The sequence below is a fragment of the Mustela nivalis genome (genome assembly GCF_964662115.1).
Source record: "Mustela nivalis genome assembly, chromosome: X".
In the NCBI taxonomy this organism is placed as follows: Eukaryota; Metazoa; Chordata; class Mammalia; order Carnivora; family Mustelidae; genus Mustela; species Mustela nivalis.
The window spans coordinates 113791677-114080034 of record NC_139040.1 but is presented as its reverse complement, the minus strand read 5'-3'; the positions used below and the strand labels follow the sequence as shown (position 1 = coordinate 114080034).

At 43.1% G+C, this 288358-nt stretch overlaps 2 protein-coding genes and 1 long non-coding RNA gene across 5 annotated transcripts; 2 read left to right on the top strand and 1 right to left on the bottom strand.

Annotated features, from left to right (window-relative positions):
- Positions 1–64623: 64623 nt before the first annotated feature.
- PDK3 (pyruvate dehydrogenase kinase 3) lies at positions 64624–144358 on the top strand. Its single transcript, XM_082716488.1, has 12 exons — positions 64624–64958; positions 87687–87828; positions 92243–92314; positions 96742–96926; positions 99224–99313; positions 113392–113469; positions 121745–121821; positions 123107–123208; positions 123591–123701; positions 126984–127097; positions 128366–128505; positions 133753–144358. Exons 1-12 carry the CDS (start codon positions 64853–64855, stop codon positions 133781–133783), a joined length of 1248 nt encoding a protein of 415 aa, XP_082572614.1. The 5' UTR covers positions 64624–64852; the 3' UTR covers positions 133784–144358.
- A 7042-nt stretch (positions 144359–151400) lies between these two features.
- Positions 151401–274558, bottom strand: PCYT1B (phosphate cytidylyltransferase 1B, choline). Of its 3 annotated transcripts, none has more exons than XM_082718246.1 (8): positions 274134–274558; positions 219852–219951; positions 208387–208503; positions 194436–194587; positions 191642–191720; positions 184005–184147; positions 181015–181203; positions 151401–155261 (listed from the first exon to the last, which is right to left on the bottom strand). In XM_082718246.1, the coding sequence occupies exons 1-8, from the start codon at positions 274203–274205 to the stop codon at positions 155049–155051; spliced, it is 1065 nt and encodes a 354-aa protein (XP_082574372.1). In that variant the 5' UTR covers positions 274206–274558; the 3' UTR covers positions 151401–155048. The 3 variants fall into 3 exon arrangements, with proteins under 3 accessions (XP_082574372.1, XP_082574374.1, XP_082574373.1); XM_082718248.1 differs by lacking the exon at positions 274134–274558 and adding an exon at positions 246363–246746; XM_082718247.1 differs by lacking the exon at positions 274134–274558 and adding an exon at positions 220386–220592.
- LOC309856745 lies at positions 155943–189011 on the top strand. The gene is made up of 2 exons (XR_014307333.1): positions 155943–156220; positions 184053–189011. It is a non-coding gene; the product is annotated as an uncharacterized lncRNA (long non-coding RNA).
- Positions 274559–288358: the final 13800 nt, after the last annotated feature.

The following is a 288358-nucleotide window of genomic DNA, read 5'->3' as shown; positions in this document are numbered from 1 at the left end:
GTTCTCTTTTTGACTACGCGTTGGCCTTAGGGTCAGTTCTTGGCCTGGTTACTTCAGTTTTAGCAAGAATCCTGCTGAGTCAGTTTACTGAAAACCTCCATCCTTGGTGCCTTATCCTCTTTGATCTCTGATCAAATTTCTCCATCTCCACCCTTGACATCTCTCATACCCTGGCCTGCCTTTAGCAAGAATCCTGTTGAGTTGGTCTAGCAAAAATCCTGCTAGCCTTGATGTTTCCTCTTAGTAATTTTCCATCCACTGTCTCACCCTGCTCCTTGGCTATAAATCTCCACTTGTCCTTATTGTGTTTGGAGTTGAGCCCAATCTGTCTTTTCTCCTGCAAAACCCCCATTGCAGTAGGCCCCTTCTTGAACAGCCTTCCTTACCATATTTAACAAGTGTCCAAACAATTTTTTCTTTAACAGGGCTGAAGGAAGAAAGCAGAAAATTCTAGGTGCTGTGGTGTCATGGTATCGTGTGCACACAAAGGCTTGGAAGACTTGGGTTTGAAATCCATACCTTTTGCTAACCAGTCATGTGAATTTAGGGGAACTTCTCTGAGTTTCGATTCTCTCATTAATGAAGTGGAGATAATTCTACATATCTTACAGGATGTTGTGTGGTTTAAATGGCCAAAGTTGTTAACACCTAAAATGTTGCCTAGCACCTAGAAAGCACTTGATAAATGTTTTTAGTTGGAAGACAACATCACCATCATGTCACATAGCACCATGTCATAACCTGTATTGGACACATTTTCATATCCATATTGTAACTTCAGAACCTGTAGAGGTGCATTAGACTGTAAGCTGTTTTCCAGGAAAATGTCCATTGTCTTCCATGAAGGTTTAAGGCATAAGCCAGTATCGAGGTGTCCTTGACCTGCCCTCTGAAGAACTCAGAGCTGGTTCCTCTACACTTGGAGGCCACCCAAGGGTCATTCCATCCCTATCCTGGTTCTCAGCCTCTATATCTTCCTTCCTGTCCACAGTTGGGTTATATGACTCCACCCATAACACACACACACACACACACACACACACACACACACACCCCTTTTCTGATTATGGCTACATTTTCTCCAACATAGAGCACATTCTCTACTAAGATCCAGGCAAGGAATTCTGGGAAGTGATGACCTTTAAGGCTTAGGGTGACTCCTCACTGACAAATCTGGAATGAACCCATCTTCCACTGTCTTGAGGGGTAATTATAATTATGCCTTATTAAAATACATTGACAGTTGATCTGAAGCTGAGGAAGTTTGAAATAACCCTTGTCTCTCCAACCTTACCCACAATTCAACTCAGTGAACACTTATGGGATATCTTCAAAGACAGAACTAGAGATCTAGAAAGAAACATAGGGATGAGAAAGATGGAGTACGGAAGGAGGATCATTGGGCTTTTCAGAGTTGGTAAACCAGCTGGCTGGGGATAAAACTGTGGTGGAGAATATTCTGTGGAAATCCCACCCTGATATTTCTACTTGACCCTACTTCCATCCTGCCCCTTTTACAAAAAAGACAGATCAATTTTCCTTCTTCCTTCTTCACTAAACTCATGATATATAGAGTTTATCATATGATATCATATAATAGTTTATCATATCTGATATATCAGATAATATAGTATGATATTATCATATCATATCAAGGTTGCCGGCAGCGGGGTGGGAAAATTACTGTCAGCACCAAGGCTTCCTGAGATTCAGAGTTAAAACCTATTGCAGTGGACCTAGGCGACACAGAGTACACACTAGAGGTGGAGAATGGTGACAAGGATCCTGTAACGCAGTTGGTATGCAGTGGTAGTAAGACTAGAGCAGCCGGCCAGTGGCAGCTTTCAGCCAGAAGTGGTATTCCATACAACATTGCTACGCGATCATTGACTGTGTTCCCTATGCTGTGCTTTCCATCCTCATGACCTGCTCATTCCATAGCTGGAAGCCTGTATCTCCTACTCCCCTTTGCCCATTTTATCCCTCCCTCCACCCCATTCCCCAGTGTGTGGTGACCGATGGTAGGTACACTTGTGGTGGACATGGCATAATGTATGAAGTTGTTGACCCACCATGTTGTGTACCTGAAACTAATGCAACAATGTGTGTCACATGTACTTCAATAACTTTTTTTAAAGGACTGGTATTCCCAGGTCTAGAGTATGGGGCACCAATGAACTTGTCTCAGTGCAGTCCTCCTGAGGACAGGCTTAGCCTAGTTAAATGGCTGTGTGGATGGGTCCAAAGAGCCGTGGCCTCTGGGTTTGTTCTTTTTCATATCATATGACTTAGCCTACACCTCTTCTTTGGCAGCTGTAGTAGGGACGAGTGGTCCCGTCAACTTCACTGGTTTGGTGGTCTGGTGGCCACTGGGGGTGATTGCAGTGTTCTTCAATGTTGACAGGGTTCTGACTCCCACAAAGAGGGGCAGGAATTTCTAGGCTGAACACTGAAAACCCCAAGGGTTTTTTTTTTTTTTAAAGATTTTATTTATTTGATGGGGCGCCTGGGTGGCTCAGTGGGTTAAGCTGCTGCCTTCAGCTCAGGTCATGATCCCAGGGTCCTGGGATCGAGCCCCGCATCGGGCTCTCTGCTCGGCAGGGAGCCTGCTTCCTCCTCTTTCTCTGCCTGCCTCTCTGCCTGCTTGTGATCTCTGTCTGTCAAATAAATAAATAAAATCTTTAAAAAAAAGATTTTATTTATTTGAGAGAGAACACAAGTGGAGGGGAGCGGCAGAAGAAGAGAGAGCAGCAGACTCCCTGCTGAGCAGGGAGCCTGATGCAGGACTCGATCCCAGAACCCTGAGATCATGAGCCAAAGGCAGACACTTAACCAACTGAACCACTCAGGCACTCCAAAAATCCCAGAGGATTCCTATCATGTGAGGAGATGACAGGAGGGCAGGAATACATAGACTTCTATTACCTATGGGAAGGTAAGAGCTTAAGTATTACATCCCAGACAATACTGAGTGGGAAGCGGAGGGTCACTTGAATTGGAAACCAAAGTCTGATACCCCAGGTATAAATACAAGGCAAGAAAAACCATCAGTATGGAAATATCTTCACTGAGGGGTGCCTGGGTGGCTCAGTGGGTTAAGCCTCTGCTTTCGGCTCAGGTCATGATCTCAGGGTCCTGGGATGGAGCCCCGCATCAGGCTCTCTGCTAAGTGGGGAGCCTGCTTCCTCCTCTCTCTCTGCCTGTCTCTCTGCCTACTTGTGATATCTCTCTCTCTGTCAAATAAATAAGAAAGAAAATCTTAAAAAAAATATCTTCACTGAAACATTCTTAAATGCTAATGGGGTACACTCTTATGGTAGAGGTGTCTGGAGTTGATATGCAACAGTTTTTGAAGTACAGATTTTTGTCCCTTTTTCATTGGGGTAAAAAACACATAAAATTTACCATCTTAACCATCTTTAAGTGTCCAGTTCAATAGTGTTAAATATATTTGCATTTTTGTGAGATAGCTATCCAGAACTCTTTCATCTTGTGAAACTGGAAGTCTCTACCCATTAAAAAACAACTCTTCTTATCTCCCTCCCTGCCAGCTTCTATTAACCATCTTCTAGTAACCACCATTCTATTTTCTGTCTCTGTGAATTTGAGGATTCTAATCATACATGTCAGTGGAATCATACAGTAGTTGTCTTTTTGTGACTGTCTTGTTGGACTTATCAGAATGACCTCAAGGTTCATCCATGTTGTAGTGTGTGACAGGATTTCATAATATTCCATTGTATGTGGATACCAACTTTTGTTTGCCCATTCATCTATTGACCGACGTTTATTTGGGTTGCTTCCATGTCTTGGCTATTATCATTAGTGCTGCTATGAACTGGAGTATGCAAATATCTCTTTGAGAGCCTGCTTTCAATCCTTTGGGATATAAACCCAGAAATGGGATGTCTGGAGCATATGGTAGTATTATTTTAAACTGTTTGAGGAATCTCTGTTGTTTTCCATAGAAATTAAATCATTTAACAATACTACTGACAGTGTACAAGGGTTTCAGTTTCTCCCCATCCTCACCAACACTTGTTACTTTCTGTGTGTGCATGCATGCGTGTGTGTGTGTATGTGTGTGTGTGTGTGCTTTAAAGGCAGAAAGAGAGGTCATCAGTCTAACAATCCTTGAAGAATTGAATCCTACTATTAACACAGGCAGAGAGAGAGAGAGGAGGAAGCAGGTTCCCCGCAGAGCAGAGAGCCTGATGTGGGGCTTGATCCCAGGACCCTGGGATCACGACCTGAGCCGAAGGCAGAGGCTTTAACCCACTGAGCCACCCAGGCTGCCCCGTGTGCATGTTTTTAATAGTGGTCATCCTAGTGGGTGTGAGATGACATCTCACTGTAGTTTCATTCTGTGTTTCTCTGAGAGCTCGTGATGTTGAACATATTTTAATATGCTTATTGGTCATTTGTGTGTCCCTTTTGGAAAAGCGTCTGTTTAAGTCCATTGCCCATTTTTAAATCAGGTTATCTAATTTTGTTGTTGCTGAGTTACATGAGTTTTAAAAAATATATTCTGGATATCATTCCCTTATTGGATAGATGATTCGTAAATATGTACTCCCATTCCTTAGGTTGCCTTTTCATTCTGTTGGTAGTGTCCTTTGATTCAGAAAGGACTTTAAGTTTGATGTAGTCCCATTTGTCTATTTTTGCTTCTGTTACCTGTTTTTTCTTTGTGTATGTATGTCCTGTTCAGGAAATTATTGCCTAATCCAATGTCAGGAAGTTTTTACCCTGTGTTTTCTTCTAAAACTTTTATAGTTTTGGGTTTTACCTTTAAGGCTTTAACCCATTTTGAGTTTATTTTTTGTATAGTTTAAAGGTCTAACTTCATTCTTTTGCACGTGGGTATCCAGTTTTCCTAACACTGTTGAAGAGTCTGTCCTTTCTCCATTGAGTGATCTTGGGACCCTGTCAAGGATCATTTGACCATGTAAGTTAGGGTTTATTTCTGGGCTCTCTACTCCATTAATATACCTGTCTTTATGCCAGACCTCACTGTTTTTATTACTGTGGTTTTGTAATATGTTTTGAAATCAGGAAATATGAGTCTGTCACATTTTTTTCAAAACTTGTCCTTTTTGAAAATTGTTTTGGCTATTTAAGTTCCCTTGGGCTTCCATGAGAATTATAGCGCTTTTTTTTCCATTCCTGCAAAAAGTTCTGTTGGGATTTTGGTAGGAATTGTACTGAATCTGTAAAGTACTTCAGGGAGTATTGACATCTTAACAATATTAAGTCTTCCTGTCCATTCCTGTTCATTTCTTTCAGCAATGTTTTGAAGTTTTCAATGTATAAGTCTTCCACGTCTTTGGGTTTATTCCTAAGTATTTTATGCTTTTTGGTGTTGCTGTAAATGGAATTGTTTTCTTACTTTTCTTTACAAACTGTTAGTATATAGAAATGCAAGAGTTTTGGGGGCACCTGGGTGGCTCAGTCATCAAGCATTTGCTTTTGGCTCAGGTCATGGTCCTGGGGTCCTGGGATCAGGCCCCGCATTGGGCTCTCTACTCAGCAGGAAGCCTGCTTCTCCCTCTCCAACTCCCCCTGCTTGTGTCTCTCTCCCTGTCAAATAAATAAATTAAAAAAATCTTTTAAGAAATGCATCCTTTTTTTTACATGTTCATTTTGTATCCTGCAACTTTGGTGACTTTATTAGTTTTAACAGGTTTTTTTTGTATGTCAAATCTTTAGGGTTTTGAAGTACAGATTAAAAAAAAAAAGATTTATTTATTTATTTTAGAGAGAGAGAGAGCACAAGTGGGAGAGGCAGGGAGAGGGAGAGGATCTTAAGCAGACCCCACACTGAGTATAGAGCCCAATGTGAGGCCTGATCTCATGACCCTGAGCTCACGACCTGAGCTGAAACCAGGAGTCGAATGCTTAACTGACTGAGCCACCTGAAGTACAGAGTTGTTGTTTTTTTTTTAAACCGCCTCATTGCAAGACAAAGTATTAATGTATGACTGAAATTATGAGTCTCTAAATAGTTCTTGTGTAAGTAAGTTGAAACTTCACTGGAGAGGGTCTTTGTCCAGATTTCAATAAACTTAAGATTAATTGCACATCTCTAATTGTGCAATACTTAACCATTGTCTGTTCTGTAATGGAAGGAAGTGGGCAGACTCTTTTGCTTACATCTGTTAAAATATTCATGCATGTGACATTTTTGTTTTCAAAGACATTTCTATTGCCTTACCCTTCTAGGGAGATTTCTGATAACGCCAAATAGTTTTCATCATGCCAGTGCAGATTGTAAAACGCTGTGTTAGGGCTTCTGGAGAGTTCTGATTACAGTGAGTATATTGTATATGAGGCTGGTGTTTCATCCTCACAGTTACAAAATTCACAGTAAGAATTGGTGGTGCTAGTGAAAGAAAGGTCTGACTTTGAGGTGGTTCTTATAGGTCAGTCCCTGGCATCTTCTGATGATGCTGTCAGTCCTACTGTGGTGGAAACAGCCAGAAATGTACTTGCAAAATCTCATTGCAAAGTAAGAATCTCTCTTTCAACAGATTCCTTGCCTACAGACATTCTTCAGTGTAGGGGTTGTTGGCATTCTCAGAGGTAAATGTACACGTGGAAGAAACAAAAACATTCTTTGAACTGTCCACCCTGAGATCAAGACCTGAGCCAAGATCAAGAGTCAGATGCTTAACTAACTGAGCCACCCAGGCGCCCATAAAAACATTCTTGTTTTGCTAAAGTTTGAAAGAGTTCCTTTTAACTTTGAAAAATATATTCTGAGACGCTGATTCTGAACCGTTTGGGAATTGTGGCAACATCGCTGGGTTAATTTTAAACATATCCTATTCTGACCCCATCAGAGTTTTTAGTTGTCAGCATCAGAATCTATTCTCTCTAACTTAAGGGGTTCATTCAAAATATTAAAAAGCTTTCAGAGGCTTGGAGGTCAGAGAGTCAGGCTTGGAGGCTATACCTGTAGAGAGACAGGCAAAGCTCATAAGTGCTTCATGCACCTGTCCCACAGGAACCTCCCTGCCAAGGTACCTATGACCTTATTTATTTTTTAATTTTTTTAAATTAAATTTATTCATTTTCAGCATAACAGTATTCATTATTTTTTCAACACACCCAGTGCTCCATGCAATCTGTGCCCTCTGTAATACCCACCACCTGGTACCCCAACCTCCCACCCCACCCCCCGCCACTTCAAACCTCTCAGATTGGACCTTATTTTTTAAAAGATTTTATTTATTTGTTTGAGAGAGAGGGAAAGAATGAGAGAGAGAGCATGAGAGGAGAGAGGTCAGCAGGAGAAGCAGACTCCCCGCTGAGCAAGGAGCCCGATGCGGGACTTGATCCCAGGATTCCAGGATCAGGACCTGAGCCAAAGGCAGTTGCTCAACCGACTGAGCCACCCAGGTGCCCCATGTATGACCTTAGATATACCATTCGGCTCTGAGTCCATGGCACCCAGCTGAATTTATCGTTATTTTTAAAAATTACTGGTTTGGATTTGAAAGCCTTGTAGCAGTCTTTAATATATATGAAATTTCCTTGTTGATTGAGTCTGAGTCGGGCCAACTGCCCATTTTCAGGAGGAGCAATGCCCTGACTTGCACAAGGTCTTGACTCTCGGGCCATTATAGAGGGTAAGGTTGGGAAGGGAATGGGTCTGCTCCAGTCTGTCAGGAGCTGAATTAAAGATATTGTTGGTGGGCACAGATACCATCACTGGATTCCCTTTGCTATTTTGTCCTTGGAAAAGTGAGGCTTAGATTCTCTCCCTTACTTGTCCTTAATTAACTCTGGAGCCATAGGCAAACCATGCAATCTCCCTGGCTTCAGTATCCGTATCTCTAAAACCCTTGGAGACTCAGGCATGAGCCTAACAATAAGCTATTATTAGCTTATTTTAATAATGATCACATTATTATTATTATTATTATTATTATTATTGAGTGTTCCACTAATCGCCACATGTATGCTATCTCATTTAATTTTCATAACCACTCTGTGAAGTGGATACTTTCATTCAGTTCATTTTGTGGATAAGAAAGCTGGGCCTAAAAGGGTTCAGAACCTCTCCCAAAGGGGTAAAAAATCAGAGCTCGCATTTGAGTAGAACACTGGCTCACCACAGGGCACCTGCTCCTAAGCCCCGCCTCTCCATCTTTAGGGGAAATTTTAGCTTTAATAATCTTGTTCTCTGATTCAACCTTGATCCCTCAGTGGGAACTGAATCCCCTCTTTGTTTCTTTAAGACCTATAATTGCCCACCAAACTACACTCTTTCTGGTGCTGGCCCAGCATGGTGTAATGACGCTCGGCCCTTCCTAACAAGGAAGCGTGTGAAGATTAATGAGGTGATGATTGGTAAGGGCTTAGAGCCTGTTTAATGAAACCTTGATCTTGTGGGCTTCCATGTGGGAAAAGAATTATTTTTAATAGGAGAGAGAAACCGATGTGCACTCAATAGCAAGAGGCATTTTGTTTTTAGATGGCGGTCTCTTAAACCAAGAGCTATCATTTTGTTTAATGATTTCCAACCTGAACAAGCAGTATAAAAAGTGAGCCTGAGATCAGTTAGTCAACCAAAAGGCAAACATTTTTGTAACCAGGAAATAGGGGAGCTTTACAGCCTTTAAACAATATAATCGGGGAACATAAAATACTTGCGTTTTAATCATTACACAGATAGTGGCAACAGCCGGCTGATAGGAAGCTTAAATCTACTTGAGTCCCGGGGGAAAAAATAAGCTTAAAAACCATGTGGTGTGTTTATTTTATTTGTATGTTTTCAAATCTACTGCCAGGGATTAAGAATTCAAACACTATAAACATAGCAGTCAAGTTATACCCTCTCCTCCAAATGATGTGCTAAGCCTGCTGGAAGATACACATAGGGGTGGTGGAAAGGAAGTTAAGTACAGGGGTCTGGCTTCCAGCTCTTGGCATGCTCGAGGGGGCCAACAACACCCACCTTGGCCTAGGCCCTTGCTCTGCTAACACCAATGCCGCTCCTCCCTGGGCCATTCATGCTTCAGACATTGTCACGTTCCCATGCGTATCCCGATCTCCATCTCCAGGTCTCGCTTGCTTCCTGTGTTGAGGCACTTTGAACTTACCCTCATAACCTTAGCCATGATTTTTCATCATTTACTTGCTAATGTCTGCCTCTCCCACTGTGCTGTAAATTCCCTGTAGGTCTAGCCAACCTCTGATCCACAGTCTGGCACAGAGTAAGTGCTCGGTAAATATTTGTGGATTTGTGTATTCTTGCAGGGGAATGGGAGAAGAATAGGAAAGAATAAAAAAAACAACTTTAATAGGATTTAGGATCTTCTTTCCTCTTTCCGATGTCTTCATAAAAACGTAAGTTCCCCAGCGAGATTCCAGTGTTAGATATTTGTGCTGTAGGAGTCTGTGTGGCCTCTCTTAGATGATCTGAGAAAGTTCAGAATACATTTCCAGTGGCTCCTTTAAAAAAAAAATGATTTATTTATTTATTTTAGAGAGAGAGAGAGAGAGAGCCAGAGCAGGAGCAGGAGGGGCAGAGGGAGAGGGAGAGGGAGAGGGAGAGAGCATCTCAAGTAGACTCTATGACAAGTGCAGAGCCAGATGTGGGGCTTGATCTCACGACCACGAGATCATGACCTGAGCCAAAACCAAGAGTCAGATGCTTAACTGACTGTGCCACCCAGGCGCCCCGTCCAGTGGCTCTTTTATCACCATTGTATTCCTTGGCATGGGAGGAGCCTTTAACAGAATTGCGATGTCCGTGACATTTGTCTTTGGTCCTTTTTTTTTTTTTTTCTAAAGTAGGCTCCATGCCCAGTGTGGAGTCTGACAGGAAGTTTGAACTCATGAGCCCGAGATCAAGACCCGAGCTGAGATCAAGAGTTGGACACTCAACTAGCTGAGCCACCCAGGTACCCCGTCTTCAGTCCTCTGATACCACTTAGTTCATACCCGAGCCCATAGGCATTCAGTATAGTGGAAGAATGGTGCGCTGTAATGTCAGAAACGTCCCGGTGCAGAGCCTAGCCCCACTGTTTACTGGCTGTATGGTTTTAGGCTATCATGGCAGCCACAAAAGTGTTCCACTTGGGGCTCTTGCTTTGGGAGCCTAGTTGACTGAGGTCCCAGCTCTTGCCCCTTCTAGAGCCGCTGTTGCATAGCACCCAGGCTGTGCTTCTTGCTGATGACTGAGCACATCAGTCTACCAGTGCAGGCCATTCTCGAGACATGTGGGACTCTTTGATTGGGCCACTTTGGCTTGAGGATGCCCTATTGGCCTGGCTGAGACTTTCCTAGAGCCATGCCACACCCCAGCACTCTTCCTTTGAACTTCTGCTCCTTTCTGTCTTTCCTCTAGGAGAGCCACACTAGCACCACCATCTGAAAGCTCGCCCTGCGTTCCTCTGCTCCTTTCCCGTGATCCTTTCCCGGTGCCGCCCCCTCCCCCCCATGCATCTCCTGCACATCCAATCCCATCTTGGCATCTGCTTCTCAAGGAACCCAATGAATTAACACAACTAGTCACCTAACCTCTCTGTGACTCAGTTTCCTCATCTATTAATTGGAGATAACATAATCTTCTATTAGGGTTGCAGTGAAGTTCAATGTAAATAAGTCTGGCATTCTGTCACACAGAAACTATCAGTAATTCCTGTCATTTCTGCCTTTTACGGTACTTCCTCCACCTTCCCACTGATACTGTCGCTATCAAAGTATCCCATAGCTCTTCGCTTCAGGTCCCAAGGTATTAGCTAGTGGACGACCCCTCTTTACCTGTGTTTATATACTAATGATAGCAGTATTTTAACAGGGGTCCTCTGTGCCATAACCCCTAAGTCATTCTAAGAATGGAACAGCGTAAAGAAATCATGAAATGGTCACATATCTTTGGCAGCCTTCTAAATCCCCTTTCTGCCTCTCTTTCTGTTTCTACCCTCTCAGCGGTGGGAGGAATAGCCTTTGGCTGTCACTTCTCTGACCCTAATAAAGCCTTCTGTCATGGAGGACATGCCGGTAGGGGCCTCTTGTAGCCACTCTGTATTTATTTATTTATTTATTTTTAAGATTTTATTTATTTATTTGACAGACAGAGATCACAAATAGGCAGAGAGGCAGGCAGAAAGAGAGGGGGAAGCAGGCTCCCCGCTGAGCAGAGAGCCCGATGTGGGGCTCGATCCCAGGACCCTGAGATCATGACCTGAGCCGAAGGCAGAGGCTTTAACCCACTGAGCCACCCAGGCGCCCCAAGCCAGTCTGTATTTAGCTGCCTATTCCTCCTGCCCATAGGATCGGCCTGCCCTGGGCAGCTGGGAGTAGGAGCGATGAGGTTCTCCATCTCATTGGCTCTAGCTGCCTTTCCATGCTACTCGGGAACTTCTTTTTAATGCTCCATTCTCAAAAGACAGAGTCTCTCCCTTCTAGACTGGGCCCGAAGTTCTACTTGTACCATAGTGGTTGACCAAATAGACTAGGGCTTGCTTATCCCTCTAAGCACATGTGTTTCAAGCATAGCAAGTAGAAGCATCTGTTTGGTAGACAGGATGGCCTTAATATAAACAAGTGGTGGGCAAAGTTCACCCTCTTTTCTGGTGCTGGATACCCTTAAAATACCTCCTTTGCTGCCCAGACCTTTCTCGGCTGACCCACAGTGAATTATAAATGGCCTGATCCTCTAGGACAGACCTGACATTAATTTATCTTGACTTCTGAACTAGGGGTACACTGAGTGTCTTACCTTTATTCCTAGCTGATTTGAACTTTCTGAACCCCTGGAACCTCCCTGAGAACCCCATCCCAACCTTTCCTTCCAGGATCTCCTGTCGCAGTTAGAGCTGTGGCAGTCATGTTAGACTTTTAGGTGACATTTTCCCCAAACCACCTTCCTCTGTGTAGCCCAATAGCCCACAAGCTCCTTTACGATGGGTGGAGAGTACCCTTGAAGTGTACGGAAGAGACTGCCTGCATCATCTCTTTCCTATGGTAATGTGTTCTTTCCAAGGAATTCAAGACCCACATGCATGGACTCCTTTGACAAGTTAAAAGTTTGAAAACAAAGAACGAGACAGAGAGTAAATGCTGTTTATTGTAAAAAGTCAACCCATAAACAAGCCTACATAGCACACGTGGGTGCCCCACCCTCATCTCGTGGACCGCAGCATTTCCATGAATGCTGGTGACTTCCTCCCCTAAGCCCCTGTGACTGTGAGCCTGTGGCTTACCTGGGTGGGGTGGGTGGGGACTAAATGCTGCAGGAGTGGTTCTCTACCAAGGGTGGCAGAAATTGGCTAGAACTACTCCATCTTCCTTTCCCCAAGGTGGGACGGCAGTAAAGCATGTTCTCCGCCAATGTCAGTTTGCCTTCATTGCCCACAGTGATAACCTGCTCACTAACATAGCCTGTTTTATTTGGTGTTCTTCCCTGTCTCACATCCCCACCGCCCTCTTAGTGCTTCTTGGGTCCATGGGTCCAGCTGCTTGTCACTCAAATCCTCATCTCCACTTCTGCTTCTGGGGGGACCCAACCTAGAACAGCCCATATCCTAAACAATATTCTCTGAAAAAAGCCTTTCGCCTTCTTATAGCAATGAACTCCAATTTTTTTGCTTGTGTACTTTCATTAGCACGTAGCCCTATTATGTCCATACTTGTTTAAATATGACAGACTATCATTAACCAGTATATTAAGTCACAGCCTATAACTTGGGTAAGCTTTAGATCCATATTTCCAGTATGTACCTGGATAATTTCGAGTTCTTTGAAAAAACTCTTCTTTTTTTTTTTTTAAAGGTTTTACTTATTCATTTGAGAGAGAGAGAGAGAGAATGCACGAGCGCGGGGAGGGGCAGAAGGAGAGGAAGAAGCAGACTGCCCATTGAGCAGGGAGCCTGATGTGGGTCTCCATCTCAGAACCCCAGGGTCATGACCTGAGCCGAAGGCAGATACTTAACCATCTGAGCCACCCAGATGCCCCTGAACAACCTCATTTCAGATATAAATAGGTAGTATTAGTTTTATGTCAATGGTAGACAAAGAAGGTTCTAGAAGGAGAAATGCAACATTCTTTACATTGTCAGGAGAACTCTAACATTGTCTAACTCTAACATTGTTTGACTCTCTTTTTTAATTAATTATTTTTATTAACATATAATGTATTATTTGCCCTAGGGGTACTGGTCTGTGAATTGTCAGGCTTACACACTTCACAGCACTCACCATATCACATACCCTCCCCAATGTCCATAACCCAACCACCCTCTCCACACACCCCCTCTCCCCAGCAACCCTGTTTGTTTTGTGAGATTAAGAGTCTCTCATGGTTTGTCTCCCTCCCGATCCCATCTTGTTTCATTTTTTCCTTCCCTAATCTACTCAAACCTACCCACTCTGCCTCTCAAATTCCTCATATCAGGGAGATCATATGATAATTGTTTTTCCCTGATTGACTTATTTTGCTCAGCATAATATCCTCTAGTTCCATCCATGTCATTGCAAATGACAAGACTTCATTTCCTTTGATGGCTGCATAGTATTCCATTGTATATATAAATATACCACTTCTTTATCTGTTCATCTGTTGATGGACATCTAGGTTCTTTCCATAGTTTGATTATTAGGGACATCGATGCTATAAACACTCAGGGGCACGTGCCCCTTTGGATCACTACATTTGTGTCTTTATGAATACCCAGTAGTGCGATTTATGGGTTATAGGGTAGCTCTATTTTCAATTTTTTGAGGAACCTCCATGCTGTTTTCCAGAGTGGCTGTGCCAGCTTGCATTCCTTCCAACAGTGTAGAAGGGTTCCCCTTTCTTTGCATCCTCTCCAACATCTGTTGTTTCCTGCCTTGTTAGTTTTAGCCATTCTGACTGGTGTGAGGTGGTATCTCATTGTGGTTTTGATTTGTATTTCCCTGATGCTGAGTGATGTGGAGCACTTCTTCATGTGTCTGTTGGCCACCTGGATGTCTTCTTTGCAGAAATGTCTGTTCATGTCTTCTGCCCATTTCTTGATTGGATTATTTGTTCTTTGGGTGTTGAGTTTGATAAGTTCTTTATAGATTTTAGATACTAGCCCTTTATCTGATATGTCATTTGAGAATATCTTCCCCCATTCTGTCAGTTGTCTTTTGGGTTTGTTAACTGTTTCCTTTGCTGTGCAAAAGCTTTTATCTTGATGAAGTCCCAATTGTTCATTTTTGCCCTTGCTTCCCTTGCCTTTATTGATGTTTTTAGGAAGAAGTTGCTGCGACTGAGGTCAAAGAGGTTGCTGCCTGTATTCTCCTCAAGGATTTTGATGGATTCCTGTCTCACATTGAGGTTTTTCATCCATTTTGAGTCTGTTTTTGTGTGTGGTGTAAGGAAATGGTCCAGTTTCATTCTTCTGCATGTGGCTGTCTGATTTTCCCAACATGATTTGTTGAAGAGGCTGTCTTTTTTCCACTGGACATTCTTTCCTGCTTTGTCGAAGATTAGTTGACCATAGAGTTGAGGGTCTATTCCTGGGCTCTCTGTTCTGTTCAATTGATCTTTGTGTCTGTTTTTATGCCAGTACCATACTATCTTGATGATTATAGCTTTGTAATAGAGCTTCAATTCTGGAATTGTGATGCAACCAACTTTGTCTTTCTTTTTCAACATTCCTCTGGCTACTCGGAGTCTTCCCTGGTTCTGTATAAATTTTAGGATTATTTGTTCTGTTTCTTTGAAAAAACTCAATGGTATGTTGATAGGGATTGCATTAAATGTGTAGATTGCTCTAGGCAGCATAGACATTTTCACAATATTTGTTCTTCCAGTCCATGGGCATGGAACATTTTTCCATTTATTTGTGTCTTCCTCAATTTCTTTCATGAGTATTCTATAGTTTTCTGAGTATAGATTCTTTGCCTCTTTGGTTAGGTTTATTCCTAGGTATCTTATAGTTTGGGGTTCAGTTGTAAATGGGATTAACTCCTTAGTTTCTCTTTCTTCTGTTTTGCTGTCAGTGTATAGAAATGCAGCTGATTTCTGCACATTGATTTTATATCCTGACACTTTACTGAATTCCTGTATGAGTTATAGTGGTTTTGGAGTGGAGTCTTTTGTGTTTTCCACATAAAGTATCATATCATCTGCAAAGAGTGAGAGTTTGACTTCTTTGCTGATTTGGATGCCTTTTATTTCTTTCTGTTGTCTGATTGCTGAGGCTAGGACTTCTAGTACTATGTTGAATAGCAGTGGTGATAGTGGACATCCCTGCTGTGGTCCTGACCTTAGGGGAAAAGCTCTCAGTTTTTCCCCATTGAGAATGATATTTGCTGTGGGTTTTTCATAGATGGATTTGATGATATTGAGGTATGTACCCTCTATCCCTACACGGTGAAGAGTTTTGATCAAGAAAGGATGTTGTACTTTGTCAAATGCTTTTTTAGCATCTATTGAGAGTATCATGTGGTTCTTGTTCTTTCTTTTTTTAATATATTGTATCACATTGATTGATTTGTGGATGTTGAACCAACCTTGCAGCCCAGGAATAAATCCCACTTGGTCGTGGTAAATAATCCTTTTAATGTACTGTTGGATCCTATTGGCTAGTATTTTGGTGAGAATTTTCGCATCTGTGTTCATCAAGGATATTGGTTTGTAATTCCCCTTTTTGATGGGGTCTTTGTCTGGTATTGGGATCAAGGTAATGCTTGCCTCATAAAATGAGTTTGGAAGTTTTCCTTCCATTTCTATTTTTTGGAATAGTTTCAGGAGAATAGGTATTAATTCTTCTTTAAATGTTTGGTAGAATTCCCCCAGGAAGCCGTCTGGCCCTGGGCTCTTGTTTGTTGGGAGAATTTTGATGACTGCTTCCATCTCTTTACTGGTTATAGGTCTGTTCAGGTTTTCTATTTCTTCCTGGTTTAGTTTTGGTAGTTTGTACGTCTCTAGGAATGCATCCATTTCTTCCAGATTGTCAAATTTGATGGCATATAGTTGCTCATAATATGTCCTTATAATTGTTTGTATTTCTTTGGTGTTGGTTGTGATCTCTCTTCTTTCATTCATAATTTAAGTTATTTGGGTTCTTTCTCTTTTCTTTTTGAAAAGTCTGGCCAGGGGTTTATCAATCTTATTAATTCTTTCAAAGAACCAGCTCCTAGTTTTGTTGAGCTGTTCTATTGTTCTTTTGGTTTCAATTTCATTGATATTTGCTCTGATCTTTATTATTTCTCTTCTCCTGCTGGGTTTAGGCATTCTTTGCTATTCTTTTCCAGCTCCTTTAGGTGTAGGGTTAGGTTGTGTACTTTAGACCTTTCTTGTTTCTTGAGAAAGTCTTGCATTGCTATGTACTTTCCTCTCAGGACCGCCTTTGCTGTGTCCCACAGATTTTGAATGGTTGTGTTTTCATTTTCATTTGTTTCCTTGAATTTTTTAAACTCTTCTTTAATTTCCTGGTTGACCCATTCATTCTTTAGTAGGATGTTCTTTAGCCTCCATATATTTGAGTTCTTTCCAACTTTCCTCTGGTGATTGAGTTCTAGCTTCAGAGCATTGTGGTCTGAAAATATGCAGGGAATGATCCCAATTTTTTGGTACCAGTTGAGACCTGATTTGTGACCCAGGATGTGATCTGTTCTGGGGAATGTTCCATGTGTCCTGGAGAAGAATGTGTATTCTGTTGCTTTGGGGTAGAATGTGCTGAATATATCTGTGGTGTCCATGAGGTCCAGTGTGTCATTTAAGGCCTTTATTTCCTTGTTAATCTTTTGCTTGGATGATGTGTCCATTTCAGTGAGGGGAGTGTTAAAGTCCCCTACTATTACTGTATTATTGTTGATGTGTTTCTTTGATTTTGTTATTAATTGATTTATATAGTTGGCTGCTCCCATGTTAGGGGCATAGATATTTAAAATGGTTAGATCTTGTTGGAAAGACACTTTGAGTATGATATAGTGTCCTTCCTCAGCTCTTATTATAGTCTTTGGCTTAAAATCTAATTTATCTGATGTAAGGATTGCCACCCCAGCTTTCTTTTGATGTCCATTATCATGGTAAATTGTTTTCCACACCCTCACTTTAAAGGGTGTCTTTGGGTCTAAAATGAGTTTCTTGCAGCATATTGATGGGTTTTATTTTTTTGTGCATTCTGATACCCTGTGTCTTTTGATTGGGGCATTTAGCCCATTTAGATTCAGGGTAATTATTGAAAGGTATGAATTTAGTGCCATTGTATTGCTTGACAGGTGACTGTTATTGTATATTGTCTCTCTTCCTTTCTGGTCTACTACTTTTAGGCTCTCTCTTTGCTTAGAGGACCTCTTTCAGTATTTCTCCTAGGGCTCATTTATGTTTGCAAATTCTTCTAATTTTTGTTTTTCCTGGAAACTTTTTATCTCTCCTTCTATTTTCAATGACAGCCTAGCTGGATATAGTATTCTTGGCTGCATATTTTTCTCATTTAGTGCTCTAAATATATCATGCTAGTTCTTCCTGGCCTGCCAGGTCTCTGTGGATAAGTCTGGTGCCAATCTGATATTTCTGCCATTATATGTTACAGACTTCTTGTCCCAAGCTTCTTTCAGGATTTTCTCTTTGTTACTAAGACTTGTAATTTTTACTATTAGATGACAGGGTGTGGACCTATTTTTATTGATTTTGGGCGGGGGTTCTCTGTGCCTTCTGGATTTTTTTTTTTTAATTTTATTTATTTATTTGACAGAGAGAAACCACAAGTACACTGAGAGGCAGGCAGAGAGAGAGAGAGAGAGAGAAGGAAGCAGGCTCCCTGCTGAGCAGAGAGCCCGATGCGGGACTCGATCCCAGGACCCTGAGATCATGACCTGAGCCGAAGGCAGCGGCTTAACCCACTGAGCCACCCAGGCGCCCCGTGCCTTCTGGATTTTGATGCTTGTTCTGTTTGCCATATTAGGGAAATTCTCTCCTATAATTCACTCCAATATATCTTCTGCCCCTCTCTCTCTTTCTTCTTCTGGAATCCCAATTATTCTAATATTGTTTTGTCTTATGTTATCACTTATTTCTCAAATTCTCCCCTTGTGGTCCAGGAGTTGTGTGTCTGTCTTTTGCTCAGCTTCTTTATTCTCTGTCATTTGGTCTTCTATATCACTAATTCTCTCTTCTGTCTCAATTATTTTAGCAGTGAGAGCCTCCAGTTCTTTTTATTGCACCTCATTAATAGCTCTTTAAAAATTTCAACTTGGTTAGATTTTAGTTCTTTGGTTTCTCCAGAAAGGGATTTTATTTCTCCAGAAAGTGTTCTCTAATATCTTCCATGCCTTTTTCAAGCCCAGCTATCACCTTGAGAATCATCATTTTGAACTATAGTTCTGCCGTATTACCAATGTCTGTATTGGTTAGATCCCTAGCTGTCGTCAGTACTGCCTCTTGTTCCTTTTTTTGTGATGAGTTTTTCTGCCTTGGCATTTTATCCAGATAAGAATATATGAATGAGAGAATAAAATACTAGAAAAGTGACAAAGACCCCAGAAAAATGTACACTAACCAAATCAGAAGAGATCCAAAATCAGGGGGAGAAGAAAGGGGGGAAAAAAGGAATAAAAATTAAAAAATTAAAAATTAAAAAAATGTATATAGGAGCACCTGGGTGCCTCAGTGGGTTAAGCCTCTGCCTTCAGCTTGGGTCACGATCTCAGGGTCCTGGGATCGAGCCCTGCATTGGGCTCTCTGCTCAATGGGGAGCCTGCTTCCTGCTCTCTCTCTCTCTGCCTGCCTCTCTATCTACTTGTAATCTCTCTCTCTTTCAAATAAATAAATAAAATCTTTTTTGTATATGTAAATGTATGTGGGTTTGTGTGTGCACACACACACATATACATTTTTAAAAAGATTTTATTAGGTAGCTTCTTCTAAGAGAACAAAATACACCCATAATCAAGTATATTTATGTGTATATATGTGTGTGTGTATATATACATATAGGTATGTATATATATTAGACTGGTGACTAGAACAGAGCCACCCACTTGATTATGGGTATATTTTGTTCTCTTAGAAGTAACTATTTCCCAAAATTTTAAAGAAAGAGAAACTTATATATATATATACAAGAATAAGGGTAAACATGATGAAAGGTTGGAATATGACTGTAAAGATGAAAATTTGAAAAGAATTCTAAAAAAGGAATTAATAAGTTGGTTAGAAAAAGAAGAGGAGAGTATGTGCTTAGGCTGGAGACTAGAAAAAGCCATGTGGTAGATTTAGGGTATATTTTGATCTATTAGAAGAAATTTTATCCCACAACTTTTAGAAAAAAAACCTATATGCATACAAAAAATAAAGTTAAATACAATGAAGGGGTGAAATATGACTATAACAAGGAAGGTTTAAAAAGTTTTTTTTTAGAAAGGTATTGTTAAGATAAACTAGTTCGTAAACATTAAAAGAGGAAAAGTTAAAAAATAGAATAAGAAAAAAATAAAATTAAAATAAATTAACTTTGCAAGACTAATGGATCATGGGGAAAAAGACATGAATTCTATGTGTTGCTTTCCCCTAGCTCTGGAGTTCCACTGTTCTCCTTGGTCAGTGAGCTTGGTCTTGGCTGGATGTTCTTGCTGATCTTCTGGGGGAGGAGCCTGTTGCAGTGAGTCTCAAATGTCTTTGCGCGAGGGGGAATTGCACTGCCCTTGCCAGGGGCCGGGCTAAGAAATCTGGTCGGTTCCCTCTCAGGAGCTTTTGTTCCCTGAATGCTTTCCATTCGGCTTTGGAGGACGGGAATGAAAATGGCAGCCTTCCAATATCTGGCTCAGAGGAGCCGAGAGCTCAGGCCCCTATTCCTCAGTTGCCCTCAGAGAAAAGCGCTCAATCCCTCCTGTCTCCCTGGTCTCCCACCTCGCTCTGTGCTCACCCAGTTTGTGACCGAGCATTTCGATCTCTGGCGCACAGCCCCGTTTGGAGTCTCCAAACCCCGCAGATTTCTGCTGTGCTGCTCCTCCCGGAGGAGGAAAGTGAGACTCCCCAGATCTGCCACTTGTGCGGTCCCTGTTTGAAAAGCAGTGGCTTGACTGTGCCACAGATCACAGTGTAAGGTAACCCCAAGCTGAAAGCTCACTCTTTGGCTCTGTCTCTGTCGTCGGCTTCCCCGCTCCGATACCAGGCAGCTCTGTCACACTCAGATACCCCCGATCTTCCTGTGACTCTGCGAGACCTAAGACCACACTGTCTCTGTGAAGGCTCCACCCCTACTTAGTCTCAGGAGCAATGTCCCTCAGCAGAGGAGACTTCTAAAAATTCTGATTTTGTGCTCCGCTGCTCCACCACTTGCCAGCCGGCCCCTCCCTCCACAGTCTATCTTCCCGCCTCTTCGGATTCACTTCTCCACCTGTCCTACCTTTCAGAAAGTGGTCCATTTTCTGTTACTAGAATTGCTGCTCTTCTTCTCTTTGATCTCCTGTTGAGTGTGTAGGTGTTCAGGATGGTTTGATAACTATCTAGCTGAACTCCTGGGACCTAGTGTCATTTCAGTCTGCTACTCCTCCGCCATCTTGCCTCTAATATGGTTGTTTAATTCTTTTTGCTTTATTAATATTACTTCCAAGCAGGGTTTCCTTTGTGGGATTCCTCAAAATTTCCTGTTTATTGTGTGAGTGTTGGTTTCATTATAACTCGAGCCTAGAATCTGTAAACACATTTTAACCAGGCAGGAAAAAACTCTGAGATATTGCAAAATGTTGAAAGCAAGTGACAAATCTTATCATCTTATCATCCCTTCAAAGGAGAAACTCCCACTCTGTCTTCTAAATAATTTGAGCATTGTTCTTGTCTTGTGACCGTCTGACCCACAGACAGGGGGAGTGTGGCAGCACCAATCCATGTCTTATCCCTTAGTTGAGTTTATTTTCTTATTTTTTGAATCAAAAAGAAATGCAACAGGAGTTATCTTTTCTTCTCCCACCCCCTGTGGATCATGCCAACCACCCCTTGTGCTTGGGAGGCCACTGCTGTGTTTGCATCCAGTCCCCATGTCTCCCCCTATCCTTCAGGAGCCTCCTTGCCCCGCACCCATCTTCACATACCTGCCCAATGTCTCCAGAACACTCTGTTCCAGTCAGCTCAGCCTCTTCCATCCTCTAGCCCTTCGTTTGTTCCCAGTCATGGTATGTGCCCTCTCTCTTGCCCCGCATGCATCCACATTTTGTTCATCTTTCCCATGGGCTCCTGCCCAGTTCTTCAGCCTGGAATGATCTCACTTTGCTCCTAATCCCTGGAACACGTCTAGACTTCACTGTACATTTTTTTTTTTTGCAACTTTCCACCTACTTATTTGTCTGTGTAGCTAAGCTCTAACAGCTGCCCACAGGCCAGAGCCACCTGAGCCTCTAATAAGCCACAGAGAGCTTATTAGAGGTAACACGGATTTTTTAGGTGGTGCTGGATCCTACATCCCTAAAGCAGCCCACAGACCTGAGGATCCTCCTGGGCTGTTAGCACAGACCTTGGTTTTTGGCTCTCCCTGGGTCTGTCTCCTCCAGTGACTGGTTGCGGAGTATAAACACGAATGGGTCTGTGGCACAGAGGCAGTAACAAAGCCATGGAGAAACTGCTTGGACTCCTCCCTAAGAGGGCAGAATGGTGCCAGGCTCAGGGTGAGTTAACCCACATTCCTCACGGATTACAGTTTTGTTCCGCCCCAGACTGAGCCAAACACATTCATAATAACTTTTCATTTAAAATAAGCCCACATTTATTTTTTAAATCTGATCTCCCAAAGCATGGAATTAACCTCACCTTTTTTTTTTTTTTTACAGCTTTACGAAGATATATTTCACATGCCATATAGTTTAGCCATTCAACGTGTACAGTGGTTTTTAGTATATTCTCAGCATTGTGCCATCCAACCCTGTGATGGTCATTGTTATGTATCAGCCTGGCCTGCAGAACCTGGTTTGTCCCCAGTTATTCAGCTGAACACTAGGATAGGTGCTGCTGTGAAGGTATTTTGAAGATGTGGTTCAAGTCCATAATCCCTTGACTTTAAGGGAGATTATTTTAGATAATCTGGGTGACCCTGATTCATTCAGGTGAAAGACCTTTTGAGCAGAGCTGAGGTTGCCCAGAAGAAGAAATTCTGCCTGCAGACTGCTGCTGCTTGGACCCAGCCTGCTCTTCCTGTCAGCCTGCACCAAGGGTTTCAGAATTGCCTTGCCAGCCCCCACGAATGCACAAGGTGTTTCCTTGCACTAAATCTCTTAATATATATCTCTTGTTGGCTGTATGTTTCTGTTTGAACCCTGACTGATACAAACCCACTTGTAGAATATGAAAACAGATTTCTATTTTCTATAGGAGTCTGCTCTTCTTCCCTAGGATACCTTATAATCTTCTGTCCTTTTGTTGTGTGTTCTTATTTGTTATTTTAATAATAATTATTGTTTTTCAAATGGTAAGAACATCTATTGTTAAGAGGATCTAGGGTTTCCATAGGAAAATCAGAACATGTGAATACTTATAATTTCTTCAGTCTTTTTTAAAAAATTCCAGGGGCGCCTGGGTGGCTCAGTGGATTAAAGCCTCTGCCTTTGGCTCAAGACATGATCCCAGGGTCCTGGGATTGAGCCCCGCATTGGGCTCTCTGCTCCGCAGGGAGCCTGCTTCCTCCCCCTCTCTCTTTCTGCCTGCCTCTCTGCCTACTTGTGATTTCTCTCTCTCTGTCAAATAAATAAAATCTTTTAAAAAAAATTGAAAAAATTAAAAAAAATTCCAAGATACTTAACATACAGTGTTCCATTAGTTTCAGAGGTGCAATATAGTGATTCACCCACTCTGTACATTACTCAGTGCTCATCATGATTAAGTGTCCTCTTAATCCCCATCACCTGTTTCACCCATCCCCCCACCTACCTGTTCTCTGGTAACCATCTGATTATTCTCCATAGTTAAGAGTCCGTTTTATGGTTTGTGTTTTTTTTCCTTTGTTGATTGTTTTATTTCTAAATTTCCACATATGAGTGAAATCATATGGTATTTATCTTTCTCTGATTGGCTTATTTTGCTCAGCATTATCCTTTCTACCTCCATCAAATAGTATGGTTTCATTCCTTTTTATGGCTGGGTGATATTTCAGCGTATATATGTACCACGTCTTCTTTATCCGTTCACCTGTTGATGGACACCTGGGCTGCTCTCATAATTTGGCTATTGTAAATAATGCTGCAGTAAATAGGGGGTTCCTGTATCCCTTCAAATTAGTGTTTCTCTATTTCTTTGCATGAGGTTTCTTTTTTTCTCTACATCCTCTTTTTTTTTTTTAAGATGTTACTTTCTCTGCATCCTCACCAACACTTACTGTTTCTTGTATTGATGATTTTAGCCATTCAAAAGGTGTGAGGTGATATGTCATTGTGGTTTTGATTTGTATTTTCCTGACAATGAATGATGTTGAGCATCTTTTCATGTGTTTGTTGGCCATCTGGATGTCTTCTTTGGAGAAATGTTTGTTCGTGTTTTCTGCCCATTTTTAAATTGTATTATTTGAAGTTTTTTTGTGTTGAGTTACAGATTTTTTTTATTATTTTTTAAAAGATTTTATTTATTTATTTGACAGAGAGAGATCACAAGTAGGCAGAGAGGCAGATAGAGAGAGAGGAGAAAGCAGGCTCCCTGCTGAGCAGAGAGCCCAATGGGGGACTTGATCCCAGGACCCTGAGATCATGACCTGAGCCAAAGGCAGAGGCTTAACCCACTGAGCCACCCAGGCACCCAAGAAGTTCTTCATATATTTTGGATACTAACTCTTTATCAGATCTGTTATTTGCAAATATTTTCTCCCATTCAGTGGGTTGTTGTTTAGTTTTGTTGGTTGTTTCCCTCATTGTGCAGAAGCTTTTTATTTTGGTGTAGTCCCAATACTTTATTTTTTCTTTTGTTTCTCTTGCCTCAGGAGACATATCTAGAAAGATGGTGCTGTAGCCAGTTTCAGAGAAATTACTGCCTTTCCTTTCTTCTAGGATTTTTATGGTTTCAGGTCTCACATTTAGATGCTTAATTCATTTTGAATTATTTTTTGAGTATAGAATAAGAAAGTGGTCCAATTTCATTCTTTTGAATGTGGCTGTACAATTTTCCCAACACCACTTGTTGAAGAGATTGTCTTTTTCCCATTGCACATTCTTGCCTCCTTTGTCAAAGATCAATTGACCATATAATTGTGGGCTTATTTCTGGACTTCCCATTCTGTTCCATTGGTCTGTGTGTGTATTTTTGTGCCAGGACCATACTGTTTTGATCACTAAAGCCTTGTAATATAACTTGAAGTCTGCAATTTTGATACCTCCAGTTTGGTTTTCTTTTTCAATATTGCTTTGACTATAACAATGAATCTTGGAACACTGCATCAAAAACTAATAATGTATTTTATGGTGACTAACATAACACAATAAAATTTTTTTTTAAAAAGAAGAGCAGGAAATAAAAGAATAAAAAAATAGAAAAAAAGAAGAAAGAAAAAAAATAGAAGATTGCTTTTGCTGTTCAGGGTCTTTTGTGGTTCCATACAAATTCTAAGATTGTTTGTTCTAATTCTGTGAAATATGTTGTTGGTGTTTTGATAGGGGTTGCATTAAATGTGTAGATTTCTTTGGGTAGTATAGCCATTTGAACAATATTTGTTCTTCTAATCCATGATGATGGAATGTGTTTCCATTTCTTTATGTCATCTTCAATTTCTTTCAATGGTGTTTTTTAGTTTTCAGAGTACAGGTCTTTCACATCTTTGGTTAAGTTTATGCCTATGTATTTTGTTATATATTTGGTGCAATTGTAAATTGGGTTGTTTTCTTAATTTCTCTTTCTGCTGCTTTATTATTAGTATATAGAAATGCAACTGATCTGTGTACATTAATTTTGTATCCTGAAACTTTACTAAATTCATTTATCAGTTCTAGTAGTTTTTAGGGGGAGTCTTTGGGGTTTTCTATATGTAGTATGGTGTCAGCTGCAAATAGTGAAAATTTTACATCTTTCTTACTAATGTGGATGCCTTTTATTTATTTTTGTAGTCTGATTGCTGTGGTTAGGACTTCCAGTACTATTTTGGATAGAAGTGGAGAGAGTGGACATCCTTGTCTTGTTCCTGACCTTAGAGGAAAAGCTCTCAGTTTTCCCCCATTGAGTATGATGTTAGCTGTGGGATTTTCATATAAGGCCTTTATTATGTTGAGGTCTGTTCCCTCTAAACCTACTTTGTTGAGGGTTTTTATCGTGAATGGATGCTGTAGCTTGTGAAATACTTTTCCTTTATCTATTGAAATGATCATATGGTTTTTGATCCTTTCTCTTGTTGGTGTAATATATCACAATGATTGATTTGAGAGTATTGAACCACACTTGCATCCTGGGAATAAACCTGATTGTGGTGATTTTTTAAATGTATTGTTGGATTCAGTTTGCCGACATTTTGTTGAGGATTTTTGCATCTATGTTCATCAGAGATATTGGCCTGTAGTTCTCTGGTTTTGTGGTGCCTCTATCTGGTTTTGGTATTAGGGTAAGCTGGCCTCAGAGAATGAATTTAGATGTTTTCCTTCCTCTTCCATTTTTGAAAAAGTTTTAGAAGAACAGGTACTAACTGTTCTTTAAATGTTTGCTAGAATTCATCTCTGAAGGTATCTGGTCCTGGACTTTTGTTGGCTGGGAATTTTTTGATTACTGATTTCAGTTTAATTGCTAGTAATTGGTATATTCAAATTTTCTATTTCTTCCTGCTTCAGTTTTGATAGGTTATTTGTTTCTAGGGATTTATCTATATCTTCTAGGCTGTCCAATTTGTTGGCGTGTAATTTTTCGTAATATTGCCTTACAATTCTTTGTATTTCTGTGATGTCAGTTGTTATTTGTCCTCTTTCACTTCTGATTTTGTTTGTTTGAGAACCCCCCCTCTCTTTTTGATGAGTCTGGCTAATGGTTGATCAATTTTGTTGACCTTTTCAAAGAACCAGGTCCTGGTTTCATTGATCTGTTTTATTGCTTTTTTGTTTGTTTCTATATCATTTATTTCGGCTCTCATCTTTATTATTTCTTTCCTTGTGCTGGTTTTGGGTTTTGTTTGGTCTTTCATTGTTGTGTGTTCTTAAGGGTACTTCTACATTCCTCCTGCTCCCAAGACTAAACCTTGGATTTAGTGTTGATTGTATTTAGGTGCAATCAAGGAAGTGCTCACCTCCACCAGAACAATTTGTTGGGACTCTATTTGCAATTTTTTTTCTGGTACAGTTTCTACTAGAATGTAAATTCCACAGAGGAAAGGATTGCAGTTTGTTCTGTTTATTGAGGTGTCTCAAGAGCCCACAACTCTGTCTGACACCACATAGTAGATGGGCCCTACATCTCTTTTGAACGATCAGATGCCCATAGTGACATTGTAAGCTCCTTGGAATGGAGAGAGGGCCTCTGTTTCCATCCTCTATCAGAGCCTAACAGTGCTACGAGAATAGAAGGTACTTGTGGTAGGTTGCAAATATGGCCACAAATTCTTCCTTTCTTAGAAGAGCTGGAATCTTTTAAATCTTGGCTTGGCTGTGTGAATTTCTTTGATCAATAGGACATGAGCAAATGTGATACAAGCAGAGATTTGAAAAATGCTTGGGTATTGGAACTTGGAATTAGAACCCTAACATGACCATGAGCTAGTCTGCTAGTGTGTTTTAAAAGGCTATGTGGAGGGGAACCAAAGCATCCCGGCTGACAGTCTACCAACTACCAGACATATGAGCAAGGCCTTTCTAGATCATCCAACCACCTGCCATCCTGTAAGCTGAACAAAGACACATGGGCCAGCCTGGATCTGAAGGACCACTCAACTAGCCCACTGAATCCTGAGCAAAATGAAATGTTTGTGGTTTTAAGCCACTAAATTGAGGTCATGTGTTATACTGCAATAGAAATGGAACCAGTGCTCAATAAATTCCCAAGTTTCGATAAAGAAAGATATGTCAGACCAGTTCTCAAATATTGTGTGCCTGCTATATGCTGGTTCTGTTCTTGGCACCAAGAATATGAGGATTAAAACTTGTGGTTCCTGAAAGCCTCTTTAAATATGACACCAAAAGCACAGATGACAAAAGAAAAAAAATGTATATATTGGATTTCATAAAATTAAAAATTTTTGTGCTTCTAAGGATACCATCCAGAAAGTGAAAAGACAACCCATGGAATTGGAGAAAAAATTTACAAATCAAATATGTGATAAGGGATTTGTATGTAGAGTATATAAAGAATTCATACAACTCAATAAAAGTTTAAAGAACCAGTTTAAAAATGGGCAAAGGATCCGAATAGACATTTCTCCAAACAAGATATACAAGTGGCTGATAAACATATGAAAAGATGCTCAGCATCTCTAGCTATTAGAGAAATACAAATGATAGCCACAATGAGATATCACTTCTTTCCTACTAAAATGGCTTTAATTAAAAAAGAGAATATCAAGTGTTGGCAAGGATACAGAGAAATTGCAATCTTCATACACTGCTGGGGGAAATGTAGAACAAGGTAGCTGCTTTGGGAAAGTTTGTTTTCCCAAACGTTAAATGCAAAGTCACCATATGACCCAGTCTGGAGAGTACTCTGACAGCCATCAACCAATCCTTCAATTCCCTGGACACCAACTGGATGCCCAACAATTCAATTCTGACACTAACTATATGGAGTTACTGTCAGATTCCACATATATAAGGGCTTAGCCCACAAGACTGCCCCCACTTCAGATGCCAGTTGGAAGTCGCAGGCCACTCATACTTCTAGTGACTGGCTATAAAGCAGAGGTTCCCAGGACCCCCTCCTCAGATTCAGTAGTTTGCCAGCATGGCTCACAGAACTGAGAGAAATATTTTGTTTATGTTTACTGCTTTCTTACAAAGCATACAACTCAGAACAGCCAGATGGGAGGGATGTGTAGGGCAAGGTGTGGAGAAGGGGGTGGTGGTGTGGAGCATCCTCCGAGCAAATTCACGTGTTCACCAGCCTGGAGACTTCTGAGATATCATGTTTCTGTAGAGCTCCAGCGCCACCTCCCCTTCCCATGGGGTCAGTGGGTGGTACTGAAAGTTCCAACTCTGATCACTCGAGCTTTCTGATGACCACCCCTATCTTTTGGCCATCTAGGGGGTCCCTCCGTAAGTCACCTCATTAGCATGAACTCAGGTGTGATCGAAAGGGGCTTGTTATGAATAACATCAAAAACACGCAACTATTACTCCTAGAAAACTCCAAGGGTTTTGGAGCTCTGTACCAGAAACCGTGGGCAAAGACCAAGTATGTTTTTGTATTATACCGCATCTAGCAATTCCTCTCTAGCTGTATACCTGGGAGAAATGAAAACATGCATCCACACAAAAACTATGTGAATGTTTAGAGCAACATTCTTTATAATATCCCCAAAGTAGAGATCACCCCAATGTCCACCAACTGACGAATGGATCAGCAAAACATGGTATATCATTTGGCCATGAAAAGGAATGATGTTCTGATAAGTGCTATAATGTGGATGGCCCTTGAAAAGATTAAGGAAAGGAAAAAAAGTCAGAATCACCAAAAGCACCTATCCTATGATTCTATTTATATGAAATGTCCCGAGTAGGCAACTATATAGAAGCAGAAGGTAGACGAGTGGTTGCCCAGAACTGGGACAACTGGGGGAAATGGAGCGTGAATGCTAATCAGTACAGGGTCTCTTTTTGGAGTGATAAAGTGTTCTAAAGTCATATTGTGGTGATAGCTGCACAACTCTGTGAATATACTAAAAAAACGGTGACTTGTATACTTTAAGTAGGTCAACTATATAGAGTGTGAATTATATCTCAATAAACCTGTTTTTACAAAGGCCAGCAACTTAACCAAGGGCAAAGAATTACTAGTAAATAGCTGAATTGGGACTTGAATCCAGGTCTAATCTGCACACTCCCTTTCTGTCTGTCTAACTTTCTATCTCACATAAGCCTGGTATATTTATGTGTCTCAAAAATTTGTGTGCATAGAAAAACAGTAGTAATATGTGTTACATGTATAAAAACATTTTATCATCCACCTTTTTAAAAAATGATTTATTTACTTATTGAAGTAGGCGGGCTTGATCCCACAACCCATGAAATTATGACCTAAGCCGAAACCAAGAGTCAGATGCTTGAGCAACTGAGCCACCCAGGCACCACTATCACCCATCTTTTTAAAATTAGTTTTTTTTAAAATTTTAATCCCAGTAGGGTTAACATACAGTGTTGTATTAGTTTCAGGTGTAAAATATAGTGATTCAGCACTTCTGTGCATTACTCAGTGCTCATCATGACCAGTGTTCTCTTAATCCCCTTCACCTGTTTCACCCATCCCCTCCCCCACCTGCCCTCTGGTAACCATCAGTTTGTTCTCTACATGTAAGAGTCTGTTTCTTGTCTCTCTCTCTCTGTTTTTTCCCTTTGCTCATTTGTTTTATTTCTTAAATTCCACATATGAGTGAAATCATATGGTATTTGTCTTTCTCTGACTTATTTCTCTTAGCATAGTACTCTCTAGCTCCATTCATGTTGTTGCATATGGCAAGATCTCATTCTTTTTTATGGCACAGTAATGTTCTGTTGTATATATATATGCCACATCTTCTTTATCCTTTCATCTGTGGATGGATACTTAGGCTGCTTCCATATCTTGGGTATTGTAAATAATGCTGCCATAAATGAAGGGGTGCATATATATTTTTTTAAATTAGTGCTTTCATGTTCTTTGGGTAAACACCCTATAGTGGAATTACTAGAACTTAAGGCAATTCTATTTTTAATTTTTGAGGAACCTCCATACAGTTTTCCTGAGTGGCTGCACCAGTTTACATTCCCACCAACAGGGCAAGAGGGTTTGTTTTTCTCCACATCCTCGCCAACACTTGTTATTTCTTGTGTTCTTGATTTTAGCCATTCTGACAGGTGTGAGGTGAAATCCCATTGTGGTTTTGATTTGCATTTCCCTGATGAGTGGCCTCAAGCATCTTATCATCCCCATGGCCGTCCCTGTGTCTTCTTGAGAGAAATGTCTGGGCCCATCCACCTTTTTTTTTTTTTTTTTTTTATTTCAAGTGGATTGTGAGCATTTTTACATGTCACGACATAGTCTCCTACAACGTAAAATTTTTTTTTCCTTTTTCTGTAAAGATTTTTTTATTTATTCATTTGAGACAGAGAGGTACAGAGAGAGAGAATGAGCAGAGGGAGAAGCAGAGGGAGAAGCAGACTCCCCACTGAGCCAGAAGCCCTATATGGGGCTTGATCCCAGGACCTGGAGATCAGGACCTGGCACTTAACCATCTGAGCCACCCAGGTGCCCCATACAACATAAAATTTTAATAGCTACATAGTATCCCATTGTATGGCTGACCCTTAATTTATTTAACTGAGTCCTTATTATTTGGATGGTTTCTAATATAGAGTGAGCTCTTATAAAATTAACTGCTGTAAACACTGTGGTGGGCTTTTTATTTTTGATAGCATCTGTAGCCTTTTTTCAATGATTGGAGTAGAGTCTCTCTCTCTCTCTCTCTCTCTCTCTTTTAAACTGTTTACTAAAGCACAACCTACATACATAATATATACTATCATAAATGTAAAGGCGGACATATTCCACAAACTAAACATACCCGTGTAACCAGTACCCAGCTTAAGAAACAGTGACCAGCACTTCAGGAGCCCCCTTCATGCCCTCTGCCTTCCCAGGACTTTTTCAAATGAATAACAGGTGGCAATATGTCCAAGTGGTAAATCCAACATGCCCCTTTGGGGCAGAGCCAGTAAAGGCATCACAGATTGCCAGCGAATGTTCAGTCATGGCTCTTCTGCTTGTGCCTTGGCTCTCCCACCTTCAGTGCTCTGGTAGGTCCCAACCTTAACCCTCACCGGCGTGTCACCTACACCCAGAATCTCCAGCTTTCGGGTAGCTTCCGTAGCTGAGTGGGCAGCTGGCAAGGCATGACCAGGCATGTGGTGCCCTCTCCCCTCCCCTACACACTTGATAAAGCCAAAAGGGAGGGCCTGGGTAGTTCTGAGCAAGGGCCAGGTGTTCTAAACCAGTTCTAAACCAGTGACTTTCCAACTTGGCTGCATAGTAGAATCCCTGGGGGAGCTTTAGAATGTAATAATGCCTGGCTTCCACCCCCAAAGATCTGATTTAATTCGCATGGGGTATGGCCTGGCCATGGGGATTTTTTAAAAAATCCCTAAGTGATTCCAGTATGTAGCAAAGGCTGAGAACCCGTGCTGTAAACTCAGATTCTTTTTTTCCTCCTTTTCAATTTTTTATTTAAATTCTAGATAGTTAACATATAGTGTAATATTGGTTTTAGGAGTAGAATTCGGTGAGTTGTCACTTACATACAACACCCAGCGCTCATCATAACAAGTGCCCTCCTTAGTGCCCATCACCCATCTAGCCCATCCCCCTGCCTACCTCCCCTCCAGCAACTCTCAGTTTGTTCTCTATCCTTAAGAGTCTCTCATGGTTTTTCCCTCTTTCTCCCCTCTTCCCATATGTTCATCGGTTTTATTTCTTAAATTCCACATATGAGTGAGAGCATATGGTAATTGTCTTTTTCTGACTTATTTCACTTAACAATACAGTTTAGCTCCATCCACATCATTGCAATGGCACGATTTCATTCTTTTTGATGGCTGTGTAATATTCCATTATATAGAGAGATCTATCTATCTATCTATACCACATCTTTATTCATTCATCAGTCAGTGGACATTTGGGCTCTCTCCATAGTTTGGCTATTGTTGATAATGGGGCTGTAAACATTGGGGTACGTGTACCCCTTTGAATCTGTACTTTTGTATCCTTTGTGTAAATACCTAGTAGTACAGTTGCTGGGTCATAGGGTAGCTCTATTTTTAATTTCTTGAGGACCCTCCATGCTGTTCTCCAGTGGCTGCACCAGTTTGCATTCCCACCACCAGTGTAAGAGTGTTCCCATTTCTCCTCATCCTCACCAACATCTGTTGTTTCCTGTATTGTTGATGTTAGCCATTCTAACTGGTCTTGAGGTGGTATCTCATCATGGTTTTGATTTGTATTTCCCTGATGATAAATGATATTGAGCGTCTTTTCATGTGCCAGTTGGCCAAATCTATGCCTTCTTTGGAGAAATGTCTATTGATGTTTTCTCTCCATTTCTTAACTGCATTATTTATTTTGGGGGTGTTGAGTTTGATAAGTTCTTTATATATTTTGGATACTTACCCTTTATCAGATACACCATTTGCAGATGTTTTCTCCCATTCTGTAGGCTGCCTTTTAGCTGTGCTGATGGTTTCCTTTGCTGTGCAGAAGGTTTATTCTCTTGATGAAGTCCTGATAGTGCATCTTTGCTTTTGTTTCCCTTGCCTCCAGAGATGTGTCTAGGAAGAAATTGCTGTGGCCAAGGTCAAAGAAGTTGCTGCCTGTGCTCTCCTCTAGGATTTTGATGGTTTCCTATCTCACAGTGAAGTCTTTCATCCATTTTGAATTTATTTTTGTGTGTGGTGTAAGAAAGTAGTCCAGGTTCATTCTTTGCATGGCTGTCCAATTTTCCCAACACCATTTGTTAGGAGACTGTCTCTTCTTCATTGCATATCCTTTCCTGCTTTGTCGAAGATGAGTTGACCATGTTAAACTCAGATTCTTTCTGGCTTTTGTCAGTGCACTGCTCAGTATCAACATCAGCTGAGGATTAAACACCATGTCTCACTGACGCTGGAGTATTTTTGTAATTCACATTAGCTTTTTTTCCCCTTTCCTTAGAGGGTTTGTGCAACACTATTTTGACAACATGCCACTCTTTCTCTGTAGATTCAACTGACAATTTCTCAGATGGTTGTGGATCTACTGGTCATTTAGCCTGAATAGGAATTAAGATGTCTTAAAACAATAATGAGGTACAAAAGTCACCCCTTAAGCATATTTGATGTGCTTTCTTATGTCTCCCGCACATGATGTGCCTTGGTAAAATAGCGTGCTCATAGGGAGAAATGTCGGTTTCGGACGCGTCAGTCACATAGGGGACATTTGCAAAGCCATGATGCCTGATCCGTCTGACTTGTTCCCTGGCTGTTTCTCGCACAGGGCACAAGCCTCCGTCAGGAAGGACTTCCCCACAAAGGTGCCTGGGCAGCATATTTGAAAGATGATTAAAGAAGGCTTCTTTATAAGTTACCTTTAAGAGGGAAAAGGAAATGCCTGGTTTATGAAGCATGACCAATAGGGCAAGTAGAAATCAGACACTTAAAGTAGAAAAGGAAGAGAAAGGAGCTCGAGCAAGAGGAGAGATGGGTCTGGAGTAAGTTGACACTTCCAGGATGTGAAAGGTGCATGGTTGACCCCCAACAGAGGGAGTAACCAGCTGTCTCACTGTGGGACTCGAGTAGGACATTGGCTAGTAGAAGCAGAGCCTCCCAGGTACTAACTTGTGGAGTTGTGGGCAGGTGTCTTCAGTGTTAGACAGGGTAATACACAGTAAAAGCAAAAACAGATACAGAAATACCTTCTTTATATATATATATATATATATATATATTTTTTTTTTAAAGATTTTATTTATTTATTTGACAGAGAGAGAGAGAAAGAGAACAAGTAGGTAGAGGCAGGCAGAGAGAGAGGGAGAAGCAGGCTCCCTTTTGAGCAGAGAGCCTGATGCAGGGCTTGATCTTAGGACCCTGAGATCATGACCTGAGCTGAAGGCAGAAGCTTAACCCACTGAGTCACCCAGGTGCCTCCAGAAACACCTTCTGATTCCCGGGGAAATGTCAAGCTCTCCCCACTTTCACTCTTTAACGTCGGCATGAGAATGCTGTTCCCAGGCTTGGGTTCCCAGGAGCCCCATCCTTTGCTGAGGAGTGCTCAGTGGATCCTGGCCAGAGCTCCAAACCGCTGTGGGTTGTGGGTTCTGTCTTGTATTTATACAACCGACAGAAAGAATCTCTTTTAGAGAAAGCCGGCAAAGAAGAGAGCTGAGGGTAGCAATTTCACGGCCCTGCTCTGTAATTTAGTATGGGGTTCTGTGCTGAAGGGGAAAACAAGCCCTGTGTTAACAGACAATGGAGGACAAGAGAAGGAAGGATCAAGCAATTGGGTCTCCCGGACCTGTGCATCTTCCATGTGTTGGGAAGAGGGGAAAAACTTTTGAGTTTTTCTTGCTCCATTTTAACATCCTAGAGAGACATGGTTATTTGGGGAGTCAGACGCACAGACTAAGATACATATGGGTAGATAGATAAACAGTGGGGTGGGCGGTTTAATAATAGATAGGATAAGGGGAGCTGAGAGCACTGACTAAGGATGTGGGCTCTGAAGTCAGACGGCTGCCTGGGATTGAGTCAAAGTCACCATGAATATGTCACTTCGGTCAGGTTATGTAACTTCTCTGTGCCCCCAGTGTCCTCATCTGTAAATGGGATAATAAGAGTATATATCTCATGGAGCCTGGCACAAAGTAAGCCAATAAAAGTTTGCTTTTATTTTATTATCACTAGTGTAACTTACCAGGATATTAAGGGAGAACAGATGAGAATCATTTACTCTAGCCTGAGGAGGTCAGAGAGAATCAGCTGCCAGGCAGTGGAGGTGGTGGGCTGGGTTGAGTCTCTGACGATCAGTAGGAGTTGGCAAGAGAGGGGGGAGATCATAGCCCCATTCCAGGCAGAGTGGGGTCTGTGGCTGAGAAATAGGGCATCTGTAAGGAAGGTTTTTATGCGATTTAGATTTTTTGGAATCACTTTTGCTGCTATATTTGACAAATAGTTGGACACATGAATGGAAGTCACAGTGGTTTTCTCCAGTCCAGTGAAAGCGACTGGAGGGCATGGGGGTCCAAGAACCTCTTGTGATGTCTCCACGTCCCCCCAGGGTCTGTAGTCTACAGTTTGGAAATCATTGCTGGAGTCTGTTGTATCCTGGACCCAGGCCCCGCTTTCCTTCAACAGAGCTGTCCAGATGGAGAGCCGCTGAGTTTTCAAACAGGGGAGCCATGATGGAAATGGTTATTCCACGTCTATTTCAGCGAGCCTCCTTTCAGTGTGCCTTTATGTGTAGCTGACTCTAAGAAACCAAAAAACTACATTTCCCAGAGTTGCTAGAGGCTGGGCAGTTTCAGTTCCACCAATCAGATGTGGTCCTGTGAGAGAAATCCACACCACCTTTACGTAGGGAAAGAGGCATGGTGGGAAGCTTGTGTGTTGCTGGTGGATCTTTCAAGAGGTCCGGTGTGCCTCTGAAGCTGATGGTTCCAGTAGTGGCTTCCTGAATCCCCAGATTACATCTGAGTTTGGCAACCCTGGGGGCAGCTGTCGAAAGGGCAGCTTGCCGGTTTCCTCATACAGCTCTCTCCTGAGGGTGCTGGTTTGACATCAGGAGAACCGAGTCAGCACATGCCTGGCGCTGGCTGTATCCCAGACCCAGATCCTGCTTTCTTTCTACCTTTAGCCAGTCCAGGGTCAGCCCCATCTCTGTGTCTCCTTTCCCCTGCCTGTAGTCCTTCATTCAAGTAATAAAGTCATGGTCTCCACCACAGGTTTGGGAAAGGAATCTCTGCCCTGGGTCTAGGTTACTTTCTACCAGAAAGTACCTGGGATCCTTAGGCAAATTTCCCCCACACCCCCCTTTATCCAAATCTGACCATTTCCTTCCCTCGCCTCCCCAGATACCTTGCTGCAAAGTAATGCCACTGTGTGGGGGAAGAGTGATATAGCCTTGGGGGGTCGTGCTGATACAGCAGGCTCAATGATCGAGGTAAACTAACTGAAATGGACAGGCAGGAGCTTCTAGGTAATTTATAAAGGAAGCAAGTTGAGACAGAAGTCAGGAGCTGTCCTCTGAAGTGCAAAGAATGACCTTTCAGGACCTTGAAGAAAGCACTTAAAGAGAAGTGTAATGAGTAAACTGTAGGAGTGACCTGGAGCGAGTGATCTGTTCCCACCAGTCCTAGAGACAGTCCCCAGGTACACAGTGTGGGGTGTGTTCGGCACTCAGACCCCTGGCCAAGGGCATCGAGCGGGAACTGAAATCCAGCCCATGCCCCACTTGCCCAGTGGAGGGCCCCAGCCTGGGGCTGTGCACTGCACAAGGAAGGGGGAGGTGCCTTTTAAAATCCACACTGAAGTGTTGTGGGGGCAGCCGTAGTTCCAGGTGGTGGGATAGGGAGAGGCCCACACACTGTCCATGTCAAAGGCTTCTGACACCCCGAGGCATGGACACCCATGTGCAGAGCTCTATTCCCCGCCCTCCTCCAGCTCTGAGCCAGCAGTTTGCCCTTCTGTTATATAAGCACATGTAATGGGCAAGGTGGCATTGGCTGTCATTGTTTCCTCTGCCAAGTGTTTTTGTGCTACAAAACTGCAGAGTACAAACTCCACAATCATTCTTTGGACTTCAAAAATTGCTTAGGAAAGAAGAGGGTGTGGGGAGGAAGATGAGGAGAGACAAAGTCCTCTTGGATTGCAAGCTGCCAGTCTCCCTTCTAGAGTGACTAACCGCATTTGGTCTTTTGTTCCTTGCCTGGGGAACATGTTCAACAAGTATAAAACCCAATCAGGTTGTTTATAGCAAGGCTTTGAAGATGCTGGGCTTTCTTCTGTAATAGCAGTGCAGGCTGAGTCTTCGGCTGCCTGGCACCACATCCGCCCAAGACACACAACAGGTCTGACCAGAATGAGCTGCTTGGGCACCAGGGCCCTCAGCCAGCTGTTAACTGGGCAGAACCTCTGTAGGGAGTGGGGCGGAGCAGACGGAGAAGAAGGATGTGTCAGCAACAGCATGATCGCAGCAGCCTCTGTGTGCCCTGGGCCAGAAAAAGGAAAGGGCAGAGAGTATGGTAGGGAGCAAGTCTGTTTTAAGGGGTTCCAACCAGAAATGTCAATCACTAAAGCCACTTTTTCAAAAGCACCAAAGCAAAGGAAAATGCGGTGTGCAAGTCTGTTCACTCCATCCGCAGCAGGTGCTCTGCTCTCCAATGTGCAGTCCCCGGCGTTTACGATTTTTGTGTGCACTTGCCCAGCTTCCAATGGTCTGCAGTGCCTGCTCACACCTGAGACTCTCCCTAGACACAGCGACCTTGCTTCTCAGGCAGGGTGACTCAGATGTGTGCTTCTGGTCACCGAGTGTGTTCCCCAGCAGGATCATGCTCCCACTGTGGCAAATTGTTTGCCAGCACACTCTTAAGTGGCTCCCATTCCTTCCCTGCCTAACTTCCCCACTGCCCTACTGAAGTCTCCTGAACGCTCCCAGATCACCTGCTTGCACTGGAATCCTTCTATCAGCGCCCGGTTCTGGAGAACCCAAGCTAAAACATCCTCCTACTTTTATCCATTTTGTTCAAATCGCTCCCTTTTCTTGTTAAGTAGGTTTAGCTATGCTCGAAGCTTCTCATCCTCGAACTCACCACCAGGTTGGAGTGGCTCCTTTGCCCACACAACTTGTTTGATACCAGGGGTAGCCAAGTTTTAAAAGCCCTTTTGTGATTTTTTAAAAAAGATTTTATTTATTTATTGAAGAGAACAGAGTGACAGAGGACGAACAGGAGCAGGGGTAGGCAGAGGGACAAGCGGACTCCCCACTGGGCAGGAAGGCCGATGTGGGGCTCAATCCCAGGACCCTGAGATCATAACCCGACCTGAAGGCAGACACTTAACGACTGAGCCACCCAGGGCACCCTGCCAACCAGTCTTTAAAATTTTTAAGTAATCTCTACGCCCAACATGGGGCTGGAACTTAAAATCCTGAGATCATGAGTCACATGCTCTACAACTGAGCCAGCCAGGTGCCTCTGGTCTCGCTTATTTTAATGCTGCTTCTCCCAGTGTTATTAGCCTGTTTCTAAGGATCTAATACAGAACTATCTGCAATACAGTATTGATGGCACAGAGCCTACAGGAAATTCATTTTGTTCTCCAGCATCACTTTAGAACTACCATAGTGTGTCTTCTTCTGTCAGTAATTGGTGTGGGAGATGCTGAGTAAATCACTGACTCTGCATTCTTCCATTTCTCCAGCGTATTAAGCAATAAATAAATATTTGGAGGTATATGAACTAAAGAAAGAATGGGACTATAGCCCTTCCTTACAAACAAAATATTAGGGCTCATTTCAGTATAAAAGTAATACATATACAGAGAAAACTAGAATTCAGAAAAGGGGAGGAAAAGCATCTATATTTCTAATGTATAAAGAAACTCAGCATCACATTTTAGTTTATTTTCTACCTTTCTATGTACAGTTTTTGTGTTTTTATTATTGTTGTGGGATCAGACATCATCTTAAGAGCAACATTGAATTCCAGGGAGTACATTCACCTTACTCTACTTATGCAGTTCCCTATGTTCAGCTACTTTCTCCCTGTTTTTACCATTCGAAATCATGCCCAGCATGATTAATTTACATGACAGTATGTTCCGCTGGACCTTCCCCCAGCACTTGTTAATCCTTGTTAGAGTTAATTCGAGTTGGGTCGAGCCCACAGGATGACGATAAGGAGACCATGAGTTTTTCTGTACCTGCTCCATGTGGGAGAGCTTGAAGGACCCAAAGATGAATAAAACACAGCATCCGTCTGCGGGCAGCTCGGCCTCTGGAAGAGGAGCACAGACCTGAAATCCCATCAATAATAGCAACCCGATAAGAAAGTTCTACACCTGCTATTAGGAGAGCATAGAAGAGCAAGTCTCTGACTGTCCCTAGTGAAAGGTTTTAGAAGCGTAGGATTTTATGAATAATTGTTTTGAGTTGTAAACTCTTATACACTTTATTAAAATGGACCTAATAAAAGTAAATGATTTATATTTTGTATTAAAAAAAAAAAGCAGCGTAGGATTTTACCAGACAGTGCAGATAAAGAAAATAAAACAAATCAGGGGAGTGTGATAGCAAGGGGAGGAGGGCAGGCCCAGGAGACAGAGCAGATGGGAGAGGCCGCTCTGAAGAGGTGACATTTAAACTAAGACCTAAATGATAAGAAGGTTTCAGCCACTCAAGGACCCGGAGGAAAAGTGTTTAAGGCAAAGGATCAGCAAGTACCAAGGAGGTGGGAGTGATCTTGGCTTGTTTAAGGAAGAGCGTGGTGGGAGGGACAGGAGCAAAAGGGAGAGGAGTAGAGCAGGTCCCAGGGAATGGGAGAGCAAAGTGCGGCGGGTCAAGTGGAAGGCTAGAAGGGCAGCTTTGAGAGCTCTGCTGCTGCTGGAGAACTTGCGTCAGGAGTGGTCCCAGCGCATAAGGTTGCTTGACTTTGTCAACATTTCTGAGTAGCACTGGAAGCAGAGAAGGCAGATGGCCTGGCTGATATATGGTTGGAGGTTGCAGAACAAGTGGAGCAAAAGTTTAAAAATATAATAAATTTTTAAAAACAAACAAACAAAAAACAAGAACAAGTGTAGCAAATTGGTAGTGGAATAACGGAGTGGAAGGTACTGGGAATGGAGTTTGTGGTGTTGTGCTCCAAAGGCCAGGCTGGATAAGAAAGGAATGGAAAATAAGGTTGGAAGACAAGAGTGTGGCAAACAGGGAGAAAACAGAGGTCTCAGAGGGTTTGCAGAGCCTCGGAGACGGAAACAAGGTAAAAGAGGAAGTTGGAAGGACAAAGGACTTTACTCTGAGAATAGAACACTGGGGTTTAAGAAAGCAGGTAGATGGGCACCTGGATGGCTCAGAAGTTAAGCGTCTGCCTTCGGCTCAGATCATGATCCCAGGGTCCTGGGATCGAGCCCCGCATCGAGCTCGCCGCTCAGTGGGAGACCTGCTTCTCCCTTTCCCACTCCCCCTGCTTGTGTTCCTCTCTCACTGTGTCTCTCTCTGTCAAGTAATCTTAAAAAAAAAAAGAAAGAAAGAAAGGACGAAGGGATATCAAGGTCCCTTGCTGAAGTAAAATGGAGGTGATGGTTGAACCCGTGATCAAGAAGTATGTGCAAGCTACGGTGTTACTTGATTTCATCAAATCAAAACATTTGTGCATCAAAGGACACCATCAAGCATGTGAAAAGACATGGGGCACCTGGCTGGCTCAGTCAGGGGAGCATGTGATTCTTGATCATGGGGTCACGAGTTCGAGGCCCATGTTGGGTGTAGAGATTACTTAAAGATAAAATCTTTAAAATAAGAGGAAGTAAAAAGATGACTGACCGAAAGGGAGAAAATATTTGCTAATGATTTATGTGATGAGGGTCTGGTATCGAAAGTGTGTATAAATAAATCTTACTCAATGATAAAAGGATAAGTAACCCGTTTAAAAATAGGTTAAGAATCTGAATAGATATTTCTCCAAAGATAACATACAGTCAATAAGCACATGAAAAGATGCTCAACATCGTTAGCCAAGGAGATGTAAACCACAACTGCAGTAAGAAATCGCTTCATACCTAGTACCAGAATGGTTATAATCAAGTAATCAGATAATGAACAAGTGTTGGCAAGGATAATGGAGCAATGGGAACCCTCATATCCCGCTAGTGAGAATGTAAAATGGTGCAGCTGCTTTAGAAAATATCTTGGCAGTTTCTTAAAATGTTAAAATTAGGGACGCCTGGGTGGCTCAGTTGGTTAAGCAGCTGCCTTCAGCTCAGGTCATGATCCCAGCGTCCTGGGATCGAGTCCCACATCGGGCTCCTTGCTCCGCAGGGAGCCTGCTTCTCCCTCTGACTCTGCCTTCCACTCTGTCTGCCTATGCTCGCTCTCGCTCGCTCGCTCTCTGACAAATAAATAAATAAAATCTTAAAAAAAATGTTAAAATTAGAGTTACCATATGACCCAACAATTTCACTCCTAGGTATATACCCAAAGAAACAAAAGCATATGCCCATACAACTCCTACCCAAAAATTCATAGCAGCATTCCTCAGTAGCCAAAAAAGGGCAACACCCAAATGTCCATCAAGTGATAAATGAAAAAGCAAAATGTGGTATATCCATATAATGCAGCAACTCAGGGGGCTCAGTTGGTAAAGCATCTGCCTTCTGCTCAGGTCATGATCCCAGGGTCCTGGGATCAAGCCCCATGTCGGGCTCTCTGCTCCGTGGGGAGTCTGTTCCTCCCTCCCACTTGTGCTCTCTCTCTCTTTATCTCACTGTCTCTCTTCTGCAAGTAAATAGATAAAATCTTTAAAAAAAACCCACAATGCTGCAACTCAGATGACCCTTGAAAATGTTATAAGTGAATGGAGACAGTTACTACTTTAAGGGAATAGTCGCTCAAAGTAGATTAGGGGATGGAGATAAGCATTTTCTTAATGAAATAGAATAGGCTTGATTAGATTAGACTAGATCAGATCTTGATATCCCAGCTCAAGTGCCATTTCCTCAAGGAGTCTTCCCTAACTAGGTCAAATCCCCTCTCTCTTGGAACCTGTCCTTGATAGCACTAATAGCACAGTTGGAAGTTTAGGTTTATTTACATGATGATTGGATGGACATTGCAGTCAGGGTAAGACTGAATACACGGCATTTTCAGCACTTAGCGTGCTGTTGATGGCACACAGCAGGTTATTTGTAAGTATCTGTTCAAGGAAGGAAGGAAAGACACTGGTAAGTGGAGGATCAAAGTTGTAGATGCAAAGAACAGAGTAGCCTAGAAGGAAATGAATAAAATGGGGGATGTGGATGAAGTCTCTAAAATAGAGGTTGCTAAGACACTGGTTTTCAAACTGAGGGTCGCAACACCCAAGTGAATTGTGAAAATGGTACAACTAAGTTGTGGCCAGAATTTTTTAATGAAATGGAATAAGGTAGGATAGAAAATATTGGAGGCGGGGCGCCTGGGTGGCTCAGTTGGTTAAGCAACTGCCTTCGGCTCAGGTCATGATCCTGGAGTCCCGGGATCGGGTCCTGTATCAGGCTCCATGCTTGGCAAGGGAGTCTGCTTCTGCTGACCTCTCTCCTCTCATGCTCTCTCTTTCTCATTCTCTCTGTCTCTAAAGTAAATAAATAAAATCTTTTTTTTTTTAAAAAAGGAAATATTGGAGGGGTGCCGGGGTCACTCAGTCTGACTGTTGATTTCAGCTCCTGTCATGATCTCAGGGTCATGAGACAGAGCCCCGCCTCGCGCCGAGCGTGGAACCTGCTTAAGATTGTCTCTCTCCCTCTCCTGCTGCCCCTTCGCCCACTCCCTACCCCAACCCCCTCTTTCTCTAAAAGAAAATGAAGAAAAAAGAAAATATCAGAGAATATAGCACATACCAAAATTTTCATGAAACTTTTGCTTCAACAATATATAGTTGTACATATATATATAATATATACATATATTTCAATAATATATGTGTGTCCATATATATATGTACACACACAGACATACATGCATGTACAAATGTGTGTTTTATGTCATGATTCTACTGTGTTTCAGTTTTTAAAAATTGAGACACTCCTATACCATACCCTGTGGTTCAAACATGCATGACTGTAATTCGTTTCTGAAGCACTCATTGTTCTAGTAGATTGAGAATCACAGACTGTGAATGTAAGACCTTTGGTGGTTTGTACTAGTAATAGCATAGCATTTTTAAAAAGTCATTTGTTAAGTACAAATTAAACGTTAATTTCTCAAGTATAAATTGAACATTAATGGAATTTCTTAAGTATAAACATTAATTTGAGTTTTTAAGAGCAAGTTAAACAATGGTTGCAATCTCTATTAAGATGTTTTTCAGTCTCTAAAATGTATCAACAGTTATGATTATTTCTAATCATTTATGATTAAGAAACCCAGGAAGCCAGTGTTTAGTTATGTGGCAAAATGCATGTCCTTAATTTAATTTCCTTTACCCCAAGTTATTTCAAAATGGTTTAATTGTAAGATTTCTTTGAATGTGTGTAACACATCAAATGTGCCTAATAATTCTTTCATTTGGGGACTGTGTGTGGCGGGAAGCCCGGGGCCTTTGGAGCCGTTCTGGTCTCCTGGAATCCTGGCTTTGTCACTTACTGGCTGTTTGACATTTGACAAGTTGGTATATTGGGATCTTGGCTTCCTTGTCTGTAAGACAAAGAAAATAATTTAGGTGGAAATTGCCTTTTGTGGAGGTCAAAATTGGTCAACTGTCAGCAATTTCATGTGGCTCAACCTAATGATTATCTTACAGGGTGGTTGTAAGGATCAAACAAGACAATATTTGTTTAATGTCTGGCACAATGCCTATTAAATGTTAGTATTCCCCTTGATAAAGGTGAAAAATACTAGTGTCATTGTTTAATGATCTCTTTTAAATTGGCAGCATACACATCGGTCCATTGAACATTACATACTTATTGAATTTGTGTCTTGTTGCAGAAAGAATGTAAGTAGACTCTTTGGTACATAGTTGGTATGAGATAAATATTTGGATTCTAGGGAATAATGTTTCTGTTTAGTTTTGTTTCCTTGATCATTTGTGAGCCATCATTTGGTACTTAACTAGAATTTGATGAAACATTAAAGAGCCCAGTTGGGACTGGTCTTTTCCAAGAGTTTGTAACAAAGTCTTGTTTTGTATTTCTGCGACAGGTTGTCCTTCCTGGGAGCCAGCCCCACACCGTCGTGTCTGGTGAATGTTTAACAACAGACTTTCTGGAAGCAAGGCTGTGTGGGTGATGGTGGCCAATTTCCATGCAAATATTTCCGTCACCCATCACTGCTGATTTCAGACTAGCAACTTAACATCACCGAATGCACAGTTGGGAAGCGGTGAGTGCAGGGTGCTCTTCTGAGCTCGAACCAAGATGCTGTGGGCCCACTGCTGGCCCCAGAACACACGAAACCCACCCCGAGGGCAGTGCTCGGTAGACTGGAACTGAGGGTACACGTGGGATTTTTCATTTATATTTATGTAGCTAGTAAAGACTTTCCACAATTACTGAGTATTTTTGAAAAACACAACTAAACAGAAAAACTGCAGAAGTGGAACAAAATAATAATTACGGTATCTATCATTATCCTACATCTGTATGACACCTTCTCATTAAATTACTTTCCTTGATGAGACAACCTGCAGGGTTTTGCTCTTCTTTTGTCCTTTGGTCAACCTATTATTTTAATGACTAAAATACTAAGTAAGTATTCCTCCCCAAAAGTGCTGTGTAATTTTATGTATTGTCTCTCTTGATGATCTACCTGGCTCAGATACTGGGAAACTCCTTTTTGGTGGGATTGTAAAATTCAACATCATTTTTTTTTTTTAAATGTGAGGGAATGGGAATCACAGTTGGGGGAATTGCTGAGGCTGTGGGTCATTTTATGAGTGATGTATTTTAAGATTTAAGAAATGCTTCTGCAGATAAAAGGTTTCACTCTAAATCAGAGATACTAAATGGGGGGGGGGATGATGTTGTCCTGGGGTAGGGGGATGGATTTAAGAAATCGATGGTGGTGGGGCGCCTGGTTGGCTCACTGGGTTAAAGCCTCTGCGTTCAGCTCAGGTCATGATCTCAGGGTCCTGGAATTGAGCCCCGCATCGGGCTCTCTGCTCAGCAAGGAGCCTGCTTCCTCCACTCTCTCTCTCTCTGCCTGCCTCTCTGCCTACTTGTGATCTCTGTCTGTCAAATAAATAAAATCATTAAAAAAAAGAAATCGATGGTGGCATTTTTGTTGTTGTTGTCACAATGATTGGGGAGCACTGTTGACATTTAAAGGGCGGGGCCAGAGAAGCTAGAACCAGAAATTGTCCCACGTTCTGAATGACCTTTAGCTCTGCTGTTGGACTGTCATGTAGGTGAAAATAAAGACCTAATTTTCCAAGACAGCAAGCACGGTATAAAGTGAAGGTTGCTTGCCTTTAGTTTTGCTTAGAATTTTCCCAAAGTTGTTCGCCATGTTGGGGAGTCATAGCACCGTGGTTGGTACTGATGTTGTCATTTGAGTTGCCCCTAAGGCCCACCCGTGTCAGTCTTGGCCTTGAGCTGTCACTCACAGTGATATTATGATAGTGTAAGCATTTGGCTACTTTATTTTGTCTTCTAGGATTGCCATGCCTGTGGGTTTCTCTTTTGAGGTGCATGTTATTTTATTATACATGACTTTCTTTTTACTTGTCCTTTCTGCCAGGGTATTATTATTATTATTATTTAAAGATTTTATTTATTTATTTGACACAGAGAGAGAGAGAGAGATCACAAGTAGGCGGGGTGGGGGGAATCAGGCTCCCCGCTGAGCAGAGAGCCCGATGTGGGGCTCGATCCCAGGACCCTGAGGTCATGACCTGAGCTGAAGGCAGAGGCCTAACTCACTGAGCCACCCAGGCGCCCGTTGTTATTACTTTTTACAGTTACGCATAGCGGTATGTAGTGTACCCTCTGGGTTTCATTTCGGGTTCGTACAGGAGGGTTTCTAATGGAATCACTGGATCTGAGACCCAATAATAATGTAAATAACTAATCCTTAGGATAATAGGGCAATACCATTTGTTTCCGAGGTCCCCAGCATACCTGCCCACAGACTGTCGAACTCTCCCCCCGTCCCTGCCATCTGTGGGCCAGAAGAACAGTTTTATCCTCCTTTTTTCCTTCCTGGCATCAGCTGAGCTGTTGGTGTTACCACTGCTGCGCACAGTGGTGTCTGCAGCCCATCATGAGAAAAAGTCATCATTTGCTGGATTGTATCCATTTTCTTAGTCAGTGTTTACAGTATTGTCATTCCACTGCCCTCTTGGAAAGGGATGTTCTCGGAAAGTCAGTGGATCAAATATTACGGCAGTTGTCAAATGAGGCGAACCTCCGTTTCCTTGAGTTTTGAAGTCGCCCCTGAGAAATGTGGAGGCAGGCATCAGCAAACACATCCGTTTTGTCTCCCGCCCTACGCAGTGGCACTAAACACCCCAGTAAGAAAATAAAGCACTTAGTGCTGTGCACACAGTAACAAAAAATAAATATATACTTTGAGCTGGATTCAAATATGAACCTACAGGTCATGTTGTCAACACAGTGTAGAGGGGGAAAAAAAAAGGCCCCATCAGTAAACAAACCTGTAATGAGTACACAGGGCTCACCTTTGTCAAGGTTGCGGAGCAGCTGTCTTTTGTTTCCAGAACTTGTATCTCCCTTCTCAGGTGCCCTTGCCTTTCCCTCAGCACCTCTGGCATCGGCAAGCCTGAGGCTCCCAGTCCACGTGGAATCAGCAAGCATTTTTGAGGTAATTTTTTTTTAAGATTTTATTTGTCTGTGTGTGTGTGTGCGTGTGTGTGTGTGTGTGTGTGTGCACAAGCAGGGGGAGCAGCAAGCAGAAGCAGAGGGAGAAGCAGTCTTCCTGCTGAGCCTGACGTGGGGCTCGATCCCAAGACCCTGAGATCATGACCTGAGCTGGAAGCAGACGCTTAACCCACTGAGCCACCCAGGCGCCCCTTGAGCTACTTCTGCTGTATGCCAGGCAGTGTGGTAGGCACCATCAAATCCTTGTCTGATTTGAAGGACTCTCCCTGTCAGAAGGAAACGGGAAAGATCAACTTTTTTCCTACTAACTCTAGGATTTTTTTAAGAGAAGACCGGCTCTTTCTGGCGATCAGAATAGTGGTTATCCTGGACAGGCAGAATGGACTGGGAAGGGGCATGAGGGTTTCTGGGGAGCTGGTAATATTATGTGTTTCTTTTTTTAAATTGTGGTAAGGAATACATATCATAAAATCTACCACCTTAATGGTTTCTAAGTGTCCAGTTCAGTAGTGTTAAGTGTAGGTATTCCCATTGTTGTGAAGTAGGTCTCCAGAACTTTTTCATCTTGTAAAACGGAAACTCTGTACCTATTATACCATAACTCACTTTTCCTCATTTTCCTACCCCCAGCCCCTAGTAACCACCTTTCTACTTTTTATTTCTATAAATTTGACTTCTCTAGATACCTTATACAGGTGGAATCGTGCAGCATTTACCCTTTGGTGACTGGTTTATTTCACACAGTTATAATGTTCATACATATTGTAGCGTGTGACAGGATTTCCCTCCTAATTTTCTATTTCTTAATCTGGGTGCTGGTTCCTTGAGGACGTTCAATTTGGGGAAATTCATCCAGCTGTGCATTTATTCATTGGACATACTTGTGTATGCATGTTCTACTTCCAAAAAGGACTTGACTTTAAAAATCAGGTGGAGATAAAATTTAAAAATCATTACTACCATTTCTATGAAGCTCTTAGTGACTTGTGTTCATGTTTCCCAGAGGTGTTTTAGAAGTACCAGTTAGAGAAGGCAGTGCTCGACTCAAAGGGGTACTTGCTAAGGGCAAAACTTCAGAAGAGATGGCTTGGGGCGCCTCGGTGGCTCAGTCTGTGAAGTAGCAGCCTTCTGCTCAGATCATGATCCCAGGGTCCTGGGGTTGAGTCCCCACATCGGGCTCCCCACTCAGTGGGAAGTCTGTTTCTCCCTCTGCCCCTGCCGCCTTCCCCCCGCCCCTGCTTATGCTCCTTCTCTCTCTTTCTCTCAACTAAATAAATAAAATCTTAAAAAAAAAAAAAAAAAGAACAGATGGCTTCACACAGGCCCTATTCAAGTTTACCTGATGTATGTCTCTGAGCCCTTTTATACAGAAGCCTGATACTGCCCATCACAATTCAAAATCACTAAAAATTAATACCCTGACAAATTAATACCCTGACCAAACAAGAGTAGGAGGTAAAGGGGAGAAAAACTGTCCTTCAAGAGGTGAATGATGTTGGGAAGAAAGCCCACTGAAAGAAAATTTTAGGAGAAAGAACAAAACCGTTAGAAGAGGACATCGGGGGCGCCTGGGTGGCTCAGTGGGTTAAGCCGCTGCCTTCGGCTTGGGTCATGATCTCAGGGTCCTGGGATCGAGCCCCACATCGGGCTCTCTGCTCAGCAGGGAGCCTGCTTCCTCCTCTCTCTCTCTCTGCCTACTTGTGATCTCTGTCTGTCGGATAAATAAATAAAATCTTTAAAAAAAAAAAAAAAAGGAAGAGGACAATCAGTGAGGTTGCCACATTTAGAAAAACAAAAATCCAAACAGAAAAACCATCAATACAGGAAACCCAGTGAAACTTGTATTTCAGATAATCAACAAGTAGGTTTTTATTTTTGTTTTTTTAAAACTTGTGTTCAATTTTTATTAAGTTTTTTTTAAAGTTTAATTTCAGTATAGTTACTGTACAGTGTTATATTAGTTACAGGTGCACATTATAATAATTCAAGAATTCTATGCATTAGTGCTCAATCATGACAGATCTTTCAGAACTCTGATAATAAGATTCATGCAGTTGTAGGGAGATCACAGATTTGGTAGAATTGTTAATTTATGCTAACTTTTTACATAACGATTGGTAACTGTAACACATTTAAATGTATATACAAATAGGTTTTTAAAGTAGAAATATGTTCTGAATAGTGCATAGGACATACTTGTACTAAAAACCCATTTGTTGTTTACTGAAATTCAACTTCTACTGGGAGCCCTGTATTTTACCTGGCAATCGTAACTGCAAGGGAAGGAAGAGGGAGATAAAATCATAGGGAACACAAAAAATATGCAGGGAACCACCTCAAAGCTAGATTCTCTGACAAGTACCTAGCACTGGATAATATTCCCTGTCCTAAATGAGGGAAGGAATTTTCCACTAGGAATTGGTTTGATTTTGTAATTAAGAAAAATTTAGACTTTTCTTGAATGTCTTGCTTGGGGGTCCAGAGTTTAATGCAAATCTTGTCCCATTGGCTACTTCCCAGAAGGCTGAGTGACAGGACAGGATAGCTTAGGACTCTGGTATGTGGGGCTACAGGCAGGAAGGGCAAGGGACTCCCTCCAAAGACCCAGTGCCTGGTCATGACTTATCTTGTCAGTTTTCATCCGAACAGATTTTGATGTGTATAAATAGGGGTGGCCATTAAAAGTGCTGCATCAGGGGGCACCTGGGTGGCTCAGTTGTTAAGTGTCCGCCTTCATTCCAGTCATGATCCCAGTGTCCTGGGATCGAGTCCTGCATCGGGCTCCCTGCTTGGCAGGAAGCCTGCTTCTCCCTCTCCGAGTCCCCCTGCTTATGTTCCCTCTCTTGCTGTCTCTCTGTCAAATAAATAAATAAAATCCTTAAAAAAAAAAACTACTGCATCATTATTGGGGGAAAAACAAATTCCTGAACACTCGCCCTCCCTATTCATCAAAGGGAAAGCATCCAAGATTCATTCAAGGTGAAGGAAGGCATTTGTTCTGGAAGAGTTGGCCTTGTCACACAATTTCTGATTCACTCTGAAGCCGTGCAGTTAAACCCTTCTTCTGAGTCAATAGGTATAATCAGGCTTGATCAATGGAAGTTCTCAGGTTCATTGTTGAGAAGAAATTATTTTTTTAAATCGTGAGTACACAATAAGGATTAAATAACAGGATGACTCGAGGCTGAAGTTTTGCAAGGCCCTTTTTAATGATTTGTTTTTAAATCAGAAGTAGAGTTTCACGAGTTAAAGGTGAATGTCCTTTCAACAGTTTGTTAATAGACATAGGTAAACTGTATGTTCTATGATCTTCTTACACCATTAAACGCTTAGTAAGCTTTTCTTTCATAGAATGTTTGAAGTAAACTTTGGCCTAGCTCAGGTCAAATTATCACAAATCTTTAAAACAATGAAGACTGGATTTATTATGTGGAAGCTGTATTCATGACGGTTATCAACTGCTTATGTAGAATCTTGGTTGATACTTTATATGGCTTTATGAAGCTGTCAGTAACCCTGACCTGTATGTCCTTGGACAGTTTCCTTAGGTGTCTATCCCTTAACTTCCTAATTTGTAAAATGAGGGGGTGGACCAGATGCTCTCTAGCCTCCAGGCTCTAAAACATCATGACTAGATCACACTAAAGGTGTGCCCATCTCAGGAATCAGTAACTTAGCACAACTTACCTAGAGCTTTCCTTGGTAGGGATATTTATTATTTTAAAGAATAAAGGTAAGAGTATAGACAAAGTGTTTTCAGTTACTTCTTGTCCCCTCGGAAATCTTTCATGGGTAAAGAATCAGAACTTGCGGGGAAAACCAGAACACCCATAAAGCGATAATGTCTAGAAGAGACCAAGAATCAAAGAACTGAGACACAGTTACTACGGGGGAATAGATGCCACGAGAGAAAAACACTCCCGTCTTTGCTTCCTCAAAAAACCAGATTGTGCCTGCTAGGAACAAGAGAGTCACTCCTTACTAGGACATCGAGTACTGCCAGAAGCAATATCTGCTGTTTGATTCCCATAACAGTCGGGAACAGCATGGAATGGCAACTGTGACACAGACGAGAGACTGTGCCCGGGCCACCGAGTGTTCCCACCCACTCCAACTCTGCGGTGAACGGTCTGTACGTGGCACCTTGACGATCGGGCTCTCTCATCTCCAGAATGTTCATACCCATTAAGTCAAGTATTTAAGATGCAAATTATTTGGATCATGAAACTCTTTTTGCTTCCACACCCATTGCCAAATATTTGTGCACGTTCTGAACATCGTTGTACATATTAGAAGCATATCTAAAAATGTTCGGCCACAGCTTCTTGCTAAGACTCTTCCACACGACCTAGCTTGGGACCATCCCATCAGCCAGCTTCTCAAGAAAGCGACAGCTTGGAAGGGAGAGTTGCAGCTGGGCGGGTTGGACTCGGGCATCAAAGAAAGGCAAGGTCACCTCAACTGCTTCGCCAGCTTCTTTCCATCCCTTCGCCATGACTCTGCTTTCCTCACCAAGGGGACAGAAATCTGGAAAGATACTCTAAGCGCCCCTGGGGACTGTGTCTGTGTGGACACTATGGAGTATATGTGCATACTCGAGGACTGACTAATCGAAGCTCACTTACATAGGGGTCTAGGAGAAAGAGAGTTGTGATGTGGTTAGTATTGTGACACGTATAAAGTGTGTCTGGTGCATGAGCTTTCATAGCAAAGTTCAGGATTTGTTCCAGAAAACTTGGCAAAAATTTTAGCCTCTGAGGCATAGGACGTGTGGGTAGGCTGAAGAATGCCCCCCGCCCAAGATGTCCACCTGTTTATCCCCAGAACCTGTGACTGTGTTATTTCACATGGCTAAAGGGACTTTGCAGGTATGATTAAGCTAAGGGTCTTGAGACCGAGATGATTCTGGATTATCTGGATGGGCCCAGTGTCATTACAAAGGTTCTTACAGAAGGGAAGCTTCTCGAAAGCAGAGAAGGCACATAGATTCTCCTTCAGAGCTTTCAGAAAGAATGCGGCCCTGCTGATTCCTTGACTTTAGTACTTCTGACCTCTAGAACTATAAGAGAATAAATTTGTGCTGTTTTAAGCCACAGAGTTTGTGGCCATTTGTCACAGAAGCAATAGGGAGCTAATGGAAGAGGACTCAACAGGCTATTTTCAATTCAGCGAGAGTGCTTTGGTGAGAGTGTTGGGGTGATGGCGGCTGGGAATATTCAGAGACGCAGTTACTATGCAGGGTTTTCTGGGGACCCTGCTGTCAGCTAGGAACTGAGACCTCAGTGGTGGACAAACAGGCATGGGCTCTGCCACTATGGAACTTAGAACCACAAGAGGAAGTCTGGCATTAACCAAAGATTGCTATTAATTAACTCAGGTATGCAATGTGCTCTGAAGTACTTCATGGCTCTCTGAGAATGACTAAAAGGAGATCTACTCTTTCTGGACGGTCAGGGAAGTTTTCCCTGAGGATGTGATGTGTAAGGCAGACTCTAAGAACGAGCCGGGGTTAGCTGCCTCAGGTCAGCGGGGCTGGAAGTAGCCCCGCAGAAAGACAGAAGAGCTTTTCCAAAAGCTGTAGGCAGTCCAAGTGTTGTGTTTTAAGAAGTTAAACTAAGTCCAGTATTGTTGGAGCCACCAGAATAAGGGCTAGTGCTGTACAAGAAGAGATGGAGGGCTAGGCTAGATAGGGCCTTCTAGGCCACCGAAGGACAGTGGTATGCCCATATTTATACTTTTAAAGATCACTTAGGCTATAGTGGATGAAAGAATGGATTGAGGGGCAAGAGAAGATACCAGGAGACCAGTTATAAGGACACGGCAACAGCCCAGGTGAGAAGTAAGGTAGGCCTGGCCAGAGTGGTGGTGGTCGGGGTGGAGAGAAGCAGAAGGGTTCAACGGATAGATACATAGGACAGAGAATCAAAAGATTTGATGATCGATGGAGTGTGAGAGGTGACAGAGAGGGAGGTGTTGAGGATGACAGCTAGGTTCATAGATGAAGCAACCCGGTCAGCAGAACTTTGATTTACTAAGGAAGGGAGCAATGCTGGAAGAGAAGAATTTGGGTGGGAAGAGGGAGTATGACTTCAGGCATGTATACCTTGAAGAGGTCCCTGAATGTCAAGTAGGCATTTGCGTACTCAGGAGCAGGAGATTTAAACTTAGGAGTCAGAATGTCAATGGGAAGTGAAGGCCTGGGGATAGTGGAGGTTGCCTGGGGAGGGAGAAGCTGGTAAGAGGAGGGCCTAGGAATCTCAAAGAAAGTAGAGGGCAGAGAGATGACTGGGAAGTGACTAGAAGACCAGGAGAAAAACAAGGAGGGTGTGGAGCCACTGAGCTGAAAGGAAAAGAGAGTTTCTCAAAAAGGAGGGAGTGGCCATCAGGTCAAGAAAAATAAGGACTTGGGGCGCATGGGTGGCTCAGTGGGTTAAAGCCTCTGCCTTGGGCTTGGGTCATGATCCCAGCGTCGTGGGATCGAGCCCCTCATTGGGCTCTCTGCTCAGCAGGGAGCCTGCTTCCTCCTCTCTCTCTCTCTCTGCCTGCCTTTCTGCCTACTTGTAATCTGTCTGTCAAATAAAATAAAATACTTTTAAAAAAGATGTTTAAAAAAGAAAAGAAAAATAAGGACTAGAAAGAAGTCCTTGGACATGAAGATCATTGGTGATCTCAGCATGAATTTGGTGTGGTGGAGGAAAGGGGACAGAACCTAGGAATGGTCATCTCGTCTAAGTGTTTTTGGCAGACGCTAGTCAGGACAGGGTTTTCAGGGAAAGCTAGGAACTAGCGAGAAATCCCAGCGGTTCAATTACATGCCCTACCGCCACCAGCACTGCGCATGCGCACCAGTACTTTGCACTCCCGGAAAGACAACTGTAGGTGGTGGACAGGACTCCAGACTGCCTGGGCCCTAACTGTATCTCCTTGTTCACTTGTCAACTTTAGCCAGAATCATTCCATCACTCCTTCTTTCTCTTAGCCCTCTGGTCCTTGCTAGCAGCCATCTCTGTCTCCATTCTTGGTTATTCTAAGGCTGGACACATGACCTGAACGCACTCTCTTATTCTCTTTCTTCTTTTGTTCTCCTGGTATTGGAGAGATTTTGTGTCTCCAGGGCGTCTGAGTGAATTGACATTTCAGAGCAATTGTTTCTTATCCAGTGTCTATGCAGTGGTTCTTTGTGGAACATGGCCAGTCCTGGGAGCAGACAAACAAAAATAGCATATTAGGTGAATGACTTCATGGAGAAGTATGAGGGGCGCATACAAGTCTCCTCCCTTGTGAGAAGCCAGGAAGGCTATTGGAAGAGCTGAAGAGTTGCTCTGGGCTGAAGGTTCAAATAATGGGAAGACAAAATGTTCCTCTATTTAATTGTCTGCTAAAATCCATCTTATGTATAATTCAGATGGAATTCCCTGACCTTGACCTGTGGTTCTTCTCAGAGTCCAACCTCCTCTACTTTTATGAGGCAGCCGAGCATCAGAATGGGAACAGGTGTTCCTCAGGTTGCCAAGTAAAACTTCCTCAAGACCAAAGTGACTTTTCTCACTGAAAGCACAGCAACAACAGGAATCCTGAGAAGGAAGGTGCATACACCCACACAGTTAAAGAATGAAGCCATTTTGCGGGAAAGGAATAAAAGAAGAAAAGGGTTATACAAGGAGAAACAAAATACAGCTCTGACTCATGCAATAGGCTTGAGTGGTGAAAAAATAATTGGAGAATAATATCAGAGTTCTGAACTGACTTTGACCATGAACACAGCTTTTACTTGTGTAAAATAACACAGTTATTCCCCCTCTTTGCTATGTCCTTCGCCCTTCAGGTTAGGAAATTATTCCCTCCAGTAAAACATCATCATTTTCTCTTGTTTTCTGGGAAAGTGCTTGTGCTGCTATTCCCTCAGGACCTGTTGAATAAGTTAGTAGCTCATGAAAGATAGCAGCAGGTGACTACATCGGCATTGATAAATAATTGAGTACTGTAGTTAGAGTTCTTCTTAGAAACTCATGATCTTTTTTTCTAGAGACCAGCTGAAGTCCATCCCTCTCACTTCACATATGAGGAACTGGCCATGGAAAGATGAAGCAATTTCCCCAAACCCACAGAGCTCCTTAGCGGCAGATGTAGCCCTGGAACGTCGGGGTCCGGTGTCTATTTGAGGCTATGCTGTCCTGCTCAAATGTATCAAACCCGCCACAGTGCCTGTAATTGAAAGCTTCCCTGGGCCAGGAGGTACCATCTCTAAGTGTACCATCTCTACCTCTCCCAACAAATCTTTAGTAATGGAGGCTTTATCACTCCCATTCCCAGGTGAGAAAACCAAAGCTCAGAGAGGTTAGCTAATTCACCTAAGACAACACGGTCAGTCTGTAGTAGAACTGCCTAATCTTGCGGGATGACCAAGTAGGGATTACTGGTATCTAGGCTGATGCTCCACCTCCATGGGGACAGGTGATGGCCTGCCTGGTGTCACAAGGAAGGCCCAAAGGCCCACACAACCAAAATTATTGATCCAGCTCCTTGGCTACGCTACCTAAAGTTGGAACTTGGAGTCCCTGCTAGGAAAGAGAAGTCTTGAGGGAATGGGATGCCGAAGAATTATGTTTTCTTGGGAAGCGAAACTATGTGGAGCAAAGGGGAACTTTTTGGGTTGAGTGGGATGATACTTGTGAAGTGGGGACAGGGTGAGGGGAAGGGTTCTCTGCAGAGTAGAGAAGGTTATCTGGAATGAGACTGGATCTTTGCATCCGTAACTGGGCTGAGGCATTTATGGAATTTGATAGCACACATTTCTAGAACCTGACCAGTATGCTGTGACTGTACTATTTTCAAAGGGGGTCCACCGTTACCTAGAACTGAATTAATTGTAATCCTGGTTCATGCATGGCTCTGCTCTCTCTTTAAATAAATACATAAACAAATGTGAACACTTGTGAATCCAATATCCAAACCAAAAACCAGAGCAGTCACTGAAGCTGTCCGACAATACCAAGTTTTGAGGAGGAGGATATGGATGGACCAAACCTCTTATTCATCCCTAGGAGTATAAATCAGTTTAATAAATTTGCATTATTTTGTAGTATTAAACATTCTCATGGAATCTATAAATCCATCCAAAAAATCACATTCACTACAGCACTGTTTATTTGTCAATCATGGGGCTAAGTAGCAAATTTTTCTTCCCATTACATCGAAAAGTATAGACAAATCCAGGAATCTTTCTTTTTTGAGTGGGGAAGGTCTAGCTCTTCAACAGCACCCACTCACAACCCCTTTCCAAGTTACGGTTAGGTGAAAAGGAAGGCAATACTGTCTCACTTGACACCGGTCAGGTGTCTGTTGGATTGCCACGTGGGGAGGTGTAGTCCTATTTTTTATTGAGGCTTGTCTCAATAAAAGCAATTTGAGTTTCATTTTTTTAAGAGATTTTATTTATTTATTTGACACACACAGAGAGAGATCACAAGTAGGCAGAGAGGCAGGCAGAAAGGGAGGGGGAAGCAGGCTCCCTGCTGAGCAGAGAGCCTGATGCAGGGCTCTATCCCGGGAGCCTGAGATCATGACCTGAGCTGAAGGCAGAGGCTTAACCCACTGAGCCCCCCAGGCACCCCACGATTTGAGTTTTAGAGAAGTCATCTGCTTCCATGTGTTTGTCATTGCTTCCTCTTCTCGTATAGGTCTTCAAGTCATGGCAGAGACAAAAGCCTTGGCAACTGAATCACACCCTGATAATCCAGTGTTGGATTTCCTGGCTCTGCCACACATCAGTGGATGGCTGTAGGCAAATTCCTGAACTTGTCGGAGCCTCAGGTTTCTGTAAGTGGGTAAATTCACGTGTCCCTTGTGGGGCTGCTTATAGAAGGATTCAAAGAGGGGTCTGCTCCCAACCAGCTTCGGAACAAAGGAGCCCAGCAAGCAAATGTTAGTTCCCTTTTCTATAGAAACAGGAGTGTAAGGGACACCCTGGAATATTCCTGGCACAGCACTTATCTCATCGAAATTTAGCACGATCCCCAAATGCGAGGCACAGCTGTAATTTTACAGTTTCTAGAAGCAACACTTAAAAATGAACAAAAAACAAATGAAATTAATTTTAATAACATATCAGATAAATAACCAATTTAACTGATGTATCTAACATGTTAACATTTCAGCATGTAGTCAGTATACAAATTATTGATGAGATAATTTGTATTCTTTTTTTTTTTTGGCCATACTCAGCCTTTGAAATCCCATGTGAATTTTACACTTACAACACGTCTCAATTTGGATCAGCACATTTCAGGGACCCAAGAGCCCCACTCGACTAGCAAGCGTTGTATTGGGTACCACAACTTTAGCATTTCTAAGGACATTGAATCTCTTTGGATTTTGAAACCTGGCCTCTTCAATTCTATTCTAGTGCACATTTCCAACAGTGGGGGGTGATTGACCCCTTTCCTTTTCCTTTAATATCCTAATCTATGGTTGCCTCATAGATGGGGATGTGGGTCAGGTTATCTTAGAGCAGGGGTCCCCAATCTCCTTGGGAGAAATGACTGTTTTTTTTTTCCTCAAAGCTTTCAAACCTCCGGAAAATTAGGATAATTGGAGGGAGAGCAAGGTGAAAAGAGTTGGGGCTGACAGTAAAACTCCAGCTCCCTGGCGAAGAGTCCTTCCGGACTACACAAGGCTACACAAGCCTCCTTGACGGAAGGAAATCTTAGTAACTTCGGAACTGACTCAGGTTTGCTGCCGGGCTCACCACATTCTGTGGCCGTGATGCTTGGGGTTGGGGGAGGCTGCACCTTGATCAGGGGCTTGGATGGACGAGGGTTGTGCTCCACTTGCTGATAGGAGAAATGCCAAGTTTTCCAGATAATAGGTGGCACTCTAGATGTCAGAGTCCACTGCAAATAATGGTTCATGCTCAGTTAATTATGGGCACTAAGTAAATATTAATAGAAACTGATGAGATCATGATTTGTATAGAAACGAAAGAACGGTAGATTCTGACAAGTTGCTGTATAATTAACTTTCATCTTTTAGGGTAAAAAGAACTGAATAAGGCCACTCATGTTACCTATTCTGGGTTCATATTTTTGGATTGTGTTCCCACCCAGAGACTCCAGGGATTTCCTAAATGTCAACCTAAGCATGGTATCACTCAAAACAGTCTTTGGTTGTTCTTGTATTATTGGCATTTTGCTCTGTTTCCTTGAAGTTTTGGTGATCTCTTCGTAGCTGAGCTCCAATTTAATACGTCATGTTGTATCTTGCTTTTACCCACTGATAATATGTGCATTTTCCATGTTCTCATATACATTCTCATATACACACAACACATTTTTTTTTTCAGTGTGTTTCAATGTGTTCAATCAATTCAGTGGTCCACTGAGTGCTTGTGCCATGATTTACTTAACCATTTTCCATTATTGTCTTTTCCTTCTGGATATTAGAAGATGTAATTTTGTTCCATAACTTGCACACATGGAAAAGTACCTGTCTTTATTTTTTTTAAATAAGATTAAATCTGGGTTTGAATTCCCATGTGCGGGCCTGGCAAGACACCCGACAGCAGCCATCAATGGGGAGCTCGTCCCATGTCTATATGCAGGGTATCTGGAGAACCGCTGAGTGGGTTCTGATACTCTTGACCCTAAGCAACACAAGTCTACCTAACCTGGCCTAAACCGTAAAGGAGAGGTACTGGCCTATATGACTGGCGTTCAGAGGAAGCTTCAGGGTTATTTGATTTAGGCACCTGACGACATTATCAATGACCCTGTTTCCTTTCATTTCCACTCTGCCCGCTACAAAGTCAGCTTTGCTCTGGTCACCAGACGGTTGTCAGCTGATGCTACATGCTTACTTGCATTCACTCAGAGATGGGGAGAAGATAGAAAGATAAGAGAGTTTCTTCCAGAAGCTTCCTTCCCATAGCAAGCAAGTTTCTTTCACAGAAGTCTCCAGGAAAATTTTCCTCCCTTCTCATTAGCCTAAATTGGGTCATGTGCCTATCTCTGAACGATGAGCTTATGGCCAGTGGTCAGAATCAAGCTCATTAATTTTTAGATTGAGCCATATATTTCATTACTACAGGGACGCCTGGGTGGCTCAGTCAGTTAAGTGTCTGTCTGCCTTTGGCTCAGGTTATGATCCCGGGGTCCTGGAATCAAGCCCTGCTCCCTGCTCAGCGGAGAACCTGCTTCTCCCTCTGCCTCTCCCCCTGTTTGTGCTCTCTCTCTCTGTCAAATAAGTAAAATCCTTGAAAAATTACTACAAACAAAGGAGGCTCTACCCTCTTCCCCTGCCCCCAACACAAATTCACTGCATGGGCAATTAACAAAAGTGGGGTAGTTACCAAGAGAGGAGGGCATGAATTTACAGAGATTACCAAAATGTCTCAAATCTTCCAACGTGTGTTTTCAGTCCTGCCATACAAACTCAGCACAGCAGCCCAAAGCCCAGACCTGAAGTCTCCATTGTCTTTCAGGCCGGGGAAGATCAGCTACCTCTCCACGAGGTGCAAGAACAAAACACAGGTTTAATTTCTCCATAAATTATCCTGCCACACCGTTCCTTGTGCTTAAAATCTTTTCTGATGTCTTTTTGGGGGAAGAGAAGACTACCAGTAGTACAAGGACAAGGGTAAATGGACTTGAAGCAGAGTTGTACCAGCCAAAGTAGTTTGTCCAAAAAATCATGAATCTGGGCACTTGGAAAAATAGAGCTACTGCTCCAAATCACACTTATCTTCACACTCTTAACTTCCCACTCTTCAAATCAAAGGGTGGGCTGGTAAGGGTTAGACAGAGTCAAAATTTCCTACAATAGGTTAATGGGCAAATAAATTATGCTCCCTCCAAACAATGGAATATTATTCGCACCTAAAAAGAAATGAGCTATCAAGTCATGAAGAGACACGATTGAACCTTAAATGCATATTACTTAATGAAAGAAACCCATGTGAAAAGGCTGTATGATTCCAACTGTATGATATTCTTGGAAAGGTAGAATTATGGAGACAGTTAAAAAGATCAATGCTTGCCAGGGGTTAGCATGGGGGGATGTGTAGGCAGAGTACAGAGAATTTTTAGGGCAGTACATTTGTCCAAAGCTACAAAACGTATGGTACCGAGAGTGAACAGTAAAATGTGGGTTTGGGTTCATAATGGTTCATGATGATGTGTTGATGTGGATTCACTGATATTAGCAAATATGCAAGTCCACTACGGGATGATAATGGCGGAGGAAGCTCTGTGGGGGGGTGGGGGGTGGGAGGTGGGGAGACCTGGTATGTGGGAACTCCCTGTAGTTTCTACTCCATTTTGCTGTGAGCCTAGAAAATGCTTTAAAAAGCGAAGTCTGTTTTGGGGCACCTGGGTGGCTCAGTCGGTTAAGGATCTGACTCTTGGTTTTGGATCAGGTGATGATCTCAGGGTCGTGGGATCAAGCCTCACGTCTGCTTGAGATTCTCTTCCTCTCCCTTTCCTTCTGCCCCTTGCCCCACTCATGCAAGTGTGCACTCTCTCTCTAAAATAAATATTTTAAAAATATTTTTAAAAATTAAAAATAAAGTGCATTTTAAAAATGCAGGCTGATATCAAGGAACGTAGAATTGAGAGTCAGGAGACCTGGATTCAAATTTCAACTGCCCTGTACAAGCTGTGTTAATCTTAAAATTATTTTAGCCTGTCTCTGTCTTAGTTTACTCACCTGTAAAATGACAATATGATTCCTCCATCAGATTTACGTGAATAGACAAACATAGGTCCTTTTCCAGAGCACGTGGTGGGTGCTCCTAAAAATATGTCATTTGAAGTAAAGAAAGGAGGAGGGAGACACAAGGAGACTAGGAGTTCAGAGCCAAGTCAAATGCCGGTGGAGGCGTTTTCTAACAAGACCCACCTGCTAGTGATTGATGAGACAATCAGGGGTTCTTTTTTTCCCCTCATCTATTCCACTTCACTTGGGCTTTTGGCTTTATCAGATTATGATTCAATGAAATGCCCATTATTGCTTGAATTACTCAAAATACTACCCTTGCCTTTGTTCCTCGCTGGGAGCTGACAGGAAGGAATGTGATTTGGGGTAGTTTTATTTTATTTTATTTTTTTAATTTTTTTAAAGATTTATTTATTTATTTTACAGACAGAGATCACAAGGAGGCAGAGAGGCAGACAGAGAGAGAGGAGGAAGCAGGCTCCCCACTGAGCAGAGAGCCCGATGCGGGACTTGATCCCAGGACCCTGGGATCATGACCTGAGCTGAAGGCAGAGGCTTTAATCCACTGAGCCACCCAGGCGTCCCTGGGGTAGTTTTATTGTTCCTATTCCTGGTTTTCTTTTATATAAAGAATATCTGTTGTGGACCTAGTGAGTGGTACTGATGCGGGACACAGCGTCGGAGCAGCGGAGAGGCTAGACTTGGGCTCAGCCATCACAGGTATTGTGTCTAGGGCAGAAGAGAGATCTTTACGAAATTCGAACAGTTTTGAGTGTTACAGTGAGAAGTTCAGAGAATCAAGAAACAGTATTTGCAAGGGGAACAAATTGCCTTCCTGGTCAGGGAAGACCTCGCTTGTTTTTGAAGTGATGCGGCTGCGGAGATCTTCTGGAACAGGGAGCTTGGTGAGAGTGCATAGGGTAGGACGGCAGTTCTCACACTTGAATGTGAGTCAGAGTCACCCTTGAAGCATGCGGAGGAGTAGACTATTACTGCATGACAAAGTATCCAAAAACAGAATAGCTGGAAACAATGAACATTTATTATACCAAACCATGAGAGTTTCTGTGGGTCAGAAGTCCAGGAGCCACGTAGCTGACCAGTAGTGGCTCAGAGCCTTTCACAAGGTTACAGTCCAGGTGCCTGAGGAGGAATCTGCTTTCAGGCTCACTCCTGTGGGCTTCCACAGGGCTGCCTCGCAGCAGAGAAGAAAGAAGAGACAGAAAAACCTCAAGAAGGAAGTCATTTTTTTTATGTTCACATTATTATTTTTTAAAATAATACATGTTCTTTAAATGTTCAGGAGTTATTCTAGAGTTATAAAGTATTTTTATTTAATATCTTATATATTATCTTTGAATTTTACATTTTACTGCTTTCTCCCCTGTTTTATTGAGATATAATTGACATATAACATCGTATAAGTTTAAGGTATACAACATAATGATTTGGTATATGTATATATTGCCAGATGATTACCACAATATATTTAGTTCACACCCATCAACTCGCATAGTTACAATTCTTCCCCCTTTCAATAAAAACTTTTAACAACTCTTAACAACTTTCAGAAATCCTACTTATAAGTTATAATATGTTCTGGGGATATAGTGTACAGCATGATGACCATAGGTAATACTGTATGGTATAATTGGCTTTATTTTATTCAACAGTTTCAGATTTACAGCAAAATTGAGAAGATAGTACACAGTGTTCCCATATGCCCTATGCTCCATTTCCCCTACTATTAATATCTTGCCTTATATGATAGATTCATTAAATTTGTGAACATTGATATATTATTATTAAACACATTTGGTCCAAAGTTTATCTTTTATTAAGAATTCTGTAGTTTTGGGGTGCCTTGGTGGTTCAGTCAGTTAAGTTGGCTGCCTTTGGTTCAGGTCATGAATCTGGGGTCCCAGGATTGAACCCCACATCGGGCTCCCTGCTCAGCGGGAAGCCTGCTTCTCCCTCTCCCTCTGCCTCTGCATGCTGCTCCCCCTGCTTGTACTCTCCCTGTGTGTCACATAAATAAAATCTTAAAAAAAAAAAAGAATTCTGTAGTTTTTATTTAGTGTCCTTTTATCTGTTCCAGAATCCCATCCAGGATAGCACGTAGTCATGCCTCCTTAGGCTCCTCTTAATAGTCATGGTTTCTCAGATGTTCCTTGTTTTTAATGACCTTGATAGTTTGAGGAATACTGGTCAGGTATTTGTAAGAGTGAAGTTGTTTTATAACCTAATCTTTGAAGTGAGATCTTACCACTTTTGGTCATCCTCTGTTGGAAGTGAGGACTAAATCAAGCCCACACTCAAAGGAAGAAGAATTAAACTCCATCTCTTGGAGGAAGGAATATCAAAGAATTTGTGGCCAGGTCTTTAAAACCCTTAAAGCTTGTTAAACCACAGATGGCCAGGACCCACCCCCGCAGGTTTTCATTCAGTAGGTCTGGGGTGGAATCCAGGAGTTTGTATTTCTAGCAAGTTCCCAGAGGATGTTCCTGCTGGTGGTCCAGGGATCTTGCTTTGAGAGTCACTGGGAGCGGGCCTGGGGAAACTTTGGTGTGTGCAAGGAATTAAAAAAAGTTCATCAAGATCTATTTCTTTCAAGATCCTTCTCTTATAGCTATAAGCAGTACTGAAATCAACTCACTGGTTTAACTCTGGATTTTCCCAGTTTGCATGAGACTATTAGCTTAAAAATGTGTATTGCTGTATGAAAGAGGTAGAACAATATTTTAAGTTTATATTAGATGGGGTTGATTTCATTTGATTTTCACAGATGCCAGGGAGAGCGATTGGGTATCTCCATCTGACATAAGAAGTAACTGGGACAGAGAAAGGCTAAGTGACTTGTCTAAGGCCACACAGCCAGTTAATGATAGAACAGAGCTTAGGACTGGGCCTTTTGAGCCCTGGACCAGTGCAATTTATATCACACCAGACTCTCTCGTATTTTGTCCCACTTCTAGGACTTTGCCACCTTTTGGAGAAGCATCAGTAGAACTAATCACATGACAGGTGAAGTGATCAAATCAATAGAATACACAGATTGTGTTCACTGGTAGAGAAAAGCATGAAACAAGTGATGTCCTGGCTCAGACAGACCAGCAGCTTAGGTTGGGGGAACCTTCCTTTTTCCTGACTACCACCACTGTCACCAAGTACACTCTAACGTCCGAGTCACACCTGCAAAAGTCACTGGAAGAATCACAGGCTACAGGTCTTCCTTTTGTCTGCCCATCTGCACTAATAGGATTGCTTAGCTCTGCTGGCAAAACACCCAGCTAAAGAGGTTGTCAGTACATCTCTTTTAGGTTTTGGTTTGAATGGAGAGGACGTGGTAATGTATGTATCATACCACCACCATGATGACCAAGATGTATTTGAAAATCTAGAAGTGTAGGCACACCACTGGATGCATTTGAGTGTATGTATTACTTTTCTTTAAATTCAGAATAAAGATACAACTCGTAAGCAAAGAATTGGGTGCACAAATACCCAGTGAAAGCACAAAAGTTCAATAGCTACACACTGATAATTTTATTCAGTGAGAAAATCAGCCTAATCCGATCACAAGAGTGGTCTCCAGTTACATTTTTACCTTTCCTTAGAGAACATTCCACTTTTCCTTTTACTTGATGTTTATATGTTGCCAAAAATAAAGCAAGTTTTTGTGAAAATGGTTGAAGTCAGCAGTACTTCCTCCACCCCCATTAGGAAATCATGATTTCATATACTGAGCCCTGAGTTCAAGGTCACTGGTATGCAGAGAAAACATACTAAACACCTAGTGCAAGCATAGACTCCTATCCAAATGTTGTGGGGCTGGAGGTTGGTGAAGCATTAAAGAGTCAGGGAGCTGTCCTATGGTGGTGGTGGTGGTGGTGATGGTGGTGATGGTGAGTGAGGGGTATGAAAGATAATGCCAATGACCTTTAATTTGATCCTTTCCCATGGTAGTGGTGGTATGAAACAGCCAGTTGGTGTGAGAGGGAGTATGGGGGTGGGGGGCCCGAAACCCAGTGTCAGTGATATTAGAATTGATACTGTCCAACGGTGGTTGTGGTGGCATGAAACAGAGGCAATGACTTAATCTTGTCCAAAGATGGTGGCTTCAGGTGGGAAGATGGTGGGGGAGGGTTGTTGGGAACGAGGCTGCGAAACAGAGTGAGTGACCTAACATTCCTGCCCAAAGGTATTCAAAAGGGTGAGGGCATAAGGGTGGGGAGGTGGAGGTGGGGCTGGGGGGTGGAGGCGGTACCGTGGGCCACGTAACAGAGTCAACAGTGACGTGACAATTAAGTCTGTTCAGCGGATGGGAGGCAGGTGTGAAACATAACCACATTTAATTCTACCCAAGGTGGTCGTGTGGTGGCACGCATGAAACGGCCACTATAGTTAAGTGGTAAAAGGGACGTGAAAACCAAAGTATCAAGATGTAATAAGATCCTGAAGGGCGGTAGCCAGCCCATCCAGGGAAGGCCTCCCGGAAGAGGTGCCTCCCCTTGAGCGGCGCCTTAAACAAGGCGCAGGGCTGGATTCCGGGCGTGCACTTCGGACCTCCTCGTGGTCCGACGGCACCTTCGCTACCGTTGGGCCAAGAAGGACTTAGCCGGGGGGAGCGGTACGCAGGGCTGCTGCAGTTGCCGGGAGGGGCTCAGGCCCAGGAGCAGAGGAAGGAGGCGCCGGCATCTGCGCGAACTCAAGCAAAAGAAAGCGAGGGCGGCGGCGGCGAATCAGCGGCCGGCGCGTGCGGCCGCGCGCCCCCCGTATCCCCCGCGCCCTCCGTGCGCCGCGTACGTGCGGCGACCGGCTCCGCCCCCGTAGGCGGGGCCTGGGGAAGCCGCGGGCGGCCGGCCGCGGCCCGGGAGCTGCTGCTGCTGTTGCGGCGGCTGCACCCGCGGCGCCAAGGCCGAGGGGGAGGCCGGGGTGCGAGCTCGGCTGACGTGCGGGATCCGCGTGGCTCGGCTGCAACGGCTCGTGCGGCTGCCTGAGCGTCTCGGCTGGTGTGTGCGCAGCCTCGGCGAGGATGCGGCTTTTCCGGTGGCTGCTGAAGCAGCCGGTGCCTAAGCAGATCGAACGCTACTCGCGTTTCTCGCCATCGCCACTCTCCATCAAGCAGTTCCTAGACTTCGGTGAGTGCGGGGCCGCGGGCCCCCGCGGTCGGTACGGTCCCCACAGCCCCGGGACGCGGGGCCGCTGCCTTCCGGGGCCGCCGCCGCCGCCGCGGGTCTCCGTAGCTCGGGGCAAAGTCCGTGGGAACCGCAGGCGGGGCTCCAGGATGCCCGGGGACTCTCCCGGGGACTCGAATTTCGGGAAGCAGAGGGGGCAGGGCCTGGCATCCGCACACCGGCTGGGGCTTTACCTGGAAACACGGAAACCGCGTCCGAGGACCCTCATCCGGGCGGCACGCCCCAGACCTGCTTCGGTAGCTTCAAATCTACTTGACACAGACCTCACCGTCCTTAAAACTTAGTAGCGGAATGTGGGTGTAGCTTTTTAATGTTTTTATTTGTAGATTCTTTTGTTGTTGTTGTTGTGCTTAGAAACACCTTGAGGTCGAATAAATTACGCAGTGGCATTTTGTTCTTTTTTTGCCCTAAGGTGCTCCCGTGTGCCTGGAGCGGAAGGACTCGAACTGTTGTCCTTTTCGTGTAATGTTAAAGCAGTTAGAGGCCTGGACTACAAACGCCTTAGATGCTGGGGAGGAAAGAACGCGTGGGTTCCTAGCGTCAGAGCAGGTTCTCATACACCCCCGGTCTCGGGGCCAGCACCTTTAGTCTCGCCTCCCCTTTTGTGTCCCACCACCTTCTCCCCGGTCCAGTGGGCTGATGGGCAGCTGACCCGGATTGAGGTGGGAGCGCGGAAGACCCGGCCCTCCCCTTCCCCGAGAGGCCTAGCTGACATGGAAATAGATTCCACCACCTTCTGCTCACGGGATCCTGTTTCCCCAGAGCGGCACCTTTTCAGCCACCAAGCGAATACTTAGAGTTGCTGAAGGCGAGGGAGCTGGTTGTGAACCACCTGACAGTGAAAGCCAAGTGCGCACCCAGGTATCCTACTGGAGTTGAGCATCCTTGAAGGGGAATCCAATGGAGCAGCAGAGATGTTCTAAGCTCTCAAGGGAACCTAATGGGAGTCCCTTCCTGTAATGAATTTTATGTAAATGTAAAGGGACGGTATCCGCTGGGAATAAAAACTAAAAGTGCAGAGGAGGTAGGACACTCCAGGAAGATCAGAGATGCAAAATGTGATGTTGTCTATACTGACGAAGTGGGGATAGGAAGAGAGGACTAGGTTACAGTGGAGACCAAATTAAATTTTAAGAACCTGCTTTGCTGGGGAGTATTGAGGAGAGTCAGAATTCAATGAGATGTTGATCTTTGCATCTGCAACTGCACTCCTGGAAGCTTTTCAGTAGTTAACCATCTCTGGCCACTTTTGACATTTTATTTTAAATTTTTTAAAGATTTTATTTATTTATTAGACAGATAGAGTCACAAGTAGTCAGAGAGGCAGGCAGAGAGAGAGGGGGAAGCAGGCTCCCTGAGAAGCAGAGAGCCCGATGCTGGGCTTGGGGCTCGATCCCAGGACTCTGGGATCATGACCTGAGCGGAAGGCAGAGGCCTTAACCCACTGAGCCACCCAGGTGCCCCCACTTTTGACATTTTAGAGGTTTGAAGCAGCTCCTGACTTCAGGGTTTAGAAAGAAAATGTCACCGTTGCTGTAAATAGCATGTTTTCCATCTCCAATTTATGGTTTAGAGAAGACTCTGAAGGTATCAGCTTCATGACCTAACCAAGTTAGGTTAATTCACAGTAAAAGGAGCAAAAGGAATCCAGAAATTCCTAATTCCTTCCACCCTCAAAATTGACATGATAGCTCTGCTAGCTTGGCGAAATTTCAGTTGATTTAGGTCTACAGCAAGCTAGTATCTACCCATGTTAATAGGTGTCTTGGCAAGAATGTTACTTGAGTAGGAAAACCACAGTGGGAGATAGTGTTATCATGGAAAACCCATGGGACCACTATCTGGAAATAAGTGTTCTAATTTTTGCTCTGCCACTAACTCAAGAGTGTGGCCTTGCCTGAGTGAACCTCACTGGGGTTCATTTTCCTCATTAAAAACAACATGTGGATCAGGTAATCTCTAAAACACGGCTCCTGAACTGTGTGATTGTAGTTTCAAAGGAAAAGGGATGAACTTCTGAAAAAAAAAATTACCAAATCTCCTGATAGGTATTTCCCATAAAAGGCTTCTGACCTATTTTGGGAGAGGTGGAGGGATATACTAATCTAGGATAATGGAAGAAGCCTAATAATTGAAGTTTTTTCCCTTATAAGGAAGCACACAGAAGAGCTATATATAACTGTAGTGGAATTTGCTAGAAACTACAAGCCTAGTTTGTAATATCCAGAGACAGGTGGTGGGCAGCCTGTGTTTAATGACAACAACTGGAAGAAGAGTGTTGTCACACATCTTGACTTCTACCTTTCTTTTAGTTCTTCTAGCTCTTGATAGCTCTTTTGTGGAAGGCAGTGTAGGAGTTTGAGAATTTAGAATGGATGTGGGGATATTTTTAAGGTGAGACAACAACCTTCATGGTTGTTGAAAATGGCAGATGAAGGCCACCTCAAATGCTTAAAGGACCAGCTGGGGAGCGGCAGATGACCACGTGAAGCCAGCCAGGTGTGGACCGTGGCAGACTGCAGAAGGTATGTGCTGGCTCAGAAGGGGCAGGTGAGCTGCAACAATTCAGTATATTTGAAAAGACCTGAGGCTCAAACAAAGTGGACATGTGGACCACATTGACCTCTATGTAGGCTGCCACTTGGTGACCTTTCAGATTTTCTCCCTCACTGTCTTACAAACAGGACATAAATTTTTGACTGACCATATTTTTGGACAGGGACCAAAGAAAGCATGTACGTGGCATTCGTTGTCTCAGTATTCTTTATAAGAATGTTAACAAATAAACTGTAGTTTCTATGGCCACTGAAATAGCTTTATTATACTAATCTATCCAACACTAGTAAAATAAGAAGATTATCTTCCTGTTTAAGTGAGGATGAAAACTGGTTGTTACTTCAGAAGCAGTGATTTTATTTTAAAGAAGGGTTTCTCATTCTCAACACTCTTGACATTTGGGGACAGGTCATGGTTGGGGGTGTGTCCTGAGCACCGTTGGAGGTTTACTAAGGCAGCATCACTGGCCTCTACCCACTAGATGCCAGTACCTACGAGACGGCACCAGCCAGGACAACCCAGTGTCCCCAGACAGCCCCATGTCCTCTGGGGGGGGGTGGGCAAAGCCAGGCTTTGTGGAAGACCACTGCTGTAAAGCATTTAGATCCCTGGTTTTCATGCCTGGGTCCCATCCCCCAAACTTATGTAGATGGTCTGGGGGTGGGGTGTAGGGCACTGGTATTTTTAGAAGATTCCCAGGTTGTTCTTAAGCATAACCAGCATTGAAAACCACTAATTAGATGATCTTCTGCTCTAGAGTACTGTTGCCCTTTCCTATATTTGCCATATTTTACTGTGCCCTTTAAAATAATAAGAGTTTCTTGAACTCGATCTTTGCTTGAAGTAAGGCCTTCCACCCAGTTAGCAATTGTAGCAGGAGTAGCAAGTGTTCTTACTGGATTAGGAGTTCATTCTAAAGGGTGGGGTGTTTTTTTTTTTTTTTTAAATGAGATTTTCTTTTTGGTTTGAAATGGGAGTTACATGGTTTCAAATTCCAAAAGTGCCAAAGGACATAGAAATGTCACCTTCCTACTTTTGTCCACTAGCCTCCCCATTTTTTTTTTTTTGTATAAATGGCAGCTTGTTATAGTTCTGTCCATATCTTGCTTTTTAAAATTTATACCTTAGGGAGATTTCTATATCTGTATCTACAGTACTTCCTTTTCCTTGTTTAGGGCTTCTGAGAGTTTGTTTATATGACTGTTCTATAACTCATCAGCCAACTCCCTCTTTATGGCTAGTAGGTTGTTTCTCGTCTTCGCCGTGGCAAGCAGTGTTAGCATGAATTGTCCCATACGTGCCTCATTCTGTGTCTGTATGACTGTATATACAGGACATATTCCTGAACGTGGGATTACTACCTCAGAGGTACGTACATTTGAAACTTTCATAAACATTGTCAGATTGCTTTCCCTAGAGGCTGCCTGTTTATCCTCTCCCTAGAAGTTTCCAAGAGTGCCTGTTTTCCTGTGCTCTTACCAAATTGTCGGCAAACTTCTGATAAGTAAAAAGTGTTATCTAGTTAGAATTTTTTCTCCTTGAGTAAATGATTTTCTATTTTGGTTTATTATTATGGAAACTTTTGACCCTTAAAGAACTAGCAAGAAATCAGGTGTTGAACGCTTGGGTTCATTGTCTGAATATCCACATGCTGTTTGTCTTTAGATCTTGTGTGTATGTGCAGTCTCTCAGATTTTCTTGTCAGGTGCCGTTGCTTGTTTCAGAAGACTTCTTTTTTTCTATATTACCACCAGTTTATCATCCAAATACTCTTCTTTAGAGGTTTGGTAGTGGGGTGCCTGGGTGGCTCAGTTGGTTGACAGTCAGATTCTTGCTTTTGGCTCAAGTCACAGTCCCTGGGCTGAGATCGATCCCCACCTCAGGCTGTGGCCCTGGGCATGGAACCTGCTTAAGATTTTCTCCCTCCCTCTCCTCCCCCTTACAAGTTTTAAATAAATAAATAAATAAATAATAAAGTCTTTACAAAAAAAGAGTTGGTAGACTCCCCCTGTACCTTTGAAACCTAGTATGTCTGGGGACTGTTGCTGTTTGACAACTCTCTGTATTCTGTGGTATTGAGCTGTATACATTTTCTGTTTCTTCTGGAGTACATTTTGTTGTATTTCTTTAGAAAAGTATCCTAGTCATTGAGGTTTTAAGTCAACTTGCAGAGCTGAGATAGTAATCTCTTCATTTTCTCTGTGGCTTTTCCTCTTTTTTGAATTTGTTCTCTCCTCCCCTTTCTTGATTAGATTATAGGGCAGTTTATGATTGGATTCCTTTATTCGCTTTATGAGTTTTGTTTTCTAGTTCATCAGTGTCCACTTTGACTTTGTTAATTCCCTCCGACCTCCTCAGTCTCCTCACGTTTGTTATTCTTTTCCTTCTGAGTTGGACACTTGGTTTCTTTTCTCTGTGCTCTTTGAGTCCTCAAGGCTTCAGTTACCCCCTCACGGCTTGAGCCGCTGACCTGTCAATGCCTGGTCCTCGCTCCTGCCAGCTCTCCTGCATCTTCAGACTTCATTTCTTCTGTTAACTAGGAGTTGTTGGAGTTTTTACATTTTCAGGGCAGGCACATCCTGCATTTTAATTTTTTTATGTCTAGTTTTGTTGCATTGTGATCCCAGAATGTTATCTGGATGACAAGTTAAAGAACTTGCAGATGTTTACTTTGTAGCCCAATCAATATATGGTCATTTCCTGTGACTGTTCCCTTGGGCATCAAAAAGAAGATGATGTTTTCGTCTCAAGTCACAGAATTTGATATACCAGATACACTATATTAATTATGCTATTTGTTTCCTATACCTTTACTTTTATTTTTAATCTACTTGACCCATCATGACCTGAGAGAAGTTCAAGTCTCCTAATAGGATTCTCTTTCTCTGTATTTCTCTGACGGTATTTCCTTCATACCTGTTGGCTGCTGAAACATTCTTAACTGTCATGTCCTCACTGTGAGATGTACCCTTTAGCGATACAGAGTGCTGCCCTCTTGCTGGATTATTGCTTTTGAGCCTGGATTCAACCTTATTTGACATTGAGATTGACATCTTTATTTTCGTCTTGTTTAGATTTTCTGCTGGAACATTGCTGTTTTCTTTTGTGTTTTTTTCCCCTCAGTCTTTCTGAATTACTTTGCCTTAATTATCATCTTGAAATGTAGTGTAAAGTTGGGTTTTGCTTTGTGAATCAAACTTTCTCTTTTGTGTGGCTAAGTTTAACCAAATACATAATGTATTTGTTGATATGAAAGATCTGTTATCTATAATGATAGACATCTATAATTTTCTCCTACTTTCTATTTTTTTTAAAGATTTTTATTTATTTATTTGACAGAGAGAGCACAAGTAGGCCTAGAGGCAGGTGGGCAGGGAGCAGGCTCCCTGCGATCAACCTGAGCTGAAGGCAAAGGCTTAACCCACTGAGCCACCCAGGTGCCCCTCTCTTGCTTTCTGTTTTTAATGCCTTTATTTTTCCATATCTCATTTGCTTTGTTTCATTGTAGTTTTTTTTAAAAACAAATTGTTTGAATTTTTGGTTCCTGTGATTATCTTAGGCCTTCTTTGTCCAGTAAGGTCACCACTAGCCGCTTAACCCTCTTTAGCCCTTAAAATGTGGCTAGTGTGACTGAAAAACTGAACTGATTTAGATTTAAATTTAAAGCTGATACTTGATTCAATTGATTGGCAAACTTCTGTGTTTCGAGCAGTTTGGATATGTGACTCTCCCTTAACTGTAAATTTGATGAAATCTAATTATAGGTCAGTTACTTCTGATAGAAATTTAGGTTTTGAATTGAGTTGTTCACAGTGGCTTTCAAGGACTTAATATGAGAAATCTATTTTTATATTGATTCTTTGTAGACATGATAATATTTTGGATATGTTAGATTCAATGAAATGTCAAAACTTTCACCTGTTTCTTCTTGAGTTAATGTGGCTGCTAGGCAGTTTCAAATTACATGTGTCCCACATTATTTTTCAATTGGACTGAGGCTTCAGATAGTATATATAAATTCCTTACTGGGAGTAAGAGAAGTATCACATTTCCATGTTCAGAATAAACATTTACTTCATTTTTCAATATAACTTTTATGGTCTTTTCCTTGTGAACCTGTCACTCTCAGGATTTTTGTACTAATTTTTGTTCATTAAAGGGCAGTTCATGCTAATGGTGGCTCTTCATAAACTTTGTCTCAAGGGAGCTATCCTACCAGCACAAACAGAGACAAGTAAAAAGCTCTGTCTTGAAATTTCTTAGTTTATTTCTTCTCAGATTATTTCTCTTTATCCTGCTCAAGTGTATGGGCTTCCTCAAATCCAAAACACAGGATTGTTTTGAAAGGAAATGAATACACAGGGAAGAAAACCTAAAGAAATGACAAGGACTTTACTCAGCTATTTGTTTTTGTGTGTCAAACTACCAACAATAGACCCGAGACAGAGACAATTATCAACCATGAATGGGTGAGCAAATAAAATTGTCATTGTTTGTGGTGTTAAAGGAAAAGAAATGGTAGCTCCTTGTTATATTTGCAAAAATCTGAGTTCTGTCTTTCCATTAAGTAGCTGTTGAATGAAAACTTCTCTTGGTATAAGGGAAGGAGAACTTGGACTGTTGAGATGTAAATTAAAGTCAGAACCTGCTGAATTTTGAATGACTTGATAGGAAATGATTCGCATTTTCATATGGAGCTGCTCTTTATCTTTCAGTCTCTGGCCACGTCTGATTCCTTCTCTCATCACTTTGATTCCCCCCCTGCACACTTACTTCCCATTTGTTCTATTTCCCAGTTCCTTTGCTCTTGTCTTTTGCACAGCTGCACTGGTTTTAAAGGTGTTTGCGGCCGCCCTCCCTTTATTTTATTTTATTCAAAATTGTCTCTTCCCAGAGGGCAGCGCTCGCCCCTGCTTTGGAACCTCTCCCAGCTTCTTCAGCTGTTTGCTGTCTGCAGAGTGGGCGCTCCGTGACGGGTGATTCCTGGCTCCCTGTAAAGGTCATTAAACGCTACACACCTTAGTTGTTATATAAGTTTAAATTTCCATAATGTCCATGCATTTAAATATAGCATCTCCCAGATTAAACCACCGGAAGGCAGGTTGTCTGACAACTCTGCCCTTTTTTCACAGAAAAGATTCCTACCACCATCACACTCCTTGTGAACGCAGGAGCCTTTAGCCATCAGAAGGCAACAGTTTCCTTATTTTTACTGTTCTTGAGGTTTAAGGGCCCAGCCGCCTTCTATTTTCCTTTAGAAAGTATTTTAAGATAGAAATACCCACTGAAAAGTTGACTTTGGTTTCAAATGACTGCTCTTCGAAAAGTCTTGGTTTTTAAGGTCATTTTTCTCCGCCGACCCTGATTACCACTGGGGAGAAGAGTGATTCTGTTTCCAGAGAAGATGAAAAGATTTTTTTTTTTGAATTATCATGTTAGAAAAGAGGAAAAACAATTGCATTTTGTTCCCGAGTATGTTTACTTTGTACCTTAACAGATATTTACACGATACACCATTTCTCTAAGCAGGAGGGTTTTTCTACTGGGAGGAGTTGGCAAGAATTAGACTAACCTGTTGGGAGACAGAAGCCTACTATTGAGAATTAAAGGGCCATAGAGTGATTTCAGTTAGGGTAAAGATGTCTAACTTGACTTCATGCATCTTGATCAGTATTTAGCTTAAAGTCAGAATTGGCCCTTTGGGGCCTTCATGATTCAGATAGGGTTGGATTTCAACGTAATCTGGCTCATCAGGCTCAGGGTGCTTCAACTGTGGCTCTGGCTTGCCTATCTTGCAGTTTTGTGTGGGAGTCTATAGTCTTTCTTTCTTTTTTTTTTTTTTTAAAGGTTTTATTTATTTGATAGACAGAGATGACAAGTAGGCAGAGAGACAGGCAGAGAGACAGGAGGAAGCAGGCTCTCCACGGAGCAGAGAGCCCGATGCGGGGCTTGATCCCAGGACCCTGGGATCATGACCTGAGCCGAAGGCAGAGGCTTTAACCCACTGAGCCACCCAGGCGCCCCTATAGTCTTTCTTTTTAAAGACTTTTTTTTTTTTAATTTTTTTATTTATTCATTTGATGGAAAGAGATCACAAGTAGGCTGAGAGGCAGGCAGAGAGAGAGAGGAGGAAGCAGGCTCCCTGCTGAGCATGACCTGAGCGGAAGGCAGAGGCTTTAACCCACTGAGCCACCCAGGCGCCCCGGGGAGTCTGTAGTCTTGAAGAGGGGGAGACTTGGCCACACTTGCTGACCTCCCGATGGGTGGTGTCCTCCCACCTGAGCTTAGGAAATTCGCTAGGCTCTTGGCACGATTTGAGAAACCTTGGATTTCTTACCGGATGGAATCAGAAAATATCACTGCTTTTGCTTTTCCTTTTCCTTTCTGTCACATGGGCATTTAAGCACTTGACTTCCATGATAAACTGAAGTCAGAGTTGGGCACATACTTTTGTTTTAGGAATACCATAGTGGAAGATAGGTAGTCCAACTCTATAGCCCGAGAGCCAGCCCCTGTTTTGTTCTGTTTGTTAATTGGTAGACTTTATTTTGAATAGTTCTAGGTTCACCACAAAACTGAGCAGGAAGTACAGGGAGCTAGCGCCCACATACAGCCTTCCTCACCACCAGCATCGTGCACCAGTGTGTTAACAGTCCGTGAGCCAACACTGGCTCAGCATCGTTACCCAGAGTCCATAGTTTACGTTAGGTATCCGCTCTGTGTTGCTTGCTCTGTGGGTTTTGGTGACACCTGTTTTTGTAAAGAAACTTTTGTTGGAACATGCCTGTTTATTACATACTGTCTGTGGCTTGAAGATCTGTTTCTCCCATTTGCTAGTGAGAGTGAATCTTGACTGTCTGGAGCATAGCTTGGAGTTAGGTAAGCCTTTTTCAGGGTATTGGTGGTTTCCCTATAGGGTATGTGCCCCTGAGTGGAATTACCATGTGGAGGACAAAGTTCATGAAGTGTACTGGTTTCTCCACAGCCCTGCCACAGTGAGGTTTCATGATTTTGATTGTATAGTGGGTAACACGGAAGCTAAACATTTTCCCTTTTTTTCCTGTGTGGGTTTATGCTATGCATTTTGTGTGTAAATTGTCCTTGACCATTTACTAACTAGAATCTGGAGTTTCAATCATTTGCATGAATTCCCTGTATCTCTTTGGCATAGTAACCTGTTGTGCTGTGCAAAATATTGTTTGCATCTGGGTCCCCTTTTTTGGTAAAGGAATTATCCAAGTATACAATTAAAGGCATTTGGAAAGAATATCACCATTAATTCTTCCATCCATTTTTTTTTGTGATAGCCTTGGAGCTTTTGCCCATTTATTTATGTATGTTCATGCTGAATGTTGGTTTCCTTCTTATTTAGAGCACAGTCTGAGTTTTTATATACTCGGTCATTTACAGTGCTTTTATCATGGTCAGATTTAGCACCTGTAGCATTTTGCAGATTGTTCCTAAACCCCTCTGGAATTCCTTGCCCTTTCTGATGGGACTCTCGTAGCTAACTCACTTTTGCTCTGTTTTGTTGTCTAGTTGCATAACAACAGTTATTAAGACCTCAAATCTTTCTTTGTTGTTTCTGTTTTATCACATGCTAAGTTCACAGAGTAGTTTCTATTTGCGGATTCTAGTCAGTGAGACAACTTTATTGATTTTCACTAAATATATGTTAACTTTTGCCTTGTAATTTGTCTTGAAATTTGGTGACAGTAGTTCCTTATTACCATAAATTTTTAGAAATTCTAGCTGTTCTTGCCCACCTATTCTTGGTAAATTAGTGAACTTACAGGAAAGTGTGCTAAGGGCACTGTGGGTGGCTCGCCTGGCGTTAATAGAAACTAACCCAACCCGGGAGCATTCAGCTAGCCCATTGCACTTCTGTGGGGGTGAGCCAGTCAGTTGACCTCCATACTTCCCCTGGGGACAGAGCTGGGTTTGGTGGAGAGCCCTGGTGGTATCCTTCATACCCCTCAAGGAGAAACCTAGTCCTGGTCAGTGTCTCATCTTCGCAGAGATGATACTTTCTGCCATAACGAATGGCACAACAATCACAGTAAACTATTACATTTACAAAGGTCTATATTTATACTCCCTCTCATTGAATAGTTGGAGCTCTAACCAAATTGTAGATTATTTCCTGAAGCATCACACAAGCTGTCGTGATTTTATTTTCATTCTGAGACTTGGTATGTGATTCCACTGGATCATTCGAGTTGTACCAGTCGAGCTTGCTTTCTTATTAGGGCATGGAGGTCAGTATATAATAGTTTCACTGTTGGGAATAAATTACTAAGTATCCCTAACATTTTCTTGGAGCAGAAAGTTAAATATTCCCCAGTGTCTCCTTGGCCAGAAAACAGTAGTGTCCTTTGAGATTGGTAACATACCTATCTTTTCCCAACAAATTGTTAGGTTTTCACAGACCAGAGCATACTCCAGGTTTTATCTGAACCTTTCCTTGGCTCTGTTCTAGTAAAGTACAATGTTTCCTTAAACTTGGTAGCAGAAATTCCATGTATAAATTTGGCTAATTCCTCTGCTTCCCATGTTAAATAGAAAGCAAATGGTAATCAGCATTGTGTTCTTCCTATACTGGTCAGGTAATGAGCTCAAGTGGGCACTTTCTTTCTGATCATCCCTTTAGCTACCTGATCGCGGTGAGTGTCCCTGTCTCTAGAAACGGCCTTTTGTCTAGAGGAAGACCACTTCTTTGGTTAGCCTTTTTCCCAGATTCTCTGCCATGGCCTCTCAGGCCTACATTCTACTATTCCTGCTTCTGTAACCTCGGCTTGGCTTCAGTAGCTGTTCAAGGAGGAAATGAAAATGGACTCTTTGGAAACTGAAAAACAACGAGTAGATTCAGCTAGCATTTTCGGAGTACTTACCAACACTGGTGTAAAATACAGTATCGTAGACTTCTCACACCAGTGTGTGTGTTACAAATGGGGAAACTGAGGTTCAGGGCAGGCAAGAAAAGTACCCACACGTACAGTAGAGCCAGGGGACCCAGGACATGCTCATCTAACCGCCCCTCTGTAGTGAGGAAGTAGCCAAGGATCGGGCGCAGTGTGGGAACAAAACACACCCCAGGGGAAGGAGCGCCAAGTGCCCTGTCGCCATTTGTCAAGGGTCACGGCATCCTGAAGGGCAGCCACTTCCTTCGTGAATGTGTTCAGCAGTCTTGATCTTTCCCATGTAGGATCATCTAGAAAAGGAGAAACAGGAGAGTTGGTAACGCTGAGAAGTCTCTTAAGACTTTGAGGACTTTCTTGGTCAGTTTCCTAAGAGGCTGAAACAAATCTCAAACATGAAAATAGAGATTAAAAATAGATGGGTAAATATCCCCTGTCGGAGCCTAAGGAGGTTTTTTGTTTTTTTTAAGATTTTATTTATTTATTTGACAGACAGAGATCACAAGTAGGCAGAGAGAGGCAGGCAGAGAGAGAGAGAGAGGAGGAAGCAGGCTCCGGGTGGAACAGAGAGTCCGAGGTGGGGCTCGAACCCAAGACCCTGGGGTCACGACCTGAGCCAAAGGCAGAGGCTTTAGCCCACTGAGCCACCCAGGTGTCTCGCCTAAGGAGGTTTTGATTTGTTTTCGTTGGTTGGATTTTTTGTGAATCACATTAGTCAGTGGTCTTTAGTCCTGCTGCTGGTGAGAATAATCTAGAGTGGCGTATGGTGGTGGTGGTGTGTGTGTGTGTACGCACGCATGTATGCGCACATGCGTGCACACTCACCGTGCACACACCATGCACACTCATACGCATACGCATGCCTAAAACTAGTGACACCTGCCCCCACTGAGGCCCATTAAATCAGTCTCTGGAGGCAGGGGCTGCTGCAGTGTTGGTACGGTGGAGGTACCCAGGTGATTGTCATGTGTTAAGAACGACTGCATTAGGTCCAGTAGACTCTGCCTAAGCCTAAGGGCTGTGAACCAGGGAAGGGCATGTGTGAGATGCTAAAGGTTGACCCTTAAGTAGTTTAGGAGTCCATCAGGATTACTTGTACACCTGGATTTGGGGTGAAGTGGAAATTGAGAAGCTTTGGGAAATTGTCAAGGCATAGTCACTACCTTTGGGAAACTTATGGATAAATGAGAAGCAGGGGGAAATACATAGATTTATATGTGCTAGCCAGAATTGACGAACCCTGTGGCTTTGTGGCATGCTTTCCTGCTGTCTCTGCCTCTCCCTCGAAGGTTTGTGTAATAGGGGTGGTTTCTGGGAATGTGTGACGTTTACCCTTGGAGGCTTTCTGGATGGAGAACACAATTAGAAGAACACAGAGAAAAGTGTGTACTATTTTTCTTGATTTTTGGCTTCTTCCCTTGGCTGCCTTCTTGTAGCAGTGCTCTCTCCAGACTTGTTCCAGAATTGACATTAGGCAAGGTTGGTGTAGGATAAATAACTAGAGATACAACCCCAAATCTAACCCTCTCAGGTTCACCCAATGGGAGCTTGAGCTTAGAGATCATCTCTCCAACCTCCCCAATTTTGTATGTGGCGAAGTCAAAGTCCCAGGCAAGGAAGAGCCTATCTGAATCACTGGCTGGATGTTGACTTGACACCTTCGCCACCTTTTCCAGGGTAACCCAGAAATTATTATCTCTAGGAGGCAAAGGGAACTTACATTTGTGTACTATTCCCTGCCAAGCACAACAGCAGGCAGATGTGGCTGTAATTCTCCCCACATCCAGGTGCAGTTGATACTTGCATTTCCTGGATGGAGATGCCTAAGCAAAGTTAGGGGCAAGACCACACTTAAAATTCAAGTAGATGGAGTTTTTCTTTCTTTCTTTTTCTTTAGAAAGGGAGGGGGAGCTATAGGGGAAGAGGGACAGGGAGAAAGAGAAATCTCTAGCAGACTCCACACCTAGCATGGGGCTGGACATGGGGCTCGATCTCATAACCCTGAGATCACCACCTGAGCCGAAATCAAGAGTCAGGCGCAGAACTGACTGGGCCACCCAGGTGCCCCTCAAGGGGATGGAGCTTTAAAGCCTGTGCTTTTTTCAGTTCAACGTCGTATACCATTTCGTTTAACATAATATGTCACTACCCCAGTGCACTTCTTTCCAGCAAGCATGGTCTCTGTTAGTAATGCGAAGGTTTTGTCTGAATTTGTTCTGCTAGATGATCCGGAAGTCGCATACTCTACGCTCCTCTAGTCTTACCTAACTCTCAGGCTGGTTGGTACCTGCTTCATTTACTTGCACTGAAACGGTTCTTATTCTGAGGGCCACCCCCCCTTGTTTACCTGCTTATCATCTGTGGGAATACGAGCAGCAGTCTGTGTGGACTTGTACTCCAATCTTAATTTCTGGTGCCCCCCCCCCACAGTAGCACATGCAGGCAAATCCCTCAATCCCACTACATTGCAGTGTCTTTAGCTACAGAATAGAAATGAATAGTGTCTAATCCCAGGCTTGCCGTCCCGGTGAGATGGAGGACGTGTAGCACAGTGTGTGGCACATGGTCAGTGCTCAGTTGATGTTGGCTCTGCTTTTATTATGGGATGCCAGTGACACAGCATTTCCTGGATGAAGTCAGCTTCCTGCTAAGAATAAAAGCTGCATAGGGAGCTCTTAACCTTGAATGTTAATTACCTTAAAGTTTGTTGGCTGAAGGTCCCAGCTATAAAAACTGATCATTTTCCAAGAAACGTAGCACTTGCAGTTCATTTGTGCTTTTGAGTGCTCCTGGCTTCGGTCAGATCCTGATCTGTTGATTCGCTGTAACGGTCAGCTTAACATTTTGCTCTGGTTCACCTCGAAAATGAGTACACGGTGACCTTTACTTGAATGTTCCTGCTTCTGAGACAACAAGGCATCCTGTAATTTACCAGTCCACCGTTAGGACTAGATCCTAAAGCCCCTTCTGGAATTGGGCTGATAGGAGTCTCTGTGCTGGCTTTGGCTACAGTTGTCACTCACATGCTCTAGCAGGTCGAAGCTGTGTTTGTGATAATCAGTTCTGAACACGTCCACACCTCCCCCCAGCCCCCACCCCGACTCTCTGGCCTGACAGACTATACTGACAGTACTACCACTTTATTACCACCTTCCTTCCTACCTTTGGCTCCTCCTCCCTTAACTTGAAGGATCTGATACCTTTGACCAAACATACAGAACAGAGCCTGCTCTCTATAAGAGGAATTTACCATTACCAGCAAATACGACCTAGCATCCCTGAATTGTATTTGCTACAGTAAGTTCATATGGAAACTTAGTATTTTGATTTTCAGTTCTAATCAGGAAATGCGTATTAAATACCTGCGGTGTGTTGCATATTGGGCTGGTAGACTCTGCAGTGTCTGAGGCGTTCTGGGACCCACAGGACATAGAACTCAGTGGGTGGGGGGCGAGGCGGAGGGGTTGCCCAGGTAGAGGACACAGACTGTGGCCTCGCAGTGAAATCTGTTCACACCTGGCATGCGGAAGGGCAGGTTTCTCACTAATCTCTTCATGGACACATACCTACCTTCAAAGTGTAAATGGGATTCTAAAGAGAGAAGATCAGGGCGCCAGTGGGTGCTACTCACTCACTTTCCCTCAGCACAGAGGTAGAGGCCCCGCGGGGAGGGTCCAGTAACCCTCACCTGCCTTAATTAAGAACCCCATCATGATCACCCTGTATCCCTTTTTCCTACAAGAACAACAAAAATCAGGGCACCTGTGTGGTTCGGTCAGCTAAGAAGCGTCTGCCTTCAGCTTAGGTCATGATCTCAGGGTCCTGGGATAGAGCCTGACGTCCCTGGGACCCTGCTTCTTTCTCCCTCTCTACCATCCCCTTCCCCGCCCCGTTTGTGCTCTTGTGTGTGCGCGCTCACTCTCTCTTGTTGTTGTTGTTTTTCTTTTTTTAAAGATTTTATTTATTTATTTGACTGAGAGAGAGAGTCCAAACAGGGGGAGCAATAGAGGGAGAGGGAGAGACAGACTATCCGCTGAGCAGGGAGCCTGATGATGCACGGCTCGATCTCAGGAGCCCCGGGATCATGACCTGAGCTGAAGGCAGACGCTTCTTAGCTGACTGAACCACACAGGTGCCTTCTCTTCTTCTGTTGAATGAATAAATAAAATCCTTAAAAAGAACAGCAGAAGTCATTACATGACCATGAGCTTCCCACCTCCACTACATATGGTGGCACATTCTGTATGAGATTTTGATACTCTTTCTAGAAAAATCAAATGGCTCTAGTTATTAGAAGACCTTTAAAAAAAAAAAAGACTACTTTTAAGGGGCCCCTGGGTGACTCAGTCCATTGAGCGTCTGACTCTTGGTTTTGACTTCGATCATGATCTCAGAGTCGTGAGATTTAGGTTGTTTACAGTGTCCCTCCCATATCTTTATTTGAAAAAATTTTAGACCTTAGGAAAAGTTGTAAGAATAAGAAAATCAACACCCACGTCTGGCACCTAAGTCCAGCAGTTTGCCATATGTGCTTTTTCTCTCTCCCCTCCCCATCCATCCCTCTTCCTGTCTCCTTTCCTCCCCCTTTCTCTACATACGCTTTTCTGGCTGAACCACTGGAGAGTAAGCTGTAGGTGTCACCACGACGCCTAGATAGTAAGTATGCGTATCCTAAGCCTAAGAGTATTCTGCTGATGGCTGCTTATCACCATGATACGCTTACCACACTTGGGGAATTTCTCATTGATATCTGAATATTCAAATCTCCCCTCATGGCTTTTGCCTTCAGTATTGGACAGCTCAGGTCTAGAACATACTCCATAAAGGTACTGTGGCCAAGCAGGCTGCTGAGCTAGATGCAGCAGAGCCCAGGAGACGCTTCTGCCCCAGGAAGGTCCCACAGATAGAGGTGGGGGTGACAGGTACGGCTGGCTGGCTGAAAACCACAGAATGCCCCAGAAGTCTGCAAACCGTTACCCTGCACCCTGGCCATAGGAACATGAGTAGGCAGGCAGTTATCTGTAGGTCAAGTAAAGGGCAAAAGGAGGCTCTTCTCTACTGACACTAAGTGAACTACTCAAGGAGGATTAGGGATCCTGCTGCGGTGTTGGGACCCCACCAAAAAGCCCTAAGTAACCAGATATTTGGGGTCCTCACTTAGTTGGTCTTTGAAGGCTGCTTCACTGAAGTGTTACTGAACAAGTGTAGACCACCAGATGTCTGAGGGAATCCCATGGTGAGGAAGAGAGACTAGCTGTGTGACTTACTGAGCCTGAGTCGTAAAAGGCCATGCAGAGTCACCTTGTTTACCGAACCCTGGCAAGAGTCCGGCTAACCCAAGGTGCCCATGCTGTGCGGAAGCCCATGGAGAGTCCACCAGTGAGTGCTCTGGTAGGTGAGCCTGGCTGGCAGATAATTGGCCCGAGGTTCAGGCTTGTGAATGAGAAGCCTTCTGAAGCTTCCAGTTCCGGACTGTCTAGTCACTGCCCACCCCCCTCCAGGCCTAGCCTTAGTCCCCCTCCAGGCCTAGCCTTAGTGTTTTCCAGGTGAGGTCCCAGACAAGCCATCCTTCCTGTGTCCTGTCTGAATTTCTAACCCACAGTGTCGGTTATGTTAACAAAATAGACATTGGACTGAAAGAAGTAGTGTGATGTCTGGATGTTGTTGGGGCATTGAATTTGATAGGGGATGAAGTGTGTGTGAAATCTGTGGTCTTTGGCTCTTTGGTTCTGAAGTTTCTGGCTCACCGTTAGAAATAATAACCAAAACAGTCTGGCCTAGAGTGGAGGCAGCCTCAAGTTTGGTAGAAGCCCAAGTTACCTCTGTTGATCTCTATTTATATTCAGGAATAAGTTTTTCCTAATAAAGGAAAACTGAAACTTCTCAAGCAGTGAAGTAGTATTTCTAGACACAGAGTAAACATTTTTAAAGTATGCAAAGCTCTTCTTTTGAAAGACAATTCAATTAATCTTTGCTTAGCCCTGGTTAAGTCCAAAAATTAATTACCTAGGATCCTAAAATTCAGTGTTTTCAAAAGATCGCAATCTTATAAAAGATGTAACTGGAGAAAAGCCAGAGTTGTCCCTAAAGTATTTTCTCACTTATATTTTACCCGTTTTAACATGGTTAATAGTCAAAATACATTGCAGATGCAAATATTTAGTTGGCAGTATTTAGGGGAAAAAACCCAGCATAACTAGAATGAGCTGATCATTCTGTTGGTCTCTGAGGTCTTGCTGTAAGTTTTTTTTCCTTACTTGCTCTCCTTTTTCACTCCCTGGTTCCCTTATTGCCTCTTCCAAACCATTCTCCACCAAGTGTTAAAACTGAAAAACGTGGACAGAGAGAGCCTTTGAGTCATCCAGACAGGGGACTCTCCATTTTGGGGGGCATGTACTCAACCCTCTGCTTTAATTTTAAAATACATTATCAGGTCATTTGATCAACTGCAGAAATATTCTGCATCCTATAAAGGAATCAGAAAGAGGATTAAAAATATACCAGACATACAGGCCACTAGGGAAACCAGGTATAAGGAGTCAGTCTAAACTCTTGCTCTCAGAAGGCTGGTCAGACGTTCCTTTCTGACCATAACTGTCACTGAGACGGCTCCCTGCACTTGCTTGAAAGTCGTTTGTGTTTCTCTGTCTACTCATCCTATGTCTGGGTGAGTGGAAAGTCATTTGGAACTTCTCTACTCAAAGCAGATCATACCTTTTGCAAATGTAGTAATTGTCTCCAGCTTCTCAGTGAAAGGGCAAAGTATGAGAAACAGAGGACAGAATGGGGCGCCTGGGTGGCACAGTCAGTTGAGGGTCTGACTCTTGGTTTCGGCTCAGGTCATGATCCCAGGGTTCTAGAATCGAGCCTTGTGTCTGACTCTGTGCCGGGCATGGAGTCAGCTTCAGAGTTTCAGTACCTCTCGCTCTGCCCCCACTGAGATAAATAAATACATCTTAAAAAAGAAAAGAAAAGAAAAGAAAAACAGAGAACAGAAGAGAATTGAAGGGTCATCAAATGAGCATGAAAACCTGAAGAAATCCGAGCGAATGTCGTTAAACCAGTGACTTCTTTGCATTCACCAAGTCAGAATGTTCCCTGCCCTTCACCCCCTCTTTCATCATCCTCTGAGCTGATGCTGGGGAAAAATGTAACTGGTAAAACTGAATAAGGTGAAGCATACAGAGAAATGCAGAATAAAAATAGAAAATTAAAATTGAGGAATGTAGAGAAGCCAAGTCAGTGGGGAAAAAATGAAGCTGAATAACTGGAAAGAATCACTGGAAAATACTCAGTCTGCCAGAAGACTTATAAAACCTGAAGCCTTTTAGAGGACGTTCAATTGAAACCAAAAGGCTTTTTTTTTTTTAAGTTGAGTAAACAAAACCCCAAAAAAGATTGTTGGAACCCTTTCATTTAAACTGAGTATCCAGCATTAGTACATAGGATAAAATACTTCAATTTCCATGAAAACCACAGAAAGGTTAAAAAAAATTGGATCTTTCATATTTATTTTTAGGTTCACTAATTAACTCAAAAAGGCTTACCCCCTTGTTTAAACTGAGGTGTAATTAAGGTATCTGAGTACAACGAATTCAGCTCTAAGCTAAGTGAGAACGTAGGAGGCAAAACCTGAGATTTTTCAGATACTCTTTTTAAAAAAAACTTCTGGAAGCGTTCTCTATCTTCCCAGTAAATCGCTGAGAAACTACCATAGGTCGGGTACTCTCACCGGTGCCATGAGGGATCCAGAGACAAAACAAGGTTCTTTGTCAGCTCGTTCCTAACAAGCCGATAATCCGAGATGGCCAGCATCAATGCCTCCTGGTATTTGGTGAGCTTAGACCATCCCTAGTCGTTGAATTTTCTAGTTAGTGGAGAGGTGACCAATGTATGCATCGAGGCCTTTTATTTTAAAAATAAATAAAAGTGGATGATAGGGACACAACGTACTTTAATCCTTTTTAATCCCTTTTTAATTATGTGGAATCCTCAAAGGAGCAGAGGCAACTGCACTCGACCAGAATGTACCAGAGCTCTGGGGCCCAGCAAGCGTCAGGTTCTTGGATCTGGTGCCCCACGGCCTCCGGCTGTTCTGCTTTATCATCGTTTGAGATCATTAGTGCTGCCTCTTTAATGAGCTCCCTTTTCTAAATTTTAAGAAGTTGTCAGTGTTAACTCTGAAGTGCTTTCTAAGCCTTACCACGCCTCCGCGAGGTAGGCACCCGTCCTGCAGAGGGTTATACCGCAGCTTACAAGTGTAAGGACACTTGCTGTGTCCATGATGCTTGGGAGGTTCAAGTCCGGATTCTAAACCCAAGTCTAACTCTGGCACGTGATCTTGGCCTAGTAATATTGGTCTGGAGGTCTTCCATCTTTTATCTGAATTCTGAAGTTCACGAAGCTCTAAAACTTGCAGTGGTTTTTTTTCATACCTTTGGTGGCAAAATATGACCCGAACTTACTTCAGGCCGTGGTCTCTTTTCTGCTCGCTATAAATGTTCCCAGATTTCAGCACTGCTCTGTCATGTCTGTGTAATAGACAGTAGATGTACGTACTTATTTTACCTTCCAAAAGTTGGAAATCCTTGACATTCTGAAACCCGCGAACCCCGTGCATTTCTACCATGGACATGCCCTGATGGCCCCGTGCCACCTGCCAGCCAGCTCCTACTTCTTCTCGTCCTCCCCTTCCCCCGGACACCGGGCTTCCAGTTTGCTGCTCCTAATACCCTGCGGATATGGTAGTTGAAATGTGTAAACTTTAATGTCTGAAAAACTCAGTTTTTTTCAACTCCTGAGTTTGTACCGCTACTCGCGGTTCCAGTCCAGCCCCCACGGGCCCCTTCCTTTCTTCCCGCATCCCGCACTTCCTTCTCCTGCAAGGAGAACCGGGACACTTCTATGCTTGGAAAGCAAGGGGCCCTTTCTATTTAACCAGGATGCGAAGCGTTTGTCCCGGTATGTGAACAGTTAGATGTACATTTTACTGTAGATAATAACAGGTCCTTCGTTTTGTGCTACGATTCACTGCGGTTTAAGTGTCAGCACTTTCAGTGCACTTAAGATGATACGTCTCTGGGAATCATACAGAACGTTTTAGGAATAATACATATTATCTAAAGCAAAGTAGCCAGAGTCCTTTTAAATGTTAATCATCTGAAGCCAAATAAATGTGTTCAGAATAGATGATGGAAGGTCATTGCTGGGATATCATACCCCTTCCTCCTCATTCAGGGGAAAAGTAGAGAACAGAATCTTTGATGAGTTAAAGACTCCCTGAAGGCCTTAAGTATATTCATCTAGAATGAGGGAAGTAACGGCTAGATTGTTGAAGACTGATCTTTTATCCTAGCCTTTTCTTTTTTTTTAGGATTTTATTTATCTGTTTGACAGAGAGATATCACAAGTAGGCAGAGCAGCAGGCAGACAGAGGGGGAAGCAGGCTCCCTGCTGAGCAGAGAGCCTGAAGTGGGGCTCGATCCCAGGACTCCAAGATCATGACCTGAGCCAAAGGCAGATGCTTAACCCACTGAGCCACCCAGGCGCCCCTCTAGCTTTTTTTTTTTTTTTTTAATGGAGGGTCAGGAGTCAGTGGGGGAAAGAAAGGTTCTACAGATGACTTTCACGAGTGGGTTCTTTTATTTCTATTCTTATTCAGTGGGGGAGAGGAAAGGAATAAACCAGAACTTGGCTGCAAGTGTTGGCAAATTAGATTTACTTCTGGATCTCTGGTTTGCGGCCTATATCACATTTGGAAGACTGAGGAGAGGTTGGAAGGAGAAAGTGTTCCCTGCGCCTTGCTTGTTTGTCTCGGGGCCTGGCCCCAAGGTTGCCCGTCTCCAAACAGCCTCCTGGCAGCACAGAGCATCAGGAAGGCCTGTGGAGTGTGAGGGAGTTGGGGTAGACCCATAGGTGACACAGAGGACGGAAGAAGGGCAGATGTTTATTGACTGCCTGCTTCGTCCAGGCTCCGTACATGTTATCCCACTTAGTTTTTACAAAAACTGAAATTTCATCCCCTTTCTTTAGGTTAAGGCAGCTGCAATTTAGAGCAATTAAGCTTACCAAAGGTTTCTTACCCCCAGATTGGAGGAGTTGGGGCTGAAGCACATTTCTGTCCCCAAAGCCCATGTCTTTCCTCTCATGTCGCCCATCCCCCAGCCATGATCAGGTTTACAGCAGGACTCTGAGGTCATGCTACTCTGGTCAAAGCAGCTGGGAAGGGGCTCGGGTTTCCTCCTTCAGGTGGCTATGTCCCTTTTCTCTCCCTCTGTCCTACTTACAGAAGTTTTAGACACAACCAGCTCAGGGCAACCAGTCAACTCCGTGACCTCTGTCTTTAGGGTCAACACTGGGTCTTACCTTTTTGGACATGCCAGAGTAGATCACTCGGCTTCTGAGTGCACCTGTAAATGGGTTTCTCTGGCACATCTTGAGTCCATCAGAGCAGGTCTGTGGCTGCTTCCCAGAGTGACAAAAGCTCTGATTCCTGGAGAAACACATTTGAAGAACGCCTTAGGAAACAGTTGATGCACAGGAGGTGAATATATGTGGAATGAATGGGTCTGTTGCCTTCTGGAAACCCCTGTGAACAGGAGTAGGTTTGCATGTTCTCCTACTTTTGTACTTGGCAGTTTTCCCACAGTGTTTATTTGAAAACAAATTCAGATTATATTCCAGGTCATTTTTTTTTAATATAATTTTTTATTTTTTATAAACATATGTTTTTATCTCCAGGGGTACAGGTCTGTGAATCACCAGGTTTGCACACTTCACAGCACTCACCAAAGCACATACCCTCCCCAATGTCCATAATCCCACCCTCTTCTCCCAAACCCCCTCCCCCCAGCAACCCTCAGTTTGTTTTGTGAGATTAAGAGTCACTTATGGTTTGTCTCCCTCCCAATCCCATCTTCCAGGTCATTTTTATATCACCACCGGCAACACTAGAAATATATTTGTTAAGAAAAAAAAAAACCTGCTTTCAAGGTTGCCTCTTAGAAAAAAAAATGTTCTTTTTTCTATTCTAATTATTTTCTTAAACTTACAATTTCAGAGGATAAAAATTTACCTAGAGACTGCAGCATTGTTCCTTTTTATTCCCTCCTAACCGTAAACTATGCTATCATGAGAGCACTTTATTATTACATCTGTTAGATTATAAAATCATGGAACATTTATTGTCTCTTAATAGGGAGAGATAATGCTTGTGAGAAAACTTCATATATGTTTCTACGGAAGGAGCTTCCTGTAAGACTGGCCAACACGATGAGAGAAGTTAATCTTCTGCCGGATAACTTGCTTAACCGCCCTTCGGTGGGGTTGGTTCAGAGTTGGTAAGTAAATAATGTGGCTTTACATGGGTCTTCCCATAATGCTCTGAGCACCTGGTATGGAGCCCATTTTCCCTAAAAGTACGTGAACCGCATGGTGGGGATGAGTCATTTGGGATAGCTACAATTTTCCAAGCAATTGAAAGCTTTTTTTTTTTTTTAAACTGACAATTTCAAATTGTCTTAATGAAAAGACTTCTAAACTGTGTGAGACAGCTTTCTTGACTTTGCAGATTTTATTTATTTTTCTGGTTATAAATGTGATTGCTCACTGAAACAAAAATTAGAAAGTAGAGAAAAATGTAAAGGAATAGGAACACAGTGCCCCACACAAACCGGTCTGCAGTCCGTTGGATAAGGGGATGTTGCTACTTTTGATCAAGTCTCAGCCTTGCTCCTTCTGTTTTCCTGTTGAAGGAGTTTCTTGGCGGCCATATTTCTGTTAGAGAAGATTATGTCATTTAAAGGGGAACCTCCGATTGTAAAAATACCAGTGCCTAATGTGCTTCATTTGCCTTAATGAAAAATTAAAAAAAAAAATCTCAACAGACAATGACATAAAGTTCGATCACATACAGCTCTGATGCTGCAAGTGTGTTATTTCATTGAGGAAGTTGAATTTGTAACCAGACTACCCCCTAGGTAAGTAGGGTGAGGTTGGTGAGCATATACTCGAGAGACACTTGCTTGTCTCCCGTGTATTCTAGAAGCAAGCAGAAGTCATGGCAGAGAAAGCTGGAGGAGTTTGAGAGACCAGATGCAAACAGCACTCCCAAGCCAGTGCAGAGAGGAAGTGCTGTGGGCATGCAGCGGAGCGGGGAGAAAGGGCCCCCGCGGCTTTGGGCTTTGTGCTGCCCCTGGCTGCGTGGATGGAGTGGGTAGGAACAGGGAGAACATTTTAGGGGAAGGGAACGAATGATGTGGACAGATTGAAGGAGAATGGAGCTTTAATTAGTTGGCTTTTTAAAGGGTTAATGGCAGCTGGGCTGTCCAAAGGGAATGGACATTGAACAGTTATTCCCCAGTAATAGTAATTGAATCCGTGCTTAGGGAGAAGCATGAATTGTCTGAGAAACAGCAGATGGGCTGGCCTGAGCGATCAGGCGCCCAGTCCCAGTCCCAGATAAGCCGCAACTCCTCCCTGTGGCAGGCTTAGGGGCCCGGGGGTCCAGGGGAGGGAGGTCAGAGAGCGGCTGCCCCCCTGCCCCGGGTGGAGGGGTTGGGACTTCGGTACTCCGCTGTCACCATCCCTTGCTGTCCACCCCCATGCATACTTTGTTCCAGCAGGAGCAGCAAGTGCTTGTTTACGTGAGATTTCTTTATTGCTTCAAGAGCATCATCAGAAATTTTCCAACAGAAAGTGTATACACACTATTGGGGTCATTGTGGTGGGGATTGGAGGTCAACTAGCTGACCTGGTGGCAGTGACTGACAGTCCCACGTCTGTTGCTTACGTAAAAGTTACTTTGAAGCTTCGAAATGAATTTGCTGGCAAAACATAGACTCAGGTGATGGGGTCAACTTTTTTTTGTCACACATTTCTCATCCGTAGCCTACTTAAACATATGCCTGTCACTTCTTCCTTTTTTTTTTAATTCAATTTTGAAATAGTTTCCTATATAGCAGAAAGATGTGTGAGACTAGTAGCGAGAATTGCCATATGCCTTCACTCAAATTCACTACCTGTTAACAGTCAGCTAACATTTGTCCTGTTGTTCTCATTCATATTCTCTCTCTGTGTGTGTGTGTGTGTGTGTGTGTGTGTATGCTTAGGGTATATCAAACATGTGGTACTCACATACATATATGATACACATTTTTTTTCCTAAACCATTTGGGTTAATGGTGGACATGCCCCTGTACCCCTAATGACTTTGGTATGTATCTCCTTAATACAGCTCTTAGAAAATCACAGTATGGGGATGCCTGGGTGGCTCAGTGGGTTAAGCCGCTGCCTTCGGCTCAGGTCATGATCTCAGGGTCCTGGGATCGAGTCCCGCATCGGGCTCTCTGCTCAGCAGGGAGCCTGCTTCCCTCTCTCTCTCTCTCTGCCTGCCTCTCTGTCTACTTGTGATCTCTGTCTGTCAAATAAACAAATAAAATCTTTAAAAAGAAAAAAGAAAAACACAGTATGATTATCAAATTTGGAAATTTAACATTTAGCCAGTAATATTTTCTAATGTGGGAGAACTTTTTCTCATTTCATTAATTGTCCTAATAGTGATCTTTTTAAAAAAGATTTTATTTATTTGACAGACAGAGATCACAAGTAGGCAGAGAGGCAGGCAGAGAGAGAGGAAGGGAAGCAGGCTCCCCACTGAGCAGAGAGCCCGATGTGGGGCTCAATCCCAGGACCCCGAGATCATGACCTGAGCTGAAGGCAGAGGCTTTAACCCACTGAGCCACCCAGGTGCCCCAGTGCTCTTTTTTTTTTTTTTAGAAGATTTTATTTATTTATTTGAGAGAGAGAATGAGGTGGGGCGGTGGGGAGAGAGAGAGGCAGACTCGCTGCTGAGTGGGGAGCTGGATGTGGGGCTTGATCCCAGTACCCTGGGATCGTGACCTGAGCCAAAGGCAGTTGCTTAACCTGCTGAGCCACCCAGGCACCCCAGTAGTGCTCTTTTTTTTCCCCCAGCAACCCCTGCCTCCCCAATGTAGGAATCCAGTTAGGGTCACACATTATACTTCGCTGTCATTTCCTTTTCCTCTTAAAAGTAACTCTTAGGGGCACCTGGGTGGCTCAGTGGGTTAAGCAGCTGCCTTCGGCTCAGGTCATGATCTCGGGGTCCTGGGATCAAGTCGCGCATTGGGCTCTCTGCTCAGCGGGGAGCCTGCTCCCCCCCCCCCGCCTACTTGTGATTTCTCTCTGTCAAATAAATAAATAAAATCTTAAAAAGTGACTCTTACTCGTAACAGGCCGGGAAGCCCACCTCAGCTAGAGTATGTTCTCCTTGCTCACTTGACTTTCAGGCTGGGAAGCTGGGCAGCATCCTTGGCTCCTCTCCACTCATGACTTAGGTCTTTAAGTGAACTACCCTTTTGGAAAGGAGGGGTCACCTTCCCGGCATTCTGCTGGTATGTGACAGGATAGAGGGCCTTGTTGCCTCTGGTTGACTTTGCCCTCTGTGGGAGGTCTGACCTGATGATTTCAGCAGTACCCAATCCACAGCCTGATTTGCCCGGAGGCTTTTAAACAGTATACCCAGAGATGAACATACTTTATTGTCACGCATCGTTACAAAGTTCAGGTGAGGCTGACGACTAAAACATCATTCCTGCTTATGCATTTATATGCTTCACAGTCTTTTTTTGTTACTGGAGTACCCTCCTCTTCCCTCCAAAGCCTGGCTAGTAGGATTAGTCATAATTAATTGTTAGAAATAATTCTGTTAAGGACTAATTCTTTCCGGGCATGTTCAGATCCAAAGCAGAGAAGACGCACCCCTGAGTAACGGGTATCTCTGAGTCCCCTCCAGACCCGGCAGGTTCTGTCTGCGTGGAGCTGCGTCAGTAGTGTGCCTCTCTGGATCCCATTTTTCTGTGTTCTCCAGAGAGTTATTTTGGACGCATTATTTCCTATACAGGCTCTGATTGATATGTAGCTATTTTTAATCTAGAAGCAGTTTCTGAGAACCTGAGAGGCATTCCTTCTCCTCCTTTGCAGTGTTGATAAGATTAGTTTAACTTTGGGAAGGAATGTTTATTTCTAGTTTCTGAGTTCGTAGTGTGCACGTTAGTGTCACACACATGTTCCTTACAATTCATATGCTTGTCTTGGCTAATCCAATTATGGATTTGGTGTACGGGCTAGAATATGTTCGTGAGTAGCAGAGAATCCAACGAAACCATATATTGGCTCGTTTTGCCATAGGATGAACTTTTCGTGTTGGTTCGATTTAGAGATTCATGAGATTATGGAGACCCTGCTTTCCATGGTGTCGGCTTTATTTTCAGGCTGTGTTTGCTCCCGGCGGCAGAATGGCTGCAACATTTCCAGGGCTTACAAAGTCCACGTAGCCCACTGTGCAAGAAGCAGAGCAAGTTAATTTCTCTTCCAAAGACCTCCACCAAGGCTTCCCTCTTATTTTACTGACTTGAATTGGGGCGGTGTGCCCATTCCTGAGTCAGTCTCTTTGTTCAGGGGAATGCAATGCAATGTCATGCCAGGCCTAGGCCTCGACTGTTGGGCTAGTTAGTAGTCAGTGACAAGAAAAATACCATTACCTGGAGCAAAGTCAGGCCACCCAGGAGCTTTGCATGGCGTCTGCTTCCCCTGCAGCCCTTGGGCTACAGTGTGGGGGTTGGCGGGGGGAGGTTAGGTGAATACCTGAGTGAAGTTTTAGGCTACTCTTAGGAAGAAGGAAAGGAGGAACGGAAGCTGGGTAGGCAATTAACAGAGTAACTCCTCTTTTTTTAGGTATATGCAGAGCTTTCTGGAACTTTTGGAATATGAGAATAAGAGCCCTGAAGATCCACAGGTCTTGGATAAGTAAGTATAGTCCCAAACTTACCTGACAGTAGAAACATCCGGGCTAAAAAATGTGTTGGTAAATGGAACTCATGTCATTAAGAACCAAGAAGTGTAATTTGGATGAAAGAATTACGTTTGTTAATGGGTAACAACTCAGTATCACATTTCTAAATAATTTGAGGTAATTTAACATAGCACAAAAGGAATAATGACCCTTCAAATTATGTTTCATGATCTAGGTCTTTTCTATTTTCCCTCCTGGTGAACTGGTGCCGGCCACTCACCATAAATATTGCGGTGAGTGTACCACCTAGTGGTTGTTTTAAGAATGCAGTGGCCTCTGGATAGACCTGATTTATCTACTTAATCCTTTACGGTTTTTTGTTCAATTTTTTAAAACTTTTCAAGGCAGTGTAACAGTTGAGCTCAGAAAACCTGTAATGCTTTTGTTTTGGAGGAGCATACAAGAGTGGGCTTTTAATATAACAGCCTGAGTTCTCTGCTGCTGTTCGGCACGAAGACTGCTAACTTCTCATGCTGATGGAAAATGGTGCTGTTTTTCCATCTTCATTTAACTGGAAAACACTCACCCTAGCTCCGAGTATGTGTGTGCGCGTGTGTGCGTGCTTTTTCTTTTTTAACCCCAAGAGAAATTAAGTGTCCCCTTCATATTACTCTCCTCCCATTTCTCATACACACGGGGGACTGCCTATGGCAGGCCTGTTGTGCTGAAGAGCTTTCTTTCTACAGAGAAGCCTGGTCCACGTAATTGTGACCCCAAACGCCTTACACACAGACATTCCAGAAAAAGAACAAAGAAACACTGTGTTACAGAAGCAACCGTAAAACTCGAGGCATTCAACCCAACCCTTTCCGGTCACAGATAAGGAAACTGAGGTCAAAGAAGGGGGATGACTTGTCTGAAGTTGTAACATTCACTGGTAGCAGAGGGGATCTGTAAATCCTTGGTCCGTTGTCTTTGGGCATCGTTCTACACAATGTACCACCTGCCAGAACTGACTGTGTGAGCCTCGAGAAGCTCGCTCCAGCTTAGTTGTAAATTAAAATAGAAGGTTGTATACACCTGTCGTCTTTGCTAGGTGTTTTGGAAATGGATTTGTGACTTGTGGAAGGGAGGCATTGCAGTAGAGCCCCAGATGCAGTGTTCTCCTTGCTATAGGCCATTGCTCTCGCTTAGCATATCGAAATTGAAGGACTCGAATCGGGAAGCTTTGTTTTCTCAAAAGTCATTAGATAGTAACAGTTTGTTTTGCTGACATCCTAGAAATTAGGACTGACTTCTCTAGCTTCAAATTTTAGGTTATAGATTTGTGGAAGTAAATAATATTAAATTGCTACCGTATGTTTCCCAGAATCCCATCTCAGTTTCTGGAACAGGTTATTGGTCAGATGCAATTTATGGACGGGAGCCCACTTTGGAAACTGCCAAGTGCTGGATCCAGTGCATATGAGATCATAATGATAATTGCTCCCCCTCAGTGAGTTTTGGTGACTTGCCCAGGTTCACACAGATAGTTGGTATAGTATAGCTGGGGTTTCAGAAGCCCACTGCCCCTGGCGAAGGAAGGAAAGGAAGGTGAGCTAATCGCCTTATTCATAGTAGTAGCTCTTTCCAGTCCGGGAGAGGCTGTGCAGGAGTTCTGGCCAGGGAGATCATTTAAGTGAGAAAGCAGCTTAGAGAACAGGCTTGTTTGTCTTGATGATAAAATTAAGAAGACCCCAGAAGACTGGGGAAGCATTCTGAGAATTGAGCCCTGGAGGCAAGTCTCCTTGCTTCTGATAAGTTGAGGTGCTTCTCTACTGTAATGAAATCTTTCATTTTAGTGATAGTGGATTTATAAGTACATTAGAAAGAACATTATGTAGAGGACAGATTGTCCATTATCAAATTTCTCGTCAATAATTATGACCTTCCAGTTTCGGAGTTGATTTATTCAATTCTGCTGTCTTTATGTGTGTGTCAGGACATTGTCATCACCAAGAAACATTAAGACTGTTCAGATAAGTGAAAAGAAAGTCACTCCAAATTTCCATTACCAGGGGACAACTACTGTTAACATTTTCCTTCCATTCCATACTTTTTCCTAGGCATCCATATTTTTTTGTGCACAATATGTTTTACAAAAATAACTGTGGACATTATAGATCTCTATACCATTACTAATGGTTTCCAAATGGTCCATCTACAGGTAAGTCATGTGATTTGATCTCCTGTCATTGAGTTGTAGAATGGTTTGTATTTTTCTTGCTACTCTAAACAGGGCTCTTAAGAACAGCTCCTTCTTGTTATTTTCTTAGGATCAATTCCTGGGAGTGGAATGAGACTCTGTGGTCTTTTGATACATGTTGCTAAATTGCCCCTAGAAATGGATCAGTCCTGCTTCCACACTCTAGAGGACACTGGTTTTTCTTTGCCAGTGTGATGAGTGGAGAATGGTACTGCGTTGTTTTACTTTTCTGTTACTATTTTTGAAGGATAAGTTATTGGTATTTGCGTTGCCTCTCTGGTAAATTTCCTATTCGTGCCAAATCCTTTGCCTCATTTTCTGTCAGGGTGCTCATCTTTTCCTTTATAAAAGATAGTAGCTCTGGCAAATGTCTTTTTCCCAGGTTCCACTTTGGTTTTTTGACTTTATAACCTGTATCCCTATAGCATTGCCCAAATTCTGCATAGTCCTTTTGTTTGTTTCTTCAGGCTTCTACCTGTAGTATTAAGCTAAGAACAGCCTTCCTTACCCCAAGGCATACTATACTATATACTTATTTACCTGATTTTCTTTTATTTTTTCTGTGATTTCATTCTTTTACATTTAAATCTTTTAACTAAGTTATTGGCTTAAGGCTTGAAACTGGGATGTGACTTTAATTGGTAGCCACCTGTCCCAACTAATTTGGTGGTTTCCCTACTGACTCGGAATGCCACTTTTATCAATGTGCTAAATATTTATGCTTACTTAACTTGCCCTGGTCCTTCTTTTTTTGTTTGTTTTTAAAGATTCTATTTATTTATTTGACAGAGAGAGATCACAAGTAGACGGAGAGGCAGGCAGAGAGAGAGAGAGAGAGAGGGAAGCAGGCTCCCCGCCGAGCAGAGCGCCCGATGCAGGACTCGATCCCAGGACCCCGAGACCATGACCCGAACCAAAGGCAGTGGCTCAACCCACCAAGCCACCCAGGCGCCCTGCCCTGGTCCTTCTTCCAGGCTTTTTATTTGGTTCCATTGACGAGGCTCTCTGTTCTTAGTTGCCATTCTTAGTATATTTTTCCCTCTGTATCTTTATAGTAATATACCATAATTCTTTTTTTTTTTCCTGATTAAGCTTTTGTTTTAATGGGTCTTAAAATTCTGTGACAGATTTTTGGTCAAGTTGTTTCCATTAAAAAGTGCTGATTTTAGGGGCGCCTGGGTGGCTCAGTGGGTTAAAGCCTCTGCCTTCGGCTCAGGTCATGATCCCAGGGTCCTGGGATCAAGCTCCATATTGGGCTCTCTGTTCCGTGGGGAGCCTGCCATCCCCCCGCCCCCCCGCCTGCCTCTCTGCCTACCTGTGATCTCTGTCAAACAAATAAAATCTTTTTTTAAAAAGTACTGATTTTAAAAACTAGCAGCTTAAAACTGCCCCCCCCCCACACAAAAACAGGTGGTCCACAAGACATCCTCCTTTCCTTCTAAAGGTTTTATGAAGCATTGTTATAACATACCATAATTCTTGACTTGGTTTGTTTTAATTGCCTTTGCTCTGCCCACATTTCATCACTCTATTTTACTGCTATGTGAAATTCATTTCAAAATTTGACTCTTAAAAAGTTTGACATTATTTATTCATGAAAGCTGTTGCATTGAGACTTTCTAATAAATCCTGGAGATTTGGGGGGAGTACCCTCGTGTTGTCAGAAGAAATATTAGTGTGTTCTGCAATTATTCAGCAAACATTTATGGAATCAGTATTCTATGTGATCACTTTTCCATAAAGTCCATGGATTCCTAAGAAGGTGTTTAAGCATTTTTTCTTTACTTGAACCTTTTACTTTTTGTGTCTCTGAAAGAATTTCGATAGAAAGTTTCAAGCAAAACCTTGGGTAATACTTCAGTTTCTCCTTGTAGCCCATAATGATAACATCTCTGCTTATGGGGCGCCTGGGTGGCTCAGTGGGTTAAAGCCTCTGCCTTAGGCTCAGGTCATGATCCCAGGGTCCTGGGATCGAGCCCCACATAGGGCTCTCTGCTCAGTGGGGAGCCTGCTTCCCTTTCTTTCTCTCTGCCTGCCTCTCTGCCTACTTGTGATCTGTCAAAGTAAATAAATAGATAAATAATCTTAAAACATAAAAATACCAGCACGTAAGTAGTCCAGAGACAGAGCGGGGAAGTTTATGCATCAGTGCGTGAGATCAAAAGACTGACCACTTTTTGTTTCCTTCCCACACAGCTTTCTGCAAGTTCTGATCAAAGTGCGAAACAGACACAACGATGTGGTTCCTACAATGGCACAAGGAGTGATTGAATACAAGGAGAAATTTGGCTTTGATCCATTCATTAGCAGTAACATCCAATATTTTCTGGATCGGTTCTATACCAACCGCATCTCTTTCCGCATGCTTATTAACCAGCACAGTAAGTTGGGCTTTTGGTCCTCTTGTGAAAGGGCACCCAGAGTGATTTCTTCCAGATGTTTTCCTGTTGCTTCACTGATCTGAAGTTTGGTCTGTAGAAATTTCGTTTCTAGTTTAATTTTTCCTAAGTAAATCCTATCCATTAAAAAGCTCTTCATTAGTATTCTTAATGGAAATCCTTGAAATGTTGATGTTCACATTAGAGGCGGGAACTCCGCCTGCCTTTTAAGCCTCTACCTTTACGTTCCTGGTGAGGGCGTAATAGTACTTTGATGTGTCTCTGAGAATGTGGTCTAGTCTTTATTCAGGGGTTATGTGTTTTTCTTTTTGGTTTTAAAAACATCAATACTGGGAATATTGAATTGGCATTTTGACAATCCGAGCGATTGATCTTTAATTTCACCGTGATCACAGAAATCAGATTAAGCAAACTGTCAAACCGTAGTCTCCTATGGAGAGTTTTAGTCCACTCACCAGGATGATAAGCGGATAGGAAAAAAACAACTAAAATTCTTGCCACAAAAAACTTTTTGGCTCATTTTCAGTATTGTCTCTTTGCCTGATATCATAATTCTTAAGAAAAAGCACCTACACGTCTACAGCCTAAATCGTCCCCTTTGCTGAAGCAAAAAATGAGCAGAGTATTTCTGCTAACTTGATTTATTTGGATTAGTGAGTGTTATACAATTATTACATGTGGATTGGTCCCAAATGTATATCTTAAAAATAGAAGTGTCTGACAGTTTATAGGAAATTTAAATGAAAAAAGAACCTAATTACTATTCAATTAAACTACTTACATAACTACAGGGTTTTTTTGACCTAAATGTGTCTGTCTACATATATATGTACATGTTTTTAGATCACTGATTAAGCTTGTACACCTCTGTTTTTCTTCCACTTAATCATTTGGAAGTGTATGTATTGGCCTAATGCCCTTATTTGTCATTTTTCATAATTTAAAATATCCCCTATTGTTTTTCAAAGATCTTATTTATTTATTTGTCAGAAAGACAGAGAGAGAGAGAGAGAGCGCGCGCACACAAGCATGAGAAGTGGCAGGCAGAGGGAAAAGCAGGCTCCCTGTGGAGCAAGGAGCCCGAGAGGGGACTCAATCCCAGGACCTAGGCTCATGACCTGAGGCGAAGGCAGACACCGAACCAACTGAGCCACCCCGGTGTCCCAGATCTTCCCTATTTTTTTTTAAGATTTTATTTATTTATTTGATGGAGATCACAAGTAGGCAGAGAGGCAGGCAGAGAGAGAGGGAGAAGCAGGCTCCCCGCGGAGCAGAGAGCCCAATGTGGGGCTCGATCCCAGGACCCTGGGATCATGACCTGAGCCGAAGGCAGAGGCTTTAACCCACTGAGCCACCCAGGAACCCCTCAGATCTTCCCTATTTTATCCCCTAACTTAAATTCTCCTTTTGTGGAATCTAAGCTCTCTCCAATTTTTGTTTGATTTGAAAATAAGTACATCTATAAAAATTTGGATTCAGATTACTTTTTTCTTTGACGCTCCTTTTGGCTTTTATTCAGAAGTAATATTTTGTAAATCTTGTATAGCGTGGAGGTATTTGAATGTAGTTTTAAAGATACTTGAACAAAAAGAAATATTGGAACACATATTATTTGTGTATACTACATTGAAAAGTACTCCCCGTGATGGAGGCATTTGAAATGTTCACGGCGAATTCACTTCACAAGCCTGCACTAACAGTTCAGACCGCATTTTCTAAGTAAGTGGTGAATGTTGGAATCCATATCTGGAGTAGTACTGAGAAGGTGAGTAAACTTGGCTGAGGATGAAAATAACTTTTTCATCCAAGTCACATGGGGTCAGAGAGAAAAGGGCTGGACCCCTGGCATTGGTTATTGCTTTCTGACCTGCTAAGTGCAACCAGAAGACCTTAGAACATGTCCTTCCCGGGTGCCTGGGTGGCTCAGTGGGTTAAAGCCTCTGCCTTTGGCTCAGGTCATGATCCCAGGGTCCTGGGATCGAGCCCCGCATCGGGCTCTCTGCTTAGCGGGGAGCCTGCTTCCTCCTCTCTCTCTCTGCCTACTTGTGATCTCTGTCTGTCAAATAAATAAATAAAATATTAAAAACAAAAACAAAAACATGTCCTTCCTCCTTTGCCATCCAGTAGAGCTGATCTCTCCTCAGTGTATGTGTTCTCTAGCTTTAAGTCACTCTAGATGCTAAAATGATTCTTAAAAATAAGACAGTCATTTCAAAACCTGGTAGACTACATTGCCTGCTTTGTTTTTAATCTCTCGCTTCCCTTTTGTGTTTGTTTAGCACTTCTGTTTGGTGGTGACACTAACCCGGCTCATCCTAAACACATCGGAAGTATTGACCCCACCTGCAATGTGGCTGATGTTGTGAAAGGTAAGGAGGCCTCTACAATGTTAGTGATTGTGGTCCAGACAGGACTATGGTTTAATCGAGGCCATAGGGTTATGATGCTGAGTTCTTTGCTGATTCATTAGGTCTCTCTGGGCCCAAGCCACTTGTGCCAAATAGATGTTCTTTCTAGGCATTTCAGGAAAAGATGCATAATTAGCAGCATTCGACATGGGAATTTCTACCTCATTGGCTAGTTTTGTCTTGAACACTAACTGGTTGTTAGCTTCAGGAACATTCTAAGTTTTGATTGCTCCCATTATCTGAAACTTCCAGAAAATGTAAATCCATGTTCTAAAGTTTGGCTAAAATTCACATGGTTGTAAAATTCCAGCATTTTTCTGGTGTGCACCCCAGGTCTGGGAATCTATGTGGGAAGTGAGCTTCACCAGTTTACTGGCCAGGGGGCTGGATGGGCACTGTTCTAGTAGCCTTAGGGTAGAATAGAGCCCCACAACCATATATCCCTGGTACCCAGGCACTTCAAATTTGAACAGCAGTTTCCTCATTATTCATTTAAGGTAAGTGTCACCTCCAGAAAACCTTCCTAATTATAAGTGACCTACCAGGTGCCTGGACCTTTTCAGGTTTTTACTTTTTTCCTGGTGTTAGTTACTCTGTGCAGCTTCAGATTCCCAAACTACCCCTTCCCAAGATTGGCTCTCCTACTATGGCCCTCCCCTCTCTCCTCTGAACACACACAAGTTTTCATGACCACAGCTATCCCGGTTTTCATCACAGATCTTAGTTGTTCCTACTTTTTCTGAACTCAGTAGGAAGTTCAGTAGGAAGCAGACGAGGGCCTTGTCTTGGTGAATCTCTCAAGCCCAGTTCAAGCAGAGAGACCTTTGCTGTTTGAACTTAGAGGGCCAATGGAGGTGGCCTAGTAGATGCAGCCTCCCCAGTGGAGGAATAGACCAGACCTTCAGCGGCTATTGGTAAAGAAAACCTGTGCTCTTTGTTTACTCTGGGCATTGCTAAACCCAGGGAAAGGGACCCAGGCATGGTGGCCTTAGCTCACCCGAGGATCGTTGAGCTGTTCGGCCTTGGGTTAGGTAGGATACATCTACTCAAATTACCTCAATTTTTTTTTTAATGTAATTGTATTTTTTATTAGTGACTTTTTTTTTTAATTTTTTATTTTTTATAAACATATATTTTTATCCCCAGGGGTACAGGTCTGTGAATCACCAGGTTTACACACTTCACAGCACTCACCCAAGCACATACCCTCCCCAATGTCCATAATCCCACCCCCTTCTCCCAAACCCCCTCCCCCCAGCAACCCTCAGTTTGTTTTGTGAGATTAAGAGTCACTTATGGTTTGTCTCCCTCCCAATCCCATCTTGTTTCATTGATTCTTCTCCTACCCACTTAAGCCTCCATGTTGCATCACCACTTCCTCATATCAGGGAGATCATATGATAGTTGTCTTTCTCTGCTTGACTTATTTCGCTAAGCATGATACGCTCTAGTTACATCCATGTTGTCGCAAATGGCAAGATTTCATTTCTTTTGATGGCTGCATAGTATTCCATTGTATATATACACCACATCTTCTTTATCCATTCATCTGTTGGTGGACATCTAGGTTCTTTCCATAGTTTGGCTACTGTGGACATTGCTGCTATAAACATTCGGGTGCATGTGCCCCTTTGGATCACTACATTTGTATCTTTTTAGGGTAAATACCCAGTAGTGCAATTGCTGGGTCATAGGGCAGTTCTATTTTCAACATTTTGAGGAACCTCCATGCTGTTTTCCAGAGTGGCTGTACCAGCTTGCATTCCCACCAACAGTGTAGGAGGGTTCCCCTTTCTCCACATCCTCGCCAGCATCTGTCATTTCCTGACTTGTTGATTTTAGCCATTCTGACTGGTGTGAGGTGATATCGCATTGTGGTTTTGATTTGTATTTCCCTGATGCCGAGTGATATGGAGCACTTTTTCATGTGTCTGTTGGCCATTTGGATGTCTTCTTTGCAGAAGTGTCTGTCTAGTGTCCAGAATCTATAAAGAACTTAGCAAACTCAACACCCAAAGAACAAATAATCCAATCAAGAAATGGGCAGAGGACATGTACCTCAATTTTTTTAAGGTGACTCAATTTTTTTTTTTAAGATTTTATTTATTTATTTGACAGACAGAGATTACAAGTAAGCAGAGAGGCAGGCAGAGAGAGAGGAGGAAGCAGGCTCCCTGCTGAGCAGAGAGCCCGATGTGGGGCTCGATCCCAGGACGCTGGGATCATGACCTGAGCCGAAGGCAGAGGCTTTAACCCACTGAGCCACCCAGGCACCCGACTCAATCTTTTTTTTAAAGTGACTAGGCCCAGCCTCAGCTCCCTAAGAATCCTATAGGTTGCTCCCTCACAAGGTAACCCAGTGGTTGATTATGACCTCTGCAGGCCCCAGGGTAAAGGGGAGTAGGATCAGTCTTGTCCTAGCGTGTGTTCATCAGACCCTAGCCCAGCAGCTTTTATGAATCAGAATGCCTGGTTCAGGTAGTTGACTGCCCTTAGAGAAAAAGGCACAAATTCAGAAAGCAAAAGGGCATTATTATGTCCTGCCTATATGCCTTTTCTTTTGAACTATAAGCAATTTGAGGTCAGCTTCTATGTTTTACATTTGTTGTTATAATGCATATAAAATGTAGTATATGCCTTTAAGATGGTCATATAAATATTCCTTGGTTTGATAAATGTTAAGCCTTTTGATAATTTTTTAAATCAGCCTTACTGAGATCAAATTCTCATATCCCTGCAAGTCACACACAAGGTACACACAGCTCAGTGGTTTTTAGCACAGGTGCACAGCTGTGCCCTCATCACCACCATCAGTGTCACACTGTCGTTCCCAGGGAAAGAGACTGTGACCACTGGCCATGGTTTCCCCCCCACCCAGCCCTAGGCAACCGCAGGTCTCCTTTCTTTCTCTAGATTTGCTATGCTGGACACTTTACTGTAAGTGGAATCACACAGTACGTGGCCTTCTGTGTCTGGCTTCTTTCACTTACCAGAGTGTCTTCAAGGGTCATCTGCATTGCAATGTGGGTTAGTACTTCATTCCTCACCACTGAATAACATTCCTTTGTATGGATATATTGCATTTTTTTGATTCATCAGCCCGTGGACATTGGGTTAGCTGGGCAACCTAGAACATGTTATGGGCCTCAGTTTCTTCACCTGTAAAATGGTGCTTTTGGTAAGTCATCTTTATCATAGGGTTAAATGAGTTAATAGAGCTCCTGAAGCAGGGCTCGCACCCAGTAAGGACTGCAGGCAGGTTTACTAGCGGTGGTCCTTGGGTGTCACAGAAGTCATTTGGCTTCTCATTTATGCCATTGCTTATATAATAGATTGTTGCCTTTACTTTTGTTTCTGGCGTAAACTATGACATATTTTTAAAAGTCATTCAGGACACGGGATGACTGGGTGGCTCAGTTGGTTGGACAACTGCCTTCGGCTCAGGTCATGATCCTGGAGTCCCGGGATCGAGTCCCACATCGGGCTCCCAGCTCCACAGGGTGTCTGCTTCTCTCTCTGACCTTCTCCTTGCTCGTGATCTCTCTCACTGTCTCTCTCTCAAATAAATAAAAAATCTTAAAAAAAATTTTTTTTTAAAAGTCAGGACATTTATAAGACAATTGGATGTTTGACATTCAAGAAATGTTAATTTTTTAGATGTGATACCGATATTGTATGTTTTTTTGAAGGAGTCCTTGCTTCTAGAAAGCTATTTTTTTAATGTTAGGCGTGATATAGAATGACATGTGGGTTTTGCCTCAAAATGACCCATAACAGAAAAGAGTGGGCTTGTGTTGAAAACTGTTGAGGTTGGTAATGGGTACGTGAGGAGTCCTTACATTGCATTCTGTATCTTTGCATATGCTTGCAATTACTCGTAATCATGCTGTAAAAACAGACCCGTGTTTATCATCTCATCGTTTCTTCACAGTCTTTCATTCCTTTTCAGAGAGATTTAAACCATGAATCTGCAGCTAGATAAATAAGAGAGTTCTAAGCACCTGGTAGCACTTCCGTGGCACAGAGAGATGAAGAGGCGCTCACGTGGGTCAGGAAGGCAGGTGGGGAGTCAGGAAGTCAGGTTAGGGGAGACAAGGAGGAGGAGCCAGCTGCCCTTGACTCTTCAGATGCAAAGAATCTGCCTTTTTGCGGCACTTCCTGTCTGTGCTGCTCTTCCGGGCCTTGTTCTGCACTTCCGGTCTTGGCCTTACTTGTACTTCCGGTGGTTTCTGTGCCTGCGCTGTAGATTTCTCAAGGGCCGGGATTGCTCTAACCACTTCTGCATCTCTCCCTGGGACGCCAGTTTTGTAGTGGAAACTAGCTGAAGGTGATGCGTAAAGCAGTTTGATTCTTGCCCTTCCTCCTCCCTCCTCCTGTACTTGCAGCTCTGACTCCATTCTTTCTCCAGCCAGTTTCAACGTTCTACCCAGGGGCACCGCAGTTGTAACTATGAATGAAGCTTCGGGTGTGTCCTCATGTAATCATTCCTGCCACTTGTGGCATATAACGTAGAGCCTGGATTTCTGGGGATGCCGGGGCCTGTGACAGTCACCCCCTGTGCTTTTTGACCACTCAGATCACCACTTCCCCTGACATCCACTCTTGCACACACACACTCTTGCCCCACGCTCCTCTGGTAAAGAGGAGGGGCTTGTATGTTCCCTGTTCCTCACCGTGTCTTTCAAACCAGGTTGTTCATTTCTCAACAGCCCGTTCCCATAAGGAATGAACAGCGGAGGGTGGTTTCAGTTTCGGAAAGTGCATAAATACATCAAGCCGCATTCACACGATCAGCTCTTCTGCCACCCCTCACTCCCTTCACACATCGTCCCTACTGATAATGCACAGCACACTCAGTATGCTTGTGTATACTTTCTAGAATGCTCTTTTGCTTCTTCTACCTGGTAGGGTGGATGCTTACTAAGGGCCACTTACTTGTCAAACCATTGGTATAAGTTTTCCACCTGTTGTGGCTCCATGATTTATTTCAGTATTATGTAAATTGAAGAAATGCGAGTACGGAAAAGAGACTTATCTCCATTAATATCAAGTCGAATGCTTTGGAAAGACTTGATAAAGAACAGTCTCTTAAAAATGTAAGAAATGACAGTGAACAGATAACTCTTAGATTATGGGGCAGTGCTGAGTAAAACTCTCAGAATGAACCTGAGCTCACGTTGCTTCACAAGTGTCTTGAAGTTTATTACTCTTTAAAGGAATAAGGATCAGAATTCACAGATACATGTAGCATTGTTAATCTAAGAAAGATGACCTAGGACTCCAAACTAATCCATATTGAAGGAAAGGGCTTTGGCCATATCAAAATCTTCTATTGACAGAAGATAATTGTGTATTCAATTGTGCATTTTGAAGTTAGTGTTTACAATAATAGTCATACTTCGGGGCTTCCTACTTTATCCAGCACTTTTGTCAGTCACCCAACTCCTGTCCCTAGTTGGGTCCATTGAGAGGACTAATGCCATGGCACCAAAACACTAAAAAATGCTCATTGAAGAAAGTTTAGAAAATGTAGAGAAAAAGAAAAGAGAATAAAAACACCTGTTTTCATAACTAAGTGAGAATGTTGTTTTATACATTTGAGTTCATACCACATCGAAGGATGATTATGCAACAGCAAATAATGTGAGTAATCCTTGTCTACAAAATCCATAGTATTTGTCTGTTTCCCCTTCTCCAGCACTAATGCCCATCACGCATGACCTTCCTGGATGAATTCAGCACCTGACAGTGTGGCCCATTTTCTATCCTCTTTCATTATAGTTGGAGTCCTTCCTGTGTCTCATCTGCTGTACTCATAATCTCTGTATGCGAATGGGTTTTCCAGCTGCATGTGTATAATCTTTTATTCTTCAGTGGAGTATTGGCCTTAAATCAGGTCCCTTTCCTACCCTGGCAAAATGGGCCGGGCAACCTAGCAGGAAACCAGAAGATCTCTTCTCCCTGTAGACTAAAGCACATTTTAACAGTCCTCTCTCTGTTTCATTGCCTCTGGGCCCACTCCTAATTCTCTGCATGTCAGGATACCTGAGCAGATGCTGTTTCTGGTTCAAGTTAAGACCGAGAGAAGGAACAAAGCGGAGAGCACCAGTGGTCAAAAGGCCTGCAAATTCTTCCCTGTCTCAGAGCAAAAAGGCACTGAGTCTCTTACCCCCAGGTGCCCCAGGAGCAACAATCCGAATGTCTCAAAGGGCCCACGCCTCACAGTTAAACCCAGTACTCCCAAGTGCTGGCAAGAAGAGGAAGAAATGCGTGTCGGTATCTTTTGACTCTTGGTGAAGGCTTGCTGCTCCCTTCCTCTTTTTCAAGCAGTTGGTATTTTTTTGTTGACTTTTTGTCTTTTCATATCCTACTAGATTTCCCCATTATTTTGCTTGGTGTATCTCTATCTTAGATACTGTTTTCCTTTCATTTGGTTTTCAGAAGCTTGATGTGGAGGGAGTAGGGGTTCTGGCTTTCGCTGACAGCTCTACTGTTGATTTTCGCAGCTGTGGCGATCCTGCGTGCATTAAGCACAGTCACATCTCCAGCCCACACGCCCTGCGTCACACACGCATGCCTACGTATGCACATTTATGTGTCTTGCAGCCATACAGAACCTTCTTGAACGCACAACGATGCCATACTTAGATCTCTTGAGACAAACTACGGAACACTTTTATGTGGAAGGGTAGGGACAATATTTTTATTTTGGACTAGACAGTTGTATAAACGTGTAAAAGTGGGGTGCATCTTGCATAACACTAATTAAATGTGCAGAACACTGAAGCGTGCCCTCTTGCTGCTTACTTAGCACATAATATCTACCTTTATACATCTGCAAATTATAGACTCACAGTAGCGAATGCTAGAATTAGTGTTGTAAAGCTGTTCCTATTATCCTTTGAGATATCCTTCCATTGTGACCCTTTTCCCTCCTGTCTTTGTAAGAAATGGAAAATCTTCTGGTAAGATCGTTTTAAAGGTACAGACTTAAATGCTTGGCCCAGGAATCAGCTCTCACAGTGATGCTATCTTGGCCGTGTTGTTCCTCCATGCTGTTACATGACAGCATACAGATGCTATCCTGAGAGCCTGTCGTTACTCTGGCTCAGAAATAATGTCTTCTGCTCTTACTTAGGGCTCTTCAGGTTGTAAGGTACAGAGATCCACTTGTGTTAGCCCAAGAAATAAACTTATTAAAGAATGTAGTAGGTTCCATGGTAATCCAAAGGCAAGAAGCACCTCACTTTGGAGCTATAGATATTGGAACTGGGAAACAGAGAACAAGGTGGTTTTCTGTGTTTCTTTGCAACTGGGGTTGCTGAGTCACAGTCCCTCCATCTTTCTCTTGTAGGCTGACTGACTTGTTTAGGGCAATGGTGGGCACTCCAGGCCCTCTGGATTATAGATTATAACTCCCAGTGGGTCCTTTTTCTCTTCTGCCCTGTCTGAGTGTCTCAAACCTAAATTCTCAACAAATGAATTTGGTTGGCTCAGCCTGTCTTTTTGCCCCTGAACCCAGATTTTAGGATTCTGGTCAAATTGTAGATTGGTTTCCCTGCATTAGATGTTCTACCCTCACTCATCTGGTTGGCTGGGGTTTGGAGAGTAGGAGAAGGTCCAGTGCCTAAAAAAACCTCTGGTTCCTACTCGGAATGGGTTCTGGGTAGGATGATAAACATACCTTACCAGAATTGCTTTGTAGCTTAAAAGGGTTCTAAAGCAGCGTATCTCTGACTTTGTGATGCTTTATGGCTGTTCATGTCACCTCTTCTGACAGTGGCTTTTTAAACTTGAGCTTGACAGTTTTTTATATTCTGTTAGATACAAGTTAGGGACCTTGGCACCTTCATGTTTTTTTTTTCAGTACTCAGATTTATCCTTGTCTAGCCTCTTACAAGATATTTGTAAACAAATGATTATGTGTCTTCATGCTAGGGGCTAATATTTGATAGCAGAATTCTGTGGTGAGTTTTGAATAGGAAGATCTTCTTTTTTTAAGATTTTATTCATTTGACAGAGAAAGAGATCACAAGTAGGCAGAGAGAGAGGGGGAAGCAGGCTCCCTGCTAAGCAGAGAGTTTGATGCGGAGCTTGATCCCAGGACCCTGGGACCATGACCTGAGCTGAAGGCAGAGGCTTAACCCACTGAGCCACCCAGGTGCCCCAGGAAGATCTTCTAATAGAAAAGTCTAATAAAATAATTTCCATAATGTAGTAAACATTCCTATGCACTTAAAAAAACAACAACAACAATTCCTGGGGCACCTGAGTGGCTCAGTTGATTGAGCGGCTGACTCTTGATTTCAGCTCAGGTCATGATCTCAGGGTCCGGGGATTGAGCCCTGCGTGCTCAGTGGGGAGCCTGCTGGAGGTTCTCTCCCTCTCCCTCTGCCCCTCCCCGCCTCGCTCTTTTTCTCTCTGTGTCTCTCAGGTAAATAAATAAAAAATAAACCTTAAAACCCCTAATTCCTGGCTAAGTTGAATCTTTTGGGCTACTTGCTGTATGAACCTTCACCCTACCCTTAAATAAAATATATTTTGTCTTGTGTGTTTACAATTTGAGTAGCCTGGGGAAGTACATATGTGCCATACCCACAGTTTTGTTACTTTATTTTATTTATTTTCATTATTTTCCTTGAAAACAGATTTTTAAAATAATAGCATTTATGTTCAGTGACAATAATAGTCATTTCCTGATACTTGCTTTTAAAGGTTGGTGGTAAATACTGGCCCAAATATATTGCAGACAAAAATAACTTAGTAAATTATCATATTTTACAATTTTGGCTTCTAATTAAAAAGTAGAAGTGTTACTAGAATGTTTATGGTAAGTAGAACTTGCATTTTACTCTAGAATAAAGGAAATGAATTAATAAGCCAGTAGTTGAATTTTAGGTATATTGTTTCAAAGTTTTTCATGTGTATGTCGTACACCCTGGTGCCCCATGACCCTTCATGTCCTGGGAGAGACAGTGACAGAATTAGCATGACCTGACCTTGGCTTTCTAGGCAAGTGGGCCCCAAATCTAGCTTCTCTTCAGAATCATTTGCTAAGTGTTTTTTTTTTTTTTTTAAAGATTTATTTATTCATTTTAGAGAGAGAATGTGCAAGCAAAGGGAATGGCAGAGGGAGAGAGGGAGGGAGAGTATGTTAAGCAGAGTCTTCACTGAGCATGGAACGCAGGACTCAGTCTCCCAGCCCTGAGATCAAAACCTGAGCCAAAAGCAGGCGTTGGACGCCTAACCAGCGGAGCTACCCAGGTGCCCCTTAGTTCTTTACAATATGGATTCCTAGGCCTCAATGTAGACCTACCACATCATACTCTCCAGGGGTTCATTTTAGAATCTGTCCAGGTTTTTTTTTTTTTTAACTTGGTAATGAATTTTACATACAGCCAGTTTTGGAAATCACTCTAGGCCTTAGTTCCCAGTCTGACCAAAAAGAATATGTGTCATCGGTATAACTGACTGCACCTTGAAAACCTTATCATGAATATGGATTGTTCCATATTACGCCTCCATCAGAAAGGATGAATACCCAACTTTTGTATCAACATGGACGGGACTGGAGGAGATGATGCTGAGTGAACTAAGTCAAGCAGAAAGAGTCAATTATCATATGGCTTCACTTACTTGCGGAGCATAAGGAATAACATGGTGGACATGGGGAGATGGAGAGGAGAAGGCAGTTGGGGGAAATCGGAGGCGGAGAGGACCCATGAGAGACTGCGGACTCTGAGAAACAAACCGAGGGTTTTGGAGGGGAGGTGGGTGAGGGGATGAGTGAGCCTGGTCGTGGGTCTTATGGAGGGCACGGACTGCATAGAGCACTGGATGTGGTGCATAAACAAGGAATCTTGGAACACTGAAAAAATAAAGCTAAAAAAAAATTTAAAAAAAGAAGGATTGTTCCATGTGACAATGCTCTAGCATGGGCTCCAGCCAGCCAGGCTCTACCGACTGAGCAGCCAGGTGCCCCCATAATGCAGTTCTTAATTACAGCATTGATACACTATAATTAGGAGTATGGTTTAAAAATTCTTATTCACATGTGGTTTTAGGAACCATACTGTGTCTTTGTGTTTCAAGTTGCCTGCTTCTTTCTGGACTCGGTCATCTTGCCCATGTTAAATTTATGTAACACTTTTTCCCGCACGATGCTGTTAAAATCTCGTGCTCCTGGCCAAGCCAGGGCCATGAGGAACCTGTACATTTAGCGGGACTAGGTTCTTTTTCTTTTATAGTGAATGGAAGAATGATGTTTAAACGTCCTTAAAGGTGTCACATACTTGGGGGCGTTGTTTTGTGGAGGTGTGTTGGCTTTGTATGTGGTTAACGAAGCATCATGTTCAGATTTGGTATTTGTTGGTTGAAGGAAAGTGGCCTTGGAGGTTCTCAGTCGTCTCTGTGCTATCGTGTCACTAGGTGGAGATGTAGCGCTGCTCAGCGGTGTAGCCAAAGCGAAGAGTGAGGCTTGAGTTCTCTCCTTACAAGACTGCTTTGCACATATTTGATGAGGTTTCTTCTACTCTAGGGAAAAACTTGTAAATTTGGTATGATTCTGAATTTTTGTTTTCTTATATTAGAGTTTAAAATCAATCCTTCTTTAATGTCTGTTTTCACACCAATCAACTCTGTTTTAAAAAAATTTTTTTCCTCTTAATAACATGTCCTTTGTCTGTCCCTCGTTGTTTCATCTTGTCATCGTTATTCTAATGTCTCTGTGACTGTTCGTAGTGGTTTAATTCTAAAAGTCTAGTAATATAACTAGAATTTTTTTCTGGGGTCAAATATTATATAAAATTTTAATGTGGCAGCAGTATGAGATAAATGAACCAAACTTTGTAGTCTGAACATACCTGAATCTTATTTTTATATTAGTTTAGGCTGCCAGGGTCTAATTTTTAAAAAGTACAAGCCTGTTTCCAAAGACCTGGTGTCCAGTTGAGAACATTGCAAACACACCTACAGAGGATTTTCAAGTAATCTGAGTATCTGATCTTTAGAAACTGTGAAGGTGGAACTTTAAAAAACAATCTCACTTTAGAAAAGATTCTGGCTGTTCCTCAAATGTTTAAACACTGTGATACCTTATGGTCCAGCAATTTTCCTCTCCTAGGTATACATTCAAGGGAAATGAAAACATATGTTCACCAAAAAACCTGGGATATGAATGTTCGTAGCAGCATTATTCATGATAGCCACAAAGTGGAAACAACCCAAATGGCCCTCACCAGATGAACGGATAAACAAAACATGCACATGTGCAGCATGGTACCGTTCAGCCATGAGGAGGAATGAAGTACTGACCCACGTTGGGACATGGGTGACCCTTGGAGACACTCTGCTAAGTGAAAGCACCAGACACAAAAGGCCACGTATTGTGTGATTCCATTGTGTCTAGAAAGCAAACCTACAGAGAGAAAGGAGACCCATGGTTGCCTAGGGCTGAGTGGAGGGAAGCCACGGCCAGTGGTCACGGAGTCTCTTTTCCCGGGGATGACGTTGTGATGTTGATGGTGGTGATGGGGGCACGGCTGTGCACCTGTGCTAAAGACCACTGAGGTGTGTGTACACTTTAAATGGGTGACTTGCAGGGATGTGAGAATTCAATCTCAGTAAGCCTGGTTTAAAAATAAACTATCAAGAAGTTTAACATTTATTCCAGGAAGGACTATGTACTGACCATCTAATCGGTATATATTAAGTTCTGTAGGAGTTACAAACCCAGTGTAAGACAAACCCTGACCACAGGTTGCTTCCAGTTCAAAAGAGGCACCCACACAGTCTATAAGAATGCACTTTCACTTTCTGAATGTTTCCCATCTTTCGAGACGTAACCGCCTGAATTCTCTTCCAACTATTTCTTTAATAGCCCTGATCTTCTTACCCTATGTCTTTTTTTTTTCCTTTCAAAAGCAAACTGTTGCTACTCAGACTTTGATAAATAGCAGCCCAATCCTATGAGCTTTAGCTAACTTAAAGGACATTTTAAGCTACGGCAGTGTTCCCAGTAACTTAAAGTTACTGTGTGTGGTTCATGGAAACCCATTCGTTCAGCAGATACTGATATTTCATTACAAGTAATTGGCAAATCTTAATACTTTTGGCATTATTATTTTTTAAAAAGATTTTTTTTAAAGATTTTATTTATTTATTTGTTAGAGAGAGAGTGCGTGCAAGCATAGGCAGACAGAGCGGCAGGCAGAGGCAGGGGGAGAAGCAGATTTCCCGCCGAGCAAGGAGCCCGATGCGGAACTCGATCCCAGGACACTGGGATCATGACCTGAGCCGAAGGCAGCTGCTTAACCGACTGAGCTGCTTAACCAACTAACCAACTTAGGCGTCCCTAAGAAGATTTTTAAATTCTTTTTATTTCAACTGATGAACAAACTTTTATATATTACCTTTTTAAAAAAGATTTATTTGTTTATTTTAGCGAGAGAGCACAAGCAGGAGGTAGAGAGGGAGAGGGAGAGAGAATTGGAAGCAGATTCCCTGCTGCACATAGCTGGACTCAGAGCTTGGTCTCATGACCCTGAGATCATGACCTGAGCTGAAACCAAGAGTTAACCAACTGTGTGCTGCCTAGGCACCCCAACATTGGTATATTTTATTAACTAAAATCTCTGGATTACATCAAGGTTCACTCTTTGCGTTATCCAGTTCTCCTTGCTTTAACAAGTGCATAATGATGTGTACCCACCGTCACAGCACCCTTCAGAGTGGGTTCACTGCCCTCGGAATGCCCCATGCTCTACCTATTCACCCCTGCCCCTCCTACCTCCCCCTGAACTCCTGATCATTTTACTGTCTTTATGGTTTTGCCTTTTCTAAAATGTCCTATAGTTTTTAACTTAAAAAGTTCTTTTTATTATTGAAGTATAGCTGGCCTACAATGTTACTGTCAGGTGTACAACATAGTAATTCAGTAGTTCTGTATATCACTCTGTGTTCACCATAATAAGGGTAGTCACCATCTGTCGCCATGCAAATCATAACCACAAAGAAATAGCACTTGACAGCAGTCAGAACAGCTAATATCAAATGACAAGAAATAACAAAGGTTGGTGCAGATGTGGAGAAAAGGGAACCCTCGTGCACTCTTTGGGGGAGTGTATTTGGTCCAGATACTATGGAAAAGAGTATGGAGGGTCCTCAAAAAACTAAAAATAGAAATACCATATGATCCAGTAATTCCACTTCTGGGTGTTTACCCCAGGAAAACAAAGACACTGATTTGCAGATATATGCGCCCCTGCTTTTACTGCAGCATTATTTGCGTTAGTCAAGATGAGAGGCAGCCTAACTATCCATCCGTAGATGAAGGGATAAAGGAGCAGTATATAATACAATGGAATATTACTCAGCCATAAAAAAGAATAAAGTCTTGCCTTTGATGGCAATACGGATGGTCGTAGAGGGTGTTATACTAAGTGAGATAAGTCAGAGAAAGACAAATACTATATGATTTCACTTACATATGAAATCTGAAAAACAAACAAACAGACTTATAAATACAGGGAACAAACTGGTGGCTGCCAGAGGGGCGGGTGGGGGAGAGCCGAAATTGGTGAAAGGGATTATAAGATACAGCTTTCCATTTATAAGATAATGAAGTCAGAGGGATACAGCATAAAGAATATAGTCAATAATATTGTAACAACAAATACCTTTTGCTGCAATTTAGTCAGCTTCCATGGTGTTCAAAAGTAGTCTTGAGTTCATAGATTTTCATAGAAAATGCCTTTTAGGAATATTTAAAAGCTAAACAAATGTACGCCTAGTATAGAACTAGCCATGTTGTCGTTAGTGCGGCATTTTGATATTGTTGCCATCATTACAATTTTAAAGGAGGAGAAATTCTGGTTCAGTCCCAATAATTCTATTATAGCCAAAAAAGACTTGTTTTTTCAAAAGCAGTAATTAATTCTGAATCCATCAGTTTAGTAGCTGTCCTAGTTTTGTTTATCTGTCTATATGCCTGACTGCCCATATGCTTTTATCTAAAGCTAAACTTATTTATTGCTTTGCAGATGCCTATGAAACCGCCAAGATGCTGTGTGAGCAGTATTACCTGGTTGCTCCAGAGCTGGAAGTGGAAGAATTCAATGGTAAAAGAAAAATCATTTTTACTGTACATACAAGGAAGTTGACTAAAAATCTGATGATACCTGAGCTATATTGCAGTGAGATTTCCTCACATTACACTGCTTTCTCATCTTTCTTTTCTTTTTCAAGCTTTTCTGTCTTCGGTCTCCTAGGCATAATAGGGTAAGGAGTTTTCGTACAGGAGTTTGTAATCTCCTCGAACTCAGAGTTCTTGGAACAGAAGTCATCAAGGTAGAAATTGCACAAACAGATGAACAGGCAGTTCTCAAAACAACAAATGCCAGGCAGTCAGGAAACATATGGAAACATGTGTAACTACACTAATCAGAGAAGTACAAACAAAAATGGAGAAATGCCATTTTCGTCTTTCAAAATGGCAGTGATTATAATGTTGTAATACTTTGAATTGGTGCCCAGAAAAATACTGTTGACAACACTTACACATTTCTGGTATAGGTTTAAATTAGTACAACCTTTCTCAAAAAATGCTAGCAATGTCTTTCCTCTTGGCCCAGGAAATTAAAATTCAGTAATGGTCATATTCTTTGGTCAAGTAAATTAAACTTCAGAAAGTTTATTATGTGAAAATAAAGGTGTACACAGATGTATGTATAAGAATAACAACCACAGTGGTTTTCTTAAACAGAAAAATTAGAAAACAACCCCAGTTGTCCACGATAGAAGATATTTAAGTTGTGGTACATCCATAAGATAGAATACTAAGCAGCCATTCAAAATAACGCTTTAAGGGGTGCCTGGGTGGCTCAGTGGGTTAAAGCCTCTGCCTTCAGCTCAGGTCATGATCCCAGGGTCCTGGGATCGAGCCCCAAGTTGGGCTCTCTGCTTGGCGGGGAGCCTACTTCCCCCTCTCTCTCTGCCTGCCTCTCTGCTTACTTGTGATCTCTACCTGTCAAATAAATATATAAAACCTTTTAAAAAAAACAAACAAAAATAAAACAAAATAACACTTTAAAAGAATATTGAATGTGTTGAAAAAGTTGAGTTTTTTAAACACAGGCTATAAAAATCCATTAGTGTCACAAGTTCAATGGGAAATATTTTGAAGGATTTATAGCACCAAAACAACAGCTTTCTGGGCTATAGGTGTGTAGCTGATTGTTACCTTAGTCATATGATTCTATATGTATTTGCATGTTACCTTTATTTGTAAGTCACAAGAGAGACATGCGTGTTGGGAAAATAGAAACAATACAGAATGTAGGGTAAGAAGTGAAAGTTCCCTTGTTCTCTGAGGACTGGGCAGAGCTTTTGTTTTTGACATAAATGGGGTTGAAACTATGCATGTTCTATAACTGGCATTCTTCACTTTGCCTTGAAGATCTTTGCATGGATTAATGTCATTTAGAGATTATCCACAGTGTAGATTGCCATTATGGAGTCATTTACCATTGAGCGGACATTTAGGATTTCCAATTTTCCCATATTCTTTATAACGAACAGTGAAAGGTGTGTCTGTGTCTGCAGGGTGGGAAAATTTGTGAACACATGGAAGCATTTCTGTAGGTTGGGTCCCTAGAAGTGGAATGACTGAATCTTAGGGTGTGGATGTTTACAGTTAAAGATAAACCAAATTTCCTCTCAAAAATATGTTAGGGCGCCTGGGTGGCTCAGTGGGTTAAGCCTCTGCCTTCGGCTCAGGTCATGATCCCAGGGTCCTGGGATCAAGCCCCACATTGGGATCTCTGCTCAGCAGGGAGCCTGCTTCCCCCTCTCTCTCTGCCTACTTGTGATTTCTGTCTGTTCGATAAATAAAAATGTTAAAAATGTATTTTGCTTATAATGAGATCAACATGTGAAAAGATGTTAGGCTGTTGTAGGACAGTTGCCCCTGCATTCTGCCAGAAGGTATCCAAGCTACTTTCCAAGTCTGTTGGGTTCTCCGAGAAGAGTTGTGCCCATATTTTGGATCAATACACTGCCAGAACCGAAAGGACTTCACTTGAGTATTCCCAAGTAGAAACATCTCAGTCTTCTCTCTGCTTTTTCATACTGGCAAGGTGAGGCCTAACCTCACTCTGCATGTTTCTCTTTGTCAAACGCGGAACTTAAAAATCGCAGGTGATAACCGATTGCTCTTTTGCATGAATGGCAGTCTGACTCACTGTAAAGGCCAGAGCAGCCAGCCCGCTCTTGCTGAGTCCCAGGAGCCAGCTGTGTCACACATTTCTTCTCAGTGAAACTGTCACGCTGGGCAGCGCGCCTCACCAGGAGAAGAGATTAACAACTATTTTTGGCACTGTCTCGTGCATGATTTTTCAAGTCCCCTTTCCCATCACTAAGATAAATGAATGCTGCTGGTTATAGGCGACCTCTAGTTCCCTGTGGCTCTGGGTAATGTGTTTATGATTTCTCTTTACGATTTTCTGAATGTCAGAGCTCTTTGTGGATGTGGCTAAGGGCGGTGCCTTCGCACTAACAAGTTCTGTGGTAGAGATGCAGGTCAGATGTCAGTCCTGAACACCTTAAGTAGATGTCACTTTGTAAAGAGTGGATGTTTCCCACAGCATGTTGCCCATCTCAGTTTTCCTTAAAGGAAAAATCCATCGGATCCAGATTCCTACAGATTCATTTTCAGAGTCTGCTTCTTTCTCGTTGCTTCCATTACCCCACAGGCGCCTCGAACCGTAGTGAGGAATAGCATTGCCCTCCGCTGTGTGCTTGACAGCAGTGTGGCTGCCGCTGACCCGAAGGAACCTCTGTTGCTTCCCGAGAATCATTCCATCAGTTTGATGTATCATCTTTCGTTCTGAATCTCTGGGCATTTTTTCTTTGCCATTGTAGACCCCTGAGAAAGTAGTGAATGGGACTACGGAGAACATACTTTGTGAACACTGTCAGTATTTACTAGTCATCCCAGGAACTCTGGATATTGGGAGCCAGCTAAAATAAACTTTCTTTTTTCTCCTTCTGATGACACTTAACAGGAGCAATAAAAATAACAGATGTGTTGGGGCGTCTGGGTGGCTCAGTCGTTAAGTGTCTGCCTTTGGCTCAGGTCATGATCCCCGGGTCCTGGGATCCATCCAGCCCTGCATCGGGCTCTCTGCTCAGGGCAAGCCTGCTGCTCCCCTTGCTTGTGCTCTCTCTGTCTCTATCGAATAAATAAATAAAATCTTAAAAAAATAACAGATGTTTATCTTCTATCAGGTTTCAGATTTTTCTGACTTGCCCCCGGTGGCAACCCACGTTGGTTTCTCCAGACAAGCATCCATTTTGTCACACTTGTTCTCATTTTAGCTTTCTTATTCTCCTGAGAAATCACTTGCCAAAACGTTAAGCAAAGACACCTCTTTTCTTACCTGTTTTGGATCCTTGCGGTGAGGCAGCCCGGCTCAGAGGGATGACGTGAGCTTTGTAGCTCTCCAGGTGGTGGGAGAGGACACATGGAACAACTTCCTTGTCTCCTTGTCTGTAAGATCACCTTGCCTGGTGATAAAAGGATACTGTTGCTGGGGCCTTAAATACAGCACCAGACACAGACTGGGTATATATATATATATATATAATCTAGAAATGGTGAAGAAATGCAAGTAGTAACCATAGTCTTATCTTTCCCAAGCCAACTCTGACTTCCAGTAGCCACCCTTTTATTAAAAACATATATATATATATATGTTTTTATATATATATAAACATATATATATATAAACATAAAAACATATATATATGCATTTCTTCACCATTTCTAGATTAGTCTTTTCCTGTCGAGAGGTTCGTTCATAGCTCTGCGTTTCATGGGCAACATGAAAACGTCAAGTCAGGGGCGCCTGGGTTGCTCAGTCGGTTAAGTGTCTGCCTTCAGCTCAGGTTATCATCCCGGGGTCCTGGGATGGAGCCCCGCGTTGGGTTCCCTGCTCAGCAGGAGGCTGCTTCTCTCTCGCCCTCTGCCTGCCATTCCCCTTGCTCGTGCTCTCTCTCTCTCTCTCTCTGTGTCAAATGAGTAAATAAAATCTTTAAAAGTTAAAAAGAAAATTTCAAGTCATTCTATATATACGTTGTTATAAGAGGGTTCCCAAGGGGTGCCGGGGTGGCTGAGTCAGTTAAGTGGCTGACACCAGATTTCAGCTTAGGTCATGATTTCAGGGTCCTGGGATCGAGCCCTGTGTCCAGATCCATGCTCAGCGAAGAGTCTGCTTGCCTCCCTCCATCTACTCTCGCCCCTGCTTGCACTCCCTTTCTGTCTCTCAAATAAATAAATATATAAAATCTTTTTTGAAAAAGAAGGTTCCCAGGAGAGGCTTGTATCTATCCTGGGATCTTTGATTTCCAGTTTCCCTATATTGGATACTTTCGTGGTTATTTTCGGTCAAGGGGTTCTCTACAGTAGTTGAAAAGCCATTGCTGGTAGCCCTGTTAAGACCATAAAGTTAACTTTTTAGTAGTGATACTAGCCAGCATTTATTGACTACTTACATTGCGGCGGGCTGTTTGTAAGCTAGTTTATCCCTGTTAACCCGTTTAATCCTTATAGTAACCCAGTGAGGTACATACGGTGCCCATTTCAGATATAGGACACTGAGGCCCAGATGTTTTAAATACCTATTAATGTGACTGTTAAATGCCAGAATCAGGACTTAATCCCAGGATAACTTTGAACTACACTGTGTACTGTTTCTCGTAGCCTCATCCATTGACTTTGGGACTTAACCAATCATCTCTAAGTGCCCAGCTACCTTTTCTCTTAAATGCATTTCTTTTCTGCTTAGCCTCTACTTTATTCATTCTTATAGGAGAGCTATCTGAAAATAAAATTCTCTGTATCCCATGTAGAGTTCTGTTGGTATTTATTACATGTTTTTCAACTAATGGTTTTTGGAGCAATGACTCTATAAGAGAGACTTGATTATTTCTTGAGTCTTGAGCATGAGAAACCTGAGCCATTTTTTCCATTTACTTTAAAAAATATACTTTAGATGGAAAATTCATATTGCATTTATGTTCTATTTTAGAAAGTTAATAAATATCTATTAAGGGTCCACTACATAAAAGCCATTGGACCCAGGATTAGGTTAAAAGTTATGGACAAAAGCATTGGACTTGATTTTAAAAGGAAGGAAAGACATCTAACCTATAATGTTCTGCAAGAAAGTACAAGTAATTGAGCAAGCCTACAGATGACTCCTAAAGAATGTTGGTTCAAGTGAAAAGAAAAAAACACATCAGAGATTAGATTTGGAAAAAGATCTGGAGTGAAAAGGTTGAATTCAGAAGGCTGTTTATATGACTAATCATGCCTTTTGGTACAAGATAGCCCGAGTGTTCAACTTGTTCCTGGGGAGCCATTAAAAGGACAATAAAGGAATACAAAGAAAAACAGCAAAGAAACCAGGGGGCCGTCATCAGTGGACCACTGGTCCCACCTCCTGCCAGAGGGTAAACTGAGGGAAGTCTGCTGATTACAGACCAAGCAGAAGAAGATGGAGGGACCCCAGGAGCAGAGCCAGTAGGGGCAAAGCATTGGAAAGGGAAGCCAAAAGGAGGGGTCAGCTGAAAGCTGGTCTAAGGCAGAGCACGGAGGGGTGATAGGGAACACTGGTCTTGGGCTGTGCTCTGCCTACAGTCAGTCACAAGCATTCTTCCTAGGGCAGAAATTAAAATCAGAGTCCCTTTTTCGAGAATAACCTTGGAAAAAGTGGGGCTGTTCACGTACCTGTTGTTGGCCCCAAGTAAAGCTCTCTTCACTGAGAATTTGGGGCACCCTCCGGTCAGAAGCCAGCTTACTGTCTGCCTACCCTAAAGTCACTTGAGAAGTCTTGACCAGATCTGCAGGGCTCCAAGTCAGCCTTCTTGTTTAGTTGAGGGCCCCAGGGGGAAATGAACACCAGCTCTCAAATGATTTGTCCAATTCCTCATTCAACAAGAATATTACTACCAGGGTTTATCACACCTCAGGCGACACCCAGCGGCGTGAGGAAAATCTGACTAGCATTAAACTTACCAGCTGCACTACCATGGCCAAGAGACTACCCCCCCCCTCTAAATTCTGAGAGAAAATGATTTTGAATGCAGAATTTTGTACTTAGCCAGACCTTCAAGTGAGTCAGAGGTGTAAAGATTAAGAAATGTATTTCCTAAGGGCACCTTTCTGAGGTAGGCTACTTGACTGACTTGATGGTTTATGTCATGTGGGCATAAGAAATAGTAAAGAACATACCAGAACTTTAATCAAAAACATTTTGAAGATGATGGCTATGCGGCATGTTTGGAAGGCAATCAATTCTAATTTGAAAAATGAAATGGATACCATGAACTAGAATAGGAAGCTAGAGGATCTTGGTGATGTGGTGAGGAAAGCATGTTTCTTGTCCAGTTACCCAAGAGGAAGGGTAATCAGAAGCTCCAGGAAACAAAACTGTGTAAGAAGGACACAGTCCAAATACTCAGTAACCTAAAAAAAGGGTAGCGGGATTTTAAGGAATTGGTGGAGGATTAAGGCAATCATTTCACCTTAAGGCTGAGAACATTCTTCTTCGTGTGACCAGTGAAACATGTCACTGGAATCACGGGGAAGGAAATACTGTTCTTCTACACTCTCGTGGCCCCTCTGCAGTGATCCATATTTACCTAGTTATGATGCTCCCAACACTGTCAATTTTCAGCTTTTTAAAAAAAGATTTTATGTATTTATTTGAGAGAGAGCTTGAGTGGGGGAAGAGGGACAGAGGGAGAAGCCAACTCCGCACTGAACACAGAGCCTGATACTCAATCCCAGGACCCTGAGATCAGGACCTGAGCCAAAGGCAGACACTTAACCGACTGAGCCATCCAGGCGCCCCTCAATTTTCAGCTTTTATTATTTTTTAAACGATTATTTATTTATTTATTTAACAGAAAGAGAGAGAGATCACAATTAGGCAGAGAGGCAGGCAGAGAGGGGGGGAAGCAGGCTCCCCGCTGAGCAGAGAGCCCGATGTGGGGCTGGATCCCAGGACCCTGGGACCATGACCTGAGCCAAAGGCAGAGGCTTTAACTCACTGAACCACCCAGGTGCCCCAATTTTCAGCTTTAAAAAAAAAGAACTTATAGACAAAGTACAGAAGACTTCATCAGGTTTACAGACCGGAATGGAAATACTATCAACCGAAAGACTAAAGCAGAAGTAGTAGCAAGTGACTACCTCTGGGTGCAGACTTGGGGGTAAAGGTAGAAGGATTTTTGCTTTTCTTCTTTTTGTTTTTAGAAAATTCATTTATTTTATTTTATTAAATAATTTCAAAAGTAACTTATCATCAGAGAGTTCAGGATTCAGACTCAGAAGCTCTTGGTTCATTTGTCCAGTTTCAGGCCTCTTCTGTTTCAGTAGGCGAGTCACATAGCCTCCGCACAGCCCGTGTCCTCGCCCATAATAATGCCACCGTCCCTGTGAACCCCACTGTAGTGTCAGGCGGGCTCACTTGGATTGTGCATGCTCAAGCTTCTCACACCTTCTAAGAACCTAACAAATGTTTGCTCTACTTTATATCCCTGTTACTTATATTAGAGGAAGTAGTTAAGTCGAAAATTATAACATGGGTGACTATGTGTTCTACTTGAGAATGTTCACGTATTTTCAGTCTTTTCCATGATGATGGGCCACGAGGAGGAAGGACCAAGTGTTCCACCATCCATTCTCTGTAGCCCACGTTGTTCTTAGTGCCTGACATGGGATTCAGTGTTTCTTGTGTTTTCCTCCGGAGATCCCTGATGCAAGGAGAAAGGGCTATGGGTCTCTCGGGATGGGGGAGGGGTTGTCTGCCTGCTACTAGTAGAAAAGTTATGTGAACCTTGAATTCTACTCTAATATGCCTTGTTTGTGGAAATTGAACAGAGATTAACATTGCTTCTTAGTCTAATCTGCAAGAAGATGTGCTGCTTTTCCTCTGTGGCTTCACATTCCCCATGATGACTGCTGGGGTCACCACTGGGGGTGGCGAGTTTGTGCAAAACACTGAGCGATATTTAGATGACTTATGTAATGCTTAGAATATTATGACACACATAATAATAATCCAGTTTTGCTCAGCTAAGGTTCACAGAGATTGAGTAACCCGCCCAAGGTCACATGGCTTTTAAGTGAAGGAGCCAGATTTCTCCCCGGGTTTGTTGGACTTCCAAGCACATGCTTTTGCTCAGCCCTGACTTCAAAGGTGGAAACCTAAATTAGCCTTTCGTGTAGAGTTCTTTTTTATGTACTTGGGAGATAGAACACCAGCCACATTCTTGACTTTCTTATAGTTTTTGTCCTTATTCATTGATGGTTTTTGTGTCTTTTTTCAGCCAAAGCTCCAGACAAACCTATTCAGGTAGTTTATGTGCCCTCACACCTGTTTCACATGCTATTTGAGTTGTTCAAGGTAAGTGGAATTTAAAAACACGGAAAGAAGTCTTCATTTTAAATTACTTTGATTCAGAGCATAATGGATTCATTAGATTAGCATAAGAAAAAGGTTTTGCATAACCATTTTAAAAATTCTATTTCTGATACCCTGTGGGTTTTATAATTTGTACACTGTGAGATGAAAAATTGCTGTGTACGGTACAGTTTTCGTGAATATTAGTACATATTGATTTGGGAGCTTAATTGTACTTCAGTGATTTTATGTAAAAATCCATACTGTTTTTTCTTCAGTTTTGAGATTAGAGATGCTTTTTACTTTCCCAACCTGGCGAAGGCTTTACTGGTGGTAGCCAGATCAAAATAAATACATGTTTTTGCGTGTTTAGGTTTCTGAACGTTAAGCACTTTGGTGCCTCAGCAGTTATTTTAGTTCTGAGAGATCCCGTAACTCTTTGACGTATTTGGGTCCATTGAGAAGATCTGACGGAAGCAGGAAAGATAGGGAGGGGCTGGACCAAAAAGAGGAGCTGCCCTCCCTTAGCCCCCCCATGAAGAAAAAGAATAAAATCTCTTTAGACTCCATGGCTTACGTTGCTTTTGTTAATCACCAGCTCATGGCATTTATAAGAGCAGTATTATAGGCACAAGGCGTTTAAGCTAAAATTTCATTTCTTCCGATGTATAAAACCCTAAATTGAACACCTGAAAAATCAGTTATGCTGATTTGCTTCCCAAAATTATAATGTTACTGATGTAACACTTTAAGGTTGAGATGGGCATTCAATTGTGAACTTTCTCTTCAACAGCTGTGGCTTTTTGAGAATTTCTTTTTAACTGACGTTGCTTCTATTTTTTTTTTTAAGCCAAATGATTAATTTTTGTGGGAAGCATGAATACTCTCAGGTTTTCCGCCTTCTTTAGAGGAAAGGTGCTCTGTAAATGCAGACTGATAAGTAAATGCAGCCTCGTTACTGTGATAAAAATCATTCCTCTTGGTTAAGAGTTGAATGACTTAAATACGCTAAGGAAAAACAAAAAGAGAAAAGAAAGAGAAAAAGTACTTAGTATGATGGATGGAAATAAAACTCGATGAAATCAAAATAAAGCATCGGGCAATTTTTCCTTGCTCCAAACACACATTTAGCTAAGTTCTTTAGAGGGGAAATAAAGGGTGTATAAACTCAACTAATATTTGCTCCACAAAAGCGTTATTGTGTAATAAGTAATCCTGTGCTAGTTCTTTTTTTAAATTGTGGTTTGTGAGTCAGCGGTATGCTACAAAAAAAGCCTTATTATTTCAGAACTCAATGAGAGCGACAGTTGAACTATATGAAGACAGAAAAGAAGCCTACCCCTCTGTTAAAACCCTCGTTACTCTGGGTAAAGAAGACTTGTCTATTAAGGTAACTACCTGCTTTGTTTGCATACGTTATCGGTTGATTTAATAGTACCCAGACCCTGAGGAATCTGAGGGAAGAGAAGAAAATGGACCCTGAATGTCTTATTTTTATGTACCACGTTAGATCTTTAGTTTGTTGCCTCATTTAAGCTTAGCAGAAGCCCATTTTTCAGGGAGCTGGACCAGACCCCAGCCCAAGTCTGTGGGATCCTAGTGGCTGTCCCTGCCTCCTTTGTTCTAGTTTGTTCACAGTGGAGCTGTCTTTCCCTGGGGATTCAAAGCCCTCGTTATCTTTGAGTTAGTTACCTGGTATGTACTGTAATGAACTTCTTCCTCGTACTAAGTATAGATCGACTGTTTTTAAAAAACCATTTTGTACATTACAGATAAGTGACCTCGGTGGTGGTGTCCCACTTCGAAAAATAGACCGCCTTTTTAACTACATGTATTCAACTGCTCCTAGACCCAGCCTGGAGCCTACGAGAGCCGCCCCTCTGGTAAGCATCTTAGAAGTGCTGCTTAGGGGAAGACCATTAACCTGAGAAGGGACTCCAGCAGAGCGGCCTTTCTCCCTGGCTCCTTACCCTAGCCTCTCTGAATTTGAATGTTTCCGGCATAATTTGGAGGAAAGGAGATTTTATCCCACTGCTACTTTCTTTGTCAATCCTTTGGACTTCGATTTCTTTTCTAATTTTGTCTAAGAAACACTCAGAGCTGAGTACCTCATTTCCTATTGTAGAGAAAAGGCACCGCCCTTTGGTTAAGGATTGCTGCCGGAGCACCACTCCCCGCCGGCTGCTCTATCCGAGGGAATGGAAGGTTAAGAGCCGCCTGCCCCTGAGCAAAGGAGCCTCACAGGGCTGCCGCGTGGTCCTGGGCACTTGGGTACCCCGTGCTGTGGGAGCCTCAAATCACCCCGGGCCTTTAACTTTCCCCACCAAATCTGTTTATATAATTAGAATGTTCAAGTATGAATACAATAAATTTTGTATAGTAAACAGCATAAGCAGGAAACATATAGGTGGCATATGCATTTTCGGAGCCCTTTCTGTCTAGGCTTTATTAGGCAGTGAGAAAAGCCTCAGGTTACCATGGCAGCATTTAGATCCTGCTAGGGCCACACTTTGTTCCCCTGCTGAGTGTTTCTAATTGACAAACAACAATTGAACCCTTTGTCATTAAACACAGCAACATAGCTATCAGTCTGCAGAACGGTTGAGGGTACAAATTAAGTTTCATTTTTCAAGTTCTACTTGACTGATAAGCATGTGAGATTATATTTTATTGTATGAATAAAATCAACACTTTGCATCATTTATTCGAGACAGAGTTTGTTAACTTGGCATGTTGAAAACAGAGAGGAAGTCATGCTTACAGGAGTCAAGAAAATTCTCAAAAGATCAATTCTGAAAGGGGTTGCCTTCACCAGGCTCTGGTACCTACTTAAGTAAATGTCAAAAGAAAAAGCACTACAAGCAAGTCCCCAGTTGTTTAGAAGGAATAGACCTCTATTCCGGGTCTCAAGAGAGCAGGTTGAGGACAGCTGTTCTGTCATCTTTTTTAAAAAATGGAACTGAATTGACGTAAGAGACCTTAAAATATTATGTATCCAACCTCCCATTTTATAGACGAGAAAATAAGGCTAGTGCCTTGCCCAAGGTCATTGTACTCATTAGGGCACAGCTGGCACTGGTTGCGTCAGCATTCTTTCCCGTGTCCCATACAGTCTCTCCTTTTGAAGAAAGATTTCCACTAGCTTCTGTCCCAGTTATCAACTGTATACATCCCCAAATCTTGTCAGATTCTTTGACACCCTGGGAAAACCTGGATGAACCTCACTCCGTCTAGGTAGGGACCCCTCTTCTGTGTTCTCTTGGCTTACCTGGCTCCTCACACCCACGACAGGATTGGGCTCAGGCATTCTCGGCTCTTCCCTGGTAGACCTGAGGGCAGGTTCTGGGCCTTGCTGCAGTGTAGGAGACAGATTTCCTTGGCCTCTTCCTGGAATATTCTGGTTTCTTTGCTATGGTGACCACATTCATCATCTTGGATATCTTGTCTTCACCACCAACCATATCCTGTCAGTGCAGAATCCCTGGAATGACAGTGCGCACCGTCATACCCAACTCTTTGAGTTAGGCCCTGCCCTGAGGGAGGAACGTAGGAAAGATGTTCGCAAACAGAAGAAATCCATGTAAGCTGGTAAAATCGTGGCTCTGCAGTAGCCATAATGGCAGCTTCCATTTAATTACTTTTACTAGGTCTCTGGCACTGTGTCAAGACTTGACACTTGTTAGGTTGTGTAATCCTCAGAGCAGCTCCGAGGGAAGCTTTTCATTACATCTTCAGATGACAGAGCAATCTCAGAGAGGTTAGGTAAACTGCTCAGAGTGGATTTCTCCCTATGTCTCTCTGAGCCTAAAGCCCGTGTAACCTCTGCTCTAACAAGTGCATTACCCTGGGGATTTCATCAGAGGGGCCAAAGCTTGTGGCACTGAACCTGCTCCGCTAGTATAGACTTGCTGAGATAGTATCCTTTGTTCTTACTGTTCTTGTCAATGTCTGAGACTTTTCTGTTTGCAGCAACCTGTTACATTCAGGGTTCTATGACATGAAAATGTAAGAGGGCATTGGAATTGTTTTCTCAAAACGAGATACATGTGACCTACCGTATAGCAAAATATTTCAGCATTCCCAGAACTTTAGGAATTAGAGTCTCAGGAAATTTTCTTTTCAGTGTACTAGCCTGGGTACCAGTAGATTGGAACTCTTGTGCTACTCATTTAATTTTCACTTCAGAGAGCAAGAAAATCTGATAATGGAACTTTGTGATGATGTGGTTTAGTTTTGTTAACAGTTCAAATTCCACTTGATTTGGAATTTGCTTTCAAAATGCTAACAGTTTACTTAAAAATGCTAAAAAAAAATTAGTCAAAACTTGGAGTATTTCTAATGTTTTCCAAACATAAGAGAAGTGTTTTTACAGGATGAAAATGACTGTTTGCCATAAAATGAATATACACATCATTGTAAAGGTTGGATCTTCCTTGCTTTAAATCTGACTTAAGAATTCCTTTTAAACAAACTGAGGGTTGCTGGGGGGAGGGGGTTTGGGAGAAGGGGGTGGGATTATGGACATTGGGGAGGGTATGTGCTTGGGTGAGTGCTGTGAAGTGTGTAAACCTGGTGATTCACAGACCTGTACCCCTGGGGATAAAAATATATGTTTATAAAAAATTAAAAATTAAAAAAAAAAAAGAATATACTTCCAAAAAAAAAAATTCCTTTTAATCAGGGCGCCTGGGTGGCTTAGGCAGTTGGGCATCCAACTCTTGATTTTTGGCTCAGGTCATGATCTCAGGGTCCTGGGATCAGGCCCTGTATCAGGCTCCCCACTCAGGGGAGTCTGCTGAAGGATTCTCTCTCCCCCTTTCCTGTTCATGCTCTTTCTTGCTCTCATTCCTTAAATAAATAAATTTTTAAAACTTTTTAAAAAAGATTTTATTTATTTTACAGAGGTCACAAGTAGGCAGAGGGAGGCAGAGAGAGAGGGGGAAGCAGGCTCCCTGCTAAGCAGAGAGCCCGATGCGGGGCTCGATCCCAGCACCCTGGGATCATGACATGAGCCGAAGGCAGAGGCTTTAACCCACTGAGCCACCGAGGCGCCCCAATAAATAAATTCTTAAAAGAGAATTTATTTTACTCTTCTGAGTAGTCCTCATTCCAAGTATGTTAGCATTTGTGCACGTCTCACTGTATTATTTTTCTTTTCTCTGTAGGCTGGATTTGGTTATGGCTTGCCAATTTCTCGTCTATATGCTAGATATTTCCAAGGAGATCTAAAACTCTATTCCATGGAAGGAGTTGGCACTGATGCTGTCATTTATTTAAAGGTACTGCACTTTATTAGTTATATGAAGGCATCTTTGCTTTTGAAAGCTTTAGGTTCTAATAACTAATGGAAAATAACACTGCATCATCTCTTACATTCATTTCAGATTTACTTAAGTTTTATGGGAAAACCGGGGTGTGTCCTGCCCTCGATTTTATGCTCAGATATAGTAAAATATGGAACATGGAGAAGGAAAAGCTAAAATACTGATTTTTAAAGCCATGATTCTTACTTGCAATTTCTTTTAAATTGCATAAGCATTGAAAGGGCTAATCTAAAAGGAGACAGATTTTCATAAACCGAAGTGTTTTAGTCTTTTACTTTAGAACTCACTGGCTTTCCAAGAATTCAGTAATCATAGTATGGTGATATAAATAGGCTGATGTAATAAGAAAGCTTCTGTAACACAAGTTTTCTCATGCATTGGTGGCATCAGACTTTTATTTATTTCTAAACTCTGGAATATTTGGAAGATTTTTTAAGTAGTTAATACAGGCACGTAGTACAGAATTGAGAAGCTGCAAAGGGGAGAACTTCAGGCTTTCCCACTGCTGTCTCTAAGCCACTTGCTTCTCTTTCCCCGAGGCTACCATGGTACCAGGTTCTCATGGAGCATCCTGGAGTTGATTCTGCATTGATAAACAGATGGGGGAAAATAATTTTTTTCCTATATAATGATTATTTCAGCATTTTTCCTTTTTTTTTTTTTTTTAGCTTTCCTGTGTAGCTTGGAAATCTTGCTATATCCATTCATACAGAGCTGCTCATTCTCTTTAACAGCCGTGTAGTGTGATACATGTTGTATGTAACGTGTTATACCATTACTTAGTGCATCTAAATGATGTGCTATTTGATATCACCTTATGGGTGTATGTTTATAAACTTCATATGTATGAAACTTTATATACTTAGGGGCCTTCCGTATGGGCCCTCTGGGAAAGCGATTGGTCAGTGAGTAGTGCTTGGCCTAAGACCATAGAGTCAAGATGATTGAATATCTCAAAGCAGTATTAACTGAATTAAGATGCTTTTTCTTCTGGTTGCTTTGTGTACTTTACTACTGGTTTTGAATGAGTGAAGGGTTTTATTCCTTTAAAGGAGCTTTAATTTCATCCTGGCCAGTCTAAGTAAACTATGAAAATGTAATTTCAATATAATTCCAAAAATGTACATTAAGGTTTCTTGTTTTAATAGTAAAATTTGGTTTAATATTTCATGTGAGAAAAATGACACGTGGTCCTTTGGTGTATGTTTTTGTTTGTCTCTTAGGCACTTTCCAGTGAATCATTTGAGAGACTTCCGGTTTTTAATAAGTCCGCGTGGCGCCATTACAAGACCACACCCGAAGCTGATGACTGGAGCAATCCCAGCAGAGAACCGAGGGACGCCTCGAAATACAAGGCGAAACAGTAATTTCCTACTTTGCTTTCTATTATAAAGTATCTGATGATTCCCTAGAATGTACCAGTCAGATGATCCCTTTAGCCAGATCTTCTCTGTGGCTTTTTCACTGGAAGAGCAGAGTGATCTCTAAGGGAAGGAAGGGTGATGAGAACCGGGTAGCCAGAGTAGCCCTTCCACTGGAGATATGAACAGCAGGGAGCAAGGTTTATCCTGCCGTAGACTGGATTTTCAAAGTACGTTTTGGGATTTGTCATCACCTATGATGACAGGAGGACATTTGACAGGAGGGCATTTAGGGAAGGTCTGTGGGTGGGTTGAATCTGAAAATAAGTTAAAATGATCAGTCCAGATAAACAAGATGTGGTTTATCCATGCAACGGAAAAGGACACATACTCTATGATTCCACTTATGTGAGGTACCTGGCCAAGTCAGATGCATAGGGACAGAAGGTAGAATGGTTGCCGAGAGCAGGGAGAATGAGGCGTTAGTGTTTAATGGGTGCAGGGTTTCCGTTGGGAAGATGACAAGGTTCTGGAGGTGGGGGGCGGGGGTTGCCCAACACTGTGAATGTACTTAATGCTACTGAACTGTTCGCTTAAAAACAGCCATTCCTTACCCTCTTACCAGATAGCAAATGTTATGTGTGGTTTCCCACAGTAAATAAAGGAAAACAGAAAAAAGAAAACTAATCACAGAACAACAGGTTTCACGGCTTTATGGTAGTAAGGGCAACAATCCCACCTTTGGTTTCCAATTATTTTTTCTCCTATTATTAGGTTCCAGCTCTACTGGCAACAGTATAGGCTCTGTTTATTTAAAATAATCTTTTGTTAACAGAACAGTGCTATACGTGCATTTCTAAAAAATTAGAAAATGTAAGTAAACAAAAAAAGGAAAGAGAAATCACTGTATTCCCACAACCCAGAGATTACCGCTCTTATGACTTACTGTATTTGCTATGTACACAGATACTTTGCTATATATATATATATATATATATATATATATACATATATATGTATATATTTTCTCCCAAATGAGATCTAATTATTTATAATCTTCTACAACTTTGCTTTATTTCATCTAACCATTTTCACCTTTCCAGGTCAGTAAATTTTCATCTTGAGAATTTCCCTGAATTGCCCAAACCTGGATCAGTTCTTACTTAGATTGTATAACAATCTGAGTAGATTTCAGGTTGTTTTAAATCTAGAACAATATTTTTGTTGGTGATGAGAGACCATCCTAGTTGTCCTGCAAAAGTATCCAACCTGGATTTTTTTGGCTTCTTTTTCAACGTGTCATTTAGCCTTTCCCCCATTTTCTGTATTTCCTATAAACTGCAAGTTCATCTGAAGATTCAAGAGCGTTTTTGTTGTTGTTGTTGTTCAGAGTACCTCATAAGCACTATTTCAGAATTACACTGTGAGACCCATGATATCTGACTGATCCCTCTCCATAGTAGAGTTGTTTTTTCCTTTCTCAACTAGAAAGTCATCTGGGGGCTCCTGAGTGGCTCAGTCAGTTAAGCGGCCAATTCTTGATTTTGGTTCAGGTCGTGGTCTCAGGGTTCTGGGATTGAACCCCACAGTGGGCTCCCTACTCAGTGGAGACTCTGCTTGAGGATTCGCCCTCTCCCTCTGCCCCTCCCCCCAGCTCATGCATATACACAGTCTCTCTCAAATCTTTTTTTTAAAAAAGGAAAATGTAGGGGCGCCTGGATGGCTCGGTGGGTTAAAGCCTCTGCCTTCAGTTCAGGTCATGATCCCAGGGTCCTAGGATCGAGCCCCACATTGGGCTCTCTGCTTGGCGGGGAGCCTGCTTCCTCCTCTCTCTCTCTGCCTGCCTCTCTGCCAACTTGTGATCTCTGTCTGTCAAATAAATAAAATCTTTGAAAAAAAAAAAGGAGAATGTAATTATGGCCTGAATCAATAATTTTATTAATGTTTATAAGTTATTTTGGTGAGTTACTTTTAATACCGTTCCTTTGATGTTTATTAGCTGACATTCTCCTGTGAAGTTCTTCCTCATCAACACAGGCCATTTAAGTACCTTTTTTTTTTAGATTTTATTTATTTGTTTTAGAGAGAGAGAGCGTGCAAGCAGAGGGAGGGGCACAGGGAGAGAGAGAATCCCAGGCCGACTCCACGCCGAGTGGGGAGCCCGATGTAGGGCTCAATCCCAGGACCCTGAGATCGTGACCTGAGCCAAAACCAGGAGTTGAATGCTCAACTAACTGAGCCACCAGGCACCCCCATTTAGGTCCCTTTTGAAGTACAGCTTCTCCTGACAAAGCACGATAAGAATTTAAATCTTTCCCTTTAACTAGCAATTTTGAAGGTAAGAAGTAGAAGTAAAATCCATCTTAAATGGTAACAAATGAGTTTCTGGCTTTCACTTTTTTGAGCATTATTATGGATAGTGTAGAATTTCCTTCAATACGTTTCAATTAGAACTAAACACACACACACATACACAAACACACACACACAAAGTGCTCAAGTCTTACGTTTATAGCCTGACACATTTTTACATCTATATTTCTAGCACCTAGAAAGACCCCCCCCCCTTTGTAATCAGACACTTACCCCTTTACCATCCCCATTATGTAGCCATTATTCTGACTTGGTCACCCATTCTTATAACTGACTATCACTTGTTAAACTTAAAAGGAACATGTGGCATGTACTCGTTTTTGTGTGCAGATCTCTGTGAGGTCCACCGTGTTACCGCCTGTAGCAGCTTTCTTTCTGATGATTAAATTAGCACACCTTTGGCCACTGGTGACTATTTTGAGTCAGATCCTTGGTTTTCCTTTGCTAAAACTTTGAAAGCTTTTTCTGGCCCAAGATGATATTGCGGTCTCATCTTCTACCTTCCCTGCCTCCATCCTAGAATCCGCCATTTCCCTCAAGGAGTCCGGTTTGCCTCTAACAGGTGTTAGAGACCTTAATCTGGAAGTTTAAGGTCTCTAACACCTGTTAGAGGCAAACCGGACTCCTTTCCACTGGAGATATGAACAGCAGGGAGCAAGGTTTATCCTGCCGTAGACTGGATTTTCAAAGTACGTTTTGGGATTTGTCATCACCTATGATGACAGGAGGACATTTGACAGGAGGGCATTTAGGGAAGGTCTGTGGGTGGGTTGAATCTGAAAATAAGTTAAAATGATCAGTCCAGATAAACAAGATGTGGTTTATCCATGCAACGTTATATCTTGTCTATTCCGTTTTTCTGGACAGAACTGTACAATGCATATTTTTATTTTATTTTATTTATTTATTTTTTAAAAAGATTTTTATTTATTTATTTGACAGAGAGAGATGACAAGCAGGCAGAGAGGCAGGCAGAGAGAGAGAGGAGGAAGCAGGCTCCCTGCTGAGCAGAGAGCCCGATGCGGGGCTCAATCCCAGGACCCTGAGATCATAACCTGAGCCGAAGGCAGCGGCTTAACCCACTGAGCCACCCAGGCGCCCCATGTACAATGCATATTTTTAAACCATAAGTTTGTATTGATATTTTCAATTTGACTTTAACATTGCAATATCCCAGCCCAATGTATTGTAATTGAGCACACCTCTTCTTAATCTTGATTCTTAACGTAATGCAACAGGAAGGTATTTGTTTGCAAATGCAGTTGATATAGCTTTCGATTTTGCCCCATTATAGTAGCATTGGTCTTTTCTGATGAATGCCATAAAGGGTATCCCTACTGATTTTTGTCTCTATGGAAGTATTGTGAGGGACCTCTGTACAGTATTGCTGCCACAGTCATTCATCTCAAAGATGAAACACAGAGGAGTTTGGTTTGTGCACGTGAGTGCAAGCGGACACGTGGCTGTGCACGCAGACATACACACGCCATCCCTGGCCAAGACTGAGCTAAACCAGCTTGAAACAATTGGATCCATTTCCATTGATTTCATTTTCAGTCTCTGTGTCCGGCAGGTGACATGTTGGGCATCACTGTGCAAGCTACTGCTCTGCTAGAGGGAGTTGTTTGGGTAGTACAGAAGCAGTCTTTATAAATAATATGGTCCGTTTGGACTGTAAAAAGCTGGCTTTAATTGAGTCTTGTTTTAAATGCCATTTTAAAACTCTAAATAGTTTAGCGGGTTGTATACTAATTATAAGTCTTGATTTCTAATATAGTATTAGGTAAACAAGTTTTAGCAGAAAGCAATATTTAAAATTGGAAAATGGTTAGCCTGATTATTAAAATTTTTAAATTGTACAAATAGGGTAATTGGTGGTGATCTTGTGCAAATATTTAGTGTAGCTATGGTAAACTCACGAGGTGAATGAGAAATGCTACAAAAATGTATTTTCGAATCAGATTTTTCTTTTTCTTTTTGGGGGGGCTTTTAAAGTTTTTATTTTAATTCCATTTAGTTAATGTGCTGTGTGATACTAGTTTCAAGAGTACAACATAGTGATTCAGCACTTCCACATATCGCCTGGTACTCATCATAATCTAATGGTAGTTTTAATAACAGCTTTATTGAGATATAATTCACATATCCCATAAATTCACCCCCTTAAAATGTACACTTTTAGTGTCTTCACAGAGTGTGGGGCCCTCACCACTGTCTAATTTTAGAACGTTTGTACCATCTCAGAAAGAAATCTTGTACCCATTAGCACTCATTCCTCATTTCTAATCAGGTTTTTAACTGAGAGTAAAGAACTGTTTTGAAGTATGTATAGGCGGGCGCCTGGGTGGCTCAGTCAGTGAAGCGTGAAGTGTCTGCCTTCGGCTCAGGTCATGATCCCAGGGTCCTGAGATTGAGCCCCACATCCCTCTCGCCCTGCTCCTCCCCCCTACTTGTGCTCGCTCTTGCTGTCTCTCTCTCTTAAATAAATAAATAAAATCTTTTTTAAAAGTACATATAAGTAATAAATGGTATTTCTTTTTCTGTAATAACCACAGAGAATAATTCTAAGAAAAGCTTTTTTTTTTTAAGATTTTATTTATTTATTTGGCAGAGAGAGAGAGAGAGAAATCACAAGTAGGTAGAGAGAGGGGAAAGCAGGCTCCTTGCTAAACAGAGAGCCCAATGTGAGGCTCAATCCCAGGACCCTGGGATCATGACCTGAGCCAAAGGCAGAGGCTCAACCCACTGAGCCACCCAGGTGCCCAAGGCAAAGCTTTTTGAATTATCACTATAACTAAATGCTCTGAGTAAATCTTGGTTAAATAGAGAAGGTTGTACTCCAGCTCACTGGCTATTCCTGTTATTTTTTTTTTTAGGGACAAGATCAAGACTAATAGAACTTTCTAGAGAACTGAATGCTCATATCCTCTCTGAGAAGAAAGATTATCTTCTGCAAGTCAACCAGAGAGAACTCCTTTCTCCTACCAACTCTGAGCAAGGCACTATAGTTACTCCAGTGCTTGAATGTGTAATTTCTCTATATGATCTGGACCTTTTCCACAAAAACCTTCCTGTAGCTGCTCCAGATCCGCACTAAAGTAGTAACCTGAACAATTTTTCCTAGTACATTGTTGTGGTTTGGTTGGCGCCTGTCGTAAGAGAGCTCAGGGCCTCGTTAGTGCTCTGATGCCCTCATACCTTCCTCCTCCTTGTCATAGAGTCGAATGTCTACATTCTCCCCAGGATTCTAAGCTTCTTCCTCATTCCAGATACAGCCAGTTTCTGCTGTTGCTCTTTGTGACCAAACACCATGGTTTTCCAAACCACCAACTAAGGCCTGGGTGATCTGGAAGCTGAAGACACCAGCAGAGTGTGTCTTGGTAATTCCGCCCTGAGGCCCTTCCTCTCCCATATGCGTCCTTTCTCACTCTGTGGTTTCAGCTTTTGCCTTCTTCCATCCGATCTGAGTGAGGTGCGGCTCCTTTCACCATAGCTCTTACTCTCCAATGCATTGATTTTATTTTAAAATTCATTTGTGTACTTCCATTCTGTCAATTAAAGCGTTCCAAAAGTCGTCTTGGGATTTTTCACTTAACCACTTGGTTTCAGAGATCTTAAGTGAAAAACTACCTTCCAGTCATTACTGAGTTTGTGAAAGTGGGAAGTGGAGTTTTTATGCTATGTGAAAATGCTGCCAGTCTACTTATTTTATTTTGTTCCTTTGTCGTTTTCTAAGGAATTGCAAGTCCCTGTGTGGTGCCACGTTAGTCATCATAAAATCAGCTTTTGAAGGGAAAAGGTCTTCCTTGTCGATTTTGAAAAATAATTTTCATAATTTTCATTTTTGTGAGTTGTTGGCCAGTTTTAGAACTGTCGATCTGATTTTCATACTCCTTTGCTTTTTTGCTGAAAGCAGGACTGGGCAGAGGCTTTGGGGTGAGGAAAGAGAAGCGAGGTTGTGTTGACCCTCAGCAATGGAAGCCGTCCAAGAGTCTGGATTAAAGGCACAATTTATACTGCTCCACAGGATGTGTTTCCCTTCACTGTCATTTTTCATATCATCTACTTTGGTTTCTGCCTTCTCTTGACGCCCATATAAATGCATCCATCCAATTTTTAAGTGTGGAGCACGCTGTTGGGAAAGTTAAGCTTTGTAAAGTATTCCCCTCCTTCAGTGCCTGGTGGCTCGGTGTGGTCGCTCCACTGGGGGTCCCCGCAGGGGGCCTTCCCAGGAAGATTTGTGCTTTGACCAGCTGCACGTGAGCCAGCAGCAGCTCTTTCTCCTCATTCCCCTGAGTCTGATTTTGTTTCATTTCATTATGTTCCCTGAGCTCATGGTCATTCCCTTCATCTTTAGACGGGTCCCATCTCTTCCATCCTCAGAAGGATCCCATCAGAGAACTCATCTAATCCATCAAAGAAGAGAAAGACAGATGGCCTCAGAGAGAGAGGGGACAGGATGTCCACATGGAAGCCTGCGAGCTGAAGGACTGAGTCGGTGTCTTCGGGATGGGGCTGTCTCATAGGATTGATTCCTTGTGTAAAAGATGTGAAAGTAATGACCCTTTCCATTTAAAGTCGCTGGCTTTCTTACCAACGTTGGATAGTATGTCATTATCTTACTAGGCTTCCATTCCTAAACATACACCTTTATACTTTCAGTAGGAAACAGCGTAGCGGGATGGAGGCCACAAATTCAGGCCTGCTCCCTCCTGCCTTGTTCTGGCAATGTTTTGCCGTGTGGTTGAGGAGATTGTTAGCCCCCCCCCCCCCCCCGACCCAAGCTCCGTGTAAGGCTTGAAGAAAGGAAGGAAGGGGTGGAAAAATCCTATCACATTCTTCCCTTCACAGGTCTTTTCAAAAGTAAAGGCTTCTTTCAGTGTTTTCATGACTTCATTGGTAGTCCTTTCACTACTGGACTCTGTGGCTCACTCCTACCCAGCTGCCCCAGTAGTCTTGGCGTTCCTGTCTGCTTTCTGCATTCAGAGTTGAACTCCGCTCCCAGAGCAACCATAAGAAGAGTTGCGGGAACATCTTGTGTTCTCACAGCTTAGTGGCCCACGCATTTGTTTCCTCTCTTGTTGCCTGTATGTGCTTTTCCGAACCCAGGTGCGCCCCTCTGGCTGTTTACTCGGGTTGTGGAAACAAATGGTCAAATTACTACATAGAGTTGGTAAAATAAATAGACATCGACCCTTTTTCAGCTAAATTCAATCAGTTCTCCCATTTCCTCTGTGTTTCTCTCTCATTTACTCAATTTTTAGTATTAAGGGACTGCAGCAACTGTTTGGACTAGTTCCTGGCACATAGTAGAGGCTTAATAAATAGTAGTTGAATCAAGAAATGAAAACTGACATTTACCTTGGGCGGGGGGCTATGTTTCCACGTTCTTAAATTATTTTTCTTTCCAAAGTAGAAACACTTCAAGTCAGGAGCTGTGGAAATACTGAATCTCCTATTAACAGGGCTGAGAAATGACTTCAAGATGTAGAGAAGGGAAAGGAAAGAAGTAAGGATGGACCCACAGGAACCATCTGGTTTTTTTTGTTTTGTTTTTGTTTTTGTTTTTTGGGTCTCTGAGTATCTGATTTTGGTTCTTTAGTACACTGTATTCTTTCCATCCAGTCAAGTGAGATGATTTTGCAGCCTTGCTTAGAGGTTCCAAAGAGCCTTCACAGAAAGCCTCCCGTCTGATCCTCAGTGTGCTGTGCGGTGGGCCATGTGAGTGTGGCCTCCGACCCTCACATGCGTTCCAAAGCAGTTCTTTGCTTTGCTGGGGTGAATGGAAGGACCCAAGTGAGTAGTTGGGTCGTCTTGTTCCTAGACCTGTGCTCTCAGTGGTGCAGCGGGTAACCAGCATCATTGCTTTTGAGGAATTTCTTGGGTATATTAACCCTCAAGGTTAAGATATAAGCCAAAATGTGTCTATAGGGCAAGAGAATTGCATTCAGGAGAGGTTTTCTTTTGTGTGTTTTCATTTTGGCATAGTTAGATAGAGGAGATAATCAAATGGATTTGGTAGCTTTTACCTAGAAAGACAGGCAACTTAGAAGGTATAGCTGTAGGTAATTACTAGAGTTATTTAGACTTAATTCTATGTTTCATTTAACTCCGTGTTCACTGCCAGCCCTTTCCTACAAAGACTCCACTTTCAGCTCTTGCTTTTATCCTTCAGTGGCCCGGATTACAGCTCCAGTTGGATTTTCTTCCATATTCACAAACACGCTACTCTTGCCATTCCTGATGAACAGTAACTGGGCTGCTTCTCAAAATTCTTGTCTCACATTCTTTCCCCCTCAATCCTGTGGATGCCTCGCTTTATTGTCTTCTAGTGTCTGGTGGTCCTGAGAAGCCTCAGTCCGGACAGGTTGTTCTTCACCATTTGTAGATGGCCTGCTTATTTGTACTGCATACTTGGGGCCTCTTGTTTATCCTCAAAGGTCATGACTTTGTTCAAGTCTGTGTCAGAACTGACAGTTGTCTGTTGGCTTTTTCTGGTCCATGATGAGCGGTGTGCACTGACATTCGGGCCTCACTGCGGGTCCTATCAGTTGGTTCTCTTCCTCAGAACTTGGTCCCTGTCTTGGTTCTGTGTCAGCTGGCCTTCACATTCTCTTCCCTTTGGTTGCTTTCATCCCCTTGTCTTTCTTGTTGCTGTGAGTTTTTTCCTATGGGGTCTGACCCTCCCGTGTCACTAACTCAGTGCTCCGCAGTGTGGATGGAAGGCCTAGCTGTTCATAGTGTGAGTTTCACTTCTGTTACGGTTTTATTTTTGATGTCTTTCTTTTCTTAGCTCTGCCAGCTTTTTTCTTTCATTATGTTGTCCTCTCTGACTCTTTGTTTCATTTCTTGGAAGGCTGAACTGTGTTGTCTACAATTTTTCCGGTTTCTGAAAGCATTGTTTCTAGAGCCTGCTTAGTTTGTCTTAGGCTTCCTTCCTTCCTTTTCTTTTGGTGGTTTTGCTCTTCTATTATTATACCAGTATCATGATGGTTTTTTCTGCTTATTATTTGTCTTTGCATGGAACCAGTCCTAGCTGCCCAAGAAGAGTGAGGGGAAACTCCTCGACTCCTCTTTTCTCAAGTGAGAAGCGTTTGAATGTTCGCCTTGGGACTTAAGCGATATTGCTGGGTTGTAAGGGTGAAGGCTGTTGTGTTTCAGTTGGGGAGCTGGGTATAGGGGCATGAGGAGTGAAACAAAGCCTCCTTGGGATATTTTGTCTTCCAAGTGCCTTCCGTGGGTGCTGCCAAGTCCTGGGGCCGCCAGGTCTCGCTGCAGGGAAAGGGAATCCTGCTTGAGTTTCCCCACTTCCACTAGGTGTCGCCCTAGCAGGAGTCTGGAGGCTTTGTATCTGGATTTGTGTGGTTGCCCCCCACCCCACCCCCCAGGTTCTCTTTATCTCCTGCACGCACAGATGCAGCACCCAATGTCTCACCCTCCCCTCCCAGGGGTGGTTGTGGAAATGAGCCTGCACAGCGTGCACAGGGCTTCTCCGGACTGCCGCCGGTCCTTGTTTCTCCAGGTTAACAGATGATTGGTCCAGTCCTTTGGCAACCTCTCCTGAACTGCCCAGCAACTGTGGTCAAATGCGAGAATGCTCCTCTGATTAGTCTCCCACTTCGTCGTATCTGTCAGACACTCCCCCTGGAGTCCTTGGTATGGGGTGGTGGCTTTTATTAGTTTCATAATGGACAGCTTCTTTTTCGGTTTTTGGATGTGTGTGTTGAAGGGCAGGAGCACTTATATAAACATGCATTTATTCTGCCATCTTTCCCCGGGGTCCAGGTGCATAAACATTGACTTTGAAGATAATGCCCTTCATGGTCATAATCTGAATGAAAGTAAACAGAAGAAACCAGTGTCGCTAGCAGGAAAGAACCATTAATAACTTAATCAATACAGAATTTTTGTTTGTTGTTCTGTGTGGAAAGATAACTTTTAACTCAGGTTCCTGTTCCATTGATTAGCGGTATCAGTACCTTCTGCTTTGAAAATAGAGGACGTCGTAATGAACTTAAGAAGTTATCAGCCACTGACAATTATTAATTAGTTAATTAAATATGATAGAGTATTTCAAACTAGCACCTAATCAGAGTTATCAACAGAAGTAGAAGCTATTTTCAATGAACAGGTTGCTAGTCCAGCTGTCTTATGGAGGGCATTGACCCCGGTGAGAGCGTGGTTGTGACGCAGATTTTCTTACCGGTCTTTTCATTTCAGTCCATTTGAAAATTTGGTTCATTGAGAAAGAGAGGAATGCAGTCCTCATCAGGATTATTTTTGTTATTCCCGAATATACTGTGAGATGGTGCATAGGTCTGGGGCCTACGCTAGAGACACACGAATTCATATTTCCAAAGTGCTTTTACAGGTGGACGTTGGGGTGGGGGGTTCGTGGGGCCGTTTGTCGGGTTGAAGTGTCCTTTCCTCAGCAGCCAGCATATTCCACCAGGCGGACTCTCCTCACCTTCAGAGGCCAGCGTAACGATCAGGGAGCATGAGTGACAGCCTCGCTCTAGGTACCACACTCCACCTCGCAGCGCTTTCCTTCCCCAGAAGTCAGGGTGCGAACTGGAGAACTGCATGCGGGTCCACGTGTCAGGGATGAGCGAAATGAAAGCGGTAGACGGAGGAGTCATGGAATAGGAAGCTGTGCTCGTTCCTCCATTTCAATAACGAGTGTCTGTGGTGCACTAGCAACTGTGTGGAATGCTGGGCATGTGGCAGGGATCAAGCAAACGGAAATCCCTGCCTCGCGACCGGTTCTTGTAGGGGAAACTGACAAGACACGAAACGAATGTTTCCGGTGCAGTGGAGAGAGAAGTAAAGTGAAACAGATCAGTACAATGGAGAAAATAAAGCCAGGACGGGGATACATGGGGCGAGCTGAGGGGCCCCAGGCTCTATAAATGTTATTCTCGTTGTGGATAGATGTGTTTCTTAGACGTGTTTCTTAGATGTGTTTCTTGGCGATTCCGGAGTTCTTTCCATTTTTGTATTTACCCCTGGGCATCGGGAGAGTCCCGTCTCATGCGCTTGGCTCTGAGCGCGGCTCCGCAGGGGACCCTGCCTGGGCGGGGGGTGAGGGGAAGCCGGCCTCTAGGTACGCGGAGCCCCAGGGCCTGTTGCCTCTCCTCATGGCGGGGGGACCCTGGTCAGGTGAGAGGAGCCGGCTCTCACTGTCCACGTTCATGTAATGGTGGGCGCTGCTGCTGCCTCATAACCAAAGCGCAGGGACAGGTTGCAGGGGTCTTTTTAGGACCTAAGAAATCATAATTTACTTACAACAGGGGGATGAGGCTGCTGGAGTTAAAATAGCAACTTGTCAAGAGGAGAGACCCTCTTTAGCACTTGGACACTGGTTTTAGAGGAGGAGGAAGGGATTGCCCAAGAAGGCTTCCCTCTCAAACCCTCAGGTTGGCATTAGCCATGGTCACCCCCAGAAATGCAGAGAAGAAAAATGACAGCAGTATCATGGTCACGGACACCTTAGAAACCTATTCCACTTTCTCGTCGGTTTCTAAAACAGGGACCCAAATTGCCCAATGCCGACGATGGGGTCCGTGTGGCGTCCGTGTGGTTGGGACAAGGGCTGCTCTTTGTGTCATGACACAGTGGCCTTCTGTGGTTTGAGAGGCAACAGCAGAGCCGCACCGGGTGCTCTCAGTTGTTGGCATCCACTGTGGCCCGTGGCCCCACGGTGGCAGGAGAGTAGAGTCGAGCCGAGGGACCGAGGGACCGGGACAGGAGCAGGAACTGAGGTGCATTTCATTGTTCTCCTGGGCAGGGCCAATTTTTCACCCTCTAAACTGTGTTATTTACATGTAAATAAAAGCAGCTTAGGGCCTCACTGCCAAAAGCACCCAACAAATCTCTGCTATGGTTTCTGGCCTGCATGGCAGCATGGGTGTCCTCGCAGCCCTATATATAAGCCAGAAGCCCATGCAACGCGGTGACTCCCTGGCTCTCCGGTCACCTCTACGGGGCAGTACGCCTCCTGCCTCCTGGCTGCAAGGGACACCCGCCCTTGCTGGAGCCTGCATAGCTCTCCAGAGCACCGGAGCTTCGTGCCTGGAGTCCCGTAGCCCAGTTTAGATTCTTGGGCTTGGTTTTTGTGGGGTGTTGGGAAAAGTTAGAGAACCAAGTAGTAGATTGGCGGTGATACTGGGTCCAGGAAGCTCACAGTGAGAAGAGTGTGAACTTAACCTGCAAAATATTTCTCTGTTCTATAAATCTCTCAGTGACATTTGGATTAATCAAGCATAATTAAATGTAGTTAGATTTTTGTCAGATTGTAGTTCAAAATAATACTCATCTATGGAGAGGGTAATATATTCTGTAGAAATTTTATTAAGCACTTTAGTTGAGCAAACACTAAAGAGAACAAAATCAGTCTCAGGAAGGTTAATTACTACAAAAACAGAAAGTATAGTAGATTATGTAAATCATTTTGATTTTGAATACCGTGGCTTGAGCTTTAATTTACATAGAGAGGTATTTTGGATTTGTTTTTCATACTTTCCAAAAGTACAGAATTGCAATTGCATTCTTTAAAAGTTCTAATCACTTTAGGTTTCCATTATGTTTGCCAAACTTTTTCGTGTTAGAGTTTCCAAAAGGGAGGAATTGGAACCACATTCTTTAAAATGCAGTTAATGATTTCAGTACTCCACAAAGTTTGTTTCAGCCGCAAGAACTGTGTTTTTATTTCTGAACCTTTAAAGAAGTGATCTTTTAAGAGAAGTCTGAGGGGACAGAATGGTTGTGAAAGCACCCTGCTGTGCCTGGCCTTTCAATAAATGAAAAGAAATTTTTTTAGAAAGGTAAAACATAAAGAGCTTAGGCTATTAAGATAAATCTTTTTATTTTAATAATTTCTTTCAAGGGAAGAAGTAGAGAAACCAAAATGACTTTAAATGTTATATTTTTTTGTACTCTGAGAATTCCATTTTTCACTATGCTTGCATGTCTCAGGGAATAGCCTTTCATAAGAATCCCTGTGCAAATCTCTGAAACTGTATCACAATGTATTCTGATTTGATAGTTCTCGTCTAAATTTCTAGAAATAGAATTTCAAAAGTATTGTCATCTCAGGAACACAAGATTACCCTAGAAACTTGAACCTCACCCTTATCACCACTCAGATTCTATGTGCTTTAGGCCTTTTCAGAGTAAATGACACCTAAATGTCCTTTGGTTCGTGGCTGTACGGAGGTGTCCATTCTACTTATCTGAGGTGTTCATAGAAAACCCCTGCAATTTGATTTTACTTGCTAAGTTTGCTTCTTGACTTTCCAGTTTTCTACTGGATTCTGTTTTCTCTTGGCATCAAATCCTTTGGAGATAATAAAGTATTATTTAAAAGAACATTCCATTAACTATTTCTAACTTTCGCCAGCCTAAAAGTGGCCTGCCAATGTGAATTCTGTGCATACCTTTTCCGAATGGGCCAAAATCGCACAAATGTCACGGAGCATATATACTGCAAGCAGTGTGTTGCCCCACGGTTAGCCAAGTATTAAGGAACATCCAGCTCCTGCTTGGGGCTGTTTCCCCAGCTCTCTAGTTCCTCTTTGCCTTCCAATCTGGTCAAAAATAGCAAGCTAAGAATGGAATGCCTATTACTGACAGAACTACTTAATGTTTTAAGATACTCTTACCTTGAGATTCTTTTGGAGAGAAAGGAAAAAGAATCCTAACATTCAATTCTGACTCTCTTTTGGCTCTTCATACATGCCAGACGTTAAAAAGACAATTACGAACATTCAGCCTGATTGGAAGTCAAAGGCATTCTCCATTTAGCCGCGCTAACATTGTGTCACCAGAAGCGTTTGTGAAAACAAGTAGGATGAGTAGAAGATTTCATACTACTGTTTATAGTAACATCCTGGTACCCCCTTTCTTCTAAATTCCATTTTATTACTGTCCTTTGAACTGTTAAAACCATGGGAAACCTCAAACAGTATTTTAAAGGGCACTATATTTATATGAAGAACTGGTGTATATGCCTTTATCTCAAAAATTGTTGAGGTTACTCTCCGACGTGTTTCATTAGAAGAAATGCTTGAGAATAATTCCAGCTAAAGCCTGTAACCGTGGGGGTCTGGAAACGCTGGAGACGGCCTGCCGCTGAAGAGGGATCGGGCTGAATGGTGGGCCTCACCGCCTTGCTCGCCGAGCGCTCTCAGGACCCAGAGTTGGCCTGGCTGGCGTAGCCACGACACAACAGAAAATAGAAGGGGCTGGACCAAGATCGCGTATCTGCTCCCTCTTACCTCGCCACTTCTAGAACTTTTATCAGGGAGAGCATCGCCTCAAGTCCCTTGGTATCTTGCCTTTCACTTTTCAAAGTTCCTCCTAGTGCTACCATGTGACTGTGACCCAGTAATTGTGCATATGCTTCAGATGATTCCTAAACCAAACCTAAATGTGTCTTGACTCTGAGTAGACAGCCAGGGCAAGGTCGACCTAGAAAATAGAAAGTATTGAGTATTTTAAAAATTGAAGTGGACTTCAGGGTTGGGGGGGCATCGCTTTCTAGTGCCCCCTCTGCTTCCATGATGCTCCTCGTTAGAGCGATCAGTCTCTTACGCTGCCGTGCGCTAGAGGCGAAAGCCACCCTCGGACCCAGACCTGGCTTTGCGCTTCAGCCCGTCCCCGGCAGCGCGACCCGCGCTTAACAGAGCGGAGCCCCCGGCTTGAGTGTTCTGACCAACCAGCATCAGCGTCTCTGCCGGGTTCCCTGGAGGTCAAGTCATTTGAGGTAACGGCTGCTTCATCTGTCGCTCTAAGTTCACGTCCACACAGAAGTACACAGGTGCTTGTAACCTAAATATTTTCCAGATTTAGCACCCGAGTTGCAACTACTTAAGATACGCTTGAACCAAATAAGTCATTGCAGGGTCCAGTATAGCATCATGAACATACCTAATGCTGCAATTAAATGTAAAGTTACTCGCTTGGCCGGTTTTTCATCATAACTCTTTGACGCACAAAAGTGGTGTCTACGCTGGGAATCATAGCTGATGTGACAAGAGAAGAATATTAAATGAAATAAAAGTTCAATACAGTCTTTGTATTTGTAAGTCCAAACCTGACCTGGTTCACTTTGTGCATCTGTCCCCCTTCGCCACAGTGGTAAATGTATGCGTGTGTCCAGTGTTCACGAGCTGCCTTGTGATTCATAGAGTGAAATCCAGCCCCCTCGTGTTCTGTGCTGTTCTGTGGCCTGGCTAGTACACTCTGCCATGAGTGAGGGATGCGTTTGGTTTGAGGTCATTTGCAGCCTCACATTCTGTGGAGAAATGTGTTCTGTTGTTGCAGTTGTCAGAAAAAACACAGCCAGAGAAGCGTATGGCTTGGCAAATGTTCCCCGTGAATTGCAGAGCTGTGCATGGTGTGTGTCATAGCCACGCTAGTCCCGGAGCACGTGGACAATTCTGTACCAACATCATCGAACAATAAAACGGTAGTTGTCATTCACTGTGTGTCTGTGTGGTCCTTTCCTGCGCTCTGAGCCTCATCTTCTACTCACATCCTGAAATTTATTAAGTGAGCAGCACCAGGCACCTTTCTAAGTTGCTGGGCATGGACAAGGATATTACTTGAGATCTTATGATCCATTGGAGTTGTATGTTGTTTGGATTCTTGGTAGCGGGGAACATCCAGTTGGCAAAACAAAGGCGCTGTTTAACAGTAAATAGTTTTAATGGTATTTTTCAAAATATCCATGGATCAGAGGAAGGGGACCATATATTGTCCACGCCGGGACAGTTTTGACATGAAAAGAGGATTGTTACTAATTATACTGCGAGGCATGTAAACAGGTATAAACCAGGGCTGTGCTGGGCAAATTGGGCCTCACTGGCCATTGACTGCCTACACCAGAATGACCAGTGCTGGTTAAATGCATATTCCTGGGCTCTCCCTCCACTCCATTCAGATCCTCTGGGCTGGGGGCTTCAGAATCTATATTTTAACAAATGTCATGGGAGAATTCTTCAAGAAGTCTGAGTTGGGAACGTTGCCATATGGAATACACAGAAGATAAGCAACTTGAAATTTGCAACTAAAGGGCTGTTGGTTCCATGGTGTCTTTTGAGGAACTGGGGGAGCACTGACACCAGGACCCAGGGCCTCCACAAAGACACGTGACAGAAGTGCACTTCTGGACTTGCTGAAGAACTAAGAGATGTGGTGGTGGTGTTATTTACCAGTGCGTCATTCTCTTAAGCAACATTCAATGGTGAATGGTCTTTTTAAAATTTGAGAGCAACATACCTGCTATCTTGTGTATTTATCGCTAAAAAACAGACCTAGAAAATTCAATGCAAGAAACTTGGGTTTGAATGGTTCCTGAGGCATGCCAATTTTAGGAAATCAGCACATCGGCCCTGACTCTGCTGTGGCTTGGTTTCCGTGTCTATAAAATTAGGGAGTTGGACTCAATGGTTCCAAAGTTCCTTCCAGGTCTGCTGTTTTATGGCACTCTTTAAAACCTAAAATAGGAAGCAGGTACTGATCACCGGCTTTCATGTTGTGATCTATTTTGCCCAAAGCACACAACAGCAGTGGCTCTTGAAAGTAACCGTAGCTTTTGTATTTTTCAAGAATCTCTCTGAATTTTACCAAAAGTCAGCCACTGTACTAACACATCCTTCGCAACTAGGAAATAGCGTTCTTCTCATAGCCACTCTGGCCCTGTTTTGAAATCACATGGCACGTATGGATTAGATTTACCAAGAGACTCTCCAACTGAATTATCTGTGGTTTTGGGAAGCCACTACAGTGCACTGCCCCCAGTGGGTGTTTTGACTTCCTTCTCACTCTCTTCGAGGTTTTCCAATGACGTAATGCATGTTTGCAAATGATTATCTGCTATTTTCAGATGTTCCCTTCGTGCTAACACATCAGTGGACTCTTGATAACATTAATAAATCATAAGGCATCATGTAGGAGGGATTGCCTCTGGGAAGGTTTCCTGTAGACCATTGTCCACCATGAGAACGCTGCGGTGATGGGACTGTTCTTTATCTGAGACCGTTGCCACTAGCCACCTGAGCACTAAAAATGTGGTTGGTTCCACTGAGGAACTGAATTTTCAAGATAAATTGTGTTCTAAATTTTTATTTTTTAAAAGATTTTATTCAGAGAAAGCATGTGGATGGGTGGGGGGAGGGGCAGAGGAAGAGCGAGAGAGAGAATAACTAACCGACTCAGCGTTGAGTACCGAGCCCAAGGTAGTCTGGATCCCAGGATCCTGAGATCAGAACCTGAGTTGAAATCAACTGTTAGACGCTCAACCGACTGAGCCACCCAGGCGCCCTGTATTAACCTAAATTTAAAAAGCCACAGCCACATGTAGCTAGTGGCTACTGTGTTGGACAGTGCAGCTATATAGCCATTACATGCTGTTGAATTTTGGGGTTAACATTGGGCACCCATTTTCACCAGTCATTGGGCTAGGAGCTTAACAGTATCTTTGGCATTTCTAAACGTTGGTCTTAAAATGAATCCTTTGCCCATTGCCCATTTCTGACACTTTTATCACCTTAGTAGTCTCTCTTTGGATAAGCAAATGATACTTAGACCTTTTCCTGTCATTTCTGTATGGTGGATCCGTTCCCATCTTTGTCGTACAAGCCATTGATCATCAACCTCTAAATCCAGTTGCTCTCTGAGATTCCCTTTGTTCCCCGAGTTGAAGTATTAAGTACAGCCCAGAGGATCTCAACTTGGTCTTACTGGAATCTGTAAGTTCTGGACCCCACTTCAGAGCCATTCCATCAGATGGTCTCTGGTAAATACTTTTTTAAATGTTCCCTCGGGAGTCCCTAGGAGATTCCAACATGTGATCGGGTTGAAAACCGCTGATGAGGTCCTAACTACAGACCCACCTTTGAGATCAGTAGAATGCTGGCAGCAGCAAATCCTGTCTCCCTCACACAGAGTGGGGCCCAGGGTCCTTGCAGCTTTACTGATGTCCTGTTTCACAGGTAACTGAAAAATACTTAGAAGAGATCAGCCTTGTTGATTTGAATTTGGGGCAGCTGAGCAGCCTTGCTGGGTTTATTTATTTATTTATTTATTTATTTTTTCTTTACTGTACAAGAAACTCTAAGCTAATGGTACTCTTACTGTCCAATGATATTCTTGTCCAAACAGAATTTGTCAGTCCTCAAACAAAATAAACATGTTAATGATTTTTAATAACAGTGATGGATGCAGAAGCTTCCACAGTTCCTTAGTAACAGCTTCATATAATAGTGTGATTATTTCTAAAGTTAGGGATAATTATTGTCACCTTGCACAGTAATTGGAACAGAACTTCCTATATGAAAGCTGCTCTTTTCCTAGGGCTTCGACTAGTAACAAAATAGCAAGTTTATGAGGGCAGATATTGCCCCATTAGCCAGGTGAGAGAGGCCCGTCAATCACACAGCAATTGAGGAATTTAGGGTGAGACCCCAGATGGCCATGTCATTCATCAAACAGCTCTGCCCACATAGAGTTCTGGCCCAGGCTCCACACATGTTGTAAAGGCCTTGAAGGAAAGTGTGTGCTGATGCCTTGGGACTTTGGCAGCTCACCTAGAGCCTTACTGTTGATGGGTCTAGCTAAGGGACGGACATCATCAGCCTCCATTCAGCATCCTCCAAGACTGGTTTCTTTCTTTTTTTTTTTTTTTAAAGATTTTATTTATTTATTTGACAGAGATCACAAGTAGGCAGAGAGGCAGGCATAGAGAGAGAGAGAGAGAGAGAGAGAGAGGAGGAAGCAGGCTCTCCATGAGCAGAGAGCCCGATGTGGGACTCGATCCCAGAACCCTGAGATCATGACCTGAGCCGAAGGCAGAGGCCCAACCCACTGAGCCACCCAGGTGCCCCCAAGACTGGTTTCTAAGAAGCTGAAAATCTACTTAAAATCTCCTTATTTTCCCCCACTCTGAGTAAGAGTTGGTAGTCCTTGCTCTCGGCGAAAGTCTGAGCACCCGCACCCAAAGAGATGAGTAAAATAATGCAAAATCACTTGTTAGTAAAATCATTGTAGAACTCTATTTGGCAGAATCTGAAACTTGGACTGTTTATCAAGAGCTTAGGAAAGTCAGAAGGAGTGCCAGTCAGGAGAGGCCAGGGTTGAGAGTCAAGCTACTGAGCTGAAATTGCAGTGTGGAACAGGATTGTGCCTTCTTTAATCCCTGCATTCCCAGGACCGTGTACTGAATGCTCCAGACAGGAATGTAGGGTAGGCTTTAAGTCAAAAGGCTACAAGAGGAAAGCAAGTGACTCTAGAAAGGAGCATGGGGTACTGTGATCCTGGATGGCTGGAAGTGAGCTCTAGATTCAAGGGGCTGAGGTCAACGTCCAAGGACCAGAACAACTAAAAACCAGGCAGAACATAGGCAGGAAACAGATTCTGCCTGATAGTCAAAAACTGTATTCCTGGGCTTGTTTCAGCAGGAATGTATCTGATGATCAAAGGCTTTGGTTAGCTGCCCTTTTGCTTCTTGTCTTCTTGAGATAGCCAAGTAGAAATTGGAGGATTGGTATAGAGAACAGAGCAGGGGGACTCTTAAACTTTCTTCTCTGTCAGCCATGGCTCTGTGTTTGTGAGTTGCAGATCCTACACTAATCTCCTCGTGGACCAATAGCATGTGCATTTGAGTCAGACATCTTCCTACTTATTCTACTTATTCTGTGCTTCTCTTACAGACGTCCAGACTTGGGAGGAGTATTTTAAGCAGGTTCATCATGAGTAGACACAGGAATGTTAAAAAGAATATCTGCATGAGGGTTACAGTTTCTCAACTGGGAACTGGGAAAACATTCAAGGGTTTCTGATGATTATCTTCAGTCACCTTGTGGTAGACAGCATAATGGCTCCCCAAAGCTGTCCACATCGTAATTCCCAGAATTTGGGAATATGTTATATTACATGGCAAGAAGCATTAAAGTTGTTGATGAACTAAAAGTAGAGAGATTTTCTTATGTTATCCACATTGGACAAATATAAACACAAGAGCCCTTCTAAGTAGAAGAGAAAGGCGGAAACCATGCTGAAGTTGTGCTGTGTCAGAAAGACGGCACTGGCCATTGTTGGCTTTGAAGATGGAAGGGGGCCATGAGCCGAGGAAAGAAGGCAGCTTCTAGGAGCTGAAAAATGTAAGAAACATTCTCCCCTAGAGCATCCAGCCCTGCCGACACCTTAATTTAACCTGGTAAGACCCACTTTGGACTTCTGACCTCCAGAGCTGAAAAAATAGTAAACCCGTGTTTTTTAAGCCACCGAGTTGGTGACAGAAGTAGGAAACTAATATACACCTCTCCAACTTCTTTCTACTTATGTTAATTCCTGGGTACCAGTTATGGAAAGAAAAAAAAAAAGAATCACTGACTCAAGGGTGTGTTCATGTTGATTTGTGGACAGACTACTGAATGGCATCTTATCAACGTCTGTCCAGTGGAACGTGACGACCAGGCGAGAAAGACGGGTTCCCTCCTCAGGCTATGTAATCAGTCATGTCCTGCCACGTGCATGGCAGAAGATGACAGGTTTTCTTCGAACTTGGAAATTTTCGAGTGACAAGCTCATTTCCAAGTATAATTGGCTGAAAAGGTCCCTGTGGAAAGGGTAAAGTATCCCAACTCTTTCAGGTATAGATTCATTAATTCTTTTAAAATGGAAGGTTACATATCAAATATTTTAGTTATGTCTAATCCCTCCATCAGAACTCCGCTTTTGTGAATACAGTACAGTAACCTGGCACATCAGTTCCTTTCCCTGTCCCCCAAGAGAGACAGTGAAGGTAAGGAGAGCAAAAATTGCTTGTAGGAAACAAGCTGACCCTGCACTAAAGCTCTCTCAAGCTTCCCACATTTGGTCAGCAGCTACTGAGAGTTAGCTAATAAGGTATTTTTTAAAATATAAGTTATGGCAGTGCAGCTGGGCCTAACAAAGATAATTAGCGCTGACATATTTATGCTCTTAATGGTTTTTTCAGATTTTACTGGTGGTGTATTGGTTTTTACTTGAGGGTTTCCTTTTTATTTTATTTTATTTTATTTATTTGACAGAGAGAGATCACAAGTAGGCAGAGAGGCAGGCAGAGAGAGAGAGAGAGAGGAGGAAGCAGGCTCCCCGCTGAGCAGAGAGCCCGATGTGGGACTCGATCCCAGGACTCTGAGATAGATCATGACCTGAGCCAAAGGCAGAGGCTTTAACCCACTGAGCCACCCAGGCGCCCCTACTTGAGGATTTCTTAAAGGATTCCATCACTGGGTATGTATTTCAGGGCTGATGACCTGTCATGCTTTATCCGAATGGCACCTCCGTGGGAGTCTGTCTAACCGCTCTTGCTGAATACCTGAAGAAGTTGCTTAAACATTCACCTCCAATAACCAAAGAGGCTCCAGTACCAGAGGATTCTGTGTGTGTGTGTGTGTGTGTGTGTGTGTGGTTTGTATGTAAACATTTTTGGTACTGTACCTTTTTATCCCAGGGGTTCTGTTTATTAACAAAAGCTAATTCTTTTCTGGGCACATGTTAGAGTTCTTCAATATGAATTTTATTATGCTTTAGAACGGATTTTCCCCTTGAGAACCTTTCTGAGGTATCACGAAGTGAAGAAGAAACCTGTGGCTGTTACTGTAATTACGACCTGTCAAGAATGTGTCTGATCTGGGTGGCAAAGCCGAGTCATATGGTCTATGAATAATAGGTATTCTGTTTTTTAAATGGATTCCTTGGCTGGATACAGGCCTGGCTGTTTCTCCTAGGGTCCCAGCTGATGTTAGAACCGTTGCCGCGTCACGGCTCAAGCTCACCAGCTGGAGTTCATAGAAATCCCCCAGTCCGGCCGGCGGAGGGCCGCTCCCAGTTCCCGGCACCATAACATCGGCCCTCATTGCCGGCATTTGGGATCCGGATGAAGCGCCTCTACCCCCATCTCTTTGCTTCCTTCTAATTAAAGGCGCTTTCGCCCAAAGACCGGCCCGTGGTGGAAACGGCCCCGCCCCACCGCTCAGGTGCAGGTGCGAAGCTGCCCGCAGGTGGACCCATCAGGGAGGGGCGGAGCCCGCGCGCCCGTGGAGGCTGAGGCGCGGACGCTGATGCGGGCAGCCGCGGAGCTCCCGGGCGCCCGGCGGGCCCCGTCCCCAGTTTTCCGTCGCGTGAGAGGTAAGCCCGTTCTCACGGTCGCCCAGCTGCCGCCGTCCAGCGGGACAAGCGTAGGGACGGCGCGGGCTGTGTCCGAAGTTCAGAGGCCTTTCCAGGCAAAGACCTCGGCGGCCATTTCCATGAACCCTGTCATTTCACAAAAGCCGAGCCTGAGGCCACGAAAGTGAAGTGGTTCGGCCGGCCGGGGTCAGGGAGCCAGACAGCCGTGGAACCTCCAGCTCCAGGTCCCCCCCGCCCCCGCCTGGGCTCCCCAGTGTGACCTCCCTTCCCGCTGGGTCTGTTCCCAGCGAGCCACAGTACGGGAACGGGAACCCCGTAGCACGCTTTTAAGAAGCACGCGAAGCCCAGGTGCAATGATGCGTCCCTTTATTTATAAACAAGGTGGGAATGCTGTGTTCTGTTGGGGAGCGGGAGCGGTGGGGGAGGCACGGGGGGCTGGGGGCGGAGGGCTGATTCCAGTAGTTCGCGTAATTCAGCACCAGAGCAAATGCTTGGGCATAAGGTCGTACTTGAACCCAGACGAGTCTTCGTCTTCTTGTTTGTACAGCAGAGTCTTAAGTATGTATGCTCTTCTTATGGCTTTGTCCCAGGACACATCGCAGTGACAAAACGAAAAAGTCTGCAAATGCCACATGAGCTGATTTTTTTAAAAAAAGGGGGAAGAAAAGGTCTGGTGGCCTAGACTAGTGCTGAATGGATGCCTGAAGAGCAGGAACATCTCTGCTCCCAAACCGGCTCATCTGATTCAGCTGTGTCTGTTACGCCATCACGTCTCTCTCTCTGGGGTATGCTTGGGTGCTAAAATAAGTCCTGAAGATGGAGAGAAAACAAATGTACAGTCTTCCTGTCCCCCCTCAAGGGATGGACTCACAGTGACTACAGCCCGAGGCCTGAAGCAAGACTGCAAGCCCACAGAGCAGGTCAGAAGGCAGTCTTGGCTCTCAGGGTCGCTCCTCTTGAGGTTGGTTGCCTTTACTGTTCTGAGGTCCTGGCACACGGGAGCTGGCTTGCCAGAAACGGGCCATTCAGTGTGGCTAGGCTATTAGAGTTTCCCCTGTGTGTTTTAGCTGGTGGAAGGGTGAACGTTTGATTTCAGGGCCCTGGGAAGGGGATGTGACAGCAAATGGAGAAGTGGTGGGATGGGGGAGCTCGGGGACATGGCACCCCACCCCGCATGGATAGTCACTGACCTTGGGTGTCGGTGAAAGGAAGCCTCCCTTCTTCACCTGTTAAGGGGTGAGTGACACTTTGAAAGGGAGCAGAAAGTCCCTGCTCCTCCACTCCCCGGCTTCCAGCCGGATTTTGCCCACCCTTCTTCTATCCTGCTCCCTCCTTCTACAACACTCTGTACAGTTCTGCAGTCCTCAGTCTAAAGCTTCCTTCCCTTTCTAGGGCAGAAGGGACATTTCCTTGCTTTCTGTCTGTCCTTTCTGCTTGCCTCGTCAAGCCTGCACATGATTTGTACATCTCTCACTCCAGCCCTGACTCACTTGCGGCCATGACCGTTGACCCAAAAGATGGGCACCCACACCTTCTCCTGGGAAGAACGGCCAGGAGTGTTACAGATTGGGTTGTAGAATCCCCGCCCCCATTTCTTCTCAGCCTCATGGCCCGAGGACAGCGGGGAGGGATTACTAGAGGACAGCGTGGAGACACGAGGTGAGATTTAGAACGGTTTGTGGGTGATTTCAGCCCATCTCTGGAATAAGCCAGGTGTTGGTGATGTCCCATCATTGGCAGCTGTGACAGCACTGAGTCTGAGTCACATAAGGAGCACCTGTCAGCAAGGTGTGGAAGGCCTGCAAACACAGCGTCGGCCTGGTGGAGCCCCACATGATGTGCTTCAGAGCGCAATTCAAGTAAGCGTGGATCTGTCTGCCCTGGGTGATGGAATAAGCACATAAAAGGCCTTCCCAGAATAGTTGCCCCTACATAGTGAGGTCCAGAAATGGGTTGAGAGCACAGGTTTTCTACAATGGCCTTCCCTCTCTCCAGGTCCCTCTTTGCTTCCTTTTTCTGTCCTCGTTCTCCCCACCTCGCCCGGCTGGCTGTGCTCATCCTTGCACTATCCCAAGTGTCAACCAGCTGGAATGAGCAGAGAGGCACAGTGGAAAACTGGGGCCTCGCTCCTTCTGCAGAGCAGTGCTCTAGGTCCTGGCTACAGAGAGCTTCCTTCTCACATGCCACGTTCCCGCCAGCTCTTTGTCCCACGTGAGTGCTCAACAGAACCCGGGGGAGCGAGCCAGGACAAGGGGGTTCCAAGCTAGCTCAGCCGCATGGTTTTGCTTCCCAGCAAACACCACTTCTCTCCAGGTGGGCAGGGAGGTAGTTCAACCCCGTCAAAAGGGGAAAGACATGCCACCTTCCTTCATTGGTTGCCCCATGTGTCACCCAGAAAGGCTGGTTCCCAAGGCCTCTGAAAAGGGAAGTTTCTGTCACAGGAGATGCTGAGCTCTGCCCACAAGTTGCTGGTTTGGGCCTCTGCTCTGTTAGGCCCCAGCTCTCCCTTTGGCTTTGCTGGCACAGACAGGCAATGTTTCGTCTACCTAGGGGTGCGGTTCTACCCCCTGACTCTGCCTGCTTCTCTCCTCTCTGTCATTAGCGGACAGTAACTTCAAACGACTCAGCAATGCTTAGGCTCTTCATTCCATTTGGCAAACATAGGGCTGGGGATAACCGTATAACCACGTAGTCCATTTCAATGCTGCGATCACACCAAGGTTCCCGTAGTGCTCTGGGAAGCTCTTCAGAGGCTCCCTCCAGCCAAAAACATAATGGGAGGCCATGAGAACAACATACTCGTTTCCTGGTTGGGACAAGACATTTCTACAGGAATCCAGGATGATTTTTTGACAAAGTGCCCAAGTCACAAGAAAACCAGGTAGTCCTTTAGACCAAGGATTTCAGCGGGGGATTCGGGTGAGAGCAGGAGCATATATTGTAGAAGGCTACCACCATACATTCATATTGCATATGGTATACACCCCGGATAGCATATGTGGAGCATACGGAGAACAGATACGTGCAGGTAGCACCCCCTATTGGTATACTATGTGGTTTGGTACATCAAACTGTTACTTGAGGCCTATGAAATTGTTAACTGGTCAGAAATGGGAAAAGCCATTCCAGAGTTAGCATCCTTTTAGGAGAAGCTCCAGGAGACATTTACCATCTGCTAAACTTGGAGCCAAAGCAAAGCAGCTCCTCTTCATTCATACATACACACACACACACACACAGTGTTTTTCTTTGTTGCATTTTCCACAGATTAAGGTAATTTGTGGAAACCATGAAGTCAAACCAATGATGAAAAGTACAACCGGGACCATATTAGGCCTTCTGTGGCATTCTCCTTAACAGAACTGTCCATTGAATAAGAAGTTAAGGTTCATGCTAGATGACCTTCTATCTGATCTAAAGCACGTCTTTGTCTATGCACCACATTCCTAGAACTGTAAAGAATCGATGTGCTGCAACATTAGGTCTCAGTAGCTAATCTGAGAAGACTGGAATTGGCCTTTCACTTGACTATTTCAGAAGTACTTTGCCACCTCTATCGGAAACAACTTTATTCTGGCAGAGCTTGGGTGGTAGGAGGCAACGTGCAGGGCCCTTATGAGCTGGAAGTAGCAGATTGAGGGAACAGCCGCTTCCATGGGTGGTGGACTTGGTAGGGGTGGGTGCAAGGACCAAAGCAGAAGACACCCGACTCAGTGCAAGTCTCCTGGGGGTGCTCTGCATCTTTCTTTAGCAAGGTTAAAGTAGTGATTCTAGATGCTGCTAAGAAGGTTTGTAAAGGTTGTCCGGCTTGAAACCTCCATGCAGAGCCCAAGTCTTATGCTGAGTGGAGACTGAGGGAAAGCTGGTCCCCAGGCCTTTGCTTAGCTGAGCTGCAGCTCCTGCAACCGTCACCCTTCCAACCCCACCCAGGCACGCCCGGTGACCCCACCTCCGCCCCAGCCTGTGCGGTGCGGCCCTTGCTGTCTGCCGGCAGCCTTTACTTCTCATCCTCATCCCCCTCACTCATGCTGCTGATGGAGGCTGAGGCTGCTTTGGGTGAGGAGGGAGGTGAGGTTTTGTTCGGGAGCCACGAGAAGGTGGGCGACGGGGAGCGGGACGGGGACCGGCTCCTGGTGGGGCTGCTCACAGGGCTCTGCTTCGGGGACAAGGCCTGCAGCATCCGGCTACTCCTCTCCTGGAACATCTGCTTCTAGAGAGAAATTTGAGAGAAGGCATCTGTTAAGTTAGTCACCTGAGGTGGCAGGGAAACAAAAAGGAAAAGCAGGAAGGAGCGCCACCACCCCACACCACCAGTCCCCACAGACTGGTCCTACAGGTGACGTCATCCAGGACTATATATAGGGAGCAGCTGAGTGAAATTCGGGGGCAGTGAGATGTGGCCATGGAGATGACCATCTCTGCTGGTTCTTAGGACTCTTGTCTTCTTGCCTGCCTTTCCCACAGCTACAAAATTTGAGTGTCTATTCTGTCTCGGGCAAACAGTCATGTACAAGGTACAGAAGGGCAGTGGGAGATAAATCCCTGTCCTCCTCGACCTGAGGACAAATCACACAATAAACAAAATGAACAAAATATGTGGATGTCAGAAGGAAGTACAATCTGTGAGCAAAAATAAACACAGAACGATAGCAAATGGGGGTGTGAAGTGGCTGGGCACCTGGGCAGCAGTTGTAACGTGGGTGCTCAGGGAAGGCCTCAAGAAGACCTGAAAGATGAGGGAGCATTGGGAGCAAACACATTCCAGACAGAGCACCTCAAAAAGAGCAGGCAGTGCATGTCCGAGGAGGAACAAGAAGGCCATCCATGGCGGCGGGAGTGGAGTCACGGGCAGGGTGGGGGATGGGGGAAGGGGTTAAGAGGAAGTCACCAGAGGGTTGACAGAAAACTGTGTCACGTAGGGTCTTGTTGGCCATGTGAGAACTTCAGGCTTTACTGTGATCAGAGAAACCTTGGGAGAGTTCCTTTACCTCTGAAGTTCTGGGTCCCAGACTGAGGAATTCTGACTTTGGTTTTAAAAGGATCCACCCCGGCCATAGGGAAGCCAGAGCAGGAGCTGGGGTAATGGTGAAGAGCCCACTGTCGTGGGAATCCAAGGAATTAGAATCCTGCCGGCTTAGACCACACCCGATGTCAAGAGGATGCGATGAGGTGAGAAATGGCTGGAGGCCTGGTCAATGTTTTTTCCCATAGTTTTAGTAAGGTGTGATGGTCTTAAAGGGAAAGTCAGCCTTTTTAGTCTCGGTTCCGTGAGTTTTGACAAATGCCTGCAGGTGTGTGACTGCCACCATGGTCAGAGTGTTAGGAGAGTTCCATCTGCCACCCAGTCTCCACGAGATCCTTTGTCACTCCCTCCCCTAGCCTCTGGGAACAGTTCTGTCCCTCCAGTTTTGCCTTTTCCAGAATGTCCTCTAAGTGGAATCGTGCAATGCCATGGTCCAGCTACATGTGGAAGGTGGAGCCCACAGGAACAGCTGGGGCTGGAGCACCAGGAGGAGCTGGATTGTTTTTTCCCCAAGAGCCCCTGGAAGATTTTAATTAAGGGAGGGCTATGATCAGATTTGTGTTTTAGAACTATCTTTGGGTGGGAGCATAAAAGCAAAGAGAGAAACCATGAAGGAGAAGTTTGGTGTTAAACTATACAAAAGTGTAAAAACTTATGTATTCCCCCGCCCAAAAAACCCACCATGAGATAAGGTAAAAGGCAAAGGAAACACAAGGGGGAAATCCTTGCAATATTTAACTATAAATAATGGATCTTAGTATATAAACGGAGCCTACAAATTAAGAAGAATGTAAAAATGTTCTATAGAAAAATGAGCATATGATTTGTTAAGATAAAGCACAAAAGACTGACAAAGGACCTATAAAAATGTTCAGCATCACTAGTAAACAAACGCAAAATGACTGAAGTGAGACAACTTTTTGATATATCAGATTGTTACAGGCTGTGTTTGTTTGATCTCCCAGCATGTTAAAAAAAAAAAAAAAGATTCCCAGTTTTATTGAGATGTAGTTGACACAGCAGAGTTTAAGGTATAGAGTGTAATGATTTTACTTAGACATTAACCACAGTAAGTTAACATCTGTCATAAATAAAAGAAATTTATATTTTCCCTTGTGATGAGAACTCTTGCGATCTACTCTCTGAACTTAAGCAATGTTAACAATAGTCTTCATGCTGTGCATATATCCCTGGTACTTATTTATATTATAAATGGAAGTTTGTACTTTTTGACCACCTGCATCTGATTTTCCCTCTTTCACTCCTTTCTCTGCCCTGGTAACCACAAATCTGATTGCTTTTTCCCTGAGTTGTTGACCCCCACCCCAACGACCTGTGAGATCAGGTATTTGTTTTTCTCTTATTTGTTTCACTTAGCATAATGTCCTCAAGGTCCAACTATGTTATCACAAATGACAGGATTTCCTCCTTTTAATGGCTGACTAATATTCCATTGTTGACACATCCATTCATCCTCTGATAGACACTTAGGTTGCTTCCATGTTTTCACCATTACAAATAATGCTGCTGTGAATGTGGAGATGCAGATAGCATTTTGACCTAGGGTTTTTGTTTCCTTTGGACGTATTCCCCAAAGTGAAATTGCTGGATCATATATACGGTGGTTTCAGTTTCAAATTTTTTTTAAGAACCTCCCTACTGTTTTCCACCTTGGCCATGCCAATTTAAAATTCCACCACCAACACACAAGTGTTCCTTTTAATCCATGTCCTCATCAGGATTTGTTATTTCTGGTCTTTTGATGGCAGCCAGTCTAATTGGCGTGAAGTGAAAAGTCCTTGTGAGTTTTTTTTTTTATTTTTTAATAAACATAATAATGTATTATTAGCTCCAATGGTACAGGTCTTTGAATCGCCAGGTTTACTCACTTCACAGCACTCATTCATAGCACATACCCTCCCCAATGTCTATAACCCCACCACCCTCTACCGACCCCCCTCCCCCCAGCAACCCTCAGTTTGTTTTGTGAGATTAAGAGTCTCTTATGCTTTGTCTCCCTCCTGATCCCATCTTGTTTCATTTATTCTTTACCTACCCCCAAACCCCCCACGTTGCATCTCCACTTCCTCATATCAGGAAGATCATATGATAGTTGTCTTTCTCCGATTGACTTATTTTGCTAAGCATAATACCCTCTAGTTCCATCCACGTCATCACAAATGGCAGGATTTCACTTCTTTTGATGGCTGCATAGTATTCCATTGTATATATACACCACATCTTCTTTATCCATTCATCTGTTGGTGGACATCTAGGTTCTTTCCATAGTTTGGCTACTGTGGACATTGCTGCTATAAACATTCGGGTGCACATGCCCCTTCAGATCACTACGTTTTTATCTTTAGGGTAAATACCTAGTAGTGCAATTGCTGGGTCATAGGGTAGCTCTATTTTCAACTTTTTGAGGAACTTCCATGCTGTTTTCCAGAGTGGTCACAATAGCTTGCATTCCCACCAACAGTATAGGAGGGTTCCCCTTTCTCTGCATCCTTGTCAGCATGTCATTTCCTGACTTGTTAATTTTAGCCATTGTGACTGGTGTGAGGTGGTATCTCATTGTGGTTTTGATTTGTATTTCCCTGATGCCGAGTGATGTGGAGCATTTTTTCATGTGCCTGTTGGCCATCTGGATGTCTTCTTTGCAGAAAGGTCTGTTCATGTCCTCTGCCCATCTTTTGATTGGATTGTTTGTTCTTTGGGTGTTGAGTTTGCTAAGCTCTTTATAGATTTTGGATACTAGCCCTTTATCTGATATGTCGTTTGCATATATCTTCTCCCATTCTGTCAGTTGTCTTTTGGTTTTGTTAACTGTTTCCTTTGCTGTGCAAAAGCTTTTGATCTTGATAAAATCTGAATAGTTCATTTTTGCCCTTGCTTCCCTTGCCTTTGGTGATGTTCCTAGGAAGAAGTTGCTGCGGCTGAGGTCGAAGAGGTTGCTGCCTGTGTTCTCCTCAAGGATTTTGATAGATTCCTGTCTCACATTGAGGTCCTTCATCCATTTTGAGTCTATTTTCATGTGTGGTATAAGGAAATGGTCCGATTTCATTTTTCTGCATGTGGCTGTCCAATTTTTCCAATACCATTTCCAACTTTTTTCCATTGGACATTCTTTCCTGCTTTGTCAAAGATTAGTTGACCATAGAGTTGAGAGTCCTTGTGGTCTTGATTTGCATTTCCCTCCTGATTAGTGATGTTGAGCATCTTCTCATATACCTGTTAGTCCTTTGTATATCTTCCATGGAAAAATATCTGTTCAGGTAATCACCCATTTTTTGATTGGGTTATTTTGAGGTTTTTGCTACTGAGTTGTGGGAGTTCTTTATATATTTTGAATATTCACTTAACTGATACACGGTTAGCGCATATATTTCCCATTCTGTAGACTGTCTTTTGCTCATGGTCCCTTTGGCTGTGCAGATGTTTTTAGTTTAATGTAGTCCCACTTGTTTTTTATTTTGTGACTTGTGCTTTTGGAGTCCTACCCCAAAAAATCTCTGCCATGACCCACGTAAAGGAGCTTTTTTCTTTTATGTTTTCTTCTGGGATTTTTATGGTTTATGGTCTTACATCGACATCTTTAATCCTTTTCAAGGTAACTTTGGTGAATGGTGTAATGTAGGGATCTAGTTTTATTCTTTCATGTGTGAATATACAGTTTTTCCTGGCACCATGAGTTGAAGAGACAGTCCTTACTCCACTGAGTATTCCTGGCTCCCTTGCATGGGTTTATTTCTGAGCTCTCAGTTCTGTCCCATTGGTCTATATGTCTTTTTTTTATGCCAGTACTATACTGTTTGGATTACTCTACTTTTCCAGTATAGCTTGAAATCAGAAGTGTGATACCTCCTGCTTTGTTCTTTCTCAGGATTGCTTTGGGTATTTGGGGTCTTTTAAGGTTCCATATAAATTTTAGGATTTTTTATTTCCATTTATTTCTGTCTAAAATTTTTTTCATCACTATTTTATACTTTTCAGTGTACAGATTTCTCACCTCCTTGGTTAAATTTATTCATAAGTATTTTATTATACATACATAATGTATACATACATTTATTATACATACATAATGTATAATAAAATATGCATTTTATTATACATCCTATTATTCATGGGATCAGTTCATTTCTCCTTCAGATAATTCATTGTTAGTATATAAAGATGCTACTTATTTGGTATGTTAATTTTGTATCCTGCAACTTCACTGAATTTGTAGATTAGATATAACAGGTCTTTGGTGGGAGTCTGTCAGATTTCCTGTATATAAAATCATGTTATCTGCAAATAGAGGATCTCACTTCTTTCCAATTCTGATGCGCTTTCATATTTTCTTGTCTGCTCTCGCTAGGATTTCAGTAATATCTTAAATGGGAGGAGTGAGAATGGGCACCCTTGTCTTATTCCTGATTTTAAAGGAAAGGCTTTCAACCTTTTGTCATTAAGTACTGTGTTAGCTGTAGGTTTGTCATCTACAGCTTTTATTATGTTGAGGTATGTTTGTTCTATACCTAATTTGTTAAAAGGTTTTATCATGAATGGTTATTGCATTTTGCCCAATGACTTTTCTGTGTCCACTGAGATGATCATGAGACTTTTTTTCTTCTATCAATGTGATGTATTAAAGTGATAGATTTACATCTGTTTAACCATGCTTGTATCTCAAAAATAAATACCATTTGATATAGTGAAAGATCTTTTTAATGTGCTGCTGAATTCTGTTTACTAGCATTTTTAAAAAAGATATATTTATTCTAGAGAAGGGGGAGAGGCAGAGGAAGAAGGGAAGCAGACTCTGCTGAGCACGGAGCCTGTGTGGGTCTTGATCCCACACCCTGAGATCATGACCCCAGCCAAAACCAAGAGTTGGACACTCAGCGGACTGAGCCACCCAGACACCCCCTGTTTACTAGTATTTTATTGAGAATTTCTGCCTCTATATTCATCAGAGATAGTGGCCTGTAGTTTTCTTTTAGTGTTCTTTTCTGGCTTTGGTAATGCTGGCCTTATAAAATACATTTGGGAGTGTTCCCTTCTCCCAAACATTGAGGAGTCTGAGAAGGATTTACATTAATTCTTCTTTAAATGTTTAGTATAATTCACCAGTGAAACCATCTGTTCCTGGGCCTTTCTTCTTTGGGATATTTTTGATAATTCAATCTCCTTACTAATAATTGGTCTGTCACATTTTCTACTTTATTCTGATTCATTCTTGGTAGATTGTATGTTTCTAAGAATTTCCCATTTCTTTTAGGTTCTCCAGTTTTTTCGCATATAGTTGTTCATAGTAGCTTCTTAAGATTCTCTATACTATCAGTTGTAATATTTACTTCTGCATTTTCATTTGTGATTTTGTTGATTTGGGTCCTATTTTTTTTCTTGGTTTAGCTAAACATCTGTCAATTTTATTTTTTCAAAAAACCATCTCTTAGTTTGGCTAATCTTTTCTATTGTATTCTTCGTCTCCATTTTATTTGTTTTTGCCCTAATTTCTATTATTTCCTTTCTTCTGCTAACTTTGGGTTCACTTTTTTTAAGTTCCTAAAGCATAGCATTAAGTTGTTTGAGATCTTCCCTGTTACCCGGACAGGCATTTATTGCTATGAACTTCCCTTTTAGAACTGTTCTGTCAGCATACCATAAGTTTTGGTACATTGTGTTTCCATTTTTGTTTGTGTCAAGATACATTTTTATTTCCCCTTTAATTTCTTCTTTGACTCTTGGCTATTGAGACTATTTTTTAAAAGATTTTACTTATTTATTTTAACAGAGAGCACAAATGGGGAGTGGTAGGCAGAGGGAGAAGGAGAAGCAGGCTCCCCACTGAGCAGAGACCCCCAATGCAGGGCTCCATCCCACAACCCTGGGAGCATGACCTGAGACAAAGGCAGATGCTTAACCAACTGAGCCACCCAGGCGCCCTCAGAATATTGTTTAGTTTCCATGTATTCATGAATTTTTCAGTTTTCCTTCTTTTAATGATTTCTACTTTGAGACCATCATGGCCAGAAAAGGTACTTGGTATGATTTCAGTCTCCTTGAATTTGCTAAGACTTGTTTTGTGGGTTGACCTCTTTACCACTGAAACATAATCATAAAAGACCTTCTTTGTCTCATTTTACCATTTTTATATTTAAATCTCTGTAGTATGATACAAATATAGCTACCCCCACTTTTTGGGTTGTTTGGTTTTTGGAATACTTTTGCTTATAACAACTTTTTCCATCCTTTCACTGTCAGTCTATGTGTGTCTTTAAGAATAAAGTGAGTCTCTTTTTTTTAAAATTTTTTATTTTTTATAAACATATATTTTTATCCCCAGGGGTACAGGTCTGTGAATCGCCAGGTTTACACACTTCACAGCACTCACCATAGCACATTAAAGTGAGTCTCTTATGGGCACATATCATTAGATGTTTTTCAAATGTTATCCACTCAGCCATTCTAGGTGTATTGATTGGAGACTTTAATCCAATTAAATATGAATGAAAGTAATCATTAATAGGTAAGGACTTAGTAATTTTATTAACTGTTCTTATTACTATTTTAATAGAACCATTATTCTTTGTTCTGTTTCCTGCTTTTTTTATGTTTCAGTGTCTTCCGATATCTGTATGGTTTGACTTCTTTATCGTGTACTTTTGTGTAATTACTACAGGTTTTAATATTTTAAAATTATAATGCCTTATTTTAAACTGGTAACAACTTCAACAGAACTTCTAAACTTCATGCTTTCATCTCCCCCTCCCCACTCACATTTTAGGTTATTGATATTATAGTTAACATATTTTTTTAAAAGATTTTATTTATTTATTTGACAGAGAGAGAGAGAGAGATAGATCATAAGTAGGCAGGTGGGGGGGCAGGCTCCCTGCTGAACAGAGAGCCTGATGAAGTGCTCAATCCCAGGACCCTGAGATCATGACCTGAGCCTAAGGCAGAGGCTCAACCCACTGAGCCACCCAGGTGCCCCTAGTTAACATAGTTTTTATATTGCATAACCAGTAACAGATTATTGTTGTTGTAGTTATTTTTACAATATTTTCTAACATTTTTAAAAGATTTTATTTTACAGAGCATAAGCAGGGGGAAGAGGGAAGAGCAGAAGCATTGCAGAGGGAGAGGGAGAAGTAGTCTCCCCACAGAACAGGGAACCCGACATGGGGCTTGATCCCAGGACCCTGGGATCATGACCTAAGCTGAAGGCAGACACTCAACTGACAGCCACCCCAGTGCCCCAATGTTTTCTAACTTCTAAAATAGAGTTGTAAGTGAATTACCCAGCACCATTACCACATTACAGATTCTAATTTTGACTATATATTTAACATTACCAGTAAGTTTCACTGGTACCTTATGTTTTATGATGTTCATTAGTGTCCTTTTACTCAAAGACCTCCCTTTAGCATTTCTTAGAAGGCAGGTCTGGTGGTGGTGAACTCAGCTTTGTTTTTGGGGGAAGTCTTTACTTCTACATTTCTGAAAGACAGCTTTTCCAGGAATAGAATTCTTGGTTGACATTTTTTTCCTTTAAGTATTTTGGACATGCCATCCCATTCTCTCTTGGCCCAAACCAGATTTGTTGAGAAGTTCACTGATAGTCTCATGATTTTTCCCTCATATGTAATTTACCTCTCTTGTTGTTTTCCAAATTTTTTTCTTTGACTTTTGACAATTTAATTATAATCTGTATCAGTGTAGCTGTTTTGGGGTTCATCTTATTTGAGATCCTTTGTACCTCATGGATTGGGATGTTTTAAGCCCTTACTGCTTTAAATTTACTTTCTGTATCCATTCTCTTCTCCTTCTCTTTTCCTTCTGGAATTTCCTTAATGCAAATATTGTTTGACTTTATTGTATCTTTACATCCTGTATGTTTTGTTCACTTTTTTAATTCTTTTTTTTTTTTTTTTTGTTCCTCTAACTGGATTATTTCAAATGTCCTCTTGTCTAGGTCGCTGTTTTCTTCTGCATAGCTGAGTCTTTCAAGATATTTCTAAGTAATTTCTATACCCAACATGGGGCTTAGACTCACAACCCCATGATCAAGAGTTGCACCCTCTACTGACAAGCCAGACAGGAGCCTTGAGTCTCATTTTGAAGCTCTGTAGAATTTTTTAGTTCAATTATTGTATTTTTCAGCTCTATAATTTTTTGATGGTTTCTATATATCTTTGTTGAACTTCTTGTTTTGTTTATACACCATTTTCCTAATTTTTAGTTTTCTATGTGTTATTGCAGTTGTCTAAATTTTAAAAGGATTATTCTGAAATCTGACTGTTCATAGATAGCCATTTCTTTAAGGTCAGTTATTAAAGCTTTGGTAGTTTCCTTTTTTGGTGTCATGTTTACTACATTTTTAAAATAATCCTTGATTCTTTACATTGGTCTCTGTACATTTGAGTAAGCAGTCTCCTCTTCCAGAATTTATGGGTTTGCTTTGGCAGAGATAGCTCTTTGCTGGTCAGCTCAGTGTGGGTTTCTGGATGTTTCAGTTGGTAATGCCCTTGGGCAGGTGGAGTTTTGCTATCAGGTCAATTTTTGGGTGAGACCCCTCATTGAACTCTGAGATCGGGGTTAGGGTTGCCACTTTCTAAGAATGGTTGGATAAGACTCCTGGTTTGGTTCCTTAACAAGCGAGACTGTACAAGTTGCCTGGGTTTTCTGTTCAGGCTTACTGGACTGGCGGAACTCTATACTATGCTTAGCAGCAAGTAGAGCTATGAATTAGCTTCTCTGCCTTCTTGGGGCAGGACAATGAGCCTACAAGGCTCATCGTTTCAGGACCTAAATCAAGCGAAGCTTGTACCAAATTCCCTGGCTAGAATGGGTCAACTTGTTTTGTTCTGCACATGAAGAGCATCATGGGCAGTGATCTATGTCCAAGGGCCACTATAAGTAGGTCTGTTGGTTGGAATACATTGTTGTTTTCTGTTAGGATCCCTGGTCAGGCAGGCCGAAAATTGTATTCAGTAGGCAGGGCTATGAATTAGTTTATGTATCCAGGCATAGCAAGAGAAGTAGCTCCAAGGCCAGAAAGGCTTTCATTTTATGGTGTTGACTCAAGCTGACCTATGTCATAAGTTCCCTGCCCAAATGGAGCCACTGGCTTTGCTCTACAGACTCTCTGGACTCTGTGCTTGACTGTTGCTGGGCTTTGCAGTTTTCCCGGTCTTACAGGCAAGCTTCCTGTCTGGGTGGTGCTGGGAGCTTCACTCAGCAGTGGATGGGGCTGTGACTCAGCTCCCTTGCCTGGGTGGGACAGGAGGCCAGCTCCAAATAGGCTCCCAGTTTTTCCAGATCAGGGCTTCTGGTCGGGTTGGGGGTGGTGGTGGTCAGAAGCTACGCTCAGTAGTGGGTAGGCTGTCAATTAGTTCAGTGTCTGGGTAGAGTCAGTGAACCCTCACAGTCTAGCTGTGGCTTTGAGGAGGTCAGCTCTTCCTGCCGTACTCTTGGCTCACGTGCTGCTGGACTATGCTGCTTCCCACGTGTTCTTGCCAGCCTTTCTGGTCAGGCAGCATTGGAGGCTTCACTCGGCAGCAGGGAACAGAGCTACGACTCAGCCCCCCTTCCTGCACAGAGGCAGACCAGGCTCCAGGGTCAGAAGAATCTCTGTCTGAGCACCAGAATCGGGTACACTTGTGCCCTGCTGAGTTCCCTGGGTCAATTGTGATACTGTCTTGGCTCTGCAGATAAACAAAACCACTAGCCTGGACTACCACCACTTAGGTCGCTGCAGGTAGGAACTCAGTCTGTCAGTGTCCGCACTGGTTGTTGGAAGCCCCTCCCCTTCAGATTCTCAGTGGCTGATGCCCACAGATTGCTTTGCAATTCCTATAGAATGAGACCAGAATGGGGGCTCTCAAGCAGTGATCTGGAGGAACTGGATGTCCACACTGGACTCTATTTTTCCACTATAAACACTGGAGGCTCAGCAGAGACCGCTTTGTGTAACGCTGGGCTGGCCTGGGTTAGAGGCAATATGGGCGGCACACAGCCTCACCCCCATGTTCTAGGATTCTCTCAGCGGTGTCTTGTCTACGAATAGTTGTTCCTTCTTCTTGTGAGAAGGAGCAAAGTCAGCAATGACTTATGTCACTATCTTTATAAGCTTAATCTCCCAAGACTTTTTTTTTTTTTTTTTTTCATTTGTAATGGCCAGTGCTGGTGAGGGCTCAGGAAAAAGACCACACTCCTGTTACTGCTGGTGTCTTTCTGAGGAGTAACTGGGCAATAGGTGTAAAAACTTTTGTTTCCTGAGGAGATAACCTGAGCTGCAATTGAATACTTATTGGGTACATGGATGGTCATTGCAGGGTCATCACAGACAAAACTGCAAACCCCTGAAATAGGGGAGAGAAATCTTGCACAACTCTGAGGTAAAAGGTGGCTGATGAAAATCAAGTCCTTAAAGAATACTTAATAGCGTGAGAATGTTCATGAGCTACTGCACAGTAAAAATGATTTGGGAGCCATATGTTCTGCATGATCCCATTTTGTAAAAGGAAACATGCACATGCAGATGGAGAAATGATGGGGCCAGATCCCAGTGGTTAGTCTACACAGCTGGACTGCAGGTGATTTTTAGTCTCTTCTCATTTTTTCTTTTCTTTTCTTTCTTTCTTTCTAAATCTAAAAGATTTACTTATTGGGGTGCCTGGGTGGCTCAGTGGGTTGGGGCCTCTGCCTTCGGCTCAGGTCATGATCCCAGGGTCCTGGGATTGAGCCCCACATCGGACTCTGCTCATCGGGGAGCCTGCTTCCCCCTCTCTCTCTGCCTGCCTCTCTGCCTACTTGTGATCTCTGTCAGATAAATTAAATCTTTAAAAAAATATATTTATTTATTTGTCAGAGAATGGGACAGCACACGCACAAGCAGGGGGGAATGGCAGGCAGAGGGAGAAGCAGGCTCCCTGCAGAGCAAGGAGCATGATATGGGGCTCAGTCCCAGGACCCTGGGATCATGACCTGAGTCAAAGGCAGATGCTTAACTGACGGAGCCACCCAGGCATCCTATTTTCCTTACTTCCGAACAATTCTGTAATGAACACACATTACTTTTATCACCTTAAGGAAGACCGATGACTGAGGCAAGGAGAGGAGGCCATGGGACCCTGAGTTAATGACACAAAATGGTAGAGCCTCGGGCACTTCATCAGTCCCTCCCCCCACTTTTATAAGCTCTAGCCCAGTACTTTTTAGGATCTCAAGTTTTCTCTAGCAAATATAATTGAGATGACTTGCTGATCACTAAGAACATTTGTAGATTTAAAACTCCATAATTCTAAGAACCTACCAATTATTCACCTTCCATTAAAGGCATTGATAATTCTGCCGAAAGACATCCAACCCCCTCAAAATCAAACAGAAAAAAAAAAGTGCAGTAGTACAACATCATTACCTTAGAGGAAGCCCATTTATGAGACAAAATCAAATGCCAAAAGGATAGGGTAGCCTATTATTAATAGCAACATTAAAAGAATCCTTGAACTTCTAGAAGTCATTTGAAAATAAGTATTTTTATTACTATAATCTTTAAGTATATTTATAGTGGCAGCCACTAGCTCTCTTGCTGTTAATGGGTTGTCAGCATTTCCATTAGAAGCTCACTTTGCAAGTAATCTATAGCTTGTCTCCCATAGTTTGACTCGAGCTCATAACTGAGAATATTATGCCCAAGATAATGCAATAACTTGAATCCTTAATGATAAACAATGGTGTCACACTTCATATAGTGTGATATCCCTGCAAAACAACTCTCGGTCTCAGTTTGGAAGCTCCGTGATCTGTTTCTGCTGCATTATGAAGCATGCTTCTTCTGCAAAGGAGTTAAATTGGATCAGGTCAGCAGACAGTTTGTAATGAGCTTCCTGGTAAGAAAAGCACTTTCGGAACACAAAAATGAGACCATGGCGTGGCATTTTCATATAGAAAAGGTATGTAAATTATACTTGTAACTGTATTAAGATACTTCCATTTATAGAGTTTTCTCCCAAGAAAATAATCCCCTTTACTCTTGTCCCAGTAAAACTAATTTTCTATTTCTCTTCCTACAAACATCTCCTTTTTAAGAAGTTCTTCACATCTACTGAGACAGTAAATCTCCTGACAAATGCCTTCCAAGGCTTCAGGATTTCAGAGAGATTCCAGCTTAACGGCCACAAAAAGAAATGAAAAATACCCTAGTTATATCTGGTTTGGACTTCTGGTAAGCACTGTGGAATTCAAAGCATGTGGTTCAGCCAAATCAATAAACAACAAAAACTAACCCTTAACAAACAATGCCCAACGTATGCCTAGGTGCTGTTAAAGGGCTTTAGAGTGTGACAGTTTCATCCATCTAACAACCCTACAAGCTAGCTGAGGCAGAGGAACTTGGCTAAGACACCCAGCTAGGAGGTGAGCCCTGTTCCTAACCATCTCTCTGTAATTAGCTGCTTTAATAGTAAGAAGCTTTTCTGTTGGCCCATTTACTTGTGCATCTGTTGGAAGACAAATTTTTGGAACCAACTGTTAAAAAGCTGCAAGTAGGAAATTCAGATCCACAAACTGAATTTTATGTTTTATAAAATCAAAACAATCTTAAACATCAGCATGCTACTAGAATGATTATATATATTATATATATAATATATAAATATTCTCTTTACACACACATATGCATGGTATAATAAGTGCTGGGGAGAATGTGGAGAAGTCTTGAGCCTTGTGCACTGCACTGGAATGTAAAATGGTGTAGTCAGTGTGGAAAACAGTATGCAAGTATCTAAAAACATTTAAAATATGCTAAGTGAAATAAGTCAGTCAGAGAAAGACAATTATCATGTGATCTCTCAGATATGAAAAATTTGAGAGGCAGGGTGGGGATCATGGGGGTTGGGGAGGGGGAATGAAACAAGATGGGACAGAGACAAACTATAAGAGACTCAATCTCAGGAAACAAACTGAGGGTTGCTGGGGGGTGGGGAGGAGGGATGGGGTGGCTGGGTTATGGACATGGGGGAGGGTATGTGCTATGGTGAGTGCTGTGAAATGTGTAAGACTGATGATTCACAGACGTGTACTCCTGAGGCAAATAATACGTTATATATTAATAAAAATAAAAAAGAATTACCATATTATTTAGAAATTCTACTTCTGGGTATATAACCAAAAGAAATGAAAGCAGGAAATTAAGCATATTTGTATAGTGATGTTCATAGCAGCATTACTCATAACAGCCAAAAGATGGGAACAATCCAAATGTTCATTAATGCATGAATCAATAAAATGTGGTATATATAAATAATATCCCATTATATATACACACATATGTGTGTATACATGTATATATGTATATGTTTATGTATATACACAATCTGATGTAGAATTTTTTCAACTTGGATGGAGTAGAGTATTTCCAAAATGGATGTTTAAAAAAAAACATTTTGTGTATCGTAAAATATTATGGAGGGTTTTCTTGGCATGAAGAATCTGAAAGTTAACCACTCATTCCTTCAACATTTACTGACAGCACACTATTTATGGTTCAGGCATAAATCTAAGCCCTGAGGAGATAGCAGTAAATAAGGGGGAGGGAGTGTCTATGCTCATAGTTACTTTTTTATTGAGGTATAACAGACATATAACATTAGTTTCAGGTGTACAACAGGATTCTTCACTATTTGTACATATTGTGAGATGATCACCACAATTTGTCTAGTGAGCATCCATCACTATAGAGTTACATTTTTTTTCGTGTGATGAGAACTTTTAAGAGCTACTCCCTTAGCAACTTTCCAGTACTCAGTAGAGGATTGTTAACCATAGTCACCATGCTGCACCATGCTGTATTGTGTAATTGTTAAGTTTGTACTTTTTTTTTTTTTTTTTTTTTTTTTGGTGGGCAGCAAAGAAAGGTTTGTTGAGTGATAATACAAAGCTCCCAAACAGAGAGGGGACCAAGATGGTTACCCAAGTTTGTACCTTTTGACTCTCTTCACCTATTTTGCCTGTACCCAACCCCTGCCTCTGACAACCACCAATCTGTTCTCTGTACTGATGAGCACAGATTTTTTTTTTTTTTTTTTGCTTTAGATTCCACAAATGAGATCACACGGTATTTGTTTTTCTGCAACTAATTAGCATAATGCCCTCATGGTCAAAAAATTTGTTGCAAATGGCAAGATTTCCTTCTTTTCTGAATAATATTCCATGGTGTATATGTACATTTATACATTGATGGATAGTTAGCTTGCCTCCATGGTTTGGATATTGTAAATAATGCTGCAGTAAATATGGTGGTATATAGATATTTTCAAACTATTGTTTTCATATCCTTCAGATAAATATCCAGAAGTAGAATTGCTGGACCATATGGTAGTTCTATTTTTAACTTTCGGAGGAGCCTCCATAGTAGCGGTACCAATTTACATTCCCACCAGCAATGTACAAGTGTTCCCTTTTCTCCATATCCTGATCAACACTTGCTAATTTGTTGCTTTGATGATAGCCATTCTAACAGGTGTGAGGTGCTAGCTGCTTATGGTCTTAATTAGCATTTCCCTAGTAATTAGTGATGTTGAACAGATTTTCAGGTCCTGCTAGCCATCTATATGTCATCTTTGGAAATATGTTTATTCAGATCCTGTGCCCATTTTTAAATCAGATTCGTATTTTTTGTATCAGTGAGTTGTATGACATCTTCTTTTTTTTTTTTGTATGACATCTTCTTATTTTGATTTATTAACCTCTTATCACATAGGATTTGCAAATATTTGCTCCCATTCAGTAGCATATCTCTTCATTTTGTTAATGGTTTCCTATGTGTGGAAGCTTTATAGTTTGATGTGGTTCCACTTATTTTTGCATTTGACGCCTTTCTTTAGGTGTCATACTAAAAAACCCAACCTGTAAGACAGATGTCAAGGAACTTATAGGAGCTCCTTGGAGTTTTGTTTTCTCCTAGGAGTTTTATGGTTTCAAGTCTTATATTCAAGTAAGGTAATGGTCCAGTTTCATTCCTTCTGCATGTGGCTACCCAGTTTTCCCAGCACCATTTATTAAACAGATTGTACTTTCCCCATTGTATATTCTCGGCTCCTTTGTAGTAATTGAATTAACCATGTATGTGTGGGTTTATTTCTGGACTCTTTACTCTGTTCCATTGATTTTTTCTGTTTTAAATAACAATGCTATACTCTTTTGGTTACTGTAGCTTCATAATACAGTTGAAGTCAGGGAGAATGATGCCTTCAGCCTTGTTCTTCTTTCTCAAGATCGTTTTTGGCCATTTGGGTTCTTTTGTGTTCAAAACAAGATTTAGGATTATTGGTTCTCTTTCTGTAAAAAAAAAATGCCATTGAATTTTGATAAGGATTGTACTGAATCTACAGATTGCTTTGGGAAGTATGGATATTTTAGCAATATTCTTCTGATCCATGAGCAAGAAGTATCTCCATTTATTTGTCTTAAGTTTCTTAAATATAGTTGACATACAATATTTATACTTAATATCTTCAGTTGACATGACAACCCAGTGATTCACCAGTTACATGCATTAGGAAATGCTCACCATCATAAGTGTAGTAACCATCTGTCACCATGCAAAGTTATTCCAATATTATTGACTATATTCTCTATACTGTACTTTTTATCCTTGTCACCTAATTCATAACTGGAAGTTTGTACCCCTCTTTATCTCCTTCACATAATTCATCCACTCCACTCCCAGGAACCACCAGTTTCTTCTCTGTATTTACAAGTTTTTTTTTTTTTAATTTTGATTTTTAGATTCCATATAAAAGGGAAATCATCTGGTATTTGTCTTTTTTTATTTGTCTGACTTATTTCACTTAACGTAATACCCTCTAGGTCCATCCATGTTGATGCAAAAGGCAAGATTCCATTCTTTATGGCTGAGTAATATTTTATTGTGTGTGTACTTTACACACACCACATAGTTATTCATTCGTGTATCAGTGGGCAGTTAGGTTGGATATTTCTTGACTATAAATAATGCTGCGATAAACATAGGAGTGCATAACATATTACATGAATGTATTTGTTTTCTTTGGTTAAATACTCAGATGTGCAGTTATTGGGTTGTATAGTAGTATTGCTGTTTTTAATTTTAATTTTTTAAGGAACACTGCTTTCCGTAGTGGCTCTACCATTTACATTCCCAGCAACAATGTATGAGTGTTTCCTTTTCTCCACATCCTAGTCAACATTTGTTATTTTTTGTGGTTTTGATAACTGCCATTCTGGCTGTGAGGTGATGATAGGTCATTGTAGCTCTGATTTGCAGTTTCTTGATGATGAGTGAGGTTGAATATTTTTTCACATGTCTGTTGGCCATGTGTATTTTTCTTTGGGAAAATGTCTGTTCAGGTCCTCTGCTCATTTGTTTTTATTAGATTGGGTTGTTTTGGTAGTAAGTTGTATACATTTTTTACATATCTTTTCCAAATATCTAATTCAGTAAGTTGCCCTTTTGTTTTGTTGATGGTCTCCTTTTCCATGCAAAAGCTTTTAATTTTGATATTGTCTCATGATGTTATGGCTGATGTCAAAGAAATGACAGCCTATGTTCTCTTCAAGGATTTGTATGGTTTTAAGTCTCACACTGAAACCTTTCATCCATTTTGCGTTCATTTTTATGTATGGTGTATTAAAAGGTCTTCCTGTTTCATTCTTTGGCATGTAGCTGTCCAGTTTGTCCAGGACATTTGATACTAGATTATATTTTCTCTTTGTTCAAGTTCTTACTGTGTTCATCCATTCTTCTCCCAAGTTCAATGAGTATCTTTATTAAGTAAATCAGTTATATCTGTCTCATTAAGGAATTTCTCTAAAGTTTTCTTTTCCAGTTTTGAGCATATTCGCCGATTTTCTTTGATACTCTGTGTTGCTTTCTGTGTATTAGATACAACAGCCACCTCCTCCCGTGAAGAAGGAATAACCTCATGGCAGAGATGAAACTTACCATTCAACCCTCTCACAGCTCTTGGGTTGTCTCTCAAACCTTTGTGATTGTCCAAGCAGTGTATGCTATTTTTAGTGGATCCCAGTACTGAAGAGTGTAGCAAGGCCTATCAGTGTCCCCAAAGGGAGGATCTCAGTGAGCGCCTAGATTCAGCTGATTAGAAGCCAGACCCTCAGGCGACAGCATTTAAAATATGCAAATATAGGCGTATTTCAGATCACCACACTAAAATGAACAATGAAGCAAGCCAAAATAATTTTTTGGTTTCCTCATGCATATAAAAAAGTTATGTTTACACTATACTATAGTTTATTAAATTTAAAATTACATGCTGTCTAAAAAACAATATAGAAATCTTAATTTTAAAATACTTTGTTGTAAAAACAGGCTATCCATCTTCTCAGCTTTCAGGGAGTCATCTTCTTGGTGGAGGGTCTTGCCTCAGTGTGGATGGCTGCTGATGGATCAGGGCGGTGGTGGAGGGCTGGGGTGGGTGTGGTGATTTCTGAAGACAACAGTGATGTCCCATCTCTTGACTGTCCTTTCAGCAACCATTTTTCTATAGCATGCAGTGCTGTCTGACAGCATTTTATCCACAGTAGAATTTCTTCACAAATTGGAGCCAATCCTCTCAAACCCCGCTACTGTTGTCTCGACTAAGTTTATGTAATATTCTCAATTCTCAATGCAACAGTCTTCACAGCATTTTCACCAGGAGTAGGTTCCGTCTCAAGAAACTGCTTTGCTCATCCATAAAGATGAGGAGCTGCTTCTTAAAGTTCTGTCAGGAGGTTGTAGCAGTTCATTCCCATGTCTAGGCTCTATTTCTAATTCTCCTCCTCCCCTTCCCACCACATTTGCAGTCTCTTCCTCCCCTTCCACCCTTCAAGATCATCTGTGATGGTTAGAACCTACTTTGTCCAAGCTCCTGTGACCGTTGATATTTTTACTTCTTCTAATGAATCATAAATGTCCCTAATGGCAACTGAGATGGTAAATCCTTTCCGGAAGGTTTTCATTTGACTTTTCCTGGCTCTAGCAGGAGAATCACTAGCCTTAAATATACGGCCTGAAAGTGAAAATGATTTCTTGATCCATGGGCTGAAGAAGGGATGTTGTGTGAGAAGGCATGAAAGGAACATTAATCTCATTACGTATCTCCACCAGAGCCCTTGGGTGATCAGGTACAGTGTCAATGTGCAGTGGTATTTTAAGTGATCTTTTCTGTGTGTGAGCTTATAACATTCAGTAAACTATGTAGTAAACAGATGGGCTGTCATCCATACTTTGTTCCCTTTATAGAGCACAGTCAGAGTTGATGTAACATAATTCTTAAGGGTTCTAGGATTTTTGGAGGGGGGGGGGTTCTAGGATTTTTGAAATAGAAAATAAGCAGTGGTTTTAACTTAAAGTCCCCAGCTAGGTTAGCCCCTGACCAGAGACTCGGCTTCTATTTTAAAGCGTTGGAGCCAGAATTTCAACCCCCCTCTCTAGCTATGAAAGTTCTAGGTAACATCTTCTACAAGCTGGCTGTTTCGCCTCCCCTGAGTTATCTGCTGAGCGCAGCCACCCTCACGCATTTCCATAGCTAGAGCTTCAAGAGAACTGGCTGCGGCTTCTACCTCAGCACTTGGTGCCTCGCCTTAGACTTTTGTGATCGTTTCTTTCCTTAAGCCTCATGAACCAAACTGTGACGGCCTCAGATTTTCTCTTGTGCAGCTCCTCACCTCTCTCAGCCCTCACAGAAGTGAAGACAGTTAGGGCCTTGCTCTGGATTAAGCTTTGACTTAAGGGGATGTGGTGGTTGGTCTGATCTCCTATTCAGACGGCTAAACTTTCTCCATGTCCCCAAGAAAGCTGTTCCGCTTCCTTATTGTTTCTGTGTTCATGATTCTGTGTTCACTTGAGTAGCACTTTAAATTTCCTTCAAGAATTTTTTGTATTCACAAATTGGAAAACTGGTACAAGAGGCCGAGATTTCAACACACCTTCCTCACTAAACTTAAGCATTCCTAGCCTTAGATTTAAAGTGAGAGACCTCTGACTCTTCCTTTCACTAGAAAACGTAGAGGCCCCTGTAAGGTTATCAGCTGGCCTCATTTTAGTATTGTTGTTGTCTCAGAGAATAAGTAGCCCAAAGAAGGGGAGAGAGATGAGGAAAAAATTGGTCACTGGAGCAGTCAGAACAGACATTTAAGTTCACCATATTATCTGGGCATGATTCATGGTGTCCCAATACAATTACAATAGTGACATCAAAGACCACTGGTCACTGTAACAAATCTAAGAATAATGAACATGTTTGAAATTGCATGAATTACCAACAAGTGACACAGACCCAAAATAAGCAAATGCTGTTGGAAAATGGGTGCCAGTAAACGAATTCAGTGCATGGTTACCATAATCCTTCAATTAGTAGAAAACAGTATATCTGCAAATAATACAAAGGAAAGCACTGTAGTATGAGGTACCCCTCTGTATACCCTCCTGCAGGACTGCAAGCTAAGTCCTGTTGAGCACCAGAGTTTGGTCATCTAGAGGTACTTGTCCATGGCAGTTATTAAAACTCAGGACACTTGACCAGTATACAAGTTCCTATCTAGGAGACGCAACACAGAGGGTGAATACAAAGTTGATGTCCAATGGTCCCAGTCCTTAGCGTGCATCTCATTAGGTCCCTAGAACTGTGCCAAACCAAACGCCTTGCTTAGGCCCCAGCTCCTGGGTAAATGAAGAACCTCTTTGATAGAAAGACTGGGGGTTTATTTCAGCCTACTGTCTGGGCAGTGCCCTGGGGTGGCAGCCCCCAAAGACCAGGACCCAGACACATGTACAATCTCCTCTCCAGGAGCTACTGGTGCTCTGGAGGATGGAAGAAAGAGTGTGAAGTTAGGACCTGGCCTCCAAGGTCTCTGGAGAGGATTATGGTCAGCCCTTAGATGGATGTTTAATTAGAAGCCTGCCACTCTGGCCACAGCTATGAAGATAAGCTAAAAGGTTTATTTAACAGAAGCAGGGGTCTCTAACCTCTTGCTATGGCCCTGGGGGTGGTAGATGGTTGCTCAGTCAGTTAGTCTTCTAGAACTCTGGAGTGCAAGTTGCACTGGCCACCAGATCCAGGAGTTCTCGAGGTGTCCCCTCGGTGGCTACAAGATGGGGGTACCAAAGGAGGGTACAAGGTCCTTTCTGGGACATGCCAGTAAGCTGGACTGAGGTAAAGGGAAACTCAAAGATGGCATCCACCAGCCCCTGCCCCTAGAGACTAACCCAAGCAGGCTCCTAAGCTGTGTGTCAATTTAGATGCCTGCCTCTCAGGCCAATGATTTAACATAAACAAATAAAGTTCTTTCACAAAGGGAAATTATTCAGCTTTCAAGAGGAAGGAAATTCTGACACATGCTCAACATTGGTTCAACCTTGAAGACATTATGTTAAATGAAATTAGCCAGATACAAGGACAAACACTGTATGACTCCACTAGACTAGTCAAGCTCATAGAGACATTAAGAGGGGGGATTCCCAGGGATTGGGTGGGGTGAAGACAGATTATTTGATAAGTACAGAGTTGCAATACGGGAGGATGCAGAAGTTCTGGAAATGGATAGTGGTGTTGGTTGCACAGCTATGAATATTTAATGCCACTGAATGGTAAAAATGGTTAAAATGCTAATTTTGTTAGGTACATTTTATCACAGTTTGAAAAAAATCAGGAGTGCACCTCATATCATGTAAATTTGTTCTTTCTGAAAAACTAACACATCATCAAGGTTTTAAAAAAATATCTCATATTAGATGCAAATGCCTATTTGGTTCATATACGGATCCACCTGACTGATTGCACTGGGCCTGAGGGTGTTTGTGGTCCGGGATGAACTAAAAACTTGGACCTGACCTAAGGTTATTCTCTCTTGGTGCTCCAGGAAAAGGTCTATGTTCATGTTGTAAAACAGAATAGATGCATTTTCATTTCAAACAGGAAATGAATCCATGATTCAAAGTCAATTAAGGATTATGGTTACAGATAATTCAAAATGATACTTAATGTTTTTAAAATGTAGCCTATGTAGCTAAGGCACAATGTTTAAATGGAATGTGTCTGACACTTTCAAAAAAAATAAGTTTACTAGGAAGGCCTACTCCAAAAGCTGATTCAGCATCTGCTGATCCTGGCTCCATGAACCTGAATCCCTTGGAAAAGAATAGCATTGCCTCCAACATGACAACAAAGCTTCAGAATTCAGCTCCTTTGAAGCCCCTTCCTTTGAGGATAGTCTGGTGGGTATGTCTCTGAGAGACAGAGGTAATACCAAGTCTCTGTGGGGAAGGGGTCCCTTGGCCACTGTCTTCTGAGTGTGAGTCAAGACTAGTTACAAGAATCAAGTGAAAAAAAAAATGGATCAAGTAGTTAAAGAGCTGTAGGTGGGAAGATTGAAAAACAACCTTTTGAGCTCTGATAATCCCCCCGTCGGACTGAATAAATGGGAATACATCCTCTATTATAGCAATGATGGTCCCACATCCTTGTGTGGTATCCTCCCACAATGTACCCCGGTTGTCTGTGTGACCACTGCAATATGGCATAAAGTGATCATCACTTCAGAGATTAGTCTTAAAACACTAGGTTTTCTCTTGAATATTTTCTCACTCATTCAAGGGGAAGCCAGCTTCTCTGTCATGAAGAGACTTGAACAGCCTGTGCAAAGGTCCACATGGGGAGAAACTGAGGTACCTTGTTCTGGGTCACAAGATGTGGAAGAGCATCCTCCAGCCCCAGCTGGCCTCTTCACTGCAACGTCATGGCAGACCCTGAATGATAACCACCCACCTAAGCTGCTTCCTGACTTGCAGAAACTGTGTGAAATAATATTTGTTGTCTTTAAGTCCTTAATTTGGGGGTAATTTGTTACTCACTAAGAGATAATATCACCAGGGACACCAAGATTTCTGCTTGCTTAAGAGAAAGGCTGACACCACCTCTCCTGAATCTAGCCGAGCTGGCCTGAAGTGGCATTGTGGCAATGGGCTTTGTCACAGAGCCTTAGAGCACTTTTGGCACATGTGTTTCTCCAGATGCCATAGCGTAACCCAGTGCGGAAGGGGAAGGAAAGTGACTGCCTCCGGGGGACAGTCCTATGGGAGATGATACAGTGCTGGTCAGGAGGAAAGAGACTTGGCCCCAGGCTCCATCCCAGTACCTCCAAACACCTGGGAGACCATAGAAAAGCATCATAGTTTTCCTAGGCCTTTGTTACTTTAGCTAGAACAAAGCTACAATACTCCTTTTATTGTGTGGTTAAAATGGGTAGAGTAGATATTAAAAGGCCTTGAAAAAGGTTTAACCTGCTATACAACTTCTAAACTGTAACAACATGGTCCTCACCACCACTTCACACTCTGCTGGATGGAAGGATGTGGATTTTTCAGGATGTGGATGTGGATTTTCACAGTTCTTCATATCAAGCATCAGGTCCCTCAGTGAGAAGCTAAGACTCTCCTGTACGGAGCAAACACAAATACCGCCGCATCCAGGTGGGCAGCAGAAAGGTCAGGTTGGAGGAGGTGGCAGGGAGTAACAGTGGGTAGTGGTGTGCACATGGCTAACTAGAGGTCATAACTTTCCGGAAGGAAACGAAGGCCCAGCAAACCCCTTCCGCCAACTGAATTTGATCTAAAATTCACGTTGTACCAACTCCTGGATCAAGCACCAAAACAACAAAAGGCTAAGGGTATATCTATCTAGCAACCTGTATATATGATAGTGATCTCTGTATAGATCTAACTACAGAGGATTAAACCTCATCATTGCAGACGCTAGAAGGTTCCGGGAATAGGTCTCTATCAAGCACCCATGCATCTATTCAATCCAGACACATTTATGGAATACCTACTATAAAAAGCTACACACAGCGCCGCATACCAGTTCTGTTCTACCAAGTTCTGTACTTTAAATCCTTCTATTTTGTACTTCTCCAAGTTGGGGTTATTTGTAACAGTACTGTATTTGCAGGTAATGCAGATCCTCTATTTTAAGAAATGAGTTCTAGTCCCAAATCCACAAATAAAGAATTATTATAATAATAGCATATTCATGAAAAGCAAATTACTTATCTTGGCGTTTAACATCCTTGTAACTATTCCTGTACTTTTAATGTCAACAGAAAAAAAGCAATGTCTAAGTCTGGCTGATATGGTAAATTAATGTTAATAACAGTTTTGACACTAATAGCAAGTTTTAAAAAGAAAAACCTCCAGACTCGAAGCTGGGTTTCATTTCTTAAAAATCACTGCAGCTAGCTGTCACCAGACTCCTCTAGAACAATTCCAGCTACTATTTCACCTTCACTGGGAGCCTGAAACAACTAAAATCTATAACGTTACTATGAAATTCTATTCCTTCCCTGCCTATGCTCGCTCCAAGTGGAGAAAACATCCATCCTCTTTAGTTACAATACCAGAGACATATTTCTCTGCAGAGACACATTTCTGAATCCCTGTAAGGAAGTGAATACCCCCATGGTTCCATTTAAAAAAAAAACACTAGCTGTTTGTCCATCCCCTGAACATAGGTTGTGAAAATGTGAACTATTAAAGTACACCTTAAACTAACGGGAAATTCTATACTTTGTTATAGATGTCATGGAATCCCAGAGACTAGGTTCTGCACCTTGTCTGCATGTTCTTGCTAGCACCGTGCATATATAAGCACATGACTAAATGGCCCATGAATTAAACTGATTTGAGCCAAGAACTTGAACAGGCCCTTGGAGAGTGAAAAGGAACCCAGCACTTGGCTCCTCCAGTATCGCTAGCTCTTTCTAGACGTCATTGAAAGCTCGAGCAGCCGCTTGCAAACCCTCTACACCTCTCAGACTCAGGCAATAGGACCTGATTAGCCTATAACACCCACCTCTATAATCATTTAGAGGCCACTAGACTTGAAGCAAAGCATCTCTTCCAACTTCTCAAACATTGTTCTTTTTCTATTACTAATTGAGTGTTTTACTTTTAGATAATCCTATAATGAACCAGCTCAAATGAGCAGAGGCAGCAGTGACAACCCATCAATAAAATAATTAAGCCAAAGTGGATTTTGTTAGAGACTTCTCATGTCATAATAGGAAGTCTAGGCTACTTAAAAACAAGGAAATCAAATGGAATCATTTTGTTTGGTTTTAAAAAGGCAGGCTAGCTTTAAAAGATCTCTTTCATAGACCCTCAATGCTGCTGACAATACTGGTTCTTTACTCTTTAAGTACATGCACAATAGAAATACCAGTGGAGTACAAGGTGGTTTCCAGAATTTTCTCTTTCCATAGCTTCCACTCAGAATTGTTTGTAGAATTTAGATGAGACCCTCTGTACTTTCTCTAAGATTTAGATCATGGTCTCAGTCCCCTAAGACTTGTATACTTTATCCCAACACATTTATGCCATGGAAAACAGGAAATTCAGGGCATGACAGGCATTGATGCAGGGCAAAATCATGCCTCTTCTCTCTCTCTCACATGCAATGGAAGAAGTTTCCTGACAAAGCTGACCAACACATCTTTTGCCCCCTTCTCCCTTCGTGGATCCAAGAGCCCATTAGCTTATCTCACAACACAAATGCCATGACACCACTGACCCACTTGAATCTCATCCCCCAGATTTGCCTCATGTCCAGCTGAAAGACTACAGTGAGCTACAGAACCAACCTCTGTAGTAACAGACCTTCAGCAATTACCAAATGGCTTCAAGGTCTGGACAAGAAACAGAAACAGAGACCAGAACTGGCTTTGGGTGCTAGTGGGTGCCATATTGAGGGATAAAGCCAAAACTAAATAAATGACACACACTTGAAGCTACTCGAGCAGATGTGCATATTGGACTGAGATAAGGGACACCCTTGAGTAGATCCATGAAGATGAAGATAAACCAAAAATGCCCGTCACCACAGGGCCAAGTGAAGTAATTACATACCCATGCACCGTCAGGCCCAAACAGCTCTAGGAAGTTGCCAATGAATTCCCTTGACTTCTCTTCCCACTTCTGAATGAGATCATGACTCTTTTCTTCCACTCTGTTGACAAATTCCTTTGATCTTTCCTCTACATTCTTGACCTTTTCCTTCATCTTGTCTACTTGGTTCTGGAAGCGGTACTTCTTCTCCTGGTCAAAAATGAAAAGAGGAAAAAGATTTATCCCAGAGGGCATGAGAGAGACCAGTCATTCACACTAATGGTCATTTTATTTCGACTTGTGTTTGTTCTTAACCTGAAGAGTCAGGATGTTGCTATTTCCAAGGGCTAGATTGACGGGAAGGCACATCTCGTAAGAAAAGTCATTTGTCATTAGTCTACTTGGATATGTAAAGTGAAATACAAGTGATTTTAATATTCTTTTTCGTGTAAACATCAGAGTTGAAGTCACTTATATAAGAACAAAAAATACATATTTGCTGTTTATTACAGGTAGCTATTGGGCAACTCCCACCCCCCAATTTTCCTGGGATTTAGACAAAAGTATGAGTTGTCCATAGAATGGTCACTCAGAGGCTGCCCGCATTCTCTCTTTTACTGGGACATTGGTAAAACCAGTGCTGGTTGAAATCAGCCACTGGCTAAGCCGTAAAAGCCGTGTATGACACTATAATTTTCATTGTAATGATATTTTCCTTTAAGCTAGTTGAATTGTATCTGTTTTCTTGGTGATGAAGACAGCTTTCATCCTGATAGCCTCTCTGGACTGAGATTTTGTCCTTCTTGTAGCCGCTATGCAGCAATGCTCTTCCGGTGTACCCAGAAGGCCCTGTAGGCTGGGCAAGTCACACAGGCCACCTCTAAACCTGTTTCTTCCTGGTCAAGTGGGGATAATTATCATCCCTACCCCATCAAGTTCCTGTAACTATTAGGTCAGAACAGGCATGTGAAGGGCTTGGCACAAAGCCTGGCATTTAAAAGTAAAAACACAGTGTGCGTTGGCTGTTTGATTACGATGAAGTAGCATAAGTAAGCCTCTCCTCGTGTCACTTGAGGAACGTGCTAGCAAAGCACGGAAATAACATGAGATGAATGGCCTTCCCCTCCATGAAGTCATGATCTGTTCTCTCACAAGAAGGTTTTTTCTTCACTACATGGGACTCAAGTTCCTATCTCAGAATTTTTTGAGACACCTGAAATATTGAAATATTCAGCCCTTCCAAACTTGACTGTGGCCTCGGTGGGGCACGAGCTGCATGTAACCTGCGGCGCTGGGGGGGCAGCCGGGGCTGGAGGGGCCGGCAGCCATGCAGCAGGAAGCGCTGCCACCGCCCCCTCTGCTCTGCTGGAGGGACCTCAGCCAGGTCCCCTCCGAGCACAGTGTTACTCATGTCTAAGTTGAGGGACCTGGACTAGGCGACGGCCGCTGGCAGGTTCCTGCCTCCTCTGAGGTTCATTGACGCGCCCATCTGACATTTGATTCTCTCTCTGAGCTGCAGCGAGCCTTGTCGCAGAAAGGCCGAGAGCCGTCCACGCTCACTACATGGTTCCTTGAGCTAAGTGGCTTAGCTAAAGGCCGTTAGAAGAGAACGAGCAATAACTTTTGGAAATGGTTTCACATGCTTGAATGGCTGACTGGATTCAATTTAAAAGAACAGACAGTTTAATTTATTGAAATAACCAGGGCTTTATTTTCTATAAGATACCAAATAATCACTTTGATGGGATTCTTCTCAGCCACTTGTTCTGGTGCCACTTGAACCCAACATTTTCTGTTTTGTTGCCTGACATGTGTGAAGCCACAGAACCTAGACTCCCAAGCTCCTGCCTCTTGAGGACAAAGAATAACCACTGGTGGACAGTTAACAAACCGCTCCCCACCTAGAAGGCACCAACGATCGAGGTGTATAAGCTGCCAGATAGTGAGGGCTGTGATCAGAACCATCCAGTTTGGCAGAAAAATCACTCTTAAAAAAAAATATATTGGGGGGGGGAGTGTTGAAATTCCGCATGGATGAAGGGTTTCTGTTTTAATCAACTTTGTCCCCTCTTCGGAATCCAGGCAAATACAGTTGTCCAGACATACTAACATCACCTCTAGCAACTGGACTGCCCTCTTAGCTTTGTAACAGCCTGTTTTGCTTGTTTTAAAGATTGTTTTAACAGTTGCTCTATTATTAAACTAACAGCAGCTCTGTGGGAACAATACAGCGCAAATACAAAAGGAAGCCAAGGACTTTAGGCTTTATTTAAGCAGCTGTAATTTCTCTGGAAAATAAAAAAAATGGCTGTTAAGGTTTCTAATGAGCATCTGTAAGGCCTTAATAAAATGAAAATTTAAAACTCATTTTCTCTGAGTTTAGCTTTTCATTGCCTCTGCCTTCCTTCCTTCCCTTTGAGCAGAAGACAATGCTTGCCTTTCACGAGGGCAGATCTCCCAGACCCCCTTCAGTTAAGTCTGAGAACTCTCAAAGCAGGTTGGAAGAGGAGAAGGGAGACAGCCCCTTTATAAAATGTGGAGCTCACTACTGTGGGCTTTGACTGACTTAAGTTAGTCCTTTGGAAACTGTTTTCTCCATCTGTAAAATGGGGAGAATACAGGGGTGCCTGGGTGGCTCAGTGGGTTAAGCCTCTGCCTTCAGCTCAGGTCATGATCTCAGGATCCTGGGATCGAGCCCCGCATCTGGCTCTCTGCTCACCGGGGAGCCTGCCCCCCCCACCAACCATCCGCCTGCCTCTCTGCCTACTTGTGATGTCTGTCAAATAAATAAAATCTTTAAAAAAATTTTAAAAATGGGGAGAATACATCAGTGCACCATTATGCAGACTGAATTAGGACAATAAATATACAAGATCAAGAACACTGTGCTGCTGGAATTTAAAACAGAAACACTGTGAGGGATACAACAAGCACTCAGCAAATGGCGGCAGTGCTGGTGTGTGTGGTGTCTATCAGAGGACGTGGGGACGGGGGGGGGGTGGCACGCTTACATTTATGAAGCTGACATTGAGCTCCTTGGCTGTGTACCCTCTCTGCAGGTTGCGTCGGGCATAAACATCGTAGTCGCGGACGATTCTGGTGATGATGTCTGACGTTGAGATGCCTTCCGTTCTCTGAGTTGGAACAAACATTCCTGTTCAAAGAATAAAGAGAACAAGAGTGAGATGGTCTCTGTTGCCCCGTTTTCCATAAACACTCGCTTCCAGGACAGAGCAGCAGCTCCTGGGTGCGTGAGTGAGGCTTTTGCATGTGGCACCAGCTGGCTGGTCCGGGCTCAGCTCCGTGTACTTCCGGCCGGCCCGGCACCCTGGCCCTGGGCCCTGGGCGCTCCTGGCATTCATTCGTGCCACGTCCTGCTTCTCTGCCCCAGGTCCCCCCTCCCTGCCTACACCAGCTGCAGCCTTCCTCCTCCTCCAGCAGGGCCCAGCTTCGAGGTGTCGTCTCTGCCAAGTCTTTCCTGATAGCACCAAGCAGAAGCCACAACCTCCAGGATACAAACCTGTCTTCCATTAACAAACACACTTTAAATGCCCATCTCCTTGTCAAAAGGGAACGTTTTCAAAGTAGAGATCATGCCTCGATGGCCAACCCCCTGCTTGGTGCCCTTTTCTGGCACATGGAAGGTGCTCGACAAATGCAAATTAAATGAGTGACTAGAGAGCCACAAGCATGACAGGCAAGTCCCCTGTTTCCCCAAGGAAGCCTGCAACACATTCAGCTGAGGAAAAGACCCAAAGGCACTATTTTGTCATCTCTGATTTGAAGACATGTCCTTGGGTTGCTGGATGATTTTATCTCCCTCTCAACAGTCTACTCTGGATGGTGGTTTCACCACTCAGGACCCGGTCATCTAGAACACTTGGGACTAAATAAAATAAGCTCAAAGGATGCCAAGTTCTACAAGACCCTCCTTACCGTCCTCAAGGCTGAATTTGGGTGCACCGATACAGGGCTATAAAGAGGTCGCTAGTGTTATCGAAGCAAGAATGTGGTTGTTGCTTACACTTCTGTCGTCAACTGAAATGACATGTTGGCAGTTGAGGTATTTATACCAGTATGATTATGGCCACTCAGAGACATCAGGGATGGGACAGCATGATGGACAGGGCCTAGGGACAAGGGCGCTGGGTTCTCTGGAGACTTGGGCTAGACTCATGCCTCAGAAGTCAAGTTTCTTAACCTCAGTGTCCAAAACTGAGAAATGAGGTGACCAGACAAGATGACCTTGGGCTCATCTGTGCCACCTCCCTCTCCCTCACTCCCCATGTGCAGTCACTCTCCTTCACTCACCAGTCTACTCCCTAAGAGGCTCCCCAATTCACCCACTTTTCTCCCTCCTCCGTCTAAAGCCATCTAACACTATCTGGCTCAAGGATTATATCAAGAGCCTCAAAACCAGATACTGATTTTTGTTCCCTCAACCCTGTCTACACATAGCAAGAGCCACAGAACAGTCTTCCAAAATAGAAATCAGAGGGCTGCCCGACATCTTTCACTGGCTTTCTACGGTCCTCAGTATTCAGACCCAAATCTGTACCTTGGCTCTGCAGCGGCTTACTTGACCCCTTCCCTGCACGCTCTCATGAGTCTCATCGAAGACCCACTCCCCAAGCTCACTGCCTAAGCCAAGGCCCCTGGGCTCCACCACCGTGAGCGGCCCCATTGTCCTTGGATTCTCCAGAGGTGGGCAGCAAGCTAAGCCTGCCTGAACCCCCCACCCTGGACTGGAGCGTCCTGACAGGGCGGGCCCCCTCCCCCCACTCTGCCACCAACATCCTCTCTACCTGGCCAACTCCCAGTCATACACTGGGCTTCACCTTCAGTGTCACTTCCTCAAAGAAATCTCTCAACCCCTGGGCTGGCTCTTCTGGCTTTTATTCCCTCTCATGCTCCACAACTCTTTTTCTTCAAATATTCCAAGGTCTTTATAGAGCAGCTTCTTCAGCAACTGCCTTCCCACTTGACAATAAGCTACATGAGGGAAGGGACTGCTCCTGTCTTATCCTCCTCGAGATTCTCAGCACCGGGCCACAAGCAGGCGCCGGGAGAAAATATGCTGCCCGACTGACTAGAGGACTACTGATCTCTAAGGGCCTTTCCAAAGCCACTTCTGTTTCTCTTGTCCCCCGTGACCTTGTCAGCCTTCTGGCCCCTGCTAGGGCGGCCCACGGAATTTGCGGCCAGTGTCAGCTGCCCATGCATGGTAGCTGCAGCCGGCAGCTACTCCTGCAATGGGAGACAAAGCACCCGCTTTCTAATACTCTGGGGCTCAGAGCACGGATTTGGGGTTTACAGCTAGGTCAAAAACTTCGCCTCCCACTTCTTGAGAATACAGACTCAAACACAGAAAACCAAAGGGAAGGCAGAGGGTGTGACCATCCCAACATCTGTAGCTGAACAGCCCCCAACCGACTCAGCTGTGCAGGGGGCCCTGGGGGCTGGGGGGTCCCAAGCTGGGGGACTGAGACAACATCCTCACCTTGGTGGGAGCAGCAGGGACCTTTCCAGTGAGCACTGCATCCCATCTTTCAGCAGGCTGATCCTTTTCCCACCCCTTGCCACCTGGTGAACCATTTGGAAGATCCTCCGGCCCCTAGCATATTTCAGCAAGTCACTTAGGCCCCAATGACATGAGCTCCCCCATTCTGTGAGCCACAGAGTAAGGGCTCCCTGGCTGAGTAACAGGAAGTTGGGGGCGGGGACAGGCTTGCTTTGGTGGGGAGGGAGGTCTGTGAAAGAAGCCAAGCCCTCTGCTGACATAATGAAGCACCCGGCTTCCTCCAAATCCTAATTAGTGCTCTGCTAAAAATATTCGGTAATGAGCATGATCAGAGAACCTTTTTTATCGTGCTTTTCCGAATTGCAGTGTTTGGCTATGAAGCTATTTTAAGCAGCAGCCAAGCACACGATAATGAAGGAACCTTTCGAAGGTAGTAGGGCCACAGCAGCAGGAGGACGAGGCCCGCAGACCCGACAGTCCGCCTCATCTGCGCACCATCCTTCCATCCAGCTTTGCCGGAGGGTTTTGACGTTTAGCTCTGACAAGCAAAGCGGAGAGCTGCAGAGTTTAATCCGTACCCTCGATAGCTCTGGCTTCTTTTAAAGTGACTGGTGACTTTCAGAGTAGATCTGAATTAGAGTGCAAGAGCCCGGTATGGACGCCGAGGCCATTTCTGAGCATCTTCCTTTCACGATGAATGCCATGGCCTTCTCTGCCGCAGCTCCCCCCCCCCCCGCCCCCAGCGAGCCAGCAGCAGAGCAGACCAAGGGGCCTGTGGGAGGAAGGGTCGCAGGTGGTCTCTGCCTGTGCGCCGGGGGCAGGTAGGACACCACCTGACTGTTCAATCTGAAGACAGGAAGCGGGCTGAATAGAGGATGGGCGCCTTTCCCGTCCCCAGGGATTACCTGCCCCCAACAAAAAGAAGGTGGTAGTAGTGACACCGGCGCACGTCCATGGCTGGGGCCCAAGAGGTCCTGAGGCTTCTATCAGGACTCTCCGAAGGCCTCCCTGCTAGGACACACACCCTCACAGGCAGCCCCGCGCTTGCCAAAGCCCACGCACCACGCCGAGGAGCGACGAGCAGGCGCTGCGGCGTCCACCACGGCTGAGCTCCCTGTGGACCACCAGCACCCACTGCCAGCCAGACAAGGGCACCGTCTGGGACCCCCAGGCCACCTGGGGCTTCGGATGACCACAGTCCCAGGCAATAGCTGAGTACACCCATGGGAGAGACCCCAAGCAAGAACCACCCCACCAAGCCTTACAAAAGCACAAGCAAAAGGAAGTGGCTCTTTTGCGCCACTGACTGTGGGAGTAATTTGTTATGCAACAATAGGGTGCCGGATCGCTTTTGAGTGAGGAGAATGTTAGACCTGTTCCCATATCCTAAAATCGGGAAAGCAACTTTTTCTTAGCTCACTAGAGACTACTCACCTAGCAATAAAACCACCACCAAGTGCATGTTTTTACTCTACAAGGCAGCTGAGAAACTGTCCCCCCAGGAAACATGGATTCCATTCACCCCAGGTGAACTGTACCTGGTCTAGATTCTTGCTACTCTGAGTGAAGTCTATGGACTTGCAGGACCTACCAACCCAGCAGCTCCTTAGAAATGGGGATCTGAGTCCCACCAGACCTAACGAACCCAAATCTGCATTTAAAGAGATCCTGCAGTAGATCTCCCAAGGCGAGGGAAACAAAAGCAAAAATAAACTATTGGGACTAAATCAAAATAAAAAGCTTCTGCACAATGAAGGAAACAACCAACAAAACAAAAAGACAGACAACCTACCAAATGGGAGGAGATAGGTGCACATGACATAGCCCGTAAGGAGTTAGTATCCAAAATACATAAAGAACTTACACAACTCAACACCAAAAAATCCAATTACAAATGGGCAGAAGACATGAAGACGACATACAGATGACCAACAGACACATGAAAAGATGTTTAACATCACTTGTTGTCGGGGAAATGCAAACCCAAACTACACTGAGGTATCAGCTCACCCCTGTCAGAATAGCTACAATCGAAGACAGAAGAAACAGCACGTGTTGGTGAGGATGTGGTGAAAAAGGAGCCCTCGTATACTGTTAGTAGGAATGCACACTGGTAGAGCCACGGTAGAAAAGATTATGGAGGTTCCACAAAAACTTAGAAATATAGAATTACCATAGGGTCTGGTAATAGTACTACTGGGTGTTTACCCAAAGAATGCAAAAGCTGTAATTCAGAAAGATACACGCACCCCTATGTTTACTGCAACATGATTTACAACAGCCAAGACAGAGAAGCAGCCCAAGGGTCTGCTGACAGATGAATGGATAAAGATGTGGCACATGTGTACCCTGGAATATGACTCAGCTCTACAAACGAATGAGCTCTTGCCATGGGCAACACCATGGATGGACCTAGAGGATGTTATGCCGGGGAAATAAGTCAGAGAGAGACAAATGCCATAGGATCCCATTCATATGTGGAATTTAAGAAACCAAACACATGAACAAAGAAAACAAGACAAACCAAGTAGACTTAACTGTAGAGAACAGTCAGTTACCGGAGGGGAGGTGGGGGGGTGAGGGAAATAGGTGAAGGGGATTAACAGGGCACTTACGACGATGAGCCCGGAGTAATGGACAGAACTGCTGCCTACTATACTGTACACCTGCAACTAGTAGAACACTGCATGCTAAGTGTACAGCAGGGAGGGGAGGGAAAGAGAAGAAAAGCAAGATTCTGTAGGGATCTATAGTGACATTCACATTCGACAAGCACTGGTCTATACCAGATCCTTCATGGCGATTTTAAGGAAGGACCAGCCGGCTCACAGCCCAGATCTTAAACTCAGACAGGTAACCATCGCTCCATACCATAAGCCATCTCCATGTAACTGATTCCTCAGCCAGTTTCTCCCCTCCTTCTCCCCTCCTACTCCTGCCATGTTCCGCAGCAGCCCGCCAGGTCTAAAGGCTACGGTGGTTTGGAGCAATTTAGAACAGGTGGTCAGCCCCTCCATTTAATAAAGGGGTGAAGGACTCAGGGGCCATGATACCAATGCAAAGCAAACAGATTAGATGCAAAGGTTGATATAATTACCCCTAGACTGCCCCGTCATCTAAGTAATTTGAAAAACTCTGTAAGACAGTGTGCGCGTCCAAATTATCTGGGTAAACAGCTCTACTCCCTGCAGAGTGGGCAGAGTCCCTGCAGACAGAAGGCCTCCATCCTAAGCCGAGTCCCCATCAGATTGCATCAAAAGCGCCCTCTTGCTTAGCCAGCACTGAATGAGCACCACACACATACCAGGGGCTCTGCTGGGGATGGGAAGATGGAGGAGACATGGCAGAGACCGCACCATTTCATTCTAGCACACACACACGCACGCACACACGGCATGCACGCCGGCCCACGCACTATCAGGATGCCGTCAGAAGGGAGCGGAGAGAAAGATGCATTTGCAAAGAGTATCTCAGCAGGGATGGGGGGGGTAGTGCTGTGGAATTACGCCCCCAGGAGAGAGGCATGTCAAGGGCTGGCTCCTTAGCTGGGCACAGAACGGGCGTGGAAGCCCAGAGGAAGGGCATGCCGGGCCCACAGAAGAGCCGGAACCAAGGCGCTAAGTGGGGGTGCTTCCGGGCACTAGGATGGACTCCACTGGCCTGGAGTTCAGGACCTGAGCAAAGCGGTGCAGAGCCCAGGCTAGCAAGATGGAGAGATTGGGCAGGGCCAAGGGACAAAGACCCAATCACAAAACCTGGGAGTGGTGAGAGAGACTAAAGGGAAAGAGAAGGTCCCAGAAGTAGAGGACAAGAGAGCACCTTGGAGAGGAGAGTGGTCAGCAGGGTTGTTACAGCCAGAGGAGGACAGCAAAGAAGCCACTAGACTGGGTGGGCTGAAGGTCATCAGGGAACTGAGGGAGGATGGGACAGAAGTCAGGGCACAGGTAGCTGAGCAATGACCGGGGCGGGGGGGTCCACCTGCGAGGTGCCGGCGAGGGATGGCGCAACAAGGATGGGACTGGAGAAGGGAGAGGGAGGGCAGAAGAGGGATTCTGTTATTTTGTTTTTGTAGACTCTCAAACAGTAGTAAACTGCGAAGCAGCTGCTGGAGAGTGAGAACCCTGCACACCAAAGAGGGGAGGCCTAAAGCAGACAGCCTTCAAGGAAGGGAGGAGTGAATTCAGGTAGAGAAGTCAGCCTGGGACAGACAACCTACCCCTTTCCCGCAGGATGCAGAGGGGAGGCGAGGGTGCCAGCGCTTACAGGTACATCAGGTCAGGAAAGTGAATGTTATCAAGGAACATCAAGAATCCCGCTGAGGCTGGAAACCACGGATCTGTTACGATGCCCAACAGTGATTTCCCTCAAGTCCTCAGCGGCGAAGGAATAGGGACAGAGAACTTGGCAAAGCAATGAACCCCAGGGAGTCTCCAATGGAAGGAAACCTGCCTCTCTCCAGCCCCCCAGTAACTCCCTGGGATAGACTAGTCTCTGACCTTCAAAGAAATGTTTGGTGACAGCTGGAACAGTTTCCAAAGCTCAGGCACCATGCCTGCCCTACATGACAGCACTTACCAGTTTGGTGAAGGAAGTATTTTACCTGATTTCCCAAACATTTACCCATTCCTTTTTTGCTTCTGCGTGTGGCACCTGAGGACATTACTATCATGTGACAGAATGACAGGTGAGAGGACTGACTTTGGAGATAAGGAGTCCAGATTGCTAATGACCCAGTTATCTGTCTTCTGGAAGGAACTTTCTTGGAAATATAAAATAATTTCATTCTGAATTCTAAATATGAATGAGGGAAATGATTGCCCTTTAAATAATAAGGTCCTATGATTTTTGTCTGATGAGCCCTAAAATTGAGCCACACACTAGAAGTTGGTATACTCGTGGTTCAGCAAAGAGTACTTTGGTGCTCGAGTTAATTCTTCTATAAATACCTAAATGATGTCTGTCCTTTGACTGGGTCTTCGCGCATGTCAACAGAAGCTTATAAAGGCTACTTGGCAGACGTCTGAAATTCCAGTGCCTTCCATGTATATGCTACAAGACTAGGGCAGGGGTGTCTTATTATACCTGACAGTTATAATGCGGTGGACAGGTGAGCACAAGGGAACTCACCTGCTTCCTTTATATGCTTATAAACATCATCAGAACCAGCAGAAGAGTAGGGTATATCATCATGGGCCACAAAGTCAATCTGTTGGAGAGAGAGAAGTGACGTCATCACTGGGATGGATGTGCAAATGCCTTTTATTTTTTTAACTTTTAAAAAAAAAGATTTTATTTATTTGTCACAGAAAGAGAGAGAGAGAGAGAGAGAGAGAGAGAGAGAGAGAGCAGGTAGCGGAAGAAGCAGGCTCCCCAATGAGCTAGAAGCCCGCTGTGGGACTTGATCTTAGGACCCTGGGATTATGACCTGGACAGAAGGCAGACACTTAACTGACTAAGCCACCCAGGCCTCCCAGCGTGCAAATGCCTTTTGAAATAAAGCAGTCATGATAAAGCAGTTGAAACAAGCAGTTTACAATGTGCCTTTGATTCCTTGACTGAAAGGTACTGCCTGCCAACTGTCTCCATTTCCAGGAGATAAAGGGAACTAGATTGGTTGGTCTCCTTCTCTGGGCCCTCTCTTTCCTCTGACAGGAGGCTTTCTAGGGCTTCTGCCCTTCTGTCTTTAAACTTCCTCCTCAGAGAATTTATTCATGCTTCAGATTTTAATCACCCTTGCTATGACAAGGAACCCAAACCTCTGTTTCCTGTCCCACTGATGGCAACAGGCCCTCACACTTAATCCATGTTTTATATGGTAAAAACCAATTCACACCTTTTTGATCTGAGCTCCCTAACCACCTTGTTAGGCGGGTGGGACCTATTCCACTGTTTCCATTGGGACAGAAGGCTGCCGAAACTAGAAAACCTGTCATGTTTGCCCCAAATCACCCTTTTCTATTTTGCCACCCTTTGGAGTCACTTTAAAATCAACCTATTTGAAATTGAACTCAGCCTGAAAACAGGGGTCCCCTCCTCGCGGCACCTCCAGTTTCCCAATGTACCCAGGCCCCAAACACCTTGGAACTGGGCTTCTTTCCCTACTTGCTTCAGTCTCCAGGCACAAAAGCCCCCAGGGCCCCTGTGGTATATGCGCGCGCGCGTGTGTGTGTGCATGCGCATGCACATGCGTACAAGTGAACGTCCCCGCACGCACACGCACCCAGTAGGTCCTCTCCACGACTGATACACGAAATCCAGGGCCCTGTCACCTGGACTACTGCTTCCAGCCTGTGCCTGCCCTTCCTCACTGCTGTCTCCTTTCCAAGCCACCTGTCACGTGGGAGGCAGGTCCTTAACCGGGTTTCTTCGTGTCCTCCTCCTTCCTCCTAATCTCCCCTAGCTCCCTGTTTCCTACTCCATCAAATCAAAACTTGCTGCCTGGCTTTTGAAGCCCTTTGTAACGAGGCTTGGCTCCACCTCGAGAGGTAGTTTACAGCAGCAGTACCATCCACCTGCCCCACCGCTTACCAGCTAGAGAAATCATACATTGGCCGTAAGGATTAAATCAGCATTTCTGAACCTTGACACCTGTGACATTTTAAGGTGGATCATTCTTGGGGGGGGGGTGCCCTGGCTTTTATCCATTAGATGCCAGTAGCACCCCTAGCTGCACCCAGTTGCTGCAACAATCAAAAATGTTGCAGACACTGCCAAATGTCCCTTGAGGACAAACTCAAGCCCAGTTGAGAATCACTAGATTGAACGATGTCCTGATGGAAAGGTGCTAAAAGCGATAACCAGTACATAGTAAGCACTCAGTCACTGTTATTATTCAATCCATTCTCGGGACTCAAACTTAATTCCTCTTCCTCTCTGATATATAACAATGACGATGACAAAGTCTCACGGTAGCCATGAGACTTAATGTGATTCACGTAGGAGCAAAGCCCTCAGCACAGTGCCTGGCACGCGGTGAATCAGAGACAGTGGCTGTCACTACCCTCATCTGAACGCCCATCGTGCCTGGCACAAGCCGAACATACAATAGATGCTCAGTAAAAATGTGTTAGTGATTGCTGGAAGCAAATCATATTGTAGTTTCTCCTTTTGCTTTTTATTCTTGCTGGGAAATTATCTCCTCTGCTATTACCCATGCACATTTATCAGTGTTCTCTCTCCTCTTCTGCATCGGGAATTTAAAAATAGAAAAGAAAACTCTTAGAACAGCTTCATCTTGTGGATTTTTTTTTTTTTTTTTTTTTTTTTTTGGTACGGCTTATAAAAGGAAAGAATAGCTCCTAATGTGGGGCTGGTAGGGAGACACAAAGCACATAATTTCATGCAGATCAAAAGAATTTCTCGTGTTTTCAACTAATAAAAATCTTTTATCAGTAGGAGTCTCAGGGTCACAAAATCATAGATATAAAGTTCTTTCCTTAAAAGCTGACCTGTGTCCTTCTGGATATAATGCGTGTTCCTTTTTTCCTTGCAAAAGATGCCTGCGAATATACAAGCATCAGTAATGATGACAGTGTGGTAATGACAATGACGTTTCGGAGCTCTGGCTATGGGCCAGCTAGTGTTCAGTGTTTTACTTACATGATCTCATTAGGTTTTCAAAACGAGCCCATGGGAGAAGTACTGCCATCACCTGACTTTACAGTTTAAGTAAGTAAGTTCAAGATCTTGCTCAAGGTCCCACAGTTAGGAAGGGAGAGAAGCCGCACTTGGACGTGGACGGTCTAGCTCTAGCACCCACAGTGAGGAAGCGAGAGGATATCAGTCCCCAGGCCTGGGCAGAAGACAGGTGCCGTATCAAGTGATACCTCTTTTAGGGAGTAGAAGCTTCTGGGCTTTTCGCATGTAGGCTGCAGAACCAGACTCTAGTTCTGCTACTTAGAGAACATGGAAGAGTAAGTACCTTGTGTTTTTCCAGAAACTCTGGGGTGAGTGTCCACGGAGCATCTCTAATGACTTCATCCACATAGCGACAGTGTCTGAGAGCTTCGTATCTCTCTGCTTCGTTCATCACAGTGAAGCCTTTGAATTTGTGGGTGAGGTCATCACTGCAAACTGAAAAGAGACACACGCATGAAAGGCTGCTACCTGGCCCAGGCCCTGCTTGCTGCCATCCTGGGCCTTCAGGGCTTATTCAGCAAAACAAAAGGAGCTCAGCCTTACTTGGTACACACGTAATCAGACTTGTTTTTCTACAGGAACCAAGGATCAGGAAAACAAAGCAAGCTGAAATCCATCAGCAATTAAGAATTCCATTTTAATGTTAATTTCAATTTCATTCTCTGTTGCAACTTTTATTAAAATTATTCTTCACACTACCTAAGGTGACTTCTGTATCTTTTATTTTCCTATTCCGCCATTTGATAAAAAATACTATTTGGGAAAAAAAAATGGCCAAATAACCAGAGAGAGAGGAAAGAGACAGAAAAAGAAAGGAAGCAGAAAGCCCGAGTTTCAGAAGGTTTGAACAATCAGTTCCAATTCCCTTGCTAGATCATTGTACTTAGTAACCGTGTGTGTGATTGCTTTGCAGGCATGTGTGCCTGGGCACACACACTTCTGTTCCCCGGACTGAGGTCTAGTCACTACACATCAGACCACACAATCAAGAGGAGGAAGTCATAAAACAGAAGATCTAGTCTAGCAGAATTCGTCCTTGTAACGTTTCTTTCCTTTCTAGATCACAGGTTCCTGAATCTCCCAGTGGGGGTTAATATCATCCATTCTTAACCTTAGAAAGGATTTTTTGAGGGCTTACTTTGAAATAAACAGAACAGGAAATATTATTCATTATTCTGTTCTGAATATATTTGTTCTTGGGAAAGGCAGCTTTCCTATGTGTCAGTGAGAAATGTCACTGTGGTTCCAGTCCCGGTTAACCAATAACCTGGAGAAGGTCCCGCTGCAGCCAGACCACCCTGACTGCCTTGTAAGACGTTTTATGTACACATGACGAATTTACAAAATTTAAGCATTCAATATATGTTTTAAAAGCAAAAATATAATTATTTTCTTGGAACCAAAGGATGACCCACATCCAGAACCCAGTCTAGTCACAGAGTAAGTGCAGCCGACGGCCACAGCCAGCATCGGTGGCAAACCTCCCAGGGCAGCCCTCACTCGATCCACCTCCAAACCATCAGCAGACCCAGACCCGCTGCACCCCTTTCAGAGTGCACCTGCCAGCCACGTGGGTCTCCCCACTCCCCTGTTCACCAGCCTGCCCAACTTCTCCCCGCCTGGATTACTGCCCTTGTCTCCTAACTTGGCTCTTGTTCCAGCCCTGCCCACCCCCAGCAGTATCCTCCTGTTGGCCAGAATGATCCCCCTTAAAACCTGTCTGACAGTCGTTCTGAGGCTCAGAATCTTTCCCGTCTCCCTCGGGGGTAAAGGGAAACAATTCCAGTGGCCCACAGCCCCCGCCCCCCCCACCCGAGACCCATGCCTCAGCCCGTCCCTTGCGTCTCCGATGGCATCTCCTTCTTTCATCCCAGCCCCTGGCCTCCGTGCTGTTTTCTGAAGCCAGCAGGAAGGCTCCTGCTCAGGTCAGGACTTGGCACTTTCTGTTCCCCCAACCTGGAACAGCCTTGTTCTGAATAGCCACAGAGCCCACTTCTTCCCTTCCCTCGACGGTTCCCAGCCGTCCTATCAAAACTGCATTTGGCCCCCCGCAGCTGCCAGCTGCCATCCCTTTCCGGTTTTACCTCTTGCCATGGCACTCCTCACCATGCAACTGTCTTCGTGAATTCTACTGTTGATGTCCTTCTACTAAGATACATGCTCCCTGAAGACAGGGACTTTTGTTTCCTTTTCTGATGGCCTGTAGTAGGCTCTTAACAAGCATTTATTGAATGAATGAATGAATGAATGAATGAACAGTGCCTGAAGTATACAGATGCTCCGTTAACGTTTACTATGATTTAAAATAATATTTATCTGTAGGCACATTTCAACTATATATATATTTACTTAAGAGACTAGTATGTCTCTAGATACCCATGTGTATGCCTATACATCTCCTATATATTCCTGCTGAGATATTGTATAGACCTAAAGAGGATAGAACACAATAAAGAAAACATTGTACCTGTTTATGTTACCCAAACACCATGAACCACGTGGCTGGCTCAGAAAGTTCAATGATGCCTGGGTCTCACTGCCAAGATTTTGATTCAGTGGGTGCTACAGTCTGAATGTGTCCCCCCGAATTCAATTGTTAAAATCTTAACCCCCAAGGGTAATGGCATTTTAGAGGTAAGCCTTTGGGAGGTGCTTAGGTCCTGAGGTTGGATCCCTTATGAATGGGGTTAGTGTCTTATAAAAGAGCTCCCGAGTGCCTCTCACCCTGTGAGAAAACAGCAAGAAGGGAACAACTCTGGATCAAGAAGAGGGCCCTCACCAGGAAGACATTTATGGATCCAGATATTTAGGGATCAAGACATACAATTTAAATTTTTATTTATTTACTTATGGCTAAAGATATACAATTTAAAAATTGACCCAAGACCTTTTCAATGTTCTGTTAGGACTTTATTAAACACTACCTCAAGATTCATACTCAGCAGAAATGGATTTCAGATCCATCCATTTTCTGTTTTAAATGACACAAAACTAGGCCGACCATATCCTCTCCCCTTTTGAACCTGCACCTGAGCAATCTGGTCTAACTTCTAGATGACCGAAATCATGGCCTCCTGGCAGAGCACAAAGACAACAAACATCCTGTTTATGCCAATCCGGGGTCCTATTTTCATATCCCAGGAGTGACCTCAAGAAGCAGCTGAACATGCTGACCAGTTATTGTCTAAACATTAATTACGCCCAAAGCAGCACTGTTGTTCTTTGGTCTTGGCAAATGCACTCTGAACAACCAGATGGAGAGCTCTGAGCAATGGTGTCCCATGGACGAATCTGAGGAGTTACCCGGGAGCTCGTACTGTAGCTAACCTATCCCGAGAGCTCACTGGGCTCAAAATGAAATATTACCAGTACTCTGCAGGAGAGAAAATGTAAGCTAAGGGATGAACGTTGGAGCCAACCAGACTTGGGTTCTAATCCCTGCTCTGCTACTTAAAACTGGGAAAGTCACTCTGTCTCTTAAGACTCGGTCTTCGGTCTTCAAAACATGGCAAAATTTTGATAATTAAATGTTATCATCTGAGGAAAGAGTAATGCTTAATAACATTTGCCATTTATTAATAGTAGTATAAAACCAGCACTGGGGGTATTCACTTGTGTTCTGAGCTCTGTCTTCTCCCTGCTCCCACTCCAAGCAGGTGCCCAGTCCCTTGGTACAACTCCCCCATAGAAGCTGTGAAATTCAAGTTGCTGTTACACAGCCTGCCTCCCTGGCTGCTGTTTTCTCCAAGCCAGAACCCATTAGAGGGATTCTGTAAGGGAAGAAACAAAGCAAGAGAAGAGTTCTCCCAGTGAGGAGGAGGCCAAAGGTCTGAGGAGAAGGGTCATAAGCAGAAGGGCCAGTGGCAGAGCCCCCAGAGGGACGATGACATGGTGCCCTGGGCTCTGGGGTTCACTTGAGCACAGACCACAGGTGCCTCACCGTGCACAGGCTCAGCAGGGCCGGGCTCGAGACTGAAAACCCTCCTCTTGTTTCCGTGAACATTTGGGGATCTCGTTTGATTTTGGGGAGGCGAGGACAGCCCAACAAGGACTGAGACTCTATTTCCCGACAGTCAGGCAAATGGAGTCCTAGCAGAATATTTGATTTCAATTAAAGTACAAGTAAAGGAGTAAGATTTATGTCTAGTTTACAGAGTAATATTTATGTCTACTATAGTAGGAGTAGTGTTACATTTATCGTTGATATTTTTTATTCCCCTCCTATGAGGTAGAAGTATTTGGTGACTCATAGTCTTAAAAAATAGTTTAGGGAAAAAATTCTGATATAAATTTTAATTTCTTGACTTCTTTTTAAATGATATTAACTTATGTTATTTTTTAACATTTTAATTCAAATTTTAGTTTATATTAATTTCAGGTGTACCGTGTAGTGATTCGACACTTCCTTACCTCACCCAGTGCTCATCACAACACCTGCCCTCTTTAATCCCCATCACCTGTTTCACCCATGCCCCGCCCCCATCCCCTCTCCTGTCTGGTAACGGTCAGATTGTTCTCTAGAGTTAAGAGTCTGTTCTTGGTTTGCCTTTTTTCTCCCTTTGCTCTTTTGTTTCTTAAATTCCACATATGAGCGAAATCATATGGTATTTGTCTTTCTCTGACTGACTTATTTCACTCAGCATAAGACACTCTAGTTCCATCCAGCTGTTGTAAATGGCAAGATTTCATTCTTTTTGACAGCTGCGTTAATATTTCAGAGTGTGTGTGTGTGTGTTAATATACACACCACATATTTATCCATTCATCAGTTGATGGACACTTGGGTTGTCTCCATAGTTTGGCTATTGCAGATAACGCTGCTATAAACATCAGGGTGCATGTTTCCCTCTGAATTAGTATTTTTGGATTCTTTGAGTAAAAATCTAGTAGTGCAGTTGTTGGGTGTGGGGTAGTTCTATGTTTAACTTTCTGAGGAAACTCCATACTGTTTTCCAGAGTGACTGCTCCAGTTTACACTCCCACCAACAGCGTAAGAAGGCTCCCCTTTCTCCATATCCTTGCCAACACCTGTTTTTTATTAAAGGACATTAGCTTTTAAAGTAAATTGAAAAAAGCCCTTGACGATTGATAGTTTCAATTCACTAAAATAATGCCAACGAGGTAAGCTTACATAAATGAGTTTTCAAATTATTACTGGCCGTAGTGCTTAAAAATTAGAAATGCAGATGTTATAATCATAGTACACCATGACATTTTGTGTTGGTTTTTGCCTCAGGTTGTAGTACTTCCACTTATCACAGTTTCTGGTCTTGGAAGCAATTATTTCTACCAAATGCCAGGTGTTCTGCCAACATTTTCTGCACACTCGCCCTGACCACAGTGATTTTGTGAGCAGAGCCCTTGTTCCAGCCAGGGCAGCTCTGACGGCAAACCCACCTGTAGACATACGGGGCCCCACCATTAATACAGCGGGTTCTTTCAATTCAATAAAATTTTTTCAATTTTTTTAAAATTTTTTCAATTTCAATAGAAGATAGTCTAAAGGTAATGGTCTTCGAACTAGGGCACACATACCCCTGGGGGGTACTCCAAGACTTTCTAAGGGCTAACCAAACACAAGAAGCCTTAAAGGACTCAATTTCCAGATCCTTAACTTCCAAAGGTACACTTTCCTACAGTTAATGGTCCAGGATGAAGCCTGTGTATCCAAAACCACCCTTACTCCACTATCCAGAAGAAAGACACCATCCAAATCTTACTGTGCAGCATTGCAAGGGGCAGGGAGTTAAGGCTCCAGGCCAAACTGAAGGGAAATCTTGCTTAATGACTACAGCACACACCATGAATCTCTAAAAGCAAGCTTCCTGTCTTACAAAGATTTCTGTTATAGGTAAAGCCAGGTGTTGGAAACTAATTACAGTAGAGTGGGGAATAATGTAAATTGTTGCCTAACAACTGTGCCTTTTCATTCCCCTAACTATTGTCGAAGGACACAAGGATCTTGAGGGATAAGGCCCAGGAATTCAAAGCAAAAGGAGCAACGCAAAGAAATATTGAATGCTAAAAATGGCTTTTTCATGTAGTTAAGGGTAAGCATTTTTCCAGCTATTCTCAATACTCACATTGAATCCTACAAATGCCTTTTCTCTTTTAGTTAATTAAGAGTAAGCATTTTTCCCAGCTTTTCACTTCAAAATCATCTCAGTAAGGCAAAGCTGTGTAGGCTGATACCACTGCATCGTAGAAATGGAACTGGCATATTTTCTCGAATTATCAATTTGCTCAAAATATTTTGGAATAAACACATGGATAAAACATTTACGTGCTTTTTTTTCAGATTTCATATGCATTATTTTAAATGGAAGTTAAAATCTATTTTATCAGATCACATTATAAAACTTAATCCATTTATAGAAAATCCTTTTTCTATTTCCTTTCCTAAAATGTGTTGTTATTTTCTGTCTCCTCCTAGCACAAATTATGTACTACCAAATTATTTTTTTAGCAATATATTCCTTTTTCTATTCTTAAATACACAGGGGAAGTATACCCATGGTACCTAATAAAGATAAATAAGTCATTTATGATTTTTAATTTGATTTCATTTAATTTCCCCCAAAAGCCAAACACCAGAGTTTAACACACACACACACACACACACACACACCACATACACACCCCTCTAATATTTAGAGAAGAAATAACATGTCTTCTTATCATATGCCCCTCCTTATAGATATGGTACTATTTTACCTATATATTACATTGTATTACTATAAATTAAGCATAATGATTTATTGTCTTGTTTACAACTTATTAGAGCTATGTAATTTTAATCTTGACTGATTCTATTTCATACAATGCATTCTATTATGTATTTCTCAGTGGTTTTTATAAGGCTTCCTGAAATACATGAACATATTTGGACTGAAAAGACTTTTTCTCCAGGTTTTTTAGCAGGTTTAACAGTAAGGACTACCTTTGCTGATTAGGTTAGGTGGTGTTTTCTGTAGATTTAGTAAGCAAAAACTGCAGCCCCAAGATTTCCAGGTTTTTTTTTTAAGATTTTATTTATTTGACAGAGATCACAAGTAGGCAGAGAAGCAGGCAGAGAGAAAGGAGGATGCAGGCTCCCTGCGGAGCAGAGAGCCTGATGTGGGGCTCGATCCCAGGACCCTGGGATCATGACCTGAGCCGAAGGCAGAGGCTTTAACCCGCTGAGCCACCCAGGTGCCCCTCCAGGTTTTTTTTTAAGTTTTAAAAAATGGTAAAACTGTTTTATCAAAAATTATTGAATTGACAAATATATAACAAAATTACCAATATTTTCATTTCCCCAACCCTTTACAGGTATATCTGGTTAAGCACGTTGCTTTGAAGTAAAAGAGTAAAGGTTATAATTAGGAATCACTAACTAAGTCCTGGTAAAGCCTTTTTCTTCTACTTCTCAGAAAGGAAGAAAGCAAATGATTTTCATCGCTTGGAAACAAATCTCGCAGGTGAGGTCATTTCTAACCCACTGCTTGCATCAAATTGGAAAGAGGGGCTTAATAAATTATCACTTGATAGACCATTAAAATTATTTTGTTGACAATAAATTATTTTTGTGATACATGGCAAATAACTCAGGAGTTCAAAGACTGAATGACATCTCTATAACAAACTTCTTCCATTCCCATCTAAATATTTGTGTAAACAAAATATTTTAGCACTTACATCTATAATAAGGAAGAAGAATAAATCAGTGTTAAACCCTGTCTCATTCTAGCAATAATATATTCATCCACAAATCAAAAAATCCCACTCATCTCATTTAAATGTTAGAGAACACTCAAAAGGAAAAATCCCAAAGGAAAAAAATATCAAGCAAATCCAGAGGATAAAAGCAGCTTACTTATGGAGGAGCAAGGATAAAAATACAATGGAGGTCTCCACAGAAACAATGGGAGCAAGAAGAGACTGGAGTGAAATATTTAGTATCGAGAGAAAGAAACCCACCAACCTAGAGTTCTGTACCTTGTAAAATTATCCTTAAAAAGAGAGGAAGAAATAAAGACCTCCTCCAACAAACAAAAAATGAGGGCATTTCTTTCCAGTAGACCTGCCTTGCAAGAAGTGTTTTTAAAGCTTCTTTAGGAGAAGAAAAATGATGGGTCAGAAGTTCAAATCTACATAAAGAAAAGAGAAAGATAAATAAAATCTTTAAAAAAAAAAAAAAGAAAAGAGAAAGATTCAAGAACGAATAAGATGAGACAAAACATTTTATTTTTCTCACTCTTAATTCATCTAATAGATGAACAGTTTTTTCAAAATAGTAACAGCAATAATCAATTATGAATGAATGAACACAATGATATAGGGGATGAGAGGGAGAAATAGGAAATATTGTTTTCATAAGGTATAGTGTTATGTAAAAGTGGACTTGGATTAGTTTAGAATGTATATTATAAACTTTAGGGCAACCACTAATAAGGTGAAAAAAGAAGTATAATTGATATGCTAAGAAAGGAGAGAAAATGGAATCATAAAATGTTAAATTAAAACAACAAAAGGCAGAAAAATTGTGAAAGATACAAGTAGGAACAAAACACAAAGCCAACAAATAGAAAACAGAAAAAAATATGGTATATATTAAACCAACTGTATCAATAATTCCTTGGAACACATCTGGTCTACATTTATCAATTATAAGGCAGAAATTGTGGATCAAAAAACAAGATGTCTACATTTGATGTCCATAACAAACATTTGTTGTAGACAAATGTTGTTTACAAAAAACCCACTTTAAATATGAAAACATACATACATTAAAAAGGGTCAAAAATGTGAAAGTAGGCACATTAATTTCAGACAGAGTAGACTCCAGAACAAAGAAAGTTATCAAGAAGAGAGAGACATTACATAATGATAAAAGGGTCAACACTCCACGAAGACATAGCAAATCTTAAAATGGACATGCTGAAAAACAGAGTCAAACTATAGGAGGCAGAAATGTTAGAACTGCGAGGAGAAATAGATGAATCCACTATAATAGTTGGAAGCTTTAACATCCCTCTATCAGAAACAGATAGAATTAACAGACAGAATATGAACAAGGACTTAGTTTAACTCAACAGCACCATCAATCAGCTGAATATAATTGACATCTACTGACTAGTTCATCCAACCACAGCAGAATACACAACTTTCTCAAGCTCACATGAAGCATTCACCAAGACAGACAACATTCTGGGCCATAAAACACACCATAACACACTTAAAAGAATAGAAATCATACAATGTGTGTTCTCAGACCACAGTGGAATTAAACTAGGAATCAAAAACAGAAAGATAGCTGGAAAATCCCCAGATACTTGGAGATTGAGCAACACACTGCTAAAAATAACACACAGGTAAAAATAAATAAATGAATAAATAAATAAATCTCAACAGAAATATTTAAATATTTTGAGGTAAATGAAAATGAAAACACAGCTTATCAAAATATGTGGGATGCAGTGAAAACAGCTTAGAGGGAGATATGTAGCATTAAATGCATATATTGGGGAAAAAAGAAAGTCTAAAAAGTCTAAATATTTGAAGTCAACAATCTAAGCTTCCACCTTAGGAAACCAGAAAAAGAAGAGCAAATTAAATCCAGAGTAAGCATAAGAAATCAGAACAGAAACGAATGAAACTGAAAATAGGAATCAACAGAGAAAAATCAATGAATCCAAAAGCTGGTTCCGTCAAAAGATCAATAAAATTTATAAGCCTCTAGTTAAGCTAAGAAAAAAGAGACAATACGCAAATTATTAATATGGGATATTCAAGAGGGGGCATTATTGTCGATCTCATGAACATTAAAAGGATAATAATTTGATAGCCTAAACAAAATGGACAAATTCCTTGAAAGACACAAGCTGTCAAAACTTACACTGGGGGTGGGGGTGCCTGGGTGGCTCAGTGGTTAAAGCCTCTGCCTTCGGCTCAGGTCATGATCTCAGGGTCCTGGGATCGAGACCTGCATCGGGCTCTCTGCTCAGCAGGGAGCCTGCCTCCTCCTCCTGTCTCTCTCTGCCTGCCTCTCTGCCTACTTGTGATCTCTCTGTCAAAAAAACAACAACAACAACAACAAAAAAACCCGTACACTAGAGGGGTGCCGGGTGGCTCAGTGAGTTAAAGCCTTTGCCTTCCGGAAGCTCAGGTCATGATCCCAGCGACCTGGAATCAAGCCCCGAATCGGGCTCTCTGCTCAGCCGGAAGCCTGCTTCCCTTCCTCTCTCCTGCCTGCCTCTCTGCCTACTTGTGATCTCTATTTGTTAAATAAATAAATAAAATCTTTTAAAAAGTCACAGGTCTGAAAAAAAAAAACTTACACTAGAAAAACACAGTGTGAATAGGCCAAATTTAGTAAAATATCTAATGACCCTCTAAATGAGAAAACACCAGGCCCAGATGAGTTCACTGGTAAATTCTACCAAACATTTAAGGAATAAACTACACCAATTCTTTACAATCTCCTCCAGAAGACTGAAGCAGAGGGAATACCTCCTAACCCATTCTCTGAGGCCCCATTACCCTAATATCAAAATCAAAAATAGATATTGTAAGAAAAAAAAACCAAAGCCTCAGACCAAGTTGTCTCATGAAAATGGATGCAACACCCCCGAAAAGATTTTATTTATTTGTCAGAGAGAGAGAGCACGCATGCGCACAAGCGCACAAGCTAAGGGAACAGCAGGCAGAGGGAGAAGCAGGCTCCCTGCTGAGCAAGGAGCCTGATGTGGGACTTGATCCCAGGACCCCAGGATCATGACCTGAACCAAAGGCAGATGCTTAACCGACTGAGCCACCCAGGCATCCCTGGATGCAAAACTCTTAACCAAAATATTAATATATCAGATCCATCAATATATAAAAAGAATTACATACCATGACCAAGTGGGATTTATCTCAGGTATGCAAGGCTGGTTCAACATCTGAAAATCAATTAATGTAATCCACTACATCAACAAGTTAAAGAGGAAAACCACAAGATCAATAGATGAGGAAAAGACATTTGATAAAATCCAGTACTCCTTCAGGATAAATACTCTCAGAAAACAGAATAGAGAGGAACTTCCTCAACTTGATAAACACTACTTACCAAAAAAACCTATAGCTAATATCACACTTAAAGGAGAGAAATTTGAAGTTTTCCCACTGAGATCAGGAACAAGGCAATGACATCCCCTTTTACCACTGCTTTTCAACATTGTAGGGGAAGTCCTAGCTAGTGCAATAAGCCAAGAGAAGGAAACAAGAAGTATACAGACTGGGAAGGAAGAAATAGAACCATTTTTATTCACAGATGACATGACCACCTATGTAGAAAATTTGAAAGAATTTCCAAAGAAAAATCCCCTAGAATTAAATAAGCAACTATGGCAACGTTAACAGAGAAAACAAACCACAGACTGGAGAAAAATAATTGAAAAAGAGAGAAGAGATTAAGGTCTCTCTTCAGAAGAGATTAAGGCAGGCAGGAGAGAGGAAGGGAACTATACAAGGCACACTTTAAACCCAACAATAAGAAAATGAACAACCAGATTTAAAAATTACGAAAGATCTGAACACACACCTCACCAGAGAAGCCATACAGATGGCAAGTAAGCACAAGATGTTCAACATCTTACGTCACCAAGGAATAAACAAGACAACAATGAAATACCACTATATACCTATTAATGACCAAAATGCAAAACAATGACAGCACCAGATGCTGGTGAGAATACGGAGCAACAGGAACTCTGACGCACTGCTGCAGGAAATGCAAGATGGGACAGCCACTTTGGAACTGTTTGGCAGTTTCCTACACAACTTAACATACTTTTTTTAAAATAAAGATTTTATTTATGTATTTTAGAGAAAGAGAGAGAGAGAGTGCACAAGTGCAAGTGGGAGGCAGAGGGGGAGAGCCTCACGCAGACTCTGCACTGATCACGAAGCCTGACTCAGGATTCGATCCCACAACCCTGAGATCATGACCTGAGCTGAAACCAAGTGTCAGACGCTCAAGCACTCGAGCCTCCCAAGTGCCCCCAAACTTAACACACTCTTAACATACAACACACCAATCACGCTCCTTGGTTGGTATTTCCCCAAAGGAGTTGAAAACTTATGCCCATATAAAAACTTGCTCGTTGGAGTGCCTGGGTGGCTCAGTGGGTTAAAGCCTCTGCCTTCAGCTCAGGTCATGATCCCAGGGTCCTGGGATCGAGCCCCGCATTGGGCTCTCTGCTTGGCAGGGAACCTGCTTCCCTTCCTCTCTCTCTCTCTCTCTCTGCCTGCTTGTGATCTCTGTGTCAAATGAAAAAATAAAATCTTTAAAAAAATGTTTATTGAGGGGATGGTCAGTTAAGCAGCTGCCTTCAGCCCAGGTCATGATCCCAGGGTCCTGGGATCAAGTCCTGCGTCGGGCTCCCTGCTCAGTGGGGAGTCTGCTTCTCCTTCTGCCTGCTGCTCCCCCTGCTTGTGCTCTCTCTCTGACAGATAAATAAAATCTTTTTTAAAAGTTTGAGGTTTGAAAATGTCAATACTTCTAATATTAAAGAAATTACATCTTTCACAGCTATTTAAACTTGGAAAATTTTAGATGTCAACTTCAAAAAACTGCAAAGAGGTGTTTAGTTTTTCAAAATTCTTTTAGGGATTGTGATTGAGGACTCCTAGCCTAAGACAATGGCTATCAGTGGGGGGCCTCATCATCCCCTAGGAAGCATTTCAGGAAATTTGTCGGGCATCTTTAGTTGCCACAATGATTGGAGGCAGACACTGGCATTTCGAGGGAAGGACGCCAGTGCTGCTAAACCCCTTGCAGGGTGTGGGGCAGTTTCATGGGAGATTCGTGCAACAACACGCAGGATTTCTGAGTGTCCCTGCACTATTGTTTTAAGTCATTTGAGTCTAGAAACTCACTTTCTTTTTCTTTCTAATCACAAAGTATTTCTGGAATAGCTGTGATAGATGCTGCATTTTCGAGGAAGGCAACTACTACACACCTCCAAGGAAGACCATATGTGTCCATACGTTTATCCAAATGTGTCTCCTACAGCGATACCATGCCCAGGAACCGAGCTGATACCATGGCCCTGGTATCACCCTGAACAGGCTCGTGCACAGCCATGGCTAGTGTTCCCGTTAAGTGTGACCCACATCAAACCACCTCCCAACTTCAGTCACCAAAGCACGGCAGGGGTCTCCTCAGGGCCTCAGAAATGGTTTTCCCCTCGAGAGAACCAGAAATGAACGAAAAAGGTGTTCTCTGCCTGCCTTGGGTGTCCTCTGTGAGGCCTGTCCAGTACTCACTGTCTTTCATCATCTCTTCCTTCTGGAAAGAACTCCATTCAGTAACCACGTGGTCACCATCTTCAGTAAAATTGGGAGGAAGGTGCCTCTCAAATATCCAAAATGTGATCTTAAACTTGCAGAGGGTAACAAGATACTTTAGAAACAGAGACATAGTCTCTTAGCAGCACTTTCTTCCTCATGGTAGGGGCTTAAGTGTTGACGGTGCCAAAGTCAGTTAAAGGCACAAAACCGATGACCATGAAACAATATGGTGTTTCCAGAAGCTAGGAAGGTGAGATGGAGGTACTATCCCCCTTACCCAAACTGAAATCAGTAGGCCTTCTGGAGGAGCAAAATTTTCCTCCACACCTCACCACTCCCAAGCTTATGAAGTAAGCTATCTCCTTCCCTGTGAACCAAAATTCCCCAGGTATATAAATCTCCATGTCTCTAACACGCGGTACCTAAGCTCCATTAACGATGCTATCATCAGCCACTACAGTTAGCACGGCATCATCCTAAGCGGTGTGGGCCACACAAAGGAAACAGGCAATGCCTTTGTTTACCCTTAATCATCCTTAAGGCTCTCGGCTCTCTATGATTTGAAATAAAATTAACATAACTTTTCTCCTGACCTTCCAGAAAATTTGAGAAACATAACTGTGATCAGGCCTCAATCACAAGAAGAAAGGCATTCATGGAAAACATGAAGTGGTTGCTCTTGGTGGTGTTATTAGTCTGTCTCTCTCTGGGAGTCAGTGGTGTATAATCCCATGAAGTCATTTCCCCTATGGCTTTTTAAACATCACGTATCGTTTCAGGCAGCCAACAAGTGAGCCGGTATTGGCTGAAATGGAAGTAATAACCATGTGAGATTTTAATAGCGGAACGCTGAAAGGGGTCCTTTTCAGACAGCACATTATAAAGGAATTTTCTAGACAAAGAGAAAATGCAATTCTTACCTCCAACCAACAAGTAGCTGTTGGGAAACAGTGTTTTTGCTTGCATAAGTGCCCTTGCATGACCGGAATGGAAGAGGTCAAATATCCCATCTGCATAGACTCTGACAGGCCTGTCAACTGAGGAAGAAACAAAGTGTCATCAACACAACCACAGAATAAGGAGGCCCGGGGACCTGATTCTTCTGTCATGAGGACACCAGTATGAGGAGGTTCAACTCGATAAAACACCAAGGCCGGGTACCATCAGTCTCTTATTCGTGCACACAAGTACTTCTACCAAGAGGTTCTTCTGAGGTGAGCAAAGTAGAGTAAAAACAGAGAATTAAGAGCGACCCACAACACATATTTGAAGCCAACAGGAGATATAACAGGGTGGTATGGAGTTCTCTGAACCCAGAGTTGGGTCTGGGTGTCGGAGCTAGCAGATTCAGACACGGGTGCCGACAAAAGGTTGGCAGAGTCTGCCCAGAGGGAACAGCAAGGCAGGAGTAACCGAATCGCTTAATGAAAAGGAAAAACGACTTCATTCTTGACTCCGAGAGTCCTGAAGGAAGACTCCCGAGACCTGCTCCCAAAGGCAGCGTTGTGCAGGCGTCTGCTCGTGCTGCTCCGAGAGACAGGCGTGCGCCTTCCCTCCCAGCTCCAGCTCCCACTGGAGGCCCCAGCCCAGCTGTGGTAGTATTTACACCACGGAAATGGGCAACTGCTACCCACCAGGGTTACTGCCCTCCGGAGGGCCAGCAGGTAAACTGCACAGCACTGCACAAAGGTCACTCCCTAACTCTTTGGTGTCATAAGAGATTGGGGAGGGGGGCATGTGCCCCAAAGATAGAAGAGTCAGGTGACATGTGGGGTGGTCCCCCGTGTTGCAGGCCAGCGACCAACACTACTGTCCCTCTGAGGGATCAAGGTCAAGAGAGAAGAGGCCTCAACAGACATTCTCCCAGGGCCAGATGGTGCTCTGGGAAGTGCCATTCCGCGACGAAGAAAGATACATTCACCACTGCCCCCGGGCCACTAGAAACTACAGGATGACACTTCGCTGAGACAGCCCAAAGACCCACCTCCTCAAATAAGATGGAGACATTGGGGGTGGAGGGGTTGGGTGCCAACTTTTACACCATTCTGGACTATCAACGAAGGAACTAGAAAGTGAAAAGATGGCAAACTAAAAGCTAAACATGGCAAACTGAACTTATCCGCATTTACCTCTCCTTCCTTCCGAATACCACAAGAATTACAGAGAAAGAATTAAAAGGCTATATCCCTCCCCTCCTCCAAAAATAACAGGTATGATCCCGTAGGGCAGAGGAAACAAGAAAGGCAAGGACAGATGAGAGATGTCCACATTTTGGAAAGTTGATTGTCAAATGCTGAGTGTCTATAGGAAATAAGAATTGGGATGAGGGCAGATAGGGAAAGGGAATGTTGAGTAATTGGGTTTTTTTTTTTTAAGATTTTATTTATTTATTTGACAGAGAGAAATTACAAGTACACTGAGAGGCAGGCAGAGAGAGAGAGAAGGAAGCAGGCTCCCTGCTGAGCAGAGAGCCCGATGCGGGACTCGATCCCAGGACCCTGAGATCATGACCTGAGCCGAAGGCAGCAGCCTAACCCACTGAGCCACCCAGGCGCCCAGGGTTTGTTTTTTTTTTTAATAAGCCCAGGAGTCCTACTGACTTTTTCCAGTATATGCATGTATAATAGTGATGTTATAAAAATAAATTTAAAAAAGAAATCAATGCAAACTTCTGGTGAATGATTTTTAAGACAGATTTAAAATTGTGATTATTTCCTGATGTAGTACAACCTCATTAATTTGGAATATAAATTAAAAGGAATGGTACATTAATAGATTCAGACAGTACAATGTTTCTAATAAATTAAATTTCTCTAATAAAAAAACTCAAGAGACTTTATGTCAGATAGGGAATTGCAATTACTCCCAATTATACACCATTTTGAACAAACAGAATTGCCTTCACAGGATTATACTGGATTCTAAATAAGGCATGATAAATAGAAAATGCTGTGAAATAACAAACTGTCTAATGAGGGATCTTTGGTTTCAATGCTCTTATTCAATTTGAATTCAATTGAGGAAAATTTGTTTTAAGATATAAATTCCAGGGGAAAGCAGATGGCAGTTTTGCAAAACTTTTTGTTATTGATTCAGAGGTGATCAAGATAAATGAATTCAGGAAGCAGGGAGGAAAGAAAAGTAAAGAAAGTGACATAATTACCGAGAAAAAGGCCATTTAGTAAACCTTTGAAGAGTATTTGTGGAGTTGATTTTGCAATAAGCTCACTTTTTAAAATTGTAGTGTGTCAGCAATTTCCAGTCTGGGAAATGGGACCAAAAAAAAAAAAAAAATCAACAACAACAACAACACCCAAAACCAAAAACCATCTTAACAAATGAGTGCCTCAAGAGAAAAAAAAAAAGATTAAGATGGAAATGGGTCTGCAGATTAGAGATTTAAAAGACTTATCAACATACTGAATATATAGATATTTGGATTTAGGTTCAAGCTAACTACTGTCTAGTAAATGAGGATGTTAGATTCTTGGAAATTGGAACACTGGATATTTGGTGATATTTAAGAATTACTGTGAAATTTTAGGTGAAAAAATAGAATAATCGTTATATTTTTAAAGATTTTATTTATTTATTTGACAAAGAGAGAGACACAGTGAGAGAGGGAACACAAGCAGGGGGAGTGGGAGAGGGAGAAGGAGGCTTCCAACTGAGCAGGGAGCCCAATGCGGGGCTCGATCCCAGGATTCTGGGATCATGACTTGAGCAGAAGTCAGATGTTTAACGACTGAGACACCCAGGTGCCCCAATGCTTATGTTTTTAAAAACTGGTTTTTTAAGATAGTTACACAGATATATTTATGGGTGGAATGAAAGGAAGTTCAGGGCTTTGTTTCAAATAATTCAAGAGGGGGCCATGGATGGGGGCATACATGGGGCAAGACTGGCTTGGGGGGTGGGTGTTAGCTATAGAGGACAGACACATGAAGGTTCATTATATTGTTCTACTTTTGTGTACATTTGAAATTCTCTACATTTTTTTTTAAGAATGTGGGGTTTATTTTTTTCCATTTTGTGTATTTATTTACCTTAATCTTTTGTTTCAGATTTTTGAGTAAAGTGGAGTAATTCTCCAGAGCATCTATGTTGGGAACCACTGGCCGGTGAGGCTGGGTATTTGGCAATGATCCCAAGTGGGAACCCAACTACTCCATGGCCATGGTGGAGAGAACTTAACGTGCTTCCCAGGGAGCCCTGCTGCCTGGTGTTCACACCTTGGTGCCATCTCCTCCCTTTGAAATGTGAACGGGACCTGTGACTTGTCTTTAACCAGGTGAATATGGCAAAGAGGATGCATGGCACTCCCATGATGACATTACACTATATAACATTCCAAACTGCTACAAGACTCCTTCTCTCTCGGTGGCTTCGAAGAAGGAAGCCATTGTGTAGTGAGAGGGCCACACAGCAAGGAACTGCAGCTGACCCTAGGGGCTGAGGGCGACCTCTGGCTGACTACCAGCAAAAAGCTAGATCTTTGGTCTTAGAATTACGAGGAAACAACCTGAGTGAGCTTGGACACAGGTCTATCACCATCAAGCCTCCAGGTGAGAGATGAGCCCTTGGGGACCCCTTAAACACAACCTGGTGGACCCTGAGCAGAGGACTTAGCTAAGCCAGGCTCCCAGCCCACAGAAATCATGACATAATAAATCTGCATTGTTTTAAGCCACTAATTCTCGGGCATAGAAAATGAATACAATGGCATTGTAAATTTTCTGCCCAGAGACAATTATAAATTCTTAGAAGTATTTCAAATAAATTCCTGTTTATCCTGAATGAACAGAGCGAGGTCTATCAGAGAAATGGGATGTTCTAGTAAAATGACTATCTGTATAGCACATGTCGATTGCCAGTTTTAAATAATTTCCATATAACAAACTACACATAACACCAAAATGATATTTAAGAATCTTGGATACAGGAGTGCCTGGGTGGCTCAGTGGGTTGAGCCTCTGCCTTCAGCTCGGGTCGAGGTCTTAGGGTCCTGGGATAGAGCCCCGCATCGGGATCTCTGCTCAGTGGGGAGCTAGCTCCCCCCCCCCACTGCCTACTTGTGATCTCTCCCTGTGTCAAATAAATAAATAAAATCTTAAAAAAAGAAGAATCATGGATACAAAGAAGGACCATGGTATAGTACTGTGGGGCAATCTGACTTTTTTTTTTAACTTCCTGGATCATACACTCCAAATTTTTATAAGTTATTCAGCACTTACAAACAAAAGAAATAGTGAGGGGGCTCTGCTTGCCTCACACCTCACACCATATATGAAAATTAACTTGAAATGGATCATATATCTAAATGTATGAACTAAAGTTGTGAAACTTCTAGAAGAAATCAGGGGAGACTCTTAGTGACTGTGGGTTTGGCAGAAATTTCTCGAGTAGGGGGCACCTGGGTGGCACAGTCTATTAAGCTTTGTTCGGACTTCGGCTCAGGTCATAACCTCAGGATCCTGGGATCGAGCCTCTTGTCCTATCAGGTTCCCTGCTCAGTGGGGAGTCTGCTTCTCCCTCTCTCGCTCCGCCCCTCCCCCACTTGCGTTCACTACCTCGCTATCTCAAATAAATAAAATCTTTATAAAAATTTTCTTGGGGCACCTGGGTGGCTCAGTGGTTAAAGCCTCTGTCTTCAGCTCAGGTCATGATCCCAGGACCCTGGGATCGAGCCCCCGCATCAGGCTCTCTGCTCAGCAGGGAGCCTGCTTCCTCCTCTTTCTGCCTGCCTCTCTGCCTACTTGTGATCTCTCTGTCAAATAAATAAATAAAATCCTTAAAAAATTTTTTTCTTGACTAGAACCCCAAAGGGCATATTATAAAGCCAAAAAATAAAAATAAATTGGACCTTACTTCAAACTCACATCATCAAAAGACATTTTTACAAAAATACAAAGGCAAGTCAGATAGGGAGAAAATATATGCAAAGCATATACCTGATATAAGCCTTGTATCTAGAATACAAAAGAACTGTCAAAACTCAATAATACAAAACACCTCATTTTAAAAAGGGCAAGAAAATTGAGCAGACGCTTCACCAAAGAAAATGAATATATGGATGGCAAATAAGCTCATGAAAAGATCTTTAATATCATTAGTGATCAGGGAAACAGAAATTAAAACTGGAATGACAGACTCCTTCATATCCTTGGAGTGGCTAAGAATTTAAAAATATATTGACCCTACCAATTATTGGCAAGGGTACAGAGCAACTGGAATGCTGGAACAATGCCAGTGGGAATGTAAAATGGTACAATCAGTCACTCTGTTAAGCAGCTGGGCAGTTAGTAAAAAGTTAAGCATACACCTACCACGTGGCCAGACAGGAGGCAATCAGCGGCTGCATCAGACCTGAACTCACATTTCTGTGGGCTCTGTTAGGGCATTTCTTGGTATTCCTTCAGACTCAGGCAACAATGAATGGGGGACTATTCATTTTTTATTATGGCTGTTAATCTACATTTAAACGGGGCTTTAAAAGTCCGTATGATTTAGGGGCGCCTGGGTGGATCAGTGTGTTCAAGACTCTGCCTTCGGCTCAAGTCATGATCTCAGGGTCCTGGGATAGAGCCCCGCATCGGGCTTTCTGCTCAGCAGGGAGCTTGCTTCCCTTTCTCTCTCTCTGCCTGCCTCTCTGCCTACTTGTCATGGCTGTCTGTCAAATAAATAAATAAAATCTTTAAAAAAAAAAAAAAAGTCCGTATCTTTCACTTGATCTTTGCATCAACTCCAACGTATGTGGGAGAGAATGGACTTACTACTCTTGTTTCATAGAGGGGCAAGGGAGGCTCAGCCTAGTTAACCAGCTCACCCAGCACCAAACAACCAAGCTATGAAGCAACGTGAGCACAAACCTAACTTCACTGTTCTTGCTTCTAACTCATGGCGCCTTCTAAAAGACCACATTCCAATATGAATTCTTTTTAAAAAGAGAGATTAGTACTAAACACTCATTAATTATAGTCACTAGTATTGTTTTTGTGTACAATTGTGCAAAAACAGTGGCACAAAAATTAACCTTTAAACATCTAGTAGTTACAGATTTTCTCAAGTTTACGATAGCTTTAGATAAACTTGAAAATTTCCTTCTACTTAGAGCCAGCATTTCCTGATAGTGATTGAAGTTAACTTTTTAAATACATGAAATTTAAAGTTTAAAAAACTGTATTTAGAGGTGCCTGGATGGCGCAGTCAGTTAAGCGTCCAACTCTTGGTTTTGGCTCAGGTCCCACTCTCAGTGTCGTGAGATCAAGCCCCACATCAGGCTCCGCGCTCAGCGCCAAGTTTGCTTCGGATTCTCTCTCCCTCTGCCCCTTCCACTTGTGCTCTCTCTTGCTCATTCTCTCTAAATAAGTAACTCTTCTCAAACAAGGGTATATTTAAAGAAAATTATAGTACAGGTACACACCAACAAGGCAAATTTCATCAAGGTAGTTATTGAAAAAATGAATTTGGAAAACTCTACACACCATGGAAATGGAACAATACAAATCCCCCTTTGAGAAAGAAAATAGGCAGTTAGAACTGAATTTCTTTGTAAGATAGAAGGCAGCTGTGATGAAAAGGGGCCTATGAAACAATCACCTGGACCTCTTTATCTCAAGACAGAGGAGGGATTCTCAGTCTCCGGTAGATATGAAACCTTGCAGGTTCCTAGTTCCACAGATGGACTAATTGAGCTAAGATCAAAGGTGCCAATTCCAATTGTTCTACTGTGTTTCTTCTCTTGTGGCTCACAGAGAACGTCCAGGAGCAAAGAGCAATGAGCAGAGTTTGTCGTTACCTCTTTTAAAATTTATATGCCAGCCCCTGTTTGGGCAGACCGACAATTGTACAACATATTGTAGGCAATTGTACTAAATCATAAAATAGGGCCAGTGAAGGAGACAAAGACTTCAGTTATAACTATAATCTTGAAGTACATTATAACCCCCAAATGTGGGTCTGTTTGGTCTTTCTGATGGAATGCTTAAGACCACACCACAAAAAGTTAATTGCTTAGTAGTCTTGAAAATGATCAAATGTTCCAAAAAAGCAATGATTTTTTGTTGTTGTTTTCTACTAACCGCACAATGCACCAACAATTATACTTGGATTATCTCCTGCTCACTCCCTCCCAGCACCACCAATAGTTAGTCACTCTTTAACAGTGGCTCTGGCAGTGAGGGCCCAGGACAGGCAGAATCAGCAGGGAATGCGCTGGGGACGCCCCAGCCCCAGCCCCGATCTACCCCATCACGCACTTGGCAGGGGATGGCTGCTTGAACAGCAGAGGATTCGAAGCCGCTAGGAGGACCACTACTATCAAAAAAAAAAGTGGTTATGGGAGTGCGGTCTAAGACTGTCATGTGCTTTTTACTAATCAAAGAACTAACATCTTGTCCCATTTTAATATGGATGCTAGACATTAGAAATTTTGTTAGAAATAAAGGAGTTTCCAACAAAAATGGGGCCCTCCCGCCTCGCCAGCCAGGTGCCCATCAACATCACAAACTCTCTTTCTTCAATAACTTTCCAGGGTCATCACCTGAAACAGCAGGAGACTTTCTCTTCTAGTGTGAAGATTTCCCCTTGGCTCCATCTGACTCCTGTAGAACCCCATGTCCCACAGACCCCACAACACAGCGGTTTCAAAATGAACCACCATTTCATTCTAACTTGATTCTCGGGGTGTAAACTGCTTAGTGGTTAAACATACCAGGGCCCAATCTCATCCCAGCAGCTTGCTGCTGGCTCAGACCCTCACAAGCAGCTCTGATTTTACTTCCAGAGGGCAAGCTCCTCCTCTTGTCCCAAACTTCCATTCATTCACTCGGTCACTCATGAAACATTTACTGAGCACACAGGCTTTGAAAAGAGTGTCTCTAGGTGCTGGTGAACCAGCAGTGAGCGAGGCAGATGGCCCTGGTGCTACGAAAGATCGCAACCACTGTCTGTCTGTCTTGTTCACACACCTGGCACCCTCCAGATCAAAGCCTGACTGTGATTTCACGGAGCTCCGTGGTCGGCTGGGGCCCATGCAGGGATCTGAGGTGAAAGGGACTTGGCGAATCCTAGCTCTACCCAGTCAGCTAGGACATTTGACAAGTTACTTTTCCATTCTCCAAGTCCTCAAGAAAGGACACAAGATTACACGTCTGACAGTGTTTGCTGTCCGATGGGTAACAGACCGGACGCAAAGACCAAACGAGATCACGTAGAGCACAGAGCACCTAGCAGACGCTGGGTAAGTTCTACCTCCCTTGTCCTGGAAAAGCTCCGTCCTCTTCTTCAGCGGCCTGAAGCTCAGTCTGTAACTTTAAGTGAAATTAGTTCTTTCATCACCACCTGGACTTCCACTGCAGCTTTCGGATTTATTGCTTGGGTCCGCATTTCTCAGTGTGTGGTCTGTAAACCACCAAGATTACAATCCCCTGGCTTATTAGTTACGAAACACTGATGCCTGGGCTCCATCCCAGATTCAGAGATAAGGAAGAGAGAGCAGGAAATCTTTTTTTTTACTCTTTTATTTATTTGGGAGCAAGAGTGAGAGGGGCCGGGCGGGGGGAGGGGCAGAGGGAGAGGGAGAAGCAGACTCCCCGCTGAGCAGGGGAGATCATGACCTAAGTCAAAGGCAGATGCCCAACTGACTGAGCCCCCACCCTGGGCACCCCAGAAAATCTGTTTCTCTAACAAGCTTACCAGGTGATTGGTTGCACACTTAAGTGTGGGAACAACGGATTTAGCTGCTCAGAGCTACCTCCCCAAGCCTCTTCTTGCCTTTGTCAAAGCTTATTAACTTTGTGTGCCCTCATCCCCTCACCTCACGCTCTCGAAGCTCTTCTTCAAAAGGAAGCCAGAGTGTCAGGATCGAGAGGTCAAGCATGAACACTAACGGGTCCAGCCTGACCGCCGGTGGAGCTCGAAGAGAGAGGCAGACGCTTACGCCCCACCCCATCCGGACTGACTCAAAAACTCTGGGGGCCAGACCCACCCAGCTAGGTTAACGAGCCCTCCAGGTGATTCTGATGCTCTCCAGCGTGAGGACCACCGCCAGCCGCTCGCTCAATAACCTTGCCAGGTTCGTGGCTTCTCGCAAAAGCCTCCATTCCCTCACCTGGGAAATACGGTACTAACCACAGAGAGTTGTAAGAGTGAAAAGACATGGTACATCTAAAGAACTTAGTAATAGGGAGCACTTAATAAATACCCATTATTACTGTTATTATTAAGCAAATTGTCCTTTGTCCCATGGATTCTCTTAAGCTGGGGCTGTTTGCTTTTTGCCATGGCGAGTGGAAACTGAGTGATGCCATCTTCAGTGTCTCAAAGCTCAGGGGCTCAACCAGTCTGTTTTCACTCCAGCCCCATCCCCTGCCATGCCACGCACTCATGCACTCACTCATTCCTACACAGCGCTCTGCTTTCGCTCTTCCGGCTCCACTGGCTTGGAATGCCCTTCGGTTGGCTGCCCACCTAGACCCCATCTACCTTCTCCCAAAACAAGCAGCTCAGGTCGGCTACAAGGTCTGGCCCGACTCTTCCAGGCCAAATGAATCTGCCCTTCTTAAAACTTTCAGTTATCTGTGTTGCAAGGTTGAACCCCTAAGCACACACATGCGTATTATTTGGGGGGTTTATTTCATGTCGAGTTGCCTCTTTAATTAAGAGGGGCCCCTTGGAGATAGTCCAGGTTAATTTCCAGACCACTGCAATAGAGCAAAGGCCATGACCAAGCCAGTCAAGTGAATTCTTGGTTTCCCAGTGCATGTAAAAGTCATGTTTAGGGACACCTGACTGGTTCAATTGGTAGAGCCTGTGACTCTTGATCTCAGGGGTGTAAGTTCAAGCCCTGAGTTGGGTGTAGAGATTACTTTTAAAAAGTTATGTTTAGGGGCACCTGGGTGGCTCAGTGGGTTAAAGCCTCTGCCTTCGGCTCAGGTCATGATCCCAGGGTCCTGGGATCGAGCCCCGCATCGGGCTCTCTGCTCCGCGGAGAGCCTGCTTCCTCCTCTCTCTCTCTCTGCCTGCCTCTCTGCCTACTTGTGATCTCTGTCAAAAAAAAAAGTTATGTTTACACTATAGTGTAGTCTATTAAGCCTGTAATAGCATTATATCTAAAAAAAAAAAAAAAGAAACCTCAGTGTATATACCTTAATTAAAAATAACACCTGACAGTAAAAAATGCTGAGCTTTCAGTGACTCATAATCGCTTATCCCAGCTCATCCTAATGAACAGAATAATGAAAAAATTTGAACTCTTGCAAGAATGACCAAAATGAGACAGAGACACAATAAGTGAACACTGTTGTAAAAAATAGCACCCACTAACTTGTCTGACACAGGGTTACCACAAACCTTCAATTTGTGTAAAAAACAAACAAACAAACAAACAACAAAACGCAGAGTGTCTGTGGGGCACAACGAAGTGAGCCTGAGCTCCTGGGATGGTCCTTTACAGATCTTTTTTGATCTCCTCCCCTGGCCATCTCTGGTATAAAGGAGTTCATACATCAGCAAACATCTAGTGTACAGGCCAGGCTCTTTAATTTAAGGCACCCTTGGAGAAACCTTTCAAAATGCAGACTTTTAAGGGGCGCCTGGGTGGCTCAGTGGGTTAAAGCCTCTGCCTTCAGCTCGGGTCATGATCTCGGGGTCCTGGGATCGAGTCCTGCATCGGGCTCTCTGCTCGGCGGGGAGCCTGCTTCCTCCTCTCTCTGCCTTCCTCTCTGCCTACTTCTGATCTGTCTCTGTCAAAGGAATAAATAAAATCTTTAAAAAAAATGCAGACTTTTAAAAATGATGATAATTATAACAGCCTAGGCTTATATCAGCCTTCCCCGTTTAAATGCTGCTTTGGTGTCTTGAACCCAATCTTGTCACCCCCAAAACCTGGTGAAGCAGGCAGGTATTAATGTCCCTGCTGGCACAAGGCACAAGAGGAAAGAGATTCTGATCATTGTCGTGACTTGCACAAAGCCGCCGAACTCGGAGATGGCTGGGCTGGGGCTCCAGCTCCTGCTTACTTGGGTTGGTCTGGTTTACCAGTGTAAGTGTTTATCCTTCTCACACTGGGCTGGAAATCTCTAAATTCAAGGCTCCCATTGAAAGTGCTCAAGTAATGACTGGCCTACTCTGCTTCTTCATTTATTTTTCTAAGATTTTATTTATTGGACAGAGAGAGACAGCGAGAGAAAGCACGAGCAGGGAGAGAAGCAGACTTGCTGCTGAGCAGGGAGCCGGATGTGAGGCTCGATCCCCCGACCCACGACCCTGGGATCATGACCCCAGCGAAACGCAGACACTTAACCGACTGAGCCACCCGGGTGGCACTCTGCTACTTTCAAGGTCAGGACAGGGCCCATTCGGAGAACGAGAAGTACAGCCTCACCTGGTGTTCCTAAGCGGGCCTGAGCAATGGTCAGTTTCTCATGGGGCGCTTGGCACTGGCAGCTGGTTTCGTCGGCAAATGGGGCAGGTGCAGTCAGGGTCTAGAAGGGAAAAAAAGAAAGGGAATATAGTCTGACAAACTTTCCTTTGGCACTAACTTCCCCTGAAGCCGTATTCCTGTTGGCTGCACAGCTACGACGAAGAAGCAGAATATATCCAGAGACTTTCAGAGAAAATATTATACCATTAGAGATAAAAACAGGGACATGATCACTGAAACCTTTTTTTTTTTTGAGTGATGCTCAGCAATCATGACAGTATCACACTCCCTACCCTATGCCAGGTACCAAAGGAGGTAGTCTGGACAGGTGAGCTCTTCTATAATATAGAAGGCCATCTCTCTACTTCACAGAAAAGGCAACTGAGGCCCAGCAGGATGACAAAATATGCCAAGTCATGCCCTTGGGAAGTCGCAGTGCTCGGCTTTGCACATTTTAACCACCACCCAGGGCAGACTGCAAAGATTAAGACTTACCCACAGCCCGGGGTACTCGGCTGGAAGAAATGCCGTACTCAGAAGTGTGGCAGACATCGCCCGTATTTCACACACACGCCAGCCTGGCCAATCACAGACTCTGACGTCACTTCAGTGCAAAGGCCAAAGCCGTGCTCGGTGCCCTGGGAGGGCCTGAGAGCACAGCCTTGCTGGCCGGCAGCAGATAAGCGCTCCTGCGGTAGTTCCAGCAGCCACGGCGGGAGGCCCCGCCCCGGGCAGCCTGGGCTGGGGCTCCGGGGAGTGCTGGGAGAGAGATGTAGTCACTTGGAAGCCTGCCCAGGAAGTGGCTCTGCATCTTTTAGGCAGCCTCTTAAAAGGAAAACCTCACTCCCTCCAGACGTAGACAAAGGGAGCGGTAATTTTGTAAACAGGGCAAATGCAGTGCCCGATGGTCCATGTGTTATCTCGGAATGACGGCATCATCAAGGTCATCACTCTCTCGGCTTTGGGGCATGTAAAGCTGGAGGTGACCCATCACGGTACGCAGGACTCAAATTGTCGTCTCAGTTGTTTCTCAGAGACGGGCACAGGCGTTCCTTAATAGGCGTTCGAGAATGATCCACTCGTCTGCAGAGGGGCTGTGACCCACTTCCGCCCATCATTTATTCACTTGCTCATTCATTAATCATTCATTCACTCGTTCAGCTGTATGTCAGGCACGGTCTTAGAACTGGAGATAGAAGTAGGGGGAAGGCCAGTTGCAGTCCTGGAAGAGCCGGTTTCCCCTCTACCCTGCCAAGAAGCCATCCTGGCCCCACTCCTCCCCCTCCCCATTGTAGCACCTTCCGCCCTGGAAGCTGGAGTCCTGCCCCAGGCTTGTTTGGAGAACTTCCAGTTGCCTGAGACTTCCTTAACCCCCACCTTCCCGTTCAGGGCTCTGAAAGCAAACCAAGACCGGGGACAAGGGTTCAGGAAATGGGTCCATTGTTGGTTGTCAGATCCAGTAAGGTGACCGCATGGGCCATGCTGGGCCAGGGGAGCCTCTGTAATGTAGCCAAGGGGTGCAGTGACAGCATCGAGGCTCTGTGCCCACAAACTGCAGTTTCAACTGCCCTTACCGGTACTTACAGGCTGTGTATTCTAATTTGGCTCTTCTGTCTGAAAGGGACAGACACTGATTCAAGACAGCTCAAGAGATGAAGGATTATTTTAAGGCCTTCCCAGCATAGAAATTGTCGGGGGAGGGGGGGCGTAGGAAAGGCGCAGGGTCTGGCTCCAGAGTGCTCCGCACCCACCGGGCAGCTCTCTGCACGTGATTCCCTCCCTCCCACTCCCATTTGCCCTATAACCGTCCACTGCAGTCAAATCCCTAATCTAATTACCTCCACTCTCCTGTAGAGCTCACATGTGACAGCTGGCCTCCCTTCCCAACACTCACTCATCAACTTCTGACTGAGTCCTCCAGCCCCAGCTCTAACCAACTTCCTGCTTCTTCCCATGTTTCCCCATTCAGATTCCTAAGGGAGAATCAGACCCTCAGAGCTCGCTTTTCAAAGCAGGCCACCACCAGAAGACACTGGCATTGAATCGGACACCTACCTGGGGCCTATGGGCTGTGGCTGCTAAAGGGACAAGGAACGGAGAGGGAGGCCATGGGTGGCCTGTCTTTGCTGTTTTAGCATGTGCTGTCTTCAGGACAAGAAATGTATTTGACTTTGTGCAATTTAAAAAGGATATTCCATGGGGCACCTGGGTGGCTCAGCAGGCTGGGAAGCCGGCTCTTGATTTTGGCTCAAGTCATGATCTCATGGGTCATGGGATCAAGGCCCATGGTAGGTTCCCTGCTTAGCGGGGAATCTGCTTGGAGATGCTCTCTCTTTGCCCCTCCCCCAACTCACGTTCGTTCTCTCTCAAATAAAAAAATAAATCTTTTTTTAAAAAAAATAAGGAGCACCTGGGTGGCTCAGTCCACTGAGTGTCCCACTCTTGATCTCAGCTCAAGCCATGTCTCAGGGTTGTGAGACTGAGCTCTGCATCGACCTCCCCACTTAATGGGAAGTCTGCTTGAGATCCTCTCTCTCTCCCTCTTCCTCTACCCCTCCCCACCAAAAAATAAATAAGTAAGTAAGTAAGTAAATAAATAAATAAATAAATAAATAAATGGATGTTCCTTAGCTGAAGTTCAGTTTCCTCTGTAAAATGGGTACCTATCTCCCAGGGTTATTGTGAAACATAGAAATAATGTATATAAAGTACCTGGTACTGAATCAATTGTGGCACTTATTATTACGATTAGTATTTATTATATATAATATTATATATTATAATAACAGATAATGTAGTTTCCCCTAGAAACAAAGCAAACTGACTCATGAATGAACTTTTAGGACACAACCTAAGTAGGTCAATGAATTGGCAAACTAAGTTAGATTTTAGTAAAGATTCATTAACCTTAACATACCTGGACAGTCAGTCTTTTTCACATGACCTAAAATAAATTACTATTTGGAGATCTTTTATGTGCTAGTTCCAAAGTTTATTAAAAAGATAAGGTGTTGCCATTTTCCAAGAAAGGTGTGTTCTAGAGGGTGTGAAATCTGGTAATTAAAGCAGAGACAGAGAGAGTGGTAAAGCAATGATAGTTACTCAAAGGTAAAGAAAAAGGTTTACAGGCACTCTATATTTTTTCTTAATTATTGTGGCCTAGAAGTAGGAAAAAAAAAGAAGCAAAGAGACAGAAGGTAGACAGAGTTCACAAACGAGCTTGTGTGCACACGAGTACCTGTGTGCGCATGTGATCATATTTAACACGAGCTGACATGCAGGAGGGGTATTTCTTGGTATGTAAAAGGCACTATGCTTGGAATGGAGAGAATGCAAATATTATCCATGTACAAGCCACAGACTTGTTGTGAGCATTCCCTGAACATTCATTGTCTTCTGAAATGAGGCAGATTACCGCCTCAGTTGAGAATCAAGTTCTACATTCATGAAGACCTTGGTTAAGGCCCAGCCACCACCAACTAGCCCTGTGACTTCAGCCACTATTTTTTTTTTCAGTCCAATCACCCCAAAATTCCTTCTCAGAGCCAGAACAAATCATTTGACTTACTCCGGGATTCCAAGCTATCTATGAATTCATCTATATACACATACCAGCCTGTAGAGGACCCAGGCCCCATATCTTCTCTACCATTTGCCAGACCTGGGATGGCCCCTGGGATCCTCTGGGTCTAGGCCCTAAATAAGACATAAAACTGAGGCTCAATAATATAATGTAATTGTAAATCTTTGAGTGCCTAGGTAGTGCCACTAACTGTCTAAGCCCCTTAAATGTATTAACACGTTGACTTTTACAACTCAGAGACAGATGCTGTCTCCCCCAGACTCTACAGAGCCTGTCTTCAACAGAGACACCAAATGGAAGCGCCTGGGAACAGCAGTGTGATTACCTTTTGGGTTCCTTTGAACTGAGGAAACTCTTAGGATTCTTAGACAATGCGGAGAGAGGGGCCTCAAAAAGGAGACAATGGATTTCGTGGTAATTAGAGAAGGGGGTGCAAATGATTAACTGAAAAGGACAGGACTGTGTGTTTCACCCAGATGTGGTGGACTAGTCAGATGAGTGACATATCATTAGCTACTGGCCAGCCGCAGCTTAGACCCCACATCAGCCAGATCACATTGCTGAATGTTTTCTAACATCTGCTGTGTATTCCATATGATGCTCGATGTTTGGAGGGCGCATACGTAGGAGAGAAATAAGGAGAGAAGGAAAAGAATTAACTCTGGGACTTTCTCGGAGGGCGCATACGTAGGAAAGAAATAAGGAGAGAAGGAAAAGAATTAACTCTGGGACTTTCTCAAAGGTAAAGTGTGGCCCTTTTAGAACAGAAGAAGGTAGGAGTTTGAAAAGGCATATTCAATTTTCAGTATTTCATATCTGGAAAAAAAAAGCTACCTTTTTAACATACAAATCATAGAAATTAAGCCTCTGAACTGGGAGAGATCATCTAAGGATGGACTATGTCCCCCTAGGTAGCCAGTTCTAAATTCAGGGTTGGGAGTTGAATGACATTTTCACACATAGCAGCAGAGCAGAGCATTTTAAAGGGTTAAGAAGCACTGGCCCTGTGCCCTGAACCTCATATGGGCAAGGATTTCGCCAGAGCCTAGACTTGGATCTAGACTGCAAATAAACATCTTTGTACCTGGTTTAGGATTTCAGAACACCCAGTCATTGCACATGAATATGCTGCCTATTTATTGTATAGGTTCTGGTAATGTACACGGTACTGTATTATACCTAATACATATTCCTAGCACGCTTTAAAAAAAAAAAAAGATTTTTTGAGAGAGAGTGAGGGTGAGCGGGGCTGAAGAGCAGAGGAAAAAAGAGAATCTCAAGCAGACTCCCCACTGAGCACAGAGCCTGATGCAGGGCACTTTCCCAGGACCCCAAGATCATGACTGGAGCTGAAATCAAGAGTCGCCTACTTAACCAACTGAACCACCCAGCACGCTCCCCCCATCATGCTTTTTAAAAGGAAAGACCTTAGATGTTGGGCATTTCATTTGCAGGATGTGTTCTATTAGACATAGTCAAATATTTACTTAAAAACTATTAGACATTAACATGGGGCGCCTGGCTGACTCAGTCGGAAGGACAAGCAATGCTTCATTTAGGGGTCATGAGTTCAAGCCCCATACTGGGTGTAGAGATTGCTTAAAATAAATAAATATTTTTTGAAAAAAACTATTAGACGTTACATAAAATATACGATGCAAACATCATTTGAGTGCAAAAAAGGATCAGTGGAATCTGTACTTAAGCAACTTGCCTCGATGCCTGACAACTGGACAATCAGACAGCAAGCTAACCCACCAATCGGAATGTAGCACAGTGCTGCTGACGCTGATGGCCAGCTGCAGAATTGCTTGTTTATGCTAAGCCTTTTTTTTTTTAGATTTATTTATTTGTCAGAGACAGAGCAAATGCATGCACACAAGTGGGGGTAGCAGGAAGCAGGCCCCCGGCAGAGCAAAGAGCTCTTAGCAAGAATCGATCCCTGAGATCATGACCTGGGCCAAAGGCAGATCCTTAACCAACTGAGCCACCCAGGAACACCCTATGCTAAGCTCTTCTTAACTGCGATAGGACAATTCACTCAGACAGACCTGAGTTCAAATCTTAGCTTCATTATTTAACATCCATTTCATTTTTAAAATATGATTTTCTTATTTTTTTTTAATAATGATATATTGTATTTTTAGCCCCAGGGGTACAGTTCTGTGAATTGCCAGGTTTACACACTTCACAGCACTCGCCACAGCACACACACACCCCCAATGTCCATAACCCCACCACCCTCTCCTGACCCCCCTCCCCCCAGCAACCCTCAGTTTGTTCTACGAGATTCAGAGTCTCTTATGGTTTGTCTCCCTCCCCGGTCCCATCTTTTTCATTGATTCTTTTCCTGCCCCTCAAGCCCCCCACATTGCCTCTCTACTTCCTCATATCAGGGAGATCATATGATAGTTGTCTTTCTCCAACTGACTTATTTCGCTAAGCATAGCATCCTCTAGTTCCATCCATGTCGTCGAAAATATGATTTAAAAAAAAAAAAAAAAAACCACTGCTGGTCCTGGGGAGCCTGAGGAGCTCAGTACATGAAGCAGCCTACTCTTGATGTCAGCTCAGGTCACGATCTCAGGGTGGTGGGATCAAGCCCCCTCCCCCCTCTACCCTCAGCAGGGAGTCTGCTTCTCTACCTCTCCCTCTCTCTCTGCACCCCCCACCCCGTTCATGTGCTCTTTCTCTCTCTCTCTCTCAAATAAATAATAAATAAATAAATAAATAATCATCTTTTTCAAAAATGCTGGTCCTTAACCTCTCTAACCTTTAGTATCTTCACCTATAAAAAGGAGATAATAAAATGATCTGTCTCATGAAGCTGTGGTAAGGAATAAATGAAATGATGCGGATCTGAATAATGTCTTCCTTCTGCTTCTCCAGAATCCACTCTCTTCCCACCCCTCTCTACTCTCCTTCGTATGGCTTCCCCTACGGACTGTACCAATGGGCTCTGATGCCTTTAGGCTTCACGTTGGGCGGGTTCCATGAGAAGTATGCAAAACACCAGAGGGCAGGACAAGAGTGAGCTCAGACTATCTTTCCCCTTGGCTTCCTCCCTGCTAGGAAGCAGCATGTTATTTCTGCCCTCTCACCAAAATCCACAGTTTCCCTTGAAAGGCCCCCTCTTTATAGAGCACCCTGCAAAGTTCCAGTAACCACAGTCTCCCCTGGCCCCTTCATGCCTGGGAAGCCTAGGAAATGACAACCCCTAACATTTCCAGGCCTAGTGCACATACTGTCCCTTGAGGCTGTAAATAGTCCCTTTTATTAAACTCCTTTTCGTATTTCCCATTTAGAGTGAGCTGTCTGTCTCTCGGCAGGGCCTTGACTGATAGAGTCTATACAATAGGACGGCTGCCAGGCTCAATAAATGTGAACTAGCAAATGTTGATGAGGCATGGGAGAAGCACAGAGATCAACTGAAAAGGGAATTACCCAAAGTTAATAAAGTCATAACCACCTCAAGAACGTCCTCTAGTAGGAAAGAACTTTACAGCCACATCAGGCATTTTCATCAAGCTTTGCAAGAGACGGGAACAGGACTCCAGAAAGAATCTCATTTTCCCGGGGAAGCCTTTGGCCTCAGAACTCACCCGCTTGAGAACTACAAATTCAGAATTGGAAAAAAGACATCACAAAATTGAAGCCTTCGGTCTCATTCTGTTAGGACTGTGTTTATCAGCTGCTGCACGTAGCTTTTAAGGCATGATTTTATTTGAGATCAGAATATGTTTGTCTTCTGAAGAGAGGGAAGGAAGAGTAGATTTTATGCTTGACCAGAGGCCCAACATATGTAAATCACTAGATTCTTGGGCTGTGTCGGTGATTATGCAGAAGCCTGGATCAGGCAGCTGCCGCAAAGCCTTGACAAATGCCAGTGGGGGGCGGGGGGGGGCGGGGCGGGGACAGGACGCCTAGTGCATGGCTCCGCACCAAGAAATATCTATTTTTCATCATCTAGCTAAGCACAGTAGGCACAGAGTATGAAGTAACAAGCACCATTAAAAACAGTAAGATACATAACACCCAGACAAGGAATGATTTTTAGGACATAATCAGAGTGACAAAGCACTATGTATAATATATATATATATACAGGTTATATACTATGATATCATTTATGGTTAAAGAGAGATAGTAAATAGGCAACTGTGGAGAAATAGTTTAGAACTGTGTTGCCCAATATGGTAGCCATTAGCCATGCGGACCTATTTGAATTCAAATTATATTTCGTGGAATTAAGGAAACATAAATAAAAACTCAGTTTCTCGGTCACTCCAGCCACATTTTAAGTGCCTGATAACCAAATGTGGCTAGTGGCTGCTATTATATTAGCACAGAGAGAGAACATTCCTATCATCACAGAAAGTTCTAGTGGACAGCACTGGCCTGGAAGGATACACAACAAATTAACCAGGGTTACGTCCAGGGAAGAAGACCACATTGGAAGAAGAGATGAGAGGATGTTTTCATTGTTTACTCTATTTACACCTGTTATTTTATTTTATTTTATTTTCACATGAGAACACATTCATATAATTTATCTACTTTTAAAATAAATGTAAAGAAATTTATCCTCTCTTGGGAATTCAGAGATGCAGGAAATTTAATCCAGGATTAGGTGTTCCAAATGTCAGAGAACGTATCTAAAAGGAAAACAGGAGTACTTTAAAAAATAACAACTATCACTTATAAATTAATTGTTAAATGCTATTATTCTCGGGTATATGGAACATTTAAAACTCATCTGAGCTTTTAAAAGCAACTTAAAATTTAAATTTAAATGGTCTTCATAGTATCTACCCTCTCTTCATTTCTCCAACATCCAACAAACATTGCTTGAGGGCTTGCTGGGTGCCAGGCACTGTATTTAGGTTCTAAGGATACATCAGGGAACAAAACAGGACCCACAAAATCTTGCCTTTATTATCCTTAAAGATAACAAACAACAAAAAAGAATGTGAAATGCATAAAACGTTAAAATGGGATAGTGTTCAGAAAAAATTAAAGCAAGGAAGGGGATAAAGAAGGTAGAGGGCTTATCCATAAATCGGATAGCCCAGGGAGTTGATGTATGTGTCAATATACAAAGGATCTATTGGGGGCACCTGGGTGGCTCAGTGGGTTAAAGCCTCTGCCTTCGGCTTGGGTCGTGATCCCAGGGTCCTGGGATTGAGCCCCTGATCAGGCTCACTGCTCAGCAGGGAGCCTGCTTCCCTTCCTCTTTCTCTGAATACCTATGATCTCTGTCTGTCAAATAAATAAACAAAATCTTTAAAAAAAAGAAGAAAGGATCGATTCAGCCCTGCAGAGAAAGAACACTTCAGGCAGAGGAAAAATCAAGTGCAAAGGCCCCAAGGCAGTAACATGCCCAGCTTCTTCCAGGAATAACAAGGCCAGTATGCCTGGAGGAAGTGAACAAAGTATAGTAGTAGGAGACAGAGCCAGAGAGGTGAAGTACAAAGAGACGGGAGACATCCAATGGTATGCAGTTTTTAGGATGCTGTAAAGACTGGCCTTCCCGGAGAAAATGGAAGCCATCCGAGTTGTGAACAGGGAGTAGTAATATGGTCAGAGCCTTAACAGGACCACCTCACCGTTATGCTGAGGTTTAACTCTCAAAGGTCAAATGCAGAAGCAAGAAAAGCACTAAGTAACTGGCATAATTATCAGGCAAGAGTAGGCAGATGGAGGCTGGGACCAGGATGAGTGGTGAGAAGTCGTCGGATTCTGGATGGATTTTGAATAAAAAAAATTTGAAATCAATTGAACGTCAAATGTAAAAGAAGGCGAGGAGTTGACATAACTGCAAAGTTACTGGCCTGAAGAACTAGAAAGATGGTATTGCCATTCCCTAACACGGGGAAGACACTGGCAGAGTAGGTTTGGGGATGGGAGGGATAGGCTGGGAAAATAAAAAATTCCATTCTCACACATTAGGTTTGATAGACCTATTAGATCTCCCAGTGAAGATGTCAGGTAGGCAGTTGGATTAACAAGTCTGGAGTTGGAGACAGAGAACTAAACTAGAGAAGCAGGTTAAGAAACCACAGGAATATAAATGATATCTAAAGCCACTAGACTAGGTTTATTCATTCAGCTCAGGCCATGAGTGCAGGCTGAGGCAAGGTCCTGGTTGTCTAATGAGGAGACATTGTATATTTCTGACCAACCTCCCCAGACTACTGTCAGCTCTAAGAAAATGGATAGTTGGTCTGTCCTACTCATTGCTGATCCCTAATTCCTAGGGCAGTACCTGGCAGACAGAAGGTTCTGGGTAAACATTTGTTGAATGGAAGAAGTTAGAGTCAATGGAGAGAGAATAATTACTGATAAAAAACTGGAGAGGGAATTATTGATAATGATTATTGACAAAGGTTAAACTGAATAAGAAATACAATTGTCAGTGTTTCCTATCTTTTTCTTATTATCATACTATATACTACAGAAAACTTGGGAAATAAAGAAAAGCAAAACTCACTAATAATTCTACTTCCCAAATACAACCATTGGTAACACTTCCTAGATTTCTTTTAGGGCTTTCTGATATATTACGCATACATGCAACTTTGGAATCCTAACTACATGGACAGTTTTTTCCACTTGTATATCGGGATTACCCTATCATGTAGTCTTCAATTTCACTATTTTTAAAGGTGTTATCTGGGGGTCCCATACCCCCTGTTTCCCTAGGCCTGAGCCTCCAATTCCCAAACATTGAAAGTTAGGCAAGATGATGAAAAGCAAGGGCATCATATCCCAAAGATAGGAAGTTAACATTAAAAAGACAGGAGGGAAGCAGGAACACCTGACTCATCTGTTCATTTTTCTATTCTGAAAGGTTGTAAGTGGCACCAGAAAATAGGATATAGGCCAAGGAAGTTGAATAGTGAAGGGAGATGCCCTGGTTGGCCGGGACGCAAGTGATGGTTGGTGCAGATCCTGAAAGGAGAGATTAGCAGGTACCTCCGCATGAGACAGAGTAGACCGCGGGTAAATCGAGCGGTAAGATAAATGCAAAGAATAGCCCGTTCAATAAAGTCATTTCCTTTTCCAAAGGATCTGGGCAACTGGTCACCCACTACGCTAGGCAGCCTCCTCTGCGCTTGGCCCACCCCAGCACTAAGGACATCAGGCTCCAGCAGAGGGTCTAAGAGACCCAAGCTGCTCAAAGGCACCAGCCGTGGCCACTTTTTTTTTTTTTTTTTTTTTTTTTTTTTTTTTTTTAAATATGGAACGCTTCACGAATTTGCGTGTCATCCTTGCGCAGGGGCCATGCTAATCTTCTCTGTATCGTTCCAATTTTAGTATATGTGCTGCCGAAGCGAGCACCAGCCGTGGCCACTTGGTGACCTCCCCCACCCTCAGGAATCCAGGCTTCTGCAAAACCACCTCACTATCGTTTTTTTAACAGACTTTATTTTTTAGAGTAGTTTGACGTACACAGCAAAATGAGCAGAAGGTACAAATTATTTCCCACTTAACTTTTACTAATTCTGATAGCTATAAGGCATTCCGCTGACTAGAAAAACCATAATTGTTGAATATTAAGTTGTTTATGTTTTACTAATATAAATAACATTCTAAACATAGTTCCGAACCTCTGATTATTTCCTTAGGATAGATGCCTAGGAGCTGAATTACTTAGACCAGGGGTATGAACATTTTAAAGATAAATATTTGTAGAACATTTTAACATGTATTGGTAAATTAGCTTCTACAAAAGCTGTCTCATTTATACTCACATTACAATGTCTGAGAGCACCTAGCTGGCTGCCATCTCACCAGCTTTGAGTATTATCTCTGTCAATTTTACAGACTAAAAAATAGCATCACGCTGTTTCAATTTGCATTATTTTGATTACAAAAAAGATGGAACATTTTTCAAATGTTTATTAGCCATTTGTATTTTCTTCTGAGACTAATCTGTCCTTGGCTCATTTTTCTATTGTTGAGGATGAATACTTTGAAGTTAGCTAAAAACAAAAGCATAGCACAGTTTTAAAAATTAGCTTAAATATCTTGAAAAAGAAAAGATGTTTTCCTACTTTATCTAAAGTTCCCTCATAAGAGGTCCATTTTTTAAGCCCATGTGTGAACCCCTGCATCGAGGTCAGACAAGTAATTCCTGCCCTTCCAGTGACCAGAGATCAGAAATTGTATCATGCCCCAGGGGTACAGCTTCCTTAAAACACTGACCACCTGTAAGCCGCAAGCCCCTCACTCCCATGTGCCACCTTCCGAAATGAACTCTTAATAATACTGTATTTCACTTATTCTAAAATGTACGTTTCCCCCCACATTTTAACATCTCTGAGATTAGGAGAGCGTCTTACAAGAAATATCTTAAAATCAATGGCAGCAATTTTCTGACATTGCAACATCCCTGCAATGAGACTCTATCTCAGAATTAATGGCATCTTAGATTCCTGAAATGCAGAGATGATACGGACAATAGAAAATAGTCATTTTGGGGGCACCTGGGTGGCTCGGTGGGTTAAAGCCTCTGCCTTCGGCTCAGGTCACCATCCAGGGGTCCTGGGATTGAGCCCCCATAGCATCGGTTTCTCTGCTCAGCAGGGAGCCTGCTTCCCCCACCCCCCCCCCGCCCCGCCTCTCTGCTTGCTTGTGATCTCTGTCAGATAAATAAATAAAATCTTTTAAAAAAAAGAAAATAATCAGTTTTGCCTAGAGATTTAAAAGTTCCAGCCCCAAAATCAACTTTTCTTAGGCAACTGAGCTTAAGGAATTTATAATGAACATCATTAACAACCATATATCTTATTCCTATCCCACCTCCTTCCCAAAGGACTTGAGGTGACTTCAAAAAAATAAAATTTGTAAGCTTAATAGTTTCAAGATCTGGGCTGAGGGAGGAAATAGGGGTTTCGACAAAGGTCAGAAGCGAAATGAGCGTACAAGAATACCTAGCCCAGTTCTCTACACTTCGGGTAGGTCACAAAAATGACTTGAAGCTCTCAGCCGTCGAAGCAAAGCGAAAGACAAAATACTGTCCGTAAGTGAAAAACAAAATAGCTACTGAGGAGCAGCACAGCACTTCCTGATGCAGGATTTCACAGCAATGCCTCCAGTGATGCTTCCGTAAGGGGCTCGCACAAGCAGAGGTCGGGGGAGGGTAGAGGGAGCCTGACTTGGGGCTCGATCCCAGGACTCCGGGACCATGACCTGAGCCAAAGGCAGATGATTAACCGAATGAGCCACCCAGGTGTTCCAAGACCATCCTGGTTTTTGTGTTTGTCTCTGTGACACCCTCCACGCAAGGTGGAGCCTCAGAACCAAAAAGCAGTTCAAAAGAGCATTTCTGCAAGCGGCCAAATAGGCAGACTGAAAATGCGGTGCTCTCCCTCACTGCTGGATCCAAGGGCAGGATTTAGAACATGGAGACCAGGGCTTTCTAATGTGGGACGGGCAAGACAATCCATTAAAGAGCAACACTTGTGCTTAGATTTATTTTTCAGGTTAAAAAACAGGAAGTGTTGGGGCGCCTGGGTGGCTCAGTGGGTTAAAGCCTCTGCTTTCAGCTCAGGTCATGATCCCAGGGTCCTAGGATCAAGCCCCGCATCACATCGGGCTCTCTGCTCAGCAGGGTGCCTGCTTCCTCCTCTCTCTCTGCCTGCCTCTCTGCCTACTTGTGATCTCTCTCTGTCAAATAAATAAGTAAAATCTTAAAAAAAAAAAAAAACAGGAAGCGTTACTGATGCTTTATTCTAAGGTGCCGATTTTTACTGGTGCCCTATCACTGTCGACATGAAGTGTATGAGATGTCCTCAAGGAAGAATGTAAATTGTACCATTGAGAAGGATGGCCTGGGTCCCTTGGCGTTTTCATTTGCTGTCAGCTTACTGTAATATAGTGCTGTTTGCCTGGGTCTGGATAAGGACATTTGTAGATGATATTACATAGTTTTAACTAAACCAATGCTCACAAGACCACCAAGTAGCTTTAAGCATTTCCCACAATGAAACAGGGAAGCAAGAACTAATACAAGCACAGGTGAGCGACAAAAACATGGCGGAGCTGACCCTTCTAGCCCTTGCAGGAGTCTCGCATCAGCCACATTATCAGGTGTGAACAATGAAGACCTAATCAAGACAGGTGAATCCACCATTAACACGAAAGAGTCTATTTCAAATACCTGCTGCCATTAGCATTAAACTTCACCTGGAGCATCTCTTGTACCTTGAGCTATCGGGTCATGATCATAAGAGGCTACTGAAGCTACCACAACACTGAGAAGCAAAGCATCCAGACCATGAAGACCAACTTCTGTGATTTGTTTCAGCAATGTTTCAAGACATGATAATCCAGTCCCTTACAAAATACAGTGGCATGCAATGATAAACGTGAGAAGCCTTTTCAAGTTTCTCTCATTCAGTAAACAAAAGCCAAAGGTCTCATACCACTGCAGAAACACCAGCTCTTCATGCCACAGTAAAAGGGGGAATGTATGTGGGGGAAAAAAGTGATGTCAAACTAAAATGTTTTGTCAGTCAAATATATTCAGGAGACATACAGAAAACATTGCTGCAGACTGGAAGGAACAAGCATTAGAACAAATTATGCAGTGTGGGAGGTTGGCTATACAGTAGGATGGAAGTACAGATATTTCTAACATGTCGCAGCTGGAGGTATTTGTTGGATCCTATTTCAATAATAAGACCCTTTTTTTTTTTCTGAGCTGCTAAAGGAAAGATGTTCCAAAGAAGATTTTCCAAAGAAAGATATTCCAAAGATGACTGATTGTACAAAGCAGATGATTCTTTAATAAAAACAATATTTTAGGGGCACCTGGGTAGCTCAGTCGCTTAAGCGTCTGTCTTCAACTCAGGTCATGACCCAGAGCCCTGGGATCGAGCCCCGCTTCGGGCTCCCTGCTCAGGGGGAGCCCGTTTCTCCTTTCCCTTCTGTACTTGCCCACGCCTGCTCGTGCTCACTCTCTCCCTCTCTCTTGATATCTCAAATAAATAAATAAAATCTTTTTTAAAAAACCAATATTTTACAGGAAAACAAAACATGTGAGTTTACCTACCAATGAAGCAATAACATTGCTGTTAGACCCCAAATTCCCACCAATTTAAGAAATACCTCTCTGTCTTCTTTTCAATACCCTTCCTCCATTTGGTCTCTAAATTCTGTTCCTCAGGATTCCGTCGTGGAAGACTGAGGGGGAATGCAGGTCCATTTGACCAGATCTCATACAGAGACAGGCAGATACAGGGAGGATTCCTTTAGTTTGAATCATGGCTCTTCTGTTTTTCTTCCCTTAAGAAAACCTCATAGGATGGTTCGGAGTCAGTCATTTCCTAAAATTTGCCCTAAGCAGCATTATCCCGAGACACTCCTGCTAGCTAACCAGTTTTACCCACTTCCTTCTGAGTCTGGAAACAGACTGGGAGGTCTGGCCATTGTTATAAAACACATATTGATTAGACACCATGGTTTGGTTTTTTTTTTTTAAGATTTTATTTATTTATTTGTCAGAGAGAGAGCGAGCGAGAGCGAGCACAGGCAGACAGAGTGGCAGGCAGAGTCAGAGGGAGAAGCAGGCTCCCTGCGGAGCAAGGAGCCCGATGTGGGACTCGATCCCAGGACGCTGGGATCAAGACCTGAACCGAAGGCAGCTGCTTAACCAACTGAGCCACCCAGGCGTCCCGACACCATGGTTTTTAATTCACAAATAACCCAACTAGGGCTAGACTTGTCCTAGAAGTAAGTTCCAAGGCTTTCCTATGTTCTCTTTGGGGCTGGGTACTGACCCCTGGAGCACAGTCCAGCTCTGCTAATGACCAAGAGCTGTAATCATAGGCAGGAGCTGATATTATTCCTTAGAATGTTATCTGTGAGGTCCCCAGAATTGTCTGGAAATGGTCAATCGGTTGTAGAGTGTACCTTCTCTGTTCCTGTGGTTGGAATATCTTTCAACTTTGTATTAAAGAGCAATACACGTACAGAAACTTGCACCTGGGGCACCTGGGTGGCTGAGTGGGTAAAGCCTCTGCCTTTGGCTCAGGTTGTGATCTCAGAGTCCTGGGATGGAGCCCCACATCGGGCTCTCTGCTCGGCAGGGAGCCTGCTCCCCACACCCCTCTGCCTGCCTCTCTGCCTACTTGTGATCTCTGTCTGTCAAATAAATAAAATCTTAAAAAAAAAAAAGAAACGTGCACCTATCCTAAGAGTGCAACACTGAACTGTGACAAAATGAGCGTAAGTAGCACCCAGATCAAGTAACCGACCAAAGTCAGCATCCGTCCTGAGCTCCTCCTGCTGTCCTGACTTCTAAATTCACAGACTGGTGTGCTTACTTTTAAAATTCTTAATAGATCATGAAAATATGTGGTGTGTATTCTCTTACATCTGGCTTCTTTCATTCAATATTATGTTTGTGAGATTTATCCGTATTTTTGCAGGTGGTTTTGGATTCTCCTTTCTCATTTCTGTGGAGCATTTCATTGTGTGAAAATACAACAATTAATCCATTCTACTACCCCTGGGGATTTGGGTCATTTCCAGTTGGAGTTACTATGAATTATGCTGCTGAGATCATCCTAATACTCGTCTTTTGTAGCCAACTTTACTAGGAGAAGACTTGCCAGGTCAAAAATATTTACTTCGAATTTCTCAATTTACTACCAAGAGCCTAGCCATCTAAATTGTTTCCATTCCTGGTCCTGAAGGCAGGCCATGTGATATAGGACAGCGAAACACACAGTGGGGACCCTGGGGGGCTCAGTGGGTTAAGCCTCTGCCTTCAGCTCAGGTCATGATCTTAGGGTCCGGGGATTGAGCCCCGCATTGGGCTCTCTGCTCAGCGGGGAGCCTGCCTCCTCCTCTCTCTCTGCCTGCTGCTCTGCCTACTTTGATCTCTTTCTCTCTCTCTCTTTCTGTCAAATAAATAAATAAAATCTTTTTAAAAAGTGTACGCAAAAACCTCTTGCTTCTGATTCACATGGAAGCATGAGTAGGTGATTCTCTGCTCACTGATGTTGGGGAGCTGGTGTGGTGGAAATGGGGGCTTTAGAAGTTAGACAAAACTCATTTTAAAGGTGCCTGGGTGGGTCAGTCATTAAGTGGCTGCCTTCGGCTCAGGTCACGATCCCAGGATCCTGGGATCAAGCCTTGCCCCGGGCTCCCTCTTGGGCAGGAAGCCTGCTTCTCTTTCTCCCACTCCCCCTGCTTGTGTTCCCTCTCTCGCTGTCTCTCCCTCTCTGTCAAATAAATAAATAAAATCTAAACAAACAAACAAACAAAACCCCTCACTTTAAAGCCCAGCTTTATCTGTTAGTACTTGACCTTTTGGGAATTTCTTAATTCTTGGTTTCCTTATTTATCACACAGGGAGCAGTAATTCTTCCCTCACAGTCTGCAGCCTGGTTAGACGAGGGAACATGGAGAGGGCTCCCATCACCGGTACCTAAGTGTACACTACTCCCCCACTCGCCCCCAGAGGACAATGAGGGAGACCCCTAGTCTTCAGCCCAGTATACAACAATTCCCTTGTAACTAAATAACGCGGAGGTCTGAGAGAACTCAGTATCACGTGACTGGGCCTGCGGTCACTATCAGGCACACCAGAGATGCGCCCAGAAGCCTGCGTGTACGAGGAACAGGATCTCGACATCATTCGTGATGCTTCTATGAACCCATTATTATTATTGTTATTCTTCTTAAATGCCCGCTTTAAAGAGACATCAGCACGCCGTTACACGGATGTCAGGTTCAACGTGCATGAATTCCTAAGTGGAAAACAAAAACACCAAGTCAGAGACTTGGGCAGGAGGGCAGAGAGAATATGAAAATGAAGCCGGCTGGCTGGGCCGGCCCCGTGTGGCCCGGCACATTATCACACAGGCGTACACTAACCGGGCTTGCAGCTTTATTTTCTAATCACTGTGTTTTCAAGTGTGCCTTCAAGATTGTTTAGTGTTCAACTGTCTCTTTATCCCCAAGCAGGGTCAGCTTCCCCAGGCTCCCACACAACCTGTCTCATGCTGGGATAAAGAGGAAGATAGAACTGTTAAAACAATAATGCTATGGTCTGAGGCCGGCAACGGGTAATCAGATCCTCGCAAGGTAGAGGCTGTCACCTGGGAGATTGTTGTAAGAAAATAGGTGTAGCTTGCAATGACTTGGTTTGCCCCTATCTTTCTTGCTTTCTCCTTTTCATCTCGCCCCCAGCCATCAGAGGGAATAAATCTTTTTCCTACTTTTTTTTTTTTTTTAACCGAGGGGCACCAAGAAGCTTTGTGTGGGCCTGAGCAAAAGATTCAAGAGTTTCAAGTCTATGGCCTGAGCCACCTTAGACTTCAACCAGAAGCAGTAAGTGTAGGTGGCTAGAGAGGGGAAGGCCCCCAGCACCCAATGCCACACTGCCAGGCCTCAGAGAAAACCCCGGATTTCGCACTTGAGTATTACGAGATCAGTCAGGAGGGTTATTGTTCGCATTGAGAAGAGATTCAATGTAGGTTTCTTTGAACGATGACTGTAATGTTCAGCATGGGATTCAGAACACGTTCAACCTTTCTGAAGAAGGAGCTGAAGAATAAAGTGGGAGACAACAGGTTTGTACAACACTCATAGGGGGTTCCAGAGCTTGTTACTCATATTTAGCCGACGTGTCCTGCCGTAGATCATTCAACCTCTTTGTACCCCAAATGGAGAAAACCAAAAGCAGGGGAGGAGTGGGGCGGTCCTGACTTGTGAAAGGAACAGGAGAGCAAACAGGGCGCACTGGGCTGGAGCATCTTCCATGGCTGGGGAAGCTACAGTCACCATCTTGGAGCTGGGAAACATCATCTCTTCAGCCTGTGGTGGGTGACAGAATGGAGGTCCAGAGAGAAGCGATTGGCTTAAGCCCACACAGTAAGTCAACAGCAAAGCTCAAGTCCGAATGAGACTGTGGGCTCCAGGGAGCAAAGACCAGGTTGCGACATACTTGTCTTGCCAGGCCCCAGCAGTTCCACTGTGGACCAGCCCAGGTTCCCCCCAGGAGCTCCCAATCTAGATCTGCCTTGATCTTGGGAGTTGGTATGGAGCCCCAGGAGCCATAAGGGAATGGAGCCATTCCCTCTCACCAGAACGGCATCTCATCAGGAGCCACTTAGCCTCCCCACCCTTCCCTAGCCCCAGGCCTAGCCTGGAAGCTTCTGGAGAGGAAAACCCTGGGGCTGGACCCAACTTCTCAGGCTATCCCATACTTATACTTCGGCACCCGCCAGAACCCAGCCACTAACTTCACCGCTGCCTTCACAGAGAAGACTGAAGCTATCAGATGAGAGAGGCTTTCCACATTCAATAAACTCTCCCTTTAAAACTTCTTACCCAAAACATCCTTGCCAGCTTCCTCACCATCAAGTGAAAGAAGTGTCTCATATCCTGCTTGAAGCCAATTCTTCCACTTTCACTGGAATCCAACGTCTTTAGCCCAAAGCTCATTCCCTTCCTCATTTTCCCCCTATCGCTTTCACTTTCTCCTGTTTCCTCTATGCCTTTTATACTCAAGTACAAGGTACTACCATCTTACAAGAATGAGCCAACCAAAAGCCTTGGCACACTGGATGGAAGGAAGAATGGAACCAAAGGAGGATATATAGAAGGAAAAAAAGTAGAGAAAAAGGCTAGCCTCTCTCAACCCTAAATCCTGATTTATTCACCTTTGGATCCTACACATTCTATCTGCTTACCCTCTCAGGCAAGCTTCTACCTCCCCACCTTCCAAGGCCTCCTCAACTCATTGCCCTCTGGCCTCTGCTCCCGTCACATCTCTGAAACATCCACCATTGACTTCTTCTTTCTAAATCCAAAGGACACTTTTCCTCATTATCTCATTTAATCTCTCTGTTGCATTTGCTTCTACTGGACATTCCCACCACAGAACTTATCCTGCTCTTGGCCTGTCTTCTTTTCATGATCCTACCTCTACTGGCTCTTTAAATAGTGTTCCTCAGGGTTCCATTCTGAAAAGATTCTGGGATCAAGTAGATTAATTTAACCAGATTTCACGTAGAGACAGGCAGATATAAGGAGACTTCTAATAACTTTAATTACAGCTCTTCTATTTTTCTCCTTTCTAAGAACCTGATAGCATGGCTCAGGGTCAGTTATCTTCTAGAACTACCCTGTAGTAGGATTATCCTGAGACGCTCTTGCTAGCTAACCACTTCCATTACCATTTTCTTAGTCCAAAGACTGTGACTCAATTATGTTCCCATCAATTTCACTACTTCAATTCCATTTCCATCTCCTCCATGCGGACATCTCCCAGATCTCCATCTCCAAACTCTCTCCTGAGTTCCAAAAGCAAACACTGCCTAGACACCTCCAAGTGGAAGTTTCCATGTCATCCCCAACAGAACTCTTACAAACTACTGCCCCCTGATACTCATGCCTGAGTGCTGGTGCCCACTTGAGGAAGCCAGAAAATGGAGTCTTCCTCGATACTGGCCAACCCTCAGACTCAGTTATCAAATCCTGGGGTGTTGATCTCCTTAGTGTCTCCCATAGTCATCCTGTTCTCTCTTTCTCCCCTTCCCCATCCAGAACTTCAAATTTAATATAATTCTCATTAGCCTCCTTTGGTTAGCCTCCTAACCAAACCCCAAAAGGGCAAAAGGGAATATCAAGAGTGTAAAATATGAAGTGAAATGGTTTCTTCACTACAAGTAAATATATGTGTGTATGTGTGCGCCAGGCAACAGAAAATGTATTTGTCGTTGTGGCTTCTCTGAGCTCATCCTCTACAGGCCTGTGCAGGTGTCTGAGCTCCCTCGAAAGCCATCTATGGCTACTGAGCCCTTGACACTGGCTAGTCAGAATTTAGATGTGTTTTAAGTACAACATATACTCCTAATTTCAGACTCGGTATTAAAAAAAAAAGAATAAAAATACCTCATCCATTATTTTGATATTAGTGAATGTTGAAATGATAAAATTTTGGATATCATAGGCTAAAGAAAATGTATTATTAAAATTAATTTCATTTAGGGGCGCCTGGGTGGCTCAGTGGATTAAAGTCTCTGCCTTCGGCTCAGGTCATGATCCCAGGGTCCTGGAATCAAGCCCCGCATCGGGCTCTCTGCTCAGCCAGGGAGCCTGCTTCCCCTTCTCTTTCTCTGCCTGCCTCTCTGCCTACTTGTGATCTCTGTCTGTCAAATAAATAAATTAAATCTTTAAAAAATAAAATAAAATAAATTTCACCTTTTTAAACTTATTAAACCATGGCTGCTAGAAAATTGTCAATTATATTGTATTCTACTGGACAACACTGATCTAGAGGCTGGAGTGTGCCCATACAAAGGAGACTTCAGATCCCCTCAGAAGCAAACTGATCCCTTCCATGCCCAAAACTGTTTTTGGATCAGCAAGTTACATCTTTTCTTCAAATACAGGGATTTGTCTCAACCTGGGGGTCACATGACTGGAGTCTTTCCTGCTGGGAGGTACTTGAGCTCAATGGATAAGATATAGTTTAAAAGTTGTGTGAAGTTCAACACATTAAAGTCAAATTTACCAAAAAAAGTCAAATTTACAAAAACAAACAAAGAACAACAACAAAAAACCCCGCTTACAAGGGATTCCAGCATCCTGGCAGGTTTCCACATACCAAACTACGGTCTTCTGTTGTATAGGAATGATTTTCCGGGGCAGGGAGGGTGGATTACTTCTTTCATTCCTCCCCACAGCCCCTGAGGCATTGCTGTACATGCAAGTCGCTCACCAGCTGGCTACCTGGGTCCTGCTGAGAGGGGACTGAGCTTTCTCTCAGGTACCAAAGTCCCACATCACTGAAAGCTTTCAATCCTCCGCACTGCCTGCATGAAGACACACCCACCCTTCTCGTTGCTGTACCCGCAATCACCAAAGTGAAACGAAGAACCTCCCCATCTTTTTACTGATTTAGATTTCTCTCCTCCGTAAGGACTTCAGCATCAGGCAAATTGTGGGGGGGGGGGTATTGGAGGGATGGTGACAGAACAAACTTAAAAGAATAGAAGAAACCAATTCGCTGATTCCATGCTCCATACGCCTGACTGGTATTGATCTGCAAGAAATGGAAGTTGCATTTGGAGTGAGACCAACAGGAAGAGCTCTAATAATAACCTTGGGCAGAATTCCAGTTGACCAGTCAATGCCCAAGGAAACTCACGGTTTTTTTTCCACCAACACAGTACATTAAGTATTTCCCTTTTAAAATACATGCTGCCCTGAGAGGTTAAATAGATGGTGATACTAGTAAAGGAAGCCACTGACGTCTCTGGAAATCCAGCCATCTTCCTGAGCTACGGTAGCGGGTACACGTCCTACCTCCCAACTGACATAATGCACCTTCTGCACAACAGCAGTCTCTTGGCTCTGCTCCATTTTGAAGTAAAGCCTGGAATGAACTCCTGCTAACGGGGCATATCGAACGAGCGCTTTTTTATTTCCAAGGCCTTCTCAGTTGATCGGTGGTACATCCATCTTCACGGAAGTGACCACTGCAAGTTAGAATTACAACTTCCTTCCCAAAACACACGGCGCTCCTAGAAGAATCTGACAAGGTCATTAACCAAATCCATAAGCAGACGGTTGCCAGGGTGGCTGGGCCATGTTAGAGAGGGTTTATGGGGTATCTGCTGGGCCCAGAGGATTTGTCTAGCACAATCTGAGAGTTGGGGCGGTATGAGGACGCTGTCCTTGCCCACAGAGTGCCCTCATCCCTCAGGAACTGGGTCTCCTGAGTGCTCTTACCTCATACTGCCCATGGCCACTCAGCTTCTCTTCTTGGCAGAGAAGCTTAGGAGTCACCTTGCATCATGTTTAAGCAAGTAAAGAGAAAAGAAGGGGTAACAAGTCAAGAATCAAGAATAAGTACTTTAACAATGGAAAGAAGAGGTCTCGGGGTGCCTGGGTGGCTCAGTGGGTTAAAGCCTCTGCCTTTGGCTCAGGTCATGATCTCGGGGTCCTGGAATTGAGCCCTGCATCGGGCTCTCCGCACAGCAGGGAGCCTGCTTCCTCTTCTCTCTGCCTGCCTCTCTGCCTACTTGTGATCTCTGTCTGTTGAATAAAGAAAAATCTTTAAAAAAAAAAAAAAGAAAGAAAGAAAGAAAGAAGAGGTCTCAGAAACATCCCAAACATGAACACCATGGTAAAGTACTAAGGGTATTAGATTACATCCTAAGATAAAAGCTTTATTAGAAAACCTAGGTAGTTTTCTGTCATTTCTTTTCTAATTTCTTTCTTATTTTTTTAAGATTTTATTTATTTATTGGACAGGGAGAGAGAGAGAGAGCACAAGTAGACAGAGCAGCAAGCAGAGGGAGAGGGAGAAGCAGGCTCTCTGCTGAGCAGGGAGCCCAATGTGGGGCCCGATCTCAGGACTCTGGGATCATGAAGATGCTTGACCCACTAAGCCACCCAGGAGCCCGAATTCATTTTTTAAAAGATTTTATTTATTTATTTGAGAGAGAGAGCAGAGCAAGAGAGAGAGCATGCATAAGCAGGAGAAGAGGGACAAGCAGACTCCCCACTGGGCAGGGAGCCTGACGTGGGGCCCAATCCCAGGACCCTGGGATCATGACCCGAGCCAAAGGCAGACACTTAACCGGCTGAGCCACCCAGGAGCCCTCTTTTCTAATTTCTTTACCAGTGTTACTTAATTCTATTTACTCCTCTCCTTTCTGACATTTTCTTTCCAATGAAAAATAAGGCAGGTGGAAAAACTAGAAGTAGTCCTTTCAGGAAAAATTTCTCCTTGAACATGATTACAATGCATCCTCAATGTCCTTATCAATTTGCTAGTTACAAGGATCTAAAATATAGATTGCTTCCAAACCCTGCTTATTTATGCATGCCCGCTTCCCGCTTCAATTCCTTAAAGGGCTATCCCAGGCTCCATATCAGAGACCAGAGATACACTGATGAATGGATAGGTTTCCAATCCACATCCCCCAAGCAAACTTTGACTCACAAGGAGGTCAGCACACTCCTTTCTGCCCTGACTGTACCTGCTAACACACCTCTGAGCACATGGTGTCCATATCAACTCATAGACAAAGTGTCTGTTTATGTGTCAGTCTCTTCTAGAATCCCTAGGTCACAAACCATTTGAGGACTCAGCAAGTAGTAGGTACTCGATCAACACGCAAGTTAGGATCACAACAAACAACCTTAGCTGAAAATATATAGGCAAATGCACGTAGAGAGAGAGCCACTGTACACGCCTTTCCAAGTGCCAAGCTTAAAAGAGAGCACAGTTCATCACGAAAGGGGCATTTGACACAACTGCTGAGACTTAAATAAAACTTGTACCCAGACAATGACAATCAGCACATAAGTTCACATTCCACACTTGCAGTGAAGCTTAATGGCCCTTTATATACCCAGAAGTTTCCGTTTTGCTCTCCCCAGGTAAAGTCACAGTCTGGAGAGCCAGTGCATGCCACAGCGAATACAATGAGATCCATTTTGGCAACTGCTACTCTTTTTTTTTTTTTTTTAACGTTTTATCATTGAATCCTGTTTCCTCTAAACCATATGAACTCCACTTTGATAACAAGTGCGAAACGGAGCCTGTCCTCTGAAGGGATATATCTGTTGAGTCTCTCATGAACTTTAAGTAACTTTGGAACTCATCAGCCACACGGGCTAATGGCTACGGGGCAGTAACCCACGCGTGACTCTGAGCAACATGGGTGGGAGGTGGGAGAAACAAAGAATTTATCCAATCTGAAATGTGAAGGTATTAGCAAAGCTAAAGATCAACAGGAACTACTAAAAACCATAAAAAGAAATGCTACTTAAGATTTTCACTTGTCACTCTCTCCATCAACTTTTCTTACTAAGTAGGTAGCATGTGCGTTATTCAAGACAAATCATTAGCAAAGGAAAGTCATGTCCCGAAGTGTATAACTAAATTTAGAATATACCCCTACAGTGATAAAGTTGGCTGAGAAAAGGTGATTCTAAAAATTGAGTAAGGGTTTATAAATTGGCTACAGTCCCTATATAAGCAGCAAAATTTCAGTAGACCGTGATAATGATGGACAACATGGAAAGTTTTCATCAAATGTACATGGAAGCCATCGCTTTCACAGTTCGACTTTTGTACACACACACTCCTACTTTAAGTTAGGCTTTCATAAAAGATGGGAAGGGAATGTACCCCACTGCAGAGTGTGCTGCAGGGAAAGATCTTCCACTTGGCGGGTGTAGACCTCTGGGTCCAAACCGCAGCTCTAACCCTTGGAAGCAACATGACTCTAGGGAAGTTGCGTACCCGCTCTGAACCTCAGTTTTCTCATTTCTAGAACAGCGGGGACTTGGAGGTGTAACACTGCCAGCTTTTCAGGGTTCTTTAGAGTCATGTCCAGGATGAGATGTCACAAGTCAGAGTGCAAGGTACTTCAACGGTCTTCCTTCTCTTGATTTCCTCTGCTGACCCTCTTGGGGCAGAAGCAAACAAGGGGCAGAATAGTTAAAAGGCGAAAAAGGAAGGAAAAGGGGTGGGCAGGAGAGACAAATGCACAAGCTGGAACTGATGCTGCCTCTCTCTCCTCTGCCCTTTACGTGTTGGGATGGTATGTGATGCAAATTTGAACCGCGTGCGCACACACACACACACACACACACACACACCATTCTGTAAGTGGCTTGGGTGCTAGAGAGAAGTTCATGTTAAACTGCCTGAAGAAGATATATTTTATAAAATAAAAACAGTGAAAAGCCCACAGCACTTTAATATAAATTCGTTTTCATGTTTTGGGAAGTTGTTCTAAGTCTGCCTTTGAACCTTTGTAACGCTTATGAAGAAACAGCAGTTGCATGGTGGGCCAGCCTTGGAATCTGAGCTCTCATTCAGGGAGTTGAAAGAAAATGCTACATCACTAAATACTTTTAAAAGCCTCTTCCCAGGGTCAAACTCCACAGCCAATCAAAACATGGCACCTCTTAACTGGGGGAATTGTTACAAAAAGGATAGCCCTAACTAGCTGCCACTTTGACTTGAGGGTGCAAAGGGAGGTCTCTCCCAAGTTTCCCAAGACTTCAGGCCACAGAGAACCCACCCCTCATCTGGTGTGTTTGATTCCTTGAGGATATACGCTGAGGTCGTTGAGAACCATCTTCCACGCCTGCTTAAATAATCATGCCCAGTGGCTGAGAAACGGATCAAATTTGGGATACCAGTCACTGAGACGGAAGGAAGCTCTGAGTGCCCCGTCTCCACACTTTCGTTATTAAAGGCATACAAGCCCTTTCTAAGTAGTCAATGTCGCTTCCCCTGGGTTCCCACTACCTGAAGACAAACCGTCCCCGCACGGTCCGGAAATGTTTGGATTCATTCAAAAGGCGCCTTATTTCTGAATACATCACCGAGGGACTCTTTTACTTATTCATTTTGAAATTTTCAGACGAATCGGGGAAGTTTGGCTTCCTTATCGTTTTCGTTTTTCCAAAATTGGCACTGGGCACCAAAATGAGTTGGGCACCAAATCATTTCTCAGCTAGAATTTAGAACTTAGCAACGGACTCGTCTCAAGCTTTGCGAAGAGAATACCATTTTTAAAAACGCACTGTAAGATTTTTACCTTCGGACGAGAACACACCTAAAAGGAAAAAGGCCATCCCCTCCTCCCAAGGCAGAAAAACAGCATAGCCCAAGCAGCCCGTTTCCTACCCAGCCAATACAATAATGCTTTGTAAGCTGAGAGCAGCGCCCCGGTATAGAAGCTAAGTATAAACAGCTGAGAAGGATTAGGCAGTAGCTCCATTCTCATTTACATGAAAATCCTCCAAGCATCATTTTCCTCGCCGGCTGCAGGCGCATAAGGAACTCTTTTGTGCCATAGCCAAGCATAACATTTGCATCCTTTGTCTTTACTTACCAGTCGAGGCTGTGGGCATGTGTGCTCTATTTCCTCCATGGTTTCTGAGGGAGGCTCATTGGAAAGGGATTTTGGGATACCTGTTTCTGACTCAGCATCAGTGGTAAGTACTGGCATGGCCAGCGAATGCTCCCTCCAGCTCTACACCCTCTGTGAGTCTCCTCCCAGGCAGAGAATGTTTTCTTTGTCACGTATTTTTCTCTTCTTCACCCATCCCCCTTCTTCGCCCCTTCTTTCTGTCTTCCCTGGGGGAAGAGGTTAACCCCCCGAGTCCCCCACCCGTTTCCTTCTCCGAAAAAGCCAAAAGGCAAGGCCTCAGTTTATCACTATAACAACCAGACGGCACTAGAGCGGCGGGTGCGGGATACAGTACCTCATTTGCATGGAGCGCGCTGGTTGGCTACTGTCATCATAGTACCACTCCGCCGGGGAGCGGCCGGGCCCCATTGGCTGGCCGGCCGTGCCCACGGGGCCCGAACTTGCTGCTTTTGTTTCTTCTGTTTAATTCAGTTGCAAAGGTCCCTGTCCACGCGGGGCGTGGAACCCGCGCTGCACTACCCAGATAAGATAAAACCGCTTCCTGAGGAGTCCGGGGCAAATAGACGAAGAACATAACAGACCTGCACTAAAGGACCACCTCCCTGGCATGAGAGTTTGATGTGCTATAGTCAGAATTTTGCTGAATAGGAATCACCCTGAAGACAAATCAACATTTGGGCCCCAACTCCCTGTGCCCTCAATTGTCGGCTAGCCTCGGAAGGCCTCTCAGGGCATTTATTGTGGGCACCTGAGTGTTCATCCCCTTGACTACAACAAGAGCACTGACAGCCCTCGTCCTCCCCCACCCCGTCCCAGGCCTGGTGCAGCCCCAGAACCTACCCCTTGGGCTACCCTGGGAGGAATTTTGAAGGAGGTAGATTCTCTTACAACCTGCCTCCCACCTCTGACTGCCCTCCCAGTTGCTTCCTCCCTCAGACACTTCTCTCCCTCTCCCCGCTTCTGCGTTTCCTCAATGACCTCTTGTTGCCGTTGTCTGCCTTTCAATGCACTGTTCCATTAACTGGTCTCTTATTCCTCTGCTCCCCTGCTCGTGAGTTCTATTTCCTAAGCACCCTGCTCTCAGCCAAAAGCTCACGGCGGTCACAGAAACATTCCAGATGTGCCTTAATGTCTAAATCATCCACGGATAGTCCCATTTTAAGAGGGGTACTCTGAAGAAACACACTGAAAGAACTTACTAATCTATTCATTCCAGTGAAATATCACACTTCCGGTAACATTAATAAAACTCATGGTAACTATTAGAATTTATTAAGCACCAGCACAGTGCTAAGTATCTTTACCCAAATTTTGTTTTATCCTCACTGGAACCCAAAGAAGTCAATCCTATATTATCTCCATTTCACAGGTGAGGAAACTGCCATTTAGAGTAATTGTTGGGACCTCAAACTCAAAAGCAGAGTTGTGGGGATTGGAAAGATTTGCAGGGGACATGGGGGAGGAGCCAGGATGTAGCAAATGTAGTAGCACAGAAAAATCACCTTGGTAGGAGTCCTCTTAAGTCCCTGGGCTTCTAGATCTTTCGTTTTAATATATAGCAGTTGTTTTCATCCAAGTGTGGTACAGGACCAGCAGCAGCAACATCGGCATCAGCTGGGAGCTTGTTGGAAATGCAAATTATTGGCCCCTCAAGTCCTGATTCTATAGGTCTCGGGTGGGGCCTGCGATTGCATTTCTAACAAGTTCTGCAGAGGTGATACTAATGCTGCAGGTCCAAGGACCATACCTGGAGAGCCAGTAGTCCAAAGGGTGAAAGAAAAATACTGCCCTGCCTCCCTCACGGAATTTGGGAGATCAAATAAATACTATGTGAAAGCACTTTGTAAATTAGAATGGGGTATACTAATATAAGGGGCTTCATTTTTATTACTCCTCAAATAAGCAAAGACAGCTAGCCTTAAAAACAAAAAGGATTCTGCAGCATAGATTTACAGTTTGACATTTACAGATCCCGGCACTTTAAATGAGAACGATGTCACTTGATGACACCGTTATCACCTATGCTTAAGGAGAGCTCCAATACTGCAAGAATTCCAGTGACACTGGGTCATCTGAAAAGGGAACATCCGACCCACTTCCTACCCTTTCCTGACTGCCCTGTCTGCCCTCCTGGAAACACAAAACACCTCAAGCTGCAAGTTTAGCTCTAATAAGTCCTTCAACTTGAAAGAGACAAACCGTGCAATACTTTCAGGAGACTTTTCCACCATGCTGGGTGATATGGGCATAATATTGTTCATCTAATCTCAGTATTATCTTTGTCTTACAGCGGCAGTTCTCCAAGTGTGGTCCCCAAAGGAGTAGCAACAGCAGCCCTAGGGACTTGTCAGAAATTCTTATTCCCCACCCCAGATCTACTGAATCAGAAAACTCAGGCAGTGGAGACCAGGAATCTGTGTTTCAATAAAATCTCTGGGTTTTGGAGGCACTCTGCCATATACTAAAGTTTGAGAGCCACTGTCTAGAGCCACACAGTCCCATTGGAAAGCCCTTAATCCCCTAAACCCCGCTGGGTTCTGGACCACTGAGCTGCCAGCTTGGTTCCTAATTGGTCCTCTAATTCCTTCGCTAGAATGGGAAGCTCACCTGTTCACCTCCCCATTTAGCAGAATCCCGGAGTCTAGTGGGGTCCTTGCGGGAGTTATTTTAACTTGGAGGCTTTCTAATGCTATTAAGGTGATTAGCTGAGAATGACCAGTTAATTCCACAGTATGGAATCAAGTATCCCATAACCCTCTTGGGGTTATGCCAAGGGGGAGGGGTTGATTATCAAGGGATGACAGAAGGAAAGTTATTGGGGTGATAGTAGTGTTCCCTATCCTGATATGGTAATGGTTACACAAATCGATACATGTGTTAACACTGTTAAAAAACTCCATGTAAGGGGCGCCTGGGTGGCTCAGTGGGTTGCCCCTCTGCCTTCAGCTCAGGTCATGATCTCAGGGTCCTGGGATCGAGTCCTACATTGGGCTCTCTGCTCAGCAGGGAGCCTGCTTCCTCCTCCCCTCTCTCTGCCTGCCTCTCTGCCTACTTGTGATTTCTGTCTGCCAAATAAATAAATAAAATCTTAAAAAACCCTCCATGCAGGATATTTGTCAGTACAAGGTAACAAGCCTTTAGAACATTCGTGCCCTTTAACCTAGGAATTTTGCTTGGGAACTTATCCCCAAAGCAATACTCAGAGAAGCACTCAAATAATTGTGTACAAAGATGCTTAATGCAGAATGAATTATAACAGGCTAAAAAAATTGACAACTTGCAGCAATAGGAGTGATGGTTAAAAACATCCATTTAGTATTATACTGTCATTAGTGGTCATGTTTTCGAAGAAAGTCTAATGCTATGGGAACATGATAACATATGTCAGGTGGGAAAAGCATGCCACAGAATATGATACCAAAAAAATGATCTCAATTATGGTCTATGTACATGCTTAGATAAAGCATGTACTGGAGGGAAATACACCAAGATGTGTGGAATTACGGGCAAAATTGCTTTTGTTTTTATATTTTCCTACCTATAACAAGTGTTTAAAAGATGAGCATATATTACCCTATAGTTAGGAAAACAGTTGTGAAGGGCTGGGTGTGGGGTCGGGGTGAAGCAGATAGACGTTAGCGTGCTAGCAAATACCAAGAGGCAGGGAAGGGACTCAGTGAGAGGAAACGAGAAAGCTGAGAGGGACAGACAAAGCTGGTGGTGTCCTATCTCCAGTTAGTAGAAATAGAGGGAATGTGTTGGAGGCGGGCTGTTCAAAAAATCTCCAGGGAGCATTTGGGGACAGCGTTCCTGAGTCTTGTTCCCTCTGTAAGCAGGGCGTGGCTTCGGTGAGACCTTGTCAGATCAGGGCTGCCCCTCCCAAGCACTCTCATCTTTATTTCTACCATTTATCAGGTACCCCTTACATTCTTAGCACTATGCCCCATACTTATCATGGGCTGCTTATAAGCCCCACAACACCTAATCAGATATGAATAGTGCCCCCTCCCCGCCCCACGTTTGCAGACGAGGAAACCAAGCCATAGGGATCTTCCCATCAGCTTGGAAGAGACCTACAAATGACATTCTTCCTGCCAGCATCTGTCGCGTTTGTCACTTCAACAACATCAAATCATTGAAAACACTATTCCCAAAGATCTGCAGGGAAGAACTAAACTTATCTCTTCAGAGCAGAAGCTGTCTGAGCTGGATCCCCCCAGGCCTCATCACGGGCCACAACGGCCAGCAACTTCATCTCTCTGTCCGAGGGCTTTCTCTGGCCCTGGGGGTCATGCCCCCTCCCCCGCCCAACAGCACCAAGGAGGCAGGGCTGAGGGGCAGAAATTCAGCAGCCCACAGTCCTAAGAGCTCTTGGCCAGTGACTGACAGGAATGAAAGTATAAACACCCCAGTGGTCTTGGCCTTCAAGTGGAAGGACCAAATCCTATGTTCTGCATGGACTCCCATGGCTCCCTGGTGGGATTAAGTTCCAATTGCCGCCATGGTAGCTGGCTTGACAGTACGCCCTCCATTGCCTGCCTGCCTTTCCTTGTCTCCCTTGCCCACTCTCTTGTGGCTGTTGCCTGGACTCATTCCCCAGATGAACTACCTGAACATGAATCTTTTGTCTCAGGGTCTGCTTCTGGGAGATCTCCAATTAAGACTAGTTCAGTGTCCCATCATACAGTGTTAATTTCTATTTCTTACAGCAAAATATCTTTTATATCCTCCTATGGATACAAATGTGCCATAACATCCCATGTAAATGTCTATTAGCCTATTTTTTAAAGTAGGCATTACATTTAAGCTTTTTCCTCTTTAAAAATACCTTTTTCTTCCATTTTATTTTTCAATATTTAATCAAGCCAGTGTGCTAGAAATTTTATATCCATTGTAGAGAAAATATTAGCTCCACCCATATTCCTAATTTAAAATTTAGTTACAGTTTGTATGCTCCTACATAGATGATACTACTCTTAATATTTATCAAGAATGCTATTTGTAGGAGCGCCTGGGTGGCTCAGTGGGTTGAAGCCTCTGCCTTCAGCTCAGGTCATGGTCTCAGGGTCTTGGGATCGAGCCCCAGGTCTGGCTCTCTGCTTGGTGGGGAGCCTGCTTCCTCCTCTCTCTCTGCCTGCCTCTCTGCCTACTTGTGATCTCTCTCTCTGTGTCAAATAAACCTCCTTCTTTCCAAATCCTTCCTCCTTACCGTCGATCCTGTCTCCACTACTTCTTCCATCTTTCCTTCCTCTTTCTCACTCATTTTTTCTCACTGCTTCAGATATACCAAATAAGGAATTAATTACAAAGTAAGAAAGGAGATTGAAAAAGCAAGGTAAAGTTGACAGAATTTAGCGTTTCCTGGAAACCATTATTACGTTCTATGGAATTTTGTCACTTTTATGGCTCTAGTTTGAGATACTTCCCCAGTTTCCCACATGTGGCTTATGCCCATGCATAAATCTTCGCCTACTTCAGGAAAATTATGGTGATAAAAATGTTTTTCAGTGTAAAGCATTTTACCTCTCACTTGGTACGTTTACACATTGAATTGAATCATAATAACACTCCAAGATGGACAGGTTTTAATATTTTCAAATGAGCAAGCAGAATCAGAGAGGTTAAGTGTCTCGAGTAAGGTCACACAGTAAGGGGCCCAACTGTCACTTGAATCCAGGTCTCTTGAGTTCAACCCTGTTTTCCACCAAACTACACTGCCTCGCTTTCCGATCTAGTTATATTTGCTTCGTTAACAAGGCTGCTGGGCTATCTCACGCATATTTCGTTATCCCAAACAGCCCCTTCACTGTTTTTTCTATTGAATTCATGTGACGTGAAGCACTCTTCACTTATATTCATTCAGTTCATTTCCTATCTCCAAAACCATGGAACTGGACTCACTGTAGGTGCTTGCATTTACATAGGAGAGAAAATAAACATGGAGGCATTGTCTGATTTACCCGTGGTCCAGGCCCCAGGCTGATCCTGGTCCAGGACCTATATGAGCCATTTGGGAAAAGAATAATAGACATAAAAAGTACTCATGGCTTCAAAACTTATTTTTCTTAAAGCTTTTACATATTGAGAGAGCGTATGAGCAAGGGAAGAGGCAGAGGGAGAGGACAAGCAGACTCCCCACTGAGCAGGGAACTTGACTTGGGGCTCCATCCCAGGACTCTGGGATTATGACTGGAGTCAAAGGTAGCTACCCAACCAACTGAGCCACCCAGGTGCCACTCAAAACTTATTTTTTAAAAAACAAAATCAAAAAGATCAAATGAAAGTGCTTGATTTTCTTCTTAACATGGATTTTCTTTTTTTTTTTCTGGCTTCTATCATAACCAAAAAAGAATTAACTTCTGCTCATTCATTTGACCAAAATGTGTTGAGTCTAAGCACAGTTTTCAGATGCTGGAGAACAACTGCACAGACCCAGCGTGACATAAAAATGCAGATGTCACTAACAAAATGTCATTTCATATCTTACATTGAAAAGAAATCGATATTGGACATAAGTCATAGCTCCATTTCTTTCTTATTTAAAATAAAGATTTCATTTGTTTATTTTTGCAAGAGAGAGAGGGAGAGAAAGCATGAACAGGGTGAGGGGCAGAGGGAGAAGCAGGCTCTCTGTCAGCAGGGAGCCTGATGTGGGACTCAATCCCAGGACCCAGGGATCATGAGCTGAGCTGAAGGCAGACGCTTAACCCACTGAGCCACCCACGGGCTCCATTTCTTAGCGTTCAAAGACACCATGCCACAATGGCTGTGCCTGTGTTTGAGAATGTCCTAGAAGAGGTAAGTTGTTTTTACCTATGTGAGATGTATTTATCTAAATGCTGATGATAAAATCAGCTATAAGTATAGTACATTTGGTTTTGCTCTAGCAAAACAGATATGATAGCAGCTTTTTGCATAAATTAAAGTTGCCCTTAGCTGGAATAAATCATTCTTATTGACATTAGCAGCTGTGTAGTCAGTAAAGAATTATTGTTGCTATTACTTAGTGGTATTTATAAACACTTTTATTTTCTAAGTGCTTTACAATCACTTATTGTCTAATTAATATCTAATCATCTGTTTACAAGTAATAATCACACATGTAGCGCAGTTTAATCAAAACTCCAATTGCAGCCACCGTCACACTCAAGAATATTGTGTAAATTTTGGTCTCTCTTTGGTGGGGTTTGGGTCCAGACATATGACTGAAACACATACAGCAGGGGGAAAAAATGAATAAAGATTCCTCACTTGGATTTGAGCATAATTTGGATTCACAACTTTTGCATGCCAAACATATTATCTGAATGTCACTGGCTACGGGAAAATATGGCTAATTTTCACCACTTAATGGCTCAATTACACATAAAAATTTTTAAATTTAAGCCACAAAATTGGCTGATAGTTTGTAATAAACGTTCAAGGGCAGACACTGACTTAACATTGGAAGTGTTAGTCACAATCACTGTTTCAGTGATTATCATGGAAAAGATCAAATTTAACAAAGGTGGCTCAGCAACCATCAAGGTTAATCTAACACAGGTTCAAGTCTAGACCAAGCTACGGCCAGTACAAACACCTGTCAGAAATAATTACCTACTGTAATCCCCTGTCAGTCTCCCCAAGTGTTATCCTATAAGTAATTATGGGAACCGTGGAAGAATTTTTTTAAGCAGGTGAAGGATATGCATACTAATGCAGTTGTCCCATATATTTTCCTACAAATAGAATTGCTGAGTCAGGGTACTTGAATTTTCAAGGCTTTTTTGTACATGTTTTTTGATACTATTATCTTCCAGAATTGGAAGATTGTCTTCCAGAATAGTTGACCAGATTTACACCGCTTCTGATACGCCTAAAGAGCCGACTTTCTTTCTTGGCTATTGATAGGTTGAAAACCAGTTTCCTTCCTTCTTGCTTTGCCACCAGACAGTTTCCCAATACAGCAGCAAATACTGCAGGGTCCTGAGAACTGACCCCGGGCCTTGCAACTGTGACACAAATGTGCTTGACTGGCACGTGAGTCAGCAAAGCCATCTGAGGCCAGAATGGAGAAACCCACTCACAAGCAAATCATCATCTGAGGATTTAAAAATCCTCAGACTTTTTAACTAACTGATTTCGAATGGCATGGACTCAAGAGTAAGATCTTCATCTTGTAAAATCTGTCCCCAGAATCTTTGAAAGCCCAAAGAGAGATTTAGTTGAGGTGGCGGTCTCGGGGGCACCTGACTGGCTCTGTCGGTAGAGCGTGAGCAGCCTGACCTCAGGGTTGTGAGTTCAAGCCCCACGTTGGGTGTAGAGATTATTTAAAATCTTCAAAGAGAGAGAGAGAGAGACTTGGTTTCATCTTCTGTATTAGTTTCTTATTGCTCCTTATAACAATTTACCACAAAAGTTGTGGCTTGAAACAACACAAATATATTATCTTCATCTGGGGGGTCAGAAGTCTGAGGTGGGTCTCTCCTCCAACTTCTAGAGCTGCCTGCATCCCTTGGCTCCCTGCCCACTTCCTTCCGTCTCATGAGCCAGCAACTGCATCAGCGGCCACCTTGGCCACAGTCACATCTCTCCCTTCCCTGCCTGCTCCTCTCACTTGAAAGGACCCTTGTGATTACACTGGGCATTTGGATGATCCGGGATAATCTCTTGTATCTCGACATCTTTAACTTCATCACATCTGCAAAATCCCTTTTGCCGAGTCAAGTAAGACGTTATAGGTTCCTGGGTTCTGGGAATTAGGATGTAGACATCTCGGGGCGGGGCGGGGGGTGCATTAGTCTGCCTACTGCACGTTCCTTAGCATGAGGAACTCAGGAGTATCGTGAGTATCTCATCTCCGGATATTGGAACAATATGTTGCCTATAATTTTAAAACAGTCATTGGTAAAACCCTGCTTTGTGTCAGGCACAGGCACTCTGCCAGGTTTGCAGGTAAGAATCCGTGCACAGAGAGGTTAAGTAATTTCCCCAAGGTCACAGAGCTTGGCAGAGCTGAGTTTCAAACTCAGGCCTACTGGACTTTAAAGCCCCTGTTCATCGTATGCCGCGTCTGTCGCTCAACATTTCCCACGCTCTGCTCACTTTGCTCTCCTTGGATAGCCTTCATGTTGAAAGCTTTTCAGTTAGTTTGACAGTTAATGATACAACCTCGTAGATAAAACCTTTTATCAAGCCCCTATAAATCTCATATTTGACTTATTCCGCAGGTGCCAGTGCAGGATGGCATCAGGAAACACTCACTCAAGTTGATGTCGCCACATGCTCGAATAAATCTTTCCCGGAGTAGCATCAGGTGGGTTCTTGCTCCAGCATACAAACAGGAGCAGACTCACCAGATCATCTTCTCTGGAGGCGAAATGTTAATCTCCGAATAATATCAGGGGGTGTGGGCCAGAAACGATCTTTCCAACAATAGCCTACAAGTATATCCACTCTCTTATTCTTGAAAAAAGGAGAGCCTGACACTTGAGGGGTTTCATTTCACATCTTAATCAAGTTTCTCATCCTCTCTGCTTCACCTCTCAAAATTCTTGGCCTTGGCTGCACGTGACAATCACCTGGGGAGCTTTCGAAACCACAGAAGCCTCGTCCCCCTACCCCCAAGAGATTCTGCCCCTTTTGGCCTGGACTGCAGCAGCAGGACATTAAAAAATACAGAACGAGGCGAGCCTGGGTGGCTCAGATGGTTAAGCCTCTGCCTTCGGCTCAGGTCATGATCTGAGGGTCCTGGGATCGAGCCCCACATCAGGCTCTCTACTCAGCAGGGAGCTTGCTTCCCCGGCACCCACACACACACTGCCTGCCTCTCTGCCTACTTGTGATCTGTCTTTCTCTGTCAAATAAATAAAATAAAATAAAAGTCGGACACTCAACGGACTGAGCCACCCAAGTGCCCCGAAAGCAATCATTTTAAACCTACTCTATTTAAGTGCCAGGGGAGGGGCTCTGTGGAATGACTCAGTAGTAGCGCTCAACAGGGACTACATGCAGTCCGTGTGCTGCCACGGAAGCCCATTCTTGCTCCAAGAATAAGTACTCTTCAGTAAGTAAGTAAGCAAGCATGAGGTAAGAACACTTCCAAAGAAAAATAATCCTTTATTTCTGCAAAGTAACCCAGATAACCTCACCACACCACTCAACCCTAGGAATTCAAAAGCAATAAAAGCGTCAGCAGTAAACCATGGCAGGCCCTGGCACATGTTAATACTACCATTGCTCAAAACATTTTTGGAACAGTTCTTCTGAAATTTTCATCGTGGCCATTTTATTTTTACCTTTTTAAAAAGATTTTATTTATTTATTTGACAGACAGAGATCAGAAGTAGACAGAGAGGCAGGCAGAGAGAGAGGGAGAAGCAAGCTCCCCAGTGAGCAAAGAGCTCAATGTGGGGCTCGATCCCAGGACCCTGGGACCATGACTTAAGCCAAAGGCAAAGGCTTAACCCGCTAAGCCACCCAGACGTCCCTCATCGTGGCCATTTTATAAGGCCATTAAGGAAAATCTGTGTTGGGGGTCATAGGGCATGCAATTCTTGATCTCAGGATTGTGAGTTTGAGCCCCACATTGGGTGTAGATATTACTTAAAAATAAAATCTTAAAAATAAGGAAATCAGTTCTTATATCATCAGATCAGTATTTGGGGGGATCCAAAGAGGTATTAACCAGATTTCCAGATTTACTATTCATCTATCAAACCACCAGTTGGCTTTAGGTGGTTTCAAAAATATTGGAAATAACCCTCAAGGATGATTGTGTCCTCTGTTGCCATCCAGTAAGAAGAGAGGGGTGGCCTACTCTGGCAAGAAATTCCTGAAGAGCTAGAGATCTTCAGTGAGGAAGGTGACCCCAAGGCTCTAAGTTCAGTTTTTTAGAGCAAGAATCACCCGGAGAATTTGTTAAACTAGTTCCCCAGGCCACGTTCCCGGAGATTCTAATTCAGCAGGTCAGCAAGGGCCCATCAACTTGGTTTTCTCTTCAGCTGGTACAGGTGCTGCCTGAGGCCCACACTTTGAGTAACACTATCGGAGAGCAAAACTGAAGACAAAAATAATGATGTGAATGAATAAGTTTTATTATCCTTTTTTCAGAAAGGACAGAAATTGTCAAAAGGACTCAGGACCCAACTTGGAGAGTCTTGTCAGCCAAAGATGACAGGAGAGACTCTTGTCAGCACTGCACATCAGTGCAGATGAGAACTTCAGTGGATTGAAATCCATCAGGTGTGTTTAAATCCACCTGTTCAGGCACGTCGGCGGGTGTGTGGTGGGGGCCCAGTCAGTTAAGCGACTGAATCTTGGTTTCCGGCTCAGGTCATGATCTCAGGGTTGTGAAATTGAGCCCCAGCTCAGGCTCTGAGCTCAACAACAAAAGCTGCTTGTTCTTCTCCCTCCACCCACTGTGAAAATAAATAAATAAATCCCCCCAAAAAATCTACCCAGTCATAATACTATTAAACAAAATCCCAAACAAACTGAAAACCTCATTTGTCTGCATTGATGGATGCAAGAGATCTCATGCATCATTTGGAAAACTGGAAGTCAGAGGGAAACAATCAGGCGTTTCTCTTAGCTCTTCTATTCAAACGTACTTCTGAGTGACCAAGTTGTAAGGAGAAGTGTATCATCTTTGAATGAATAATAAAAGTATGACGGTAATAAAGAACATGATGGATTGGACTCTCCCAATTTGATAAGCACTAACGAATGATTGGATCTAGGCAATAAGCATCAACCACGGCTTAAATGACAAAAAGACAAATAACCATGAATATTATATGTGCCTGAAATAAAGAAGGCCATATACCACCCATCAAATAGTTTGTCAAGCAAACAGAACCTGGCTTCAATGACACCTCTTGATCTGAGACCAATTGATGGGAAATTCAGAAGGGATAAAGGAGAACCTTAACACCACAGGGATGCAATCAGCAAGATCCAGATTGTAGGAAGCGCTATAGGACAAACTCAGTTTCTGCAACCAAAACATTGCAAGAAATCTATGGATTCGATGACATCTAAAAGACACAGGAATCACAGCATTGTGATGTATACCCCAAATTATTAGGATCCTAGTTCAAAACACTGTAAAAAATTATGATATGCATGAAACAACAAGAAATTTGGACAATTTGGGGGTGCCTGGGTGGTTCCGTTGCTTAAGCATCTGACTCTTGGTTTCGGCTCAGGTCATGATGTCAGGGTAGAGAAATCGAGTCTTGTGTGGGTCTCAAGCATCTGCTTGAGATTCTCTGCCTCTCCTCTGCCTCTCCCCCCACACATGTGCACACTCTCTAAAATAAGAAAATAAATAAAATCTTTAAAAAAAAAATTTGAACGGGGGCGCCTGGATGGCTCAGTGGGTTAAAGCCTCTGCCTTTGGCTCAGGTCATGATCCCAGAGTCCTGGGATCGAGCCCCGCATCAGGCTGTCTGCTCAGCAGGGAACCTGCTTCCTCCTCTCTCTCTGCCTGCCTCTCTGCCTACCTGTGATCTCGGTCTGTCAAATAAATAATAAAATCTTTAGTAAAAAATTTGAACAGTTTCTGGATGCCATAAAAGAATTATTATTAAATGTTTCAGGTATAATGATATCTTGTTTATGCTTCTTGAAACTTCATTTTAGAAATATACAGTGAAGGGGCGCCTGAGTGGCTCAGTCGGTTAAGCGTCTACCTTAGGCTCAGTCATGGTCCCAGGGTCCCGGCATGGAGCCCCGAGTCAGGCTCCCTGATCATCAGAGAGCCTGCTTCTCCCTCTGCCTGCCACTCCCTTGCTTGTTCTTTCTCTCTCTTTCTCTAATAAATAAGTAAAATCATTAAAAACTCTAAAAACTAAGAAATACACAGTGACGTATTTGCAGATGAAGTCTATTGTGTGGTGAGGGGAGTGGTTGGGGCTCTAGAGGATTGGTTCTCAGCTGGGTGGAACTTGGTCTTCCACCATTCGGAGATGTCTGGAGTCATTTTGGGTCATCCCATCTTGGGGGGTGATGCTGCCGACATCTACAGCTGCACTCCCTATGGTGCACAGAAACAGCCCTCCACTGTGGGGGACTGGCTGTGCCCTCACGCCCTGACAACCTTGAATGTGTCCACTTGAATGTGTCAGAGGTCATCTGAATGTGTCCACATAGCTCACATTGGCAAAGACTTGAACTGCAGCTCATCTGAGTGTGGGCAGACTGTCTTGTGACCTTACTAGACTGTGAGAGGCAGAAGCCTGTTAGGAGTGGCTTAGAGGCCACTTCCCGCTTGCCTCCCTATCTCCACGATGAGACTCTCATGAGACAGCTTCTTTTTCTTATCTTTTTTTTGTTGTTGTTAAGATTTGTTCTTTTATTTTATTTTATTTATTTTTTTAAAGATTTTTTTTATTTGACAGACAGAGATCACAAGTAGGCAGAGAGGCAGGCAGAGAGAGAGACGGGGAAGCAGGCTTCCTGCTGAGCAGAGAGCCCGATGCAGGGTTCGATCCCAGGATGCTGGGATCATGACCTGAGCCAAAGGCAGAGGCTTTAACTCACTGAGCCACCCAGGTGCTCCTGTTCATTTATTTTAGAAAGAGAGAGCACACAGTGGGGAGCAGCAGAGGGAGAGAGAAATATTCAGCAGGATCCATGCCCAGCATGGGGCTCGATCCCACAACCCTGAGATCATGACCTGAGCAGAAATCAAGAGTTGGATTCTTAACTGACTGAGCCACCCAGGTGCCCCTCATACGGTAGTTTCCAATCACCTCCTGGGTTCTGTTGAGGTCTGGGCCTTCCTGCCCTTCCCCACTCTGTATAGTGCTGCAGAAAAGGAAACCAGTTAGTGACCATCTACACAGCAACAGGAGTTGCTCCTCAGCAACAGGAGTCTGGAGGTCATCGGCCTCTTTCTATTCAGTGCTGTTCTTGGCATGTGGGACAAGGACTATAGGCTGGCACCAGTGGCTACATGTCTTTCACTAGGTAAGTAATAAATTCTGAATCCAGAAACAACTCAATATACTTTTAGTCAAACCAGACAGAACTGGGTTTTGGTCCTGCCTTGTCTTGTGTGCATACTGGACACACATAATACACAGAACAATTATCCAGCCCCCAATGTCAATAACACCAAGGCTGAAAAGCTCTACAGGCAGCAATATTGGTCCTGAGGTGATCGTTCTTGTAGCTACATGACGAGTACATGAACAACAGAAATGGGAAGACACTGATTTGCCTAATTTTGCATGTTTGAAACTATCCCTAATAAAAGCTGTATCTTCAATTTTTTAAAAAGATTTTATCTATTTATTTGACAGAGATCACAAGTAGGCAGAGAGGCAGGCAGGGGATGGGGGAAGCAGCCCTCCCCTCCCCCCACACCTCCGAGCAGAGAGCACGAGGGGCTTAATCCCAGGACCCTGAGACCATGACCCAAGCCGAAGGCAGAGGCTCAATCCACTGAGCCACCCCGGTGCCCCTGTATTTTCAATTTTTAACATTTTTTAAAGTAGGCTCCATACCCAAAGTGGGGCTTGAACTCACTACCCCAAGATCAAGAGTCACATGCTCTATCAACTGAGGCAGCAAGGCACCCCAAAAGCTGTGTATTTTTCAAAAGATAAAAAAAAAAAAAAAAGGAGAGGCCTACACTGTTGGTGGGAATGCAAGCTGGTGCAGCCACTCTGGAAAACAGCATGGAGGTTCCTTAAAATGTTGAAAATAGAACTGCCCTATGACCCAGCAATTGCACTACTGGGTATTTACCCTAAAGATACAAACGTAGTGATCCAAAGGGGCACGTGCACCCGAATGTTTATAGCAGCAATGTCCACAATAGCCAAACTATGGAAAGAACCTAGATGTCCATCAACAGATGAATGGATCAAGAAGATGTGGTATATATACACAATGGAATACTATGCAGCCATCAAAAGAAATGAAATCTTGCCATTTGCAACAACGTGGATGGAACTAGAGCGTATCATGCTTAGCGAAATAAGTCAAGCAGAGAAAGACAACTATCATATGATCTCCCTGATATGAGGAAGTGGTGATGCAACATGGGGGTTTAAGTGGGTAGAAGAAGAATCAATGAAACAAGATGGAATTGGGAGGGAGACAAACCATAAGCGACTCTTAATCTCACAAAACAAACTGAGGGTTGCTGGGGGGAGGGGGTTGGGAGAAGGAGGTAGGATTATGGACATTGGGGAGGGTATGTGCTTTGGTGAGTGCTGTGAAGTGTGTAAACCTGGTGATTCACAGACCTGTACCCCTGAGGATAAAAATATATGTTTATAAAAAATAAAAAATTTAAAAAAAAAGGAGAGGGAAGGAAACCATAGGAGACTCTTAATGATAGAGAAAAAACTGAGGTGATGGAGAGAGGCAGGTGGGGGGGATGAGCTAAATGGGCAATGGGTATTAAGGAGGGCACTTGGGATGAGCCTTGGGTGTTATAGTAAGTGACGAATCAATAAACTCTACTCCTGGAAGCAATATTGCACTGTATGTTAACTAACTAGAATTTAAATAAAAATTTAATATAAATAGGGGCACCTGGGGGCGCCTGGGTGGCTCAGTGGTTTAAGCCTCTGCCTTCAGCTCAGGTCATGATCTCAGGGTCCTGGGATCGAGCCCCACATCAGGCTCTCTGCTCAGCAGGGAACCTGCTTCCCCCCCCCCTCTCTGCCTGCCTCTCTGCCTACTTGTGATCTCTCTCTATCAAATAAATAAATAAAAATATTTTTAAAAAAATAGGGGCACCTGGGAGCTCAGTGAGCTAAGCCTCTGCCTTTGGCTCAGGTCATGATCCCAAGGTCCTGGGATGGAGCCCTGTCTTGGGTTCTCTGCTCAGCAGGGAGCCTGCTTCCCCCTCTCTCTGCCTGCCTCTCTGCCTACTTGTAATCTGTCTGCCAAATAAATAAATAAAATATTTTAAAAATTAAAATAAACAAATAGACAAACTAAAGAAATTGGTCACCTTGCTTTGTTAGATGTCTAACACTTCGAGTACATTTAATGAGGCAACATGCAAATAGGCACAAATCTGCCATCAGATTTCTAGCTCCACCACTAAATTACAAACTGTGTGTTCTTAAGCAAATTACTTAACCTCTTTAAACCTCAGTTTCCTCACCAATAAAATAAGGCTAATTATGCCCCTGAGGGTCTCATAGGGATTAAATGTAAGTGTTTGGCTGAGTGTTTTACCTAAATACCTTTATTAGACCTCCTTCCTTTGTTCTTTTTGTTTGCTACTCTTCAATACAGAAATGCAAAGAGCCCTTCTCACCTGGACAAGTTTCTTTTCAAACAATTCCCTGGAAAACATAAATGGCCCTTGTATAAAATGTTTGGTCCTAAGGGCTTAAAACAACAAACTCTAGAGGGACCCTGGAGGGATGGAGAGTATGAAGGAATGTATGTGGTTAATTCATCAGGTTTTTTTTAAGATTTTTTTAATTTCAGAGAGAGAGAGAGTATATGCGCGGGCGAGTCGGGGGAGGGGCGGGGGTTAGAGAATCTCGAGCAGACTCCACACCAAGTGCAGAGCATGACGCTGGGCTTGATCTCATGACCCTGAGATGGTGACCTGAGCGGAAGTCAAGAGTCAGACGCTTAACCAACTGAGCCACCCAGGCAACCCAATTCATTAGTTCTTAATCCCAGGGTCATCTTGCCCCACAGAGGACATTTAACAATGTCTGCAAACATTTTTGTTGTTAAGACTTGGGTGGGGCCAGTTCTAGTAGCATATACTGGTTAGAGACTAGGGATATCCCTGAACATTCCACTAAACGCACATGACAAAGAATTATCTGGCCCCAAATATCATTAGTACCAAGGTTGAGAAACCCTGGGTTAAAGTGACCAAAATTCCTTGGTGAAGCTTTTCCTGGATAATTAACTTTACCTTTCTTTGTTCTTCTTATCCAACACATACAGGCTATTAAAGGCATGCTCAGGAGAAATCATTCAAAATGTGATTACTCTAGCTCTGTGGCCCTAATTTGTTATTCATTTCTTTATGAGAAAAAAAAAATCTGAGCAGTGTTCTGATTTTATTGCCTTTGAGTTTCAAATAGCAAACTTGAAGCATGCACTGATTACCTTCTTAATTAATAGGCTGTGAAGGCAGGGCATCACTTTATTAACTAGTGGGAAGGATGTACCACCTCTTGACAGCTTAGTAGTCTTTATTCCCAACTGTGATGCCAATGGGGGAGGATTGGGATGAAGGAGATTCAGACGTTTCTCCCCAAACAGATATATTTTTCTTGTTAAAATAGTTCATCTTAGTTTCAATGACACCTGCCTACCATGTCATTATTAAATAGAAAATATTATGGGTAATTTGCCCCCATCCTGCATCCCCCTTTTATTTTTTTTTTAATTTTTTAATTTTTTCCGCATCCCCCCTTTAAAAGTCTAGACACTTGGGGTGCCAGGCTGGCTCAGTTGGTAGAGCATGTGACTCTTTTTTTTTTAATTTTTTATTTTTTATAAACATGTATTTTTATCCCCAGTGGTACAGGTCTGTGAATCAGCACTCACCAAAGCACATACCCTCCCCAATGTCCATAACCCCACCCCCTTCTCCCAACCCCCCTCCCCCCAGCAACCCTCAGTTTGTTTTGTAAGATTAAGAGTCACTTATGGTTTGTCTCCCTCCCAATCCCATCTGGTTTCATTGATTCTTCTCCTACCCACTTAAGCCCCCATGTGAGCATGTGACTCTTGATCTCGGGTTGAGAGTTTGAGCCCCACATCGGGTGTGGAAATTATTTAATAATAATGATGATGATAATAATAATAATAATAATGTCAAGGTACTTGACATTAAGACCACAAGGCCGTAGGTAATTGGGGGTAATTGTGTTCAACTGGCAAACAATAGCAAGGCCATTTCTGTGAGATGTGTTGTGTATTTCATGGAGAAATAAGGCAAAAATGTTTGTGAAGACAAAAAGTGGGGGAGGAAATCTATACAGGTGGTAGAATGGCCTGATCAATGAGGTAGGCCGATGAGGTAGCTGCTTTTATTTTGTCTCTCCCTCAACCCTCTCCACCCCATCTATGAAAACCCATCCCACTGCACAGCCCAGGGTTGGGACACCTGATTAAGAAGCCAAGCCCTGGTCATTGTTCAGGGGTTTCTCAGATCCTTCAACTACCTCTTTAAGGAATTAGAACTAAGAGATGGAGTCTGAGTAGGTCAGGGGATTAGAGTAAATATCTCTGCAAATAACCCTTTCTGAGGTCTTCTCACGCTGCTCCAGTCCCTTTCCTTGCTGAGACTGGCTTTTCAGCTTTCTGTGGATTCTATTCGATAGACCTTTGCATTCCCCCCACTGAGAAAGCTAGCTTAGGGCACCTGGGTGGCTCAGTCGGCTAAGTGTCTGCCTTCGGTTCAGGTCATGAGGATCCTGGGATCCTCATGGGATCCTGGGATCAAGTCCCCAATCAGGCTCCCTGCTCAGCAAGGAGTCTGCTTCTCCCTCTCCCTCTCCCCCGTCCCTCTGCTCTTGTGCTTGTTCTCTTTCTCTCAAATAAATAAAATCTGTTTTTAAAGAAAGGAAAAGCTAGCTTAGTGGGCACTGTTCCTTGGAATCCAGCAATCTCTGTCTGAGACAGATGGGCACATATCTCCACTAGGAGATGAAACTAACAGGAGAAATGAAGCTAAGGGCTAAGAGTGAAAGGCCACGTTAACAGCCATTTACGCTTCATGCCTAGGACCATCAAGGGGCCATCAGCTCACAGTAAATTCACCTTCTCATAAAACCTCTAGTTCTGGATGTACCACACTTTTGATACTTTCATATACAAACTTACAATTCTTTTTGTGTTATGGTATCAAATCATTATCTCATAATGTTATATAATTCTCCTTTGTAAACTTGATTTTCTTTCTTATTGTTAGCGAACCCATCAACCAGACTTGGGAAGTCAGTTCACGCCTCCAGGGTACCTCCACTTTCTTACATCACCATCATTTCTTACATCATCATGAACTTGTGTTTCTGTGTGAGTGTTTTTCAGCTACACAGGCGGCTCTTTTAGAGCAGTCGTTCTTTTCTTGGGGAGATTTTGTGCCTGCCCCCAAGAGTGATTTTGCAGTGTCTGGATGTAGCTTTTTTAGTATTTTATTTTTAAATAATCTCCATACTGAAGGTGGGGCTCGGACTTACAACACTGAGATCAAGACTCATATGATCTATGGACTGAGCCAGCCAGGCACCATGGACAGAGCTTTGATTGTCAGAACTTGGAAATGCTACTGATATTTGGTGGGTAGAGACCAGGGAAATTGCTCAGTAAAGGCCTCCCTCCCCCCACGCCCTCACCCCTGCAGCAAAGAATTATCCAGCTCAAAATGTCAATAATGCCAAGGTTGAGAAACCTTACTTTAAGCCGAAGACGGGTCTTTGCAACGAATAACACAATTCAAAATGAGGAAAGGATTTCAATAGAGGTTTCTCCAAAGAAGATACACTAATGGCCAATAAACAGGTGAAAAAATGCTAAACCTCACTAGTCATTACAGAAATACAAATCAAAAACCCAAAGAGATGCCATGTCACCCCCACTAGAATGGCTATGATTTTGAAAATAGAAAATAACGAGTGTTGGTAGGGATGTGGAGAGACTGGAACATTCATACATGGCTGGTAGGAATGTTACTCAGTACAGTCTCGTTGGAAAACAGTTTGGCAGTTCCTCAAAAAGTTAAAAATAGAGGGGCGCCTGGGTGACTCAGTCAGTTAGGGATCCACCTTGAGATTATGACTCAGGTTGTGACCTCTGGGTCGTGGGTTCGAGCTCCATGCTCAGCGGGGAGTCCTGCTTCAGATAGTCTTTCTGTCTGCCCCTCCTCTCTCTCTCTCTCTCTCCAGTAAAAAAATGTTTAAATCTTTTTTAAGAAAGTTAAAAATGGAGTTACCATTTGACCCAGCTATTCCACACCTAGGTGTTTGTCTAAGAGATTTGAAAACATATGTTCATAGGGCACCTGGGTGGTACATTCAGTTAAGCACCTGACTCTTGATTTCAACTCAGGTCTTGATGTCAGCATTGTGAGTTCGAGCCCCACATAAGGCTTCATGCTCAGCGGGGAGTCTGCTTGAGATTTTCTCTCTCCCTCTGCCCCTCCCCACTGTGCTCACGTACCTGTGCTCTCTCTCAAGTAAGTAAACAAATCTTTTTTAAAAAAGGAAATACATGTTCACAGAAATCTTGTACGCAAATGTCATAAGCATTATTCACACTAACCAAGAAGTGGAAACAACCCAAATGGTCACTGCCTGATCAATGGAGAAACAAACAGTGGTCTCTCCATACAATGGAATGTTATTTGGCCATAAAAATGGATGAAATACAGATACACACTATAACATACATAACATACATAAACCTTGAAAAGATAAACCAAGTGAAAGAAGCCAGACACAAGAGACCACATATTGTATGATTCCTCATCTGTGAAATGTCTGGAATAGGCAGTTGCCTGGTGCTGGGGGTATTGAGGGGTCTGGGGAGGGACTGCTAATGAGTACAATTTGGGGGCGATGATGAAAATCTTAAAATTAAATTGTGTGGAAGGTTGTATAACCCTGTGAATGTACTAAAGCAACAATGAATTATACCCTTTATGACGTGGATTATATATTTAAAAGAATAGCTCTTGGGTGGCTCAGTGGGTTAAGCATCTGCCTTCGGCTCAGGTCACCATCCCAGGGTCCTGCAATTCAGCCTCGCATTGGGCTTCCTGCTCAGCAGGGATCCTGCTTCTCCCTCTCTCTCTCTGCCTCCTGCTCTCCCTGCTTGTGTTCTCTCTCTGTCAAATAGATAAAACCTTTAAAAAAAATGGCCCTTTGAATCTCCTGAGTGTCTATTACAAAGGAGGTGCTCAGTAAATAATGTAGTGACCCTTGAAGCATGGAAGACAAACACAAAAAAGATGTCCTTCCTGCTCTGCTTACTATTATTTTTAACCTTTTCTGTCTAGAGAGGAACAGGAGTGATTCCCTTAAACAACCTCTAAGTTAAGCAACCTACAGGGTTCTCCATTTTCCCTAAGGGTCCTCAGAGCACTCTGAGTGCTCTGTCTACTGGTAAGTTACTCTTGAGAAAGCCTGGGTACTTTAGCTCTGAATCGTTGAGTTTTACATTTTCCAAGAATTAACTGAACTTTTCCCCAAACCTATCTATGCCATTGTGACTACAATGATACAATTTAATTAAATGTTATATAAACTGATAAAAATGATGCAAAAAAGTTATTTTTAAGCAATTAAATTGTTTTGGAAAGATAAATAGTCATGTGGCTTTTAAAAATTGCTGTTGAATTAGGTGAGGGGAAGACAACTGTAAAAGATAGGGAACAAAATCCCCCCAAATCTAGGATTCTATACTCAATGTTTTGAAAATATCTTGAGTTTTCACTTCACTTAGAATAAACCAAAACTAGAAATCATAGCTGTTGCATATGTGTATACCTTATGAATAAAAGACAACACAGACCTTTAATCAGTGGTCCAATTAAAGGATTGGCCAATTAATAATATATCTATTTTAAGTTTAAGCAAAATATTTAACGCATGCATTAACCATTTTTCAAACAACTCTTTATTAGAAACATTTTACTTTTCAGTTAACTAACCTACTAGTACCCACTGTAAATGGTAAGAAGACTTCTATTGTGCTTCCTGGAGATTATAACTCTCCTACCTTGTATAATGGAAAAAACCCTACAAAACTTTTTTATTCATTCTCCATTTTTGTATTGAATTCCTTACAAAATTCCTTACAAAAAAGTCTTTCAACTGCCACCTTAAGGGAAGGTATAGTAGCCGCATGGAAAAGAATTCATGGGGCAGATTTGTAGACGAGTCTTTCCTATCTCTCTTGGAGGCTGATCCAGCTCTGCACGTCTCTGGGGAAACTGCGGAAGAACTGTAGAGAGGGAGTCTGCCCCCTCTGGTATCGCTGAGCGATCCCGCCTGGCTTTCGTAGATCACAAACCTACAGCAACCCTAGGATTCTGGCAGGATTTGGGGTAGAGAGTCCTGTAAACAGTGATCGCTACATCTCTGTTACAGGCGTTAATGATAAAGCCACGCAGTTTAGAGGCTGGGGTCAAGTTGAAATCGGTCTACAATGAAATCGGTCCCACAATGATGCGTGCCTCAGAGGCTGGGTTGAAATTTGTTCATTCTCCAGGACAACCTAGACTTGCCCTTCGATGAACAAACTCGGGATTCTCTCTGGGCAAGAAGGATACAGAATGAACACTGATTTAACTTCCTTTCACTCATTCAACAAACATTTACTAAGCATCAACAGTACATCAGGAGCCCTGCATCCAAGATGGATGTCCGCACTCTCCAAGAATATGTAGAACAGGGGTATATAGGTAGAGCAAGCACTTAATGATTGATTTTTCAAAAGATTTTTATTTATTTATTTGACAGAGAGACACAGTGAGAGAGCAGGGGGAGTGGGAGAGGGAGGAGCAGGCTCCCCGCTGAGTAGGGACCCCCGATGGGGGGGGCTCAATCTCAGGACCCGGGGATCATGACCTGAGGTGAAGGCAGACACTTAAATGACTGAGCCACCCAGGTGCCCAATGATTGATTTTTTCAAATTAATATGATGGTACTATTGAAATCGAATCATATCATCTTTGCTTTAAAAAAATTAACATTTAAATTCTTCTGTACTTTTAAGACTTAATGGAAACGAAGAGGAGAGATGTGAAGCAGCTATTATTTTCTTTTCATCCTGAGTCATACTTTCCATTGCCTTTCCTTTCTCTTCTCTTTCTATGTGTGTATCTGTGTGTACGTGTGTGTGCATACGAGAGAAAGAAAGAGAGAGAAAATTTCTAGTTCATGAAAAGTCAAAGAAAACTTTACAGTGCTCTTATAGAGGCGCCTGGCTAGTACAGTTGGAAGAGCATGCGACTTTTGATGTCGGGGTTATGAGTTCAAGCCCCATGTTGGGCATAGAGAGTACTTAAAAAACAAAGTATCAAAATTGAAAAAAATTGAAATGCTCTAATACCTGGGTGAGATTGAAATAAAGGATATGTTTTCACATTATAAGTCCTCATTGCAAGAATGGGGCAAGATTAATTGGATGCCCATTCTCATATATCCTTTGCTCCATGGCATGTCAGAGCTAGTTCCAACTCTCTGAGAATAAAGGACAAAAATAAGAGATACCAGTAAGATTCCTTTTCTTCCCATAGTTTCCAGTACTGGGAAGACTAGAAGAACCCCAGGTTTCAGCAGACACAGGTTTCATCTCTCACTACGCAACTTTTTGTGTGCAAAATTGAGCCATTTTGGTGAGCTGTAAGATTTCCAGGATGCCTAATAGTCAAAGCTTGCTTAGAGGACCACAGTGGGTGGGCATCTATAGCTTAGGGAGAGATGAGTGTCCTCCAGAACCCCAGATTCAGTTGGAACAAGCATGGAGCGTGTGCATTACTCATCAATTTCCAGGGTGAGAACTATCAGCAGAGCAGCCCATGGCAGTGATCATACATCTGTTCACTGGTGTAAATAGGACCGGCGACCCTTGGGTCAGTCTACCATATAGTTTCCAAAGGAGGCAAAGACTGTGTTGAGTTAACTGCAAGTTGTGCAAATAACATGCCTGTTGCTATAAAGGGAAGGAATTACAGATGGAGGAGAGGAAAGAAGTTCTAATTGTGTTTTGGAACAAAAAGTAAAAACGTAATATACTTTGGCTTAGTGCCTTTAAAAGATGCTCAGATATCTAATCTTCAGAAATCTGAAATGTTCCAAATTGTTTAATTCCCTGCAAAGAAAAACTAAATGTTCAATCTACATTCATATTGTTTCAATTATTTTTTTGTTTCTTTACTTATGGCTTACACACTAGAGATCTTCCTCACCGAAGACAGGGCAGTAACAAATCATATTCTTTGAAGCTAACCACTAAATTGAGGAAATTGTGTTCTTTACTAAAAAGGAACCCATCTTTGGTATGACCGTTTCGAGCAAGCTGCAAGAATCCACCTCTGTTAAAGATTTAGAAATTCAGGTGTCATTCTTCTCTCAGTAGCTCAAAGTACTCTTCTTTTATTCTATTACCTAGAACCAGGATAGTACCTAGCAAATAGGGTCAACATAGTATTTAAGAACTGATGGGCCTGTGCGGTGACTGGTGCCCTGGGAAGGCAGCTCTCCCTGCTGAAGGAGTTGGCAGGTTTAGTTCCAGATCCTCAGGCAGGAGTGCACTGAGCTCCTGTCCCCTCCCCCCCCACCGAATGCCTGGAAATTATCTTTCCTTTCAAATAGGAAGACCTTATCTCGCAATGAAGACTGGTAAAGGGAAAAGATGAAATGAGAGAGTTTTCATTTTGATCCATGAATTCTCTATAGAAAATCGAGGTTCCCTCCAATGGTGACATCTTGAAAGAACTGCCTCTGGCAGCCAATCAAAAGATATTTATAGAACCTCTCCTGTGTTCCAGGTTTTATGGGGGCCCACAGGAGCACTCCTTCCAGGGTATCCTGGGATAGAGGGGAAGAAGCAAGGGTTTCAGAATTAGATCTTGAGCTCATAAAATTTTTATTGTGATAGTATTTTATGCTACTAATTTCCTTAATGACCCAACGGAAGAGAGGAAGGTAAATCAGTAGTATAAGATGATTTTACATAGAATTTAGAAATAGCAGAAGGTTTGCCATAAAGAACTAGGCTAACCATATTATTTCCTACCAGGGCACCTTAGGGGATCCTGTTTTAATGAATAAATAAAAACGATGTGTAATTATCATATCAATTGCTTGCATCTAAGTGAGTGCTTCTGGAGTTATTTGATGGTGCTTAAAAATCTTTGGTCTCTGAAGTGCATTTAATGTCTCCTTGACTCTTATCTATATTATTAATTTGCAGATCAAAGTTAACTTGGTGCTATGCAAATGAGGAGACTTCCAATGAATGAAATTTTACTGTAAAATATTAAATCCTTATTACTTAGAACTGCAATGTGTTTTGAGGACATGTGTCAACATATAGAAAAGAGACATTACAACTTAAAACAGCATTATCCAATAAAACTTTCTGCAATGATGTAATATTCTAGCTGTTCAAAGGAGGAAACCACGAGTTCTGTGTGACTATTGAGCACTTCAAAGGTGGCTAGTACCACTGAAGAACTAAAATTTAAATTTTATTTAATTTTAACTAATTAAAATTTAAATGGCCATAAGCAATTAGTGACTACCTTATTTGACAGTGCAGGCTTAAAGAAAAAGTGAAAATGGAATCCAAGACCCTGAATTCCAGCTGTACTGTACCCTTACTAACTTGGGCATTTTACTTAACTTTTGTGAGCTTCAATTTTCTCACTTGAAAATGAAATATAAATCATAGCTACCTTAGAGGATTTGGAGTAAGAGGAATTGAGATGTATTCAGGCATTCTCCGATTTCCAAATAAGTGCCAATCAAGTACCAAAGTTAAACATGTGGAAAATGAATAACCAGCTCTCTCATTTAAAGGGAGTTTGCATTCCTAGGGAGCTCATAAATATTATTAAATTCATAACTATCCTCTCTGTTCAGATAAAATATTTAATGACAATGTTTATAACTATTGGCTGGTAAGCAGTACCATTAGCTTGGGAGTATCAGTGTATGGTGCACAAAAGCAGTGGGAGGGGTGCCTGGGGGGGGCTCCGTTGGTTGAGCGTCTGCCTTCAGCTCCGGTCATGATCCCAGGGTCCTGGGATGGAGCCCTGTGTCTGGCTGCCTGCTCCGCGGGGAGCCTGCTTCTCCCTCTCCTCCAGCCCCTGCTCTCTCTTGCTAGCTCTGTCTCTCTCTCCCAAATAAACAAATAAAATCTTAAAAAAAAAAGCAGTGGAAATCAGAAAGTTAAATTTATAGAAGTTGAGGTCAGTTCGTGTACCAAAAGTACACTGAGAAACAAAATGGGGGATTAAAATGTCAGCGCAGGGGCGCCTCGGTGGCTCAGTGGGTTAAGCCTCTGCCTTCGGCTCAGGTCATGATCTCAGGGTCCTGGGCTCAAGCCCCGCATTGGGCTCTCTGCTCAGCAGGGAGCCTGCTTCCCCCTCTCTTTCTGCCTGCCTCCACCTACTTGTGGTCTCTTTCTCTGTCAAATAAATAAATAAAATCTTTAAAAACAAATGTCAGCGCAATCACTTCTTTGTTATTGTTCCGATGAACATCTTGATTTCCCAAGGAGATTAAATAAACCCAGTCCGTTTCACAGGTACAAATTAGCAGAAGAGGCAAGTAGTTAGGAGCTTAAGCACTTTTGTTGATGTAATCACATGAAATAAGGTACATAAAGTACTCACCACAGGGCATGACCCCTACTAAGGGCTGAAAATTGTAGCCATTATTTTTTTTAAGGATTTCATTTGTAAGTAATCTCTACCTCTAATGTGGGACTCGAACTCACAACCCTGAGATCAAGAGTCACATGTTCTACTGACTGAGGCAGCCACATGTCCCCAAACTGCAGCCATTGTTATAGTAAGTGATGCTCTTGGGAGACCCATGAGATGAGAAGACTGCCTATTTTTCAATTCACAAAAGGCATGGGAGAACAGTGTGATTTACTTGCACAGACTTAATTCTACGTGACGGGGCATAGAAAGATCATCTCCACTTTCCATATTCATAGCAGTCAAGAACTGAATCCAGTTGTTTTGATATTATTTCAAATCTATTTTTGTCATGAGGCATGAAAGAATGACTAAAATACCTCCCGATTCCCCCATTTACTCAACAAAATGAGCCGGTAAAACTCATGAGTCCTCAACATATACATTTTTCCAAATCAGAGACAATACTGAGATGAATGGGGAAGGGACCAGTTGGGGGAAATGGTTTACCAGTCAGCTTGTTCAAGTGCCCAGTGGCTGTGGGCCCAGACTACATTGTGAGGCATGTGGTGCTATCCACAGGCACTCGAAGGGGCATGGGGAGGTTTTGATACAGTGCCGAAACTCGAAAGAGCAGGGCTGATGTCCTGAAACCCAAGAAACCACTCTCAGGGGTGTGGTGGGAAATCAGCTTTATGGTGAGACAGAAACATAGCATTGCCAGGAAGCTTCCCCTGGCCCTAATGTCTTCTTCACTTCATCTGAAATCTTCTCACTATTTCATCCCACCACCTAAACTTTTTCTATCTAGAACTCATTTAATTTAACAAGGCTCCACTAAAATGCACATTCCCCTGGGCACCCTCCTGCCCCCCAAATAAAAGACCATATGTACTCTCACTTCCGTGATAATTGCATTCCAAGAAATTCAGAAATAGGTGTCAGGATTTTGTGACTTTTCTAATAGGAAAATTTCTCATTTTATAGGGTAATGAACGCTTGGTTAAAACACTTCTCCAATGCCCTCAGGCTCCCACAGCATCATTCTTTGCCTTGAACCACCTACATTTTCTCAAACTGATTTGACTTTTTTTTTCCTTTTCTTTTTTTTTTTTTAAGAAAGAGAATCTGTTCCTGTCATCTAATTCTATCCAAGGAGCTTGCATAAGTCAGGGGATAAAGAAAGATGAGTCACAATTTTTCTTTTTTATCACCTTAAGATGGAGAGGATACTATTTCCATTTCGAGTGTGACTCTATTAATTATCACAGAACCATTACACTCACAGATACATAGGACTTCCCTTTTTGGACTGACTTTGATATTCAAAGAGGCAAAAATCACTAAGAAAGCATGTATGTTACTGTTACCTTGCGCCAGAATGTGGGAGCGCCACTGTCCCCGGCGTCCCCTTCCGTGGTGCTTTCCTGGTGGCCCACCATGTCTGATCCTGCCCCCCTTTCTCTTTTTCTAGAGTCCTCTCTTCGTTTTGGAGTTCTTTCGAGTCACACGGTGAAATTGTCCTTCTCTGGATTCACCGGTGAACTTGACCGAAGGTTTAGCTTGAAGATGCACTCGGAGGAGCTAGTCACGTCCCAGTGATTGAATAAGCAGAGATCCAAGGTGCTGGGTGTTCTTGCTTTATTTACCACAGGCCTCCACTTGTCCCCTCCGGGCTGTTGTTCACTGACAACTGCTGTGCTCTGGACTGGCGCTCTGATGGCCTGTGGCGTGGGGGACAGGCAGGTTGTGGAGGAAGCTGCCCTCGTGAAAAAGGCCATTGTTTAATCTACCCGGTCCCTCCCTGGAGCTATGGCAACAAATTCCGTTGGTGAATTAACTATGTCATTGTGTGCCGGCTCAACTGATTATGCTCCTGGAATGACAAACATTTTCTCGCTTTTTTTCAAGATAAAAAGTAGTCAAGACCTTGAAGTGTTAATATACGACTCAGCACTTTCTTTAAAGAGGAGAACACAGATGGAGAAAAATTGGGTCCTAATAAATATTTTCTCTGCCAAGAAACTATTCTAAATGCCACTGATAAATGGACTGGTGCATTTTAACCATGTAGAATCTTCGCAGTTTGCATTAAGGTTATTTCCCCCTCGAATAAGTGTATTAAAAGGGCTTTTGAAATATGCATGTGCTGGGGCCTTTCCCAGAAAAGGATTCTTTTTAACTCTGGTGGCAGCAGAATGCTGCTGTTAATGCATCGTACCTCGTTTCAGAACGAAGATCCGTCTAAATTCATCTTTGCCATGGAAAGATTTTCCCTGTTTCATGCTAGTGGGAGAAGTCGGAGTCACTTGCTCACATGTTCCAGTCTCCAGCATGAGAAAACCTGCTCTGATCAGTTAAAGACTTTGAACCTGGGGCACCTGGGTGGCTCAGTGGGTTAAGCCTCTGCCTTCGGCTCAGGTCATGATCTCAGGGTCCTGGGATCGAGCCCCGCATCGGGCTCTCTCAGCAGGGATCCTGCTTCCCTCTCTCTCTCTCTGCCTGCCTGTCTACTGTGATCTCTCTCTGTCAAATAAATAAATAAATAAATAAATAAATAAATAAATCTTAAAAAAAAAAAAAAAGACTTTGAACCTGAGGATCCATCCATCCCCTACTTTCTCTGGCTGGGGGGCTGGCCTGGCTGCTGGAGGAGCTCTCAGGGAATTCGCTGCTCCTCTGCCTGGCGTGTGGTGTGTAGTGTGCTCACTTGGCGAGCCGGAATCACACTTCCGAGGATGCCCTTCCCTTATGGCTCTGGGTTAGACTTAGCCAAGAGAGGGATTTGCACAAGGTGGGGAAGGTGAGTGTGAAGTCATGGCTGTTACTTTCCCCAGGTTGTCATGGCTGGGCTTGGTGACAGAAGGTCCCAGCTGTACCTCACTCCCCTGGGTGCTGGGTCCAGATCTTCGCAAATGCTAACCTTGTCAAACAATGGCAGCCCGGAGCCCCCATCAGGCCTTTCTTCAGCACCATCGAGGTAGGAGCAGCTTCTGGTGGCTTCTGGGAGGGTAGCTTCTGCACTTTGGCAGCTGGATGTACTGCGCTTCTGACTTACAGCTGGGTAACTTCTCCCATCATCCAGCTCCCCTGCCCACCACCTCCACTCCTCCACCCGTCCCACAAGGCGCCGGGTCTGTTTCCTGGGAGAAATCCCTTTCTCTACCGCTCACAGTGGCTCTGCTTCTTCAGCTAAGCTGCGGCTGATACACTTATTTTTCCAAACAATATAAGGACTGTAGGAGAGAATCTTCAGCACGAGGGGATTTTGGAGGGCAGCAGGGAGAAAATGCCATGGGACTTGCATCTAGAAGTGACTGAGGAACTTCTGAGAACTTTTGGCCCTGAGGAACCCAGGGAAATAGACATCATATTTGTGTCAGTCTCTCCCCCAGGTCCCTGTAGCCTTCGACCTGCAAAAATTCTGTTCAGATCCAAGCATGTTTTCAAATACCTTTTCCTTCTTCATTCCTATGGTTTCCTCTCTTCCTTATTCTTCTCCCCCGCCAGAGACCATCCCCCGCCCCAAAGAGGCTGAGATTGCCTATTGGAGGTAAACCACATGCCAGGGGTAGCTGGCACTTAGTCAACTGCAGGAGAAAAAGAAAAGTCCAAGTCCTGGGCACATTATTTCTTCCAGAATGATCCACTGGAGCCACTGAAATTCTGACAAAACTGACACAGCACACACGGATGGACTCAGAGAGATGATTTCTCTGAAACTCAAGTCCAACCTGGCTCAGCTGTCGAGAAAATATTCACCTCTACCCGCACTGGTTCGCTTTTGTCAGTAATGGAAAAAACCACTCTTGTGTCATCAAGGCCCAATGGTTCACACGAGAGGCTTGTTTCGAAATTGCCTCTTGTTGTCATCTGTTAGAATAACAGTGCATTTGATATTTCTGAGCTTCTCATCACACATCCAAAAGAAGAATCACTGCCAATCTCTTCTCAGTTAATTCCTACTTAGAGGAGGTGATTATTGGTCATGAGCATTAGCAAGTTCAGAGGTTATGGTTAATTTTGGCTCTAGAGCAAACAGAATGGAGACAGGGCCACCAACACAACACCACAGTGTATTCGTACCACAGATCTGCTCAGGTCATTCAATTAAGCTACTTACTTGGATCATGAAGATGTCTATTATCTGAACACTTATTGGTGGCTTTCTGGGGTCTTGTCTGCTTTTGAGAGTCCCATAAGATAAATAAATGCCCTGTGGTCTATACAAAGGGCTCTCCAGAGCCCTGAGAATTGTGTCAATGGGTAGAAGCTAGTTGCCCAGGCCCACAGAGGTGGACAAGGATGGGCAGCAGATCCCAGCTACTGGATGAGGTACCTTGTGTGAATTAGAAAAGGGTGCTCCTCTGGGCCCAGCAGCCCAATTTGGTGAACAGAGGGAGGGCTGGATTTTAGCCCCTAATTCTCCGAATCTGTGGGAAATCTTTGCAGCCCCTGAACCTTGGAGAAAAGTGCATTTTCGGGGAAGCAAACTGTGTCAGTCCCATTATAAGAGATACATTCTTGAATCTGGAAAACAAGTATTCTCAGAGCTCATGAAGTGAGGTGTTCTCTGTTGGGTGATGTGGTTGGTCAACTAGGCCTCAGCTCCAAAGCTGATAAAACTGCCCTTCTGATTCCAGGTTGTCATCATTTTCAGCTACAAAGTAAAGTGTATTGCAGTTTGAAAAAAAAAAAAAAACTGCCCTTCTTCCACACAAATTCCCCAGGAGCATTCTGTTGGCCTTTCTGATACCTTCCTAGCCAACAGAGTGTGCCCAGGATCATGGCTTTATGTGGCTCAATTTGAGAGGGCCCTGTATTAGCTCTCTTCTGAGGAGTCTGTGTGGCCATGGACATGTGCATGGCCTGGAGGCCCTCACACTCCCAACCCCTAGAAAATTCTTGAGTTCTCCACCCAAATGCCCCCCCCTGCTGTTTTCAGAACTCATGTGGCCTCTTCTTCGGTGCCATCCTCCCGGGAGTAACCCCCCCAGAGAATTGCATATCCCTGGACATGAGGGGCGGTGGAGCTTTCAGCAGGAAAATGTGAACAGAATCTGGATATCTGGGCCACCCTGTGGTGCAGCACAGAGAAGGGTCTTTGACTCTGCTCCCCTCCCCTCTTCCATCTACACATGTACACACAGTCTGTTAGCATGATTTCAAACTTTTAAATATTTAGACAAATGATACATGGACCTCCATTCAGATTCTTGCCCTGACCCCACAAATGATAGCAGCAGGCTCAGCTAGAGGTATTTGAAATCACTGTAGAAATTAATGGATTAATTAGCATTTTCTGGTTATTTTAATTATAGTTAATTACAGGTAGTTTGTCATCAAAAGTCTAATCATCTCTGAATGTATGAACAATATGATTTTCTGAATCTAACTGACTCAAGGCTAGATTCTGGACTGAAATGAAATAATTTGCTCCAACTCTAGCACAGTCCTTGGGATATGGTAGTTGCCTTGAAAATGACTGTTAATGAGAAAATGAATCCCTGAAACGTTTTATTAACTGCCTCTCGTCTTTTGCCCTGCCTATGCCAAATAACTGGCTTAGAAACTCTTCGATGGATGAGTTCATCCAAGGCTGTTATGGACGTCTTAGTCAACTGGGCTTAGCAATTCTTTGACTGATGAGTTCACTCAAGGGTGGTTTGGGGTGTTAGTCCAGAGATGAAGCCAGGGAACAGACGAGGAGATGGGAAAGTGAATTCCTGTGACCCCCTGCCTTTTTGCTTTTCCTGAGCCCCTGGAATTATCTAGCAACCATTCTGAAGAAGGAATACAAAGTTTAGACTTTGCACTTTCAAGTGATAGACTAAAGGCATACTCCACCCCCATGATGTGAAGACATGCCCAAGTTCAAGTGTAGAATTTAGGTATTTTGCATATTCCATTGAATTTACTGAACATGGACTTCATATCAAGCCCTCAACCAGATGAAAATCTGAAGGCCATTACAGCAGTACCAGCCTTCGAGGCCTTACACAGCAGTATATAAGGTACTGTTACACTGAGTATTTGCCCGACTTCAGTAATCTATTTTACCACCCCCAACTCATCATTCTCCATCCCCCCTTACCCTGCTTTGTTTGACTTCATTAGGGACAGATGACGTGTACTGGTTTGCTATGGGTTTCTCCCAGGAGAGTGAAAGGGCAGGGTCTTTGCTTCACTGCCAATGTCCCCAGTGACTAGAAGAGTGACTGGCACACACAAGGGCTTGGTAAACATTTTGTTGATGAACATATTAATTTGACATCAAAGTTGCACTATTTTTTTTTCTCGTTCAATTTGGCTTTGAGTGGGTAAAAAAGTAGCATGAAGACAAGCAATCTGGTTTGACGGTGGGAGGTGCTCCTGAAGGAACTAGAAGCAAATAATGCTCAGATGGAGTTCAGACCTGGAGAACAGCTGGTGTCCAGGGAAAACAAATGCACTGAGAAACTGTAGGAAGCAAGGACCTTTGGAATTTGTTAGCTTTCTTTTCAGGCACACAGTCGTTGTAGTTTGCAGTAACTTGCTGAAACAACCAAGCTCCAGGCAAAGAAGCATGTTTGTTGATCCACTGGGCCATTAATGGAACTTCTGTAAGGTGTTAGAGCTATAAGCCAAGTAACTCCAAGATGGTTTTCTTCCGCTCACCTCATAACAGCTATTTTCATGGATTGCTGGGGTTTTGCAAACATTTTTCTTTCTGACAGGAAAACTGACTTTGTGCCTGGTGAGAGCCCGACTTGAAGAAAAACTGAACATGATATATTTTGTAACTGCTTCTATATCTTTCCCATGGCTTTTTGCTATTCAAAGTAAAAATGATACAAAACTTCTGTGCCTGACTGAAGGAACCCAGTACATTGTTTCTTTTTTCCTTTTCCCTCCTCCATTCTCCCAACCACCAGGACAAAGACAAAAGGGCATCTTCACCTTCAACTGTAGATCTTTTTTTTCTCAAAGATTTATTTATTTGAGAGAGTGGTGGTGGGGTGGGGGGTAGGGGTGGGAGAAAGGACAGAGGAAGAGAAAGAGAATCCTCAAAGAGACTCCCTTTTGAACACGGAGCCCAATGTGGGGTTCCACCCCAGGATCATGGTCCCCAGGGTCCCCTTATAATAAGTCTTATAATCAGCTGGGGTGCCTGGGTGGCTCAGTGGGTTAAAGCCTCTTCCTTTGTCTCAGGTCATGATCCCAGGGTCCTGGGATCGAGCCCCGCATCGGGCTCTCTGCTCAGCAGGAAGCCTGCTCCTCTCCCCCATCCCTGCCTGCTTCTTTGCCTACTTGTGATCTCTGTCAAATAAATAAATAAAATATATTTTTTTAAAGTCTTAAAATCAGGGAGTCTGAGTTCTCCAACACTGTTCTTCCTTTTCAAAGTTATTCTGGTTAATTTATGTCTTTCTAAATGTTCATATAGTTTTTAGAATCATGGAATCAATTTCTACCACAAAGCTTGCTGGGATTTTGACTCAGATTGTACTGAATATATAGATTAATTTGGAGAAAATGGATACATATATATTTTTAAAATCATTGCACCAGATCTTGTTCCCTTTTTTTTGGAAGATTTTATTAACTTGTGAGAGAGAGAGAGAGAGAGAGAGAGAATGGGGGAGGGGAGAGGAAGAAGCAGGCTTCCCACTGAGCAGGAAGTTGGACATAGGGCTCCATCCCAGGACCCCAGGATCATGACCCGAGCCAAAGGCAGGCACCCAATCAACTGAGCCACCCGGTTGCCCTAAGAGAATAGATATTTTAACAACTTTGAGTCTTCCAATCCATGAACATGGCACAGTTCTCCCTTTTTGTATGTTTTCTTTAATTTTTCTCAGCAGTCTTTTTAAGAAGTTTTCAGTGCACATCGCTTCCGCCCTCCAGTCCAAAGTTTCTTGTTTCAAGATTTATTTCAAGTTATTTGAGTTCATTTTCTTGAATCAAAAGTTTGGAAATATTAAAAACCAATAAATAAATAAATAAACAATCAAATAAATGAGTTTGGAAATGTTCTATGTTGTTCTCTTTCTCCATAGATTTTCACAAGACATCTGAGTGTATTTCTCTTATAATCACCATTTTTAGAGTTGATACACCAATTGATATTTTGAGGTGCAGATGTTCTTAGAAATCATTTAACCTGTGGCCTGTCCCACAGAAGAACCTCTTAAATATCCATAGTTGAGAGGCTTCTGTATGGCTCAGTCAGTTAAACGACTGGCTTTTGATTTTGGTCTGGGTCATGATCTCAGGATCCTGAAATGGAGCCCGTGTCATGCTCCGCACTCAGTGCAGAGTCTGCTTGTCCCTCTCCCTTCCCCCACTTGCTCTTGCCCTCTCTCTCTCTCTCAAATAAATAAATAAAATCTTTTAAAAAAGACTGACTATAAAGCTACAGTAGTCAAGACAGTGTGGTATTGCTATTAGTCTAGATACATAGAGGGAACAACATAGAAAATCCAGGAAATTAATCCATGTATATGTGATAAATTGATTTTTTATTAAAGTCCCGAGACAATTCAATGGTTAAAAAATAATTGCCTTTAGGGTGCCCAGCTGACTCGGTAGACCAGATCGCTCTTCATCTCAGGGCTGTGAACCCAAACCCCACATTAGGTACAGAGATTACTTTAAGATTTTATTTATTTATTTTATTTTAGAGAGAGAAAGAGTGCAAATGGGGTGTGGGAAGAGGTGTAGGAAGGGAGGGAGAGAAACACCAAGCAGACTCAGCGCTGAGTATGGAGCCTAACACCAAGTTCAATCCTGCAACCTCGAGATCATGATCTGAGCCAAAGCCAAGAGTTGGAGGCTTAACCAATTGAGCCACCCAGGGGTCCCTAGTGTAGTGATTACTTCTAAAAAATTGCCTTACGGGCACCTGGGTGGCTCATATAGTTAAGCCTTTGCCTCTGCCTTTGGCTCAGGTCATGATCTCCAGGTCCTGAGAAGGAGTCCTGTATCGGGCTCCCTCCTCAGTGGTGAGGCTGCTTCTCCTTCTCCCTCGTCCTCTCCCCTCTGTTCATCCTCTATCTAAACAAAATCTCAAAAAAATTGCCTTAAAAATGCCATTCATAACAACATTGTTCACAATAGCCAAAAGCTGAAAGCAATCCAAATATCCATCACTAGATGAATGGATAAAGAAAATGTTGTATATACATACAATGGAATATTATTTAGCTTTGAAAAGGAAGGATATTTTGAAACCTGCTACAACCAGATAAACCTCAAGGACATTATGCTAAGTGAAATAAGGCAGCCATACACACAAAAAAATTACTATATGATTCCACTTATATGAAGTACCTAGAGCAGTCACATTCATAGAGACAGAAAGTACAATGGTGGTTGTGAAGGGCTGGTGGGAGGAGGAATGAGAAATTATTGTTTAATGGTACAGAGTTTCAGTTTGTGATAATGAAAAATTCTGGAGATTTGTTGCCCAGTAATGCAAATGTACTTAGCATTACTGAATTATACACTTAAAAATGGTTAAGAAGATTACTTTTACATTATGTGTATTGTAGCACAATCAAAAAATTAAAGTGATTCTAGAACAACTGGATTTCCATATGCAACAAATGAACTTTTATCCTTATCATACATTATATATAAAAATTAACTTGGAATGGATCATAGACTTGAAAAACGTAAAATGTGTGTAAAATGTGAAAGCCTTAAGACTTCTAGGATATAAAAAGAGAAAAACCTTTATGACCTCAGGTTAGGCAAACATTTCTTAGGACACAAAAAGTGCAAACCATAAAGAAATAAAGGGAATAAATCGAATTACATAAAAAATAATAATTTTTGTTTTCAAAGGACACAGTTAAGAAAATGAAAAAGTAAGTAAGCCTCAGATGCGGAGAAGATATCTGCAAAAGACATTTTATAAATGATTTTAAGGATGTATAAAAATTATTATAATTTAATACTTAGACAAATAAGTAAACTTTTAAAAAAATGGGCAAAGGTAGGGTGCCTAGCTAGCTCAGTCAGTGGAGCACCCAACTCTTGATCCCAGGGTTGCGAGTTCAACCCCTATGTTGGGTAGGGAGCCTACTTAAAAAAAAGTTCTAGGGGCACCTGGGTGGCTCTGTCGATAAGCTTCTCCCTCCAGCTCAGGTCATGATGCCAGGGTCCTGGGATGGAGCCCCACCTCTTTGGGCCTCCTGCTGAGCAGCGAGTCTGGTTATCACTTTCCCTCTGCTGCTTAAGGACTGATGCTCTCTCTCAAACAAATAAACAGAATATTTTTTCAAGAATTCTTAAAAAAAATTAAAGTGGGCAAAAATTTGAACAAATATTTCATTAAAGGATATACACAGAACTGGCCGAGAGACTTCTGGCTTTAGCTTTCATATATAAAGTGCTTGAAAGTTGTTGCTACCGTCCTTATATCAAGAAGAATATGGATGGGGTGCTCGAGTGGCTCAGTGGGTTAAGTGTCTGCCTTTGGCTCAGGTCATGATCCCAGGTTCCTGGGATCCAGCCCCATGTCACTGGGTTTCCTGCTCAGCAGGGAACCTGCTTCTCCCTCTCCCTCTGCTCTTCCCCCTGCTTGTGTGCATGCTCTCTGACAAATACATAAATAAAATATTTTTTAAATAAATTTTAAAAAAAGAAAAGAAAAATATGGATAAACTGAAAATCAATGACCTTTCTTAGACCATCAGAGAACTGAGATAATGGGGAGAATGACCATGCCCAAACCTAGAGAGAGAGGCACGTACAGAAGTCTCCTAGCTGACATCTGCTCACCTGGAACAGAAACACCTGGAACTATAATCTGATGGAAATACTTAAATGGTAATTTTGGTAAATTATTGGAGGCTGAGTATGGACTAACATGAAATTGAGAAATTCCTGGGGCTGCAATCACAGAAAGGACCCCACACTTTTGTGGGCTTTTCCTCCAGGAACCCCACCAGATTCTCACCTTGAGGATATGAGAAATATCCCCTGGAGACCCTGGCAGAAGAAGAGGAAAAATATCCACCAGGAAAGCTTTCCAGAACGCTCTCTATCATAAAGACCTACTCTCCAGGTGGCAAGACTCTGTCAGAGGGCAAAACTGCAATATTATTCCCGGTTAGGAAAGGGAATTTCAGGCTTCTCCACCTTCAGAGAAATAAAGACAACCATATTCCACATGGGATGAGACTTCGAGGAGATAAATTGGAACTGCTGAAGTAAGGGAAAGAAGTAGGGGAACAATGTGAAAATACCAGTAGGAGGAGAAAGGGAAAATAGAGCAGAAGAAATATTTGAATAACAGCCAAAGACCTTCCAAAGAATTGGTCATTAATGTGACAGACAAAAAACTACAGACCCAGTAACCTCAGAGAACACCAAGCAAGATAAGTACTGAAACAATCTAACAACAATGACAAAACTGCCAAACCTAAGAATATCTTATTTAAACTACAAAAAAACAAAAACAAACAAAAAACAAACAGGACAAGGTAAAAATCTCAAAGGAAATCAGAAGTGGGGGAGCACGGTGGAGGGAAACCATTTCTAAAATAAGAATAAGAATTATGGTGGGCTTCTCATCAGAAACAATGTAATAAGTGTTCTGAGGCTCAATTTCCAACGTGTGGGTGGGGACATTTCAGAACATAACAAAACAAAAGACACCTTACCAGTTCTTACCACTTAGGAAATTCCAAGTGTTTCAGGAGCTCTGTGCCAGAACTGAGGATAAGACCAAATACATATTTCTTATTATGCAAACAAGTCAAGAGTGGAGTGAAATCACTAACCTGTTGGAGGGCAAAGAAGAAACACTTGCCAACCTAGAACTCTATATCCAGTGAAATTACCTTTCAAAAGTGAAGGAAGAAGATGGGGTTGAGTATAACTTGTGGAATTTAAGAAATAAAACAAATTCTTTGGAATTGCTTAACATAATAGCAACAAGATATTGGGAAATCCTTAAACAATTTTTAGCAATGATCAGAAATGTTTTTGATTTCACTTATTCTTTTCTTATTTCATTTATTCTGACTTTGTTGATGTATACAAAGAATATTGCATGAAAAATATATAGATTGGCCCTCATGTGAATTTCCATTATTGCAGATATGGAATAATTTGTTTATGTTTTTCCAGTTTAATTGCTCATGATTTTTTAAAAAATTTCTGTCAGTTTTTATGGAATTTTGAAATACTGATACCATAAATGTTATGCCAAGTTTGAAACTTTTCACTTATTTCTAATACTATTTAGGTCTTGTCCATATATTTAATATGAAAAGGTTGAAACCTGCTTAATGAGTGGTCATTTTTTTCAGTGTTTTAGGTAATTACCAATTTTGAGAGATCATTCTCCTGTAGGAAATGAAATGATATTCACTACAAATTCACATTTTTAAATTTTATTTTTGGTTTTTTAAGGATTTTATTTATGAGAGAGAGAGAGAGCGCAGGGGGAGGAGCAGGAAGTAGAGGGAGAGGGACAAGTAGACTCCATGTGCTGAGCACAGAGCCTGACATGGGGCTCAGTCTTAGGACCCTGAGATCATTATGTGAGCTGAAACTAAAAGTTGGATACTCAACTGACTGAGCCACTCAGGCACCCTGCATTCACATTTTTTTAAAGTAAGCTCAACACCCAGTGTGGGGCTTGAACTCATAACCCTGAGATCAAGAGTCACAATATTTACTGACTGAGTGGGACAGGTCCCTCTATATTTTTTTTATTATTTTTTATTTTTTAAAAGATTTTATGTATTTATTTGACAGAGAGAGAGAGAGAGAGAGTTCACAAGCAGGGGGAGTGGCAGGCAGAGGGAGAGGGAGAAGCAGGCTTTCCACAGAGCAGGGGGAGCCTGACATGGGACTCCATCCCAGGACCCCAAGATCATGACCTGAGCCGAAGGTAGTTGCTTAACCAACAGAGCCACCCAGGTACCTTATATTTTTTATTTTAAAATGCAACTTGGAAATAACTTTTCATTATATGAATAGTCTTTAAAAAAACTAAAGCTGCTAAAGCAGAGAAATTAGAGACTTTCTCAGACAAATAGAGTGAGAGAATTGTTTGCCAGTAGACCTGCCCTTCAAGAAATGTTAAAAGAGTTTCTTTAGGCAGAAGAAAATGATACAGGTCAGAAATTGAGATCTACACAAAGTATAAGAGAGCATCAGGGAATGAATAAATGAAGGTAGAATACAATTTTTATTTATTCATGTAAGTATTTATTTATTTCTGTAGGCTCCATGCCCAGTGTAGAGCCCAACACGAGGCTTGGACTTATGACCCTGAGATTAAGACCTGAGCTGAGATGAAGAGTCAGATGCTTAACTGACTGAGCCACCCAGATACCCCTGGTAAAATAAAATTTTTAAGTTTTTTTTCTTAATTGATTTAAAAGATAACTAAAGCAGAGCAGTAACAAGGTAAGATAACAAGATATGAAATGAATGACAGCAAGGTCACAAGGGTCAGCAGGGAGGAATTGGGCATACTCAATTATAGGGTACCTGCACCACATGTGAAGCAATACGGTGTTATCTGAAGGTGAACTTAGAGTATTTTTAAATGTATATTGTAAACCCTAGGGCAGCCGCTAACAAAGCTTAAAAGATAAAGGAAGTATAAACATTATGCAAAGGGAGAAGATTAAATGGAATCATATAAAACGCTCCATTAAAACCTGAGAAATAGAAAAAGAAACAAGGAACAAAGAAAAACAAAGAACAAATACAGTGATGAGAAAACAATTACAAATAGCCAATATGCACATAAAAAGATACTCAACATCATTGGTCATCAGAGAAATACAAGTTTAAATTCACAATGAGGTAGTAATATATAGCCAGTAGAATGAAAATGAAAATTAAAATGGATAGTACTGCTGAATCTGTCCTTCATTGCTGGTGGGAATGTAAAAGAGCCCAGCCACTTTGGAAAACAGTTTGGCAGTTTATTTTAAAGTTAAACATACACTTACCCTATGACTCAGCAATCCCTCTCCTAAGTATTTACCCAAGAGAAATGAAACATGTCCTTATAAAGACCTGTACACAAAATTATAGAAATGGACAACAGATTAGTGGTTGCCAGTTGTTGAGGTTGTGGTGGGGGTAGGGGTTGAGCAGGAGGTGAGCAGGTGTGGCTATACAAGGGCAACATAAGAGATTTTAGAGATAGAAATGTCTTGTACCTTGACTATATCAATGTCAATATCCTTGTTGTGATATGATCCTATAGTTTTGAAAATGTTACCATTGGGAGACACTGAGTAAAGGACAAACATGGATTTTTTTTCTGTATTATTTCTCATAACTGCATGCGAATTTACAATATCTTAAAATTTAAAGTTTAGTTTTAATGTAAGGCCAGGGGCACCTGGCTGGCTTAGTGGATTGGAGCATGACCCTTGATCTCAGGGTCATGAGTTCAAGCCCCACGTTGGGAGAGACGCTTACTTAAAAAACAAAAACAAAAACAAAACCAACGTGTAAGGCAGACTACAACATGTAAAAACAAGAAATAGGGGCACCTGGGTGGCTCAGTGGGTTAAAGCTCTGCCTTCAGCTCAGGTCACGATCCAACAGTCCTGGGATCAAGCCCCAAAATGGGCTCTCTGCTCAGCAGGGAGCCTGCTTCCTCCTCTCTCTCTCTGCCTGCTTCTCTGCCTGCTTGTGATCTCCATCTGTCAAAAAAATAAATAAAATCTTTTTAAAAAAATAAAAGCAAGAAATATTGACAAGAATTTTCAGAAACATGTCCATTGTATTAAAGAGATTTAGATATAATATAGTAAGTCATCAAGCGTACCTAACCATTAAACATTTATGCCTTGGAAGGAAATGAAAGATCATTCAAGACATGATCTTTGTTTTTGATCCAAGATAACATATGCAGGTCCAGAAAGCATCAGATTTGTATACATATACATAAGTTTCAGCAGACTTACCTTGCTAATAATGTCTGATCTAGGGGGCATGCCCCTTCCCCACTTTTGAACACCTTTCATTTCCAGGACGATCTTTTATTTTTAGTTTTTAAAAAGGATTTTGTTTATGTATTTATTTGGGAGAGAGCGAGAGTGAGCAATGGGGGTTGGGGGGGATAGGAGAAGCAGAGGGAGAAAGACAAGCAGCCTCTGTGCTGAGCGTGGAGCCTGACGGAAGCCTTGATCTCACAACCCTGGGGTCATGACCTGAGCCAAAATCAGGAGTCGGACAGGACGCTTAGCAGACTGAATCATCCAGGTGCCCCCAGGATGATCTTTTAAAGCAGATGATTGTAAAACAAACTCTTGACTGTGCCTGAACTATCAACAACTGTTTGGGAATGACTGTCTTTCTGGTAGAAATTATTCAATAAGTAGTTAAGGACAAAGGGAAATGAAATCTACGTTGTCGTTACTGTGGAAGGAACACAGAGGGTGATAAGATGAAGCAACAAGTGATGACTTCTGGAGCTAAAATGATTCTCCATCCCCTAGCTCATATAACAGCGATGCGGTCAGACTGATTTCATCAGTACAGAAGCTTAACAAGATGGGTGGTTTCACATCACTTCTAAGAAAGCTAGTGCTGGGCTTGCATGAATCTTTTAGGTAAATCAGACATC

Excerpts from the sequence above, each read along its gene's own strand:
- PDK3 (XM_082716488.1), top strand. The coding sequence starts at position 64,853 with ATGCGGCTTTTCCGGTGGCTGCTGAAGCAGCCGGTGCCTAAGCAGATC. Across the intron at positions 87,829-92,242 it reads GTGGGGTTGGTTCAGAGTTG|GTATATGCAGAGCTTTCTGG; the intron begins GTAAGTAAATAA and ends CTCTTTTTTTAG. Across the intron at positions 128,506-133,752 it reads TCGAAATACAAGGCGAAACA|GGACAAGATCAAGACTAATA; the intron begins GTAATTTCCTAC and ends TTTTTTTTTTAG.
- PCYT1B (XM_082718248.1), bottom strand. The coding sequence starts at position 246,479 with ATGCCAGTACTTACCACTGATGCTGAGTCAGAAACAGGTATCCCAAAA. Across the intron at positions 191,721-194,435 it reads AGTTTCTGGAAAAACACAAG|ATTGACTTTGTGGCCCATGA; the intron begins GTACTTACTCTT and ends TCTCTCCAACAG. Across the intron at positions 181,204-184,004 it reads TCAATGTCAGCTTCATAAAT|GAGAAGAAGTACCGCTTCCA; the intron begins GTAAGCGTGCCA and ends ATTTTTGACCAG.